The following is a 288,358-nucleotide window of genomic DNA, read 5'->3' on the forward strand; positions in this document are numbered from 1 at the left end:
ACCCTAAATTTGTGATTGTAGCCCGAGTCACTCTTACATAATTTATACATTTTTAAACCGAATCGGGCCCTCTTATCTGGCAAATATTGCTTGAATTGAAGCCAGTCTTTGAAAAGGACCAGGGACTCATCCACAGCAATATTATACACGAAATGAAGGAAGCGCAGTATGGTCTCAAAGCGCTGCCTTGTCATGACTTCCCTGTAAATAGGTGTGTCGTACAGGACATCAGATGTCGAATAAGACCTTGTTTTTTTCTGCGAACACTAATGCCACCTAAGCCACTAAATATACTGCTAAATCTACTTACAATATATACTTATTATATATGTATATATATATATATATATATATATATATATATATTCACTTTTATATATATATATATATATATATATATATATATATATATATATATATATATATATATATTTATTACCACAGAGGAGGGGGTAGGGTAGTGAATAGGGTACTGGGGGTGATCAAAAGGCTTTTTTTGTCACTATTCCCTGGAGATAAGGCACACAACGATCTCCTCAAAAATCTGACAGGAATGAGGAGAACGGAGCTGTTTTCCCTGCCCCCCTGCCTTTACATGCTGGGATAGGTCAGTTAGATTTCACTGACCAATCACAGCGATCGCCGTAAGGGGACCACTGGGATTGGTCCCCTGCGGCTCCCTGTCACGATCAGCTGTCTACGACAGCTGTTGACAGGTATTTCTCACTATGTGTTTACACACAGTGACAGTTAAAGTGAATGACGGATATATCTGTCGCTCTGCGCGAAGTAACACTTGCCGGCAATGGATATATCCATCGCTCATCACTAAGGGGTTAAAGAGAACGATTTTGAAAGTTGCTTCATTTTGTATCTAGAAAGCAAATGTACAATAAAAATAATTTCAATGCAAGGGTGTCCATAGCCTTTAACTTTTATATTTATATACTCCCTTGTGTCATCGTCCTTTTATCAGTTAAACGACACAATTGATAGTTTTAAACTTTTAAACGTGAAATAATGTTTTATTCTGTAAACAGTAAGTTAGACATTTTCCTACACTGCCCTTGGCAACAACATGATTAATGTCACCTCCGTCTTTGCTATAGGATATGTTGAAGTTATAATTTGCCATTGTGTCATAATTAATCAATCGCACCTATAAAGTCCATGTTATCGTAATATATTTATTTCTGTCTATGTTCTTCTTTCACAGATTTTGTCTGAGAATGGATGTTACAAATCCAAATGAAGATTAGTTGGTCTGCATACAGGCATATTAGACATTTACTGGGGTGACATTTAAGGGTATGTGCACACACACTAATTACGTCCGTAATTGACGGACGTATTTCTGACGCAAGTACCGGACCGAACACACTGCAGGGAGCCGGGCTCATAGCATTATACTTATGTACGATGCTAGGAGTCCCTGCCTCGCTGCAGGACAACTGTCCCGTACTGTAATCATGTTTTCAGTACGGGACAGTTGTCCTGCAGCGAGGCAGGGACTCCTAGCATCGTACATAAGTATGATGCTAGGAGCCCGGCTCCCTGCATTGTGTTCGGTCCGGTACTTGCGGCCGAAATACGTCCGTCAATTACGGACGTAATTAGTGTGTGTGCACATACCCTAAAGGAAAAGTTCTTTGGAACAATTGGACTCACCATTCTGTTTTAAAACATTGCCCATTATGTGAAACTCCTGTCTGGCAGATGCCTTTCATCTAATCTGTTCTATTTCGTGATTTTATTGCAAAAAGGAGGGATTTTCAAGAACAAGTAGGAACAAAAGGGGCTGACTTACCTATTGAACCAGACAACCAGTCCCTTCATACATGTCACCTACGCACAGGGAGGGAACCACACGGATATAGACTGAAATCAGACCCTCCATGCAGTTTAAAATAGGAAATAATAAGTTTCTTTATTTTGCATCTGAAAAACAATAATTAACTTTTTCTGGTGTCGGACAACCCACAGCTATGAGACAACTGTGACTGATGAACCAGGGAGTGGGGGTGATCCATGACATTATGCTATCCCTTCAAAGCTCCATAGCTGGTGATGACACTGCAGGCGTGATGGGTGAATTTCACTGCCTTTGTAATGCCCTTCTACTTATGAAGTCAAGGGGGTGGTTATCATAATCGGTAATACAGGGGAGGACATTGACACCCGTGAGTGGACCAGTCCAGTCACCTGACCTGTCACCTGACCTGTCACCTGACCTCACCGGTCAGGTGACTGGACTGGTTCACTCCCGGGCCAGCATCGACACCAGTGAGAACGCCGCTGCAAGACTCCTGCCTTCTTCTGACGGTGAGTGACGTCAAAGCAGAGCAGAGAGTGGCAGCAGTAGGGCCGGCTAAGCCCTTATTCACACGACAGAGTTTCCTGTCATAAAACGGCTGTCACACGGCTGCAGTAGGAACAATAGACCCCTAATGGGGCAATTCACACGACAGATTTTTTGACGGCTGTCAAAAAATGGGACATGCCCTATTTTCGGCCATTTACCTGGCCGCCCGGGTCCCATAGAAGTCTATGGGGCCGGGTAATACACGGCCATCACCGGAATGTGTCCCGAGTGACGGCCGTGTCTTCCGTCACTCGTGCTCGCTCTCCTCCTCCTCACAGTGCAGAGTGCATGTGAGGAGGAGGAGGGTCTTTTTTTGCTCCCTGTAGGAGTCGGAATCCCCAATCCCCGGCCGGGGATTGGGGATTCCGCTACAGGAGAAGTGAGTGACTACACTGTCCATATATGGACACAGCAACGTCACTCATTTCTGAAGTGGAATCTCCGACCCTGTGGCCGGGGATTCCTCTCCAGGAGAAGTCAGTGACTACACTGAACATATATGGACATTGAAGTCAGTGACTTCTCCTGGAAGGGGGGGGGGGGGGGATCGGTGCAACCTACAGGGGACTGTGTGGCATTACCTACAGGGGGCTGGGTGGCATTACCTGCAGGGGGCTGGGTGGCATTACCCACAGGGGGCTGGGTGGCATTACCTACAGGGGGCTGGGTGGCATTACGTACAGGGGGCTGGGTGGCATTACCTACCAGGGGGCTGTGGCATTATCTACAGAGGGCTGTGTGTGGCAACAAATTGAAATGAAATTCATCTGATTTTAAAACGGACAGGGAAAAAAACGTTTCAAAACGGGTCAAAATCGGCCGTTAAAAACTGCAACACGGCCCAGAACAGAATCAGAACGGATGCAAAACGGCCCAAAATGGCTGTTTTTATCGGCCGACACTCGGACCCTGTCGTGTGACTAAAGCCTACCTCTACCGGTCTCCGCTCTGGCGGCAATGTGGCACCTACAGGGGGACTGTGTGTGGAGCTATCTACTGGGGGGCTGTGTGTGGAGCTATCTACAGGGGTGCTGTGTGTGGAGCTATCTACAGGGGGCTGTGTGTTGCGCTATGTACAGGGGGCTGTGCAGGGGCGTAGCTAGAGGCTCATGGGCCCCGATGCAAACATTCTTACTGGGCCCCCCCCCCCCCCGCAAACTTCTCATGGCCGACGGTCCGCTGTCAGCTGCATCGCTGGGTCTCCTAAGTGACCCAACAATGCAGCACTAGCAGCCGGGGGCGTCACTAAGGCTGGGTTCACACACACTATTTACGGACGTAATTCGGGCGTTTTAGCATTGAATTACGTCCGAAAATGCGGCTCAAAAGCGTCGGCAAACATCTGCCCATTCATTTGAATGGGTCTTACGATGTTCTGTGCCGACGGTCATTTTTTTTTTACGCGTCGCTGTCAAAAGGCGGCGCGTAAAAAAGTGCCTGTCACTTCTTCAGACGTAAATGGAGCCGTTTTCCATGGACTCCATGGAAAACCAGCTTCAGTTACTTCCGTAATGGACGCAGCGAAAGACGCCTGCACATGCCATTATGGCTGAAATTACGGTGCTGTTTTCTCCTGAAAACAGCACAGTAATTTCAGCCGTAACGGACGCTGCCGTGTGAACATACCCTCAGGGATTAAAATGTCCGGGAAATAGCCCCAATACATATGTGTCCGCCCCAAAAAAAAGTGTGTATATGAGACAGCATAGCATATCTATAGCACTACGACCCTATAAACTATGGATAGGATTAGATACAGTGGCTGAGCAGACAGTATCACACATGATAGGATTAGATACAGTGGCTCAGAAGGCAGTATCACACATGATAGGATTAGATACACAGCTCAACAGACAGTATCACACATGATAGGATTAGATACAGTGGCCCAGCAGACAGTATCACACATGATAGGATTAGATACAGTGGCTCAGCAGACAGTATCACACATGATAGGTTTAGATACAGTGGCTCAGCAGACAGTATCACACATGATAGGATTAGATACAGTGGCTCAGCAGACAGTACCACACATGATAGGATTAGATACAGTGGCTCAGCAGACAGTATCACACATGATAGGATTAGATACAGTGGCTCAGAAGACAGTATCACACATGATCGGATTAGATATAGGGCCCAGCAGACAGTATCATACATGATTGGATTAGATACACAGCTCAGCATACTGTATCACACATGATAGGATTAGATACAGGGCCCAGCTCGCTGACATTGCGGCTCCAGCGCTGGACCCAGGATAGGTAAGAATAATAATTTTGCTTCTTTATGTGTTACTGATTATTTTTGTGTTTGTTTTTTTTACAGGTTCGGTTGTTGGACTTCGGATACGAGGACTTCAATGACGGCGTTTTTTTTATTCTCAATAAAATGGTTAATGAGGGTTGTTTTTTTATTTCAATAAAATATTTTTTCTATGTGCTTGTATCTTTTTAAACTTTATTATCACCGCCTTAGTAATGGCCGCTGGCTGATTGACAACCTCCATTACTAAGGCGGGGCTTAATGTTAGCCGGTGCAGAGGCTACACTAACCCCCATTATTACCCCGGTACCCACCGCCACCAGGGGTACTGGGAAGAGCCGGGTACAAACCAGTACCCGACCATCTGTAGTGACGGGCAGGCACCAGGGCGGCCGTAGGCTGGTAGATTAGGCTGGGGAAGGCCAAAAACAGTGGCCCTTCCCACCCTGGTAATGCTGCTTGCTGCTGCTGTGTTGTATCTGGCTGGTTATGAAAATGGGGGGGGGACCCGACATCGTTCTTTCCAATTATTTTTTATTTTATTTTTTTTTAAATGACGTGGGGTCCCCCCCATTTTCATAACCAGCCAGATACAATAAAGCAGCAGCAGGCAGCATTACCAGGATGGGAAGGGCCACTGTTTTTGGCCTTTCCCCTCCTGATAATACGAGCCTGCGGCCACCCCAGTGGCCGACCATCACTACAGATGGTCAGGTACTGGATCGTACCCGGCTCTTCCCAGCACCCCTGGTGGCGGTGGGTACCGGGGTAATAAAGGGGGTTAGTGTTAGACTCTGCATCCGCTAACACTAAGCCCCGCCTTAGCTATGGATGCTGTCAATCAGCCGGCGGCCATTACTAAGGCGGTAGTAATATAGTTTAAAAAAAAAACACAAAGACACAGAAAAAATATTTTATTGAAATTAAAAAAAAACACACAACCCTCATTAACCATTTTATTAATAAAAAAAAAAGCTGTCATCGAAGTAGTCCTGGAATCCGCCGTAGTCCAACGACCGAACCTGTAAGAAAACACACAAAAAATGATTAGTAACACATGTGTTAGGGTATGTGCACAGACACTAATTACGTCCGTAATTGACGGACGTATTTCGGCCGCAAGTCCCGAACCGAACACAGTGCAGGGAGCCGGGCTCCTAGCATTATACTTATGTACGATGCTAGGAGTCCCTGCCTCTCCGTGGAACTACTGTCCCGTACTGAAAACATGTTTACAGTATGGGACAGTTGTCCTGCAGCGAGGCAGGGACTCCTAGCATCGTACATAAGTATGATGCTAGGAGCCCGGCTCCCTGCACTGTGTTCGGTCCGGTACTTGCGGCCGAAATACGTCCGTCAATTACGGACGTAATTAGTGTCTGTGCACATACCCTAAGGCTTAGATACAGTGCCCATGTGTGATACTGTCTGTGGGACCCTGTATCTAAGCCTACCACAAGGTAGGCTTAGATACAGGGTCCAGCAGACAGTAATCTTATACAGTATAAGATTACTGTGTGCTGGGGCCCTGTATCTAAACCTACAGTGTGGTAGGCTTAGATACAGGGCCCAGCAGACAGGATCACGCATGGGCCATGTATCTAAGCCTACCATGTGATTGGCTTAGATACAGGGCCCAGGAGACAGGATCACACAATCTGTGATCCTGTCTCATGGGCCCCCTAAGCCTGATACATCGTAGGCTTAGGGGTTGTGCAATCCCTAAACATTGATGGCCTATCCACAGGATAGGCCATCAATAGCTGATGTGTCGCCCGGGACCCGCAAATCAGCTGTTTTGAAGGGGCTGCACTCGTACGAGAGCTGCTTCCCCTTCATTTCACTACTCGCTCACACTGAATCGCCGACACCGATTCACAGTGTGACCGGAATGAAGTGACAGGAATGAAGGGGAGCAGCTCTCGTACGAGTGCTGCGGCCCCTTCAAAACAGCTGGTTGGCGGGTCCCAGGAGTCGGACCCCGCCAGTCAGGGTAACCTTACCTTCCTCTTCGGCCGCGGCGGGAGTTCTGTAGTCTCGATGCTGTGCGCGGCGGCATAGCGCTGTGACATCATGCGCTGCGCACAGCGCCTGACGTCAGGACCTCCGCTGCCATCCGGAACCAGGAAGGTAAGTAAAGTATGTTACTATAGTAACAGGGGCCCGCGGCCCGAGTTACTATAGTAACTTTTTATTGATGTGGTGCGGGGGGCCGTGGGCCCCCCTGGCTTCGGGGCCCGGTCGCAATTGCGACCGCTGCGACCCCTATAGCTACGCCAGTGGGGCTGTGTGTGGAGCTATCTACAGGGGGCTGTGTGTGGCACTATCTACAGGGGTAGAAAGAAAGACTGCAGCACTCAGGTGTCCAAAAAAGTAGATTTATTCACCAAGCATAAAAAACTGCAACGTTTCAACCCCTATTGGGTCTTTGTCAAGCATAGTGATAATGCATTAGTGCACACTTTATATACCACCTGTGATATGACATCACTTCCTAAACATCCACAACAATAATAACATTAATAAACCCTCACAATTACATCATAACGTAGTAAAAGAAGCCCCCACATCATCAGACTCAAGTAAAGTGGAAATACTATTGTAGATCGCTAGTGCAATACCTGTGTATCAGTCTCCAAGAACATATCTCGTCTCGTATACGTCTATAATCCTCACAGCGCATGACAGGAAGTACAAGTTTCTTCAATGTCCGGCATCTGCCGTTACCATGGAAGCGCATCGCGGTCTTACTCTCGACCGCACATGCGCGTGCGCATTAGGTCTGGCTACACACTCGTAACCCAACCAACAGAGGACTATTTTATCATCAGAACAGACGGACGCTCACACATTACCTAAAAATCTCAACAGGGAACAGTGCTCTGCGTGTCTCATCTTCTAATCATGAATCATGCAATTATATCAATACAAATCCCTGCTATTGCAGAAAGTAGTATTCATTCCATTAACAATTTTACACAATAGTACAATAACAGTTTTTACACAATAATATGATAACAGATGAAAAATAAAGCCATCTAGTGCCTATAATTTCATGATGAGAAAAGCAGAAAATTTCAATACGAGCAACATTCCCAGAGACTGATCAAATTTCTTCAATAGCTTTCCTCACCAAAATTTTTTTTTCAAACAGCGATTCCAACGTCAACTCCCCATAATGTGTAAAAAAAAACTAAAAAACAAACAATAAATTATTAAAAATATCAAATGATAAAATAAACACTTGGCTAATAGCCAGGCACTCTATCACAATCCTATTACCGATGAAGTTGTGGCCAGGGCCCCGCCCACAGACACATTCTTAACAGATACCCGTGGTCCTGAATTCCCTATTGAGCCCCTTAGGCTCAAGGGTATCCAGTTCGTAGATCCATTTAAAGGAACAGTGTCATCACAAATTATTTTTTTATATGTTAAAGATGTTAGTGCTTTATTAAAAACGTTTATATTCATTTGTGTGTTTGTGTTTTACTTTTTCTTATTTTTACACTTTTTCTTCCCTATGGGGGCTGCCATTTTTTGTTCCATTTCTGTGTGTGTCGATTAACGACACATACAGACATGGAATACGGCAGCCACAGTCCCATAGGGACTGCGAACGGCTCCCGTCCCATTGACTGCAGTGTACGGCGTCTGTGTGGGAACTGCGCATGCGCCGCTCCCACACAGTCCTATTCGAAATTGGCGCCGTCCGGCGCCATTTTCCTGTGGACCGGAAGTCGCGGCCGGACAGTAATATTACTACTTCCGGTCGCGGCTTCCGGATTTGTGCACTTGCACCAGCGGCAGCAAACGGAGCGGACGGGCCGGAGGGAGCCGCGGCGGCAGGAGCAGGTAAGAGATTTCAATGTATGTTCGTGTTTGTGTGTGTTTACTACTGTATGTAAACCTACTACACTGTGGGTTAGCTCAAAAAATGGTGACACACAGTGTAGGAGGTTACATCGTTCAAACCCCTCGTTTATCCCGGCACTAGCCAGGATAAAGGAGGGGGGGATGCTGAGAGCTCACTAGAGCGAGGGCTTTTAACCCAATGTTGCAATGCTGCAATTTTGGGAACAGCTCCATCTAGTGACCAAAAATGGGTAGTATTATAAATTAGAAATAATTTATAATATTACATGGACTCGTGCAAAAAAATAAAAAAAATGTGAACAATGTTTAATCACCCACACACTAAATGTTTAATTTTTTAAAAAAAAACATGTTTTTCTGGCAACACATTCCCTTTAAGTTCTAGCCTTTTAAGGATCTTTTCCCTGTCTCCTCCTCTCCTCAAGGGAGCAACCCCATCAATAATTCTAAAACGCAACTGCTATGCTGAGTTGCAAGAAAAAGAGAGTCTCCAAGGGCGCTGCTGCACTTAGGTTAACACATCAATACATGAGCTGGTGTAGGATGATAACAGGCAATAAGAAATATATGTGCTGCTGCTGCCAGGACTCGAAACCGGTGATCCAGAGGAAGACCGCAATTGGTATCCTGAGTTGCAAGAAAAAGAGAGTCTCCAAGGGCGCTGCTGCACTTTGGTTAACGCATCAATACATGAGCTGGAGTTGCCGAGGTCAAAACTAGCCGAGAACAGAATGTCCAAATCAGTGAGAAGAAGAGTTAATTCAAAAACAAAGCCGAGGTCCAGTTTCAAGAATCCAAATAGTCAGGGAATACACGGTATAATCAGGAGCTTGATCTGATACTTGCATATTGGTGTATGCAAAGACCTCGGCTTTGTTTTTGGATTAACTCTTCTTCTCACTGATTTGGACATTCTGCTCTCGGCTGGTTTTGACCTCGGCAACTCCAGCTCATGTATTGATGCGTTAACCTAAGTGCAGCAGCGCCCTTGGAGACTCTCTTTTTCTTGCAACTCAGCAAAACGCAACTGCAAAATATTGTGACCAAATGTAATAAAATGTTCAGGGATTGGCAAATCAACCTTTTTACTCCTAATAGTGTACTTGTGTTGGTTGATGCGTGTTCTGCACTCCTGTGTGGTTTCTCCCACATATAAAAGTCCACATGGACATTGTATGACATATATGATAAACTTAGAGAGGCATGTAAAGGACTGTTTGATCCCAAAAATGTTACCTGTCCTTGGGTGTACCATGGTGTTACCCCATATCATACTGTTACAATTGCAACATCCAAGGCAGGGAAAACATCCCTTTTTTTGAGACTTAATTTTCATTAAAGAGCCAACGTCTGCACGCACCAACCTATCCCTCAAATTAGGGGGTCTACGATAGGACATAATCGGGAGATATTCGAATTCAATATTTTTAGGAAAAGTATCACTTAGGATAGGCCAATAATCCCTAAGAATCTTAGAGATTTTTTTACAAGTGGGAGAATATGTTGACACAAATGGAATTCTTTTAAGCGTCTTCTTATTAGAATTCTTGACCAGTAGGTCACTACGTTTGTGTTTTCCTACCTTATTGCTAGCCCTTTCTATGACAGATCTAGGGTAACCTCGCCTGAGGAATTTATTGCACATATTCCCAAGTCTATCCTCTACAATGTTGTCCTCTGAGACAATTCTCTTGACTCTGAGGAGTTGACTAAATGGAAGGGACTCCACTGTTCCCCGGGGGTGACAACTACTATAATGTAACAAATTATTGCAGTCAGTGGGTTTTACGTATAAATCTGTCACAAGGCAATTGTCTTTCTTTGTAACTGTAGTATCCAGAAATTGTATACTCTCCTGTGAATATACCAGAGTAAATTGAAGTTCAGAAAAATGACTATTCATTTCTTCTTGAAATTTCAATAGCTCAATTTCACTATTATACCACACAAAGAAAATATCGTCTATGTACCTCATCCAGCCCCCCACATATTGGAAGAAGCTGGATGGGTACACAAACTTGTCCTCAAAAAATGCTATGAAGATTTTGGCGTATGTTGTTGCGACAATGGACCCCATTGCGGTGCCTCTGCACTGAATATAAAAGGTATCCTGAAAGAGGAAATAATTGCACTGCAGTACAATTTCCAATAATGCCACTACTAATTTTTTTTGTTCATTATCAAGGGTCCAATGTCGCAACAATTCAATAATCGCCAACATCCCCTTCTCATGTTCGATACTGGTATATAAAGATACTACGTCAAAAGATACCAAAAAGCAATCACTAGAAACTTCAATATCCCTCAATTTGTTGATAAAATGAGTTGTATTCTGAACATATGACCTGGTATTAACCGCTCCCTTACGTAACAGTTGGTCAAGGAATGTAGCAAGCGGTGTGAATAATGATCCAATACCCGAGACAATGGGTCTACCAGGCGGTTTGGTCATACTTTTGTGGATCTTGGGAAGCAAATATAAAACGGGTGTCCTAGGATGTTCAACCTGTAAATATTCATATAATTTGATGTCAATTAAATCTAAAGCATATGCATTATCTACACTAATTTTGAGTATTTGACTATCTACAGGGGACTATATCCGACGCTATGAACAGGGGGGCTGTGTCTGACGCTATCTACAGGGGGCTGTGTCTGGCGCTATCTACGGGGGGGGGGCTGTGTGTGGCACTATCTACAGGGGGCTGTATCTGATGCTATGTACAGGGGGGGATGTCTGTGGAGCTATGTACAGGGGGCTGTGTCTGGAGCTATCTACAGGGGGCTGTGTGTGGCGCTATCTACAGGGGGGCTGTGTCTGACGCTATCTACAGGGGGCTGTATCTGTCGCTATCTACAGGGGGCTGTGTGTGGAGCAATCTACAGGGGGGCTGTGTGTGGCGCTATCTACAGGGGGGCTGTGTGTGTAGCTATCTACAGGGGGGCTGTGTCTGGTGCTATGTACATGGGGGCTGTGTGTGGAGCAATCTACAGGGGGGCTCTGGTGGATGATTTTTCCATTGACCGGTAGCAGAGTTACACAACTGGAAAAAAAATCCCCATCATGTAACTCTGCTACCTGTCAATTGAAAAGTCATCCACCACAGGGTCTTCCTCTTGATTTTCATTGTTCTCAGCCTTTTGGTTTGACCTGCAGCTGCTGCCGCCGTGATGAGAAAATGTTATACCCAAGATAGGAAAAGTAACATAAAGACGACATAACCGGATCCATAATATCTGTGATATCCAGACAGTCTAGAGATCCGCAGTGAGAATGTGCGCTTGTTATTTGCAGAAGGATCTGGCTGTGATTTGATGTATTTATGCGGGATATTGGGCGTGGTTAGGGGGCGTGGCTTAAAAATGTCCCTCTTTTACAAATTCAAAAGTTGGGAGGTATGTTTATAGAGCATCTCATTCATGGCTCTCTGGAAAATCCCTCACCAGTGTGTCAATCCAACACAGGGGCAGACAGCAGATGGACTCTGTGCAAGAACTGTACAAGTGCCCCTCGCTCTTAATCACTCATCATAGAACATCCCCTTTATTCATCAGTAATTGTTAGTTTTTAACCTCATTATCAATGTCCCTTACATGCAATATAATAGACAGTAGGGAGTTGTTATTATTAGGTGCCAGTGGGCCCCCCTACCTAGCGGGCCCTTGTGCAGCTGCACAGATTGCACATATGTCCGCCCCTAATCCAACAGTAATTGTAAAACATGGATGAGAAATGTAGCCCCTAAACATGTGATCTAATTTTTTGAAAGATAATTCCACAGTTTGCACATATGATATGTTCCCCTGGGGTAATATGAGTAATGTGAGTGACAGATATAGTTGAATACAATGTGGGAGCAGGGAGCCGTCAGCTCCCTGTTCCACTATTGACCCTGTGGTGCCTGCCATGAGCGAATTGGCGCAGACAGGCGTGATACATTGACACCATCATGCCTGCCTGAGCCGAGACACACACAGACCAGAGGAAACTTGCAAAAATATCTAATGAGAATGGGCTACGTGAGTATGTATTTTATTATTTTTAGGAGGTACTATGGGGGCATTATACTATTTGGGAAGGCTCAATGGGAGCATTAAACTGTGTGTGGACACTACGGGGGCATTATACTGTGTGTGGGTGGCACTATCGGGGATTATACTGTGTGGGGAGCACAACGGGGCATTATAATGTGTAGGGAGGCTCCATGGGGGCACTATCGGGGAATTGTATGTTTTTTATGAAATTAATGTGTTTTTAATGAACTTTAAAAATCACTGTAAAGGATCTGCCTGACACAGCTTCTGTGTCGACACCCGTGGTTACTCACTCTGCACCTGCTCCTATGTCTGGTCGAGTGACCTCTTCTTCCACCAATCAGTTGGGGAGGCTGAGGAGTGGGAGAGCCTATCACAGCCTGGCCAGACGGAGCTAGCTCCCGCCCTCTTTCTATTTATACCTTCACTTCCTGCTCCTCCTTTGCCTGTGATTCTTTTAGTCTGTTTCCTGGCTCTGCTGCTGCTGCTTACTACTTGTCTTCTGCTTCATATTGACCCTGGCTTGACTGACTATTCTCCTGCTCTGCGTTTTGTACCTCGTCCACTCCTGGTTTGACTCGGCTCATTCACTATTCTCCTGCTCTGCGTTTTGTACCTCGTCCACTCCTGGTTTGACTCGACTCGTTCACTATTCTTGTTGCTCACTGGGTTGCCGTGGGCAACAGCCGCATTTCCCTTAGCTTATGTGTACCCTTGTCTGTTTGTCTGTCGTGCACTTAGTGAGCGTAGGGACCGTCGCCCAGTTGTACGCTGTCGCTTAGGACGGGCCGTTGCAAGTAGGCAGGGACTGAGTGGCGGGTAGATTAGGGCTCACTTGTCTGTCTCCCTACCCCGCCATTACATAATCACAGGCCCATATACCTTTTCTACCCTGGTCCCTGTCACAACTATGGACCCCCTTGAGACCCTGGCTCAGCAAATGCAGGGCCTCTCCCTACAGGTCCAAGCCCTGGCTCAGAGCGGCAACCAGCAAGATGCTACCCTGGTAGTGCCCCCCACCTCACCTCTTGAACCCCACCTCAAGTTGCCTGACCGGTTCTCAGGGGACCGGAAGACTTTTTTCTCCTTTCGGGAGAGTTGTAGGCTCTATTTCCGTCTAAAGCCCCACTCCTCAGGTTCCGAGAGCCAGCGAGTGGGTATAATTATGTCCCGGCTCCTGGACGGGCCCCAAGAATGGGCCTTCTCCTTGGCTCCCGACGCCCCTGAACTTTCCTCTGCTGACCTTTTTTTTCTGCTCTCGGGCTCATATATGACGAGACTGACAAGACTGCCTTTGCCGAGAGTCAGCTGGTGACTTTACGTCAGGGTAAGAGACCCGTTGAGGAGTACTGTTCGGACTTTAGGAAGTGGTGAATAGCTTCTCGGTGGAATGACCCTGCCTTGAGGTGCCAGTTTAGATTGGGTCTGTCGAACGCCCTGAAGGACCTGTTAGTTAGCTACCCCTCTTCTGACTCTCTAGATCAGGTTATGGCTTTAGCGGTACGACTTGACCGACGTCTCAGTGAACGATGATTTGAACGTTTTTGTGCCTTCTCCTCTGGCTCCCCCATGATGGCTCCCGAAGTTCCGTTGCTTCGTTCTTCCACTGAAAACTTTGATGAACCAATGCAACTCGGGGCCTCCGTGTCTCCCCAACAACGTAGAGACTTCCGCAGAAAGAATGGTCTCTGCTTCTACTGTGGGGAGGACAATCAAGTGAACAACTGTCCTAAGCGTAAGAATAAGCAGCCGGAAGAATTTCCGCGCCTAAGTGATCATCGGGGAGGTCACTTGGGCGCACAGGTATTTCACGTAAATATGAAACCTAATAAGATCTTGCTTCCCTTTCAGGTCTCTTTTGGTGGTAGGTCTGCTACCGGCAGTGCCTTCGTGGATTCAGGGTCTTCTGCTAATATTATGTCTGTGGAATTTGCTATGTCTCTAGCTATGCCATTGATTGATTTGCCTAAACCTGTTCCGGTAGTGGGTATCGACTCCACTCCTCTTGCTAATGGTTATTTTACGCAGCATACCCCTGTTTTTGAACTCCTTGTTGGCTCCATGCATTTGCAGCAGTGCTCTATACTGGTTATGCAGGGATTATCGTCCGATTTGGTTTTAGGCCTTCCCTGGTTGCAGTTGCATAATCCCACGTTTAACTGGAATACTGGGAATCTTACCAAATGGGGTAATGAATGCATGACATCATGTTTTTCTGTTAATTTTATTTCTCTCACTGAGGAGGTGAACACTCTACCTGAGTTTATTCAGGACTTCGCTGATGCTTTTTCTAAAAAGGCCTCTGAAGCGTTACCTCCTCATAGAGAATACGATTGCGCAATCGATTTGGTACCAGGAGCTAAGCTCCCTAAGGGTGGGATATTTATTCTCTCTTGTCCCGAACGTGAAGCCATGAGAGAGTATATCCAGGAATACCTGGCCAAGGGTTACATTCGCCCCTCTACTTCGCCGGTAGGTGCTGGCTTCTTCTTCGTAGGGAAGAAGGATGGTGGTCTTAGGCCATGCATTGATTACCGATACTTGAATAAGGTCACTGTAAGGAACCAGTATCCCCTTCCTTTGATTCCTGATCTCTTCAATCAGGTTCAGGGGGCCCAATGGTTCTCTAAGTTTGATCTACGGGGGGCTTATAACCTTATCCGCATCAAAGAGGGGGATGAGTGGAAGACTGCGTTTAACACGCCCGAAGGTCATTTAGAATACCTCGTCATGCCCTTTGGGTTGTGTAATGCTCCCGTGGTCTTCCAGAATTTCATAAATGAGATTTTAAGAGACTACCTGGGGGTATTTCTTGTAGTGTACCTTGATGACATCCTAGTGTTTTCCAAGGACTGGTCCTCCCACATTGAGCATGTCAGGAAGGTGCTCCAGGCCCTTCGGGAAAACAAGCTGTTTGCTAAAACAGAAAAATGTGTGTTTGGGGTGCAGGAGATACCATTTTTATGTCAAATCCTCACTCCTCATGAATTCCGCATGTACCCTGCCAAGGTTCAGGCTGTGGCGGAATGGGTCCAACCTGCCTCCCTGAAGGAGTTACAGTGTTTCCTGGGGTTTGCTAATTATTACAGGAGATTTATTGCTAACTTCTCGGTCATCGCTAAGCGTCTTACGGATCTCACTCGCAAAGGTGCTGATCTCCTCCATTGGCCTCCAGAGGCGGTCCAGGCTTTTGAGATCCTTAAGAAGTTCTTTATCTCGGCCCCAGTGCTGATTCAGCCTAACCAAATGGAGCCATTTATCGTGGAGGTTGACGCCTCCGAGGTGGGAGTGGGTGGGTGCTGTCTTGTCCCAGGGTACCAGGTCCGTCACCCATCTCCGTCCCTGTGCCTACTTCTCCAGGAAGTTCTCACCCACTGAGAGTAACTACGACATTGGCAACCGCAAACTCTTAGCCATTAAATGGGCATTTGAAGAGTGGCTCCACTTCCTGGAGGGGGCTAGGCACCAAGTTACGGTCCTTACCGACCACAAGAATCTGGTTTTCCTAGAATCTGCCCGGAGGCTAAACCCGAGACAAGCTCGATGGGCGTTATTTTTTACTAGATTCAACTTTTTGGTCACCTATAGGGCTGGGTCTAAAAATATTAAGGCTGATGCACTGTCGCGTAGCTTCATGGCCAGCCCTCCTTCGGAGGAAGATCCTGCTTGTGTTTTGCCCCCAGGTATAATCATTTCCTCTGTTGATTCTGACTTCGTCTCCAAAATTGTGGCTGATGAAGGTTCAGCTCCCGGGAACCTTCCTGAGAACAAGCTGTTTGTTCCCCTGCAATTCCGGCTAAGGGTACTCAGGGAAAATCATGACTCTGCACTATCTGGCCATCCAGGCATCCTGGGTACCAAGCACCTCATTGCCAGAGACTATTGGTGGCCTGGGTTGCTTAAAGACGTTAAGGCCTACGTCGCCGCTTGTGAAATTTGTGCTAGGTCCAAGACTCCCATGTACTGACCAGCGGGTTTACTATGTTCTTTGCCCATTCCCCAGAGCACCTTGGTCCCATATCAACATGGATTTTATCACCGATCTGCCTCCATCTCAAGGCAAGTCGGTGGTATGTGTGGTAGTGGACCGCTTCAGTAAGATGTGCCACTTTGTGCCCCTCAAGAAACTACCCAATGCTAAGACGTTGGCTACCTTGTTTATCAAACACATCCTGCGTCTCCATTGGGTTCCTGTCAATATTGTTTCTGACAGAGGGGTACAATTTGTTTCATTGTTTTGGAGAGCCTTCTGTAAAAAGTTGGAGATTGATCTGTCCTTCTCCTCGGCCTTCCATCCTGAAACTAATGGCCAAACTGAGAGGACTAATCAGTCTCTAGAACAATATTTAAGGAGTTTTATCTCTGACTGTCAATATGATTGGGTCTCCTTCATTTCCCTTGCTGAATTTTCCCTTAATAACCGAGTCAGTAACTCGTCAGGGGTCTCCCCCTTTTTCTGTAATTTTGGATTCAATCCACAGTTCTCCTCCGTTTCACCTGGTGGTTCCAACAATCCTGAGGTAGATGTCGTTCATCGGGAACTGTGCACAGCCTGGGCCCAGGTTCAGAAGAACCTAGAGGTGTCCCAGAGCATACAAAAGACCCAGGCAGATAGAAGACGTTCTGCTAACCCCTTGTTTGCGGTCGGGGATCTGGTGTGGCTGTCTTCAAGAAATTTGCGCCTTAAAGTCCCGTTCAAAAAATTTGCTCCCAGGTATATAGGGCCGTACAAGGTCATTGAAGTCCTTAACCCTGTCTCCTTCCGACTGGAGTTACCCCCGTCTTTTCGAATACACGACGTGTTTCATGCCTCCCTCCTGAAACGCTGCTCCCCGTCCTTGGCTCCCTCGAGGAAACCTCCGGTCCCTGTTCTCACCCCTGAAGGGGTAGAATTCGAGGTGGCCAAGATTGTGGACAGCAGGATGGTCCAAGGCTCTCTCCAGTACCTGGTCCATTGGAGAGGATACGGGCCTGAGGAGAGGACTTGGGTACCCGCCCGGGATGTTCACGCTGCAGTATTGCTCAGGAGGTTCCATCTTCGGTTCCCCTATAAGCCAGGTCCACCTAGAAAGGGTCCCGTGGCCCCTCATAAAAGGGGGGGTACTGTAAAGGATCTGCCTGACACAGCTTCTGTGTCGACGCCCGTGGTTACTCACTCTGCACCTTCTCCTATGTCTGGTCGAGTGACCCTTCTTCCACCAATCAGTCGGGGAGGCTGAGGAGTGGGAGAGCCTATCACAGCCTGGCCAGACGGAGCTAGCTCCCGCCCTCTGTCTATTTATACCTTCACTTCCTGCTCCTCCTTTGCCTGTGATTCTTTCAGTCTGTTTCCTGGCTCTGCTGCTGCTGCTTACTACTTGTCTTCTGCTTCATATTGACCCTGGCTTGACTGACTATTCTCCTGCTCTGCGTTTTGTACCTCGTCCACTCCTGGTTTGACTCGGCTCGTTCACTATTCTCCTGCTCTGCGTTTTGTACCTCGTCCACTCCTGGTTTGACTCGGCTCATTCACTATTCTTGTTGCTCACGGGGTTGCCGTGGGCAACAGACCCATTTCCCTTAGCTTCTGTGTACCCTTGTCTGTTTGTCTGGCGTGCACTTAGTGAGCGTAGGGACCGTCGCCCAGTTGTACGCCGTCGCTTAGGACGGGCCGTTGCAAGTAGGCAGGGACTGATTGGCGGGTAGATTAGGACTCACCTGTCTGTCTCCCTACCCCGCCATTACAATCACTTTTATTAAATTTTTTTTTTTACTTCTTGCGATACGCAAATCTGTCAGTTCAGCTGAGCTAATGTCTCGCATAAGAGCGGGTCATGCGTGTCTCTGACAGAGAGGATCCAGTGGCGTAACTACCGCATTAGCCACCATAGTGGCTGCTACGGGGCCCGCAACATGAGGGCCGGAATCTCCCCTAGCAGCTGCTATGGCTGCTACAGCGTGAAGCCACTGAACACTATGGCAGAGCAGGGAGGTAACTTCACGCTCTGCCATTAAAGGGGTTGTTCCTACAAAACACATGTATCCCCTATCCACAGAATAGGGGATACATGTGTGATCGCTGGGACCACCAGCGATAAGGAGAATGGGGAAATGAAAGTCCCCCAAAGTTCTCCATTTTAAAACTCGGACTGTGTCGGCAGCAACGTAGAAATGAATGGAGCACCTGTGGCACTTGTGCGCATGCGTAACCAGCGATCCTTTCATTTTTATTGTCACGCTATAGGGAAAAAGGGAACAAAGCGCACATAGTGCATGAGCCTGTAAAATATGAGAACAATAGGATAAAGGTGGTCAATTATGCTGACCTGATGTTGTTATGCTAGGAGCATAACATCCCATAATGCGTGTCCAAGTTATACTTAGGTTGAGACAGTTGCAGCCCAAATTCCGGTTCGAAGATCTCCTGGATTTTCATTTTTATTGAGCTGCCGGACGCAGACCCCGGTAGTCCGAGGTTTATTATGGAGAACTTCGGGGAACTTTCGGTCCACCGTTCTCCTTATTGCTGGGGGTCCCAGCGATCACACATGTATCCCCTATCCTGCGGATGGGGGATTCATGTCTTTTGTGGGACAAACCATAGGCTACAGTCCGTTTTTTTGGGGGTTGGGGCTGTATGGCGTTATCTACAGGGGGGCCGTATGGCATTATCTACAGGGGGGCTGTATGGCATTATCTACAGGGGGGCTGTATGGCATTATCTACAGGGGGGCTGTATGGAGCTATATACAGGGGGGGCTGTATGGTGCTATATACAGGGAGGGGGCTGTATGGCGCTATATACAGGGAGGGGGCTGTATGGCGCTATATACAGGGGGCTGTATGGCGCTATCTACAGGTGGGCTGTATGGTGCTATATATAGGGGGCTGTATGGTGCTATATACAGGGAGGGGGCTATATGGTGCTATCTACAGGGGGGCTGTATGGTGCTATATACAGGGAGGGGGCTGTAGGACGCTATCTACAGGGGGGCTGTATGGCGCTATCTACAGGGGGGCAGTGTGGTGCTATATACATGGAGGGCGCTGTATGGCGCTATCTACATGGGGGGCTGTATGGTGCTATCTACAGGGGTGGCTGTATGGCGCTTTATACAGGGAGTGGGCTGTATGGCGCTATCTGCAGGGTTGCTGTATGGTGCTATATACAGGGGGCTGTGTATGGCGCTATCTACAGGGGGACTGTATGGTGATATCTACAGGGGGTATGCTGTGTGGCGGAATCTACAGGGAGGCACTATCTACAGAGGGGACTGTATGGCGCTATATACAGGGGGGCTGTATGGTGCTATCTACAGGGGGCTGTATGGCGCTATATACAGGGGGGCTGTATGGCGCTATCTACAGGGGGGGCTGTATGGCGCTTTATACAGGGAGTGGGCTGTATGGCGCTATCTGCAGGGGGGCTGTATGGTGCCTTTATACAGGGGGCTGTGTATGGCGCTATCTACAGGGGGGCTGTATGGTGATATCTACGGGGGGCGCTGTGTGGCGGAATCTACAGGGAGGCACTATCTACAGGGGGGACTGTATGGCGCTATATACAGGGAGGGGGCTGTATGGTGCTATCTACAGGGGCTATATGGCGCTATATACAGGGAGGGGGCTGTATAGAGCTATCTACAGGGGGTGCTGTATGGTGCTATCTACAGGGGCGGCTGTATGGCGCTGTATACAGGGAGGGAGCTGTATGGCACTATCTACAGGGGGGCTGTATGTTGCTAAATACAGGGGGCTGTGTATGGCGCTATCTACATTGGGGCTGTATGCAGGGGTGAATCTAGCCCCTCTGCTGCCTGAGGCGAACTATAAAAAGACTCCCCCCCAATCTATCAGAGTTTTCTCATTACTAGCTTTACACAACAAACACGCAATATATAAAAAAATAAATAAATAGGAAAACATTTGTTGTTTATTTGCTAAAGTGCTATTTGAGGTATAGAAAAGATTTAAAGAATTCTACTTACTGTGTTACTTTAGTATCATAGATCAGCAACGCAGCATTATCACTGAAAATGGTTTAACACATCTTCTATGCCCCCTTTTTATAACCTAATTGACTTATGATTTTTAACTGAGTTCAGTGGCCCGGCGTGGATGGCATGATGCAGTGGCGACATCGTGCCGGGCAGTTGACATCATCAGCATGTTCCCGATCTCTTGTAGGCCTCAGGCCTAAACCAGGCTGTGGCCTACAAGAGCAAAATTTTTTAAAATTTTATACTGCTAACTTTTTTTGGGTAGGTTCCGCTGGACCGTTTGGACTACGTCGTAGATTCATTGGACTACTTCAATGATCTCACTTCTATATTTCGATTTCTGCACCTATAAACAAAGTTAAAATTCTCAAAACCTCTAAATATAATAGCGCCATACACTGTGTCCCTGATTATAATAGTACAATACAATGTGTCTGTAGATAGTAACTCACATATAGCTCCCCCTGTATATAGTGCCCCACATATAGCTCCCCCTGTATATAGTGCCCCACATCCACATATATAGACCCCCTGTAGATAGTGCCCCACATCCCCACATATAGACCCCCCTGTATATAGTGCCCCACATATAGACCCCCCTGTAGATAGTGCCCATCATCCACACACATAGACCCCCCTGTATATAGTGGCCCACATCCCCACATATATACATCCCCCTGTACATAGTGCCTCACATCCCCATATAGACCCCCCTGTATATAGTGGCCCAGATCCACATATGGACCCCCCCTGTATATAGCGGCCCGCATCCCCACATATAGACCCTACCCCCCCTGTAAACAGTGGCCCACATCCCACATATAGACGACCCCCCCTGTAGATAGAGCCCCCACTGTAGATAATGCCACTTTACATACTCACATGATCCCGTCCGGTGGCAATACAGATCTGCTCTCTTCTGAGCAGGTCTGCTGGAGCTGAACGACGCGTCGTTCAAAGGCGCTGATTGGCGGTGCAGAATGACTTGCCCCGTCAATCAGAGCCTTTCAAGCATGGAAGCGGTGCGATGACGTCATCACGACGCTAGCGTTGTTGAAAGGCGCTGATTGGTGGGGCAAGTCATTGTAAGGCGTTGAATTCAGCACTAATGCATGTATTTGTACCTGCGCGCTGTAGACGCAGGTACAATTACTACAAGACGGGGTGGCTATCGCTATCACCGGGTCCTCCTCCGGTGCTAGCGACTCTAAATGTTAGAGGCTCGGCGGTGCGGGCCCCGTAGTAGCGTCGCTACAGCAGTAGCAGCCATAACGGCTGCTAGCTGCCCCACCGGGCATATGGGGGGCATGACGGCTAGCGGCACGGGCCCCCTCAAGCCACGGGCCCCATAGCAGCCGCTATGGCTGCTATTGCGGTAGTTACGCCACTGATGCCGCCCCCCATTTTCGGCTAGGTGGCACCGCCTGAGGCTGACTACTCACCTCGCCTCATGGCAGGTGCGGCACTGGCTGGTATGGTGCTATCTACAGGGGGAGCGCTGTGTGGTGGAATCTATAGGGAGGCACTATCTACAAGTGGGGGTTGTGTGGCACCCAGAGGAGGAGGGGGTCCCAGTCAAAAGTTTGCTATGGGGCCCAGTCTTTCCTAGTTTCGCCCCTGACAGAATCCACCTAATTTCGATCATATCTAAGATCATAGCATACACAGGCGATGGGAGCAGAAGCGGCTCATACCATAGGCGGCTCATGCCAGAGGCATTTTATGTTCTCTTGAATCTGAGTTTAGAATAAAGGTCTGTTTTTTTTTCTGAAACAATACATGGTTTTCAATTCAGCCCAATTCAAGGGAACGTGAAAAACAGACCCTGTTTTCTAATTTCAGACAACCCCTTAAAGGCTCCACAGCGACTGATAATATTAATACATGACATTACAGGGGCTGATGTCACAGCATTGGTGATGTGACAACTATTAAACATGGGGGACTAAGCATAGGTGAATAAACTATAAAGATCAGCTACCACGATAGAGTAACGGAGTACAGAGGAACACAGAGGAAGGCAGTACTGGGAGGTTCAATCAGTGTACATCATAGGCTCCCTGCTAATCTAGATATATCACTATTCTTTGTGGCCATCTGTAACCCCTCTTTCCTCATGTCAAACAGTGGAATATGGGGCACATACCCTAAATTATTTTAGTTTATGGTAAGTGGAGGATATATTGTGAAAGATACTTGAATTAAAAGCAGTTCCTTATGATGATTGTTTTCTCTGCAAGTATTTTCTTTTTAGGATTACTGTAGTTCTGAGTTTCCTTCCTTCCTTCATAAAATAAGTGGCCTAATCTGATTGCAGTTTCTGCGTTCCTGCTGTCAATTTCTCATTACCGCTGTTCTAGCATTATTACTCACATCGATCTCTCTTCACTTGTCCTTCCACTTTTGATTAACTTTTCAAAGAACAGCTAGTTTCTAGAAAAAGTCAATTTCAGTGAATCAATACAGCAGGGGCAAATAATAGAATTGTAAAATATTGCATGCATTTCCCTGCAAGTGTTCCCCAAATAAAACGAATTGTAAATGGAAAGTTCTATTTCCCTGCAGAAAGAAAACTTCTGCTATTTATCATAGAACATTCAATAGCGCTAAGTAAGAATTTACTACACAAATAGGTTTCATTTTCACTTAATTTTCCTATAACCAAATAGCTCTGGTATTTTGCTGAGAAACTTATTTTTGGCTTATTTGCATAATTTGATGTGAAATAGAAATTGTAAATTCTTGGTTAGATCAAAAACTGTAGAACTGCAGAGAATAGGAGGAAGTAAATAAATAAATAAATAAATATCATTAGTATGTCATTGGCAAACATGGTGATAGAACGTGTTGTATTTGGTGACCCAGTTAAGAAATGTATTAGATTAAATCTCTAGCCACTAGTTCCTTGTAGAAGAGTTCTCTGTCTTTATACTTAAAGTTTGGGTGAACCACCTACAAACAAAACTCCAGACTAGGCTCTGCCATAACGTTTGGGGGCCCTTAGTGCATCAGTTGATTGATTCATCTGTTGCTCTCCTTTTTGTCACATATGGGTGGAAAGTATGATGTTTCTCACGCAGTGGCGCATTAAGTGGACCATAAGCCCTGAGCATGTCTCCCAAACATAGACTTCTCCACCGCTGCCCTGCCACACCATGCCTAAAGTCAATACCACCTTTTTGTGCTAGTATTGACATGGAGAATGGTAAACCCCCAAGTTGTCAAATGACTGTGTCCCTACATAGTGACTGTAATGTCCGTGGCTGCGGGCTGTCAGGGGGATGTTGGAGCTCACAGCCATGAGTCGGCAAGCGCTGGCCCCAGCCTCTTCCTCAGGAGCACCAGCGCTCGTGTCCACTCACCTCTACCCGCTCTTAAAGGGGCAGCGCGCGCACCGGACCTCATGTACGAACTTTACCCGTGAGTACCTTGGACTATAAGAGGGGTCCAGCCCCCTAGTTCTATGCCTGAGCATTGTTGTGTTCCCTATAGTTTGTCTTTGTGATGGCCTCCTAGTGTGTTTCCTGTTCCAGTCCCTGTCCCTGTACCTATACCTGTTTCCAGTTCCTGTTCCTAGCAATCCATACCTTCCTGGTCTAGCACTGAGCTGTGCCAAAGTCGTGCCGTGCTGCATCTACGTCTAGCCTGCTTCACCTTGCCTGACATCCGCCTGCTGTCTGCCTGCTACCTAAGTCCCAGCCGAGCCTGCCCTGCTGCTGTCTGAGCTGCCACAGGTACCTATAGAACTATAGACATTCACCTGCTCCCTGTTGACCAGCTGCCTTACCGCCAATGCGTTACGGCCCAGTGGGTCCACAGACCCTTCGTGACAGTACGCTCAGGCCATGGACTCCGCTGGTCGATTCAAGACCATGACGACGTCACAGGAGATGCGAGCGGATATGCTGGGCCTCCGGTCTCGACAGGAGCAACTCCTCCAGGCATTGAACATTCTTGCACATCGGCAGGAGGCACAAGCTGCCGTTCCTCCTACTACACCTCCTGGCAATGTGGATCCTCAGTCTACAACTCTTGGCAGTATTGACCCACGTGTTTCTTTGCCACTTCCTGACCGCTATGATGGAGAAGGTTTTCTTAATCAATGCCAGATCCACTTCAGCCTGTATGCTAGGACATTTTCGTCTGATGGTGCCAGGGTCGCTTTCATCATTTCTCTCCTCACCGGAAAGGCTCTTGCATGGGCGAACCCTATCTGTGAGAGACAAGGACCAGAGACCCGTGACTTCCCTGCCTTCCTCCGGACTTTTCGCATTGTGTTTGAGGAGCCTGGACGGGTCTCATCTGCAGCGGCCTCTTTGATTAACCTGCGCCAAGGAGACACCACCGTGAGCGAGTCCGCCATCCACTTCCGCACCCTGGCGGGAGAGCTCTTATGGAACAATGAGGCTCTGGTGGCTGCATTCTGGCATGGACTATCTTCCAGAATTAAAGACGAACTTGCCGCCCGGGAACTGCCATCTACCCTGGATGACCTCATCCTTCTGTCTGCCCGGATTGATATACGGATCCGTTAATGCCTCCAAGAGGTTCAACGGGAGGGAGCCATTCCTTGTCTGGTCCCTACTTTGCAGCAACCCCTGCTGTCCTCCGATGTTGATCCTCCTAAGAAGTCGGTAATAATGGACCAGTGTAAGTTATCTACCCAAGAGAGACAAAGCAGACGCAGAAAACGCATCAGGTCTCTGCGTATCTGGATCCGCTGCTAATTTCATCCACAGAGATCTGGTGGACCTTCTGCAATTGCCCACCACCCCTCTGAAGAGCCCGTTGACAGTTGCTTCAGTAAATGGACTACCTCTGACAGATCCTGTTATAGTTGTGACCAAGCCACTGAGGCTCCAAGTGGGAGCCCTTCACTCCGAACTTCTGTCTTTCTATGTCCTGCCCAAAGCTGTTAACCCTGTGTTGCTGGGCCTGCCTTGGCTCCGACTGCATGCCCCAGTTCTGGACTGGAATTCTGGAGAGGTTCTCCAGTGGGGCCCTGAGTGTCAAGGTCGTTGCCTGGTGTGAATTCGTTCGGCTCAGCCTTCGCTGCCTCGGTCATTGGCAGGATTGCCAGGTCATTATGCTGCCTTTTCGGGAATCTTCAGCAAGAGGGAGGCGGAGACACTGCCCCCACATTGGGCGTATGACTGCCCTATTGAACTGATTCCCGGTGCATCCCTTCCCCGTTGTTGGGTATATCCTCTCTCCTTGCCAGAGACTCTGTCCATGTCCTCCTATGTGAAAGGGAACTTAGATAGCGGCTTCATACGACAGTCTTCCTCCCCGGCAGGAGCCGGGTTCTTCTTCGTGAAAAAGAATGATGGCTATCTTCGTCCTTGCACTGACTACCGTGGTCTCAACCAGATCACGGTGAAGTATAAATATCCGTTGCCACTGATCTCCGAACTGTTTGATCGTATACGTGGTGCAATTTTTTTTCTAAACTAGACCTGCGTGGGGCTTAAAACCTAGTCCGAATTCGCCAGGGGGATGAATGTAAGACTGCATTTAACATCCGTGATGGACACTATGAGTAATTAGTAATGCCCTTCGGCCTGTGTAATGCTCCCGCGGTCTTCCAGGAGTTTGTGAATTACATTTTCCGTGACCTCCTCTATGTTTGTGTTGTAGTCTACCTTGATGACATCTTGATTTTCTCCCGAGATCCTATGACGCACCAGAGACATGTCCATCAGGTTCTGCTACGGTTAAGGGAGAATTGTCTGTACGCCAAGTTGGAGAAGTGCGTATTTGACAAGGTTGCTCTACCCCTCCTGTGTTACATCGTCTCGAATCGAGGTCTCGAGATGGATCCTGAGAAGGTAAAGTCTGTCCTGTAGTGGCCACGTCCTCAAGGCTTGAGGGCCATACAGCGCTTTTTGGGATTTGCTAATTTTTACAGGCAGTTTATTCCGAACTTCTCCTCACTGAATTCTCCCATCTCTAACCTTACTAAGAAGGGTATGAACGTCAAGGTGTGGACGCCCGAGGCAGAGTCCGCATTCAATAGCCTGAAGAGTGCCTTCACGTCAGCCTCTATCCTCCATCATCCGGATGTCTCTCTGCAGTTCTCGTTGGAGGTGGACGCATCCTCTGTTGGTGCTGGTGCACTCCTGTTCCAGAGAGGTCCCAAGGGCAAGTCAACGGTATGTGGATACTTTTCCAAGCTCTTCTCTTCCGCAGAACGCAACTACTCGAATGGGGATCGGGAGTTACTGGCCATCAAATTGGCTCTGGAGGAGTGGAGACGTCTACTAGAGGGCACAGCTCATCCGATCTTGATTTTTACGGACCACAAGAATCTGACCTACCTCCAGGCGGCCCAACGGCTGAACCCTCATCAGGCCAGGTGGTCACTGTTCTTTGCAAGGTTTCAGTTTGAGCTTCATTATCGCCCGGCCGACAAGAATGTGAGGGCCGATGCCTTGTCTTCGAGACAAAAGACACCATTGAGAGTCCACAGAACATTATCGATCCATCTTGCATTGTCTCGGTCAATCCCCTGCAAATTGGGGACATTCCTCCAGGGAGGACTTTTGTGCGCCTGGCTGATTGTGGAAGAATCCTCCACTGGGGACACTCCTCTAGACTGGCAGGTCACGCAGGGTTAAGTAAGACCCGGGATTTGATTTCTCGTCATTTCTGGTGGCCAACTCTGCCCAAGGATATTGTGGACTTCGTTTCTTCCTGTGCTTTATGTGCAGGCAACAAGGCCACCCAGTCCAGACCTGCTGGTCTGTTCCAGCCATTGCCTGTGCCAAATGCTCCCTGGCAGCATATAGCGATGGACTTTATCACGGACCTGCCTCTCTTTGCTGGATGCAGTGCTGTCTGGGTGGTGGTGGACCGATTTTACGAAGATGGCCCACTTCGTTCCTCTGATCGGTCTTCCTTCTGCTCCTCAGTTGGGCAAGTTATTTATCCAACACATCTTCCACCTGCACGGCTTGCCACAGCATATTGTGTCTGATTGGGGGTTCAGTTTACCTCGAGGTTCTGGAGAGCCCTCTGCGGACTTCTTGGCGTGAAGTTGGATTTTTCTTCTGCCTACCATCCTCAGTCTAATGGTCAGGTCGAGAGGATCAACCAAATTTTGGAGAACTACCTACTCCACTTCATCTCCAAGCAGCATGATGACAGGGTGCAGCTGCTCCCATGGGCGGAGTTCTCCTACAATAATAACACCAGCGAGTCTACTAGGAATACACCGTTCTGCATTGTCTACGGCCAGCACCCACAAATTCCTCCCCCGGTGCCTGATACTTCCGAGGTACCTGCAGCTGATTCCACGCTTAGGGACTTTTTGCAGATCTGGCAGCAGACTCGATACTCCATCCTAATGGCAGTGGACCGCATGAAACGGAAGGCTGACACAAGGAGAAGAGAGCCTCCTCGGTTTCTTCCTGGCACTAAGGTCTGGCTGTCGTCCAGGAATATCCGACTGAGGGTGCCGTCATGTAAATTTGCCCCAGGTTCCTTGGACCATTCGAGGTCCTGCAGCAGATCAACCCTGTCGCCTACAAGCTTCGGCTGCCTCCTACCCTCAGGATTCCCAACTCCTTCCATGTCTCCCTCCTGAAACCAGTGATCCTGAACCGCTATTCCAAGACTCTCAGCCCTGCGGTTGCCTCCAGCGGCCCTTCGGACATCTTTGAGGTCAAGGAGATCTTGGACACCAAGAGAGTGAGAGGAAAGACTTTTTATTTGGTGGATTGGAGGGGGTTTGGTCCTGAAGAGAGGTCCTAGGAGCCAGCGGAGAACCTCAATGCCCCTACTTTTCTGAAGAAGTTTCTCTCTCGCTCTGGTCCCAAGAAGAGGGGGCGTAAGAGGGGGGATACTGTAATGTCCGAGGCTGTGGGCTGTCAGCTCCAATATCCCCTGACAGCCGCAGCCACGAGTCGGAAAGCGCTGGCCCCAGCCTCCTCCTCAGGAGATGCCAGCGCTCGCGTCCACTCACCTCTGCCGGATCCCGTACACTTCTATTCACAACGCCCAGTTGGTAAAAACACAATACACGCCCATTTGGTAAAAACACAATACACGCCCAGTTGGTAAAAACACAATACACGCCCAGTTGGTAAAACGAGAAAACACGCCCAGTTGTCCATTGAAAAGCTCATTTGCATAAATATAAAATTGCTCATAACTTGGGCAAAAATGATCGTTTTTCAAAAAAACAAAACCTTTGCTGTTATCTACATTGCAGCGCCGATCACATTCAATAGGAGATAGGGATTTGATAATCTGGTGACAGAGCCTCTTTAAGTCTTTGGCAACATCCGCTGTACAAGTATGGAGCTTGTTGACACCCTGCTCCAACGGGAGGGATCAAAGATAACTCAGATCCTGGTTGTTTAACCACTTAGATGCCGCGGTCAATAGTAAACACCCTCTCCATATATTGCAGGCTGCCGACGGGTTGTAATGGCAGTTGAGGGCCTAGTGAAAGTGCCCAGGTCTGCCATGTGGGTACTCCTATTAAAGGGGTTTTCCCATGAGAGACATTTATGACATATTCACAGGATATGTCATAAATGTCTGATAGATGCGGGTCCCACCTCTGGGACCTGCACCTCCCTCTAGAACGGGGCCCCATAAACCCCGTTCTAGCTTTGTCTGATCTCGCTGAATCCCGGCTACTGCCTGGTTATATGGTAGCTGAGCTACACTGCTTCCGTAACTCCCATAGTAGTGAATGTCAGTTACGGAAGCAGCGTAGTATGCGAGCTATGCTGTTCCATTGTTTTATGGGACTTACGGAAACAGCGTAGCTCAGCGAGCTACGCTGTTTACGTAACTCACGACCATATAACCTTTTTTCATGGTCGAAATTCACCTTAGTCAGCCGCAACACAGAGTGGCTGAACGGGGTTTAGGGGGCCCCGTTCTGGAGACAGGGGTGGGTCCCAGAGGTTCATCTATCTGACATTATGACATATCCTGTGTCTCTCATGGGAAAACCCCTTTAAGTTCTGCTAGGGGCAGTGCTTAACCCCTTAACGACCGCCCACCGTCTTTTGACGTCAGCCGGTTCAGGTACTCAGTCTACAACGACGCCTTTTGACGTCGCTGTAGTAGAGGGGGTTTAGCGGCACCCTGGTGAAGTCTGCACTAAAAACCGGCTGTAAGTATCAGGTCCGGTTCTTAGTGCAGCCATCAGTACCTGCCGATTTTGTCGTAACAACATATGACCGCTGTGACAGCCAATGTCTAAATGACAGCTCCTGCTCTAAGAACGAGCTGTTGCTACCAGCTCTGTTCTTAGAGCAGTGATCAGGAGCCAATAGTATTGGTTCCTGATCTTTTGTGTTCACTATGAGATCCAATCATAGTGATCACTACAGTAAAATAAAAGTAAAAACATGTATCTGTTTTTCCTCACTCTGTTCTAGCAACAGATACAAGTGTGTCAGTGTCCCCTCACAAAATCACTTGTTCCTCACACACGTTTTAAAAAACAACAAAAAATTTTCAGTATTTTATAGTATATAGTATATATATATATATATATATATATATATATATATATATATAATATATATATATATATAAATATAAGTATATTTACTGTATATACTAAGAATCGTACTATAAACTACTTTCTTTTTAGCGTAGGCTGTTAGACGGCGTAGGGTGCGGTTCTGGGCTTGGGTTTACAGTTTGTGTTAGGCGTAGGGTTTAGGTATAGGTTTGAAAAAAAAAACGTAAAAAAAAATAACAAAAAATAAAAAAATAAGTTTCATTCCTTTAGTGTTCTTAGTTGATTAGTTGATTACATTTTTTTTTTAACCGCTAGTTACATTTATTATTTGCGATTTAGACTGTATAATCATTATGGCTGCAAGAAGATACAGCATTGAGGAAGCCTATCAGATGCTATGCTCAGATACGGATTCTGCATCTGAAGTTGAGCTTTTACTTGAAAGCGACAGCGAAAGTGTCGCTTCAAGGGATTCTATTGATATGAGACCCAGTACCAGTGATATGGGAGATGGTGCAGTTGCCACAACGTCCGTTCAAAGTGCAGCCCCTGAAATTGCACAACCCCACCAAACCGATTTAGTGTGGGAACCCACAAGTTTATTTTCTCCCACCATAAATGACTTTATTGCTACACTGGCATAAATCCCAATGTCAGTAATTTTTCACCACTAAATTATTTTAATATTTTTATTACGGACCAAGTTTTGGAACATTTTGTGCAGGAAACAAATTTGTATGCCAGGCAGTACATTGCAAATAAGCCTTCGTCACCTTATGCCAGGTAGTGGAATCCCACAAATGCAATGGAAATAAAAAAAATGTTGGTCCTCACCCTTAACATGGGAATTATAAAAAAAACCCTCTATTAGGTCATATTGGGCATCAAGCTCTATACATGCCACCCCCATTTTTTCTGGCATTATGTCACGCAGCAGGTATGAAATACTTATGCGATTTCTCTACTTTAGTGAATAACCTACAGGCACCACCTTCCAGCGACAGAAGCCGTGACCGGCTGTATAAATTAAGGCCTTTGCTAAATTTTCCTTTTTAGGAGCATATACCCCTGAACAAAATTTAGCAGTGGATGAATCGCTAATGAATTTCAAAGGGCGTCTCTCATTCCGCCAATTCATACCCTCAAAAAGTGCAAAATACGGGGTAAAGATCTACAAGTTATGTGAAAGCACTACTGGCTACACATGTGCATTTAAGATCTATGAGGGTAAAGACAATGAATTTAATCCACCAGGGTGCCCTCCAAATATTGGTACCACTGGTAAGATTGTGTGGGATTTAATTGGCCCTTTCCTACACAAGGGGTATCATGTATACACTGACAGTTTATATACCAGTGTGCCATTGTTTAGAGCCCTTCATTGTGCCAACACCGGAGCCCATGGCACAATACGCAGGAATCGCAAAGGTTTCCCACGTCAACTTGTGGATAGAAAACTACGAAAGGGGGAGTCATGCACTTTTCAAATTGAGAAGATGCTGGCTTTAAAATTTCGTGACCGCAAGGACGTCTACATGATCAGCACTATCCATACAAGTGCAACAGAAACTGTTAGAGAATGTGGGGCCTCTGCAGATAGACAAAAGCCTGTGTGTGTCATCGGCTATAACAAATTCATGGGTGGGGTAGATTTGTGCGACCAGATGTTACAACCTTATCTGGTTAAAAGGAAAACCAGAACATGGTATAAGAAAGTGGCAATATACCTCATCCAGGTTGCGATGCACAATGCATTTGTCCTGTACAAAAAATCAGCGGGCAGGGCTACATTCTTTGAATTTCAGGAGAAAGTGATTGAAGATCTCCTATTTCAATCTGCAGACCAGAGAGTAGTCCATGAGTCAGAGGATGTACGCCGACTTGTTGAAAAACATTCTTTACACCCCATCCCTTCAACACCTAACCAAAAATACCCCAAAAAACGGTTTCGGTTCTGCAGCAAACGTGGACAGCGAAGTGAGTCAAGATATTATTGTTCCGCTTGTCTTTCCAACCCTGGTCTATGCATAAGTCCCTGTTTTGAAATATATCATACCGTCGCACATTACTAATTTTTTTTTGTGAGTTATAAAAGTTAAAATGCAGGATTTATTTAGGATAAAATTTTTCTGTACACCTCTTTTTTTTTTTTTTTTTTAGGGAAGCAGCTTCGCTGTATATTTATGGGATGCCAAAATTTAGGGTTCTTTTAGAGATTTCTTTTTTTATCACTTTTTTTGGGAGGGAGGGAAATATACTTTTCTAGATTGAGTCATTTTGGGATATAACCCAGTTATAGAAAGTGGAATAAGGCCCTGAAATTCATTCAAGATAAAATTGTGCCCTGAAAGCTTTTTATTTATTTTGCCGTTATGACTATGTCCTGCCATAAATAGCTGTTACTGACTGGGGATACGGCATAATTTTTTCTTTTTATTCTGAGGATTTCTAATAAGCGAGCTGTTCCTTATCAATACACTATGGGCGTTATTACAGTATTGTTCGGGTTTTTGGTGGACCTCTTACACCCGACAATACTTCTAGAAATAGCGACATTAATTTGGGGAGTAGTGGTCCTTTACTGTATCTATACATACGGTGTGGGACACTGCCCCTTTATATATTCTACAGGTGATTGGTTGTTTTGTGCACATGGCGGTTCCTACCTTGCCAGGGGCCTGTTATGGTGTACCGTGTCACTTGGCACATTCGTCCCTTATATAGGCATTGATGGAGCTAAAGAGACGTTGTATGACCAGTCACTTTGAATAATAAAGTCATTACAGCCCTACAAATTTTCTATCATCCTGTGAACATGCTCTAGTTTTCCACATAGCTGGATACATTCTTCCTCCTTTTTTTTCGATATATTGCCCTTTTCCGCCAAAAGTTTAATAAATTTTCCCACTCTAACTTACTATATATCAGAGCGGGTTGATATGCATAATGTCTATGGACTGACATGATTGCAGGACAGCTGCTTTCTTAGCATTACATAGTCATAGGGTGTAGAAACTGTTAGGGACATATATTTCTCAATCTAGAAAAGTAGAATCCTCTCCTTTTCAACAAAAAGTTATAAAAACATGAAATCCACTTCACTTCTCCTTCTGTTTGTCCCCCAATGATGAGTATTCGGCATATTTCTATACTAAGGCATACAATAGTAATACCTTTAAGGCGTACTTCACCAGTTGCATGCACTTTGTGATAAATATGTGATAAAAATGAACTATTTGAGGAAAAAAATAAATGTGTAATGGGGCCTGAAACATTTTCACGCAAAATGTGTGTCCTGAAAGCCTCCGGGTGCTCCCTTCCTTTTGGGTCCTGCCGTGTGTCCAGGAAACACATTAGGGCCACAATGGGGATATTTTTGAACACAGGAGAAACAGGGTGATACATTTTCTGGTGCATTTCCTTATTCTCATGTCCTCTGTACAAGAAATCTGACCTTAAAATGACACATTTGTGAAAAAAAGTGAAATAAAATTTTCTTTCCACCTGCTTTGCATTAATTCCTGCGAAAACTGCGGGGTCAAAATACTTAGTACACACCTAGATGAATACCTTAAGGGGTCTAGTTTTCGAAAGCCTCCGGGTGCTCCCTTCCTTTTGGGTCCTGCCGTGTGCCCAGGAAATGCATTAGGGCCACAATGGGGATATTTTTTAACACAGGAGAAACAGGGTGATACATTTTGTGGTGCAATTCTTCATTCTCATGTCTGCTGTACAAGAAATCTGTCCTTAAAATTACACATTTGTGAAAAAAGTGACATTTTTATTTTGTTTCACCTGCTTTGCATTAGTTCCTGGAAAAACTGTAGGGGGCAAAATACTAATTACACCCCTAGATGAATATCTTTAGGGGTCTAGTTTTCAAAATGGGGTAATTTACAGGGTGTTTTTATTATTCTGACACCTATGTCAAACTTGGCTTGGTGCAGGAAAGCAAAATGTACGTCAAAATTTTAAAAAGTATTGTTAGATTTGTAAGTGTCCTATATCGCTTAAAAATGTAAAAAACAAAAAAACAAAAACAAAAGTGCTGCCAAAATAAAGTAAAGAGCTGTAAATATATATTTGATAAAATATTTGTACAGTTTGTATGTACATATGTGACATATTGCAGTTGAAAATTGGAAGAAAAGACAATTCTTACAAATTTTCATCAGTTTTTATGTTTTTTTATAAATATTCGCAAATTCTATAGGTCTACTTTTACCACCCAAATAAAGTACAATATGTGATGAAAAAACAGCGTCAGAATTAGTTGGATATGTAAAACGATTACAGAGTTATTCTCTGATAAAGTTACACATGCCAGATTTCCAAAATCTGGCTTGGTCATTAAGGCACTTTCAGGTCTGGTCACTAAGGGGTTAATAGGATAATGCTAAAACAACAATGCACTGCAATACATAAATGTACAAGTGATCAAGCGTCGGACTATTGTAACAAAAAAAAAATAAATCTTAAAAAGATGTTTAATAAAATTTTTAAGAATTTATAAACCTCCTACAAGAATGGAATAAAAAGTGTTCAAAAAGTCGTATGTACCCAAAAAAACAAGCTCTGACACTGCTCCATTGATGTAAAAATAATTATATAATAATAATAATAATAATTATTCTATATAATTATAGTTATGGGTCTCAGAATATGGTTTTTAGCAAATTGTTTTATGTTTTAAAAGTAGAAAAACATTAAAGAAACTATATATATTTGCTATCGGCGTCATTTAGAAGGTAATTTTTACTACACATAAACTAAATCAACACAAAAGAAGGGCACAATCAACGGAGAACGACATTAAATCAAATCCCAAAAAACAATAGCGGAATTGCTGCTTTTTTTTATTACTCCCCTCAAAAATGTTTTCCAGTTTTTCAGTAAATTTTATGGGACATTTAATGGTGCTATTACAAAATACTTTCTTTATCTGTATTTGAGAAGCATTGGACCAGCTTCGATTGGTTTTAGATACGCTCTGGCGGTTTATCTATAAACTATTTTGCGTCAACAATATTGTCGGCGATGTCAATGGAAAAATAAAAATGTTATGGCTCTTGAAAGTCGGGGAGGAAAAAAACAAAAATAAAAAAAACAAAAAGATTAAAAATGCATTATACTAGTGCCAATTTTCAAATGTTGAGATAATCTTTTATCATTAGTGTTGTCAGTGTAAACTTTCTTCATATTCGCAATTGTTTTGGAAGTTATTTTTTGTCCGATCTTTGCTGATTTATCACCCATTAGGATGCATTGGTGAATCCATTAAGTTTGAGATTCGCTTTTGGCAAATTTCTAAGAATTATAGGGGAATCGATTCTGTCGTTTATATTCTATGGACCAGCAAATCAACAAAAAGATTTGATTCGCTCACACTTAGTTCTGACCAAATATGAGGACAAGACTACACTTAACCATTTAGATGCTGTATTGAATAAGCTCCTCAGCTCCTCCTTCTCCTCACAGGTGGTACCTCCCAGAAAAGAGAATCCCATGAGATTTGGAATTCACACTAGTGAAATGGAAATGGTGTCCTGTAATACTCAGAAAAATCCTATGTTCTGCTAATGATATATATATATATATATATATATATATATATATATATATATATATATATATATATAAAATCATTCTTAGAATTTAGCAGTTTTTCTTAGAACTGATAGGTATTCTTTAAGAATCTGCCACATATTATAGGAAAACACAGAATAAATCTTAATCAAATCTGTATAAATATATAATCTTTATTTTGTTCAGGTTAATACATAAAATACATTTATAAGACTACATAAGAAAGCTTACAAAGTTTCAGTGCATACATTCTTTACTCCAGGTGCTTAAGGGCCAACAAATATCAGGCCACAAGCCCCAATCACAAAAGAGTTTCACATATATTCCACAGTGATTGATATATTCTAAAATCATTTGGTGTGTATATAGATGTAATAACAAAAAATATCTTATATGTAGGTTACAATTCATCAAGCTACAGTATGACCATCTAATGAATAACCCTGTGGAAAGAGTTAGTGTTACATTTAAAACTCAGTTGCATTGGTTACATAAAAAGTAAAAAAACATATAGTGGTATCTCTCTCCTGACTACAACATTTAAAACGTCTTACAGCTTACAGACTGTCAAATATGTCAACTGACATTTGCCGAAAAGATGCTAAATAATAATAATAATAATAATAATAATATTCTTATAAATTATTTCATGTGCAGGTAGGTAGTTTTACTCATAGTAGTGTTTCAGTGGCTATGAAGTTCCGCATTTGCATTAGGAGTATAAACAAGGTAGTAAACCCATTTACTTCATTTATTTATGTTGCCAAAACTAAATAAGAACTAGCGGTGTAGCACATATATGCTGGGAATTCAACTCTATATATTTCAAGTTTGGTACACAATGTCTCCCCAATCCTCCCTCTCAATATACACGGAGCATAAGTTATAAACTTCTTGTCCCTGCACATGTCTCTCTAGTTTTCCATGTTTTTATCATGGTTTATGTTGCTAGAGACATGTACTGTGTGTACTTTAGAGCTACAAAGTATTCTAAGGCTTTGTTCACATCTGCTTTGGGGTCCCGTTCTGACGTTCCGTCTGAGCTTTCCGTCAGAACGGAACCCTGAACAGACACAAACTGACACAAACGGAAACCAGAGGTTTCCGTTATCATCACCATTGATTTCAATGGTGACGGATCCGGTGCCCATGGTTTCCGTTTGTCTCAGTTGTGCACCGGACTCGTCGTTTTGGCGGAAGCAATAGCGTAGTTGACTACGCTATTGCTTCCGGCAAAACGACGGGTCCGGTGCACAACTGAGACAAACGGAAACCATGGGCACCGGATCCGTCACCATTGAAATCAATGGTGATGGAAACGGAAACCTCTGGTTTCCGTTTGTGTCAGTTTGTATCTGTTCAGGGTCCCGTTCTGACGGAAAGCTCCAACGGAACGTCAGAACGGGACTCTAACGCAGATGTGAACGGAGCCTTAGACTGCTTTAAGATGGCTGCAATACGAATGATGACATAACACCTAAACTTCTCATGGTTCTACTGAACTTAACTTATATCACTATAAGGCCCCATGCACACGAACGTGCATTTGCGGCCGCATCCACGGGAAATTCCACGGGAGGATTGCGGCCCCATTCATTTCTATGGGCCCATGTACACGACCGTGGTTTCCATGGGCCATGCATGGCCCCGGAGCCTGGACTGTAGAAAAAACGGACGTGTCTTATTACGGTCGTGTTCTGCGGTCCAGGCTCATAGAAAATAATGGACGCGTCCATGTGCATGGCCCGCGATTTGCGGGCGGTTCGCGGGTAACACTCCGCGGCCAGCTGACCCGAAAATCACAGCCGTGCACATGGATACGGTCGTGTGCCTGAGGCCTAAGGGTCTATGGTGACTTCAGTTCAGTAGAACCGCAGGATTTCCAGTCGTTATATGGCCATCTTAAACCGTCCTCAAAGTCGGTAGAAATACCTGTGACAACCTGTGAAGTCTATTTATGTAGAAGTTGGAAAAACGTTATTAATTTGCTCGATAAGACACAACCGGTACTTGATTATATGTAAGTTTTCATCAGGTAACTACCACACACACACACACACACACACGTTTTCCAGGCTTTAAAAAAAGTGAATTATCAGTCGACACAACACCACTGTGGCAAGTAACGCTGCTGCGGTCACATGTTGAGTTTACGCGTCATCATCTCTGTGTTATAAAGAAAGATCAGGGGGACCACGTAACCATCGGCAAGGCATTTTTAAAATTGAGTAGATCATTATTTGTTATTTTATCCCCAATCTAACTAACGTTCTATTTTTGAAAAGTCTGTAACTAGTATAGTGACTAACTGTATAATACATAAATATATTTATTTTTTTACTAAAGTTGTCGTTTTATTAGTAAATTATATACAAAATCTGCTTATTGGTTGCCAGGAAGGTTTATAGAATTAGCATGAATTCTGTCATATTTTACACCCCTCATCACCCTTTTATAAGACCTTTCATAAGACCAACAAAAAGCAACTGTAGGACTCCCTGAGAAGTTACAGACAAGTGTCTATGAAAACAATCTTCATCCCCAAATGATTATTGCTATACTATTATTCTATTAAAGACTATGATATGCGTCAAGAGAAAAAAATGATAATGAAGACATATATCTTCAAGTGGCAAAATGACAGTCCAGAATAATAGGAGACATTCACAGAAGCTTCTCTTACTTCATGGCGAACTAAATCGCTGATCCTAGGTCAAGACACATTGCTTTATATGTGAAAATGCTTTAACTAATATGAGTTCTAAACATTCCAAATGGAAAAGTAAAATCCTCTGCTGGTCACCCAAGATTTTTTTTTAGCTTTTATTCCGTTATTGAAGACGCTAGTAATAGGGTCATATTATCTGTTACTTGTCAAACCTGAAGTCTTTATATACATGTATTATACTGATGTGTAATATACTAATGGCCCCATTTAGAGGATGTTGGAATATTTTTTATAGTCTGACTGCTAACAAGATTACATTTACATTCACTTGTATTATAAATATGAACTAGTAAGCAAAATTAAGGCTGTGTTCACATCAGCGTTGCATTCCGTTGAGGGGTTCCGTCTGAGGTTTCTGTCGGGGGGGGGGGGGAACCCCTCAACGGAAAGACAAACAGAAACTTTAGCATCCGTTTGCATCACCATTGTTCTTAATAGTGACGGAAACTTTGCTAACGGTTTCCGTTTGTCACCGTTGTGACAGGGTTCCGTTGTTTTTGACTGGATCAATCACACAGTTCAACCAATCAGACTTTTATGATGGATGATTGACTTACGATAAAAGTGTTTTCATACAAACCTCCCTTAGGCCCCCTTCACACACAGAAAATTTCTGGTGTTTTAAACTGCATCAAAAACGCTTCTAAAAACGTTGGCGTTATTAAAATGTAACATGCGTTTTTTTAAGGCATTTTTTGTTGTGTTTTTTATGGTGTTTTTTATCTGGTGTCATTTTGTACATGCCTTTTTTCTGGTGTTTTTGAAGTCCTGTAGAGAAGCATATGGTTTTAACTGAAGACACAGAATAATGGCAAATGATTACATAGGTCCATCGATTTGATGAATTATTCTGTGACTACATCCTACATATATTGGGAATTATAATGTTAAAACTACAGTTAATAATTTACTGTTTTGTTTTTTTTATCTACACCCAGGGTGGCCACTGTTTGTACATTTCTGGACAGCCGTAAAAATAGGGAACTTTTTTCCAGCGTCCGTAAAAAAATAGATGCGTCTGTGATTTTTTTAAAGTTGGAGGAGCTTGTACAGATTTTTGGGATTGTAATTACCATCATTTAGGAGGTCACAGTACATGCTGCTAATGTGTTGATATCATTATTCTTAGCTATAGACATATTTTACTTATCTTTATGATTCATTACGGTTTTCCAATTTGTCCATAAATAAATTGTTAGCTGTCGGACATCAGAAAAAGCATCAGACATCAGCAAAAGTATCTACTTAAATAAAGTGCAAGAGACATAACATTGGGTTAAATTAAATATTGGAAAAATAGAAGAAGGATTGGAAATAACATGGCATAGGCATTGACCCACTTATTTGATCATATGCTTTAATTCAGTGCCCAGTATTTCTGGTTGGCATTTAAGCTGCTGAATTGCAAACAGTCTAAGTCCTTGATTCAACAATGCAATGCAAAGTGTTGTTGACATCTCGAAAACAGTTAAACATTTCACAAAATAATATTATGCTTTATGACATACAGTGGTTAGGATTCACAAAACATAAGCAAATCCCTGTTCAAGGCTGGCGATCTCCTTTGCCTCTAGCATTTTATTTCCCTATACTGATATATGGTTAAGGCAGTTTGTTATAATACAAAATGTTGTGGGTTATCAAGCATAAACCTAAGTTTAATGTAATAGCAAAGAAGAAAATCAGGGCTTACCCCCGCAAGCACAAACTGTTAGCCAGCAATGTTGTGTTCTCTCATATAACCAGAAGGTTAATAAAAAGTTTCATATGATATTGGAAAATCTTTGCTATATGATATTTATACTGTACATTACAGGAGGGGGGGGGGGGGGGGTAGGTAACAAAGTAATTGCATTAGAAACAAAAGACCAGAGAATATTAGTAAATATACAAATCCACTTATAATACTTTAAGGCAAGATATTTTTCTATCAGATACAACAAATCAATGTAAAACAGCAGGAAAGCACCAAGTATTATTCCTGGTCGCCTGAGTTGTCTGTAGAGCTAAAATATACAAGTTGCAAACAGCAATGATTTCTTTGTTTCTACATAACATTTTGATGGTAAACCAACTTCCTTTAGAACAGGTTACATTAAAGAGGTTTTTACCATAATTAAATGGGGTGTCTGGTTTAGAAAACCCATTTTCCCTATTAGGGAATTCTGAATTATTAGAGGAGGGTTCCTTGTTTAGGACTCGTCTAATAACCAGGGAGAAAAACAGTTACAAAGGGCGCCTCTCTCAGTCTGGAGGACCTAGCACGTCCATGGATTACACAAACAGCCCATTGTTTAAATGAGAACTATGCCATGCTTCATTTTCCCTGTGGTGGCGCTGCAGTGGATATTAGCACTTGCTGCCAGGTTCCTCTCCGATTACAGCTGATCCTTAGGGGGTCATCTTGTGATCAGCTTATTTTCTAGGGAACATACTAACAAAAAAGGATTATCTAAAATGTATAACTCCTTTATTTTTTTGACAAGACAATAGGAATGTCTCATTAAAGACAGATAGATTAGTTGGAGTCTGGCATCCGGGGTTAAAGAAATATTCCCAGTTTCAGTGGGGATGTGGTGTGCAGGCTTCATTCGTCCGCACTACAATGTATGGGAGTTATAGAAACCTACAATTTGACTTTTAACTTAAAACCATACAAGCTAATTATGAGGAAAAGCTATTATGGTAAGATATTATGAGTAAAGTTAGATTCATATTTGCTTAATCTGCAAAATATAGAGGTTTTTCAAATGTTAAATTAGACTTCTGAGGTAAAGATATATACTGCATGAAGCCAGCATAACACTTAAATTACCATCATTTTCATGACATCTGATGTCACAGAAATCCCTCACAAAACACTTGGCTCAGACATTTTTCTATGAATACAATCAGTTTCTTGCAGGGGTTAGCTATAGGCGGTGTAGAGGTAGCATTTGTACCCGAACCCTGGTGCCTGAGGGTATCTTATGACCCCTCTGTCAGGCATATGGTAGGTTGGGGGCCTTGTTACAGATTTTGCATTGGGGCCCAGGAGCATTAAGATACGCCTCTGGCTTCCTACATGCCACTTGTGTTCTACGTTTTAATGTGACAAGCATGAAACAAATATTTAGTTCATATAATATGAGTTTATAGCCCAAATTATAAAATTATTGTTATTGATGTTATTACATGCACTTATTGTTTTCTAGGAAGAAAGCCTTACTTTGGTATATGCTCAAACCTCCGCGAGTCAATGCTGTCCCAAATAACGAGAAAAATAAAATCACACCAGTGTAAATGAGTTGAAAGGGAATACATGAAATGCCAGATTGGTATATATAAATCTTGATCCTACAAAAGTACTTAAATCTTGTGCTTTAATAAATTATCTGATGTCCATTTGGTGCTGGTATCTCAGTGATGTAGGCTTCTAAAGATACTCCACTCATCTGGGTTTCTCCGTTCTGTCACATCAAAACACAACACTACCTGATAAGAATTTCCTATGGACTGATCACACAGTCATGGATCTGTTAGATGTCTCCTAAATAAGGCTGCGTTACAAAAAAAAACAAAAACTGTTGGTTGGACCAGCATTACTTAGGCCGTGGCCACTGATGCTACACTGGAGGAGTTGAATAATGAATGACAGAATTATAATCTGGAGGTGGACTGTGGCACTCAAGGTTTAGATCCATGGGCATAAGAACAAGGTCTTCAAGTGTGAAGTCTTCTTCAATTTGGGTAGATGGTTGGTACTTTACATGAATTCTTTCATTCTCCCCCAATACCGACTCCTTGCTTTTGCTTACTGCTTTCATTCTATGAAGAGAGAAATCATTTTAGAAAAAAATTCATCAACGTAATGTATGTCTTATATACTGTGTAAAGAGGGAACCCATGTAAAGGTAGATACAGTACATGATTTGTTCAACTCCATGACCTAAAATTCATAAAAAAGACCTTACATCTTCATTGAAGTCATACCCTGACCTTCACCTCAATTATAATAAATTCAGGATGAAGAATATATGACCTTGATATAAAGTTACTAGAGGACAATTCAGGACTTTAATGGGCCAGATCATCTGCACAGATAATTTGGTGCACATCATGACTAAACATACATTTTATTGGAAGCTGGGAAGGTACACAAGCCTTTACATGAATAGATAAATATGCTTATAGTGTTCAGGTATTAGACCTAGTATGTCAAGAGAGACGCTGGCAGACAGCCAAATATCATTGTGTGCTGGATATCATCCAGCATATAGTGCACTGTGACATAATGGAGATGTAATTACATAATGTTCGGATCACGCAGAAGTGCTGTGGGAATATCTGTGAACTAGTGAAACATATAGATCTAATTATCTATTGCAGATCTTATGATGAAATCATTCAACCCAGTATCAGACGTTCAGAAAGGGTCTGTCAAGCAGTTCTATGAGCCTTTATAGTATATTACCGATATGTTTGTGCTATCTACTAGGTTTAGAAAAGGGACAGTTTATGTTTATGTGATTTCTGGTGTGGTAAAAAAAAAAAGGACTGAGCGCTTTATTCCAGTATTTTAAGCCTCTGTTCGGTCCTTTTGTTAGGCCATGTGACCATCAGACTCTCCGATTCTTACAGCGTCTGCAGTGTGGACTGGAAGTCAGTTTCCTTAGTCATTTCTTTTGAGGTTGACATTGGGCGTCTTACAAGAATGAATAAAAAAATTTGTGGGAGTGCCTATTTAATGTTTTATATGACCCCTAGCATATTCCATAGGTTCTGTTGCTTTTTGTTTCTTTCTTATTCTCCAACTTTAACAAATTTTATATGGAGTCATACAGAGTTTATTTCCTCATAGATTATGTGAGAATCCGCTAGAAAAAAATAGTTGCATATTCCATCGCATGCCATATTACAGAAGTATTCTCCCCGAGAAACCGAGCCTCCAGGGCAGAATACAGTCTCTCACTGAGGTTCCATATGGAGCATATGGAGTTCATATGGCTCTGTAATGCAGACTTATAGCGACGCTGTGTACTGCTCATACAGCTGCGTATGGATTGGAACATCTAGTGTAACAAAGAGCTGCCTGAATCCTAAAAATAGCTCTGTGGTGAAATGTAAGATCAGTGCTCTTTTAACGATCAGCTATTTAAAGAGTTTTCCCAGAATCATTAATTATCACTTTTCCACAGGATAGGTGATAATTGTCTCATTGCTGGGGGTCCCCCGCTATGACCTCCAAAATCATAAATTGTCACCTATCCACAGGATAGATTATAGTTTTCTGATCAATGCGGGCCCCACCAGTGCAACCCCCAACGATCATGAGAACAAGGGTTCCAAACCCACTGTACCTCCTTACTGCTCAAACGCAGTGAGGTGGACATTGAATAGAGGGGTGGTTAAGCATGCGCACTGCCACTCCATTCAAAGTCTATGGGAATGATGGAAACAGCCAAGTAGAGTGCTTGGCTGTTTCCGCCATTCTCATAGACATTGAATGGAGCAGCAGGCACATGTTTGACCCTCCCCCACTACAGTGAGGAGGATCTGGGGGTTCGGGACTCTCGTTCTCTGAGGGTCTTAGCGGTGGGGCCCGCAGCGATTAGAAAATGATTAGCTATCCGGTGGATAGGTGAAAAATTTATGATTCTGGGACAACCCCTGACCGTCTGTGAGAAAAAAATGTCTGTTTACACATCACAGCACTTCTTCTTTTTGCTCTAGTAGTTTAGTGTTGTCGTAGGGACAATATTGTGCATAACTGGCTTGAATTAAAATGTGGATATAAGTTTACACAATTTCCCTATGAAAAGCGTCAAATAATGATAGCAGCACGTCGATTGGCGACCGTTTGTTCTATTTATGTGGAACAATGATCAGGAGTATGGGGATGAATAATCGTTAATGATTGCTCGTCCTCATGCATTTTGCATCTTGTCGGCACCACATCACCTGTTTACACAGGGAGATGTGCTGCCGACAAACGTTATTTTATTCAGCGGCATAAACTTTGCGATTAGTTGACAAACGAGCATTTGCTTATTTGTCAGTTCATCGCTGTCCTGTATACACAGGGCAATGATCAGGAACAAGCTTTTGTACGATCGCTTGTTCAGCCATTCGTCTGCCCATGTAGAAGGGACTTTAGCCAAACAGGAACTGAAAAGCTAAAATATTAGTCAGACATTTGTCACTTTACATAACGTTAAAGGAGCGTTTTTACTAATTGCTGTATTTTAATGAATTACTATTGTGGCTCCAAAGTGGTATTACACCAATACAATCTAATTTATAGACGGCAGTAGTAGATGCGGTCAGATGTTATTTAGTATACATGCATGGCGCTTGTTTTGTTTGGTGTCTCGCTCCCCTGAACTCATGCTTGGTTAGTCTGCCAGGCTCAGAAAGCAAATACTCCACAAGTCATAAGAACAGTGGGATCTGGCAGGAGAATGACAAGCACAATATTCCATTTTTGAAAAAGCAAAGTAATGATCCACCAGAAATTTTACTGTCAAGCAGAGAACATGTCTGAAATGTGTCCAGGGTAAATGTCTCTGATGTATCCATATACTGCGTGACTACTGAGTGATATTGTTTCAGCTTTTTGGTTTACGTCTCTGCTGTAGCTTTTGGACCCATTGTGAATACATTTATTTTAGCTTACTTGTTTATTAAACTAAACCCACATAACATGCATAGAATTGAGTCAGCGGTGTTACAGAAACACTCCTGGAAAAATATAGACACATTTGGTGCTGGGAAAGGGGGCTATACATGACAGGGATTCTCTCATTGCTTTTCTTTGGATCCTTGTGTCATGCACTGCCCCCTCCGGCTCTGCACTAGGAATTGCACAGTGTATAGGTTTTGCCAAGAGAGTTCCTTACATAATGGAAATAAAGCTTCATTGGGATTGGAGAACAGCAAAATTTGTGTATACATATTAATACAATTTTGCTCTTTAGAGAATTTAAAGGGTAACTAAACTTTCAGAAAACTTCTGACATGTCATAGTGACATGTCAGAAGTTTTGATCAGTGGAGCACCAATTACTAAGACCCCCACCAATCGCTAAAACGAAGCAGCAGAAACGCTGAGCCGTTTGGTTTCTGATCGGCTTTTCTTGGAAAGCCGATGTAACGGTGTTACGGACTCAATAGAAAGGGCCTGTTCACCGTTACATCGGCTTTCTGAGAAAAGCCAATCAGAAATGAAGAGGCTCAGCGCCCACTTGAGCGCTTCTGCCACTTCGTATTAGCGATCAGTGGGGGTCTCAGTGCTCGGACCCTCACCGATCAAAACTTCTGACATGTCAGAAGTTTTCTGAAAGTTTAGTTACCCTTTAAAGCAACCTTTAGGATAATTTCTAAGGACTTTTTAAAAAAGTTACCAGGGGCAGATATATCATATTTGCAACAGGTGCAGCTACATTGAGGCCTGTTAGGTAAGGGGCCCACAGCAACCCAAAAATGAAAATAATAGTGCTGCCTACTGTTTATTAGATTGCATGAAGAGACTGAGCTAATGTATACACTCTGAGGGTACGGTCCCACGTAGCAGCGTCTGAATGTGGCTGAAATCCGGCTCGCTTGTTGTGGCCAATGGCAAAATCGTGTTTCGAGCTGGGTTTCAGCTGCACCTGGATGCTGTTACACGGGATCATACCCGTAGGCTAGGGCTATAACTAGACTTGGTATCGCTAACTACAAATAATCGCTCTGAAATCACTGTCCATTTAAACGCATTTAGTAGCTTGAAAATCTCTTCAAAATCGCTAGCCTAAATGTGTTTGACTATGAGATGTAATAATATGCACCTTTTAGATTTGGTAATAAGCCTGAAGAATTGCAGTACTCACATGGACTAAATTAATATAATAGCTTTTCACTTACGCATTAGCAATTATTCCAAAAGGCCATGATCGGGTCTCTTGTCGCTTGAGATACTTTATTTCCACTGAGGAAAGCACCATACCACTGTCCGACTCACCCTCCTGTAAAAGAGGATATCCAGCTATTGTCAGTGCTCCAAAAAGGTAGAAGTGTGATTTGTACATTTTCATCAGAATAAAAAGTGTAGGCTGAAAGCCAAGAATTGCTAAAACAAAAATAATATGGTTGTAAAAAATAAAAAATAATCATCATCTAAATTTGATAGTAGCCATGTACATTAGATGTAGCTTGAGGCTCTGTCCTCCCAAGAACCATTATCCTCCTTACCAACCAATTACCGCACAGAATATTATTTCATGCAGAGAAACCATTAAAAACATTGTATGTTGTATACATTGTTCAAGGAAATCTAATTACGGGTTAAGCACATGACCATATTACGTCTCTATACGACGTCCTCCGGGCGATACGAACTCCACAGCCTCCGTATTGCCACCATTCACATTGCTCTGCCATGTGCATGAGTCCTAAGACCCACACAGGGATAAATGTCATCACCTTCTCTCTGTACAGATGTAGCCAAGTTGATCTTGACTCTGATAACTTGCTGCAGCGTGATATCACACAACAAAAGCCATTGAAAACTCATTGAAAAAGTCAAGTTAAAATTTCTTGCCACTGTATATTTAACGTGTTATAAGTCAAGATAAAGATGGCTACATCTGTATACAACCCTCCGGAATATTAACATCATAAAATGCTATTATAATAGATTGTGTGGGAGACCTGATTTTATACTGACCTGTTAAGCCCTGTGTAGAAGACTCTAACGTGTGAATGTTTTAGTTACTCCTAATTCCAGATGTTTCTGGTCTCTGCTAAGGGCAGGTTCCTGCTGTATGTGAACATGGCTTTATTGTGAGCTGATGTGCTGTATTGGATTCTTTTTGATAGAGGGAATGTGCTCACACCAGTCTTTTTTTTTTTTTTTCTCTACAAAATTGTTTACCTCGCTGAGCACTTTGTCCTTTCCCACTGGCACCTCGTCAAATGTCTTCACACTCAGCGGTCGGTTCTTGTTGTTGTTTCTACAAAGAAGAGACATAGGGTGAGACTGACACCCACAAGTTCTTTGATAATCTTCCCATTTTAACTATAAGCAAATGGAGTCCTTGTTATGTCATGTTTACGTTTTCTGGTGCTCTCTTCAGCGAGTGCAGTCCATTTATATTATGATAATATTTTTGTCTAGTGAATAAAGCAGTATTATATGTAAGCAAGTACCAGTTATTAGGGCATATGGAGGCAATTACATGAAGTAGGTCCAAGAGATCAACATTAGAAAAACAGCTTTGAATAATATGTTTATGATGCACTTCCCGTGTTAACTAGGTCGCCCCTAAGTGCAGGTGCATGTAACATGTGTACCACATATGTGCAGACGGGCTGCATTTGAACAGACAGTAAATTAGTCATATCTGTAAATTCCAAAAACAATTAACAAAGAGATGTAACGAACACTTTAAATTATTATAACATTTTGGACTTTTCTGCAACAAACGCTTTCCGTTTTTAGCTTTTTAGAAAGCAGCCAATAATCTCTTTACTATGACGTGCCAATGACACCAACTGGGAATTATATTTACAGTTCAGTAAGCAATGCTACCAACCTCACTGTTTCTTACCCAGACTCCAGTATGCTCCATCGTGTCATGGAGTTTCTTATGTTCTGTTCCTCAATTCCAATTTTTACACTCATATCCCCATCAATGCGTAAAGCAGTGTTCAGAGGAATATAATCTTTACCTTCCTATAATTGACATAGAAAGATCAAAGAGATATTATGTTAGTTTTAAAGATAAACTAATGGACCATAAATATAACAAAATATTTTTGAATATTATTATAGGACATCAAACCTGCTGAACATTAGCCTGAAGAAGGTCTCCTAAGCGTTCCACCAGATTTGTAAAGGTTGGTCGATCTGTTGGGACTCCTTGCCAGCAATCCAGCATTGTCTGATATCTAGAAATGAAAAAAAGTGTCTGTGGATGAGACATATAAATTTCCGAATTTAAGACATTTACAAGGGCCAACGATCAGGCAAACGAGCATTCATATGAACGCTCGTTCTTAATCATTGCTCTGTGTAAACAGGGAAACAATCAGCTAATGAACGAGCAAACGGTCGATCATCGGGTGATCTGCTTGTTCATTCAGCCAATAAAGTGGTCGCTAGTCGGCAGCACATCTCCCTGTGTAAAGAGGAAAATGTGCTGTCAATATCATGGTTTGTATGGGAACGAATGATCATAGTAACGATCGCTCGTCACCATACATAATTGATTGCTCCTTGTGAAACGAGCAAACAAGCGCCGATCGACATTTGTTTTCACGGCCTATGTCGATCTGTGTAAAAGGAGCCTTGCCATATTATGTATGAAGTTAGTGTTATTTAAAGGCAGCCTGTCTCTAGGTTTGGAGCCACTAAACAACTACCATGTCGTTATGAAGTTGGGGTTTACTGTTCCAAACCTGCCCACGTAGAAACTGTCCGTTTAGGCAATAGTTAGTAAAATAGCATAAAAGCAACACAGATCAGCCCGGGAGTGGCATCGGGCACATAGAATACATAAAGACGAGGACAGTACATTTTCACACACGCGGTGAAGCAAGGCGTACGGTCCTTGGCTTCACGTGCGCAATGCGGATGCGCCCGATGCTGCCGATGTGTTGAAGTGACTTCTTCCTGACTCTTCCCAGTAATTTGTAAGTTATTTTACTAACTATTGACTCAACGTGGGCAGGTTTGGAACACTAAACCCTGGCTGCATAATAACACACTGGTGGTTTGGTGGGTCCCAAACCTAGTGACAGCTTCCCTTTAAAGCTATACTCACTCAAAACTGTGGGAAATAAATGTCAACTTAACAGTAAAGTTCTCCTTTCTCCCTCCTAAATTGTATAATATTTCAATATATTAAAAATAACAACAATATGTCTTCTTACATTTCAGGGGTACAGTATTCTGGTGGTCTCATCCGAGTTCCTTCTTTTAGACGGCAGCAGAAGTCTTCATCAATCTGTACACCGGGGTATGGAGAAGCACCTATGCAAACATCGAATACACACATATGTTAGTTTAACTCTCATTCCAACTGTATCTGTTTAATATATTTTTGTATAGATGTGGTCAGTGTGCCATATTTAAAAGTTAAGTTGTATGTGTCAAAATTGAATATATTGCAAGAACCATATTAATGCAACAGTTTTCAGTAAAGATGTGCCTTCCATTGAAATGACTGGAGTTGGCATTACTAGTGCCCAAGGTACATAAGGGCTATCATGTAGACATTCCTCTCTTGGTATAGAATGCATTCCCATTGAGTATAAGCACAGGTAGTGATAGAAAGCACAGGGACATACTTTCAATTAGGCAAAAGAGGCAAGTGCTCTGTGGGAAATGGGGCCCAGCGCTCAGTCAGTTGTGGATTACAGTTGATGTGTTAGTTGAGTTTGCCACATGGAATTTCCAGAGCCTTTAAAAACTGCGGAGCTGGCATCTGACTGGTTGTTATGGGCAATAACTCAATTTTTCCTTTGTACTAATTTTGATAAATCTCTTTAAGAATGCCCACAGGCACTGCACCCTAGGAGTAAGATTCACAAAGTTAACAAGGAGAGGAGCTATTAGGAAGGAGAGGGCAGATAACTTTTTGTATGAATGTTGGTGACCATAGCTCTATAACTCTAAAATGGCTTACTATGGGTGAACTTACTCTCCTTAGCACAAACTTCTACTCTAAGGAGTGAGATACGAAGAACACCAACAGAAAATTAACATTCATGAGCACATGAGGGAGTAAAATGTATTATTTGTATGGAGAGGTGCTTTATGCATTATATATATATATAGTTTTGAGATGGGTTCAGATGTGAACCGAACTGTCGCTCACTTTTTGGGGATTAAACCAACATCTCTCCATCTACTTTGAACTCCTGGTGCTGTTACTTGTCCTACAATTCTGCTATTCATTCCAAGCTAAGGAATTGATTCAACCTTTTTTGGGTAACGTGCACATGGCCTGATCTACAGTGCTGTGAGGTGTGCTGTGTTGTTTCTTGTTTTTAGTCTCTCTCTCTAGACATATATATATATATATATATATATATATATATATATATATATATATATATATATATATACTTAAGCCCTCATGTGCCTTGAAAGGTTCTAAATTCAATTGAAAAAATTTCAAGATCACTGCACTATTCAAAGAGGATTGAATATTTGGCTGCGATCTTAAAACAATATACAAAGTGGATTAAAATTATTCATTATTAAACATCTCTTCAGGAAGGGTGGACGGGAACCTTCTACTCAAGAAAAGATGAAAGATATAATGCATAGGTTAAGAAGTTGCTAAAATGTGATAAAGCATTAATAAACAGTCTGTATCCTGCATATAACATCTGAATTTAAAAAAGGAACACATAGCCATTTCCTCACGGTACTTTACATGTAGTCGCTAATTTCCTAGCTTACATCAAAACAGACTGAAAAAACAACAATTACCAAAAGCAGTAACTTAGACCCGTAATTAAAGCCTATGACGTCTAACTATCATATTCAATATGTTTTTCCAATATGTTTCTAAAAGCTCGTTGCCCCATCTTTCAGTCGCCTTTGGCAGGCAATCTGGATTTTGTCAGGATCAATTTTATTAATTAGTATATCAACTATTTCAGACATTATAAAAGATTAAGACCATCTATAGTTATCTATAGTGCTAGTATAGAAGGAAAAGGGAAATGGGAGGAAACCTCCAGCTCACCGATCTGACACTCCTGTGTTGGTAATCGCCCGGGTCAGCCGCGACGGCACACGGCAGCAATAGCAGAAAAAACCAGAAATGATCCAGCGATAGTGATATCAAAAATGGGAAAAAACTAGGTTTCCGCTTTATTGAGATGCAAGCTGTCAGAGCTTGGAATGGAACATCAGGAGGAAAAACAAAGTGGTGATGCGGCAATAGATTAGCCTAATCTAAGGCTAATCTATTGCCGCATCACCACTTTGTTTTTCCTCCTGATGTTCCATTCCAAGCTCTGACAGCTTGCATCTCAATAAAGCGGAAACCTAGTTTTTTCCCATTTTTGATATCACTATCGCTGGATCATTTCTGGTTTTTTCTGTTATCTATAGTGCGCCAACTTCACATCCTTTGAATCTGCTCTCTACTCTGGCGCTATGAATAAATAATACTGATTGGGAAATAGGGGAAGAGAGAACAGGGAATTATTTATGTGTACGTAGATTGGTGATTTAGGGACTAAAGACACAATCTGGAGAGCACATGTAAGTTTTGTTATTTGCATAAATAGGTTCCTTATGTATATGAATGTTTAGTAATCCTTTGGAATGTATTTGCTATATTTGTATCACTATGAATCAATAATAATACCCTTCTTAAATATCTTTTACGAAAGGGTGTACCTAGCTTTTAAGCTGCTTGAGGTGCCATCCATTTTTACTTCCGTTTTGCTGCAGATCTGGCCTCATATTTCACTTTTTGAAATGCAATGGGTAAAATCCTTCACAATTTTATAAGATCTTTTATTTAAACAGTACTTTGATCTCTGTAGTCTTCCACTCTTCCCACCAAATAAATGAAGCTTCATATCTATTTGTAATTTATATTAAATGAGTTGGCACCAAAATGTAATGTAAATAATACATGCACCAGAAATGGCCATATACCTATAGATACAACAACTGGAAATGAGAGCAATAAAACTTAATCTGTCGAATTCTGTCTATGTTCTAAACAGTCAACCCAATGATATTTCCTCATGTTCTAAATATTTTGCACAGAATTATATGTCTAGTGGAATAAAGTTCGTTGTTTCACTGTAACAATAAAATGCTGATTGACCATGAAGTGTTAACTAGCCTACTTTCGAAAAGTCTTAAATACCCAAATCCCGTACTAAAACAAACAGTGTCATATGGTCACTGTGCCGTCACTTGTTCTGGAAGAACTTATAAAAGGACAAATACACAGCTCTTCAAAGGAAACCTCAGCAATGCATGATTGTTCAACAAACTTCATTAAGATACAATAAAAACTTTCCAATCTTAGGGCGTTTTTATGCTGTTTTATTCCCAGACAGCACTGCATTGTCTACCAGTACTCATAAGTTATCCATGCTGTCTGTACCATACGCTAGTCAATCCACATGTGGCAATGAGGCCCTTAGTTATGTCAAACTTTGAGCAGCGCTGAAGGGTCCCAGGAGTACAAGGATCTGCTTTGTTTAGGACAATGGTAGGCAGCCTGAGCAAGAGACTCCCATTAATCTTAACCAGAAACTACAAATTACAATTTGCAATAAATGCTCTCATTAATGTTGCGATAATTCATACAGTTGTCGGTTCACACATGACCCATCATTCAATGGGCAGAGTCAGGTGTTAAAGGTGTTCTCTGCTTCGGACAATTTATTTTTTTTGAAGGGTCTCTCGATGATAAACTGATCAAAGGTTGTGGAACCAAGCAGTAAGTGTTTAATTCCCCTACAGTGCCACCACAGGGGAAATTAAGCATTTTTAGTTGCCATTTAAATCAATGGCTGTCATGGAATGGGGGGACCTCTAAAGAATGAGAAGCTATTTACAGCCAATCTCTGTTTAAGCTAATAGAAGAAGGTCCTAATATTAACTCGAAAGTCCTCAATATGGTATTTGAAAGTAAGACTATCAAAAACACTAAAAGAGGAAAATCGAAATTTAAAATGATTGTATTTCCATATCTATAAAGTACTTTAAACTAGTCTTTACTTAGATCATGCCTAGTTTACTTCAATTGTCTATGCGACCTTGCCCTAAACTGCCAAGAGCATCGTGTTCAACTACATTTAGAAAAGTAAGCATTTTTGGCACAAAAGCTTCTAAAATGAAGTCCAAGCTTTACTAGTTGATATGATAAACACCAAGTAGAGTACAATTAAAATATATTTTTCCAGTACTATAGACATTTTCCCGTTGCGTCCATAACATGACCTTGCATATAAGTGCAGCCTGTATGTTAGATAAGCTGCTTTTGCCTTTATAACTTACCCAATGAAAATATCTCCCATAATAGCACACCAAAGGACCACACATCACTTTGTGTGGTGTAGATCTTATCAAATATAGCTTCAGGGGCCATCCACTTAAGCGGTAACCTTGCCTGCAAGTGGAATAAACATCTATTAACATCATGATGACATATCTGGAACACAATATCACAACCTCTGCCAGGCAGCGCCATGCTATAAACCTTCTATAATCAGGAATACAGATAAACCCATGCCCATTCTAATGACTTCAATGCTAGTTCTTCAAAGCTGCATTTGTTTTAATTCGAGTAGGGGTGTCTTTATGCATCTTGCATCTTAAAGGGTTTTCCCACTATTACAAGTGATGGTATTTTGCTAGGATATGCCTGGAGCACCAATGATCCTCAGAATGCAGGTAAAGTAGCACTGAAGATTCCTCACAGTTCATTCCTGCACTACTGGCGATCCATCTATTTTGTGTGTTGCAGTTTCCCTGCGCAGAGGTTAGACCCCCACCGTTCTTAAAGTGGTTATCCGGGATGTAAAAATATTTTATAAAGGCTGGAAATGAAATAAATAAACCAAAAAAGCAGTACTTACCTATCATTGCCCCGGGCAATACAGCGCTGTCGCTCCAGCGGCAGTCCCGGTGGCTGTTAACATGCATGTAACCGCCGCAGCCAATCAGAGGGCTCGGCATGGCTCACTGGTGACGAATCATATTTCTGGCATAGTGGCAGAAATAAAACATATGGCCACTGAGCCCCCTGATTGGCTACAGCGGTCACATGCTATAGCCAACCGGGACTACTGCCAGAGTGTCAGGGGGCAGGGATAGGTAAGTTTATTTATTTTATTTATTTCATTTCCAGTAATAAAATAAAATTCATATCCCGGATAACCCCTATAAAGTTATGGCATTTCCTAGTGATATGCCTATGTGATACCTAATGTAAGGTAATACCCCTTTTATACAATTATTAGGTATCGTATTTCCAAGCTGAGTTTAAAATACACGAGCAAAGGTGCAACTTTAAACTCCTGGGCCCCAATGCAAAAATCTATAACAGAGACCCCAATTATCACACAGAATTTATAATACTGATCTGCTCATATAAGGCAGATGGGTGTTTTGGCTGGGTGAAACCGCAACATCTGCACCATTTATAGTTATGCTCCTGTACACAACACATAAGCAGTACTCACATCTCCCTTGCGCACATAATCTGGATCTTTGTATATATCACGAGCTAGGCCAAAATCGCAGATCTTCACCACATTATTTTCAGACAATAGGATGTTCCTGGCTGCCAAATCACGATGAATACACTATGGAAAAGTAAGAAATGTCTGAAATCCCCAGGATATGCTATAAACAATAAAAATGCTTTACAATCCTTCAAAGAATCGCTTTCCTGTCCATTCAAATCAAAACATAATAATCTTAAAAGGTTTACTCAAATGTAGTACAAAAAACGAAAACTTCTTATCCATTGTCTTATGTAATAACAATTCACAGACATTTACGTGTAAAGAGGAAGCCTCACAAAGTCTTGGTCAGCAGTGTACTTTGTTATAATTGAAACAAGAATGAATCAATCTCTATACACTTAAGGCCGGGTTCACACCTGCGTTGAACAATTCTGTTGTTAAGGGAATAACGGAACCCGCCGGTTGCCAACGGAACTTATTGATAGGTTCTGTCGGCTTTCCGTCGGGGTGTTCGTGATTTTACCAGGCACAATAGAGCAGCATGTTGCCCTATTGTCTCCGGTAAACCCTGTGGGATCTGCGAGCGAGGCCCCTAACGGCCTCCGATGCAGATGTGAACAGAGCCTTAGTCCTCACAAACAATATACTATAATTATTAGGACAATTAATAGATGTTGACAAATCAAATTCATCTCTTGTTTCTGGTTGTCATCTTTCTTCTATTCTTTTCAACATATTCTTTTTTTAGTGATGGGTCTCATAACTTGGCCTAAGCTATCTTAAATGGAAACTGTTCACTCTCAGCTTTATATCAATTACTTCAAACTAATATTCATAAACACAGTTGTTCCTCAGAGGGGTTGTCTGGGAATTGAAAAATCTTCTCCATGGCTATATCTGAAATTGCAGCTCAGTAGCAATGAAGCAAATGGTGCACAGCTACAATACCAGACAAAGCCCACTGATAATGCTGGTGCTCTTTATTTTTGGCTACCTGGAAACAAAAGCTGATGGATTTTATTCTGACCATATTTTTTCTTTCAGTTTTGAGCTCATTACAACATTATCTTCTTTATAGCCTGACCAAAATATTCATATCTAATAATTGTATGAGCTGCATGTGGTATTAAAGTGATATCTCATTCAGACCATATCCATTCCATATCTTATTAACAGCAGGACACCACAATAGATCCATCAATAGCAACTACACCAATATCCGTATGACAACTAACTTTTTCTTCACTGCACAGGTTAAAATGAATTGAAAAAGTTCTTAAAAATGATAATGAATATACAATCGAGTCACATTATTATGACCACCTCCTACTTTTGAGGTTGGCAGCGCGTAACCCATGAAGGAAGTGATGTGTCGTGGGCTGGCTTGGTGGCCATATAAGGTGTGCGATAGGCTGTCTGAACACATATCACTCGTTGTTGCCATAGGTAAAAGGGGTGATTTATCAGAGTAGCAAAAAGGGATGATTATTGGCTTTCGGGCCAAGGGTGGCAGTATTTCTCAAACCGCACAGTTTAGGAACTGTTCGCGTGCTGCTGTGGTGAAAATGTATCGTGAGTGGACAAATGGCACCATTGGGAATAACTGACGTGGAAACTGCAGAGCACCACGTGCCACTGATGTGAGAAGTGAACGTTTGCTTTGAAGGTGCGTGAGGGCCAGACGACATGCTACAGTGGAGCAGCTCACCATGAAAATCAACCAGGGGACTATCAGACGTGTGTCTGGAAACAGCATTTCAGCGAACCCTACTGCGTATGGGGTACTGAAGCAGACTGATGGTCACTGCTCCTATGCTAACAAAGGTGCATCGGAAAGAGGTTCAATTTGCACGGCAGTATCGGAATAGCACCACCGATGATTGGCAAAGGGTTGCCTTCTCCGATGAGTCACGTTTTCTGCTTCATTGAACGGATGGACGTTGGTGTTTCAAGTGAGAATAATCAGAGAACAAACACCCTGCAAACATTGCTGGAAGAACACAAGCTGGTGGCGGCAGCGTAATGGTCTAGGGAATTTTCTCAAGGCATTCTCTGGGCCCACTCATCCATGTGGAAGGCACTATGAACCGATTTGGGTATGAATCCATCGTTGCAGATCACGTCCACCCATATATGCTGTATGTCTTCCCTGGGACAGATGGAATCTTCCAGCAAGACAATGCGACATGTCACACAGCTATAAATGTCCGACAGTGGTTGTAAAAGCACGACTAAGACTTCCAAGTACTCCCCTAGTCCCTTAATTTGCCAGACTTGAACCCAATTGAGCATCTGTGGGACCACCTCGATCGTCTTGTCCGCTCTATGGAACATCCCCCATGCACCCTCCAGCAAATCTGGTATGCACTGCAGTCAGCATGGTGCCAAATACCTGAGACAACCTACCAGCACCTTATTGAGTCACTCCCAGTCCGTCTAGCTGCTGTCCGTGCTGCACATGGCGGTTACTCCGGATATTAGCTGGTGGTCATAATAATGGGACTCGACTGTGGACATTACATGTATGCTAGATTTTACATTTTTTGACTATATAGCAGAGGTTCATCAAAGGAGGAGTTTCACTTTTAGTACCAGTTGCTGTAGGACAACATTCTTCATAAAATACTTCATAAAATAAACAAAAATAAAGTATATTTATAAATGTATTTTGCAATGCCAAGAATTATCCACAGCTTTAAGTGTTTAAGGGTTGTAGAAATCTTGAAGGCATTTTAAAATAATTATATTCTTAGTACTGTTGGTAAGATTGTGCCTGAGGAACCATTAAACAAAACACAGATTTTGTATTATTTACTAAATTACTATTTGTTGTGAGCGAGCAATCACTCTCTGTTTGCAGCTCTTTACTGCAAGAGCAAGAAGGCAGACTATGAGAAATATCCATCAGTGGAATTACTAACATAATGTGTAATGTATGTAGGAAAATATTGACCACCCCACCACTACCATTACAATATTATCTAAAATGTTTCATAGTCTGATAAACTCTATAATAACAATATGTGGTACAATATTGCAGCCAATGTCATTTTGTACGGCTAAAAAACTGACCCTAATAACTGCTCCTAAAACATTTATAGGATGCCTGCCCAGTGTATTATATAAAATCCATTGATTAGTAAACTGTAGTTTGAATTCAAGGTAGAGGTTTTTTTTTACTGTAGTGCCAACATGGTGATCATTTGTGGCACTTTATAGTAAAAGGAATTCACCTCTTTTAGATAATAAAATCATATATAAATAATAATAAAAGTTCTTAGAACAGCCATGAAATTTATGAGACTACCACAAAAGTTTATTATTAATAATAATAATAATAATAATAATAATAATTAAAAAAAAATAGGCAATTGCTATTTACCCTTTTCCCTAATATATAATTTAAAGTGGCTTCAAAGGTACAGATTCACTTTCCTCTGGTCACCTAGTATACGCATGGTGTGTGTCAAGTGTTTGGCTACAATATGATACTCTTGTACTAGAATCCCAGCAATACCAGTTCAAAGCGATATTCGGGCGAAGCAATCAGGGAGCAGGATGAAAAGTTTTACTTTCCGGTTTTGTGTCTCTGGGGTGGGAGGGTTAATCTGCAAGTAAGAGCAAGAAGGAAGGACACAGGATTTTACTGTCGTCTCTCCCCATGTACAGTATTCCACTGACCCCAGCGGGTTATACAGAAACTTTACTTCATCTTATTATCCTCTTTACAAATCATGGAGTATATGTGTTCTCTAATTGTCACATTTAAGGGGGAGGATATTTTTTTCCCCCCACTCCAGGGGTAAGAGCAGTTACACATTTTGGCACCCTTTTCAACTAAGGAGGACATTTGCTGCCTCTGTGACTGCGAACTTTACAGACCGGATCGCATAGATTTTTGGTTTATTCAGTTCTAGTCATTTTGTGAAGATGTGCACATGTAGACACAGGCATTAGTGGCATGTACAACCTCTGCACATCTTAATAATTTATATTTAGGAGGTTTTGTGAGTCTCCGTCTTTGCTTAGTTTAGACTTCTAGCCACAAACCTGACTTTTCATACATTGTTTACACAAAAAACGACGCTTTGATGCAAAATTGCATGAAGACGCCTATGAGCGTAAAGTGCTGGGTGCCATTTTTACAATGTGTAAGTGGTCTACTTTCATAAAATTAATGAGTACAGGGTTATAATGTAATTTTTTTTATTTTATAATTTCAGTTTTATTTATGTATATCAAAAGTGAGAAAAATGTCATTTTTTTGTTAGAAGGGTCCCCTGAAGAAAAGCTGATTACAGGGTGTCCCGCTGCTTGGACAACAACTGTAATCTGCACAGGAAATGGCAGCAAGTGTTCAATTTCTCTGCAGCACCACCACAGGATAAATAAAGCATTACACAATTTCCACTGAAATCAATGGGCTGTCCTGAGGATATGTCATAAATTGAAGAACTCTTTATTGGCAACCAGTATGGTACTCAACTGAGCACAACAGAATCTGGATGTCATAAAATTGCTGACGTACTGTAGGGAATTAAATTTTCTTGCTTTCTCTGTATGATTAATATAATAGATATAAAGTATTTTAGGGAAATGCGGTGTAGGCTGAATATACAAGCATAGGTGAATATTTAGAATAACAAGCAAAGTATCAGTCTAGATGTGAATGAATTCCTTAAATTGGTTGTCCCACAATTAAAAATAACATTTGTTTGTTACATTTCTTTGTTAAACTCCTCCAGTTTCCCCTTGCAACGGATATTATAAATCTCACGTTTTCTTTTTACATAATAACAGTCTCTATTAACAGTGTACATTTATATTTTTTAAATAATAAAGTGATCAGGGAGTAATTGCCATAGGTTTTATGTTGAGAACTTATAACTGTTTATATTTATACATCTAATGATTTTTTTCTACAAACGAATGATTTAGTGATCTGTAATATTTGTCTGTTTACTTCTATATAATTGTTTTTCTCATCATTTAACAATGTGTCTTGTTGGACTTTTGCAACATTAACTGGAATTTAGACAATATGAAGTTTTAAAAAATATTAATTGTTTGGTTAAATTTTCCATTTAATAAATAATATGTCCCGGCATAAACAAGATAAAGCATTGCCTCATTGGTGGTAAACCACAATGCATTAGCTTGCAAATTGGCCTGAAAGATAAGGTTATAGGCTGGGTTTGCCCAGTTCTGGAATTCTTACTTTTCTCGAGGCCAGAAACTCCATGCCCTTTGCCACCTGGAAGCTGTAACAAATCAGATCTTCCATTGTTAGCTGTCTCTTGCTCACATCTTCAGGATCTGAAAAATAACATTGTGTTGAATGTGTAAATAATCACTACTAAAGAATAGTGAGAGCGGTTCTGGACACATCTTTACACAAGTGTTTCTAGCAGAAGTACAGTTTCCCAGCCAATGTCTTTCTCCAAGATTTCTTTTAATAAGAATTGTTTCCTGCAATTCGTTTTTTTCTGGGATATAAAGTACAGCAAACATGGCTTTGCTATGGTTATACAACATGGTTCGCACTGGTAAAGCAATTTCACCACACGTAAAAATCTCTGAATAGTATGCTCTAGAAGTTCACAGCCCAGGTCACAAATTCTCTGCTAAGGTTTGTCAAGGGGGCATCTGCTTGGCACGTGACTACCACATTTTGTGCAGTTCAAACCAAAACCTTCATTGTTTTCCATTGAAGAAACAGGGGCGACCTTATATACGCAAATATGAGGTCTAATAAAAAGAAGTGATAAAGTACAGAATAGCAGAGGAGTGCATGGTAGGCTGAGTGGCTGGCCTGTGACAAACATATCACCATTGTGTGGGTTTATTCCAGTAAATGAAGTCACGAAAATACATCACAGAAACCACAGGGCTTCCATTAATAAAGTTGCTGACAACTTACAACATCAGCTACTTTTTTTTTAAAACTTAGTATGAGTTTAACAGAAGGCCTAGGAAGAAACAGAAGAATACATAGACTACACGGCAGAGCTTTATTATCACTAAAACCCTATATGATGACGTTCTGCTGCAAAAAAAATAATCTAAATTTATCCATTATATATGTCCTACGTATCTCAACACACGCACACGCACACGCACACACACACACACACACACACTAGGACCAATTTCACTGGAAGCCAATTAACCTATCGGTTTTGGAGCGAGTGAGGAGAGCCTGGGGGATACCCACGCAAACACGGCGGGACCTACAAACTGCATGCAGATCCGCTTGTTTGGATTCTATTCAGGACTTTAATGATACCACTGAGCCACGTGCTGCTTGAAAGAACAGAAATCCTGCCAGCCCACCGTTCCTTGAAGCCATTCATAAAAATACTAGAACCAGAAATTAAGATTTGCACACAGAATTTGTTTCCACCAAAAGCTTTTTTCCTATTTTCTCCAGCTAAAAGAATCTGGTAAACCACACACATGCTCCTAAACTTTACCCACTTCCCACTCACAACGAATAGAATTATTAATTTGTCTTAATACCTTCTTCTTCCTCCTCTGAGTCACTGTAACTTTTGTCTTCTATAAATCCGGAGCTGGCAGAACTGCCAGTACTGGCCACACTTTCCAACCTTCTCTTAATTAATTCTGAGAGGTCACTGTTTGAGTCATCTGCTGTTTTTTCTGCCTCCTGGGACTGTGTACATACACAAAAAAAAACACGAATGTTATCACATTTAATACAAAAACTAATGTTATCACATTTAATACATATAATTATGTATAATTGACACATTACTCTTCGCTAAACATGAGTTTGTTTTAAAGCATACCTTCACCTTTGTAAGTATTTAAAGGGGTTGCCTAAAGAAGACAATCCTTGTTCATATGCCCTATTAGGGAATCTGGATGTGAAAAGTTACCCCCCTCTATGAGCCAGAGCGGAGAGCTGCCCTGTAAGATCAGTCATTTGCCTGGGTTGCCGGGAGCCAGACCCAATCTTAAAGGGGTGGTCACTGATGATAGAACCCCTTCAAGGACATAATATGGCATTATCAGCCAAATTGCTCCTGTTAGCAGATGGAGCAATCTGAGAATATGGAGGAGCAGCTGAGTTTCAAATTCCCAGTATGATGTTGTACTAATGTATTTTTGATCTTCTCTACTGCTAACAAAAGTATATCAGTTATTTTACCGCTCTAACGGTCGTATAGAAGACAGTTCCACAGTCTGATATGTATCGTCGAAAGGTACAAAATCCCCCAACCTATATGCAAGAAGGCAATTCCTTAGTCCAAATCGTGTGCTTTTTGGATTTTTCTTCAACTTGTAGTTGCTCACAGGGATGCAGAGATGCTACGATCTAGGTAAGCCCAGTTGAACACCACACTATATCTCCAAAGAGGGAACAAGGAAACAAATAGTGCAACACTTTTTGGGCTAGATCACTTCACGCTTTTTATTCCATACTTACAAAAAGGGAAAAGATTTAAAACATAGCATAATTCATAGCATATTCTATAGCCAAACTCTATAGCCCAACCCTGGGTTTCGACCTTCCGGCTTCCTCTGGGGCATGTTCCCTCCTTGGAGATATAGTGTGGTGTTCGATTGGGCCTACCTGGATCTTAGCATCTCTGCATCCCTGTGGGGAAATACAAGTTGAAGAAAAATCCAAAAAGCACGCAATTCGGACTAAGGAATTGCCTTCTTGCATATAGGCTGGGGGATTTTCTACCCTTCGAAGATACATATCAGACTGTGTCGTCTATACGACCATCAGAGCGGTAAAATAACTGCTATATTTTATTTGTATTTGGGTGTTGAGGATTTCACCTGGTCTGACTGCCTGCTCCGTTCAAAATAACACATAATGAGTAAAGAGCCGGGGATTATCTAATATTTTGCTAACAAAAGTGATTTCATAACTGAGTTGTCTGGTTTAGAAAATCCTCCTCCAAATATCCTTTAAAAAATTCTGAGTTAACAGATGGTGTCCAGTGACTGAACAGTCAGAATAGACAGAATAGTGAGGCTAAAAAGAATGTCTCTCATTATGAATTTTAATGGAAACTATGTAATGCTTAATTTCCCCTCTGGTGGTGCTGCAGGAAAATTAATCACTTACTGCGAGGTTTTCCTTAGAGATTACAGCTCATTGTTTGGGGTCGCAGCAGCGGGACCCCCTATAATAGGTATTTTTCATAAGAGAGACCTTTCTAGCAAAATGGTGTTGTCGACTACTTTAATATTACTATTTTAAGAGATTGCTGTTTAAAAAATGACTTCATATAAAGGCATCTCTACAGGTGGAGTAACTACTTAGCTTTTGTTCAGTAAAAGAATTTATACAATTCATAATTCACATATATTTTCTCATGCTATAAATAAAGCAGATGTCTAACTTGCGTGTTTATCAGTCTCTCCTCTCAAACAAGAAAATCTGAACCTACAAAACCACAGTGTCTGACTAGGGCACGACGCCACCACTAATAGATGCTTTGTAAGCGAGCAGACACAGATATATGGAGCTGGCGCTATTCATAAATGATCACTGTAGTCATGTAACATTTTGAAAACACAAAAATTATGTGACATGTAGAAGCAAGCCCTTGTTATTCACTACGTAAACTGTGTGGACAAAATCAGCTGTTAACCCATTAATACACAGCTAAAGCTATTACACAGTGTGTGCTTGATGTCAATGCAGTCAATTACTAAAGAGATTTACAGAAACTTTGGGACTTGAAATAGTGGCTATATTGTTTGTCATCCAGCTTTTCTAGAAACTGATATGACTAAAAAATGTCAGGGTAGTTTTTTTTTTTTAACACATCTACAACAACTTGCAATTGTAGCTCAGTATGGTCAAATTTGCAGAACATAAGGTCAGCTCAAGATATCCATATACTTCTGTCTATTGAGATTCAATTGCCATCTTAGATGATAGTTGATGTGGTGCAATAAGAAGCTGCAGAATAAAACAACTAGGATATTGAGGTGTATGAAAAATCTTGATCAGGATCACATTTTGGAATTCAGGAAAGTCACAGTATGTGGAACCTACAACCCAACCACATTGTATAATGCCCTCCTGTATGAAGGTTAGTGATATTTTATGTTGCAGTGCAAGGTCAAGCAGGGGAGGTCTCCTGAATCTCTGGGTTTCACACAAATCGGGGGTGAAAGGTAAAACTGCCATGTAACAAATTTGACACGCATACTCCGCCATGCACATACATCTCCTATCAGTGTCATTGTAGCAAACCTAACTACGTATCTGGGCTGCAGCCATATGGAAATTGTCAGCAAGCGCCAGCAGGGGCAGGGAGGGAAACAAAGGCTTTCAATGGGAAAGTTGGCTACAGGCCTGGATAAATGTCATTGTGTGCCATGAAATTGACAGGCGCAAAAAAAACTTGATGATTTCATAAAGAAAAACATGGGCTAATATTCTAATTGAGAGAAATGATTTCATTAGAAGTCACTGTTTAACTGTCTTAAAGAGGCTCTGTCACCAGATTATAAATTCCCTATCTCCTACATAATGTGATCGGCGCTGTAATGTAGATAACAGCAGTGGTTTTTATTTTGAAAACGATCATTTTTGAGCAAGTTATGAGCAATTTTGTGACCAATCAGTGACCAATCAGCGTCATACACTTCTCATTGTTCCAGCCCAGCTTATTTCACTGCACAATCACGCTGTAACAATGGGCTGGAACAATGAGAAGTGTATGACGCTGATTGGTCACTGATTGGTCAGCGTCATGCACTTCCCTTCCCAACGACCAGTTGGTAAAGAGTAAAAACACGCCCAGTTGTCTATTAAGAAACTAATTAGCATAAATCTAAAATTGCTCATAACTTGCTCAAAAATGATTGTTTTTCAAAATAAAAACCACTGTTGTTATCTACATTACAGCGCCGATCAGAATATGTAGGAGATAGCGCACTTATAATCTGGTGACAGAGCCTCTTTAAGTGCATTATGGTATTGGTAGAGAGCTAGAATCTTTATGTTTAAGTTTTTTCTTTATGTCTAAAATTCAATTGTACAGATCTATGGGTCAAAACATGACCAGGTGATATATTACCTGCTGTTGTCTGATCTGACGTCCTCACCATGCAGTACATGCACTTAGCTTATATGTGTCTGTCTGCATAGGTAGTAAGATTTCAAAAGACACCATACATCATGTTTAAAGGCTATGTACACTTTTTTTTTTTATTAACGCGTCTATCGGTGTGTTTTGTGCAACTTTATAAATACTTTTTATTAAAAATTATTTTTACTATTTGAGATATAGCTGCTTTGTATACTGTATACAGAGCAGCTGTATCTAGTGCTGAAACCTGTATATGTCAGGTCAGCGGGACTAATGGGTTCAGTGACAGTGGTTCCAGCTTGTCTCTGACATGCAGGATCCACCTGTAATGGATCACATCTAAGTTATGAACTTTGATGTGATCGCTAACAGTTGGAGGCTGCGATTTCAAAGGTGTACATAGCCTTTAACCCTTACATGAATTAAATTACAGCAATATGTAATTATAGTACAAACACTATAGGGTCAGAAGATGACTACTCTACAATTAATCTTTTTTTAAAGGTTCAACTGGCAGTACAATAGCTGGATTATGTTTCATGCAGCCACCAATTTCACTAGACGGAAAGGACAATGACCTTTTTGGAAAACATCCTTTTTTGATATCCATAAAACCAAGATTACTCGGTTTACCTAGTATAAGTTGCTCATATTATTTGAAGCTTGAAAGTCTGTTGATCAACTCAAGGGCATTTGACAGTAAATTTTATTGATCTATCACTATTACTGATTTCCAACCCGAAATTACCTTTTTCAAAAATGTCTACATTCACGGCACTTATCTACCAATTTTATTAGAAAATGGCTTTTGATCTTTTTGGTAACTATTATTTTTGTCAATACCTTTGTTTTAGAAAGGTCCCCTAAAACTAGGCTAATCACAGTAAGTGTGGGACCCTCATCAATCAGCTGTAAAACCTGTTGGGAACCCTATAAGAAGGTGTTTAATTTCCCTGAAGGGCCAGCACAGGGGCAATAAAGCATTACACAGTGCTATTGAAATAAATGGGCTGCCCATTAAATGCATGGACATATTGGGGAGTCCACAGAGAGAGAGAGAGAGAGAGAGAGAGAGGGAGAGATGTTCTTTGTAGCCGCTCTAGCTGAACACATGACGTTTTTGAAAATTTCCTAACATGCGAGTTCAAAAAAAGATTTTAAACCAGACAACCCCTTCAAACTTTCCAAAAAAAGCTGTACAATTCATATTATAAGAAGTCACAACTTAAATCGCATGATACTTGTAGATGGTATTGCAGAATTTAAGCTGTAATTCATTTGTAATTAAGCTTATAGCCTTATAGTTCAAATACATTTTACAAAACAATTAACACTATTATTAAAAGTAACAGTAATGTGTTTGAACCTTGTAAGCTATGAAATCTCCTCTTTTACTTCGTAAATAATTTGACAAATTTCCATTCTTGCAATATTCCACAATAACCATCAAAGGTCCTGTTGAAGAGACATTAGCAAAAAAATAAAAATAAATCAGGATTAGAGATAAGTAAATAGTTATGAATTTGTGAGGACATTTTTCCACATAGACTTTAAAAGGAGGAAAAACCCAACTAAATAAACCTCAGTTTTTTTTAGGGGCGTATTCATAGGGTGTCATAGCAAAATCAGATTGCCCCCCCCCCACCATCTAGTAACAGAAAACAGAATCCGCAGCATAAGTATCAATAACAAAAAGGTATGGATAATGGTGCCATATATCAAAGAACCCACATAGTAGTGCTAGATAGGTGAAAGCCACCAAATTGTTATTCCGTCACTAAAAGGAAAAATGTTCTTGCATTTGACCGGCCCCATAACAGCTGCAACAGCTATATTTATGCCCATGAGGCCCATGGGGAAGCTTGATAGCCGCTTTTGAAAGTGACATTGCATTTTTTTTTTTCCAGAGATCTCACTTGAAGATTTGTACAAAGCCTTTTACTGTACTGATATGCTTTCCTCCCCAAACTTCTGCATGAACATCCGGTCTCCGTGCACAGCGCATCATGCTCACACACTTGGCTTTGTCCACATGTTTTTGTTTGTCAGTAGTGACAGACAGCGTGCTGCAGATCCATCTCAACTGTTCACACAAACGCACTGCCACTCCAAATCTTATCTTCATATTCCCTCTATCTGTCTCTTCCTCTGTGACGCAGGCACTCAAATTCCTTTTTATCTTGTAAATGCAATAAATCAACACCAGTGGGGCACTAAAGTCCAAGTACACTCATAGCTAATCTGATGTCTCCATGGTATTCTCCTGCCTTCACCTCTGAAAAGTGATTGCTTTTTAGTTTAATTGTTCATAATCTTTATGTATTGAAAGTATTTAGCCTTACATAGACCAGGCTCTTGTTTTTGGAACCAAAAAGGAATATGAAGGTTCCAGTTTAGATAAGAGAGAAACCAGGTATTTTAAGCGTTACAATGTTAGTTGGCAGGCCACTTTGGTAATACGTGTATAGACTTTGAAAACATCTAAATATCTGTCACTTGTTTCCATACTTGACTTTATAATTCCTTAAATTATTTATAATTCCTTATATAATTCCTTATATTAATTTAAGTGGTTAAGATTTTGTAAATTTTATAGGCTAATGCAAACCTCATAATCAAAGTGCTCCATTAAATACTAGATAGTATTAAACCCCTATGCTGAACAATGGATATGCTCCAGACCAATAGAACAGCATTAACTCATAAGAGATCGCCACCTATGCCAAAAAACACACCACAAATCACTGCGCTTACACCGTCATCTTGCATTGCAGAGACTCTTGTGGTTCCAAACATATCCACCCCATGCAAACTACTCATGTGTTGACTATTATTTATCTGTCAATCTGCATGGGATTCTGTTAAACTTTTCTGCATCTAAGGCTACATTCACACGAGCATATCAGATTCACGCGCGCAAAAAACTGGCATCAATCTGGTCAGTGTGCTTTGCGAGTGGCATGTGTTATTCACGCACTCGCAAAGCACTTTTTAAAAATAATAATATTTTCAATCGAATTGATGCGCAAATCATGCACCGCACACGGATGTGCATCCGTGTGCGGTGCGTGGTTTTCACGCACCCATTGACTTCAATGGGTGCATAGGAGCATGAAAACGCACCAATATAAGACATGCAGTGAGTTTCGAACCCTCGCTATGTGAAAACTCCTTCATGTGTGAACGGCCCCATTGAATGGGTCCGTGTGCTGTGCGTGATTTACATGCACAGCACACGGATGAGATTCACGTTCGTGTGAATAGGTCCTAGAGTCATTTTTGGTGATAAAATATCTCAAAGAAGGAAAGAGAACAAAGTGGTGTTTTATAGTGCCACCGAAAATCCCTCTATTTTCTCCTGTAAGCGAGTTCATTTTTTGACATTTAAAGCTGGCGCTAATATGCATGTAATCTAGAAATATATTCCTACAATATATATATATATTTGAAAATACATATTTTCTATGCTTTTATTCAAGGAATCATTGATAGTACAGTAAAGATATGAGAACAATCAAATATTATATTTGTAAAGGACATATATATATATATTTTTTAAATGAACATATCATAGCCTGGGATCATCAAAGTAAAAAAATCAAAGGGAATTGTGCGTGCACAGCACAGGAATAGACTTTGATGAATCTGAGCTCATGTTTGCTTTTCAATTGACCCAGAAGCATTTATTTAAGAACTTAGTAATTGGGCTGCAATTAGCGCAGAAATGCTCAAGTTATTTGTTTGGAATTTTAAACTTCAACTCCTCATGAACTGAAAAGTCTTTCCCTCTGAGCTAGAAACTGTATAGCAAAGAAGAAGGTTTGACATCCCTCCAGAAGTGAATGGGTTAATGTTGGCTATGTAGTGTTTTACCTCCAGGCTTGGTGCAAGCTCCCAGTAGATTAACAACATTCAAATGATGGCCAATATGGATAAGGATCTTCAGTTCGGACATTAAAGCTTTGCATTCGTTGTTTGTTGCACACTCTGTTTAACATAAACAGGACAAAGTCATCTCTACACAATGAGATATTTTTACAAGGCACACAAAATTCCTGTTTAGGTTAAGGGGGGACATCAAGAGACAAAGAAAACAACCAAAGACCCAAAGAGGAATTTCAAACAAAAGACACAATCTTTTTCTATTTCCTCTTCTTCTTCTTCTACTTCTTCTTCGCATACATAGAATGAAATTTATTTGGTGGCAACATACAGAAAAATATGTGAGATCTAGACAAAGCACAAATGTGCCGTATGGTAACTACCCAGTGCACATTACAAGAAAGATTCATTGCTTGTGACTGACTAATATGTTCATGCTCAGCAAATGTTACAGAGGTCTCGGAATTTAGATGATCTTTTTGTGTTTATTAAAAATGAATATTGCACAGTCAACTATTTTCTCCAGATGTACTACAGAAGGGCTTGGCGGAGTGAAAAAAATTCCAGAGAACAGTTTTGCTCTGTATTAAATGATACTAGACTATACTAAACTAGATATATTTGTAGTACAGGCTCCTCACAATCACTTAGAATACTGTGCTTCAAGATATATATATATGGTTTATAACCTTCAATCCAACTTTCGCTACCAGTGAAAACCCAAATGGAATTAATACCTTTAAGCATCTTAACAGCAACTGTTTTGCAAGTAGAACTTTTATCAATGCCAAAAGCAGAGGCTTCCACCACCTTCCCGAAAGCACCGTGACCCAACGTTTTACCTAGAGGTAAAAGTCAAAAGTGAACCACGCAAAGATAAGTAATAAGAAACGTGCAAGAAATGTCAAAGTCCCACAGTCCCATGTAAAAAGTAAAACCAAAGCGACCAACAGACCTACAGTAAATGTTAACTTCAAACAGGCGCATGCAGATGACAGTGAATTGTGAACATTTACATAAGGAAGTATTGGAAGAGACTGAAAAAGTAGGAGATGCTGATAGAGTTTAAGATTGAAGATTTCGACCATAGAAGGCTGGAAAAGTGAAAGAGCTGAAATCATAGCGAAACATAACTTTCACTGAGCTTTTTTTAATTCCTTATAATATATCACAGCAGGTGTGACACTAAACAGAAGGTCAAGGTCTGTGAAGTGATAGCTTATTTTTCACCTTTAACTTCTGTGTTATGTGATTGTAGATAAACTTCCTTAAAGAATTTAGGTAGGGTGAAGAAACCTGGCAACTGCACAGGTTGCACGCCTGCCGAATATATATGTGTTGCTGTATAGACTAAGAAAATCAATTTCAATTACTCAGAGGTAAAGGAATGTGCAGTTTATCAAGGAATTCACAGCAATGCCTTCAGTACTCCCTTGTGATAGAAACCAAAGTTTGGGCAACAAAGATAAGAGGAAGCCCCAGTGTTATGACAGCTTGGAGAGAGATTAATATTCACCATGAGACCAGACGATGAGATGTGTAAACACATAGAAAAAGAGGCATGGGATGCCCAACAAGCATAAGACATTAGAAACTTGAATTTGTTTAACCTTTCATCCCATGCATATCCTAAAAATAACAGTTTATAATATAATGCCATAATAATGGATAGCAAGTATCCAGAAAGTTGTCGGTAAGGCTTATGGAGTCCAACGGATTGCAATATTATGTATGTATACCAGCTGACTTATAATTATCATACATTTAGGGAAAAATAGGAATAATGGAACTTAACAGTTTATTAGACCTTGCTTGTATTATATATAGGTTAGCCCTTATGGTGAGAGATAAGACTATCGATATGGGCTAGAACCATACAAAAATTAGTCCCAATTGTACAGAATATCATCAATGTTATTGAGTTTTTACAAAACTCCAGTAGGGCCATTAGTATCGCCTTTGGCTCATCATCCATCACAACCTCTACATTTCAATAATTTGAGTGAATGAAGAAATCATTAGGCATCAGGCTTCATGCACATTACTGTATTATTGCTCTGCACAATTTCCAAGTTGTATGGATCCGTAATTTATGGAAAACATACACTTTCGTGGTGCCTAACTGGACCTTTGTTTGCCTCTGGTTTCATATGAGGGCACACAGAGGCTTTTCCTGTCGGATGCCATATGAAACCGAGAGAAACAAAATGATGGATGGCTCCTTTGGATTATCTGTTACTTATTATAGAAGCAATGCTCCTATGAAAAAATACCTCCATAATACAGAACTGCATGGAGCACCTGGAGCACCTATGTTGCATGAGGCTTAGTATTACTTAATAGTCCCATCTTTTTTTTTTTTTTTTTTAGCAAGATATTGGCTTGCTTCTCCAATTTTAGGGAGGTAACTTTGAAATAGCATCATATTACAATAGACCTCAAACTTGTATCTGCATTTATAGTTCTATAGTGTGCACTGCAATATTAACTTGATATGAATAAATTCAAATAAATCCTGATACGAAAAAAAGAATGAATGGGTTCATTTGTGATTCAGATATAAATGGGAAATCTCATTGTGAGCCTTTGTCATAGTACATGCTATACAATATTTGTGCAAACAGACCAGAAACTAGGCTGGCACTTACCAAGACTAAGCCTATCTCGAGGAAATTCCCACTTGCTGCTGTCATAGGGCAACCTGTCACACTGCTCATCCAGCGGCATCTCATCAGGATCCATAATAATGGACAAGTAGCCCGTTTTAATTTCTGACGCATGTGGCTATTTGACGACACGAGAAAGAAAAAAAAGATGAGTGTAGGTAAGGAAATTGGGTTGTCTGGAGGAAAACCATTTGAAAGCCACAGCTTGCTCCCTGTTGCTCTAGATCATTACAAAGGCCAATAGGTTAAGCTGCGTTCAAGACTATATGTTTGAGATGGCTGTAAGACGTTATATTACATGTCTCATACATGAGTTAAGCCCTCCAAGTGAACCAAAAGAGTATTAATTCACTGACGCCAGCCGGTAACTGTGCTGCCAAATACTGATCACATGAAACATACAGGATTGTTTTAACATAGTATAACTTAATAAATATCCTCAAGTTGACAATAAGAGCCTGGGATTTGGTAAATCTGAGTTATCGTGACTTAATAGAAAAAATAATAGGGAAAAATGTATTCAAGGATGAAGAAATAAAGATATCTTTTGCCAGATGAGTTTCTGTCACTCGCTGAAAGAAATCTGAATCTTTCTTTCGACCTTTATTTATACAATTACAATAGGCATACGTTGCTCATGGAAAATATTCATTATATTTCTACACCTTATTCAGAATTATGTCATATATTTTATGTGACTGTTAGTATAATATTAACTTGACTAATCAAGAATATTTGACATACTGTTTTTCTTCTTATTTTTTTTAACACTGAACTACTTTTTTGCAATAGGCTCTGTTCACACTACTGTCCTGACCTCTATTCTTAACAGACCAATGACAGGTATGAAGGATCCAATTGCCTTGGGCTCCCGTATTTTTGATGGCAAGAATAGTTTTGCAGACTATGCTATTCTTGCCATCATAAACTCCGGAACCTTGACAGAATGGAACACAGCGCCACTGTCAACAGAGACTTAATTGGTTTTGCGCACTAATGAGTGTAAGAAATTCATAATCTAAATATGAAATTCATTATCCATATATAGAGACACAAATACTAAAACCAATAAATGATTTGTGCTTAAAGGGGTTTTCAGGGACTTTGATATTAATGACCTTACTTTAAGATACGTCATCAATATTAGATCAGTGGGGGTCCGACTCCCGACACACCCACGATCAGCTGATTGAACGGGCTGTGCCCAGGCAAGCGCTGCGGCCTCTTCATTGCTTACCAGGCACAGCTCCATACATTCGGTAGTGGTTAGCCCTTCAGTGTAAGGACCCTTATAATAAAAAAGGTAGGGGAGTTTTACGGGGAAAATGCCACTTTTGCTATATTTCCCATTACCTTTTTCAACTTTCTTATGAAGAGGGTGAGGAGAAGCCAGAATAAAGTGGCTGCCACACCTGTGCATACAAGGATGATGACTTCTATGTTAGATTTTTCTTCTCCACCTGCAAACAGATTTGTACAACTTGGATTAGGAAAGGTTTAGATTTATGGGGCATAATTCACTAAATACCTAAAGTCTGAATCCAAAAAGTCCTAGGAACACTTTGTGGACCAGTAATGTACAAATATCAGCGTTGTAAGATGAGCTGCTCACCTCGAATAGTGATGTAGGCAGAAGTGTTGGTATGTCCCATTTCATTGTCTGCGTGACACTCATACAAGCCCTCATCATCTTTTTTCACTCTCTCAATTATCAGACTGTTATTGTAAAGCAGAGTTATTCCTGCAAGAATATAGAGAGTGCTCATTAGGTTTATTTAGCATAGGCATATATATCAATGTTAATAGCCTATATTAGCAACAAACCCTCTTCATTTGGAATTGACATACATACAATATACTTTCACATGAGCTAAAGGAGTTGTCTGGTTATGGGGCTGTGTTTCATACTCCACAGGATAGGTCATCAGTATATGATTGGTGAGAGTCCGACACCCGGACCCTGCACCGACCAGCTGTTCCTCCGGCACTGTAAGCTATACAGTGGTCGGTGCTGGAAGTAGAAGGCACCGACCACTGTATAGCGGCCGTGCTGGGTTACTACCATGACTAGACAACCCCTCTAACAACAGAATGGCTAGATACCTTTTCTACCAATGAAATTGGAGAGAGTAGTTGGCAAGAATTGTGCCATATTTATTAAAAGGTACACCCTCCTAATAAATCCAGAACATTTGGAATTGTCTGTTTGAATTTGCTTTTTTTTTTACGCCTGTTATGGGAAGCTGTAAATTTTTTCCTTTTTTAATCCTTTCCTTGAAGAAAAAAAAGTAAATGACAGCTTGACCACGCCCACGTTTATTGCCTGATTCCTTTTTCTGGCTTGAGAAGACCTGTCAAAAATGTTTGCGCACATTTTGCACTTTTTAACCTGTGCAGTTTTTACTAAAGTCAGGGATAAGTTAAATAATAAATTGTTCTTACATAAATATAATTTATATTGATCTTTTAGAACTGTCCTTTAGTGATATGCATAGATGTGCGGTCTGTTGGTCTGGTTTCTCTTGGTTTTTGATGGTAAGAATAGCATAGAATATGCTGGGTTAGTCTATCCAGATCTGACACAGACCCATTATGAGTCATGGATTGTGTAAAGATGGAAGCCATAATGCCAGTGTGAAAGGAGGCTAATATGATTTGAGATTGTGCTACATACTTTCTGATTCCACATATTTAACACACTTTTTGTTCTTATTGTACAGAAGAACAGTGAACAGTTCTGTTGTAGCTGTCAATGTGCGCATTTAGTTTTTGTGTTATTCGTCTGATCAGTCCAAGGCTAGAAAATTCCTTGTTATGCAGTATCCTCATCCATCATTGATCTGAGATAGAATACTTTAACTTCATTGATTGGGGCCTAAGAAGTACTTGGTTGAAATGTGTTGGAGTGGTGAGGTAGTTGGCCTGGAAAATTGAGAATAACTGCTCTAGGACCCATGAATTTGTAGGAAGGATGTGATGGTATTTTTATGGGTTTAGGAAAGATTTGGGGATGAAATCTTAGGGCATGCCCCCACGTGGCGGATTTCCTCCGCAACTGTCCGCATCAAAGCCGCGTTGCAGATTCTGCGGCGGATCTGCCCAAAATGTGCAGTAAATTGATGCGGACTAGCTGCTGCGGACTGCGGGAAAAGTGCTTCCCTTCTCTCTATCAGTGCAGGATAGAGAGAAGGGATAGCACTTTCCCTAGTGAAAGTAAACAAATTTCATACTTACCGGCCGTTGTCTTGGTGACGCGTCCCTCTTTCGGCATCCAGCCCGACCTCCCTGGATGACGCGGCAGTCCATGTGACCGCTGCAGCCTGTGATTGGCTGCAGCCGTCACTTAGACTGAAACGTTATCCTGGGAAGCCGGACTGGAGACAGAAGCAGGGAGTTCTTAGTAAGTATGAACTTCTATTTTTTTACAGGTTGCTGTATATTGGGATCGGTAGTCACTGTCCAGGGTGCAGAAACAGTTACTGCCGATCGCTTAACTCTTTCAGCACCCTGGACAGTGACTATTTACTGACGTCTCCTAGCAACGCTCCCGTAATTACGGGAGCCCCATTGACTTCCTCAGTCTGGCTGTAGACCTAGAAATACATAGGTCCAGCCAGAATGAAGAAATGTCATGTCAAAAAAGCAAGACGCATCCGCAGCACACATAACATGTGCATGACATCTGCGGACTTCATTGCGGAATTTAGAATCTCCATTGAAGTCAATGGAGAAATTCCGCCATGAGTCCGCAACCAGTCCGCCACTGGTCCGCAACAGACAGAGCATGCTGCGGACACCAAATTCCGCTCCGCAGCCTATGCTCCGCAGCGGAATTTTACGCATCGTCTAAACGAACACTTCTAAATAGAAGTGGAAGTCAATGGAGAAACGGCTCCGCTGCGGATTAACGCTGCGGAGTGTCCGCAGCGGAATTCTAGTGAAATTCCGCCACGTGTGAACCCAGCCTTAGACTGTTCATATGTTTGACTGCTCACTTTCTTTTTTTTTGTTTTTGTTTCTAAACTATTACAACGGAACAATGACTTAACAAAGACTGCTTTCCAGTTTTTTGGCCTATGTAATGAGGTGCTAGAGCAAACTGACAATAAGACATATGTAATATTTAAGTCGTTTTTGTTCTGTGTCCAAACATATTTTCTTGAAATCCTTTGATGTCTTCCATATATACGTGTGTGTGTGTATATATATATATATATATATATATGTGTGTGTGTACATATATATGTATATATATGTATATATATACATATATATATATATGTATATATATATATATATATATATATATATATACACACTAAGATAATATATTAGACTTTGGCATAATACATTGTGTTCATCTCTTTCTTTCATGTTGCTTTTCCATAGAGTGGGGAATGATGCCATCGAACTAACATTATCTGGCATAAAATGCTGGCATTGTACATGTAAATGATAAATCAATGAAGGCTTCATTTTCTTAAGATGCTAGATAGTACTGGTCATCCATAAGTTTGCTGTCCAGATTTCAAGAGAAGGATCAGTGAATTCCAGAGATATCTACATTGCAGAACAGACTATGTATTGTATACAAAACTTATAGAAGCAGAAGCGTAATTCATGGACAAGGGAGTGTGTAAGGGAGTGTTTGAAGATAAGAGTTGACATATTGGCCACTTGATTAAAGCATCTATATATGAAAGTCAAGACAGTTTTTGTGATTCACTAAAAAATGGGAAATTGTACAGTTGTGGAATTAGTGTTGCATTGGGCAAAATAACAACTTGCTCTTTCCATATGGAGATATTACTGTAGTTGCGTCATGATGTGAGTAAATCATAGAAAAAAAAGAGGCCCTTTTACAGAATTTGGACCCAATAAAGGGGTCCCCCTTCTGTTTACCAGAGTGTAGAGCTTTTAATAAAGAGAGACTCTCGTGGACCCAGCCTGTCCATGTATTACATGGTCGATTATTCATGTGAAGAAAGTATAGCCAGCCTCTACTTAGCCCAGCGATAACAGCAGAACGATATTGGATTGCTGGAATCAGATGATCCACGGGCCAAATAAGTTAAAAATGGGTCTTGATAAGAACACCCATTCAATGTTGACTGTAGTTGTGGCGGATAGTCACACACAAGCCATTAGCCGTGTTTTCCTACCTGAAGCTTGTTTAATTGCATAGCCGTTCTTCAGCCAAGTAATGATGGGTGAGGGCTTCCCATTGACTTTACATTCCAGGAACAGTGTGCTACTGCTGTTTACTATTGTATTTTTAAGGTGCTGCACCACCCTTGGAGCCTGCTTGTCTGCAATAAAATAGAACACGGAAACATTTAAGTATAAAAATAAAAAAATCAACTTGTATTGAATAAAATATTTTGCAATTCACAGATCACCAAAACATGAGGTCAAACTACTGAATTGTCCATAATAAAGTGAAATACTAATTCAGACTCATAACAACTTGTTTTTTTTTTAATAATAAAAATAATGAATAAAAAATGAATAAAGACTTGCTACTGAATTTTCCAACAAAACTTAACACTATAAATTCTACAAAGTCCTGAACTGAAAGGGTAATTATTGGTTTAGAAATAATATATATATATATATATATATATATATATATATATGTATATAATATATTTAATGCATCCTAAACAATGTATCTGTATTTAAACTAATTGATGATATAAACTTAATTGGTATTATAACTAAGCAAAAAAATATATATATATTTTAAACCTCTCTGCATCCAATTTACTAAAAGGACTCATTAGAGATTATCATAAATTTAATTACTAATCAAGTCTGTAAAATTATTTCCCTATTCTTGAGAAAATAATTATGGCGGAGACAGATCAAGTTGTGGTAATTCTGGGATATTTTTAGAGATGGCTTAATTACAGAACATCTGAATCAGATCTGCGGAAATAGTTTGTGTGGTGTTTCAGTTTTCATTTAGTATTACCCCTAAATCATCATCGTGCAGCCGCATATCCGCGATTTAAATATGTGCATAATTAAACTCATCTGAAGGTGAAAGAAGATACACAAATTCCAAACAATTTATTTTTTTGGACTTTCAGAGGAATTTTAGTTGTTTTTTTTTTTTTTTATGTAATATGTATTATAAATAGATAACAATTCTTTTTATGGAAGACACAATTATATGAACAATTTTTTCCAAACTAAAAGTTGTATAATTCTCTGTTCTCATTACGTGGAAGCCCTAAATTCGGCATATGCGTCAGGATAGTTCCCGGTGCATAGGCCGAGTGTATTCATAGGCCTCTAATCACCTAGCGTATTCCAAAAGTGTGTCCTTTTGGCATACGCTATGGTGGTGTGCGTTGGCATACCTTGGTTTTTTACAGTAAAAAAAAGTATAGTAAGTGGTATATGTTGTTTTCTTTTACAATGGGCTATTACCGGTGTAGTATTCCACTGTATGCTTATACAGTGGCATATGTCGCAGTCTTCCATCTGAGATATATTTCGGGAAATTCTACCACCGTTTACCTCCGACGGAGGGCTCTGCCACAATCTGAACAGAGCCTCAGATGCACTTTACCAAATCTTGCTAAAAGTGTGTGTGTCTTATAGTCTGTGTCAGGGGTGACTGGCGGTGCCAGACCCTCTTGCTGTTTCCTTAATGATCGTGCAGAGTGCTTAGTGTTCAGTTTCCTGTCACAGACAATACAAAGCAGGACACATCACTGGAGCCTGGGGAGGTGGGTAAACAAAAGATCACCAAGTATTAACCCGCTCTTCTACCCTAGACCACCAGGGAATCAAATATTAACCCCTCCACAACTCTAGATCACCAGTGCTGGTGGCATTAACCCTTTCACTACCTTAGACCACCAGGGACATCTTAATTTGTCGGAAATCTTTTTTCCTTGTTTGCTGCTGTCTAAACTTGGATGTGTCTTATAGTCTGGTGCATCTTATATAATACATAGTAAATTATACATATATATATGTATAATACATATATAATACATAGTAAAATCTCAGGAATCTACCTGATTTCTATAGCACCCACCTAGAACTATTAGATTGTTTGTCCTTTGCACCTTCTCTTCTGTGTATTGATTCTCAGCTGAGCAGTTATATTGTCCAGCCTGCTCTTTGGTCACATTTCTTAGAGTCAGTAAGAGATGAGTGGTATGTTTTTCATGGTACAATTTTACCAGGTCTGTAGGCGCAGCAACTCCAGATGGATAGAACCATACCAGGTTAATAAAAAGATATTTTTCTGCACTGCAAACAAGCCTGATGTTTCCTCCAACCAGAACAGTTGTCTCTCCTTTTGTCATCACTCCTGATTTAACCTCTGAAATCAACAATAAAAAAGTTAAATCTATATCCAAATAAATATGTATATATATATATATATATATATATATATATATATATATATATATCACACAAAGAAATGGCGACAGCACACTGCGAGCACTGATGTAACCTAAACCGCTAAATATAAATAAATATGCATTACATGCAAAATCTACTTACAATATACAATATACAATACAAGTATACAATATACTTCTAAAGCTATTCTAACAAATTCATTTATTGCAGTTGAACATTTCTAGTAGCAGCTCCATGATAAAAAGTCTGACTTTATTGGAAACATAGTTTTCTGTTTCCATCACCATTCATTTCAATGTTGACGGATCCGTCGCCAATGGTTTCAGTTTGTCTCCGTTGTGCAAGGGTTCCGTTGTTTTGACGGGATGAATACCGTAGTACGGTGACTTGGTGATTTGATGAAGCACCATATTTTCCTCTGGATGCAATGCTCAGCACGCAATTGAATAATACGTAATGAAAGGGATAATATCACAATTTTTATAAAAGGAAGGATAGCCAGCATTGAAATTATGTATATGCCTTGGAGAAACCTGAAGATCCCCCCCCCCCCAAAAAAAAAACAGGATAGTCTGATGAAACCTTACTGGTGTGGTAAATTGCCTTGCTTGCACAACAACAAAATATCCTAATAAAATAGCTTTTGTGTTACGTCCTTAGGGAAGTAAAATTATTTCCTCATCCTATTTTAGGAATTAGGAATTTCCTAATTCTGAATACCATCAGCGAAAGATTAAGCAAACCTTGCATTTAATAAATCAAAAATGTAATATAAAAAAAACAAAAATATGTGATTTCTACATAGGAGCTCGCAACATTTTCAACACTTGCACTGTCCTCCGAGTTTTGGGTTTATAATCTTTCTTTTTACTTGACTGTATCAACAACCAAGTTAAATTTTCTAGAGTAATTTAAATTTGAGGTCCAAATAAAGGTAAAGACGTGCCTTCTCCAAGAAATAGAAACACATCACAGTTCTAGTGAAAAAGAAGGATGCATCAAATAGTTACAAAAAAGTACAGGCAACAGTCATAAAATAATGCACCCAGTATGTTTAGACAGCAGTCGGCAGTTTTTAAAATCCAATGTATTAAATGGGTTTTGAATGCATTCCAGACCAGGCCATTTGTAGAACACGTGGACCTCTTGTCCAACAACACTTTTAGATTTAGGAGGAAGAGTTTGTCTTATATAAGATTATTTGTGACTTGATCCTACAGTGCAATGCTTTTATTGTACAGAGCTTTTTCTTAGTTTAATTTTTAGATCTGTTAAGGTCTTTCATATATAATAGATAATATTATTATATTGTGGGGTACAATAAGATTGTCTTAGCTTCCGTGAACTTGGTTGACATTATCTACTCTAATTGTCAGAATAAAATATTATATACCTTGATTCTTTCATACATAAACAGTATTCACATTGTTCAAATATATCTGTGCACTTAAGATAACACACAGAGGTTTCCAATAACAAATGCGTTAAACTTGTCTTTTATTACTGCTGCCAGTCGTTGATTTTGGAAGTGATGCGTGCAAATCACATACCGACCTTTGTACGTCTGAACCATATGGAGAAAGCTAAGACATAGCTACTGCAACCTGGAACCTATTACAGGGATACATGTATTCTCTATTGTCAGACAGGAGGTAGTCATTTCTGTGTCCTCTAACGGAAACAAGCCACAAAACGAAAATTATATTGGAAGTGTGTTGCACTTTATGGAAATATCCAAGAATGAGTCAATAGGATTAACATGTTGAAAATTCCAAGAATTTCCCTGACCCTTTGCTTAATATAATCCAGCTAGTTCCTATACCAAAAGTCCAAGTTACAGAACATCATATGAGAGATTATATCAATCTTTTCAAAATGTTTATCTCCTATTATGATAAGTGTTACTTGTTTCTACTGCATGAATCACATACAACTAAACAGATAGCACCTCTTCTATCAGGTGTCAATACGGCAGATAGGGTATTATGATATAGTTCATGTTTATACATTCTCACAAGTCCTACAAAAAGGTGTCCCGTGGTGTAGTATCCAGTTCTTGGGCCTGATGACAAGACTATTCTTGGACTCCCCACCTAACAGATGACAACTTTGTGTTCCTGTGATTATCATGCTGTATGCAATCTATACACAATATAAAAGTCAAGTCTAGTGAGATAGCTTGGTACAACAAGATTACATGACTGTGCCATTAGCATCATAAATTATCCACATATACTACTACTGTCCTAGCGTATATCATTGGTGTCCTATGGACCCCAGAGAAGAAGGGGCCTGGTTGAAATTGCTACCTCTGCACCCCTATAGCGACACCAAGAAATGCATCTAACTGAGATCAATTCAATTACTTATTGTAAAAGCTGACAATGGGGCAGATTTACTACTGTGTCTGCATCTAGAATATGTCGAAAAATGCACCGAAGTGCATTTTGGCGCATTTCATTTTAGACAAATTTAAGAACAGATGTTTGTGCCTCACTAGACACTTTTAAAAGTGTCTACAAAAGGGGGCGTGAATTAGCGGGAAGGAAGCGCAGCTTAAAATGTCCCTAAAATATGTCAAAGGACGCCAAATGAAAACTGAGCAAATTAAGAGTAAGGAAGAGAAAAGTGCACCACTGTGATAACTTTGGTGAAACTTCAGACAGCCGGTTCCAACTTTATGTTTTCTAAATCTTAGACAGCTTAGTAAATCTGTCCCATTATATTTGTTGGCCCATTAGGTAAAACAGCCAATTGATGCATTACTGATAAGGACTGTGTTCCAATAAAGAAATGCCGAGAACTTCTAGTTCCCCATGGCTGCCCCATATATCTATTATAACATATTGGGAAATTGCTATTTATATAGTGTTCCTAATATATTCTTTACAATAATTCCAAAGGTGAAGATTCTATAGAATGTGCAGAACAATTTATAAATGAAATGCTATTCAAGAGAATGTAGACTAGTAAAGCCTCAAGTACATGACCATGTGTAGATCAGCCTGTTATACTGTTTTCGACTATATTACAACCTGAAAACAGTGCTTCTAGGGAGAAAATTGTATGAGATATGTCATCTAATGGATCGTGCTGTGATTTTCTTTAATGCAGACTCTGCACTGAATAGCTAGTGTATGCCACTGTATGAAAATCCACGTCTATGTGTGCCCCCAATTAAATGCATTATCACCATATTCCAGATCCAATTACAGCTATGTGCATGAAGTCTTAACAGTAATATATGGACCTGAGGATGACGCCGTAACGGCGTTGAAACGCGTGGCCACTCATGTTATGTTAATGAATCCCTTTTTTCTGTACAAACTACCTGACTTGTTTGGATGTTGGCAGCGCTACATTTAATCCCTGTTTTTTCATCACTTTTCATTCTTAACCGTAATATTACATATAACATGTGATCCATAAATCTCCCACATCCTTTTCAAATGAAATGTCAGTGCACAAATATAGCATCTGCAGGTTCCCGTAGCCCTGCACGTTATTATGGCAGACTGCTGTACCTTCAGGGTGAATGGAATGGGTGTTGTAATACCAGCACAAATCCACCATTCATCTAAAAATTTATTCTTTTTATCCAACTTTTTCTTCTTTTTCTGTTTTATCTTTTCTTTTTGTAAGCAAAGGAATGGTTAATATGCTGTATACCATGTCATTTATCCACAATTTTGTTTTGTGGGATACTGTACATTACTTCATGGCTTATATTGTCCTATTCCTCTATTTTCTATTTATGGGAACATGTTCTGTGGTTCTGACAATCTCAATAGAAATTTAGAATATAAGAAAATATGCTAGATTAGTAATTTACAGTACAATCACTTGTGTCTATAAAGGTATACGTTCACAATTTTCAAGTGAGTAAGATGTTCTTTGCCAATCAATTCAATATTGGAATATAATATAAATGTTCGTTATGGCTGAAATGTCATTAGTTATGGGTATATTATAATGTATTCTGTTTATAAAATGGCTAGGTGTTTATATGTAGCATATGTCATTTCCAATTTTCCACAAGATAGTTTTTTTTAATAGACGTGTCATAAAATGACCAACAGAAAGTTAATTAAACGGACACTAAGATAAAAAAAACAATTGGAAATAATTACAGTAATCTTTGTTCCGATCCATATCTCAATCTAAAAAATACAAATTTAGATATTAAGTGTCCCGAATGCAATGTACCTGGAGAAGAAAGCAAAAAACTGGAGGTGGTTACCGCTGTAAAGTATTTGCAGGAAGAAAAAATTGGTGGACCATAAACGGCGCTGCTGGTAATAAAGTTTGAAGCAGTTCCAGCGTTTTGAAATACAAAAATAAATAATTTATTGTAAAAGACTACGCGTTTCAATGCTGAACCAGCGTCTTCATCAGGCCAAGCGTTCAGCATTGAAACGCGTAGTCTTTTGCAAAATATTATTTATTTTTGTATTTCAAAACACTGGAACTGCTTCTACATTTATTACCAGCAGTGCCGTTTATGGTCCACCAATTTTTTCTTCCTGCGAAAGCAATCTATTCTGTCTTCCCCTCTTACTCCACCCCTCCAGTGTTAGTGCTTGTGTAAAAGCAAGTTTAAGTAAAATAGTGGGAATTCAGATGGACTACTGCTTTGTACGGGTAACAGCAATTTCAGCCAAAGAGGCAGGGTAAGATGGACCACCACCAATTTCTTTGTCAGATTTATGCAAAACTGGTTGTTTTAGGTTTGCAGAAAGTCGTACACATAAAAGTAGATAACCATTTTGGGAGGGGTGGGGTGGTGGAGTTTTATTACGCTTTTACTTTTGGCTTTAGTATCCCTTTAGCATGTCTTCAGCAGAAAATTAATACTTGAATGTGTTTCCTAATCCATATGTCTATTTACTATGCTCCGTCTTTCCCTAAGAAGCTTCCACATTTCTGCAAAAGATCCCTTTTGCCCCACTAAATGTCAACAGAAGTAGGATTTTAAATCCTTATGGGGGTTGTCCCGTTAAGAAGATGGATGTCATAGAGGCTCTAGCCCTGCATCTGTTAGTCAGAGCGTAGAGTCACTGCAGAAAGTTTCTCCTACTCTGGCAGACTTGGTACTCGAATGGGTTCTTTGTAAAACGAAATTTCACCTGACGTTGTTGGTGACCTTCCCAAACGCCAGTGACCACTAAAGCCTAGAAGCTTGCACGATGACATCCTTGCCCCTAGCTTCTATTTCATCCTCTTTTACCTTGGTCCTGCCTATTATGAATGACTTTGAAATCTTCCACAAGTGCCTCCTGTGAAGCCACGAAAGATGGGTATGCTGGAACTGTAGTGCCAGTGAGCCAGTGTACACCCCATACAAAGAAATTGTCTGTGCATATACTAATATACTATTCAAAATATAAAGACTAAGGCCTTATGCACACGACCGTAGCCATGTGCACGGCCGTGATTTTCGGGTCGGCAGGCCACGGAGTGACAGCCGCGAGCCGCCCCCAAATCGCGGGCCGTGCACATGGCCGCGGCCATTATTTTCAATGAGCCCGGACCTCAGAACACGGCCGTAATAAGACTTGTCCGTTCTTTCTGCGGTGCGGGCTCCTGGGCCATGCACGGACCGTGAAAACCACGGTCGTGTACGTGGCCCCATAGGAATGAATAGGGCCGCAATTCTCCCGTGGATTTTCGGGGGAATTGCGGCCGCAAAAGCACGATCGTGTGCATGAGGCCTAATACTAGTTTCCTGCCTCAAAAGTCAGACTATCCTAGTGGTGTAGATGTAACTAGCATAGAACCTGTAATGCTACACCAGAAACTGTGCAAGTTATCCAATTATGATCCGTATAGTGAATGTTCTGACTGATCTTAGGACACAGAAGGTGGCGACATTCAAGTGACCCTATACTATACAAACTTTAACTCTAAACATGCATTTTGAACAACTTTTTGTAAGTTTTTGAGTTCCTTACAGAAGATCTTTCATTGATAGCCATAAAAATGAAAGATGGTAGAGCTGACACTTTGAAATAAGACGGACATAAGAGAGAAGAACATATACTTTGTGGTGAAGTGTTTGGCTATTTGAAAAACACATGAGAAAATACTTTAGGGAATTATTTATTACAGCTGTTTAAGGCTGACGTGTATGTCCAAGGAGATAACATTTCTGAATCAGCATAACAGTACGTACAACGTGTGATCCTGTCCAAAATAAACTGCGCTCAGTACAAATCACGTCGTATGACTGTCTTAATCTCGCTTCTTAAGAATAATCTCCACAGTGTTAAATAAACAAATAAATAAATATCTCTTGACAGCACTAGTTGTTAAAGTTGATTTGGTTTCTGTTGGAAAAAGTGATGTGATCATTTTAAAACCTGCATTATATATGATAATTAAATGAACAAATACTGATAGATCTAAAGAGCCTCCCTCACTATATAGGGTTACTGAAGCACTAGACAAAAAAAGTCTGGCAACCAGGGTCGGGCTGGCCCCCAGAGGATTATCTAATGGCCCCAGGCTCTGAAATAGTAATAGGCCCCGGAAGTCTAGCAGAAGACAACCCCATTTGGAGCTGATTTTAGAGCCAATCACCAGAATGGTCTATTTCTTATAGATTAACAACCTATTTGCCCTCTTTGTTGTAATGTCCTGCCAGTGCATTGATAACAGCAAAGTTTTAGAATGCATTGAAAAAAGGACATGCTCTGTATGAAGCCTAGGGGAGCATTATTTCCTCTGGTGGGCCTAAGGAACACCAGCCAGGGTCTTCTGGTACCTAGGGTCCAACAGTTATAAAGGGTGAAGGGGAGGGTTTAGTACAGTAACAGACTCTTTTATATATATATATATATATATATATATATATATATATACACACATATATATATATATATATATATATATATCCCAAAAGTAAATCCAGCAGCACTCCGATGTTCAAAAGTGAAAAAAAGTGGTTTATTATGCCAGCATGGCAGGTACAATGCAACGTTTCCGTCCCACCTTGGGACCTTTTTCAATGCTTGAAAAAGGTCCCAAGGTGGGACGGAAACGTTGCATTGTACCTGCCATTCTGGCATAATAAACCACTTTTTTTCACTTTTGAACATCGGAGTGCTGCTGGATTTACTTTTGGGATGTCTATATGGTCTTTTGATCAGGACTATCAGCTGGCACCCGTCTATTACTGGATAACTTCTGTTTGGAAACAGAGTGCTGCTGCTTCTCTTTGCTGGTGTATATATATATATATATATATATATAGTAAAGTCTACAGTTCAACAAATACAGCTGAAATAGACTATGAAGATAGAGAAACCCAAACCCATATACAGAGTAGTATTGTTACATAGTTACATAGTTACATATAGTTACATAGTTAGTACGGCTGAAAAAAGACACATGTCCATCAAGTTCAACCAAGGGAAGGGAAAAGGGAAGGAAAAATTTCTACACATAGGAGCTAATATTTTTTTGTTCTAGGAAATTATCTAACCCTTTTTTAAAGCCATCTACTGTCCCTGCTGTGACCAGCTCCTGCGGTAGGCTATTCCATAGATTCACAGTTCTCACTGTAAAGAAGGCTTGTCGCCACTGAAGCTTGAACCTTTTTTTCTCCAGACGGAGGGAGTGCCCCCTTGTTTTTTGAGGGGGTTTTACAAGGAACAGGATTTCACCATATTTTTTGAATGTGCCATTAATATATTTATATAAGTTAATCATGTCCCCCCTTAGTCGTCTTTTTTCAAGGCTAAATAGGTTTAATTCTTTCAATCTTTCCTCATAACTTAAATTCTCCATGCCCCTAATTAGCTTCGTTGCTCTTCTTTGTATGTTTTCCAACTCCAGGGCATCCTTTCTATGAACTGGAGCCCAGAACTGAACTGCATATTCTAGATGAGGCCTCACTAATGCTTTGTAAAGTGGTAATATTAAATCCCTGTCCCGCGAGTCCATGTCTCTTTTAATACACGACAATATCCTGCTGGCCTTTGAAGCAGCTGATTGACACTGCATGCTGTTATTGAGTTTATGATTTACAAGTACACACAGATCCTTCTCAACAAGTGAATCAGCCAGTGTAGCTCCCCCTAGGACATATGATGCATGCAGGTTGTTGGTACCCAGATGCATAACTTTACATTTATCTACATTAAACTTCATCTGCCAAGTGGACGCCCAAACACTTAGTTTGTTTAAATCTGCCTGCAATTCATTAAACATCTTCCATAGTCTGAACTATATTGCATAGCTTGGTGTCATCTGCAAAAATAGAAATAGTGCTATTAATCCCATCCTCTATATCATTAATAAATAAGTTGAATAATAGTGGTCCCAGCACTGAACCCTGGGGTACACCACTTATAACTGGGGACCATTCAGAGAAGGAATCATTGACCACAACCCTCTGGATACGGTCCTTGAGCCAATTCTCAATCCAATTACAAACTATATTTTCTAAACCTATAGTCCTTAATTTACCCATTAGGCGTCTATGGGGGACAGTGTCAAATGCCTTTGCAAAGTCCAAAAACACTAAATCCACAGCGGCCCCTCTGTCTAGACTTCTGCTCACCTCTTCATAAAAACAGATTAGGTTAGTTTGACAACTTCTGTCCTTAGTAAAACCGTGCTGGCTGTCACTTATAATACTATTTATTGTCATATAATCCTGTATATAGTCCCTCAATATCCCCTCAAACATTTTCCCCACGATGGATGTTAAGCTTACTAGTCTATAATTACCCGGGGAAGACCTAGAGCCCTTTTTGAAAATAGGCACCACATTTGCGCTGCGCCAGTCCCTTGGCACTATACCAGTCACTAGAGATTCTCTGAATATTATGAAAAGGGGGACAGAAATAACTGAACTAAGCTCTTTAAGAATTCTAGGGTGTAACCCATCTGGTCCCGGGGCCTTGTGCACATTTATTTTATTTAATTTAGCTTGGACCATCTCTACATTCATCCAATTCAGTATATCAACTGAAATATTAACAGCACTGGCAGCGGCTACATCAGCTGCTCTTTCTTCAGTTGTATATACAGAGCTAAAGAACCCATTTAGTAACTCTGCCTTCTCTTGATCCCCTGTGATCAACTCCCCATTACCATTATCTAGGGGTCCTACATGTTCAGACCTTGGCTTTTTAGCATTTATATGCTTGAAGAATTTTTTGGGATTTGTTTTACTATCCTTGGCCACCTGCCTTTCATTTTGTATTTTTGCTGATTTTATTACATTTTTACAGATTTTATTAAGCTCTTTATATTTTACAAAGGCTGCAGATGTACCCTCAGATTTGTATTTTTTTAAATGCCCTTTTTTTGTCATGTATTGCCCCTTTCACAGAAGGTGTAAGCCATGTGGGGTTTAATTTGAGTCGTTTATACTTGTTACCTATAGGAATAAATTTTGCACTATAATAACTCAAAGTAGATTTGAAAATCTCCCATTTATCATTTGTTCCATTATTTTACATTAGTTCTTCCCAGTCTATATCCTGAATTGCAGCCCTCATCCTGGGGAAATCGGCTTTCTTAAAGTTAAATGTTTTTGCCCTCCCAGCCTGTGTTTGTTTTTTACAGTATAGGTAAAATGTAACTATATTGTGATCACTGTTACCGAGGTTTTCACGAACATTGACATTCCCAACAAGATCTGCATTATTAGAAATGACCAGATCCAACAGAGCTTCACCTCTAGTCGGGTCTTCCACAAACTGGCCCATAAAATTTTCCTGCAACAGGTTGAGGAAATGTCTCCCCTTTGCAGTTGAAGCTGAACCATGACACCAATTAATATCCCGGAAATTAAAATCTCCCATTATCACTACAGTACCCGCCTGTGCAGCCCGCTCCATCTGTTTATATAGCTGAACATCCATCTCCTCAGTTATATTGGGGGGTCTATAGATTACACCAAAAGTTATTTTTTCAGTGTTTACCTCCCTTTCTAGTTCCACCCACAAGGTTTCAACCTCCTCACAGTATTCACCCACTATTGTCTCTTTCACACTCGCCTTCATATCACTTCTCACATACAGACATACACCACCGCCTTTCCTATTTGTCCTGTCTTTCCGAAAAAGTGTAAAACCCTGTAGATTTACAGCCCAGTCATGTGAAGAGTCGGCAAACCTTTCTTATATGTAAGACGTAATGATTGAACTCACATTTGTGTCAATTCAATTAAGCTTTGCTACTCAATGTCCTTTGGGACCTCTTTGTCCTGGGTGAGAGGAGAGCTCAAGGATTTGCGCTGTTATTTATCTTGATGAAGCAATGTATAACGCTGCTAAGCGTTGATCTTTTATGGCTGCATTTTATTATTTTAATGTTTTTTTTAATGTCTATGAGTTCTGCTCTAAAGTTCCCTTACCCTAAGATTCCCTGTGGATCCATGACTGTCTGCACAGCACACAAGTATTGAATTGAAGGGTTTTCACTATCAGGGCGAAAAGATCCCGGAGGACATTGTATCCCAACACAGGACAAAGGATGGCTCTACACAAATGTGGCTGCATATTTTCTATGGACACGGATTTCTCTGTCTTCATTTATTTCAACAATCAATTTGACTATACATAAAAGTGAAGCTGCGGTGAACTCTTGTTCTTGTATCTGATATTCTGATATAAACAAAGCATGTCCAGGGTTGGATTAGTCCACCAGAGTACCAGAGGATCTTCTGCTGGGCCCAGGCTCCGGCACAATAATGGACGCCAAAGGTCCAGCAGAAGACAACCCAATTTTAAGCTGACTTTGGGCCCTCAGAATAATTTCCTATGGTGGACCAGTTTGACACTGAGTTTGTCAAAATACAATATAATTGTCATGTCCGTGGCTGCGGGCCATCAGGTTCACTCTCCCCCTGACGGCCGCAGCCATGGGTCTGCGAGCGCTGGTCCCAGTCTCCTCCTCAGGAGACGCCAGCGCTCACTTCCACTCACCTCGGCCGGGTCCCGTAGGGTGTGCGCGCACGCTCGTACCCGCTCTTAAAGGGGTCAACGCGCGCCCCAGACTTTAATGTTTTAATTAGCCAATGAGTGCCCTGGACTATAAGAGGGGTCCAGCCCCCTGCTTCTATGCCTGAGCATTGTTTGTCATGTCCTAGTTTGTCTAAGCTAATGGTCTCCTAGTGTTTTCCAGTTCCAGTGTTCCCTGTTCCTGTATCCCGTATCCTGTATCCCGTGCTATCCTGTTCTAGTGCCGTGCTGTGCTGTAGTCGTGCTGTGCTGTATCTACGCCTGTCCTGCTGCTCCTGTTCTGACGTCTACCCGCTGCCTAGTCCCATCCGAGCCTGCCTTACTACTGTCTGAGCTGCCACAGGTACCTTATATGAACTGTGGACTGTGACCTGCTCCCTGTTGGCCAGCTGCCATACCGCCAAGGCGGTACGGTCAAGTTGGTCCACGAACCCTACGTGACAATAATAAGTACATTTTTACATTTTATTCTTGGGTATTTATTAGATAGGTAGGTAAATGCTATGGTTAATTATAGGGAAGATCAGATGAGTGGATATCCAACTTTTATCTTTCTTAGGCCATTGTTCACAATTGTGTTAGTTATTTTCGGTCATGTTTCTGTTGCAATAAGATAACATTGGGATGTAAAATAATCCATTTATCCTAATCGATCATGATAAACCACAACAGGTCTGTCATGACTGGCATGGATCCTCTAAAAACAGATGCCACGACGCAAATGTTAACAGAGCCACAAATATTGTTTGGATTTTAATAAATACATAGAAGACCCAAGGCAGCAGGAATACGCTGAAGACTCTGCCTTTATTAATCCATAAGGGAACAGTAACAATAATTTTGTGATGTTTCGGTTACTGGCTTAAAAAAGACCATGTATGGCAAAGTTGCTGGTATACCCTGATGGATTATTAAAGGGGGAGACTTAGTCCGTTGTAAGAGGATGAGAAATCATATTGTAAGATAGTATTAGCTTCTTGATAGAATGTGTTTTTGAGGTGTTTGTGCCAGCAGACGGGACTGGCAAATCAAATGGTTGACTACTATGTTACAGCTGGTAGAAAACACATATATACAATATACTCTATTCGTTGCCCATTTTTTTTACTTTTTCTTGTTCACAAGCTTGGTTTACACCTAATGTAAATGATAACAAGCTCTGTACACCGCTACGGAATAAGTTGTCACTATATAAGCAATGGAAAATAAAATAAATAGTGCTCTAAAATTGATGTTTTACATATATATTTTTGGTCAACTAGTGCTGACACCAAGGGAAAAACACCTTCTCTCACAACAACCATATAACATCAGTAGTGTTATATGTCTGCCAAATGAATCTTACAAAATTCGACATTTGAAAAAGTCATATTTTGTCAGCTGTATGATCTATCAACGCAGACCTGATCACATGTCCACGAATATACATGAAATTAATTTGGGTGGGAGGGGGGGGGGGGATGAGATATTTTGGATATTTTATTCTGGTTTATAAAATGATAATTGTGTATTAATATTCAATACTAATATAATATAAATGATCACCTGATATGATGAAATGCATCTTCCTTTCATCCACTCCAGCTTTGTTAGATGCCACGCAGAAGAAAATTCCAGACTGGCTGCTTTTATCAGAGGTCTTTAGATTACTTACAACCTGCAAAACATGAAATACTGTTGGCTAGCCATTCCATTTATTGACAAACAGGAATTATTCAATTTAATTTCATGCATGGCCCTCATGCCACTGGGATTGGTGCCAGTCTACGCTCCTGTAAACCCTCAGCTCCTGTCATATATTGACGTGTTTGATTCATGTGGCAGACGATATTGTGGAAATGTGGGAATATGCTTTAAACTCTGTTCAAATTTTGCCATCATAAACACCCCTACATTTTCCTTACCTGGTCACTGCTAAACACAAGAACCCCTTTAATTTTTCTGTCGGCCTCACAAATACATTTATTTTCTGTGCAGATTCCCAGGCGGCTTATTACAACTGCCACTCAGAAAAGAGCAGAGAGAGAAGGCATCAGCCCATGCTTGCAAGGAGATGGCGGGGCAAAAGCTGCATTTCTATTTCTTACCCTTATTTTACCTGTTACATTTAATTTTTAGTAAATACAAAAATACCTCTGACTACCTATACTGAAGGGAACCGGTCACAATATTTTAGAGCACCTTATCACCAGCATGTCGTTATATGTAAATTACAGGTGACAGGTCTTGAGAGGCGTCCAGCGCCATACAGCTCATGCGCGAAGCTGAGGACAGGAATCCTCGCTTCATAGGCACCGAATGCCACTGCACTCCTCTCCGGACCCTTCTCTGGTAGTTTACATTCAGCGCGTATTATAATTTCTTTTTAGACAAAACTCGAAAGCGGACAGTTTTGAGAGGGGCATGTTTAGGACGATACACCCCAGGCGTATAATGACACGCTGGTGGTTTAGTGCTCTAAAATCTAGTGATAGGTACCCTTCAAAGTGACAATCCAGACACAAAAAACACTGCTTCTCGCCTACAGTCGTGATGCTTTTCAGATTATTTAAACAAATATCCAGTTTCCCTTTCTACAAGGTGATAAAGTAAATCAGCCATAGTATTTTACAAATCTCTTCACAGATGCTCCTCAGCTGTGACATCTTTCACTTCACATATGCCCTGAATTTTTCTAAATGTTTTCTGAAATTCTAACCTTATAAACAGAGATGTTGTTTTAAGCAAAGTGGTGACGAGCACCGCGTTTCTGGTATGGTACGGATGTAGCCATCTTGACTCTGATAACTTGTTGCAGCGTGATATCACACAACAAAAACCATTGAAAAGCATTGAAAACGTCAAGAAAAAGTTTTTGGACACTGTGTATTTAATGCGTTAAAACTCAAGATAAAGATAGCTATATCTGTATATTAAAGGGAGTCTGTCACCAGAATGTCCATATTAAACTAGTAACAGGGTATTGCAGAGGAGACTAACCTTTTTCTAGCATTTATTTTCATCTTCTGCTTACTGCCTCCTTTCTAGAGAAATCCATTTTATTAACTTTATGCGAATGAGCATTTAGGTGCAACGAGGGTGTCACCATTGCCCCTAAAAGCTCCCACGTCGCTACCCAGTACAACCCCCTAGCAACGCAGGAGTATTTACGGGCAACGGTGACGCCCTCATTGCTCCTAAATGCTCATTAGCATAAAGTTACTAAAACAGATTTCTCTACAAAAGTAAGCAGAAATTGAAAATAAATGCAAGAAACAGGTTAGTCTCCTCTACAATATCCTGCTACTAGTTTAATATGGACATTCTGGTGACAGACTCCCTTTACGAAAAAATTTAATTGTCAGTGGAAAAGCACAGTGGGCAGCTGGACTAGAGCACCTACACAACAGTCAAGGTGGTTAACCAGACCACAGGCGAAACAAGTGGCTAATGATGAAATAGAAGGTTCACGACTAAGAAGGCCAAGGTCACTTCCCCTAAATGAGCCATAAATGCTATCCTATATATATTTTGCATTGAATATTTGTATTACCTGCAGGTGTTATTGTTGCTTTAGCTGCTTATGAGTTAGATAATTACCCCCACAACATGCAAAAATATAGAAATATAATAGCAATACAATATTACTTCAAGGCATGCAAGAATAAGAATAAAGACTGAAAAGAGAAGGAAACGGAAACGAACACAGACTGTGAGCACTGAAATTTAGATAAAGTTGGTTAGGATTTCAAATTATATACTGTTATCATTAAGAAAATACATTGCCCGCCATGTTACATTCAATGAACCAGATGTTCAAATCCAAAGACAAACAAGAATGCTTACCTTCTGCAAACTGCCAAAGCAGATTCTTACAGTGTAATAAGTTGTCTAGATAACTTCATTATATTATAAATATTTTGTAAGGTTTTCCAATAACTCTTTGTTGGACACTAACTTTTTAACCAACTTATGCTAATCTAATAGTAGACCTGGTATAGATCAACTTTGTAATTTACTCACTATTAAAATTTTGTTGTTTTATCCATGCAAATTCTGTGTGAAGATATTGCCACTAGTTGTCCACCCCCTGTTGTCAAGCAAAGTCCGTCCCTGACTAGAGACGATTTGCAAAAGGTGGGGGGGGGGGTGTCTCTTCAATGACTGCTTATACAAGTTTATGGAGAGGGGAGAGGGAGCAGGGGGAGAAAGCAGGAGCATAGTGAGAAAAACCGATGTGCCGGTAAGATTTCCATGTCCCCCCAGTGCTGGATTCTCAGCTACACTGCTAATTACTGCTGCATGTGCTCCATGCTGCTGCAGTATGTATATATATATATATATATATATATATATATAATATATATATATATATATATATATATATATATATATATATATATATATATATATATATATATATCCCAAAGAAATAAATCTTGCAGCACTCCGATAGAATAGATGAAAAACTGTGGTTTTTTATTCAAGCCAACAAAGAGAAAGTGCAACGTTTCAGTCCAACATTAGGACTTTTTTCAAGCATGGTGATACATACACAATCCAAGGTTTATAAAGCATGTGCAAAAAACAAGGCAATCAATCTCATTAGAATAATTTAAATAATTAGAAAAATATATAAAGCATGTAGCTAAGTGTAAAATCATGTTTAGGGTATCAAAACATTCCAACATTGATACAAAAGTGTAAAGTGACATATTCAACAATTAAAATAATAATAAATATGAGAAAAAGACATAATACAGACATAATTATATGATAATCAAATATTCAAAAAGCTGTGTCGTAAATTAACCATGTAGGACCATTAACCATTTGAGCCTTGTTTTTTGCACATGCTTTATAAACCTTGGATTGTGTATGTATCACCATGCTTGAAAAAAGTTCTAATGTTGGACTGAAACGTCGCACTTTTTCTATGTTGGCTTGAATTAAAAAAACATCATCAAAATCATCTATTCTATCGGAGTGCTGCAAGACTTATTTCTTTGGGATATCGATATAGTCTCTGGATCTGGACTACTTGCTGGCACCCGTTTACATAACAATTTGACTGTGTTGGAGTGCTGCTGTCTTTTCTGCTGGTATATATACACTACCGTTCAAAAGTTTGGGGTCACCCAGACAATTTAGTGTTTTTCATGAAAACCTCACACTTATATTTATCAAATGAGTTGCAAAATGACTAGAAAATATAGTCAAGACATTGACAAGGTTAGAAATAATGATTTTTATTTGAAATAATAATTTTCTCCTTCAAACTTTGCTTTCGTCAAAGAATGCTCCATTTGCAGCAATTACAGCATTGCAGACCTTTGGCATTCTAGCTGTTAATTTGCTGAGGTAATCGGGAGAAATTTCACCCCATGCTTCCAGAAGGCCCTCCCACAAGTTGGATTGGCTTGATGGGCACTTCTTGCGTACCATACGGTCAAGCTGCTCCGGCAACAGCTCTATGGGGTTGAGATCTGGTGACTGCGCTGGCCACTCCATTACAGATAGAATACCAGCTGCCTGCTTCTTCCCTAAATAGTTCTTGCATAATTTGGAGGTGTGCTTTGGGTCATTGTCCTGTTGTAGGATGAAAGTGGCTCCAATCAAGCGCTGTCCACAGGGTATGGCATGGCGTTGCAAAATGGAGTGATAGCCTTCCTTATTCAAAATCCCTTTTACCCTGTACAAATATCCCACTTTACCAGCACCAAAGCAACCCCAGACCATCACATTACCTCCACCATGCTTGACAGATGGCGTCAGGCACTCTTCCAGCATCTTTTCAGTTGTTCTGCGTCTCACAAATGTTCTTCTGTGTGATCCAAACACCTCAAACTTCGATTAGTCTGTCCATAACACTTTTTTCCAATCTTCCTCTGTCCAATGTCTGTGTGCTTTTGCCCATATTAATCTTTCCCTTTTATTAGCCAGTCTCAGATATGGCTTTTTCTTTGCCCCTCTGCCCTGAAGGCCAGCATCCCGGAGTCGCCTCTTCACTGTAGACGTTGACACTGGCGTTTTGCGGGTACTATTTAATGAAGCTGCCAGTTGAGGACCTGTGAGGCGTCTATTTCTCAAACTAGAGGCTCTAATGTACTTGTCTTGTTGCTCAGTTGTGCAGCGGGGCCTCCCACTTCTCTTTCTACTCTGGTTAGAGCCTGTTTGTGCTGTCCTCTGAAGGAAGTAGTACACACCGTCATAGGAAATCTTCTGTTTCTTGGCAATTTCTCGCATGGAATAGCCTTCATTTCTAAGAACAAGAATAGACTGTAGAGTTTCACATGAAAGCTCTCTTTTTCTAGCCATTGTGAGAGTTTAATCAAACCCACAAATGTAATGCTCCAGATTCTCAACTAGCTCAAAGGCAGGTCAGTTTTATAGCTCCTCTAAACAGCAAAACTGTTTACAGCGGTGCTAACATAATTGCACAAGGGTTTTCAAGTGTTTTCTAATCATCCATTAGCCTTCTAACACAGTTAGCAAACACAATGTACCATTAGAACACTGGAGTGATGGTTGCTGGAAATGGGCCTCTATACACCTATGTAGATATTGCATTAAAAACCAGACGTTTGCAGCTAGAATAGTCATTTAGCTCATTAACAATGTATAGAGTGTATTTCTGATTAATTTAATGTTATCTTCATTGAAAAAAACTGTGCTTTTCTTGCAAAAATAAGGAAATTTCTAAGTGACCGTAAACTTTTGAACGGTAGTATATATATATATATATATATATATATATATAGAGAGAGAGAGAGATAGGAGAGCAGGATTCTCCTCTTCTGCAGTGTATAGAATACATGATAACAGTTACACTCCGCCCACTAGCTCAAAGAAAACGGACAATTAGAGATAGAGCCTGTAGAGCGGACACTGCTAAAAAATGCGGAATAAAGCCAAATAATGGCAAAAATAGTGTTATTTCTCATGTTCACACATTTGACAGCTTGTTCTGAAAGACACCTGAAAAGGTAGGTATGCTTTAAATAACTGTTGGAGATGTGTTTTTAAAGAATTGAGGTTGCATCTTCCACGAGGAATACTCCTGTATTGTCCCAGAAATATCTCAATAAATGTCACAACTCCTAAATATGGTGCACTCCACCAGATCTTAGTACCTCCTCAAGCCAGTTTTTCACTTACCTGACGCCTCAGTATGCTGTAAACATTGAATCGCACATGTAAAGGTTAAAAATAGTGATAGAAAGATGGTCTCTTCTTTCTCAATAGTCAATTGTTAATGGAAGTGCCGGGAAAAGTGCCGGGATATGACATGACGTCACTACTGTGATCTAGCATTTCCAGTTTACACAGGTCATTTACACAGCACGACTCAGCCTTTATTAGACTTTTTACATGTAGTTTAGCACTTTTCTAGCAACTGCCCCTAGAATAAAAAGCTTGTCACTTCTTATCTAAACATTTTTTGTTCAGGTAAGCTTACACTTACCTTATTTTTCTCTTCAGATGTTACTTGAACTTCTTCAATGACTGGGCCTGTTTCATTATTATTTCTGCCAATTCCATCAGATAGAATAGGAATCCTTTTCACTCTGGCATCCACTTCACACCTAACAAAGAAAATATTCATAGCATTTAAAGACTATAGGATCTTATGCACACACCTATATCTGCTACATATCAATAGCTTTTCCCGCAATCACTGTTCCCTTTAAGGGTATGTTCACATGGCTTATTTTCGGGCCGTAAACGGCTGAAAAATTGGAAGCAGAACGCGTCCAAACATCTGCCCATTGATTTCAATGGGAAAAACGGCGTTCTGTTCAGACGGGCCGTTTTTTGCGTGGCCGTTTTGTAAAATGGCTGCGTAAAAAAATGGCCGCAAAAAAGAAGTGCAGGTCACTTCTTGGGGCGTTTTTGGAGGAGTTTTTCATAGACTCTAGAGAAAACAGCTCCAAAAACGGGCATAAAAAAATGGCGCATAATCGGCGCAAAAAACTCGAGCTCCGTATTTTCAGACGTTTTTGAGTTTGCGTGTGAACATACCCTTAGGGTTTCTCCACACGTAATGGAATTGCTGCAGAAATTCCATTGAAAGTAGAGAACATTCCGCAGCACAAAAAATGCACCATTTCCTGTGTTGTAACTGCAGAAAATGGTGCGTATTTTGCTGCGTTTTTCTCAATGCTGGGAGATGGTGACATCTCCTCTGAAAAACGCAGCAATTGAGTCCACTTTCCGCAACAGGAATTGACATGCTGCAGCACGAAAAAATACGCAGCGCAGGTCAATTTCTGGTCGGCATTTTTACGCAGCGTGTGGATGAGATTTGTTAAATGTCACCCACTTTGCTACTACTATATTCTGCTGCGTATTTTAAAATATGCAGCAATTCCACTACGTGTGGACAAGCCCAGTTCACACAGTTTTTTGGCGCAGAAACTGCATCGGAATCAGTGTCAAAAAACGTCTAAAACCACCTCGGGAAAAAAGCGGCATGTCCTTTATTAGAAGTATTTAGTTCCGCCACTGACCTCCCATTAAAATCAATGCGAAGCAGAAAAAGCGTTTTTCGCTGCGATGCGCAATGGCCACGGGCCAAAAATGCATCGAAAAACGCAGCGAAAACTGTGGCAAGAAAGTGCGGGCAGGTCCAAATCTGCCTCTAAATTCCTGAAGGACTTTTGAGGCAGAATTTTTTCTGCCTGCAAAATGTTCCGTGTGAACTAGGCCTAACTGTGCACTTTGGAAAATATATATTTTAAAGCTCCAATCCCTACTGACAGGTACTGCTGCTATTGAACTTGTTTATCTCATTGTAATATTTTTTTTAACTCTTTCCTTTCCAAAGGGCACAGCTAAAAAGGAAAATTGCCATTATGCCAAGCATTGTTCCCCGATAAATCAATATAAATGACTTGCAGAAGCAGGGAAGAGTTTTCCCTTGTCTCATAGACCACTGTTTAATTCTACCTGTCCAGAAACTGTCCATCCACAATCTATAAATACCTGATTTGGGTTGTATGGTGGCACTGTGCTTTGAGTGTAAGGGTATGTTCACACACTTAACAAAAAATGGCTGAAAATACGGAGCTGTTTTCAAGAGAAAACAGCTCCTGATTTTCAGAAGTTTTTTTAATTAACTAGTGTTTTTTGTGGCGTTTTTTACGGCCATTTTTGGAGCTGTTTTTCTATAGAGTCAATGAAAAACGGCTCCAAAATCGGCTCAAGTAGTGACATGCACTTCTTTTTCATGGCGTTTTTTAACGTGGCCGTTTTTCAAAACGGCCACGTAAAAAAAAAAGCCCAGTCGGAACAGAACGCTGTTTTTTCCATTGAAATCAATGGGCAGATGTTCGGAGGTGTTCTGCTTCCGATTTTTTTCCAAGTGTTTACGGCCCAAAAAAACACAGAATATAAGCCGTGTGAACATACCCTCAGGGTTAAAATTCAACCAGTTCAACATCTTGATGGACTTTTTGACAAGTGCTCTAGTTTCTTGTCAAACTCCAAAAACATGCTAAGGTTAATTTGCTATAAGGATTAGACTTAGGCTTGGTTCACACGAGCACATTAACGTCCGTAATGGACGGACGTATTTCGGCCGGAAGTCCCGGACCGAACTCAGTGCAGGGAGCCGGGCTCCTAGCATCATAGTTATTTACGATACTAGGAGTCCCTGCCTCTCTGCAGGACAACTGTCCCGTACTGTAATCATGTTTTCCGGCCGAAATACGTCCGTCCATTACGGACGTTAATGTGCTCGTGTGAACCCAGCCTTAGGCTTTATTCAGATGAACGGGAAAAACGTCCGTGCAACGAGCGTGATTGGCACGCGCGTTGCACGGACCTATATTAGTCTATGGGGCCGTGCAGACATGTTCGTGATTTTTACTCAGCGTGAGTCCGCTGAAAAAAAGTCACGACATGTCCGTTCTTTGGGCGTTTTGCGTGAATCACGCACCCATTGAAGTCAATGGGTGCGTGAAAACCACGCATGTCGCACGGAAGCACTTCCGTGCGAACAGCGTGATTCGCGCAACAGCTGTCAAAAGGATGAATGAAAACAGAAAAGCACCACGTGCTTTTCTGTTTACAAACATCCAAATGGAGTGTCATAATGATGGTGGCTGCGTGAAAAGCACGCAGCCGCACATCATATGCTGCTGCCCCACGGAGCTGTTAAGTGGTTTTTGCGCACGCAAAACGCCTCGTTTTTGACCGCGCAAAAACGCCACGCTCGTGTGAGTGAGGCCTTAGTGTGTAAATAGCTGAGATGCAAATTATGCACCCAACTGTTGATCGGAACCAATGTGAGTCAGTATAAAGTGGCATGGAATATGTAGTATTGGTCAGAAGTATGAATAGGGTAGTCACAAGTTAAGGTAAGAATTCGTGAACCCTTTTGTGACCCATTCTTCATGGTGATAGAACATGAGCCTTTGTGTGGGAAATAAGACTTTAAGCTTCATTCCTGCGATTACTGCTATGAATAAATACCAAAATATCATATTCTAAATATTATTGAATGAGATTAGATTAGTTAAAATGCAAAATTAATGCTCTGTCTTAATCTTTATGATTTATGGTCTAAAATCAGAATCATAACGATCCCTTGTGCTGGATGGACAAAAGAAAAAGTCTCAGATCTGGTGGTTTCTGTAATCCATTCTCAAGTAGTTTCTTATGGAAGTGTCTCTATTGCCGCCATTGTATGATCTATAAATGTCCCTCGGACAATAGACTTATTTGTTACTTATTTTTGTATTACAGTTATCATGTCTTGACTTTAATTGCTTTTCCTGGAACTAGGAAACCATCAGATCGGTGAGACAGCTACTCATCAAGAGTCTTTGATAGTTTCATTAGACTTTGTGACAATCGGCATGTTCTCCAGCGACTCAAAATCGGAAAAGGACCGCTAGCTGATCCAACATTAAGAGCTTGTCAGGGATTTAAGAGGAAGCAAAGTAAATCAGCATTTGGCTGGAAAGAACAATAGGCTCAATCTGAATGTCCTTCTGGATTTGAAAAGAGACAGAGAGAAGAAGAGGAAACCAGGCAAGAGCAGGAAATAAAGCCATGCGTCATATCACTCAGAAGTTCTCGTAGGATTTCTGTGAGCAAAAGATAAGACTCTTTAGCCACAAGTATAACCTTATCCTTACTATACAAATGATAGGTCATTTACTGTGTACCCTGTCACTGTAGACACATATGTGTGCCCTCTGTCCTAATGTGTACTAAGTATGTGAAGGTTAATAAGATACTCATAGAATACAAGAAGAAGGCCAACCATGGTACATTTAATAATGGAGAACCGATCAGATATTACTTATGAACACGTTATTAATATAGGTTGGAGTTTTCTTGTGTGTGTACCGACATATTGAAATCATGTACAGAATTCCCTTAGCCCACATAATAATCTGTAGTTACTCCAGCCATGATAGGGAAGATGACCTCCATCTCTCTACTGGATGTATGCTTTATAAATAAAAATGTACGTTCATTGAAAATATCCAGATCGTGACCCCCCCCCCCCATGTTGAAAAACAAAAACTAGTAGTTCATTCCATCATAATGTAAGCATTACTTATAATCAAGCTTGAGAAAATGATATTCCCAAGGGCTTTTTGATTGCAGGCTGCATGAAAAAGGAAATGAGGGGAAGCGATTTTTGTTTGCACAAAGACATTGCAACCTGATGTATCCAGTCTGGAATTTCTTTCTAACATCCACCTTTTCCTTATGGAGTGTTTTTTAAAGCTCTGTAGGGAGATATTACTTACGTTGTGCTTGTACTCAGACATGGCTGCCATTCCCACGTGATTTTGGGAGCAGGTTTTCCATATGCAGTGCACTGGAATCGTCGATGCTCCCCAAGAAGAACTGGTTCCACCCTGTAGAAGTCTGTCTCTTTCTCATAGATGGAAGGCTTGACTAGAATATAACCAATAAAATGGCAGAGTTATCTAGATATAAAAATATATAGATATACAACAAAATAAGCGCATCCTAGCCTTCATACAATGTATAGCTGAAGCACAGGAACCCACTTGCTTATTTTCTTATATTTGAAAGGACTCATCCAACAAACCAGAACTATTCTTTCTAAACATAACCTCATAAATGATTTATTTTATAGACACTGACAATGAAAACAAATAGCTTGGTTGAAAGAAAAAAGCATTAAAAGTAAAAAAATTATATAAAATGCTACAAAATGTGACCGTATATGGTCTATTAAGCTCTCACCTTAAGGCTGGATTCACACGAACGTGGCGTTTTTGCGGACACAAAAACGCGGCATTTTGCGCGCGCAAAAATCACTTGCCAGCTCCATGTGTCATCTGTGTATGATGCGCGGCTGCGTGATTTTCGCGCAGCCGCCATCATAGAGATGATTCTAGCCGACGTCAGTCACTGTCCAAGGTGCTGAAAGACTTAACTGATCGGCAGTAACTCTTTCAGCACCCTCGACAGTGAATTCCGATCACCATATCTAGCAACCTGTTAAAAAAAAAAAAGAGGTTCGTACTTACCGAGAACTTCCCGGCCGTTGCCTTGGTGACGCGTCCTTGGTGACGCGCCTCTCTTGACATCGGGCCCCACCTCCCTGGATGACGCGGCAGTCCATGTGACCGCTGCAGCCTGTGCTTGGCCTGTGATTGGCTGCAGCTGTCACTTGGACTGAATTGTCATCCCGGGAGGTCAGACTGGAGGAAGAAGCCGGGAGTTATCGGTAAGTCAGAACTTTTTTTTTTTTTACTCGTTCATGTATATTGGGATCGGAAGTCACTGTCTAGGGTGCTGAAACAGTTTAACTCTTTCTGCACCCTGGACAGTGACAATATTCGGACATCGCGTACCGGAATTTTTTTTGCCGAGTTCGGCCGAACCCGGTGAAGTTCGGTTCGGTTGTCCGGGTTCGCTCTTCTCAAAGACACTCCATTTGGATGTTTGTAAATAGAAAAGCACGTGGTGCTTTTCTGTTTACATTCATCCTTTTGACAGCTCTTGCGCGAATCACGCAGTTCGCACGGAAATGCTTCCGTGCGGCATGCGTGGTTTTCACGCACCCATTGACTTCAATGGGTGCGTGATGCGTGCAAAACGCCCAAAGAACGGACATGTCGTGACATTTTTTCAGCGGACTCACGCTGAGCAAAAATCACGGACATGTCTGCACGGCTCCATAGACACATATAGGTCCGTGCAACGCGCGTGCAAATCACGCGCGTTGCACAGAATTTTTTCACGTTCGTCTGAATAAAGCCTAACTGGTTGAGGACTGCCCACGACGCAGGTGCACGAGTAATTGGCCAGCTGAATGGCGTTTGCCCAGCAGTCAGAAACTGCCAGGGATCCCGAAGAAAGCGTTTTTTTTACTGCTTCTGTACTATCTGTACTCACGTACACAGCACTCAATGAGTATTGAGCACCGCTGCTCAATACTGACTATAGTCACTATAACAGGGCTGATTTCCTCTGCTGTTCAGCCCCGGTTACAATGGGAAAGTATAGTATTAAAAAAAAAAAAAAATAATGAAGTCCCCCAATGATCTTTTCTGACCTTAGAGGTCAGGCCATAATAATAAAAAAATACAACATTTTTAAAAAACAAAAATAAATGACAAAAAAATACACATAAAATCCCCCCCCAAAAATTGCCCCCGACCAATTATTGTTGTAACGCTATGACCCATTTACCCTAAATGCAAAATGTAATATATCAAAATTTACAGTAGACAGTGACAATAACAGTTAAAAAGTCTATTTTAGGGCAACACAAATAATTAGCTAAAAAGAAACCTGCATTGATCACGAAAAAAAAGAGCAAAAATCACGTCACTAGCCCGACAAAAAGATAATATATCCGTTTAACAAACGTGCGTCAATCTGACCGGCATCACCATGATTTTACAACACTAGGCCATGCAAACGCATGCAAACTCTCTGAATAGCTAGTTCCAACAGTTAGATATAATGATCCCCTGAATATATACCCTATACCAACCAATATTGATTGGTCTCTATCACATATACTTCAGTGGATAAGTATAAGCAGTCTTTGTGGCCTGTTAGTTTAAAAATAATCTAAGCGATAACTAATATTGTGTGTGCAGCATTGTGTAGATTAACATATTTCCATGTGCAATGTCACAGTTTAGGAGATTAGTAAGCCAAGTAGATATATATATGTTCTGAGTTCACAGAACTGCAGCAAGTGAAACAATTATTAAACTTGTGATTTTTTTATTTTTAACACCTCTGTTTATTGAATGTTTTCTATGTGTATATGGAGTATATACTTTCAACCCACCGCAGATAATGTAGTACCTGTTTCTTGAACTGGGTCACACATGATATTATATAAAGTAGTAGTAGAACTCCTACTCGTATCACACAGATTCTGAATATAGTGCTCATGCAGTCCACTTAAAAAAAATTTGACGAATGCTTCATTGGATTCAGTATATTAAACAAGTTTACCTCTAGAACACTGTTTTCAGGTTTTCTAGGAAAAAAATGGATCTGTAATGCGCACCCTACATGGAAAAGTGCACAGTCATTTTTTGCATTGCCTACCGATATTATTGACAAAAATGCACACAGCTGTCTGAATAAGGCCGTAATCGGATATCATTGCAAATAATGACTCACTGACAAGCAATTATCTAGATATCATTTTATAAATTAGATTAGATAAATAGTAAATTGCAAACCAAATCAAAATATTAAAACAATTCATATTTTTACTTAGGAACTTCCGGCAAGGCGTAGAAAGGTAATTTGGGGATGGGGAACTTGGTGCGTTTTGAATTGCACAAAGTGCCATGAACTGAGGCGATGCTCTGCAATGTCACTGGCCTTGTTAATTGTAAAAGCAATACACCCACTTCAATGGGGAAATCCTGTAATAATATATCATAATCAAGGCTAACTCCATAAATGGGGATGTGAGGAGGAGGAAGGAGCTTGGGGATTAATGTTTTGGCAACAAGTTCAGGAATAAGCAGCAGTTAAGGTAGGACATCAAGCCAGCTGATGGTTATCAGGGGGAAAGGCTTCCGATTAACATACTACTCGAAGCTATTAAGAAAACAACATATTTCAATGAAGAAGTTTGTGCAGGAAGCGTTAACATTTTACTCATTGTCTTGAGTGACTAAGCGCTCACAAATAATTCACCAGGGAACTTGTGATACTACTGGAATAGTAAAATGAAATGCCATCAATGTTCAGTTTATGAATCTTCTATGGATCGCTGTCGGTCTGGAGGTTTGTCTAGACAATGTTAAGAGATATTGGCTACACCCTTTACTTTAATACAAGCCAAGAATGGGCAATCTGTAGCACTGGTTGGCTAAGAAGCAGAATGGAAAATGTAATTTGCCAACAGAAGTGAAATAAAATATTTGTTTGTTATTATGATGCCATTCAAATTGTCACTCTATTGGTAATTTATTTCTCACATTACTCATGGGAAATGATCTTCTATGTACTACATATTGCTGAATTGATACAAAAGTTTTTTTTTTTTTAAAAAGGTGTATATATACAGAAATCTGGTCAAATTAACATAGACTAGAGAATTATTTATAAATCAAAAACATTTACATTTGTAGAAATACAAAAAAACATGATTTAAAAATACATATATCATATGAAAAACTGCTCTTCCTCCTGGAACAGGAAGTTGCAACTATTGTCGGCCATTTTGGTGACTGTGGAGAATTGTATTTTGTCACTGCTCTATACATACATACGTATACAAAGAATTTATTTCTCTATTCCTTCCCTCTTCTTTCTACATGTCCCATCCTTATTCTGTACATGCTTACTTAAATTAATACACATGGGAAAAGGCACTCCATGTGCTTGACAGTCCATGTGTACCCATGAAGCTAACAATTCTAACTTTATTTGAAAGGAGGCTATGGCCTGGCATAAATGGCTTTCAAAAAAGTTTTATAACTTTTATTAAAAATAAACCAAATAACTGGAAATAAACATTAAAGAGGTTGTCCAAGCATTTTTGTTAAAAGGGTACCCCAATGGTAAGCTGGACAAAGGGTGTCTTGCTGTGGGGATCCCCTACCCCTCTTTTAACTCAGAATTTCCTAATAGGGTATTTGCAAATGTATTTTCTGAACCAGACACCCTTTTAAGTAAGTCTGCTAAAGAGTGAAAAAAAAAAAATGCTTATGGACTGAATAACAGACCTGGGGCTGTGAAATTCACAGGCTCTTTCTCATGTACATTACTAAGAATCCAAAGTGTGCCTCTTCCCAGACCCTGGACTGACCCTTGTCTATAACACAGGCCAAATCTGGGATTGAATACTAGGTGGAATTAAATCTTGGTTTTGACCCTAGCATATTTGCAACTTGTTCCAAATAGTTAGAAGCTAAAAATGGTAGAAAAGTGAAAACTTTGGCCTTTATTCGCCATTCCATTCTCTGAACAGAAGATGGTATTGCAGTGGAATGCATTAATAAACATTTTTTGTTTGCATTACGTCAGCTTTCATTCCACTCTCATGCCTGAACTGCCCTTTAACCCTCTCAGAACTGTAGTATCCTGCAATTTATTACTATTTATATGAAAGTAGCACTTCTTAAATAGTCTCATATAGTTCTTGTACATAATTGAACAAAGACATCATAAAGTGCATCAAGTTCAGTCTGTCAGTGTCTGAGAATATTTTTATTTTTATTTATTTTTTAAACAATGTAATCTCTCTTTTTAAAAGAAATTAAATTTGCTCTAATTTTAGTATTCCTTTAATTCCAGAAATTCTTCCTGGAATGTTGTCAATACATGCATCTATAAATAGATTCAGCTAAATCTTCCTTCTTCTGTCCCTTTTTTTCTGAAGGTTTCCTTTTATATTATTATATTTTGATGGTATTATTATAAACCAAAATGTTAACAGGTTACATAACAATGTAAACATACAACAAACTCAAGATCCAAAAGATGTTTTCCTTGGGGTAAATACCTTTCAATTAAAGGTTCACCAGTTCAAATTCAGCCTAGAGCTTTATTTAATCTATGTGATAGAGTTTGGCAAGCATATTATCTGTCTGTCTGTCAGATAAACCCAACGGAGCTTCACATGACAGGTTACATAATAAGTTACGAGCAAGAGTTTTACAACTGGGTTCAGTTTATTGCCTCGGACCACAGTGGGCTCATTCATAAGGCCTAAATGTGGTATCATAAGAACTTATTGATAAAGGTAAGTAATGATGGTCATACATGGAAAGATGTCTCATGTTCGGAAATTAAATATAAAATTCCACGCATTCTCAGAATTGTTTTATTGGGAGGTGTAAGCATGAATGTGGTGTAAGAAGAAACAATTTAACAACAGGTAAATTTGTGATGAGGTTTTAATACAGTTTTTCTGCAAAACCTCTGTACATCAAATTAGGCAATCGAAAAAGGTCAGGGTTTAAAGATATGCCCAGAGGCAGGCAGTACACTTCTAAGCCAGGGTGAAAATTGCTGCCATTTATTTGGTAATTAGAGCCTTGGAAAGTGTCTCTACACACAGAACATTTCTTTGAATGCATTTTGATTATGTGCCAAACGCTAAAGGACTTGGGAACCAGCTGGGACAAGTGTGCTACCTGGAATTGCATTCATACGTTGAGAATATTTGCTGTTTAATGCTGAGCTTCCTAATCAAATGGAGCTCATTGAACTTTCTGAAATTAAAGTAAACTACTGAGAATTCTGTATTCCCTGTGTCCTAAATGAAGGCTTGACTATTAACAGCCCCAGCCCTCCGCAGCTGAGAAAAATATATGCCATCAATCAAGTGGGCAATGTATGGTGTATTATAGGACACAGAAATTATTGAGAAAGGAATTGCAATAAATTATTCCGGTGTGAATTATACACATTATGAGACATAGAACTACTTAAAACCCCCACATCCCTTAGGGCAGGTACATAAGAGAGCAGCTTTTGAACTAAGACAGCCTCCACCCTCTTTAGATCCCTTGATCCGATGTTATGTGAGATAACGCCATATGTTTGTTATCATTGTGTGGATCAGAGCTAGTCAACTGGAGTGGCTAAAAACTTTTTAGACTTCCCCGCACATCAAAACTTAGTTCAGTTTCTTATAAATCAGCTAACTAAGGGGCACTCCCAGGTTAACAGTCTCTTTCCTCCTACTGGTCATATTTATAGTCATGTCAATCACAACTGATTTCATGACCTTTAACCCTTTAATGACAGCCCAGGGTCTTTTGACGGCGGGCTGTGCAGGTTCCGAGACTTTAGCTACGTCTTTTTGCATCACTATAGAAGAGGTTAATGAGCAGTCTATTGTTACTAAACAGCTCCTGTCTTAGAGAAGCCTCCGGAGGAATCTCCATTCCTGGCCTTTTAACCCTTTGATCGCTGCGGCCCGTGACCATTGCATGATCAAAGGGTACCCCTTCGAACATGTCACCAGGTTTTCCGGTGATGCGATTGGAGACTGAGGGATTCCTCTGCAGTGGGTCCTGGGGACCTAGAAAGGGCCCCAGGGCTGCCTGTTCAGTAAGCCAGCACTTCGGGCACTCTAAGACTTGCCCTAACAACTGCCTGTGACATAGTGACACAGAAGATAATGTATTAGCATACAGCAGTATAAAGAAAAGTTAGTAATCCCTTTCATGGGATTCCAAAAAATGTAATAAAATATGAATTAATAAAAAAAAAGTCCTCAACAATAAATAAAAAAAGTGACTATTTAGTATAACATACATATTATTGTGAATAACATATTAAAAATACCAAAAACCTGCACATATTAGGTATTCACTTGACCATAATAACTTGAGGAATTTATTTGCCAGGTTATTTAGTGTATTTAGTGTGAATTTTGCTAAATCTCCCCCCAAACATTTTAAATATTTTCAATTTTTCATCAGTACATTGAATACATTCTTTCAGTATGTACTTTCTACTATTCATTGCACAAATTCAGCAGCTGGACAGCGTATTGAGGACTAGGAAGGGGATAATTGATAGTTATTTTTCACAATGCTATTCCTTAGAGCTGATAGAGCGATATATTGGACTTCCACTTACACATCCACATTTGTTGCCATTTATTGGCAATGCCTACCATAAGCAAGCTGAGGCTGAAGCATCACACTCTTTATTTCATACCAGGGGGAGAGGTGGGCAGAAGTATTTAGCCATTGTTGCCAATATTGATCCAATTCACAGTACCTGGCATTTCTGTGCTGGGGTATCCCCTTTATAGGGTGGGACTGAGTTGGCAGCAATCCTAGATTTTACTCATTTGCTATGTCAGAATCTCAAGGCAACCACTAATGTGTTATCTCCGGACAAACCCAAGACAACTGCTATCTGTTTTACAATGGAATGACCTCATGATGACTGTTATAGTCTAGGCCCTGTTCACACAGAGTTTTTTTGCAGGCATAAAAATCTGCCTCAAAATTCCTTCAGGAATTTTGAGGCAGATTTTGACCTGCCTGCACTCTCTTTGCCACGTTTTTTTCTGGCCGCGGCCATTGAGTGCCGCAGGCAAAAAACGCAGCGGAACCGCTTTCTCTACCTCCCATTGATGTCAAGGGGATGTCAGAGACGGAAACGCCCGAAGAAAGGTCATGTCGCTTCTTTTTTCCCCGTGAGCGTTTTTTACCGCTCGCGGGGGAAAAAAGCCTCCGCCTCCCATTGAAATCAATGGGAGGTGATTTCGCCCGTTTTTTGGCGCCGTTTCTGACTTGATTTCCACGTCAAAAACAGAGTCAAAATACTCTGTGTTATCTAGCCCTTACATCAGGATTAATTAATGGTGGCAACTTAAGAAAAACATCAGAAGAACTCATTTTGTTGAACCTTAGGGTATGTTCACACGAGGGCGTCCGTTACGGCTGAAATTACGGGGATGTTTCAGCCTGAAAACATCCCCGTAATTTCAGCCGTACCGGCATGTGCAGGCGCTTGAACGCCGCGTCAATTACGGCCGTAATTAGCGCTGCTATTCATTGGAGTCAATGAATAATGGCTCTAATTACGGCCAAAGAAGTGACAGGTCACTTCTTTGACGCGGGCGTCTATTTACGCGCCGTCTTTTGACAGCGGCGCGTAAATATACGCCTCGTGTGAACAGACAAACGTCTACCCATTGCTTTCAATGGGCAGATGTTTGTCAGCGCTATTGAGGCGCTATTTTCGGGCGTAATTCGGGGCAAAAACGCCCGATTTACGTCCGTAAATAGGCCGTGTGAACATACCCTTAGGATAACCATAATTCTCTCTTAAAATGACTGTGGGATGAAGACACATTCCGGCAGACTGAAGCTTCCGTTAATGTCTAGAACATGTTTACAATGTTCACCACTGCCATACTTGTTCCACTCATAAACACATACTTTAATTATTTGGCTAAAGACATGTTTTAAGTAAATATTTTTAAAAACATCAATTCCCTGACATGATGGGGATATTGCTAGATTTACACAAGAGCCAGGAAAGTTTATCAGAAAAGTTAAAAAAAACATTAAACCTACAAAAGTTATTAATCAAACTTTAGTTTTTGAAATATTAAAACTAAAATTGTCAGAATACTGTATATATTTGCTATTTCTCGTTCATGCTTTTCTTTAGCTTTGGTGTTACTTTAAAGGAATAAGAAAGGACATAAAATCTACAAAGTTATGGAATTTATGCACTACGGGATACTTAAGAAGAGCTAAGATCTACTACCCTCAACAGTTTGTATTAAGTAACTTCTTTCTCTTCACTGTGGCAATTGGAAAGCCTGATGGACATTGCTGTTCTTTTTTTTTTTTCGTTTTCCATGGTGTCAAGTATAAAAGAAAGAAATATATTATCACCACGTGAAATAAAAACACCTATCCTAACCAAGAATCAATGTATTCCCGGTGCTGAATTTGCACATCCGACACATACAGTCTCAAAGCTGACCCTTTTCCACTGAAGTGAAGCCTTTACTCTACTTCTAAGAACAGATGCTCTGAAGTATAGAAAAAAGTCAGTTCCTTTTTCCAAGCTAAGCCAGGAGACCGGTCTCCCTTAGGAAGATGAGATGAATAAAGCTTAGACTTATAAACAGTCTAAGTTGGCAGATTGTCTTATTATTATGAAAAGATTCCTTTGCAAACATCCTCCCGTAATAGCAAGATATCCGCTCTAGGAGGAAAACTATTTGCAAGTAAAGCCCTTGTGTTAACGGTGAATTTATTTTTGATTATCACATTGCAATCTCCTTATCGTTTAGCAAACTCATATTTTCATTTCATATACAACAGATGACATTTTAAGTAGGGACTACATTTGTCGATTGAGAGGACTATTGTTAGGTGAATACAGCTGATATCATGGTAGGTTGCTGTGCTGTATTTCAGAGTTGTGACAAGACTGAACATTATACAGAAAAATAATCACAACATAAGATCAGGCAGAATCCTAATAGGAGAATAAGATTGGGAAGAATATTAGTTTATGTTCTTTTTAGCAAAGGAAATCCCACATGACATCATCGGAAATGCGGGAGATGCAGATATTTAAACCAAAGGCTACCCAGTGTTCCTTGCTTGGTTCTGCTATCCCTGTGGTTATGTGTTCCTGGCACTTCTTGACTTCTTGTACAGGCACTGTGTTCTTGACCCTGTCCTTGCTTTTATCACTGAACTCTGCTCCACCTGTCTCTATACTCCAGCTAATACGCCTGATGAGCCCTTGTTGTTTACCATACTTTACTCCAATGCTCTTAATGCTTCAGATGATGCACCATAAGAGTCCATGAGTGCCACTCTAGAGAGCCAGCCGCTACTGTCTGACATACTCTGCTGCAGCGGTCTCCATGCTCCAGCCAATACACCTCTCAAGACTGAGTGCACTCTAGAGTGCCAGCTGTTGCTGTATGCCTTCAGCCACCAGCCTTTCCATTGGCTCCCAGCTGGCAAGATCTTGCTAGGAGTAACTCACACCACTTGTGGGGTCTGACACTTTGTTTCTAACCAGAATGTGTTCTACGACCACTCCTCCTGCAACCCTACTCCAAGCACAATGAAATATTCACTCGGGTCCTACTATAGTAACTATTTTATACACTGGCTGCACCAACTCGTACCAACTCTTCACTCTCCCTTTTCTCCCAAACTCAGAAACAGTGACTTCATAAAAGGGAAATTTGATATGGAAAGTTGGGAGCTCCAATGGCCAGCCATAACTAAATTAATTTTTCTTTGGCAGAGACACTGATCCTAATGTAAATTTTGCATGCACATTAATATACTGTATATTAAAGTAACGGAGCTTAAATTTGTCCCTTTCCCTAATCACATTACATCTTTTATACTTCATGTATAAAAACACCTTCACATGTAACCCCTTGAGAAAGCTGGTGGCGAAACGCACATCGGGGTCCTGAGATGGTATTCTTTAGTGGTGTTCTGGAACGATTCCTAACATGCGTTAGTAATTTATTTGGCCATACGATGGGTCTCTGCATGAATTGCTAGTGTGATCACACTAGTTTATTCATATTTGTCATGTGTTTAACCACTAACATTGTTGTGTACATATTTGCTTCTGTGATTTCTTGTGCCTTATTTAGGGTTGAGCTTCAACCTATAAATCGTCCTATTGGGTGTATTGCCTCTTTATTGGTATTTTTGTCTTGCAGTATATGTACCTAGATCTTTTGATTGCACTTTATAACTATTGACTTTGTATTGTATACTACTACTTTTGACCACCACCTGTCTGTTTTATGTGATTTTAACAGATTTTATTGGCACAGCTGTTGTTACATGTATATTTTTTTACTTGAACTAATGAAAGTATATTGTGTCACATACGTGTTGGATTACTATAAAGTCTTGTGGTATATATCTATAGGTATTACACCTTCACATATAAGCTCTTATTCTATTCCCACTCAAGTAGATGAAATATCTGGCTGTGTTATGCACTCACTAAGAGTCACACCATAGCGGTTAAATGTGAAGATTCCAGAAACTCTAGAGATATTTTGTTGGAGAGGAGAGTTGTATGATCTGTCCTGAGCTTAATCTGAAACAGGAACATTTGCAGGTTTTATTTCCCTTATGAGAGTCAAGTACTTGGCTGTTCATGCCATAGATCTGTTGTTTTCCCTTTTCACATCTGTAGCAGTTAAAAGCAGATCTGAGAATAATGGGAACAGGTAGTATTCATCCTTATTTTCATAACTTCTACACAGAGCGCAGTATATGAAACCTGCACTATTAGTACATCATGTCCCGCACACCTGTGCCTAAGCTGAACTCCTCTATCAAATATCACGTCTTAAAGCTCCTTGTCCATTTGAGAATTTCAGAAATAAAGAAATATCCAAAATTCTTCCACTCATTGCAAGGAAATTCCTTATCAACATAGGATGTATAACAGCAAATATGTATTTTCTTATTACTGATAGGATGAGTTAGTGCCCACAATGGAGACCGTAAAATACCCCTAATTATATGGACTTGACCAACTTTCTACGTAAATGTCATCATACACTTTTACATGTGGTGGTTTTGGGGTTAGTGATAGTATACTTGTCATACTCCTCGTGGACTAGAATGGTTTAGTGTGTAATACCCAATACCTCTGGTGGTCTAAGGAAAATAAGGGGTTAATATATATATATATATATATATATATATATATGGTGGTTATGGGTTATTGTCTACTATCCCTGGAAGTCTATGTTCTTTAGTGGTTAAGGCTTAACCATTTACTCTAATTATATTATTATATTGTTTAGGATAGTGCAGGGTTTAGTGGTGGTCTCAGGCAGGAAAGTGTACCCATAATGACATTTTGTTTAATAAATAGGTCCAGAATCATATCATGTGTTTCCTACTAACCAGAGCCCCATCGAAAAAATAAATAAATAATTATAGTAAAATGTAAAAAAAAATAAAACATTGCCCCTTCCCCTCAAAAAGTTATACACCTCTCCAAACCCACAGGCACCAAAATTAGACATGCTTTGTGAGATTAACACATTTTGCATGTTCTTTACCTCAAATATACAATAATAACCACCAACTACCAATTTTTGCCTGTCCTACCTTGGCCCTAGCTGCCAATGTGCCCTCACTAAAAAATATTTTTGTTTTCGGTGCTATAGCTACATCATACATTACACAATGTACACATATTTGGCATTCCTGTGCAGGGGAGAATTAAAGAATCATTTTTGGGGATAAATATTATTTATTGAACAAACCTGTATCTGATCATTTTTATCTAGATAAGACCTACCAAATTAATTAATAAATCAATTTTAAATACAAAAAAAGCCCTATCTGTCCCACAAAAAAAGAAACAAAACAATTTCAGGTAGATTTAAAAAAATCACCTTTAGAATGCAGCATTCCCAAGGGTGAAATATTGTAAGGCCCAAAAAGTCCCTAAATTTTGAAAGGGTTAACTTCTGACTTGTACGACACTGCAATACAGTACTTATTAAAGTCTATGGGGCCCTACTGTACTCTATATGTCTCCAATTTCATACGTCATACAGAGGCTTTATGTACCACTTTTTAAATTGTTTCAAAGAATCTAATATAAACATGAAAAAACTTTGCAACTAGTAGTAATTCAATATCTCCTATTGTTTTGTGCGTACATCTCTTATACTTGGGTCTCCATGGTAGCAGACTACAAACACACCCTGCGTGGTCTGATCCAGTCATATTGCCCTCCATCTGTCTCCGACTTCTGGCTAACTTACCAAAAGTAGGTTGGCACAAGTGACGGGGTCTTATGAATTATCTTTACATCCCTGGATGTGCTGTAGATTATCACTGAAGGCAACTCTTACCGTAGACCTCCACTGTGAAGTTATAGAGGTCTTGTAGATTATGTCGCGTATTGTAGACCAGTATAGTGTAAATCCCTGAATCATTTTCCTTTATATTCCTTATAATCAAGCTGTTCTTTTCTGGGTTGGTTTTGTAACAGGTACTGTTTTTTTCTATTTGTTTTCCATCCTTGAACCTGTGGATAACAGCATAGACAATAACAAGATATTATGAAGTGTAATAAAAGCTAATTTTGGAAAGTTATTTAATAAGATATTTGGTTTATAATAACACAAAAATTAAACAGCCTTAACCAGCTGCCACTTATTCCTGAAGCTTGCCTTTTCATCTCTCAGATGCCTTTTTCTGTTTGCTTTTTAAGATCACAGTTTATGATATTAAATCTTTCCACTTAACATAATTTGGTGGTGTGTGTGTATGTTTCCGCTAACCCTCTTTTCCTAATATTTTTGTCTGGCCAACTCCTCAGGCAACATGATACACTTCAAATGGACCCAAAAAAATGTCTCACCAACTAAGCAAGTGCGTTGCTCTCTCCATTATAGTCTATGAGAGTTATGGGAATAGCTAAGTCAGTGCTACGTGTTCCAGATCCTCTCCACTGAAGTAACACCATTATTACTGTTAGTATGCTGTTATTAATGTGGAATGATTTATTTGCTTTAAACCAGGCACAACTGAGCCTCGGTTGCTCAGAGTCTCATCTGTGATACTCTTGTTACTCTTCCATAGCAGGGATTTCCCTTGCTACTCTCCCATGAATCTAATTTCTGCTCAGAGTCATGACCGATAACGTTAATCACGCTAACAAGTTACACTTCTGTTTTTTTTTTTACTTGTTGGAAAAGTTGTGGGTACAATAGGGCAGTCTGGCCACTCCTGGAAAGATTCATCACTTCTCCAAGTCTTGTCCATTTTTAGATAATGACTTTCATTGTGGTATGATGGAGGTTTAGAGCCTGAGAAATGGTTTTCTATCCCATCATGGGCAAATATTTTTCAGCATTGTTTTCTCGTCTCTTCTTCTGATCAATAGTGCTCTTATAGATACTTTGAAGTGACTACTTTATGATAAATAAAAAATATTGTAAGGCTAAGATTGAACTGTGCTGAGAGAACCTAATATAGAATTCCCTTTGTCTAATAATATAAGATTAGAAATCATTAGATGTTAAAAAAAACTATATAAGATATCTGGAAGGGGCAAATACTTTTACTGTATAAAACATCTGTGACTTTCTGACAATGACTTCTTTTTATGGTGTCACACAGGGTTCCTAGGTGGGATTCTAGCAACTCATCCGATACCGGTAGATCTCATAAAGAGTAGTTACACGGAGTAGTTACACGGAGACATAAAGTAGAACTTCTCAGATGGCCCAAGAGTCGCAAAAACTGGGCAAATCTTAGTGGAGCGGGGCGGGACCACTCACTGCCGAATGATTTTACTATAAATTACGCCAAATAGTGGCGTGAGTTAAAGTGGAAATCGAAGCCAGCTCTTGATCCCCCCTCAAGTATCTTTAGCAGTGGATGCAGTTAATTTTGCCTGAATCCCTCAGTGATCTAACGTTTATGGGGCTTCCCTTCCTAGATGCCACTTTTACTTTCCTTGTGATATAGCCAGAAATTAAAATGCTGTAATGCCGTAATAACTCCAAATGTCATAAAGTGACTCACCAGATACTTTGCGGCGGTGGAAATGCTGTAATTTTCGCAAACAATTCCAGCTCACTTTGACCTTCTAGTGCTTGATATACATGACTCTTTTGAGTTGATCCATAGATTGTCAGGAAAGGCTTTTCTAATAAAAGGAAAAAAAAAAAGAAACTTTGTAATAAATATGAATAAAAATACACACGAAAAAAAGTCTAATATTAACTTGTATTTTAGACCTTTTTGGTAAACAGGGTAGGATAAGGCTTCTTTCAAACTGCGTTAAATGGTTTCTGTTTGACGTATACGTCGGGAAAAGATCTCTGATGTAAACTAGGGCTGAGGAGGGAGGTCAATGTAGAAAATAAAGGGGTAGTTAGGTTAGAGAGGGGTCAGACTATATTGGTGGGGGGAGAAACAGACTGTGGGGAGAGGACTAGGCAACAGGATAAGAAGATCTCTTTGTTACAAAACAGCAATGAAAATAAAAATGCCCAAATAATGTCTAATAATCACATTTCTGATACTGTAACACCTGATAAACGTGACAATTTCAAATGCAAGTTAAAGTGTATGTTCACAAATGCCAGAAGTTTAGCAAGCAAAATGGGGGAGCTAGAGGCCTTGGTACTGGAGGAACATATTGATATAGTTGGTGTTGCTGAAACATGGCTAGACTCTTCAAATGACTGGGCTGTAAATCTACAGGGTTTTACACTGTTTCGTAAAGACAGGACAAATAGGAAAGGCGCTGGTGTATGTCTGTATGTGAGAAGTGATATGAAGGCGGTGGTGTATTTCTGTATGTGAAAAGTGATATGAAGGCGAGTGTGAAAGAGACAATAGTGGGTGAAGATTGTGAGGAGATTGAAACCTTGTGGGTGGAATTACAAAGGGAGGTAAACACTGAAAAATTACTTTTGGTGTAATCTATAGACCCCCCAATATAACTGAGGAGATAGAAGGTCAGCTATATAAACAAAAAGTTCTTCAAGCATGTAAATGGAAAAAAACCAAGGTCTGAACATGTAGGACCCCTAGATAGTGGTAATGGGAAGTTGGTCAAAGGGGATCAGGAGAAGGCAGAGTTACTAAATGGGTTCTTTAGCTCTGTATATGGGTTATTTAGTTCTGTATATACAACAGAAGAAAGAGCAGCTGATGTAGCCAGTGCTGTTAATACATCAATTAATATACTAAATTGGCTGAATGTAGATATGGTCCAAGCAATGTTAAATAAAATAAATGTGCACAAGGCCCTGGGACCAGATTTTTTTTTACACCCTAGAGTTTTTAAAGAGCTTAGTTCTGTTATTTCTGTCCCCCTCTTCATAATTTTCAGAGATTCTCTAGTGACTGGTATAGTGCCAAGGGACTGGTGAAGGGGCAAATGTGGTGCCTATTTTCAAAAAGGGCTCTAGGTCTTCCTTGGGTAATGAAAGACCAGTTAGCTTACATCAAAATGTTTGAGGGGCTATTGAGGGACTATATACAGGATTTTGTGACAAAAAATTGTATTATAAGTGACAGCCAGCATGGTTTTACTAAGGACAGAAGTTGTCAAACCAACCTGATTTGTTTTTATGAAGAGGTGAGTAGAAGCCTAAATAGAGGGGCCGCTGTGGATATACTATTTTTGGACTTTGCAAAGGCATTTGACACTGTCCCTCATAGACGTCTAATGGGTAAATTAAGGACTATAGGTTTAAAAAATATAGTTCGTAGTTGGATTGAGAATTGGTTCAAGGACCGTATCCAGAGAGTTGTGGTAAATGATTCCTACTCTGAATGGTTCCCGGTTATAAGTGGTGTACCCCAGGGTTCAGTGCTGGGACCACTATTATTCAACTTATTTATTAATGATATAGAGGATGGGATTAATAGCACTATTTATATTTTTGCAGATGACACCAAGCTATGTAGTATTATTCAGTCTATGGAAGATGTTCGTATATAGCTGATTTGGACCTACTAAGTGTTTGGGCATCCAGTTGGCAAATGAGGTTTAATGTAGATAAATGTAAAGTTATGCATCTTGGTACTAACAATCTGCATGCATCATATGTCCTATGGGGAGCTGCACTGGGGGAGTCACTTGTTGAGAAGGACCTGGGTGTACTTGTAGATCATAAACTAAATAACAGCATGCAATGTCAATCAGCTGCTTCAAAGGCCAGCAGGATATTGTCGTGTATTAAAAGAGGCATGGACTCGCGGGACAGGGATATAATATTACCACTTTACAAAGCATTTGTGCAGCCTCATGTCGAATATGCAGTTCAGTTCTGGGCTCCAGTTCATAGAAAGGAGTTGTAAAAAATACAAAGAAGAGCAACAAAGCTAATAAGGGGCATGGAGAATGTAAGTTATGAGGAAAGATGAAAAGAATTAAACCTATTTAGCCTTGAAAAGAGACGACTAAGGGGTGACACGATTAACTTATATAAATATATGAATGGCACATACAAAAAATATAGTGAAATCCTGTTCCATGTAAAACGCCCTAAAAAAATAAGGGGGTACTCCCTCCGTCTGGAAAAAAAAGGTTCAATCTGCAGAGGCGACAAGCCTTCTTTACTGTGAGAACTGTGAATCTATGGGATAGCCTACCGCAGGAGCTGGTCACAGCAGGGACAGTAGATGGCTTTAGAAAAAGTTTAGATTATTTTTTTTAATTTCCTATCTCCTATGTTAATGTGTAGAAATTTTTCCCTTCCCTTTTTCCATCCCTTGGTTGAACTTGATAGACATGTGTCTATTTTCAGCCGTACTAAGTATGTAATTATGTATACCTTAAATATAAGCTGTGACAGATACCTACAATGGCATCCATCACCCAAAGGCTATTATGACCTCTCATGACCCTTTTCTTGTCGTATTCGTTTAATGGATTTCAGTATAGTTTATGGGTGAGGCATCCGTCACAGCCTCAGTTTAATGTTTACTTTAGAGATCTTTTCCCGGCACATGTGTCAAATACTCAGTGCGCATGGAGCAGGTTCCACTCCTGAGCCCGCTATAGTCTATCTCCTCCTGACTATGATGTACATATACGTCAAATGTGGGTAAAGGGTTTAAAGCGGAGCAATTTGGGTAATAGAGGAGAGTCACTTCCCTGTGCATTTAAGTGAAAAGACGATGGGGCTGTTATAATGTCCTGACAGTTATCATAACATTCGGTCTCCTTGCTCATCTGGCAAATAGTATCTTTATTCTGTAAGCAGTATTCAGAAGAGCAGGCGCTAGGCTTTCGATCTACCTACCCTTCACAACATTTGAATCGCTATTTGTGGATCATTTTAAGCCTGCCCTGGTCCTCCCAGGAACACTCACAAAAGCTCCCAGAATGCCCAGTTTTGGTTATATTTTCATAAGCCCCACCCCTATCAGACCCGTTTGTCAGAACAATCCTGAGAAAATTAGGATGGTTGGGCGGCATAGATTTACCTGATATGGGCAAAGTAAGAAAATGCTCATACAATTCCTAGTTATTAAGTTGCTATGTAAATTTTACAAATGTTGCTGTTATTTTCAGGAGCAACATAAAAATTAAATGTAATAAAAATCACGAATATCTTTATTACTGTGTACAAATTATATACCATATGACCATACAAAAATATATCATGGACGTAGCTATAGGGGGTGCTGAGGTAGCAGTCGCACCCTGGCCCTCGTGCCTAAGGAAGTCCAAAGCCTTCTCTGCTACATAAGAAAACACTAGTATTATCAATGGCAGGTTGGGGGGCCTGTTACAGATTTTGCACTGGGGCCCACGAGCTTTAAGTTACACCTCTGTACTATATGCAGAATATTAAGAACAATGACTTATTATGAATATATATGTGTTACATATGATTACTGTTCATGTCCTTATTCTTTAGTTTAAAGTCACAATAGTTTGTAAAAAGCTCATTTTTGGTAACTAGGTAAATCCATTGCAGGGAGGGTATAATTTTCATGAGAAGAATTTTAATGAATGGGGAAAAACTAAGTGGGGAAAAAAAATAATCTCTTTTTCTAAAAACAAGATTGTCACGACACTGGAGTGTTAGTGGAGAAACCCAGCATGACTGCTGTAGAGTAACAGTCCCCGACTTCACTGACACATAAACATTTTGGGTGGCAGAATGAATAAGGCGAGCCATTTCATGTTATTACAGTGATTCTTATCTTCCTTCCAAAGAACTTTCCTTCTGTTTGCTTTATTTTCCTTAATGTAAAAATGGTGGCTGCAGATTCCTCTGATATCCGTGAGAGGAATGTAGTCAGTCTGATTATTTGGTTTAGGACTGTGGTAGATCAATAATGGAATTCAAAGCTGCGTTATTATATATTCTGCTAATGCAGCAACCACACCACCCACTTTTATACGATCTACAAGGAAAGTTTAAAACCGGACCAAACATAAAATGGAATTACACATAATACATTTGATTTACATGTAATTCCAATATCCCACTACCTTTATGACTTAGGCTGGATTCACACGACCACATTAACGTCCGTAATGGACGGACGTATTTCGGTCGGAAGTCCCGGACCGAACTCAGTGCAGGGAGCCGAGCTCCTAGCATCATAGTTATGTACGATGCTAGGAGTCCCTGCCTCTCCGTGGAACTACTGTCCCATACTGAAAATATGCTTACAGTACGGGACAGTTGTCCTGCAGCGAGGCAGGGACTCCTAGCATCGTACATAACTATGATGCTAGGAGCCCGGCTCCCTGCACTGAGTTCGGTCCGGGACTTCCGGCCGAAATACGTCCGTCCATTACGGACATTAATGTGCTCGTGTGAACCCAGCCTTAGATATGAGCAGATATTCACTGCTGAAGTACTTACCCTGTCCATGTCACTACGTGTAACATGGGAGGAACAGTGGTCACCAGGCCTATTTTAGCCTTAATGACCAAGCAATTTTTTTTCAGTTTTTAAGTTTTTGCATTGCAAGAGTCGGAATGTTTTTATTTTTCCGACAGCATAGCAACATGGGGGCTTGTTTTTTCATAAACAAACTGAGTTTCCAATGGCACCTTTTTTGGGAACATATTGATTAACTTTTATTAAATTTTTTGGGGGGTGGGAATAAAAAAAAAACAGCATTTTTTTTCCCGTAAGTAATATTTTACTTTTATTCTATGGGCCGGGACGATTAGAGCGATACCAAATATGTATTGGTTTTTATGTATTATATCTTTTGTACAATAAAAACACTATTTGTTTTTGTGTCGTTGCATTCCAAAAGACTTAACTTTTGTATCATTGATGTAGCCATATGTGGGCTTGTTTTCTGTAGGACGAGATGTAGTTCCCATTTTGGGGTACATGGGACTTATTGATTTACCTTTATTTATTTTTTTGTGGGGGGGAAGGATTGGAAAAAAAAGCAAATCTGACATTGTTTATTTAAACGGTGAACACCATGCGGGTTACACAATTAGGCTGGGTTCACACGACCTATTTTCAGGCGTAAACGAGGCGTATTATGCCTCGATTTACGCCTGAAAATAGGGCTACAATACGTCGGCAAACATCTGCCCATTCATTTGAATGGGTTTGCCGACGTACTGTGCAGACGACCTGTCATTTACGCGTCGTCGTTTGACAGCGTAAAATGACTGCCTCGGCAAAGAAGTGCTTGAGCCGTTCTTCTTTGAAGTCAATGAAGAGCAGCTCAACATTACAGGCGTCAAAGACGCCTCGCATAATACGAGGAGCAGCATTTACGTCTGAAACGACGCAGCTGTTTTCTCCTGAAAACAGTCTGTCTTTTCAGACGTAAAAGCCTCTCATCGTGTGCACATACCCTTAGGTAACTTTATTGTTCGGGTTGTTACGTTCAGGCTGGGTTCACACAACCTATTTTCAGACGGAAACGAGGCGTATTATGCCTCGTTTTACGTCTGAAAATAGGGCTACAATACGTCAGCAAACATCTGCCCATTCATTTGAATGGGTTTGCTGACGTATTGTGCAGACGACCTGTAATTTACGCGTCGTCGTTTGACAGCTGTCAAACGATGACGCGTAAATTGACTGCCTCGGCAAAGTAGTGCAGGGCACTTCTTTGCAACGTAATTTGAGCCGTTCTTCATTGAACTCAATGAAGAGCAGCTCAAGATTTACGAGCGTCCCAGACGGCTCGCATAATACGAGGGGGAGCATTTACGTGTGAAACGAGGCAGCTGTTTTCTCTTGAAAACAGTCTGTCTTTTCACACGTAAATGCCTGCTATCGTGTGCACATACCCTTACGGTGATACCATACAGTATAGGTATACTGTATATATATTTTTTTTTTATATATATACACTTTTTCAAAAACACTTTTTATGGGAAAAAATAGTTGTATTTCATTTTTACTGAGTACTTTTTTATTTTTTAATAAACTCTCCTGTATTTAAATATTTTTTTTGTCTCACTAGGGGACTTTACTATACGATCTTCTGATCACTGATATAATGCTTTGGTATTCTCAGTATACCAAAACATTACTGCCTGTAAGTGCAAAACTAACAGGCAGTTTATTAGGACGGGCCTATGGCACGACCTATTAGGCATACAGTCATGGCAGGCCTGGGGGGTCTTTGTTTGGCCCCCGACTGCCATGGAAACCCATCGGTGGCTGGCAGAGACCCTCCTTCTGTCAAACCACTTAAATGCCGCAGTCGGTATTGACCACAACATTAATAGGGTTAAATGGCCAGGGTCGATGGAAGCCCGGAGGTTAGTCAAAGCTGTGCTTTTGTGCCGATGGCGTGGTCACAGCTACTTCTGACTTACATATATGTGAAAATGCGTTAAAGGGGTTAATAACATAGCGGGTCTGCATTGTTAGAAAAATGTTTCCGTAATCCTGCAGAGCCACTATTTTGCTAGTCAGGGAAAGAAAACCACCACTAATGTGCTGTTCCCTAAAGCAAATAATTGTGAAGAATTTGCAGAAAAAGTTGCCAAGTTCTCAGGTTCCAGGACCCCTGTGATTGTGACATGAAATACTGGGGGGGGCTGAGGCCTGAATTGTCAGTTTTTAAGTAGGGTATCTCTCTCTCTCCAAATATATATACACGGATGCATAACTATGATTTATATAGTATTTACCCATATTATGTTTCCTATCTATTTCCTTCGTAAACATACCTCCCAACTATCAAGTATCGCAAAGAGAGACAACCATTTAAACCACGCCTCTAATCCAGCCCAATCCCCGCCCATACACACCCGCTTAAGGCAACACAGTATAATGCTCCCATAGTGCCTCTCACACAGTGTAATGCCTTCATAGCTGCCCCCATACAATATAATGACCCCTGTAGATCCACCCATACAGTATAATGCCCCCATAGCTGCCCCATACAGTATAATGCCCCCATAGATGCACCCATACAATATAATGCCCACACATATGCCCCCATACAGTATAATGCCCACAAAGATGCCCCCATACAGCAAAATGGCCCCATAGCTGACCCATACAGTATAATGCCCCCCTAGCTGCTACCATACAGTAAAGTGCTTCTTGGCTGCCTCATACAGTAAAATGCCGCATAGCTGCCCCATACAGTATAATGCCCCCTTAGCTGCTACTAGTGCCAGTGCCCACATATAGAGTGCCAGTGCCTACATAGTGCCACAGTGTGCATGTAGATAGTGCCACACAAAGTGCCCATGTAGATAGCACCACAGTGTCCCCTGTAGATAGTGCCACAGTGCCCATGTGTATAGTGCCACCCCATTAAAGATAGCGCCACCCCCCTGGTAGATGGTGATACCCCCCTGTAGATATTGGGAAACACTCTAGGGGTGGAATCCCCGGCCATAGCATCGGCAACGCTCTGGTAGGGGATTTCACTCCAGGAGGAGCCACTGACGTGACTGACCGTATATGGACAGTGACATCAGGGATTCAAACTAGGAGCGGAATACCAGGCAGGGGATTCCGCTACAGAAAGAGCCATTAACATCACTGTCCATATATGAACAGTGAGGCCAAGGGCTTCCCCGGGCTCAGCACTTAAAATAGCGCTGTGCCCGGAGAGTCCTGTGCCCGAAAAGTCCTATGTAATACAGTTCCCCGCTTCAGCATTAGGTTCAACTTGTATACCTTGACAATACACTGTTTGATTCCATGGATGTATAATATGATACATTTGTTGCTCTTAGATACCACTACCACATTTTTATTATGTGTTGTTTTATATTGTATGTGATGGTCTATGTATGTTTTTAAATATTTTCCAAATAAAGATATTTTTTTGATATTGGTTAGTGCTTTACTTATACTATGGTTATTTACACTTCTAGTATTGTTGTCTATATATGTCTTCATAGGTATTCTATATCCAGTATTGACGTATATGGATGTTATTGCTGAAACAGGTTTTCTGTTTGGCCTGGACTTTATAGGTATTGATATTAGGTTCAACTGTATTTGCGTCCTGAGGCTGCAGATACAGTTTACACCGGGAGTCCGGGACATACCAGGTACCACCGGGACAGCGGGTCACCGCCCGAAATCCGGGACTGTCCCACTGAATCCGGAGCGGTTGGGAGGTATGCTTTAATGAGGAAGCATAGAATTACTCCTTGTATATCCTTGTGGAACCGTTTTCAACTACATACTCCAAGTGTGACGTCAAATATTAAATGGTCTTTGAGCTACAACTGTTGTCTTCTTTGCTCTTAATAGCTATGGCCACATTTGAAATCACCACTGATTTTTTTGTTGTTGTTCATTTGCTTCCTAAATTATGCAAATTTACTATTTACCAATGTACCATTTGCCCAGCTTCTGTACATAGCTGACTGTGGTTCTGCTTTTGATATAGATCCAACAGCACACTGCTCCTGGCTGCTCTTGTTCAGGGCTGAAATCATATGCTCTTGCTGCTCTCCCCCTCCCTTTTCTGAGTGTCAGAAATACCACCAGGGAGAGAAGAGGAGGAGATAATACATAGCAGAGCAAGCCTAATAAAGGCCCTATTACATGGACCAATTATCGGACAAACGCTCATTCATAGAATGCTCGTTGCCGATAATTGCCCTATGTAAACAGGGGAACGATCAGCAGATGAACGAGCAAACGCTCATTCATCTGCTGATTGTATCGTTTTAAAAATGAAAAACATTATCATAGCACATCTCCCTGTGCCAGATGCGCTGCCGACATAATAATGTATGGGGACGAGCGATCGGAGTAACAAGCGCTCGTCCCCATACTAGCTCCTTGTGAATTGAGCAAACGAGTGCCTATCAACGAGCTGTCTCGTTGATCGGCGGTCGTTTACACGGCCCAGGACAGGTCGTGTAAGAGGACCTTTAGAGCATAGATACTGAGGAGAGCACACAAGGCAAAATATGCAAGGGGAGGGTAAAGAGATCCCACACACTGGCAGCATCAGTGTCTGTAGGCACAGTTGAGAGGAGATCACACAGGGGCTGTATCAGAAGTAGAAGGTAGTACAGTAATGAAGCTGTGCTATTACATAAGAGCTAGTGAAGGCAGCAGCATCCTGAATACACAGAACTCACATCCAGCAGTATTACTGAGCGGAAAAGGCCACACGAGAAATGTCTGAGATAAATTGCAAACTGTGTATTAAGGCAGTCTGAAAATGTTTGACGGAATGAAGATTGCAGTCTGAAACCTAGTGCAACTTCTTAACTCTAGTTAAGCACAAACTATACTTTAAGTGTACATCCTGTTTCTATACTGAGATATGACTGTTTAAAACTGCACGCCTAAAGCTGCACTACTGCAAGTTTCTGATGACATGCCTTTTCTGATTTCTCAACTAAGTTATGGAAACCTGTTGTGGATTTGGATCTATACAAAATCCCCATAACTACATTGCACCAGACAGAAAAAAGGCACAATTTTTCAGTAGGGCAGCCTCAGGCCTAGGGCCAGACATTTGAAGTGATTAGCATAGAAATATAATATTAAGAAATCAGTTCTCATGTTCTATTGTACACATTCTTCTGCTAGGTCTCCTTTAAGAATAATTTAATTGTGATTTTTTTTTTTCATATTAGTTTAGTATGACCTATTGATAAATAAATACTTACCATGAATAGTTATTGAAATATTTCTGGTCACATGTGGAAAGTTGACATCTATGCAAGTGTACACTCCACTGTGCTTCTTTGTCACATTTTTTATTTCTAGAAGTCTGTCTCCCATCATACCACTTCCAGTTTTATATAATATTTTTATAGAGGGCAGAACCTGAGAGGATGTAATATTTTCAGATTAACATGAACAGTTATTTCGTTATTTAACACACACAATGACTTAATATTAAATCATAAACGTATAAAGCAAATGGCACTTGATATAATTGTCAGCAATTACATAAATAAAACACCCACAAGATGTTATAGATTGTGGGGAAAATGTATTATCAGCTTTACACCACTTTTGTGGCGTAAAAATAAAAATCGCAAAATTTGGTGCACTCTATATTTGCGCAAAAATTTGTGACTTTTCTCTCTTGCCACTTTTGAAAAGCAACAAGAAAAGTGAGTGTGGTTAACTGGGAGGGGCAGGACCAACAAGTTTGCTAAAAATTTATGATTTCTAAAGACAGTAAATGGCGCAAAATCTAACGCAATTCCACGCCCACTCATAGTCAGTCATATAAGTAGAAGTGGTTAACTGACCTGATTAGCACTGTCTCCCTGATTCCAGCGCTGTTTATGGTTTTTTTCTGGACCCTGTTCCAGAGATATAGCCCACTATCCTGTAGGCTTCCTATATGCTAATTTACTGTAGTTAGCCAACGTGGAGCTGGCTTCCCTGCCTCTGATGTTGATCAATCAGCGTGAAGAAACAGCATCAGGGTAGTTCACGCCCTGTTGGCTAACTACAGAAAATTAGAAGAAACAGAAGAAATGATCCAGCGCTGAGTCTAGTTGTTGGTTAAAAAGGAAGCGATGTTCCCACCTTTATTGGGGTGATGTAGGTTAAAATTGTAGGGAGACGCAGTCCCAAGAAGAATGTGAGTAGGCGGTTCTGCCCTGGCCTACGCGTTTCGAGCAACTCCTGTGCTCTTAGTCATGGCAAAGAAATGTGAGGACACTTGCTACCTTGTCTGCTTGATAAGCGTGAGTAGTCTTCTTGGGACTGTGTCTCCCTACAATTTTAACCTACATCACCCCAATAAAGGTGGGAACATCGCTTCCTTTTTAACCAACAACTAGACTCAGCGCTGGATCATTTCTTCTGTTTCTTCCAATACATACCGCCAGCCGTAGCGGGGATCCAAGCGGAGAGTTTGGAGACGCACTAAACTGGTGAGCTGGAGGTTTCCTCCCTTTACTATTTCTTTACAGAAAATTAGCATATAGAGAGCCAACATAACAGTGGGCCATATCTCTGGAACTGGGGAGTTGAGAAAAAATGGTGTTAAACGGGCGGAATGAAAGTGATCTTCAAATCCGCCCTTTGCAGTGAGGTGACGGCTGTATAACACAGTCGTCACCCACTGACTATGGAGCAAGCTCAGCCCGTGAGGCCGCTCCGTACTGCCACTTATCGGCTGTCACGTACATGTACGTGACGTGTCGTTAAGGGGGTTACATTTTTTTGAACAAACTTGACTTTTATTGCAATCCAAAAATAAACAAGTTCTTATCCAGCATACAAGACTTGCAGCATATAAACAAAATAAACACCTTGCCCATCTGGGCACTAACTAAATATACCTGTACTGATTTGGACTAGGGAACCCCTGCATTAGGGCGGATTTACACGAGCGTGTGCGTTTTTGCGCATGCAAAAAAAGCGGCGTTTTGCGTGCGCAAAAGGCACTTAACAGCTCTGTGTGTCATCAGATAGGATGTGCGGCTGCGTGATTTTCGCGCAGCCGCCATCATTATGACACTCCGTTTGGAAGTTTGTAAACAGAAAAGCACGTGGTGCTTTTCTGTTTCCAAACATACTTTTGACTGCTGTTGCGCGAATAACGCGCGTCCCATGGAAGTGCTTCCGTGTGCTGCGCGTGATTTTCACGCACCCATTGACTTCACGCGAAAAACGCAGAAAAATAGGACCTGTCGTGAGTTTTACGCAGCTGCGCAAAAATCACAGAGAGTCTGCACTGCCCCATAGACTAGCATAGGTCCGTGCGACACGCATGAAAAACACGCGGGTGGCACGGACGTATATCACGTTCGTGTAAATCCGCCCTTAGAGCGGGGAACGAATGGCAAGTGCCTCTACCAATCCTACCTGCTGCAGAGCAAAAACAAAATAAAATTTTTAATAAAACTATAATAATAAAAAATATTTAGTATGCCAAAAACACATACATTACATAAATAAAACAACATCAAAGGTTTTCATAGCCTTTAACCAGTTCACTGTATATAAACGGCCGGTGGTCGGGTCCTTAAAACCCGCTCATAGTGTATTTACAGCGCGGGTTTTAGCTGGCTGCCCAAGCAATCGGCAGCTGAATGTCAGGTGCCTGGCAGTCAGTGACTGCCGGGCACCCTGAGGAGAAGAAAGAAGCAGCTGTTACTACTGCTTCTGTCTTCTCTGATCACTTGTATACATCGCTCAATCATAGAATAGACGCAGCGGCAGCACCGCTGCCTCTATTGGTCCCAGTGATCATGTGACTAGTCACGTGATCACTGGGATGCTGTTAGTGGCAGGCTGCTGCTGGGTCTAACTAGACTCAACACAGCCCTATTGGACCTACTCCACACAGTTTTTTGCAGGGAAATAAATCTGCCTCAAAATTCGTGCTAAATTTTTTCTCTCTTTGTCGTGTTTTTTGCTGCGTTTTTCCGCTGCGGCCATAAAACCCAGTGAAAACAGCTTCCTTTGCCTCCCATTGATGCCAATGGGAGGTCAGAGACGGTAACGCTTGAACAGAGAGCAGGACGCTTCATTTTTCCGCGTGAAATTTCAATGGTAGGCGTTTTGGGCCGTTTTGTGGCGTGGTTTCCGCGTCAAAAACAGCGCCCTAAAACTCTGTGTGATCTAGGCCTTAGTGACAATAGTCACTATAAGGCATCATTTACACGAGCGTAATATACGCGCGTGCTTTTCACGCGTGTCGTGCGCACCTATATTACTCTATGGGGCAGTGCAGACAGTCCGTGGGTTTTGCGCAGCATGAGTGTGCTTCGTAAAACTCACGACATGTTCTATATTTCAGCGTTTTTCAAGCATTACGCACCCATTGAAGTCAATGGGTGCGTGAAAACAGCTGTCAAACTCTGAATGCAAACAGAAAAGCACCACGTGCTTTTCTGTTTACAAACATTCAAACGGAGTGTCATAATGATGGCAGCTGCGAGAAAATCACGCAGCCGCGCATCATACACTGATGACACACGCAGCTGTTAAGTGCATTTAGTGCACGCAAAACGCTGCGTTTTTTTGCGTTCGCACAACGCACACGCTCGTGTAAATCAGGCCTAAGAGGGCTGATTTCCACTGTGACTGGGGCTGCTGTGCAGCCCCAGTTACAGTGGAAAAATAGGGTGTAAAAGAAAAATACAGTCCTCGAAAGGTCTTTTCTGACCTTTGAGGGACAGACCATAATAATAAGAAAATAAAAGTAAAATAAAGTGAAAAAATAATAATAATAAATACACATAAAATACCTGCCAAAAAAAGCCCTTCCTCCGCAAATCAATGTCGTAACTCTAGTCCTGACCCATTTACCCTAAAATACACTTGTATTATAACAAAATTTACAGTAGACGATGATCACAAATGAAAGGTCTATTTTAGGGTAAAACTATATTATTACCAGAAAAAAATTGATTAAATGTAAAAAAGGATATTTTTTTACCATTATTTTCAAACTTTAATCCTAGATATTCTAAAATAGCGAAAAAGATGTGTATAAAAATGATCAAAAAAAGAAACTTGCATTGTCTACGAAAAAAACATCTGAAAAATCACATCGCTAGTCCAACTAATAAAAAAGTTATAGCCGTTTAACTAACGAGTGCTAAAAATGGCTAAACAGTGTCTGGTCCTGGAGGCTCAAAATAGCCCGGTCCTGAACCGGTTAAGCTTCTATAACTACTTCTAGTAGAGTTCTGTCATCATGAAATGGTTCCAGAAGCAAGATCTGAAGTTTACTTTGTTGCAGTAGCCTGGACATTAAGCCTAGATATCTATTTAAACATCATCAACGTATACTATAATAGGCTAATAAAAGCACAATACAATTCTGCATCATACGGAGAGCAAGGTGGCCTGCAAATGATATAGTAATTGCTAATCATAACTGATCAGTTATTTCTAGATGTTTTACCTCTCCTTCATGCACCCAATCCAAAATCACCCTGGAATTAAAGGGGACTTCTCCAGTACAGCTCAAATGAAGCGTATCTCCAGCCAACAGTGTGGTCCTTTCTGCTTCCACATTGGTAATTTCTGTTTGACTGAACACTGCAATAAAATATATCATTGGTTATGTAAGATTATAGTGCACTGAGGAGTCATTGAATAAACGTGGTTTCAGCACCGTGTACCTTTCTATGCATAAGTGATAGAGATGACTACAGGTTGAGATGGAAAGATGGTAAGTGGAATGATAATTGTTAGTGCTTGATAGAGGATATCATTTAGGGCTACAATCTTTATAATAAAGAACTTGCTCTATCCATGGGCCAGCTTGAGACCGCCAATCTACTAGTATATTGGACAGTAGTGCAATACCTTGCACGGCCACAACATATGTAATAGTGCGTGCAAGTACGAACAGAAAGAAGAACCATGCAAATAATGAAGTGGCTGCAATGCTTGTATGAGCACCACGGCCCCTTCAAACAGCTGATCAGTAGGGGTTCTGACAGTCGGACCCCCACCGATCTAATATTGATGGCCTATCCTGAGGATAGGCCAACAATTTTAACAAACCGGTTTCTCTCAGCTCAAAATATTAAAATTATTGCTGTTGAACCCAACAACCCAAACCCCATGTCACACTCAGAGTGGTCCAAGAAGCTAAGATATGGGGATTTTAAGTTATCATCAAACATTTTCTTTTCCTGACTAACAAAATAAGGTCTCTGCAGGGTGAAGTATTCAAAATAGACTTTTTAGACCATATAGAGAAGCTGTTGTGTTTGTTCATCCTCTGTAATAACTAGCTCTCCACGGCCATGCCGAAGCAGTTCACCAAATCTCAGAATCCTAGAACCCTGTGAGAATGCCATATAGGAATGAGATAATTGGGTTAAGGGGGCATTCAGGTTATAACAGACTATCACCTATCCACTGGATAGGTGATCACAGCTAGATCGGTGGGGGTCCAACCACTGGGACTCCGCCGATCGCCAGATTGGGCATCCCGTGTCCCCTGTTATCCTCAGTGGCAAGACCACTTGCTAGAAGAAGTTAAATTGAGCGGCGTTCGAGCATGTACCATGCCGCTCCATTCAAAGTCTATGGCACTGGGGGACATAACCGGAATACCCATTTAACAGCAGTCACACCTGAATGTTGCGGTTTTATATTTAGCTCAAAAAAGCGCATCAAAAACTGCATGTGTGATCCCAGTGTAACAAGATTTCTAATTATGCATGAAAAGTATGCAAATCTAAAACAATTTAAAACCAGAAATAAGCTAAGTGTTCACTACAGATACAAAGTTACTTGTGTGTGAGCTGCATGAAATCTATTGCGTTAATGAAATGCCTTGTCTCTGGGATTTAGTTATTAGTGTGAAGTTCACCCCCTATTTCCTCACTTGTCATTCATTTTACTAGGAGTTTGTGGCCAGTGAAACTTCATAATTCTTTGATGCTTGTTTTCTCAATAAATCTAGAAGTATTTAGTTATGCAGAATAACACAACAGAAGAGTGACACATGGGATAAATCAGCATTTTCCATTTTTTTTTCATGAAAAATTTGAGGTCTGCCAAACCTGCTTTAAAGGCTCTGCCAACCCAAAACACGAATTGGCTCACTCTACTAGCGATACAAAGTGTCCCTGCCAGCAGTCCCCTGTACCTTATCCTGAACTGAGAAATCTTGGGTGCTGAACTATGGATGACATTTGTGCTTTTACAGACTGTTGGTTGACAGTTCCAAAAAGCATGGAAAGATTTTTTTTTTATTTAGAGATAATTTTTGCGCTATTTTTGCACTACCTGAAAAATGGGGTTGCTAGACAATTTTCAGGATCTGAGGCATATACTCTATCCATAAAGTGAACTTTTAAAACTGCTGACTGGGTGATATAGGAGAGGGGGTGGGCATTTAAACTTACCTTTTTTCTAGGTCATGCAAGTTGCATGAACGAGAAATGGACGTGTCACAAGTGCCACTTTCTGCTCAGAGTGATGGCTCTAGAGGCCAATCAGGAGGCCACTAGAGCCGTCACTCAGAGCAGTGGCACTTGCGATTGGCGCACTGGGGGAATTAAACATTGTTTACCACCGAAACTTATCTGTGCATTGCCAAACAAGCAAAGCACTTGAACAAAATATTCAGACCCCTTAAGGAATAATTACAACACAAATACATTTTTATTGTATTGCATTCTCAAAATTTACATTTTATTGTGTGTTTTTGTAATATTTTTGGTTTGGAATTACGAACCCATTAATTTCTATGACCGACGGACACCTTCCCGTATATTTACAGGTAGGTGTCCAGGCTGTAGAAAGTTTCCGTAAAAAATAGGACATGTCCTAGTTTTTTTTATTTAACAGACCGTGCTCCCATACTTTATAATGGGAGCACGGCCCGTATATGCGGACGACTGTCCGTGCACACCTTTATGTTCTTCTGGAATACTGGAGCTCAGCAGTTTAGAGCAAACTTCAGTTGAAAGTCTTTTATTCAAAAATGTTGATATTTGATGCTTACCTACGTTGTTCTTCCAGAAAAGAGTGTAATAATGTTTTCCTTTAACCTTAGTTTCACACTGTAAAATTTCGTGAAGACTGTAGTGAGGTGATGGTATTGTAAAACCAATCTTAGGGTCCCATTCCATTCCACGCTGAACTACTTCAGATTTATTAAGATACTGTAGAGAAAAATAAAAAATTCAAAATTCAGTCACACTTTATAGGCAAAATGTATATACACGGACTGTACACATCACACAACATCTCTTGGCGAGTGAATGTATGTAGTGCATACATTCTTAAAATTAAGGGTATGAACACACACAGCGTATTCAGGGCCGATACACTGCGTCAAGCTGCGCAGCGTATCTGTCCTGAACACCGCAGGATATGCCGTCCAAAAATTCGCACCCCACTGTTTGTCCGGTGGAATTTTTGCTGCGTAAGGCAGCAACAGAAAAATAAAAAAAAACGTTCATACTTACCCCCTCCCTCTTCTCAGCGAGCAGTCCGGCCTACTGGGATGACATTGCAGGAAAATGTGATGCTGCAGCCTGTGATTGGCTGCAGCGGTCACATGGCCTGCAACGTCATCAAGGGCGGCTGGACTGGAGAAGAAGCAGGGATTTTTGCGGCGTCATCGCTGTGATTCTGCCTGAAATATCGCAACACACACCACTTTGTTGTGGGTATAAACACCACATTGAATTCAATGGGAAAACCCACAACATAAGAGCTGCGATTCCACAGCATTAATTGACATTCTGTGGTTGAAGAAACCGCACAGCAGGTCAATTTATGTGCGTTTTTTTCGGCTGACTTTTTCCTCAGTGTGGGGGACGGGATTTGTTGAAATCTCACCCACACTGCAGCTACTGTAATACGCTGCGGATTTTCCGCAATGAATAGTTGGGGAAAATCTGCAGTGTTTACACTGTGTCTGTCTCAAAGGTATTTTCCAGCAGAACATAGAAAAATTTAATTAAACCGTTCCCACAAAACTCTCCTAACTTCCTCTCCTTATTTCTGCCATTTGCACCATTTTTGTTTTTTATTGGTAGGCCATGCAGGTAATAGGGGCTTATAGAGATCTGTGTTTCGTGGAATGACACCATTATTCTCCTAGTGTACTTGTTCCTGTCCCACCCATTGTGTCTTAACGGGATTTTCCAACTAAAAACATTTATCACCCATCCACTGCCTAGGTTTAGATCATTCAGTGATGAATTATATCAGCTCTGCAGTATAAGTACTGGACCCTCCTATAAGTGATTAGGAGGAAGCAAAAAAAAAAAGTGACAACCACTCTATACCCATGAAAGGTGCTTAAAGAAATTGTCATTTTGATTCTCTAACATGGGTTTTGTTAGTGAAGAAAGAGGTAAACGAAGACACACCCAGGTTCTATAAGGCCATGTTCACACAGGGTGGATAATCTACGTATCCATCCTAGAACCCACAGGGAATTCCTGATGAAAAAACACAGCAAATTGTAGTGCAGTTTTTCAGGCAAAATCTCTGCTGCATAAAACAGTGGTTGAAAAAAAATGTTTACACTTATCCCGTTCTCCATTGTTATAGCAATTGCTATTTGTTGCAGGTTTTATCTCCCCACTGAATTCTATGGGGAAAACCTGCTGCAAAAGCTGCTGTGGATTAAAAAACTGCACCGCAGGTCAATTTCTGAACTTTTTTTCGGCTGTTTTTTCCGCAACATGGGGTTGACATTTGTTCAAATCTCATCCTGTCTGCTGCTACTGTAATACATTGCGGATTTTCCGCAATTAAATCTATTGAAGATAATCTGCAGTGTTTACTCTACGTGTGAAGGGTATTTTAGGCCAAATGCACACAATGCGTATTATCTGCAGTTTTGCTGAGCGTATTTGCATGTGGCAAATCTGCAGCGTAATACAGTACCACCAAAGTAAATGAGATTACAAGAAATCTCATGTACATGCTGCGGTTTTGTTCTGCACGTATATTGACCTGCGGTGCGCATTTTAAAGTCCTCAGCCCAATGTCCTCGCAATGTCAATTTATCTTGCCTTTCCGCTTACAAATTGTATCTGACTAGTTCTAAAGAAAAACGCACCAAAACCCGAAACATGAAAACTCACCTAAATACGCATCAAAATGTAAAGGCCTCATGCACACTTCCATCACCGTTTTCACAGCCGTTTTTCACGGATTCGTGTGTCCGTGATTGGATCAGTGTGGTTTCCTTGTGTACTCCGTGTGCACTTCCGTGTTTCTGTTTCCGAGCGCCGCGCTTGGTACTCACTGTCCAGCGGTAGTCACTGTCCAGGGTGCTGAAAGAGTTATGATCAGTGCTGGATAGAGAGAAGAGGCCGCAGTGAGCGGCAGTAACTCTTTCAGCACCCTGGACAGTGACTACTGCTGGACAGTGAGTACCATACACAGCGCTCACAATATAGATTTCTAATGTTTTCTTTAAAAATCCCTAAGGGGGGATTCACACGAACGTGTATTCGGTCCGTGCGGGCCGTGTGGTTTTCACGCGCCACGCACAGACCAATACAAGTCTATGGGGCAGTACAGACAGTCCGTGCTTTTTGCGCAGCGTTTGTCAGCTGCGCAAAAAACGCGACATGTTCAATATCTCTGCGTATTTCGCGCATCACGCACCCATTGAAGTCAATGGGTGCGTGAAAACCACGCAGGTCGCACGGAAGCACTTCCGTGCGAACCGACTGAAACAGCGCACCAGCTGTCAAACGGATGAATGTAAACAGAAAAGCACCACGTGCTTTTCTGTTTCCAAACATCCAAACGGAGTGTCTTTTTAGATGAGCGAACCCGGACAACCGAACCGAACTTCACCGGGTTCGGCCGAACTCGTTTTGGCCGAACCTGGCAAAAAAATTTCCGGTACGCGACGTCAGGAGATAGTCACTGTCCAGGGTGCTGAAAGAGTTAAACTGTTTCAGCACCATGGACAGTGACTTCCGATCCCAATATACATGAACCTGTAAAAAAAAAACGAAGTTCTGACTTACCGATAACTCCCGGCTTCTTCCTCCAGTCTGACCTCCCGGGATGACTATTCAGTCCAAGTGACAGCTCCAGCCAATCACAGGCCAAGCACAGGCTGCAGCAGCCACATGGACTGCCGCGTCATCCAGGGAGGTGGGGCCCGATGTCAAGAGAGGCGCGTCACCAAGGACGCGTCACCAAGGCAACGGCCGGGAGGGAAGTTCTCGGTAAGTACGAACTTTTTCTTTTTTTTAACAGGTTGCTGTATATTGTGTTCGGCATTCACTGTCGAGGGTGCTGAAAGAGTTACTGCCGATCAGTTAGCTCTTTTAGCACCTTGGACAGTGACGGGCGTCGACTAGCCTCATCTCTATGATGGCGGCTGCGCGAAAATCACGCAGCCGCGCATCATACACGGATGACACACGCAGCTGTTAAATGTTTTTTTGCGCGCGCAAAACGCCGCGTTGTTTGCGCGCGCAAAAACGCAACGTTCGTCTGAATCTGCCCTAACTCTGAAACAAATAAGTTTATACTAACCCAGAACACCCTGATTCTCCCTCCAGTTCGGCCTCCTGGGATGACGTTTCATCCCATGTGACCGCTGCAGCGGTCACATGGACTGCCGCGTCATCCAGAGAGGTCGGACTGGATGTCAAAAGAGGGACGCGTCACCAAGACAACGGCCGGACTACGTATGAACTTCTTTTTCTTACTATCGCTATCTATCCAGCACTGATCAGCAGCCTCTTCTCTCTATCAGTGCTGGATAGAGAGAAGGGGCTGCCGATTAGTGCAGTGCAATATCTCTCTCTACGTGTACTTCTGCCCGCCCGGCCGTTGCTAGGCAACGGCTCCATCACACACGGACGGCACACGGATGCCTTCCGTGTGCCTTCAGTTTTTTTGACGGACCCATTGACCCATCACGGAATTTCGGACCAAAGTAGGACATGCTCTACGTTTGTCGGGACCGTCAAAAAAACTGAAGTGTGCATGAAATGAATGGCTCAGGGTGCTAGCCGTCAAAAAAACGGAAGTGGACATGGGGCCTTAGGCTATATGTACTCGTTGTGGAACTTGGTGCAGAAAAACGGCATCAAAACCTAAAATATATATGTTTTGTCTTTATTTTGTTTTTTTGCTACAGATGCATTATTTATTTATTTATTTATATATTTCCTGCTGCTTATTTAGCGTCAACATATTCTGCAGTGCTGTAGGAAGATTGTAATCATTCACAAGAGAACCTGTTCCTTACAGACAGTAGAAAATAAGAAAAAAAAGACAAGAAAATGAGCATCCACATATAAAAATATTATCTATCAGAGGCACTATATTCCCTCAGAGGAATAAATGTGCTTTTACATGGGCCAATGATCAGGCAATCAAGCGCTCATGTGAACGCTCGTGCCAGGTTGTTGTCCTGGAAAAAACATGGATAACGATCAGCCGATGAACGAGCAAACGGTCGTCCATTTGCAGATCGTATCGTTTATGCAACATGAAATATTATCGTTGTCGGCAGCACATCTCCCTGTGTAAACAGAAATGCATTGGGACAAGCAATTCTAGTAACGATCACTTGTCTCTATACATTACTGATCATAGCGCCTTGTAAAAGCAGCAAACGAGCACCGATCAACGTGCTATCTCATTGATCAACACTCGTTGTTACGGCCAAAATTGGCGGGTGTAAAAGGACCCTAACACAGTGGCGTAACTACCGCTGTAGCAGCCGTAGTTCTTGAGGCTTTTTTTGGAGATGATTTTCCATTGACACTATGAAAAATGCCTCAAAAAACGCCTCAAAAGCAGCTTCAAATAGAAACTTCATTTTCAGCTTTAAGAACGCCTTGAAATCATAGGCTGTTTTCCCTCGAAAACAGCTCCGTAATTTTCAGCCACTTCTTTTTCCTTGTGTGAACATAGCCTAAGGCTACAATCTGATCCAAACTGATCTCCTCTGTCCACGACTCCGGTCACCTGTTTGTATCTAGACACTGATTTACTGCCCAAAAACAGAACTGTCCTGCAAACAGAATTTTTTTTGCGTACATTATCTATGTGGGATGAAAAATGGCTACGTCTGTCTACGTAAAGGTGATCAAAGGCAATGTACTAACGACAATAATAAAACGAAAAATACTAATACAACTATAGCACAAAGTATCAGTTTTGCAAAGCTTTACAATCTCATTTAGAAACACCTATATAAGATTACAAGGTCTGAAGTCTTTATAGTATGCGGCGAAAGTACATGCTATCAAAACAAGAAACTAAAAATCTCACAAATCTATGAATCTCATAATTTATTAATTTAAATTTCTTGTGAAATTGGTACATTGCATGCAACTTTTTAAAGCGAATGTCCACCTTTTTAACCCCGTGTGGTTTTAAGGTACAATTACGTAAAGCGAATTCCCACCTTAAAGAGCCTCTGTCACCAGATTTTGCAACCCCTATCTGCTATTGCAGCAGATAGGCGCTGCAATGGAGATTACAGTAACGTTTTTATTTTTAAAAAACGAGCATTTTTGGCCAAGTTATGACCATTTTTGTAGTTATGCAAATGAGGCTTGCAAAAGTCCAAGTGGGTGTGTTTAAAGTAAAAGTCCAAGTGGGCGTGTATTATGTGCGTACATCGGGGCGTTTTTAATACTTTTACTAGCTGGGCGCTCTGATGAGAAGTATCATCCACTTCTCTTCAGAACGCCCAGCTTCTGCCAGATCACGCTGTGACGTCACTCACAGGTCCTGCATCGTGTCAGACGAGCTAGGACACATCGGCACCAGAGGCTACAGATGATTCTGCAGCAGCATCGGCGCTAGCAGGTAAATCGATGTAGCTACTTACCTGCAAACGCTGATGCTGCTGCAGAATCAACTGTAGCCTCTGGTGCCGATGTGGCCGACACGATGCAGGACCTGTGAGTGACATCACAGCGTGATCTGGCAGAAGCTGGGCGTTCTGAAGAGAAGTGGATGATACTTCTCATCAGAGCGCCCAGCTAGTAAAAGTATTAAAAACGCCCCGATGTACGCACATAATACACGCCCACTTGGACTTTTACTTTTAAACACACCCACTTGGACTTTTGCAAGCCTCATTTGCATAACTACAAAAATGGTCATAACTTGGCCAAAAATGCTCGTTTTTAAAAAATGAAAACGTTACTGTAATCTACATTGCAGCGCCTATCTGCTGCAATAGCAGATAGGGGTTGCAAAATCTGGTGACAGAGCCTCTCTAAACACTAGTTGATTTCTTGCAATCTCAACAAGACCAATATTTTGAGCTGATTAATTTCTTATTATATCTTTATTGCAGTCAGAGCTCCATTTCTCTGATACAGATATGCAATGCATCTGCATAGATAGAGAGTAAAATTAGACAATTGATTGCCTGTAGCTGCCACTAGGGGGAGTGTTTGAGCTTACGGCTTACTGTTGTATTATTGAGTTCTGTGAATAAACAGTATGCAGTTAGCTCCTCGCTGCCTCCTACTGATAGCTCCAGGCAGACAGAATTTTGTAATTTAACTCTATGTCTATGCAGGGGATTTGGAGTTCTGTATCACAAAAACAGAACTCGACCGCTATAAAGATATATTATGAAATTATGAAAGTTTTGCTACATAATCATGAAATCGAATTTTCTTGCATCCTGACCTTAGAAGATGGAAAGATGTGCTACTGCAGTACCTGGAGCACAAGCCCTGGAGTCTCCAAAACACGCAAAAAGCGTAATAGTGCAGCTAGCAGAGTTCATATGTTCCTCTGGGACCCCATAAATCATGAGAATTAGGGGGTCGCAGCATTAATTTAGCACTGTGTCTTCTCCTAAGTTTTCCCTGCATAGCAGTGCTCCTGGCTGTGCATTTGAATGGGGACACGCTGCAGTTTTCTGACAGCAGTTGGCCAGGACAAAGTTGTGCAGGGAAAACAGGGAAGGGGGCACAGAGCTAAATCAGCTCTGCGGCCACTTCATTCTCAGGATCATTGTGAGAACCAGAGGTCAACCCCCACCTATCATAATGTGATAGTATATCCAAGCAATATGCCACTACTTTATATGATGGGATTACCCCTTTAAGGAATTTCTGTGCATGCGATTCCTTTATGGAAAATAATGTGGTTCAATAAAGTAATATACACATAAATGATGTGTTTATTTCTTTATTGACCCCAATTCTTTTACATAAGGGAATTGCATGCACAGAAAATCCTTAATATACATGTATACTGATGATCAGAAGTGTCCCTTAGGTGCTATGTGTGATCACCCTCACTTGTAAAAGAGACAATTAAGATAATCAGTACTTATTAAGGAATTGCTGCGCATGAAAATTATCAACACAAACCGAGCAACAGCCCCAAATGTTACTGTGGTCCTAGTGACAGAATTATCAAACCAACAAGAGAAAAGAAGTCACGACCATGTATTTTAGAAAATACAAAAAATATACTTTATTAATGTTACTTGAACATACATATGAATAAGATTAAATACACAGAATAAAACAACCCTCGCAGGAAAAATGGAAACAGAACGCTGAAGCAGCGGATAAGTCACATGGTAACAAGATCCCCCAAATACAAAATGTATGGTATATTACATAAATGGGTATCAAGTATTCATCAATATAAGCACTTATGAGTAAATCACAATAAGGCTGGGTTCACACGACCTATTTTCAGGCGTAAACGAGGCGTATTATGCCTCGATTTACGCCTGAAAATACGGCTACAATACGCCGGCAAACATCTGCCCATTAATTTGAATGGGTTTGCCGACGTACTGTGCCGACGATCTGTCATTTACGCGTCGTCGTTTGACAGCTGTCAAACGACGACGCGTAAATTGACTGCCTCGGCAAAGAAGTGCAGGGCACTTCTTTGCGACGTAATTTGAGCCGTTCTTCATTGAACTCAATGAAGAGCAGCTCAAGATTTACGAGCGTCACAGACGCCTCGCATAATGCGAGGAGGAGCTTTTACGGCTGAAACGAGGCAGCTGTTTTCTCCTGAAAACAGTCTGTCTTTTCAGACGTAAAAGCAAGCTAGCGTGTGCACATACCGTAATGCATAAACCAAAGTATATACATACACCTGCAAGAGACAGCGATAGCTGGGAGAACAAGACCGGGGACACCGCTGCTGACCCAGTGTCGCTGTCTCTTGCAGGTGTATGTATATACTTTGGTTTATGCATTATTGTGATTTACTCATATGTGCTTATATTGATGAATACTTAATACCCATTTATGTAATATGCCATACATTTTGTATTTGGGGGATCTTGTTACCATGTTACCATCTGACTTATCCACTGCTTCAGCGTTCTGTTTCCACTTTTCCTGCGAGGGTTGTTTTACTCTCAGGCCACAGAATAGCGGCCGAGCTGCAGTACTACCGCTCTGCTCCTATTCAAGTGCATAGGAACAGAGTAGAGAAGGGAGGAAACCTCCAGCTCACCGGTTTTTGCGTCTCCAGACACTTCGCTCGGATCCCCGCGACATCTATATTCTCTGCCATGACTAAGAGCACTGTACGTGCTCGAAACGCGTAGGCTCGGGCAACAGCCCGTTACTACTCTTCATATTGAGACTGCGTCTCCTTTTCATTTTTTAATCGAATTTTCCAATAAAAGTGGGAATGTTATTTCCTTTTTAAAACCTGACACAGCGCTGGATCATCTTTTCCTTTTCCTGCATAGTAACAGACCTGCAGTTCTGCAGCACTGCCTCTAAGATATGCCAACTGCTTCCGGGCTCCATACATAGCATTATGTACCATAAAATCCGGTGCCCGCAGGCCACCAGAGCGGCTTATCGGTGAGGGGTCCGGGTGTCGGACCCGCACCGATGATATACTGATGACCCAGTGGATAGGTCATCAGTTTTCAGAAGGTGGACAACCCCTTTAAAGTCTATATTAGGACCTTAAAGGGGTTGTTTCATGACAGACATGTCTGAAAGATGCGGGTCGCACTTTTGGGACCTGCACCTATCTCCAGAACTGGGGTTCCCCGACCCTGTCCCAACCACTGGCCATTGCATCCAGACAGGAAATCAGTGCAGAGGAGGACGGAACTGCAGAAACAGCCAACTTCACTTGGCTACGCTGTTTCCGTAACTCCCACGTCACTGAATTGGTTCTCTACCTGGATAGAGCAGGCAGCATCCGCCTCACCAGGTGGTATGTTTATGGCATATCCTGTGGATTTGTCATAAGTGTCTGTCATGAGTCAACGACTTCCTTATTCTCAAAATATTTTACTTATTTCAAATCATGCCCTGTAAAACCATAATCTATACATCATGTTACCCCACTAAACTAGATGGTAAAACATTCAGGGACTGGAACTATCGGAAAAATCTGGAATTATCGGAAGACTAATATAGTTGCTATGTTATAATATAGACAATACATCTAGCTACAGACTACATTACAGTAATTGGTTCCATATTTCCGTCATCCTATTTATGTCAATCAACATAGTAACTTGTGCATGGTATTGAAAGATGAGGAAGGTATTTATCATTATATTCATGAAAGCATCCAAAACCACAAGTCTATTCCCATCCCTGTTGTCACTCACTGCTTGTCATGAAGATGGTCGTCTATCATCTCCTTCATATGATACTGTGCAATAATGTTCCTTCATGACTCACTTCAGCCAACCAAAACACACATCACATTGTTTCAGAGGCCAGTTTTCAGTGATATATATTTATAGGCAGTAATTGTGGTCAGTCCCTCGCAATATAAATAGTTTTCAAGTGATAATTTAAGACATATTGATGGAAAACTATTGACTGAACATTTTTGTACAGAACACCAAAATGACCAAATTGTTGTCATAAAATAGCCTGCAGTGCTCAGTAACTGCCCAATGATAAATTATAACACTGCTGGCAGTAGTTGGCCTTTCATACACCTTATCTGATTTGCCCTCTTCTGACCATATAACTTATTAAAGGGGTTTTCCCACAATCATAAATTATCACGTATCCACAGGTTAGGTGATAATTTTCTGTTCGCTCAGGGCCCCCCCCCCCACTGGGACCCCCTACCGATCGTGGGAACGGGAGTCGACCGCAGTGAGGAGGACATTGAATAGTGGTGATTGAGCATGCACCTGCCGCTCTAAAGTCTAAGGGAATGACGGAAACAGCGCAGTAGAGCGCTGTTTTCTGTCATTTTCATAAACATTAAATGGAGCGGTGGGCGCATGCTCAACCGCCACTCCATTCAAGGTTCTCCTCACTGCATTGGGGTGATGTGAGGAAGATCCGGGGGTTTCTCCATTCTCTCGATTGCTGGGGGTCCCTGAGGTGGGGCCCCCAGTGATCAGAAAAGTATCACCTATCCTGTGGATAGGTGATTATTTTTGATTCTGGGAATACCCCTTTCATCTATACCATATATACTATACTATATACTATACTCTCTATAGTGTTGGTAGCCACTAATATATTCTATGAAGTCCTAGTGGCCTCATCGACTGCAAAGGTAGTTGTTTCATCCAGGTCCTCGTGACCGTGGGGGCTCAAAGGTCCCTCTGCCATATCAGAAGACACCAGTATTATAAATAGAACATGATAGGTGGGGGCCTGCTTCAGATTTTGCATTGAGGCCAAAAAAACAAATGTAGTCATCCAGTATGATACTGTCATGTATTAAAAGAGGCATGGACTCGCGGGACAGGGATGTAATATTACCACTTTACAAAGAATTAGTGATGCCTCATCTAGAATATGCAGTTCAGTTCTGGGCTCCAGTTCATAGAAAGGATCCTCTGGAGTTGGAAAAAATACAAAGAAGAGCAACGAAGCTAATAAGGGGCATGGAGAATCTAAGTTATGAGGAAAGATTAAAAGAATTAAACCTATTTAGCCTTGAAAAGAGACGACTATGGGGGGACATGATTAACTTATATAAATATATGAATGGGCAATACAAAAAATATAGTGAAAACCTGTTTCATGTAAAACCTCCTCAAAAGACAAGGGGGCCCTCCGTCTGGAGAAAAAAAAGTTTCAATCTTGAGAGGCGACAAGCCTTCTTTACTGTGAGAACTGTGAATCTATGGAATAACCTACCGCAGGAGCTGGTCACTGTAGGGACAGTAGATGGCTTTAAAAAAGGTTAGGTTCTTTTTTTAGAACAAAATATTATCAGCGCCTATGTTAATGTATATAATACCTGTTTGAATGTTAATTCAGTCTGATCGCCACTTGGGATCGGTAAGGAAAATGTTCCCTTTTTAAGGAAGATTGGGTAATGCCGTATGGGTATTTTTTTATTTTTTTTTGTAACCTTCCTCTGGATCAATAGGGGTAAAAACAAAGTTCTTTAGTCCCTCCTATCCCTTCGCTTTCTCAAATCACTTGGTTGAACTTGATGGATATATGTCTTTTTTCCTCCATACTAACTATGTCACTATATGTAGCTTAAATACACAGACTGTGGTAAAATTGTTCCAAATATCCTCATCAATAAATATCACTGTCAAGAACCACTATGCAGTTGTCTTCTGGTCCTATTACAAAGCGACTGTAAAAGTAATTGACCTCTTGGCTAAACAGTGAAAATGTCAGATTTTTTTACTTGTTTAGCCAGAGGAAGGCAAAAACCCCTCTGAGGCGATTGCCAATTGCTCAATATTAGAGGACAAAATTCCTTCCGAACTCCAAATATAGCAATCAGAATAAATCCCTGGATCAACGTCTCATCTCCAGAATCTAGTGCCCATAACTTGTATTATTATTAATATTATATTTTTTAAAGAAAGGCATCCAGGCTATTGAACTTTAATGAATCAACCATCACAACATCCTCTGGCAGAGAGTTCCATAGTCTTACTACTCTTACAGTAAAGAATCCCTGTTTATGATGATTGTGACCATTTAATATACAAAGCAAGAGAGATTTGCCTCTTCTCATCAGAAGAATATACATAAAAAAGACAGAAGACTTTGTACTGATATCTACAATACTACAGCGTACCACATGATATAAAGCAGTGGTCTGCAACCTGTGAATCCCTAACTGTGGCAAAACTACAATTTCCAGCCTATTCTGAAAGCCTCCAGCTATTTCATCAGTTTGTAGTAATATCCTTGAACAATAGGGCACCCAAAGAGAATATAAGACTACTGAAACAAATAGCCGTGAATGAAAATGAGTCCTCTGTGGATGTAAATTACAACAATTCCTCTATGATTTTTTTTACAGGTAGTGACTGTCAGCTTAAAATTGGAATTTCTATATTTATCATTGCCGAGTACTTCCCTGCCTGGACTTCCTTTATACACAGGAAGCCGACAGAATGTCTCCACACGACTCTATCATTTCCTTTCAAGAAGTAGAATTGTAATTAGGATAAATCTTAAGAGGCAACTAATAACCAGGGAATAGAAACCATGACTGTTACCATCAGTAAAGACAAAGAAAATATGAGGTCTGAACTAATTACAGATAAATGCTTATAATAACTTTCCAAAGCTACAATGAATTACTCTGCATTGGAGAGTGCGTCTGTCTGGAGTTTGTGGATTCTAACAATGTGCATCTCGGTTTCCTTCCACAGACCAAAAACAAACTGGAAGGAAAATGAACTTCCTATAAAATTGTCACTAATAGGTATCTAAGTATTGATGATGTAGATAATTACACTTCAAGGCCGTAAAAAGGTTTTCAGAGTTATTTAAAAAATTGTCCAATGTAGGAGGGATGCAAAAAAAAGAGCCATTACTTACCTCACAGATCCCCGTCGTTGCAATACCGCCGCTCCGGTTCCCCCCGCCTCTATGTATTGACATAGCTGCAGCGATGACGTGCCCGTATACCCACGCGATCTCTGCAGCCAAGCACTGTCCTCAGCGATCCTGTGCCATATACCAACCGAGACTATTGATTGGCTGCAGCGATCATGTGGATATACAAGCACGCCATCACTACAGCTATGTCAATACACAGCGGCAGGTAGGAGTGAAAGCGGCGGCGCTGGAACAGCGGGGATCCGTGAGTTGCGCAATGGCTCTTTTTTTTTAATGCATCCTTCCTACCGTGGCCAATTTTTTAAATAACTCGGAAAACCCCTTTGATGTCACTGGCCTGTACTTTTGCAGCTCGGTAAGTTGCCCTTATTGTGTTAAGTTGACGTGTGAAAATCGCTATGCGAAGATTGTAAATGCACCTTCAGACACTTCTGGAAAGAAACAGGAGTTACTACTTTGATTCTGCGAATGTATTAATCTTTCTAAGCATTTTATCACTTCTAGCAATGCACCAGATCACAAAATTTGTAATCACTCAGCGTGACATTCTTCTCAGGATAACTTGCCAATTACAACAGACTTTGCATAGCAGCCTCGGAGAAACATGCCGAAACTGTAATTAAACAATTTGAAACAGAAACACAACTTTAAGAGAATGTCACTTCAAGAGGAATTATAGCTTGTGAATTCTGTCAAAACACAGTCAACGGAGAGAAAGCAAACGCTCAACAAACTTTAACCTTGTGGCTGCCTCCTGTACAATACATCAGAAATCCTCTTGGGAAGAATAAGTAATCTATGAAGGCATCTGGTTAAACCATTGAGGATTATGAATAACCCTATTTTCATATTCGTGTTGTAAAATATATCACCTTAGGACAAAACATCTGAAGTGCAGAACTACCATACGCTTACGTCATACAGCGAATCGTAATAAATCATTACCAGGTATCAATAGCTACATTACACATCCCGCCAGAACAATAGTGATGATACTGTCAGTTACATGTATACAGCATAGAAATTTACTTAGTACATGTGGCTGAGTATAATAGTTTTAGTATGATAACTTTAGGGTGTGTCCCGCCATTAAATGTCCAAAGTTGGACTAAACATCCTTATATCTTTTTAACATCTCTATATCTTTTAAAAATCTCAGGATTTTATAAAGATGCCTCTTTAAGCACCAATCTCATATTTTAAACATTCTTTACCTGCCAATTTTGGCCATTGCTACTTTATAAAAGATGCAACATCCTGGACCACAATCAATCATTTATAGGATATTTAGTTGGAGCGAGGGTAAAGGCCCTATTACACGGGCCAATTTTTGCTGGTGCAACGAGCGCAGATCAACCAGACAGGTCGTTGGTCGGCGCTTGTTTGCTTATGTCACAAGGAGCTATGTATGGGGACCAGCGCTCCTTACTCCGATCACTCGTCCCCATGCATTATTATCATGTCAGCAGCGCATCTCCTGTTTACACAGGTAGATGTGCTGCCGACAACGATAATATTTCAGTTTTTAAAACAATTAGATCAGCAGATGAATGAGTATTTGCTCGTTCATCTGCTGATCGCTGCCCTGTTTACACAGGGCAGTTATCAGGAACGAGCCCTCTATGAACGTTTGTCTGCCTGATAATCGGCCAGTGTAAAAGGGCCTTTAGTCTCAGCACTGACATGAGGCTATGTCCAAAAGATGTTTTAAAGAGGACCCATCAGTCTGTTTACAAGTAGATACTTGTATTCCCCATAAAATAACAATGCAGGCACATCTGTTCTTAGAAATCCGTGTTGTGCCTTTCCTCTATTATTCCTCCTGGAAATGTATGAATAAATTCACAACTTGGTGTTACCATCCTACTTCTCAATATTGTGTGCCCCTACACACTCTGACATTAACAGCATTGATTGGACTGTGTCAGACTTTGAAGGGACGTGCCACATTGACAAGAAGAATGTGGCGCGTCCCTACACTGTCAATGTAGCCTGTCCCTACACAGTCTGACACTCTGCAATCAATGCTGTTAATGTCAAAGTATGTAGGGACCTTCAGGTGCAGAAATTTTTGCAACAAATCTGCTTAGTGTGAATATATCCTAACGATAATTATACCTGACACATACATAAACCCCATTTTAGCCCAATTCACGAGTGCCAAAAGCTTGACAATAAACATTCAATAAAGTAAATGATTTAGGTTGTAAATAAGCATAGATATATTCATTTTATATATCTATACATTGTTTTCTTGTATGTTCTAAATAGAGGTCATTGTTTTTCAATGCAGAGGTAAAACTGTAAACTGTGTAAAGGGAGGAAATGTGTTACAATTTCCTGAAATTGAATGTCCAGTTTAATGGAACAAACCATTGTTTAAACAAGAGAATTCATTCCCAGCTATAATGTAAAGATAAGTTGCTGGGAATGTCTATAAATGTATATTTCATTGAGAAAATAAAACAATGTAAAAGGTACTACTAACAATAGCACCACTACTATATATCATCTACTCTAATGGTGTTATTACACAATTGATATAATACAAATTCCTTCCAGATACCATCGAGATTTGGAATATGTTCTTAGCACAACCATAAGAAATGATATACTTACGTAATGTAAGGAGACCTTAAATTTTGGTGAGCTCATGCGGCAAGGGACAATAAGTTCGTTTGCCTTAACATCCATATGTGCATTGCCAGGTATATTTCTGTTCATTTCTAAGAATGGCTGAGCATTATCTAGAAGAAACAGAACACGTTAGGTACAGACACAGATATTATTGTAAGTGCATTACAGTATGTCACTACTCTGTGAGCATTATTATGCAGAGGTTTAGGGGGGGGGGTACATTACTATATAGCCCTTATTTATGATGACAGTCCGCCTTGTGAAATGACAGGTAAGCAGTCAATTAGCTATGTTGCATTGTCTATCCTATTCTTACTGAATGTCCACCCTTTTATTTATTTATTTTATTTACATAGATCCAAAATTATGTGCTGACTCATTTTATAATATATCTTTATAGTGGTATTAGATCTGTTTTTCTGTTAGCTCCAAATCCCCTGCGTAGACATATAGTTAAATATTTGCATCCTCCACTTGAGGCAACCATGGAGCTTTCTGCATACTGTTTATATATTAAACTCAATAGTAGAATAGATTGTAGTAAGCTCATAAGCGCCCTCTAGTGGTGGCTACAGGCAACCAGAATTTTATCATTTAAATCCATGTTTACGCAGAGGATTTAGAGCTAAGTATCAGAAAAGCGGAACTCAATAATGTTCTTGTTTGTTTGCTTTCGGCATAACTGAAGATTAATTTTCAAGCAACACAAAAATGCTGGAGGCTGGGAATTAGATATTTTACCATGGGGCCCCCCATTGTGGCTGTCTGAGCATCTTAAGATAGTAATTCTTGACAATGAATAAACATATTTTAATGTAAAACGTTACGTTACTTTTTCCATTAAAATATTCATTATACATTGTCAAGAATTACTATCTTCAGATACTCATGGGAGGAATTTATTAAGACTGGCATTGTAGTAAAATGCACCTTATTTGTTAAGAGGTGCACGCCTCTTAATAAATTAGGCATATCTCAAGCTGTCCATGTGCTAGAAATTCAAATCTACGCCGTACATTTGCGCTATAGTTTACACCAGCTTTTTGCCATGAATTATAATAAATTTATCAGGATGCAGAGACCCTGCCCTATTTTTTGCTAAGCCACGGCAACTTTTTTAAAAAAAAACACAAAGCGGTGTAAAAATGGAAAGGTCGGTAAGTTTTTGAAAAATGCACGTTTTTCCGCAAATTACGACTTTTCTACGCCAAAAAACTGGCATAGAGGGCTTCACAAATTCCCTCCATAGTTTTCTGTTTTGGGATGCTTTTTCACCTGCTTTATGAACCAACATGTGTTCACTAAATTGACTCCAGTTTATTACAGTAACATGTCTTCCATTACGTAATGATAATATACAGTAGAAGAGGTCTTTCTGTCCTCATGTGTTTTTTATTTGCTGTGTGTACTGTACTCTTATGATGCATTTGTGTGGACCACTTATTTATGTTTGCCTTTTATGCTTTTTTAATATGACTAAAGTGCCTGACTTCAGCTGGGAACTAAAAACGGTGTTTGCCTTTAAGTTAGTAAGATAATAACCTAAAACTTACCGGTCAGGGGAGGGTGCTCCAATAACATAGAAAGCAGCCCCTACCTTGTAACAACAAACCTTCTATAAGTCATACGTGCCTTCTATTGTACAAAGATCTTGGAAGGAAACCATGACAGGAAATAAACAGAACTCAAGTGCTCATCCCTGTGTTTATGTGACCCCACTGTTGTTTTCTCTGCCCAAACCAATGTCCTGAGTGTATAAGTATTAGTATCTTTAATCTTATTATGATTACTATTGTGCAATAAAAAGACTATATGGTGATAAATGAAATATATTTTAAAATAAGTCTCGGATTGCAAGTTCACCAAGTATTGTTACACGCAGAGACATATACGAATATCATATCATAGTACATGAGCACTTTTAGTTTATATTCTTAGAGTCTTTCAGTCTTTGAGGCCATAGCATCTGGTAGGCATGATAACCTGGTAGTTATGCCCTTGTATATTTATAATATATAATAATATGTAATATCTATACTGTATATACAAAAGGGAAAAGAAAACAAAAGGGTCAAGAACTAATTATAATTGACATTCCCAATCTGATAACTGTGTCCTCAGTGTTTGCTCTTGCGTTTCAGCCAATTTGTTTGCCATTTAGTAGGAACTTGGCTGCCAAGCAGTGACAAACATCATTCATGTTGCCCTTGGATCCCTTGTCCATCAGAGCAGAGTTGAACAACTCCAGGTGGCAAGGAAAGTTTTAAAGAATAACTTCACATTTGAGGTGTCAATCCACAAGTTGTCAATTTGATGGTCGCACCCAGCTACCAACCTGCTGAAAGCATCTAAAGGATCAAAAGTAGTAGACAGAGGGACACATACATTCCAGTGTCCTAGAACAATGAGGTCTTCTCCTAGAGTTGTACGTAAAATAGTATAATTGTAAGAAGGCCACCTGGTGAGCCACCAAGGATTAGACTGCCCATGGAGACAATCCAGCAAATGCTTTTTTTTTTACTCAAAATTTAAAGTACCCATGTCGTTTATGTAGTAAGTAATTGAGCAGCAGCAAAGTTTTTTTTTTTTTTTTATAAAAGTTATGCTTAAACAGCCACATATAGTAATAAAATCTGCACCTGTAACACATATATTTAGGTGAAAGATATATTCAAAGGTACAGTTACGGGTATACCCAGGAAATCTAGATTGGCACAGTAGAACAGTCATTACAATTAGTAAGTTTAGTCCTAGTAAAATCCTTATGTTTATGCTAAAGTACTGAATAGAGTGTAAATAGTCCAATATGCCATTGATATATTAGGCGGGCTGCAAAGTTAAAGCTGAGCATTTATGTGTAGGGTCACAGATCAAGTGGAGATAAGTGCTTGTCGACAGATCACGTCCCATTTGGTTTCACAGTGATAGTGAGTAGTGGGATCGAAAATTTTAATTAGGCATTTAGAGACTTTTTCCTTACAAATATATATGGTGAGCGGCTCCACTACTTTGCTTCCAATGTTATCTCTAGAATATGCGACGCACTCTTCATGTACATATGAGGATATTATTATCATGTTTGTTTTTTGTTTAGGTAGATTCATCTCATTTATCGGCAGGAGGCAGGCATTTAATAACCAATGCATAGATTATACGTCGCTTTATTAATATTAATAAAAAGGTGTATTGTACAAAAATTCTCTTGTGACTATTAATGCAGCAGTCATGTATTAGTTTCCTTTATATAAAGGCATTTACATTGGATCAATTGTGTCTGGTAAATTTATAAACTTGAACAGACATAGGGCAGCAATTTTTTACTTACCTTTTACATACAGATATATTTTAGCCTGAAGCCGCAGGTTACGTTTGGTTTGATGTTTATAATGGCAGGTTATGTAACCAGTGTCTGCCACTTGGGCATTGGTAAGTCTTAAATGGCTACAGGAAAGGTGGCTCTGACCCGGCACTAAACACTTCTTAAACTCTACTTCCATTCTGCTATGGTTATAATACGGAATATGTTCCCAATACCATATCATCGGTCCAGTTCCTCTGTAAAGAAATTGCAAAAACATATTGAGTTTGCAGTTTGGCTGACGTATCTCCAACAAAAATAACTACAGATTAACCACACATCATCCCCATCATCATCATCAATATTATTTGGATACCGGTTTTCATTTCACGTGCCAAGGTGAGTTTATGCCATCACTTTTTGCAATAAATTGTGCCACGTGGATTCATACATAGAAATGTGCCCTTGTCTTCCTAGTCCTTCACCCCTCTCTCTCTAGGACACAGTCCTGCCACCCTCCGAAAGATATTTGTATACTTAAAAAAATTTTGTTTTACTGTGCTACTAAGTGATACTGTCCATGTTTACACTAAATATTTCTCTACATTTTATAATCTGTGTATCTACTCTACAAAGGCTTTCATTGATTCATCCAAGATTGTGGCAGGAGTGGAATCTCAGATAAATTGGAAGTGCAAGAGTGTGACACTGAACCTAAAGGAAATCCACTGACTTAAAAATAAATAAATGGCTGTTTAAAGTCGCTGGGGTCTTTTGCAACATTCATAACCCCTCCTTGTTCCTTCCCAGACAAGGTTTCTGGCTTCCAGCTGAGACTGTCCGCCTGCCGCCTTCCTGAGGGTGATGCTGCTGCGGAGGTGAACGTCGTGAGAGGACTTCCAGCCACTGAGTGACATGTACACGGACCGTGTCAGCTTGTGACAACCACATGTACTCACACATTCTCACGCAAGCACTGGGGCGGCTTCACACGCCTCTTATGATTAAAAGACTTGTTATTTTTATAGCAATATTTAGTCTTGCGTCTGAGTCTTGAGTCTGTGACCAATACTATTTAGGGACATGAATTAACGTGAGATATGAGGCAATAAGTAGTAACAAAAAATGTCTACATTTATGGTACAATAATAATAATAATAATAATAATAATAGGGGCTGCACCTCTTTGTCACTTATGGTCAAATAGAGGAAATACATGATGGAAACAAATGGATCAGTTATAAAAACACCTCTAGGAATATTCTGACTCCCATATGATAACATATATCCTTTGTCATAATCCAAGTTTCCATGTATTTGCTACAGGGGTTGAGCTTGAAATGCTTCACTCTATCTGAAAATGACAGAATTAGTGCTGTTGTCATTTTCCATTTAGGCCTTATATACACGAGCGAGTCCAATTTGCATCCGATAGTTTTTAATCCATGTGAATGTCTGTGTTGCTTCTGTGTGGTCACCATGTGCCATCCATTTTTCTCGTAAATTTTTCTCCTTTGCAAGCAGAGTTCATTTCTTTAGCAACTTGTCCTTGAGAAAACGGACAGCACACAGATGTCGGACCAGAATAATGCATGCTGTGAGTTTCTCATAATGGACTGGCATCCGTGAGAGAACACAAATGCGTGGACAGCCCCATTGAATTGAATGGGTCAGTGTGCGGTCTATTGCTAAAACAGACAGCACACTAAAGACAAAAACGTTAGTGCGAATTAGGCCTAAGAATAGCTCCCGCTTCTGTGGACCCGGTCTTTCCATGCATTACATGGATGGCTATTCAGCGGAAATGCCTTCCACATTGATAACAACTAATCTCCGGTTGTTAGAAAAGACCACTTCTATTAGAAAGGGGTTGTCTTACTGAAACTTAATATTGCAGCTTCATTTTGTGTGCATCTCAAAAATGACTGTATTGGATTTGCACTAGCTCTGAGTGAATTTATATTTTTGCTGTATACTGCTTCCCCATTGAAGGTAAATTCAAGACATTGATACAGACATTGCAAATAACCAAACATAGAGCAGTCAAGCAAGGTTAAGAAACATTAGGCCAGGTTCACACGTAGAGTAAATAGTGCAGATTTTCCGCAGCTTTAGTTGCAGAAAATCTGCAGCATAATACAGTAGCAGCAGAGTGGATGTGGTTTGAACAAATCTCATCCACAAGCTGCGTAAATGATAAGCGGAGAAAACGCTCAGAAATTGACCTGTGGTGCGTTTTTTGGAATCCGCAGCATGTCAATTGTATTTGAGTAATCGCTGCTTTTTTGTTGCAGGTCTTCCCCATTGAATTCACTCATAAAATCTGCAGAAAATAGCAGATGTTGCGATTTTGCAGAGGAAAAGCTGAGATTCCGCCTCAAAAATCGCAGCTCAAAAAAAAATAAATCTTATACTTACCAACATATTGTGCTAATTCGTCAAGACTGGCCTCCTGGGATGACATTTAATCACATGGGCTGAAACGTCATCCCAGGATGCCGGGCTGCAGGGCGGCAGGGGGAAGCGTCACCATGGTTGCGGGTACGTATGAAACATCTTTTTTAAAAGTACAGTTTTCAACAGCGGACATTCCGACTGAAAAACTGCACCACAATTTGATGCGGTTATTCAGCCAGAGTTCCCTGCGGCCACCAGGGCGGATACGCTGTGTGCTATTACGCAGCGTATCCACCCTGTGTAAACATACCCTTAATGTATTAAATGACAATAAAAAAAGTATCCGTAGTAATTTGAAATCTCAGACTTTTATCTGTACATCTTCTCGCCATAAATCCATAATGATGACATCATGTTTTTCTATTTCCAATCACCTGGGTGATCTCTTTACCTACCACACAGTGCCAGTCAAGGGAGTGGTCATTTTACAATGAATCTAATAATACTGTATAAAAAGGGAGTCACTTGGATGTGTCATTGTAACTCATAAGTTTTACTGAAGAATTGCCTGGAACTACAGTGACTTCTTTATTATGCAACAGCCTGACATTGTGCTTCATATCCTTACTTGCAGGTAAGAGTGTAGTTTCGTCCCACTTTGATTTCAACATGATCTTTGGAAGGGATCAGTTCTAGCTTAGATAATACTTCATTTTCTCTATGATGATCTAAAAAGAAATAAAGAAAAGATTACTACTGCAATGATACAACTTGTCACAACTGCATATTTAAATACATTAAACATTGTAGGTAATTTGACCTTGAAAAGTAGAATTATAGAATGGGTCCTTAAAAATATATTGACCACAAAAGTCTTTATTTTCAACTAAAGTAATTTATATGTGTGGGGTTAGACTATAGTCCGGAACATTAAGAGGAATTTCCTGGTGAAGCTTGTTTCATTGTTCTGTCTGGAGAGACATTTGTCAAGTCCTTACATATGTTTTTGCAGCTGAAGAATCTTTTCTTCTCTTTGTTAATGTAATATAACTACTTTTATGTTAAATTCAGGCATAACGTCTCACACACCCAGAAGATACACTATATTGACAAAAGTATTGGGACACAGCATTTTAACCAGTTCAGGACCGGGCTATTTTGCGCCTTCAGGACCAGACACCGTTTAGCCATTTTTAGCACGTGTTAGTTAAATGGCTATAACGTTTTTATTTGTTGGGCTAACGACGTGATTTTTGCGACGTTTTTTCATTTTTTATCGTTTTTATACACACCTTTTTTGCTATTTTAGAATTTTTATTCATAAAGTTTGAAAATAATAGTAAAAAAATAAGCTTTTTTACGTTTCAGCTATTTTTTTCTGGTAATAACATAGTTTTACCCTAAAATAGACCTTTTATTTGTGATCATCATTGTCTACCGTAAATTGTAATATATTACATGTCTATATTAGGGTAATTGGGTCAGCGCTAGCGTTACAACAATGATTGGCGGGGGGGAAAGTTTTTTTTTGGGGGTGGGTATTTTATGTGTATTTATTATTTATTTATTTTTTTGCACTTTACTTTATTATTTTTTTATTACTATGGTCTGTCCCTCAAAGGTCAAAAAAGACCTTTGGGGAACTTTATATATTTTTTTTCTTTCTTTTACACCAGGCTTTTCCACTGTAACTGGAGCTGCACAGCAGACCCAGTTACAGGGGAAATCAGCCCTCTCATAGTGACGATTGTCACTAATAGGACTGTGCTGGGTCTAGTAAGACCCAGCAGCAGTCTGTCACTAACGGCACCCGGCGATCATGTGACCAGTCACATGATCACCGGGAGGAATAGAGACAGCGGCGCGGCCGCTGCCTCTATTCCTATACACAGCGTTCATTGAACGCTGTGTAAAAAGACATTGGAGAAGACAGAAGCAGTGAAAGCTGCTTCTATCCTCTCCTCAGGGTCCCCGGCAGTCACTGACAGCCGGAGACCCGACATTCAGCTGCCTGATCGCGCGGGCAGCAAGTTAAAACCCGAGCCGTAAAAAGTCTATGGCTCGGGTTTTAAGGACCCTGACCGCTGGCCGTAAAAATACAGCCAGCGGTCGGGAACCAGTTAATCATTGATTCCAGGTGTTTCATTCAGTCCCATTGCCCCAGGTGTATAAAATACAGCACCTAGCCATGCAGTCGCCTTTACAAACATTTATAAAAGAATGGGTCGTTCTAAAGAGCTCTCTGAATTTGAGGATTGTACTGTAATAGAAAGCGACCGTTTAACAAGTCAGTTTGTAAAATTTCTTCCCTCTTAGATATTCCACGATCAACTGTGATTGGTATTATTGAAAAGTGGTAGCGTTAAGGAACCATAGCAACTCAGCCACAAAGAGACAGACCATGTAAACTCACAGAGCAGGGCTGTCTAGTGCTGAGTCGCAAAGTGCATAAAAGTCGCCAACGCTCTGATGACTCAATAACTACAGAGCTCTAAACCTCTTCTGGCATTAACGTCAGCACAAAAACTGTACACAGGGAGCTTCATGGCATGGGTTTCCATTGCCGAGCAGCTGCATGCAAGCCTTACATCACCAAGCAAAATGCCAAGCGTCGGATGGAGTAATGTAAAGCACGCCGCCACTGGACTCTGGAGCAGTGGAAACTTGTTCTGTGGAGTGATAAATCATCCTTCTCTATTTTGCAGTCTGATGGACTAGTCTGGGTTTGATGAATGCCAGGATATCATTACCCGACTGTGCCAACTGTAAAGTTTGGTGGAGGAGGGATAATGCAATGTGGTTATTTTTTAGGTGTTGGCCTAGGACCCTTAGTTCCAGTTCAGGGAAGTCTTAATGCTTCAGCATACCAAGACATTTTGGACTATTGTATGCTTCTAACTTTGTGGGAACAGATTGGGGAAGATCCTTTTCTGTTCCATCATGACTGTGCCCAAGTGCACTAAGCAAGTTCCATAAATGCATGGTTGGGTGAGTTTGGTGTGGAAGAACAGAGCTCTGACCTCAACAATATCGAATACCTTTGGAATGAACTAGAACTGATTTGTGCCATGCACTCCCATCCAACTTTAGTTTCTGACCTCACAAATGCTCTTCTGGATGAATTGGCAAACATTCCCACTGACACCCTCCAAAATCTCGTAGAAAGCCTTGGCAGAAGAGTGGAAGCTGTTTTAGATGCAATGGGGGAGATTTAGAATGGGATGACATAGAAGCTCCTGAGGGTATTATGTGTAGGTGTCATCCCAATACTTTTGTCCATATAGTGCATATAATGATTCTGTTAGAAGGTAGGTGTCAACTAATCAATAAATGTCATGGCTTTATTCTGTTTATTGAACTTTTAAATCCCCTTAGTATTTTGGCTGATGTAATGAATCTACTAATTTTAATATTAAACTTTTTTTTTCTCACAGTTGGCTTTCAATAGGTCTCTGTCATGGTATTTTTAGTAATGTAATATTATTATTATTATTATTATTATTATTATAATAATGTTATATTAGTTCAAATAACTAAGTAATTAACAATAATTTTGTATTGTATCAAATTTGAAAGTAATGCGGCCCGTCAACTTCAAATTTTTTCTATATGTGGCCCACTTACCCGGCCGAGTTTGAGACCCCTGCTCTAGTGCATAACAGAATCTGCAGCTGTCAAAAGCTGGGAAGCCACATGTGGCTCCCACTTTGTGGTTCCATTGCAAAGAACAACTACATAGTAATATCCATCGTAGATTGTATAATAGTACCTTGACTAGAGTTTTCCTTGCTCTGCAAATCAACATATTCTGGACTAACCATCTAAGACTCTGTACCACATTATTTCAAATGTAGAACTTTTTTTTATCATAGGCATTTGTGTAGATAAACAAACCTCTCTGTATCATGAAATGTAACAGCATTGGGGAAGATTTACTGAGATTTGTGTTTTATGACGAACATCTCTTAGCAAATTAGTTACATCTTGTGGTGTCTAAAATGTAAAATTTACGCCAGCTACGATCAGATGTAGATTTCCACTATATTTTGCGTTAATTTGTGGCGGAAATTCTAACAAATGTGTTGGGCCACAGATAGCCCCATCCTTTCCACTCAGCCCCACCCACTTTCATAAATGTCCAGAGAGCACCGGAAAATGGTAAAAAGATGCAAATTATTGGGGAATTATTGAGTGCACCAAAATTTGCGACTATTTAACAACACCAAAGTCGTGTAAACCTTTTAATAAATTCCCCCATTCTTTTTTAGCACTGCTATTTTTTTTACCAATGGAGCCCAGTATTTCTTTAAAATATGAAACTCAAATAAGAGTCATGGAAACATGAAATAATCAAACAAAAGCCTCATGTTATCATCCTCCACAGGCCGCTTTCCACTGATTGTCCGGCATTTGCCCACTTCTGACCTTCCAGGTACGTTTGCACTACTGACTTTGTTGATCAGCAGCTGCTCCGTTGTGGCGGAGTGGCCCAGTGGGTCCACATACCTACAAGGCGTTACACACACAGAAATAAATGGCCTATTCTCTGACTGTAAGTGGGGGCAGGAGCAGGCAGCAACTGGGAGCAGGATGAGCATAAGCCCTCGTGCAGACCATCCTCCATTGGCTGCACACAGTGCATGCAATTGGCGATCAAGTAGGAGTTAAATCCAACGGGCTCTGTGAGGGACCCTGGTGCAGCTCACCATTTGTCCGATCATTAAAATGGCCCTGGAAATAGGTTCCACCCCAATGTTAACTCGACTGATGTTTCTTTAGGTTTCCCTACTGTCTACTGCACATTATGGCTGTAATACTTTTCATTTATGCTTATGGAGTTGGTCTCCCATCAATGCTTTTTATGTGCTCAGAAAAACCTTCCTCAAAGCATATTAAACATCAAAATCATAAAGATATGAAATTCAGAAGAAAATATAGATAGGTAGTTTGAGGTAGTTGACATCTAAGCGATATGAAGCTATTCTTAGAATATGTTCCTGTTCTATGCTACTATATCACTTGATGTAAGATATTCTAAGAAATAAAATTGGTTATAGTGATATTAGTATTGTGTTCAGCTAAAACATAGACCAGGCTCAGTGTGTTTATGTTTTTACTGTCCAGAGTTACGGTACAAGACATTGTCCAGTACCTCACATATAAAACTTTATTCATCCAGCTATTTTTTATGGCATTGTAATAAAGAGTTGCTTAAATGACCCAACATTAGATGTAGAAGGTTTGAAGATTCGTTGCAGAGTAATTTTGTGCCCGCATGTGCAAAGATAATATTTGTGTCAAACAGCGTGTATGGTATTTTTCTACGGGTACTAAAAAGAGCATCATCTGTCTGACAAGAATAAAGAAATATATTCTTGCGGGCCCAGGCTTTGACATAATAATAGTAATGGTTTCCTAATACACTGGAGCCCAAAAGTACCAACCGAAAACAGCCCCATGTGGAGATGGCTTTAGAGCCAATCACTTGCCACTACAGTCTTATTGGTTGATTCACAAATAACCTATTAGTCCGCAATTAAACGTTCTGCAGTTTTCAAAGCAATAAAAGTGGTAATTGACATGTTCTGTATAGATGGAGGGTGGGCCATGCGAATATTTACCTATGGTGGGCCCATGGTACCCCGGTCCAAGACTGCTGACGCTGACTAGATTATGACAATTTTGTATGCTGCCAAAATATGCTGCCCTGTGCCAGCAATAGACTTATGACTTTACGTTACTGCCCATGCTGGAAGGTGATCAAATTACAAGATGAGAGGAATATCCTACTTTCGACTCCTCAAGTAGGACTTTTTGTCAAATGCAAAATTAAAGGACTTTAGTGTATAATGAATTTGGTGTCTTTTACTACCTGTAAAGAGCTTAACTTGTATATGTAGCTCAATTTACTCAGAGATCGCAAACAGAATAAATAAATGGGTCTGTCTCATCTACATTTATTTACCCATCCATATAATTTATTGAGTGGAAAAATTCCACTCTGCACCGTAGAAGCCAATATAAACACCGGTCTAAATTATCAAGTAGAATAATGCTTAGTATAAAATGTTAAAATGTATATGCTCATTGGAGTCCTTAACACAATAAGACCTAAAGCAATTGCCCCATTCATCTTTCCCTTGAAGCAATGTTCATAGCAAATTTACAGCTATTAGAAATGGTTTGTTATTCATTATTGCTCCCTATTCTACATAGTTACATAGTTACATAGTTACATAGTTAGTACGGCTGAAAAAAGACACATGTCCATCAAGTCCAACCAAGGGAAGGGAAAAGGGAAGGAAAAATTTCTACACATAGGAGCTAATATTTTTTTGTTCTAGGAAATTATCTAACCCTTTTTTAAAGCCATCTACTGTCCCTGCTGTGACCAGCTCCTGCGGTAGGCTATTCCATAAATTCACCGTTCTTACTGTAAAGAAGCCTTGTCGCCTCTGCAGCTTGAACCTTTTTTTCTCCAGACGGAGGGAGTGCCCCCTTGTTTTTTGAGGGGGTTTTACAAGGAACAGGATATCACCATATTTTTTGTATGTGCCATTAATATATTTATATAAGTTAATCATGTCCCCCCTTAGTCGTCTTTTTTCAAGGCTAAATAGGTTTAATTCTTTCAATCTTTCCTCATAACTTAAATTCTCCATGCCCCTTATTAGCTTCGTTGCTCTTCTTTGTATTTTTTCCAACTCCAGGGCATCCTTTCTATGAACTGGAGCCCAGAACTGAACTGCATATTCTAGATGGGGCCTCACTAATGCTTTGTAAAGTGGCAATATTACATCTCTGTCCCGCGAGTCCATGCCTCTTTTAATACACGACAATATCTTGCTGGCCTTTGAAGCAGCTGATTGACACTGCATGCTGTTATTGAGTTTATGATTTACAAGAACACCCAGATCCTTCTCAACAAGTGAATCCGCCAGTGTAGCTCCCCCTAGGACATATGATGCATGCAGGTTGTTGGTACCCAGATGCATAACTTTACATTTATCTACATTAAACTTCATTTGCCAAGTGGACGCCCAAACACTTAGTTTGTTTAAATCTGCCTGTAATTCATGAACATCTTCCATAGTCTGAACTATATTACATAGCTTGGTGTCATCTGCAAAAATAGAAATAGTGCTATTAATCCCATCCTCTATATCATTAATAAATAAGTTGAATAATAGTGGTCCCAGCACTGAACCCTGGGGTACACCACTTATAACCGGTGACCATTCAGAGAAGGAATCATTGACCACAACTCTCTGGATACGGTCCTTGAGCCAATTCTCAATCCAATTACAAACTATATTTTCTAAACCTATAGTCCGTAATTTACCCATTAGGTGTCTATGGGGGACAGTGTCAAATGCCTTTGCAAAGTCCAAAAACACTAAATCCACAGCGGCCCCTCTGTCTAGACTTCTGCTTACCTCTTCATAAAAACAGATTAGGTTAGTTTGACAACTTCTGTCCTTAGTAAAACCATGCTGGCTGTCACTTATAATGCTATTTATTGTCACATAATCCTGTATATAGTCCCTCAATAGCCCCTCAAACATTTTCCCCACGATGGATGTTAAGCTTACTGGTCTATAATTACCCGGGGAAGACCTAGAGCCCTTTTTGAAAATAGGCACCACATTTGCCCTGCGCCAGTCCCTTGGCACTATACCAGTCACTAGAGATTCTCTGAATATTATGAAAAGGGGGACAGAAATAACTGAACTAAGCTCTTTAAGAATTCTAGGGTGTAACCCATCTGGTCCCGGAGCCTTGTGCACATTTATTTTATTTTATTTAGCTTGGACCATCTCTACATTCATCCAATTCAGTATATCAGCAGATATATTAACAGCACTGGCACCGGCTACATCAGCTGCTCTTTCTTCAGTTGTATATACAGAGCTAAAGAACCCATTTAGTAACTCTGCCTTCTCTTGATCCCCTGTGATCAACTCCCCATTACCATTATCTAGGGGTCCTACATGTTCAGACCTTGGCTTTTTTGCATTTATATGCTTGAAGAATTTTTTAGGATTTGTTTTACTATCCTTGGCCACCTGCCTTTCATTTTGTATTTTTGCTAATTTTATTACATTTTTACAGATTTTATTAAGCTCTTTATATTTTACAAAGGCTACAGCTGTACCCTCAGATTTGTATTTTTTAAATGCCCTTTTTTTGTCATGTATTGCCCCTTTCACAGAAGGTGTAAGCCATGTGGGGTTTAATTTGAGTCGTTTATACTTATTACCTGTAGGAATAAATTTTGCACTATAATAACTCAAAGTAGATTTGAAAATCTCCCATTTATCATTTGTTCCATTATTTGACATTAGTTCTTCCCAGTCCATATCCTGAATTGCAGCCCTCATCCTGGGGAAATTGGCTTTCTTAAAATTAAATGTTTTTGCCCTCCCAGCCTGCGTTTGTTTTTTACAGTATAGGTAAAATGTAACTATATTGTGATCACTGTTACCGAGGTTTTCACGAACATTGACATTCCCAACAAGATCTGCATTATTAGAAATGACCAGATCCAACAGAGCTTCACCTCTAGTCGGGTCTTCCACAAACTGGCCCATAAAATTTTCCTGCAACAGGTTGAGGAAATGTCTCCCCTTTGCAGTTGAAGCCGAACCATGACACCAATTAATATCCCGGAAATTAAAATCTCCCATTATCACTACAGTACCCGCCTGTGCAGCCCGCTCCATCTGTTTATATAGCTGAACTTCCATCTCCTCAGTTATATTGGGGGGTCTATAGATTACACCAAAAGTAATTTTTTCAGTGTTTACCTCCCTTTCTAGTTCCACCCACAAGGTTTCAACCTCCTCACAGTCTTCACCCACTATTGTCTCTTTCACACTCGCCTTCATATCACTTCTCACATACAGACATACACCACCACCTTTCCTATTTGTCCTGTCTTTACGAAAAAGTTTAAAACCCTGTAGATTTACAGCCCAGTCATGTGAAGAGTCCAGCCATGTTTCAGCAACACCAACTATATCTATATTTTCTTCCAGTATCAAGGCCTCCAGCTCCCCCATTTTACTTGCTAGACTTCTGGCATTTGTGAACATACACTTTAACTTACCTGTCAGTTTTTCACTTTTATTATCAGAAATGTGATTTGACATTAATCGGTCCTTTTTATTTACACTGATGTTTTGTAACGAAAGGATCTCCTTATCCTGTTGTCCAGTCCTCTCCCCACATTCTGTTTCTCCCCCCACCAATATAGTCTGACCCCTCTCTAACCTGGCTACCCCTTTTTTTTCTACATTGACCTCCCTCCTCAGCCCTAGTTTAAATACTCCGCCACCCCAGCTAGAATTCTCTCCCCCAGCACAGCGGACCCCCTTCCATTTAGGTGCAAATCATCTGCAGAATACAGTTTGTACCCCAATGAAAAGTCAGCCCAGTGCTCTAGGAACCCAAATCCTTCTCCTCTACACCAAGACTTCAGCCATGCATTTAACTCCCTAAGCTCCCGCTGTCTTTCCTGTGATGCGCATGGCACAGGCAGTATTCCTGAGAATACAACCTTGGAGGTCCTTCCCTTCAGCTTGTAGCCTAGTTCTTTAAAATTATTCTTAAGGCTCCTCCACCTACCATTTATTCTGTCGTTGGTACCGACATGGACCACGACAGCTGGATCATCACCAGCCCCTCCCAGCAATTTGTCCACCCGTTCCACCACATGCCGAACCCTGGCACCAGGGAGACAGCAAACCATTCGGCATGGGTCGCACATAGACAGAGGGACAGTATCTCAGACGTAAACATCCCAAAATACAGATAGACAATGGATGGAGGCCAAATTTAAAATAGGGTCTTAAAAGCAAACTTGGCATACACACTAGGGCAGGCAACATTAACGCATGTGATAATTGTCAAGTAACTTTTGTTCAGGCTACAGATATGGCTTCATTATATCATAAAGGACTTTTTCTATTTATATGTCAGCTTGTAGGGATGTGCAAGATATATATTTAGTGTTTCTGTTTATAAATTTCTTTTTTAATAATCCCTTCCTCCCGTCCTTCCAAGAGCAGTAGCTTTTTTGTTCTCTGTCGACATAGCCGTATAAGAGCTTTTTTTTGTTTTTTGAGTTTTTAATAGCATCATTTAATGTACCATATGATGTACTGAGAAACTGTTAACAATTATTTAGTGGGGTGAATTGGAAAAAACAACAACAATTCCTCCGTTGTTGTGTGGGTTTAGTTTTTACGGCATTCACCATATGGTAAAAATAACATGTTAACTATTTTGCGTGTCAGTTCATTTGCGGTGATACCAAAATAAATAATTATTTTACAAAATAAAAACTAAATATTTAAAAATAAATTGTTTTGTGTTGCCATATTCTGAGACCCATAACATTTTATTATTCCGTCGATGGATCTATTTGATGGCTTTATTCTTGCAGGGCAAGCTGTAACTTTATTGGTACCATTTGGGTACATATGACTTTTTTTTTATCACTTGTAATTCCATTTTTTGGGAAGAGGTAATGTGACAAAAAAAAACAAGTCTGCCATTTTTTTTTTTTTACATCCGAGCACCGAGACCCTAACCGATCGCTAAAACTAAGCTGCAGAAGCGCTCAGGTAAGCGCTGTGCTGCTTAGTTCCTTGGAAAGCCGTGCAAGCAGTGTACAGACTCAGAAATTTTCTATTGAGCCCTTACACGGCTTGCTCAGTTTTCTGAGGGAAGCTGCCGCTTAATTTTAGCGATCGGTGGGGGTCTCACTGTTTGGACCCCCTCTGATCAAAGCTTTTGACATGTCACTATGACATGTCAAAAGTTTTATGAAAGTATAGGTACACTTTAAGTAACACCAAACAAGTTGCTACTCCCACAAAAGGTTACATTTTTTGAAATACTTGTTAAAAAGCCATTGCCTCTTCCAATCCTACCGTGCATGTACAAACACCGGCACGTATCTGGCCCCAAAAATGGATAGGTTTTGAACCACTTTTTATTTTTAAAAGCATAACAAAAACGGACAGGATGTTTGTTACCACCGGATACCTTCCATTTACCCATACCCATACATGTTGCTGTCAGTTTGACATTACTAATGATGGCTTGGCATTAAAGAACTTTAAAAGTCCTAGAAGACCTCTGAGGCTCCGAATCGAATTAGACAGCCGTTTCGATCGAATTGGACCTCAAACTAATTTTTGGAATCTCTAATTTATTTTGCTCCAATGCTTCTAAAATAAAAAATAAATAAATTAAGCAACTTTGAAAATGCTCTTGATTAACAATATCCTACCGTTCTGTATACATGTCTCCTATGCAGACCTATGTGACTCCCTGAATACACACTACTAACAAACCGTGTGTGCCTTCTGGCCATTCTTCTTGCGAACTTACAGATAGGAGATGGGGCACATGGAAGGAAACACTTAAAGGGGTTTTCCCATGAAGAACATTTATGACATATCCACAGGATCAGGCCCCATGCACACGACCGTGCCCGCAATCACGGCCCGCGATTGCGGGCACGGCCGGCCGCTGACTGACAGCCGCATTTTCGAGCCGTGCTCCCATACAAAGTATGGGAGCACGGCCCGCAAAATGCGAAAGAACGGACATGTTCCATAATTCCCGGAACATTTCCACGGCACTGACACTCTTCCGTAGTGCTACGGAAAGGTGTCAGTGTTCAATGAATGTGAATGGCTCCGTTTTTGCGGACCGCAATTGCGGTCCGCAAAAACGGAGGTTTTTTGCTGTCGTGTGCATGGGGCCTAAGTCATAAATGTCAGATAGATGCGGGTCCCACCTCTGGGACCCGCACCTATCTCCATAACGGGGCCCCCTAAACCCTCTGTGTTGCGGCTGAATGAGGTGTTTTCCGACCATGAAAAATGTTATATGGTCGTGAGTTACGTAAACAGCGTACATGGCTGAGCTACGCTATTTCCGTAACGCCAATAGTAGTGAATGACAGTTGCAGAAGCAGCGTAGCATGCGAGCTACGCTGTTTCCATAACTACCATTAAGTTCTATGAGACTTACGGAAACAGCGTAGCTCAGCGAGTTATGCTGTTTACGTAACTCACGACCATATAATGTTTTTCATGGTCGGAATTTACCTCATTAAGCCGCAAAACCGAGCAGCTGAATGCGGTTTAGGGGGCCCCGTTCTGGAGATTGGTGCGGGTCCCAGAGGTGGGACCCACATCTATCTGACATTTATGGCATATCCTGTGGATATGTCATAAATGTCTCTCGTGGGAAAACCCTTTTAACTGCACACAGTGTTTATTTGTACTTATTGTCCGTGGATACATGTAAGGATGCATAGGAGCTGTATACACAAAACAGTAGGATATTTTTATTAAGACTATTTACAAAGTTGCTTCATTTTTTTTTATTTTAGATGCATTGAAGCAATAAAGAAAATGGTTGCAAAAAGTCACATAGCCCTTTACCTCTTGCGTTAATATCCACAAGGTTTGCAAGTTCTCCCCATGTTTGCATGGCATTCCACCTGTTCCTCCAGTTCCCTTTCATATTGCAAAAACACATTTAGGTTTATTAGCTTCCTATGTATTTGACCCTAGTATGCGTATCTAACAAATTCAAGCCCTAGGAAGCAATATGAGTTTAAACACAATATGTTGGCACCATATAAAGAACAAGACATAAACATTATATAAATTGGTGATACAAAGTGGATATTTTATAAGCTTCTCACAAAATTTTGGCAAACCTGTTAAGCCTTGACCATTTAGATAGAAGTCAGATACATTTGGCTCGTTGCAGAATTCTTGAAAGAATTATTTGCCCGAAGTCAAAAGGTTGGCTGTGCGCTGTTACAAGTGTGTACAAAAGCTTTAATCACATACATGGTATGTGACGTTTACAGCATTATGATGTCGGCTCCTATCAGCTCACACTTCAAGAAAACATCAGTCTCAGTTCTAAGGAAAAGACAATAAACTGGCTCAATCTAATGTAAATATGTATTCTGTAGAAATAATGAAAGCGCTTTTATCGTGAGCCTGTGATATAAACATTCCAGGGCAGCCGCTCCCGCCCAGCCCATGTAACTAGTGACTGGAGTAAAAGAAGTTGTACTTGGCCCCCAGCTGGGCCCTAATTGTTTTCTCAGGTACAATATTTAGCAGGAACAGGAAACAGACATGGCCATTATTCCAACCCATACAATAGAACACAGTGACTCCTGTGTAGCTCAGCAGTGGGAAAATCAATCAAGCAGCATCTCTTGAATCTAATGTTAACCCTTTATGGCTTAAAAGAAATATATGTAAAAAATTTGATTCCCATCTATTCCATTTTTTATTATTTCATAATTCAATGCTAGTAGAAATGTTCTATTTTTTTTACGCATATTCAGCAATAGTGTGGCATATAATTACCATCTAACTATGTTTCATTAGACTTAATACTACTTCATAAGTCAAAAGAAATATTGCTATATCAAACAGAGAACCTGTAGTGTATTGACTGCTTTCTTCTCCACTATTGACAACTACCAAAAAAAATTTGATCAGTGCTTGCCTGTAGCCAGGACTAGCGTCAGCATCCGGCAAACCCGGGCAAGTGTCGGGGCCCAATACCCTTGGGCGGGCCCAGTCGGCCACCGGGTGCTGACGCAGTCGTCATGGTTCCTCCAGGAGTCGAATCCCCGGCCAGAGTCTTGCAGGGGATTCTGCTGCTAGAGGGAGCCCCTCTCTAGGAGGTGGCGTAACTACCGCTGTAGCAGCCATAGCTGCCACAGGGCCTGCAGCATTAGGGGGTCCGTGCCGCCCGCCGTCATTGCCTCCCCCATGCCCAGTGGCCCCACTAGCAGCCGCTATGGCTGCTACAGCGGTAGCGCCGCCACATTCAATAGTATCCTTAGGACGCAGATACTATTGAATACTATGGCAGAGCAGGGCGGTATCTATCCGCACTGCCATTTACTACGCTGCAGACTCCCAAGTAGAGTGCTAGTAGCTAATAGCGCTCAGCCCGGGACTCCATCTATGGGAAAGCCACTGACATCACTGTCCATATATGAGAGAAGCAGTCCAAAGCAGAGCGCTAGAAGCGGCTCTGCTCCGGGACTCCGTCTCTGGTGAAGCCCCTGACATCACTGTCCATATATGAGAGAAGGAGTCCAAGGCAGAGTGCTAGAGGTGGCTCTGCTCCGGGACTCCATCTCTGGGGAAGCCCCTGACATTACTGTCCATATATGGACAGTGATGTCAGGAGCAGAGCAGTGTCCCAGGCAGAGTGCTGGTAGCGCTCTGCCTGGGACTTTGTCTCTGGGGTTTCCCCTGACATCACTATTCATATATGGACAGTGATGTCAGGGGCTTCCCCAGAGCTGGAGTACCGGAGCTGAGCCTTTACTAGCGCTCTGCCCGGGACTTCAGCTCTGCTCCGGACATCCCTATCCATATATGGACAGTGATGTCAGGAGCAGAGCGGGAGTCCCAGGCAGAGTGCTAGTAGTGCTCTGACTGGGACTATGGCTCTGGGGTTGCACCTGACAACACTGTCCATATATGAACAGGGACGTCAGGGGCTTCTCCTGAAGCTGAATCTCCAGCCAGAGCGTCGACAATGCTCTGACTGGGGATTCCACACCTAGAAGAAGCCCCAAAGGCGCTACTTACAGGGAGGGGGGCTATGTGGCACTACCAGGGAGGAGGGCTGTGTGGCACTACAAGGGAGGGGGGCTGTGTGGCACTACAAGGAAGGAGGGCTATGTGGCACTACCAGGAAAGGGGGCTGTGTGGCACTACCAGGAATGGGGCTGTGTGTCACTACCTGGGATAGGGGGCTGTGTGGCATTACCTGGAAGGAGGGGGCTGTGTAGCACTACCTGGGAGGAGGGGGCTGTGTGGCACTACCTGGGAGAAGGGGGCTGTGTGTCACTACCTGGGAGGGGGGGGGGGGTGCCGTGTGGCAATACCTGGGAGGGGAGCTATGTGGTACTACCAGGAAGGGGGCAACAGGGCCTAAAGTCTATATGTGGGCACAAAGTGATGTTTTCTGCCATTCTGCCGTGAGTTCCCCCGCAAAGGGGCCTACTGAGTCTGTGCCGCCCAAGGGCCTACATAAACCTGGAGCCGGCCCTGCTTGCAGCTTATAATTAGAAACCCTATATAAATACTAAATTAATATATCTCCAAAGAGCAAGTTAAAAGCAACAAGCCCAGAAATGAAAAGGCATATATAGGGGACCTACTTCTGGCAAAGGTCATATATACAATACAGCCAAATCCAGCAGCTGCTATGGGAAACATGGTGAGGGAGGGCCACATCTCTGGTTGGTTTCATCACCTTTCATTATGTTTAATGTGAAATTTTAGGGTATGTTCACACGGCCTATTTTCGGCCGTTTCTTGGGACGTAAACGGCCGAAAAATGGACGAAAAATCGGAATCAGAACGCCTCCAAATATCTGCCCATTGATTTCAATGGGAAAAACAGCATTCTGTTCCGACGAGCCGTTTTAAAAAACGGCCGCATAAAAAAACGGCCGCTAAAAAGAAGTGCAGGTCACTTCTTGGGACATTTTTGGAGCAGTTTTTCATAGACTCTATTGAAAACAGCTCCAAAAGCGGCCGCAACAAATGCCGTAAAAAAACGCAGCGAAAAGCGAGTGGCTTAAAAAACTTCTGAAAATCAGGAGCAGTTTTTCAGACGTTTTTGAGTTTGCATGTGAATATACCCTTAAAGTGTACCTAACTTTTCATATGACTTTTCAGAATAGTTTGCATTAATGAAGAAACTAAATTTTAACCACAAGTAAATAACAAATTTGATAGATATAAATATATATATATATATATATATATATCCACAAAATAAAGAGCACCGAAGCAGCACTCAGAACAAAGTGAGGATTTTAATCACCCAGCAGATGCAATGTTTCACTTCCTCAATGGAACCATTTTCAAGCTTGAAAATGCTTACATTGAGGAAGTGGAAGGTTGCATCTGCTGGGTGATTAAAATCCTCACTTTGTTCTGAGTGCTGCTTCGGTGCTCTTTATTTCGTGGATATTCATCATATACAGTGAAGGAAATAAGTATTTGATCCCTTGCTGATTTTGTAAGTTTGCCCACTGTCAAATACATGAACAGTCTAGAATTTTTAGGCTAGGTTAATTTTACCAGTGAGAGATAGATTATATAAAAAAAAAACAGAAAATCACATTGTCAAAATTATATATATTTATTTGCATTGTGCACAGAGAAATAAGTATTTGATTCTTTTGGCAAACAAGACTTAATATACTTGGTGGCAAAACCCTTGTTGGCAAGCACAGCAGTCAGACATTTTTTGTAGTTGATGATGAGGTTTGCACACATGTTAGATGGAATTTTGGCCCACTCCTCTTTGCAGATCATCTGTAAATCATTAAGATTTCGAGGCTGTCGTTTGGCAACTCGGATCTTCAGCTCCCTCCATAAGTTTTCGATGGGATTAAGGTCTGGAGACTGGCTAGGCCACTCCATGACCTTAATGTGCTTCTTTTTGAGCCACTCCTTTGTTGCCTTGGCTGTATGTTTCGGGTCATTGTCGTGCTGGAAGACCCAGCCACGAGCCATTTTTAATGTCCTGGTGGAGGGAAGGAGGTTGTCACTCAGGATTTGACGGTACATGGCTCCATCCATTCTCCCATTGATGCGGTGAAGTAGTCCTGTGCCCTTAGCAGAGAAACACCCCCAAAACATAATGTTTCCACCTCCATGCTTGACAGTGGGGACGGTGTTCTTTGGGTCATAGGCAGCATTTCTCTTCCTCCAAACACGGCGAGTTGAGTTAATGCCAAAGAGCTCAATTTTAGTCTCATCTGACCACAGCACCTTCTCCCAATCACTCTCAGAATCATCCAGATGTTCATTTGCAAACTTCAGACGGGCCTGTAAGTGCCTTCTTGAGCAGGGGGACCTTGCGGGCACTGCAGGATTTTAATTCATTACGACGTAATGTGTTACCAATGGTTTTCTTGGTGACTGTGGTCCCAGCTGCCTTGAGATCATTAACAAGTTCCCCCCATGTAGTTTTCGGCTGAGCTCTCACCTTCCTCAGGATCAAGGATACCCCACGAGGTGAGATTTTGCATGGAGCCCCAGATCGATGTCGATTGACAGTCATTTTGTATGTCTTCCAATTTCTTACTATTGCATCAACAGTTGTCTCCTTCTCACCCAGCGTCTTACTTATGGTTTTGTAGCCCATTCCAGCATTGTGCAGGTCTATGATCTTGTCCCTGACATCCTTAGAAAGCTCTTTGGTCTTGCCCATGTTGTAGAGGTTAGAGTCAGACTGATTAATTGAGTCTGTGGACAGGAGTCTTTTATACAGGTGACCATTTAAGACAGCTGTCTTTAATGCAGGCACCAAGTTGATTTGGAGCGTGTAACTGGTCTGGAGGAGGCTGAACTCTTAATGGTTGGTAGGGGATCAAATACTTATTTCTCTGTGCACAATGCAAATAAATATATATAATTTTGACTATGTGATTTTCTTTTTTTTTTTTATATATAATCTATCTCTCACTGGTAAAATTAACCTAGCCTAAAAATTCTAGACTGTTCATGTCTTTGACAGTGGACAAACTTACAAAATCAGCAAGGGATCAAATACTTATTTCCTTCACTGTAAGTCACTCCTTATTTTTGAAGTATAGCACCGACCAACTTTGTTTTTTTTTGTCACAGTGCTTCTCCTGCCTTGGTTCATTTATATATATATATATATATATATATATATATATATATATATATATATATATATATATATATATATGTACATACCAGGTATGCTTTTAGACCAGCATAAGTTATTTGAAAAGTTAATGTCCATTTAAGGCTTCTTTTTTCCATAGCTGCTATGATGTTGAGAGACAATGGGGGAACCGAGGTTCTATCGTTTAATTGATGGATGGACAGAGATGAATGAACAAACAATGTGTCTTCCTGTCCAGGTACAAGGATAGGATACTCTAGATGCATTGAAATGAGTAAGATGTGGTGGGGATTTTGATTCTTGCTATGGGACTGTCTCTCCTCTAGGCTGTTAAGCTTCCATGTGATGTCCCATTATTGATAGATGTTTAAATAAAATCTGCAACGTATCCCTTAAGGGAATATTGTAGAGTGCAGATATAATGTATAAAATCTATTCACATTTTGTAAACAGTGACATCTCTAACACATCATATTTAAAAATCATATTAATCAAATATAAACCTGTCATGGAAAGGTGACGCATAAACCTATATTAAGTAATCGGAAGACAGTTCTATTTGTGAAGAGTGTACTGTATGGAAAATGTAAGTGGAAAGATATGAAGGGCCACCTGGTAACCATTTATTTAAATCCCATTAGGGAACTCTACGTTGATCGTCATATTTTGTCAACTGCAGCATTTAGTGCACATGATGTACATTACGGTGTAGGAAGGATCACTATATATTCATTTTAAACAGCACAATGAGCAATGAAAATATAGACCATATTAGAGAATGGGGACTGAAATTCCAATCTCAAAAATATATTGTTGTTTACTATAGAACACATTAGGAAACTGGCAGTCATAAGTGAGCAATTACTCTCATATTTGTGATGTACTCATAGATTTTTATGGTTGAGCTATGTTCAATCGTCTCCACGTTTCCTTGGGCCATTACATAAACCATAGTGAAACCATAACATAAACGGATGGACTCTGTAAGTCCTTTCAAGCTATGTTCACACAGAGTTCTTTGACGCGGAAACCGCACCGCAAAACTCGTCAAAAACGGCCCGAAAATGCCTCCCATTGATTTCAATGGGAGGCAGGGGGCGGTTTTCTCCCACGAGTGGTAAAACCGCCTCGCGGGAGAAAGAAGGGACATGCCCTCTCTTCGGGCATTTACGCCTGTCACCGCCGATTGACTACAATGGGAGTCAGAGAAAGCGTATTTCGCTGCGTTTTATGCCCACGGTGCTCAATGGCCGCGGGTGAAAAATGCAGCAAAAAATGGCGCGAAAGTCGGCATGCAGGGATAGGAAAATCTGCCTCAAACTTCCAAACGGAATTTTGAGGCAGAAATTCCGCCTGCAAAAAACTCTGTGTGAACTTAGCCTTAAAGTGTTTATAAATAACAATGATATCTAATTACTCTTCTCTTAATGCAGGCAACCAAGGCGGTTAGCGAAAGATAATTTTTCCCTGAGGGAGCAGACATTGGGCAGAGAGAGGTGTTGCAGAAGATTTTCCTCAACGCCTGATTGGTGGTGAGGTATAGACTGGGCGGGTGACATTCCTTTACCCAGATTTTTTTATGCACTAAAACTTTTTAGATTTGTAAATGATTTTCTGATATATGATTAAGAGTTTTGAATTGTTTGTGGAAGCTTTTCCTTTTTTTCATAGAAGTCACAGTTTGGTGGAAACGAAACCCTTATCTTGGACCGAAAGTCTTTTATACAAGTCATATGTTCTCTGCCAACGTAGTTTGCCCACGTGGTGGTCGACATCTTGAGGACTTGGATTCAAGTAATATAAATGTTTTATGTTGGTCAAGGAACTGTCTTGCTAATATATTACTGTCTTGTTTTGTCAATCTATGGCCTACCTCACATTTTCCATGTGTGATCTTTAATAAAACTTTTTCAATCTAAAAGGGAACCTGTTACAATGAAAAAAATAAATCCTATTTGCCCCCATCATGTTATATAGCAATTGGAGTTCAGCAGATCGATATGTTGGAAAAGATGCAGTAGAACTTGTAATTTAATGATCTAAACCATTCCTCATTCGGTGCTTAGGAGTCCAGTGGGTGGTCCTAATCAGTGATTGACAGCCTTCCCTGTATAAGTGTGCATACAGAAATAGTTGTCAATCATTGAGTAGGAACACCCACTGGACTCCTAAGCACATAATGAGCAAAGGCTTAGATCAATAAATTATAGGTTCTACTTAATCCTTTCCTACAAACATATATATCAATCTGCTCAGCTCCTTCTGCTCCAGGAAATTCTGCCTGCTTTCAAATTGCATTTTTAACAAAAAAGGTTCCCTTTTAAATGCAAAGGGCTAACAGCTAAGAAAAGAGACCACAACCATGTGTGTGAACCACTGTAATGTTTAAAGAGGATAAGTATTTAAAAGTATTCTTGTACTAAGAGGGACGTAGCTATGGGGGCAGGCGGGGCATGTGTCCCGGTCGCAACTTGGAGGGAAGAAAGGAGAGCACTGGGCCGGGCAGCATGGACATAGTTGCCGACAGTTCACGAATTTACAGAGACTGTCCCGGCAAATAATTGTCCCGGACGTGTACCGGCAACCACCATATTCAATTGTATCTGCGTCCTCATGAGGCAGATACAATTGCATATTATGGCAGAGCAGGAAACTATTTGTTCCCTGTTCTGCCATTCACTCCTACTGGAGCGGAATCCCTGGCCAGAGGATTGCCGACGCTCTGTCTGGGTAATCCGCTCCTAGAGGGAGCCCCTGATGTCCCTGTCCATATATGGACAGTGATGTCAGGAGCTCCTCCCCGGCCAGAGAGTTGCCGACGCTCTGGCCAGGGATTCCGCTCCTGGAGAAGCCCGTGACATCACTATCCATATATGGACAGTGACGTCAGGGGCTGCTCCTGGAGTGGAATTTCCGACCAGTGGAGTGCTGCCGACACCCTGGCCGGGTGTTCCACTCCTAGAGGGAGCTCCAATGGCGCTATCTATAGGGAGGGGGGTGTAGGGCTATCTACAAGGGAGTGTGTGTTTGGCACTATCTACAAGAAGTGGTGTGTGGCACTATCTAATTGGGGGGAGTGTGGCAATATCTACAGGGGGTCTGTGTGGCACTATCTACAAGGGGGGCTGTGTGGCAGTATCTACAAGGGGGGAGTGTGGCAATATCTACAGAGGGGCTGTGTGACACTATCTATTAGGGAGTTGTTTGGCCCTGTCTACAGGAGGGCTTCCGTGGCACTATCTACAGGGGGGCTGTGTGGCACTATTGACAAGAGGGGGTTGTGTGGCATTGTCTACAGGGGGCTGTGTGGCACTATTGACGAGTGGGCTGTGTGGCACTATCTACAAGAGAAGGCTGTTAATTATGTCACTATTTAGTCTCATTAGCCTCGGTTATCTGTTTTAGTCAAGTACACTGACCACTTTAATATATTTTCTTTCAATTTATTGTTATGTTAACTACCTTATATAACTATAATACTTGTACAAATGGTTTTATGTTCGAGTTACATTTAAAAAAAAAAAAAGGTAAACCTGATTGATTGGTACAGAAAGCAAACATGGCGAGAGGGAAGCAGATGTCGGGAACGAAGTGGGGGAGGATGCCAAATTGAATTTTTGCCCTGGGTGCAGGAGAACCTAGCTTAGCATGTGGTGCTACACAGGCTATTCCTGCTAAATAGTGTGGCCAAAAGCTGGTTAGACATTATCAGTAAGGTGTCCTCACATATTAATACTAATGAAGAGCAAGAGTTTCTGTATGAATCCATCATTTCTCCTTACACAATTTATTCCCATGATCTGCAGACATAAAACAAATGAACAGTTGACATTTTGTATAACCATAAAACATTCTTTATCAGCTGCAGAGCATTAAGTGATCCAGAGCAGCTCAGCAGGCATGAAAAATGTACACGGCTTTCTGATTGAAAGCAGGAAGAAGGATGATTCTTGGCTATCAAAAGACAGAAATTCCTTAAAATACATAACTTGGCTCCTTGCTATAAATATTTTGTGTACAAGTGGGAAAATGCGGTGCTGGAAGACAGGGCATTCTGGGTAACCAGAACTTTTTACATTGATTCAGATTATCGCCAAGAGTCATCTACCTACTCTCAAGCACATCTGTAATATATTTGACTGTATAACATTGTTTTTTTCATGAGGTGATAGGCTTGTTGCTTGTTACACCCACATACTGGGAGATTGTTCAAATTTTATTTTTATCTTTAAGATGTCAGGTGGGCAAGGGAGAATCCAAACATTATTTTACAAACCATCTGTTTCATTTGGAAACATGGTCTACACAAACATGACCCATTAAACCATAAAATACATTTTTTTTAAGGTTTCACATTTATGTATCATCAGATAATGACATATTATACAGTTTTTATTTTAAACATTTTATTGAAGTTTTTGGTGGTATTTTTTTGTTATTAAAATCCAAAAAATACATTTTTTTTTTACATATTCCAGTTTTCACATTGGCGATTAGAGCAATCACATAAGAATGATGCTTTCCGTTCTCTGTAGCTCACTTGTCGGCTTTGCTGTGTAGACTGGGATAGAATGAGCAGAGGGATAGGGATTTAATGACAGCTCTCTTGTACTGCTGGAGGCCTAGGTATGGCAGGATAGTAATGCTATACACACAGATAATGCTCTGTATACATCTACCCTGTCACTATCTAGTCTCTGGGGGAGGGGGCTGTACTCTATCACTTCCTGGAGACTGTAACAATCTATGACATTTCCCTGTCAATTAACTCCCATTAAATTCAGCTGCCATAAAGCACACACATCCGGCTATACTGTCTGTACAGAAAATACAGAAAGATAGAGTGTCTTCAAAATGACTGCCCCAAGGGAAGATTTTATTAAACACATTATTTATTTTCTACAGACTTAAAGGCTACGTAAACCCTTGAAGATTTATTTATTTTACTAAAACAATGTATTATAGTGTTTAATGCATCTTTTGATTATTTTTTTAAATACATTTTTTTTTTTACTTTTGAGATAGAAGCTGTTTCTTGCGCTTAAACCTGAATCCGTCAGGTCTGCGGGACTGATGACTTCGGTGAGAGCGGGTGCTGCGTCTCTAACATGCAGAATCCACCTGTTATAGATCACATACAGTTCATAACCCGCTGTCACTGAAGTTGTCAGTCCTGTTGAGCTGACGGATTCGGGTTTCAGCACAAGATACAGCTTCTATGTATAGAAGCTGTATCTCAAAAATATATATATTTTTTTTATAAAAACAAATTACAAAATTGCATTAAACACTATCATACATTGTTTTAGTAAAAAAATACACGAGATAATAAGGCAGAAGTAAAACACGATTATAGTACTGAGTTCACTTCTGTAAAGCAGATCATTTACTACACCGTGTTCCAAATTATTATGCACATTGGATTTAAGTGTCATAAACATTTAATTATTAGTTTTTCAATTAAACTCATGGATGGTATTGTGTCTTAGGGCTCTTTGGATCATTGTAATCAATCTCAGACACCTGTGATAATTATTTTGCCAGGTGTGCCCAATCAAAGGAAAACTACTTAAGAAGGATGTTCCACATTATTATGAACGCCACAGGTTTCAAGCAATATGGGAAAGAAAAAGGATTTCTCTGCTGCCGAAAAGCGTGAAATAGTGCAATACCTTGGACAAGGTATGAAAACATTGGATATTTCAAGAAAACTTAAGCGTGATCATCGTACTGTGAAAAGATTTGTGGCTGATTCAGAGCACAGAAGGGTTCGTTCAGATAAAGGCATAATGAGGAAGGCTTCTGCCAGACAAATTAATAGGATTAGGAGAGCAGCTGCTAAAATACCATTGCAAAGCAGAAAACAGGTATTTGAAGCCGCTGGTGCCTCTGGAGTCCCGCAAACCTCAAAGTGTAGGATCCTCCAGAGGTTTGCAAGTGTGCATAAAGCTATTATTCGGCCATAAAGCTATTATTCGGCCACCCCTAAACAATGCTCACAAGCAGAAACGGTTGCAGTGGGCTCAGAAATACATAAAGACTAATTTTCAAACTGTGTTGTTTACTGATGAGTGCCGTGCAACCCTGGATGGTCCAGATGGATGGAGTAGTGGATGGTTGGTGAATGGCCACCATGTCCTAACAAGGCTGCGACGCCAGCAAGGAGAAGGCGGAGTTATGTTTTGGGCTGGAATCATGGGGAGAGAGCTAGTAGGCCCCTTTAGGGTCCCTGACGGTGTGAAAATGACCTCTGCAAGTACGTAGAGTTTATGACTGACCACTTTTTTCCGTGGTACAAAAAGAAGAACCGTGCCTTCCATAGCAAAATTATCTTCATGCATGACAATGCACCATCTCATGCTGCAAAGAATACCTCTGTGTCATTGGCTGCTATGGGCATAAAAGGAGAGAAACTCATAGTGTGGCCCCCATGTTCCCCTGACCTCAACCCTATTGAGAACCTTTGGAGCATCCTCAAGCAAAATATCTATGAGGGTGGGAGGCAGTTCACATCAAAACAGAAGCTCTGGGAGGCTATTCTGACATCCTGCAAAGATATTCAAGCAGAAACTGTCCAAATACTCACAAATTCAATGGATGCAAGAATTGTGAAGGTGATATCAAAGAAGGGGTCCTATGTTAACATGTAACTTGGCTTGTTAAGTTCTTTTTGATTGAAAGAGCTTTTGATTTCTGTAAATATGACCTCCTGATGCTGCAAATTCAACAAATTACCATTTTAGTTCTCTTTACAACCTTTAAAATGTTTTGATCTCTGTTGTGCATAATAATTTGAAACAGTGCATTTTGAGTTTTTTAGTTCTAAAAAAAAATCTGTTATCATTAGGAGATTTGTTCAATAAAATTCGCATTATACTCCAACGGTTGATGGCTTGAAGATTATACTGAGTGTCATTTGTATCGACTATTTGGGAAAATCAGCGAAAAATAACATTTGCATAATAATTAGGAATGCGGTGTAGTAATGTGAGTGACGTGACCAAAGTGGATAAAAAGGAGCTGACCTGAATAGGCTCATACTCTTGCTCAGTGCAGTGTGAGTGCTAGTATGGGTAAAAATATTCAATCTACTTTTGTAAGGTGTACAGCTGAATGGGCTGAATCCAGGTTCAGCACTATTCCAATGATGTAATTACTATTAGATATTACAGAATAGTTAGACTATCATTACATTTTTCTCATGACGTTACATTTTCTCACATAAAGGGATATTCCCAACACAGTATATGCCATAAATGTCTGATTGGTGCAGGTCCCAGCTCTGGGACTCGCACCTATATCAAGTACGAGGGTAACTCAACTCCCGTGTCGCCTGGCGCGGTGGCCGCAACATGACAATTCCAGGCGGAGACTAGTGGAGAGGGGTACTGAGCATGGTTAGCCACAGCAAACGTATGTACTTCTAATCTGCCATTGTACTTGTAATGTGTGGAGGTTGTCGAGGGAGGATGGTTAAGTGACAGCTGGTATGGTCAATATGTCCTCTTTACTAACCTGAATGCAATTCTTAAAATATTTACAACTGTCTCCGTGGATATCTTAAACAGAGAAGTGATTAATTTGACTAGAATGGAAACTCAAAAAATTAAAAAAACTTATATAAATTCTTTATTAAACTATTTTTTAGCAACCTACTTTAGATCTGCTGCTTATGTTTTTCAGCGATATACAATATTACGTGCTTTTTTTTTTTGCATTTAAGTAAATTCAAAATACATTGGGTTAGCTTTGTACTTGGTTTATTCTTTATCATTTATTGTTATTTTGAAAGACAATCATCAAATTAAAGTACAAATTAAATCTACTCAGGGTATCGCCAGGAGGAGGTCCTTGGCTTAATTCACTTAGCGCAATGTTCAGTAGAATGCTGAAGACAGGCAATATGAGAATATCTTGCTATTATGAGGCTTTTCCTGTTACTCATGAGTACTGTAAGTCAGGGTTGTAGAAACTGAATACAAGGAACTCAAAAAGTAACAGTAACAGTAAATCTCTTCTTACTGGAATACATGTGACATCCAACAGAACTGCTATCAATTCCCGGATGTTAGTCATTTATACCATGATCATTAATAAGACCAATACAGGTTCATGTTCTGTCTTATGAAAAGAGGAATTTGTGGTTCTATTTGAGAGGTTTCTGTCTGTTCAACAAAATACAACAAAACGTCTTCGCTTTTTCTCAGTTGAGGTTTAAGACTTTTGTGGAATGTTGCTTTTTTAAAGGCATATAGAGTAATGTGCCTAAAGGATGCCTATTTGTACACATATTGCTCCTTGTATCAAAATCACCAACACAAAACAATGTTTTACCCTGTCTATGGGATTTCTTATTGTCTGACTACTAGATATAATCAAACTGGCTACTAGAGCTGTCTCACTAGCTAATAAAAGTCTACAGCAATTTATCTACCCCTGTTTAAGATACACCATTCACCAATATATATATATATATATATATATATATATATATATATATATATATATACGCACACACATATATATATATATATATATATATATATATTTATATATGTCTATTATTTAGTCTTTATTACATGGGTGCTAGGAGAAAGAATGGGTTCTCTTTGTTTCCAATGTTTCCCGCTATTGATGTAGTGCAGCACCATGAATATTTAAAAATTTTATTCAATTATCCTGCTAGTATATATCGGGTCCCCTTTAAGACCACATTGTTTTAAAAATGTTATCCTTTATAACTTTTCTCTGAAAATATGGAATAAAGCAAAATAATTTATCAATGTCTTTCCATGTTCTTGTAGCTGATGACAAGAAGAAAACACAGACTCGAAAACACAGCATATCTATTAGGACTAATAAAATAAAGTGGCCCCAAAGTTAGGTCAGGCAACATTAAAATCATATGTTTAGACCCAAATACATACCATACATTCTTTATAGAATACAATAGGTCAGACGCTGGGCTTAGGCAGTTATCGACCAGCAATGAGGAGAGTCATCTAAACTTATCGACATTCTGAAAGGTGAACTATAAAGTAACATTAAACCTGTCAGTCAGGAGATTGAATGTGAGGAAACGACCAATTATATATCCCAGGGGCACATTTTCAGGCTAATGTTTTTAAAAGCCAGATTACTATGCAAATAAATTCTGCAGGAGAACCTCATTCCAGATCTGTTCCACAGACCAGACTTCTCCATCAGAGACTTCAAAAGAGAAAATGTATTGCTATTTTGACCCCAACCTTTACTTTACGCTCTGTTAATCAATCAAGTAGCAAAAAAAGATGATAACAAACATCCACATCTACAATGAAACAAGTACATGGGACAATGTTACCAGCTGAAAGAAGCACCAAAAACACATGGAACTTTTTAAGGCGCATTTAGTCATAGACCTCGCTATGCCTTGCTAAACACTATGATTCACCACAAGCAACTATAGCACGAGCACATTAAAAAAATGCTAATAATAATCGCTTGTTTCGACCCACAACAAATAGGCAAATGTGTCAAGTATTTTCTACTTTTTAGGCGTTTCACACGTATTCGACCCGTTTTGCACCAGTATTTACGGACCCGTGCCCGTAAATATGGTTCCGGTGTCACCAGTATTCCACCTGTATTTACGGGCACGTTTTCGATGCAAAATTGCACTGCACTAATCAGCAGCCCCTTCTCTCTATCAGTGCAGGATAGAGAGAAGGGGCAGCCCTTTCCGAGGTAAAAGTAAAAGTAATTCATACTTACGTTGCCTTGGCGATGCGTCCCTCTCTTGACATCCAGCCCGACATCCCTGGATGACGCGGCAGTCCATGTGACCGCTGCAGCATGTGATTGGCCTGTGATTTGCTGCAGCGGTCACATGGGCTGAAACGTCATCCAGGGATGTCGGGCCGGATGTCGAGAGGGACGTGTCACCAAGGCAATGGCCGGGAGACCGGACTGGAGGAAGAAGCAGGAAGTTCTCGGTAAGTATGAATTTTTTTTTACAGGTTGCTCTATATTCTGATCGGAATTCACTGTCCAGGGTGCTGAAAGAGTTACTGCCGATCAGTTAACTCTTTCAGCACCCTGGACAGTGACTATTTACTGACGTCGCCTAGCAACGCTGCCGTAATGACGGGTGCACACACGTAGCCACCCGTCATTACGGGAGCTCCATAGACTTCTATGGGCTGCCTGTGCCGTTATTACGGCCTGAAATAGGACATATTCTATCTTTTTCAATGGCACGGGCACCTTCCCGTAAGAAAACGGGAATGTACCTGTGGCCAATAGAAGTCTATGAGCCCGTTATTACGGGTCGTAATTACGACCCGTAATAACGGGTGTTTTTACGGTCGTGTGCATGAGTATTTTACACTAAACAAACACTTCAAATAGAAGCCAGGTGATTTCTCAACATGCATGTCAGCTACCCATTATAATGCAAGACAGGGAAGAGTTAATAACCATTTTAGATTTACCCTGTAGAGAAAGAATTGTGAAGTGTAACTGTGAACCTTCTGGCCACTAAAAATTATTTTTACAGGTATTCAGAAATGTTCATTGGAATAATTTATTTTAAACTTAAAGGGTTTTTTTCAGGAGAATAAATTAAAGTGACCGTCCAGTTTAAGGGCAAAATTATAAATGAGATGGAACATATGGAGTAATATTACCTGGTGCCCTCCAGTTGTGCATCTCTGCCGCGGATCCCCCTTTTCTCGGGTCCCCTCTGTATTGTCTTAAAATGGCCACAGAGCTTCTCAGACTGAGTCTTAGACACTCCCTCTGTTCACGGATTGGACATAACTGCTCACGTGAGCAACTCTGGCCAATCCGAGAACAGTGGGATAGTTTCAGACTCAGAAGCGCTGCATCCATTTTGGTACAGCCCACTCCAGTTGTGCCTCTCTGCTGCGGATCCACAGCAGAGAGGCACAACTGGAAGGCATCAGATATAATTATTTCATATACACCATCATATTTAAAATGTTGTCCCAGGACCGGAGGGTCGCTTTAATGGCCTATCCTTAAGAAAAGCTATCAATGTAAGATTGGTGGGGCTTAAACAAATGCAAAATACTGACTCAATCCATGCTCTGTGAAAGTGGCCTTAATTTGGGAATTGGGGAGTTCAGCCAATACATCTATCTTATGTTTATGGCCAGATTTAGGGTATGTTCACAGGCAGCAGATTTGTTGAAGAATTTGCGATTGTTAAATACATAGTAGGGTTTGTAAAAATCTATTCACATGCTGTAGAATAAACAACCCCATTTCAATGTGTGGATTTTTTTTTTGCTAACATTTCTGCAACAAATTTGTCATGTGTGAACATAGGGGCAGCTTTATCGTAACGCTCTTAAATTTAGGCAGCTTAAAATTAGATGAAGCAGGCAGAAGATGTCAAATTGATTACAGTGGCCCACACCAAAATGTTGCCACATTTTCATGCACTTAAAGAGGCTCTGTCACCAGATTTTGCAACCCCTATCTGCTATTGCAGCAGATAGGCGCTGCAATGTAGATTACAGTAACGTTTTTATTTTTTAAAAACGAGCATTTTTGGCCAAGTTATGACCATTTTTGTATTTATGCAAATGAGGCTTGCAAAAGTCCAAGTGGGCGTGTTTAAAGTAAAAGTCCAAGTGGGCGTGTATTATGTGCGTACATCAGGGCGTTTTTACTACTTTTACTAGCTGGGCGTTCTGACGAGAAGTATCATCCACTTCTCTTCAGAACGCCCAGCTTCTGGCAGTGCAGACACAGCCGTGTTCTCGAGAGATCACGCTGTGTCGTCACTCACAGGTCCTGCATCGTGTCGGACGAGCGAGGACACATCGGCACCAGAGGCTACAGTTGATTCTGCAGCAGCATCGGCGTTAGCAGGTAAGTCGATGTAGCTACTTACCTGCAAACGCTGATGCTGCTGCAGAATCAACTGTAACCTCTGGTGCCGATGTGGCCGACACGATGCAGGACCTGGGGCAGGAAGTGAGTGACGTCACAGCGTGATCTCTCGAGAACACGCTGTGTGTCTGCACTGCCAGAAGCTGGGCGTTCTGAAGAAAAGTAGATGATACTTCTCGTCAGAACGCCCAGCTAGTAAAAGTAGTAAAAACGCCCCGATATACGCACATAATACACGCCCACTTGGACTTTTACTTTAAACACGCCCACTTGGACTTTTGCAAGCCTCATTTGCATAAATACAAAAATGGTCATAACTTGGCCAAAAATGCTCGTTTTTTAAAAATAAAAACGTTACTGTAATCTGCATTGCAGCGCCTATCTGCTGCAATAGCAGATAGGGGTTGCAAAATCTGGTGACAGAGCCTCTTTAAGTCACTTCCATTTAACTAAGCCACTACTCTTTTTTGGACACTATTCAAAACTTCCCGGATATGAAAAAAAGTGTCTCAAACAGTAAACAGTAAATCTGGCGGAAGGCATGTATGTCAGTTATTTTGGTGAAAATTGAGCCAAAATTGTGGAGCATTTAGCTTGGCAAATCTCCCCCATTGTCTCATGTCACCATGGCTGCAGGGGTTAAGACAAGGTTATGCAGAGGCCTAAGTTGAGGGCCCCTCACCAGACAAGGAAAACATACATTAGGATAGATTATGAAAGAGTAAGATATAGAACCATAAATATTAACTATGGCTTCATTCAGCCTGCCCGTGATTGGGTAAAGCCTTTTGGTAGTGAAGGTGTTAAGAAATTTTATGTTGAGAAGTGTTGGGTTTAAACAGCTGGCCTCAATTCATTCTTCATATGTAAAGATACGATAACTTATTCACAGCGTCATTCTGGTTGAGTATCTTGTGGTGTCTGAAATCCAGCCAAATTCACTATGAACGGAGAACATCGGTCAGAAGGAATCACTTTATGCACCTTGGACAGGGAAGCTGTGTGATTTTTCATTTTTTCAGGCACAAAGTGAATAACGCTGCTGACCACACTCTGGATACTGCAAATTGGTCAAATCTCCAAGAAAACCTGTCCAAGCCAAGATATGGTGTGCTGTGGTTACTAGGGACGAAGCAGCTTAGAGACGGCAGAATCTTTCCATCATATTAATACAGTGTCATAAGGAATGAAACAAAATGTACTTCCAGACCTGTGCTGTCAGAATGCGGATTGTGTTATGTTTTCATTTTCATTGCTCTTCTGTTCCAATATAAATTACAACTCGATCACGCTGCATTTTCCTGAACATGTTACATGATCCGTTATTCTGATATCATTTATTTACTACAAACCAGAATAAAGAGGATAAGACTGCTGCCCAATGGGTTTAGAAAACCAAAATAATTGCTTCTGCTAATGTTTTATCAGCGAGGCGTGTTGGGCAGAAGTATAAAAATGCTACTGTATGTATAAAAACTAGTGCATATATTATAGCTTCTACAACAAGTTATATGGAGCCGTAAGGCTGCGTTCACACGACCTATTTTCAGGCGTAAACAAGGCGTATTATGCCTCGTTTTACGCCTGAAAATAGGGCTACAATACGTCGGCAAACATCTGCCCATTCATTTGAATGGGTTTGCTGACGTATTGTGCAGACGACCTGTAATTTACGCGTCGTCGTTTGACAGCTGTCAAACGACGACGCGTAAATTGTCTGCCTCGGCAAAGAAGTGCAGGGCACTTCTTTGCAACGTAATTTGAGCTGTTCTTCATTGAACTCAATGAAGAGCAGCTCAAGATATATGAGCGTCACAGACGCCTCGTATATTACGAGGAGCTGCTTTCACGGCTGAAACGACGCAGCTATTTTCTTCTGAAAACAGGCTGTCATTTCTGCCGTAAATGACAGCTAGCGTGTGAACATACCCTAATAGAGCATACATAGAAATCTATGGGTCCCTACTCTACTACCTCCATATGCCCTCAATTTGATACTGAGGTACACAGATTCCTTATGAATATGACAGAAAGAAAATAGCACGTGGCACTTGCCGCATTATGGAAATAATCTCCCCTAGAAGAATAGCTCCATAATACAGTGCCGTATGGCGGCACCATATAGTGGCACTTGGAGGCTTTGGACTCTGTGTGCCACCATGCAGCCTCAATGCACATGGCTCTATATTTTCTTCATCACACTTCTTTTGAAATGCTTGTAGTTATGTGTCCTAGATTTTTTTAAATAGCTATGAATTACTATATATTTTGCAGGACGCACCAGTTAATACTATAGAAAATAGAAATTATTCATGTTGTAATACTATTTAGAATTACCAATTATCTGTGACTTATGATGTGTTATCTGTCAATCATAGTAGAATAAAAATAGTAAGGAATATTGCTGCTACAGAACTTCTTTGAAGGCAGATAAACAGCATCGCTGCCTATAACTTGTAAGTGACAAATTCATAACAGTGATTGACAGCTATGCTTTGCCAGAGGTTCCTCACCAGGTGTGGCCTTTCATTCCACAAGTGCTGACTTTTCCCAGCGTAGTGTGCAATACGTACCAAAGGAGTAAGAGGCCAACTGAACGCCTGATGTATTGGTGAAGACTCCCTTCCTCTCCATGGGTTGGGTTAGGATTGACAGATTCCATAGCAGAAAATAACCCAAAAACCATAATACCTTCATAATTTAGCTTGATTAAGAAAAAGAATTCAATAACACCCAAGCAGTTATGATTTTAGCAGGTCCTTAGAAAGATCCCATGATAAATTGACAAATGTTATAATAAGATATAAAATATATAACACAATCATATGCAGATGGTGGAAAAAAAAATATTGAAATAACTCAATCATTCAGTAAAATAAATGATGTTTCAAAAGTATTTATTGAATTATCGCTTTGAAAAATAGGATACATAAACATTTCCCCTACACAGGGGGACTCGAGATACAAGTAAATCAATTGTTTCTCGGCTATTCAAAAGAATTTGCCAGCGATAACTAGAAAAAACAAAAATAAACAAAAAGGGAATAGAGAACAAGGAACATAACTATGGTTCGTAGTGCTTCATATTATGCGGAGGTAAATTAAAGAAGAGTGGACTCCTGTCCTGGATTAAGCATTATGCGAACCGAACAGTAGGCTAAATTATTATTTTCCCCATCCATTTCTCAACTATATAAAAGGGATCAGACTCATATATACAATAGTCAAACATGAATAAACATATGCTTAATTATAAAGCAATATGGTACAGCCTACTAGGAGAATGGGAGAATAATATCCAGGCCTACCATATCTTTAGATACTGCTCCATTGTATCCGTAACAATTGCATTCAATTGTTCAAGGATCATATTCTGATTAATATGGGTGATAATCATATTAAGATGGAGATCTGGGGATCGCCATTTAAAGCAATATAGATTCTGGCCACTAGTAACATAAATTGCGCTAGCTTAAATTGAGTGTAATTGAGGTTAGAGGGTTTTGCTTCTAATAAGCATACGGTTGGGGTAGCACGGAACGATATTTGCAAAATATCAGACAGTGATGGGTGGCTCTCCTTCCAGAATGCGTTAACTATGGGACATGTTACCATATGCGGTATGCGGAGATAACAGAGGAGCAACCGCGAAAACACGTAGGAGGAACAGCAAGGTAATTCCTATAGATTCCTTCCGGTACCATGTTAGAGAATTATATCGACGTTTCCATAAGGGTATGTTCACACGCTGAGAGGCATTTACGTGTTAAAAGACAGACTGTTTACAGCTGCCTCGTTTCACACATAAATGCTCCTCCTCGTAATTTACGAGGCGTCTGTGACGCTCGTAAATCTTGAGCTGTGCTTCATTGAGTTCAATGAAGAACAGCTCAAATTACGTGGCAAAGAAGTGCCCTGCACTTCTTTGCCGAGGCAGTCCATTTACGCGTCGTCGTTTGACAGCTGTCAAACGACGACGCGTAAATTACAGGTCGTCTGCACAATACGTCGGCAAACCCATTCACATGAATGGGCAGATGTTTGCCGACGTATTGTAGCCCTATTTTCAGGCGTAAAACGAGGCATAATACGCCTCGTTTACGCCTGAAAATAGGTCGTGTGAACCCAGCCTTAGGGTTACTTGCTAACTTTCTTTGATCAACGTTTCAAACATTTGCACAATGAGGTCCTCCTCGCATTTTAACATAACTGGTAGTTTACTATATGGGCAAGATTAGATGTAAAATTGTTAGCGTCCAGGTTGAGAAGAGATACGAGACAATAATTAGATGAAGATTGGGGGTCCTTACTCGGCATAGGTATCATGGTGATCATAGCCTCTAAAAATTCAGTTGGCATCGGATGGCTCTGGAGCAGTTTATTACAAAACCTAGTGATATACGGTGATTAAATAGATTCAAATTTCTTATAGTTTAGGGCCGACAGACCATATGGGCCTGGTGCCTTACCTCCTCCACTGAAATCTTCCTGGCAAGAGAACTTTTGGCTTGGGATGTAAACATGGGAATAGGGTGAGTATGTATAAAATCAGAAATATTAGAGGCCGAAACAACATCCCAGGATTGTATAGCTTTTGACAGTAGTCTTTGAAGACTTGATATATATAACATCAGGATTAGTGAGTCCACCGAATAGCTTTTTCAGTTTGAAAATAGCATCTAATTATAGTTTTGTGTCTCTAGTCGCTTTATGGAGATGGAGAGAGAGCGCTAGGGAGTACGCTACCTATTTTACCCTAAAGGCCAACAAGATAAATTTACCCCTAAGCTTTATGGGCCAACCAAACCCAGGAAGTCAGGATCAGAGTCAGGTGTGTCATTAAATATAAAATATTGCCGTTTATCATCATAAAGCAGGTTTCAAAATAAAGGGTTTGTTAATAGGACCTCATTTATCCATTTAAAAGAAGGATTACCTTTTTGTACTAAATCAATTTCCAACAGAACTGATTCATGGTCATTGAACATTCAATGAACATGTCAAGAATATGGGAGACACTGCAATCGGGAGGCCAACATAAGAATAAAGAATGAGGTCAATCCTGGAGTAGGTATGATGCATGGGGGAATAATAGTTATGACTCCTAGAGGGACCATTGTGTTCTCTCCAGGAATCTGAGGGTGTCAATGATTTCAAATTAGAAGGTGTAAGGCTGCTCTTAAAGCGGGGATGCCTTGTAGCATCCACCTTGGATTTTATCTAATGTAATGTTCAACCCAAGACGCCACACCAAATAACATATTTAATGGTGGGTAGAGATACAATGTTAGTCACAGAGGTAAAAAACAAAAGGGGGGTCATCTAGTGGTGCAAAGCATTAACTATGCAATACACTGAATACACCTAATATAAACTGGTATCATCCATAAGGGTCCACCTTGACCTCAGTGATTAGAAATGGAAACAAGTTCCTAATCAATGTCACCACTCCTCTACTTTTGTTGACATAAGAGGCAGTGTAAGATGTGGAGTACCGTAAATTGAGATATATCGGGGGCCGACGACTGTTTAAAATGTGACTCCTGCAGACAAATTTTGTCTGGGGAATGGCGTGCATAGTCAAAGAATGCCTTTTTGCGTTTTGAAGGCAAATTAAACCCTCTCACACTGTGGGACAACATTTTACACATTAGTGTTTTGGGAAAATACTTTAAATACTAAGAAACCAATCTGGAATCCTACTGCAGAATGGAGAATCCTGGCATGGAGGACGAAATATATCTTGTGAGTAAGCAAGAATGTAAAAGCTGTATAAAACCAACAGTACAATAATTTAATTATAATTTCATTGACAGATGAGGATATAGATTCAGAGTCTACTAGCCATGTATGAGAGAGAAGAACATAAATCGGTTCATCCTGCCATGTAGACCAAACACTAAGCAACATTGTCATTGTCTTGTTCTCAATGTCCTGCTATTTGATTAGTATATTTTACTGCTGTTCATATTTAAATGTTAAAGACTTTAATTTTGATGGCCTATCCTTAGGATAGGCCATCAATATTTGCTTGCTGGGGTTCTCTTTCCCAGAACCCCCACCGATTAGGAATGAAGGGAATGAGGTCCTACAGCAAAAGTCACATCCTTAATTGTTTACCCAGGCACAGCGCTGTACATACTTCATTCAGTTGATCTGCCACTGTGCCAGGAGTCGGACCCCCACCAAGAAAATATTGATGGACTGTTCTAAGGAGAAATCTGGACATTCACTCTATATTTGTGTCAAATGAATAGGCGTTTGTCTTGTCAGTATAGACAATCAGATAAAGACACATGGGTCAGGTATAGTTAAAATGTTGCGCTATCTACTACTATGTTGATAATTCCATATATAAATGGAAGCATTTGTTTACAAAAGGATATATATATATATATATATTTATGTATATATATATACAGTGAAGGAAATAAGTATTTGATCCCTTGCTGATTTTGTACGTTTGCCCACTGTCAAAGACATGAACAGTCTAGAATTTTTAGGCTAGGTTAATTTTACAAGTGAGAGATAGATTATATTTTAAAAAAAAAACAGAAAATGACATTGTCACAATTATATATATTTATTTGCATTGTGCACAGAGAAATAAGTATTTGATCCCTTTGGCAAACAAGACTTAATACTTGGTGGTAAAACCCTTGTTGGCAAGCATAGCAGTCAGACGTTTTTTGTAGTTGATGATGAGGTTTGCACACATGTTAGATGGAATTTTGGCCCACTCCTTTTTGCAGATCATCTGGGGCCGACGACTGTTTAAAATGTGACTCCTGCAGACAAATTTTGTCTGGGGAATGTTGTGCATAGTCAAAGAATGCCTTTTTGCGTTTTGAAGGCAAATTAAACCCTCTCACACTGTGGGACAACATTTTACACATTAGTGTTTTGGGAAAATACTTTAAATACTAAGAAACCAATCTGGAATCCTACTGCAGAATGGAGAATCCTGGCATGGAGGACGAAATATATCTTGTGAGTAAGCAAGAATGTAAAAGCTGTATAAAACCAACAGTACAATAATTTAATTATAATTTCATTGACAGATGAGGATATAGATTCAGAGTCTACTAGCCATGTATGAGAGAGAAGAACACAAATCGGTTCATCCTGCCATGTAGACCAAACACTAAGCAACATTGTCATTGTCTTGTTCTCAATGTCCTGCTATTTGATTAGTATATTTTACTGCTGTTCATATTTAAATGTTAAAGACTTTAATTTTGATGGCCTATCCTTAGGATAGGCCATCAATATTTGCTTGCTGGGGTTCTCTTTCCCAGAACCCCCACCGATTAGGAATGAAGGGAATGAGGTCCTACAGCAAAAGTCACATCCTTAATTGTTTACCCAGGCACAGCGCTGTACATACTTCATTCAGTTGATCTGCCACTGTGCCAGGAGTCGGACCCCCACCAAGAAAATATTGATGGACTGTTCTAAGGAGAAATCTGGACATTCACTCTATATTTGTGTCAAATGAATAGGCGTTTGTCTTGTCAGTATAGACAATCAGATAAAGACACATGGGTCAGGTATAGTTAAAATGTTGCGCTATCTACTACTATGTTGATAATTCCATATATAAATGGAAGCATTTGTTTACAAAAGGATATATATATATATATATTTATGTATATATATATACAGTGAAGGAAATAAGTATTTGATCCCTTGCTGATTTTGTACGTTTGCCCACTGTCAAAGACATGAACAGTCTAGAATTTTTAGGCTAGGTTAATTTTACAAGTGAGAGATAGATTATATTTTAAAAAAAAAACAGAAAATGACATTGTCACAATTATATATATTTATTTGCATTGTGCACAGAGAAATAAGTATTTGATCCCTTTGGCAAACAAGACTTAATACTTGGTGGTAAAACCCTTGTTGGCAAGCATAGCAGTCAGACGTTTTTTGTAGTTGATGATGAGGTTTGCACACATGTTAGATGGAATTTTGGCCCACTCCTTTTTGCAGATCATCTGGGGCCGACGACTGTTTAAAATGTGACTCCTGCAGACAAATTTTGTCTGGGGAATGTTGTGCATAGTCAAAGAATGCCTTTTTGCGTTTTGAAGGCAAATTAAACCCTCTCACACTGTGGGACAACATTTTACACATTAGTGTTTTGGGAAAATACTTTAAATACTAAGAAACCAATCTGGAATCCTACTGCAGAATGGAGAATCCTGGCATGGAGGACGAAATATATCTTGTGAGTAAGCAAGAATGTAAAAGCTGTATAAAACCAACAGTACAATAATTTAATTATAATTTCATTGACAGATGAGGATATAGATTCAGAGTCTACTAGCCATGTATGAGAGAGAAGAACACAAATCGGTTCATCCTGCCATGTAGACCAAACACTAAGCAACATTGTCATTGTCTTGTTCTCAATGTCCTGCTATTTGATTAGTATATTTTACTGCTGTTCATATTTAAATGTTAAAGACTTTAATTTTGATGGCCTATCCTTAGGATAGGCCATCAATATTTGCTTGCTGGGGTTCTCTTTCCCAGAACCCCCACCGATTAGGAATGAAGGGAATGAGGTCCTACAGCAAAAGTCACATCCTTAATTGTTTACCCAGGCACAGCGCTGTACATACTTCATTCAGTTGATCTGCCACTGTGCCAGGAGTCGGACCCCCACCAAGAAAATATTGATGGACTGTTCTAAGGAGAAATCTGGACATTCACTCTATATTTGTGTCAAATGAATAGGCGTTTGTCTTGTCAGTATAGACAATCAGATAAAGACACATGGGTCAGGTATAGTTAAAATGTTGCGCTATCTACTACTATGTTGATAATTCCATATATAAATGGAAGCATTTGTTTACAAAAGGATATATATATATATATTTATGTATATATATATACAGTGAAGGAAATAAGTATTTGATCCCTTGCTGATTTTGTACGTTTGCCCACTGTCAAAGACATGAACAGTCTAGAATTTTTAGGCTAGGTTAATTTTACAAGTGAGAGATAGATTATATTTTAAAAAAAAACAGAAAATGACATTGTCACAATTATATATATTTATTTGCATTGTGCACAGAGAAATAAGTATTTGATCCCTTTGGCAAACAAGACTTAATACTTGGTGGCAAAACCCTTGTTGGCAAGCACAGCAGTCAGACGTTTTTTGTAGTTGATGATGAGGTTTGCACACATGTTAGATGGAATTTTGGCCCACTCCTTTTTGCAGATCATCTGTAAATCATTAAGATTTCGAGGCTGTCGCTTGGCAACTCGGATCTTCAGCTCCCTCCATAAGTTTTCGATGGGATTAAGGTCTGGAGACTGGCTAGGCCACTCCATGACCTTAATGTGCTTCTTTTTGAGCCACTCCTTTGTTGCCTTGGCTGTATGTTTCGGGTCATTGTCGTGCTGGAAGACCCAGCCACGAGCCATTTTTAATGTCCTGGTGGAGGGAAGGAGGTTGTCACTCAGGATTTTACGGTACATGGCTCCATCCATTCTCCCATTGATGCGGTGAAGTAGTCCTGTGCCCTTAGCAGAGAAACACCCCCAAAACATAATGTTTCCACCTCCATGCTTGACAGTGGAGACGGTGTACTTTGGGTCATAGGCAGCATTTCTCTTCCTCCAAACACGGCGAGTTGAGTTAATGCCAAAGAGCTCAATTTTAGTCTCAACTTACCACAGCACCTTCTCCCAATCATTCTCAGAATCATCCAGATGTTCATTTGCAAACTTCAGATGGGCCTGTACATGTGCCTTCTTGAGCAGGGGGACCTTGCGGGCACTGCAGGATTTTAATCCATTACGGCGTAATGTGTTACCAATGGTTTTCTTGGTGACTGTGGTCCCAGATGCCTTGAGATCATTAACAAGTTCCCCCCGTGTAGTTTTCGGCTGAGCTCTCACCTTCCTCAGGATCAAGGATACCCCACGAGGTGAGATTTTGCATGGAGCCCCAGATCGATGTCGATTGACAGTCATTTTGTATGTCTTCCATTTTCTTACTATTGCACCAACAGTTGTCTCCTTCTCACCCAGCGTCTTACTTATGGTTTTGTAGCCCATTCCAGCTTTGTGCAGGTCTATGATCTTGTCCCTGACATCCTTAGAAAGCTCTTTGGTCTTGCCCATGTTGTAGAGGTTAGAGTCAGACTGATTAATTGAGTCTGTGGACAGGAGTCTTTTATACAGGTGACCATTTAAGACAGCTGTCTTTAATGCAGGCACCAAGTTGATTTGGAGCGTGTAACTGGTCTGGAGGAGGCTGAACTCTAAGGGTATGTGCACACATAGTGACCAAAAACGTCTGAAAATACAGAGCTGTTTTCAAGGGAAAACAGCCCCTGATTTTCAGACGGTTTTTGAGCAACTCGCGTTTTTCGCGGCGTTTTTCGCGGCGTTTTTCGCGGCGTTTTTCGCGGCGTTTTTCGCTGTTTTCATTGGAGTCTATGAGAAAACAGCTCCAAAAACCTCCAAAGAAGTGTCCTGCACTTCTTTTGACGAAGCTGTATTTTTACGCGTCGTCGTTTGACAGCTCTCAAACGACGACGCGTAAATGACCGGTCGTCTGCACAGTACGTCGGCAAGCCCATTCAAATGAATGGGCAGATGTTTGCCGACATATTGTAGCCCTATTTTCAGACGTAAAATGAGGCATAATACGCCTCGTTTACATCTGAAAATAGGTCGTGTGAACCCAGCCTTAATGGTTGGAAGGGGATCAAATACTTATTTCTCTGTGCACAATGCAAATAAATATATATAATTTTGACTATGTGATTTTCTGTTTTTAAAAAAAATATATAATCTACCTCTCACTGGTAAAATTAACCTAGCCTAAAAATTCTAGACTGTTCATGTCTTTGACAGTGGGCAAACGTACAAAATCAGCAAGGGATCAAATACTTATTTCCTTCACTGTATACAGGGTGGGCCATTTATATGGATACACCTAAATAAAATGGGAATGGTTGGTGATATTAACTTCCTGTTTGTGGCACATTAGTATATGGGAGGGGGGAAACTTTTCAAGCTGGGTGTTGACCATGGTGGCCATTTTGAAGTTGGCCATTTTGTATCCAACTTTAGTTTTTTCAATGGGAAGAGGGTCATGTGACACATCAAACTTATCGAGAATTTCACAAGAAAAACAATGGTGTGCTTGGTTTTAACGTTACTTTATTCTTTCATGAGTTATTTACAAGTTTCTGACCACTTATAAAATGTGTTCAAAGTGCTGCCCATTGTGTTGGATTGTCAATGCAACCCTCTTCTCCCACTCTTCACACACTGATAGCAACACCGCAGAAGAAATGCTAGCACAGGCTTCCAGTATCCGTAGTTTCAGTTGCTGCACATCTCGTATCTTCACAGCATAGACAATTGCCTTCAGATGACCCCAAAGATAAAAGTCTAAGGGGGTCAGATTGGGAGGCATTTCTTCTGCGGTGTTGTTATCAGTGTGTGAAAAGTGGGAGAAGAGGGTTGCATTAACAATCCAACACAATGGGAAGCACTTTGAACACATTTTTTAAGTGGTCAGAAACTTGTAAATAACTAATGAAAGAATAAAGTAACGTTAAAACCAAGCACACCATTGTTTTTCTTGTGAAATTCTCGATAAGTTTGATGTGTCACATGACCCTCTTCCCATTGAAAAAACTAAAGTTGGATACAAAATGTCCGACTTCAAAATGGCCGCCATGATCAACACCCAGCTTGAAAATTTTCACCCTCCCATATACTAATGTGCAACAAACAGGAAGTTAATATCACCAACCATTCCCATTTTATTTAGGTGTATCCATATAAATGGCCCACCCTGTGTATATATATATATATATATATATATATATATATATATATATATATATATATATATATCACATAAACACAACAAAAGTTTGAACAGCACATTCCAACAAAATGATACAAGACGTGTATGCAGGTTTAAGAACACCTGTGACTGGAAATATACAGCAGAAAAAGAAATGGCGACAGCACACTGCGAACACTAATGCCACCTAAGCCACTAAATATAAATAAATATGCATTACTGCTAAATCTACTTACAAATAGGGAGGTTCTTAGTGCACATTTTGATCAAAAAGCGTTTGCCCACCTGCCACGACAAGGTGACCTCTGTAAGGTGAGGACCTATTCTGCACATACACCCAGAACTGGGACTAAGCCTACATATATATCTGGGGATGGTAGGAACGCAGAAAAAGAAATGGCGACAGCACACTGCGAACACTAATGCCACCTGAGCCACTAAATATAAATAAATATGCATTACTGCTAAATATATATATATATATATATATATATATAAAAAGCAGCACTGTTTAAGATGAACATAGGGTGCAGTATCCTTGTCCGAACACGTGACCAATGTCACAAAATTCGTAACTGACTCCTCCAAAATACAAAGCAGCACTCCAAATTTGAAAAATAGGATCACTTTAATTACCACATGCATATAGCTAGCTAGATGTTTAAGTGTGCAAATTCAATAACTGGTTAACTAGCACTAACTAGCCTCAAAAGTGATTAAAAAAAAGGACTAAGATGACAACGTTTAAGTCACTGGGTGCAAGGTTGCAAACAGAATATCTAAATTTGTTGAATACATATGGAGACAAACCAAACCATATGGATTCAATGGGTTTTTAAAATTACACCTATTGTTGAAGTTTGGAATATTTTTAGTTACAGTAGATGATTAAAACAAATTAGTCCCTTTTTTTAATCGTTTTTTTTACTCTCTAAAAAATGTGCTGAGAATTTGGTGACTATCCCTGTAAGGACTTGCAGTGTTTATATGCAGACTACAGATGTGCTGCATAGAGATGAGCGAACTTATCAAAAGTTCGGTTCGGCTAGTTCGCCGAATTTCACAAAAAAGTTCGGTTCGGACCGAACTAGTTCTGACCGAACCTGTCACTTACGTGCGCCGAGCATGCTACTGTCCAGGGTGCTGATAGAGTTAATGGGCTGCACTAACTCTTTCAGCAACCTTCACAGTACATGCTCGGCGCGCGGAAAATACCATTTAAATGTAATAAAAAAATAAAAATTATACGTTCGTACTTACTTTCCTCCTGTCCGGCCTCCAGCGATGACGTTTCATCCCTTTCGCCGCTGCAGCCAATCACAGGCTGTAGTGGCGGTCACGTACGTCAGGATGACGCTTCATCCCACGTGACCGCCTCTGCAGCCAATCACAGGCTGCAGCGGCGACATGAATGAAACGTCATCGCTGGAGGCCGGACAGGAGGAAAGTAAGTATGAACGTATTATTATTATTTTTTGGCATGTATGTATGTTGGCATGTATGTATGTATGTATATCTGTGCATGTATGTTTGCATGTATGTTGGCATGTATGTATATATGTGCATGTTTGTATGTATATTTGCATGTATGTATGTATGTATGTATGTTTGCATGTATGTATTTTTGCATGTATGTTGTCATGTATGTATGTATGTATGTTGTCATGTATGTATATATGTGCATGTGTGTATGTATATTTGTATGTATGTATGTTTGCATGTATGTTTGCATGAATGTATGTTTGCATGTATGTATGCATGTTTGTATGTATATTTGCATGTGTGTATATATATATATGTATGTATGTATGTTGTCATGTATGTATGTATGTATATATGTGCATGTATGTTGGCATGTATGTGCATGTGTGTATGTATGTATGTATATTTGCATGTATGTATGTTGTCATGTATGTATGTATATATGTGCATGTATGTTTGCATGTATGTTGGCATGTATGTATACATGTGCATGTTTGTATGTATATTTGCATGTATATATGTTTGCATGTGTGTATGTATGTTTGCATGTATGTATGTTTGCATGTATGTATGTTGTCATGTATGTTTGTATGTATGTTGTCATGTATGTATGTATATATGTGCATGTATGTATGTTTGCATGTTTTTATTTTTGCATGTATGTTTGCATGTATGTTTATATATATATATGTGCATGTATTTATGTTTGCATGTATATTTGTGCATGCTTGTATATATGTATTATGTATCTTTGCATGTTTGTTTGTATGTATGTTTTCATGTGTGTGTGTGTATGCATGTATGTATGATAGTTTGCATGTATATATGTGTGTATGTTTGCATGTATGTATATTTGCATGTATATATGTGCATGCTTGTATATATGTATGTATGTATGTTTGTATATATGTATGTATATTTGTATATATGTATGTATGTATGGCCATGTATGATACTGTCTGCTGGCGCCCTGTATCTAAGTCAACTTCACGGCAGGCTTCTATACATGGTATAACAGTCAGTATCACACATTAAACTGAATCTAAGCCTACGACATGTTTTATTTCATTATTTTATTTTTTTACAGGTTTGGTGTTTGGACTACGTCGGTTTCGAGGACTACTTCGATGACGTTTTTTTTTCTACAATAAAATGGTTAATGAGGGTTGTGTTGGGGGTGCTTTATTTCAATAAAATATTTTATCTATATCTTTGTCTTTTTCTTTTCAAATTTTATTATTACCACTTTAGTAATGGCCGCTGTCTGAGTGACAACATCCATTACTAATGCGAGGCTTAGTGTTAGCCGGTGCAGAGGCTAACACTAACCACCATTATTACCCCGGTACCCAAAACCACCAGGGGTGCCGGGAAGAGCCAGGTACGATCCAGTACCCGACCATCTGTTGTGATGGTCGGGCTCTGGGGCGGCCGCAGGCTGGTATTATGAGGCTGGGAAGGGCCAAAAACAGTGGACCTTCCCACCCTTGTAATGCTAGGCTGCTGCTGCTGTGTTGTATCTGGCTGGTTATAAAAGTGGGGGGGACCCCACGTCATTTTTTTAAATTATTTATTTATTTAAATTTTTTTTTTTTAAAAAGACATGGGGTTCCACCCAATTTATCATAACCAGCCACATACAACACAGTGTTATTAGCCTGGGAATGGACAAAACCAGTGGCCCTTCCCACCCATGTAATGCCAGACTGCTGCGGCCTTGTATATGGCTGGTTATTAAAAATGTGGGGGACCCGTCTATTGCTAAATTTGTTAAATTCCAAAAAAAAAACGACGTGGGGGTCCCCCCCATTTTTATAACCAGCCCGATACAACACAGCAGCAGCAGCCTAGCATTACAAGGGTGGGAAGGTCCACTGATTTTGGCCCTTCCCAGCCTCATAATACCAGCCTACGGCCGCCCCAGTACCCGACCATCACAACAGATGGTCGGGTACTGGATCGTACCAAGCTCTTCCCGGCACCCCTGGTGGTGGTGGGTACCGGGGTAATAATGGGTGGTTAGTGCTAGCCTCTGCACCGGCTAACACTAAGTACCGCCTTAATAATGGACGCTGTCAATCAGCCAACTGCCATTATCTAGGCACTAATAAAGTTTGAAAAAAAAACACAAAGACAATTCTTTTTTATTGAAATAAGAAATCCCCAACAAAACCCTCGTTAACCATTTTATTAAAATTTGAAAAAACGCAGATCTACGCAGTAGTCCAACGAATCGTAGATGTAGTCCAATCGGTACATCAAAATCTGCAACAACATAAAAAAACAGTTATCAATGTGAACAATACCAATACTTCTACTCTCCTACACACACATATATACACGCACACACACACAAACAACCATACACAGACACACATATATACACAAACACAACAAGATATACACACACACATAAACAGACAAACACATATACACGAACTCACACATATCCAAACACACACACACACACAGTTATACACACATACACGAACACATATACACAAACACATATACAAACAAAAACACACATACCCAAACACACATATACACAAACACATATACACAAACACACCCATATATACACACAAACACACACCCATATACACACATATACACATATACAAAAACACACACAAACATCTACACACAAACATATACACAAATACACCCATATATACACAAACATATACACAAAACACATATACACAAACACACCCATATATACACACACACATATAAAAACAAAAACAGACAAAGTCACATACCCAAACACACATATATACACAAACACACATACACAAACACAGTTTCTTTTAAATGCTGCTGGGGAACCCGCTCGATCCACTATATAAGGCTGCGCTACAGTGCAGCATTTAAAAGAAACAGGATCCTGACCTGTCCATAGAGTTTAAGGCAGCACAGAGTATTTCAGGAGATGAGCGTGCAGATTCAGTGCTGCTGCGAACTCTGCTCTTACCATTACGTAGCTCTCAGTCTGTTACCTCTCCTCCACTCCTGTCCTCCAGAACACCTTCACATGATTGGCAAGTCACCACGTAATGGTAAGAGCAGAGTTCACAGCAGCACAGAGTATTTCAGGAGATGAGCGTGCGGATCTTGTGCGGGGTGGTGACTTGCCAATCATGTGAAGGTGTTATTGAGGACAGGAGTGGAGGAGAGGTAACAGACTGAGCTACGTAATGGTAAGAGCAGAGTTCACAGCAGCACTGAATCTGCACGCTCCTCTCCTGAAATACTCTGTGCTGCTGTGAACTCTGTTCTTACCATTACGTAGCTCAGTCTGTTACATCTCCTCCACTCCTGTCCTCTATAACACGTTCACATGATTGGCAAGTCACCACCACGCACAAGATCCGCACGCTCATCTCCTGAAATACTCTGTGCTGCTGTGAACTCTGCTCTTACCATTACGTGGTGACTTGGCAATCATGTGAAGGTGTTCTTGAGGACAGGAGTGGAGGAGAGATAACAGACTGAGAGCTACGTAATGGTAAGAGCAGAGTTCACAACAGCACTGAATCTGCACGCTCATCTCCTGAAATACTCTGTGCTGCCTTAAACTCTGTGGACAGGTCAGGATCCTGTTTCTTTTAAATGCTGCACTGTAGCGTAGCCTTATATAGTGGATCGAGCGGGTTCCCTAGCAGCATTTAAAAGAAACAGGATCCTGACCTGTCCACAGAGTTTAAGGCAGCACAGAGTATTTCAGGAGATGAGCACGGGCAGCCGTTCGTTTTTCCGAGCCGTGCTCCCATCATGCACACGACCGTAAAAACACCCGTTATTGCGGGTCGTAATTACGACCCGCAATAACGGGCTCATAGACTTCTGTTACCCACGGGTACCTTTCCGTATTCTCACGGGAAGGTGCCCGTGCCGTTAAAAAAATAGAACATGTTCTATTTTTCTATTTTACGGGCCGTGCTGCTATAATTATAATGACAGCACGGTTCGCAAAAGCGGCCGGCTGCCCGTGGCCGGCCGGCCGTGCTCGTAGTTACGAGTCGTAATTACGAGCACGGCCCGTAAAATAAAAAAATAGAACATGTTCTATCTTTTTAACGGCACGGGCACCTTCCCGTGAGAAAACGGGAAGGTACCCGTGGCTAACAGAAGTCTATGGGCCCGCTATTTCGGGTCGTAATTACGACCCGTGATAACGGGTGTTTTTATGGTCGACTCGTGTGCATGAGGCCCCGTAATGACGGGTGGCTACATGTGTGCACCCATCATTACGGCAGCGTTGCTAGGTGACGTCAGTAAGGGTATGTGCACACACACTAATTACGTCCGTAATTGACGGACGTATTTCGGCCGCAAGTACCGGACCGAACACCCTGCAGGGAGCCGGGCTCCTAGCATCATATTTATGTACGATGCTAGGAGTCCCTGCCTCTCCGTGGAACTACTGTCCCGTACTGAAAACATGATTACAGTACGGGACAGTTGTCCTGCAGAGAGGCAGGGACTCCTAGCATCGTACATAAGTATGATGCTAGGAGCCCGGCTCCCTGCACTGTGTTCGGTCCGGTACTTGCGGCCGAAATACGTCCGTCATTTACGGACGTAATTAGTGTGTGTGCACATACACTAAATAGTCACTGTTCAGGGTGCTGAAAGAGTTAACTGATCGGCAGTAACTGTTTCAGTACCCTGGACAGTGACTACCGATCACAGTACCTGTAAAAAAAAAGACGTTCATACTTACCGAGAACTTTCTGCTTCCTCCAGTCCGGTCTCCTGGCCGTTGCCTTGGTGACGCGTCCCTCTCGACATCCGGCCCGACATTCCTTGATGACGATGCAGCCTTGTGAGCGCTGCAGCCAATCACAGGCTGCCGCGGCCTCTGCAGCCAATCACAGGCTGCAGAGGCCTCTGCAGCCAATCACAGGCTGCCGCGTCAGAAAAGGTCGGACTGGAGGAAGAAGAGGGACTCGTTAACAAGACAACGACCGGGTACGTATGAAATGCTTTTTATTTTATTTTTAATCAGCAGCCTCTTTTCTCTATCAGTGATTGATAGAGATAAGTGGCTGCCGATTTGTATAATGTTTTTGACCGGGTTCGGTCAAAACGGGTTCGGCCGAACCCGGTGAAGTTCGGATTCGCTGCGAACCGAACTTTACCGGAAGTTCGGACCGAAACCGGGTTCGGTTGTCCCGGTTCGCTCATCTCTAGTGCTGCACACAGACAGTTCTAATTATGCAGCAGGTCCAATGCCCATTGAAGCAGCAGTATGACCCTCTGTATATAGTAGTTCCTTAGATCTAGGATTAGGGACAGAATTTTTAAAGCAAGCATATAAAAAATGTCAGCACAGATTTAAAACCAGTTTGATTTGTAGAACTTGGAGAGCCGACTCAGAGGAAAACTCACCCTAAGGTCTATCTTATGTCCATTAGCTGTATGGTTAAGGCAATTCACTGCTGTGTGTAAGCAACAACTTGAAGCTGGAGAGAGGTTAAAGTGTTCTTCATCATAATTACTGACAAGAAGTCCAAGTTCTAAGACATTCCGGAACCATTAGATAGATTGACAGATAGACAGATAAATGTGGATGAATACATAGGTCGCAATAACACCTGTACAGATGTCATTGATGCATGTACAATGTTATGCTTTAGTTACACCGTATTTCTACGTATGAGACTGAACCCTGTACTAAGAAGCGCCGCATCGCTACAACAGCGCTGCCACGGAAGGAGAGCGAAGTATGGAAGTATTGTTAGTAATGTTTCCCCGCATAAATACCAAGATTTTAACACCACGTATCCCTCTGTATTATTGATTTGAATTACTGTAAATTATGTACTCATCCTTGGCAAAAAAAAATCCTTAAAAATGCTAAGTGGGGTATTTTCCCTTGCTGGAAAATATGTAATGTGACCTCTGGATAAATGTTAGGAAACGTCCATCCCTTTAAGATTACCATGACTACTAGTCTAGCATCTGGGCGGTTATGGTTTTAGTCGTTGAGCCTACTCCACTTCGCTGTCTTTCTTCCTATCAGATTGAAGGGTGGAGTATTTAAATCTGGGTTGGTTCTGTTTTCTTTTCTTGTGATTTTCCTTGTCTCCATGTGTTCTCAAGCTACTGACTACACCCTGTACCTTTAACTATTTGGACTTTTTGGAATTGGTCCTCGGCTTGTCTCTGGATTACCCTTTGCTTACTGATTTGGACTTTCTGCTCCCGGCTGGTTTTGACTGCTGCTATCCCTGATATCCTCTAGCTTTGTGATTTGGATTTTCTGTTTACACTCAGGCTGTCTTGTTATCTGCTCTGGTTTTGCCTGCATTGCACCTCTTATCCAACACTGGACTCTGTTAAAACAACCTGGGTTCTATGGGGCAAACCTGCCTTGCGGTGGGCTCTGGCGAAAACTATAGAGTAGCCTTAGATTCTGTTAATCAGAATTGTGACGGATTTGGGGTTGCGGATTTATTTGCACGCTCATTCCTGACAGTTTCCAGCAGCCTTTGGTGAATCGCTCACCTAGCAATTCCATAAACTTTCACCCTGGGAATTACTCAACTGGTGATTCCATAACAATAAATGGATGGATGAAAGGATAGATGGATAAACAAACAGACAGACAGGACAGATAGATAGATAGATAGATAGATATAGATAGATAGAAGTTTCTGAATTATATCAGCAGCTCTTTATTATAAAATGTAATTTAAAGAGGTTGTCCAGGCACGGTATCATTTTTCATACTGATGACATACGACTGCCTCCGGGAACCGGATGTTATGCACTGTATGCAGTGGTCAGTGCCGGAAGCAGAAGGCTCTGCACACTGCATAGCGGCCATGCTGCAGAACTGTAAGGGTATGTGCACACACACTAATTACGTCCATAATTGACGGACGTATTTCGGCCGCAAGTCCCGGACCGAACACAGTGCAGGGAGCCGGGCTCCTAGCATCATACTTATGTACGATGCTAGGAGTCCCTGCCTCGCTGCAGGACAACTGTCCCGTACTGAAAACATGATTACAGTACGGGACAGTTGTCCTGCAGCGAGGCAGGGACTCCTAGCATCGTATATAACTATGATGCTAGGAGCCCGGCTCCCTGCACTGTGTTCGGTCCGGGACTTGCAGCCGAAATACGTCCGTCCATTACGGACGTAATTAGTATGTGTGCACATACCCTTACTCTGCTCCCATTCACTTGAATAGGAGCAGAGCTGCAGTACTGCAGCACAATTGTTGTACTGTGACCGGAGTCATCTGCTTCCGGGATGGACATCCGGTGACCAGAGGCAGCCAGAACAACTGATCAGTGCGGAGCACCACCGATCATATACTGATGACCTATGCTGTTGCCCCGACAACCCCTAGAACAGCTAAAACAAGTGGCATGGGCACAGACAACTGTGCATGTTTGGTATCCAGAGCTCTGCATACAATTGTTGCTTCTCACTACCTATTCTCCTCCGTCATACATTGTTGGACATTGAGAGCTCCTCAGCCTGATGCACGGACTCCTCCCTAATATTGTGCAGCTATTTTTAAACTCCCAGGGTACAGATCATTGTAGCTGAATTGTTTGTGTTTTGAATGCTAAGAAAGGGAGGGTATTGTGTCCTGCCTGATGTTCTCAAACTTTGCAAGACGGAAATCATTGCTTCTAAGAAGAAAATTACCCTGGAGATTTTACAATATCTAATAGTTTACCAGAAGAATTACAAAACAGAACTGCAGAGCAGGACAGGACTGATAATGTTCTGCCCAAGGAGGAAGTACTGAGCATTATTAGTATGCAGTTCATAATACAGATGTCTTAATATACTCTATAAAAGTTAAAAGTCTAAAAATAGCTACAAGTCATTGTTCCGGTAATACACTGACTGTATAGTTAACCTTATAAGCCTCCTGACCTGTAAGGCATCTATTGGGAAACATATATTTTTACAGTTGATATGTATTATTCATTAAAGTTATAATTTAGGCAAAAAAGAAAATCAATATTCAATCTTAGCCTATAGTAGGCCTGGCTCCATTAAGTTATTCTTACCTTTGCTTGCATGCTGAAGAGATATCTGGGGATCTCCCTCTCTGTTGCCTCCAATTTATATGTACAATTAAGGGCTATGTAACCCTTTGAAGTATTTTTTTTTAAATATATATATATATATATATATATATATATATATAACTGTGTATTATGTGATTGTGAACAACTTTTAAATAGGTTTTTCTTTTAAAAAGACTGTTTACTTTTTGAGATACAGATTCTATGTATCCTGAATACATAGAAGCTGTATCTTGTCATCAAAGCTGAATCCGTCAGGTCAGCGGGACGGACAGCTTCGATGAGCAATGGTCCTACATGTCTCTGATACGTAGGATCCAGCTGTTATCCATCACATCTGAGTGCATGAACTTAGATGTGATCAGTGGCATAACTACCACTGAGAGGGCTCATGCCACCCACCGACACACCCCCCCCCATATGCCCGGTGGCGCCGCCAGCAGCCGTTATGCTACTACGGGGCCCGCGCAGCCGAGCCTCTAACATTTATGGGCCGGGCAGCATGGGCCCTCTCATGCCCGTTGGCATCGCTAGCAGCAGAGGGGGCCCCGGGTGGCGACAGCCACCCCCTCCTGCAGTAATTGTGCCTACGTCTATAGCACGCAGGTACAAATACATGCATTAGCGCTGAATGGCCGGGCCTTACCATGACGGGGTAAATTATTCTGCCCTATGAATCAGCGCATTTCAACGACGCGTCACTAGCGTCGTTCAGCACCAGCAGACCTGCTCAGAAGAGAGCAGATCTGCATTGCCACAGGACGGCGCGGGAACGGGATCAGGGTGAGTATGTAAAGTTTTGGTTTTTTTTCTACTAAAACAGTGAGTGCCATTATCTACAGTGGGGACTCTATCTATGGGGGGGTTCTATATGTGGGGATGTGGAGCACTATATACAGGGGGAGCTAAATGTAGGGCACTATCTACAGGGGTTGGCTATATGTGGGACACTATATACAGGGGTGGGCTATCTGTGGAGCACCATATATAGGGGGAACTATTTGTAGGGCACTGTCTACAGAGGTGGGCTATACGTGGAGCACTATCTATAGGGGGAGCTATATGTATTGCAGCACAGTGGCTCAGTGGTTAGCACTATTGCCTTGCAGGTCTGGAGTCCATATGTGGGCACTATCTACAGAGGGCTGTAGGTGGGGCACTATCTATAGGGGCTTCTATGTAGGGCACTATCTACAGGGGCTCTATGGGGTCACTATCTACAGGGGGCTATGGGTGAACTATCTACAGGGGGCACGGTGTGTGTGTGTGTGTGTGTGTGTGTGTGTGTGTGTGTGTGTGTGTGGGACACTGTGTATGGTACTATTATAATCAGGGACACAGTGTGTGGTGCTATTATAGTTAGAGGTGCAGTGTATTATTATGTGCAATATTATATTTAGAGTTGTTGAGAATTTTATCTTTGCTTATAGGTGCAAAAATGTTTTAAAAGTGAGAATCTGAAGACATCTGAGCAGAAAACTACAGAAATGGGTTGTGACCAGGAGAAATCCATCATAGAGGTCTGGACCGGAGGGAGAAGAAAAGAGAAAAATAATTAGAATCTGAGACGCTACCGGTGAGTCACTTAATGTAAATGTTTATTCTGCCTCTAATCAGTACTGTAGTCACTGTATGATCTGCAGCGAGATGATGGGAGGTATGATTTTTTTGGGGTGAAACAGCATCTCCCAGCATATCCTTACCATTATTCGGGCCATGCTGGGAGCTGTAGATTTACGCCGTCAAACCTATACGGCAGGGGTTACAATAAATTGAGCTGTATTTGTTCTGGTGTTGTATATATGTACTGAGCTTGGTTCTGGGGCTGTATATATGTACTCAGCTTCGTTCTGGTGCTGTATATATATACTGATCTTGGTTCTGATGCTGTATTTAAATACTGAGCTTTGTTCTGGTGCTGTATATATGTATGAGTTTGGTTCTTGTACTGAATATATGCACTGAGCTTGGTTCTGGAGCTGTATTTATGTACTGAGCTTGGTTCTGGTGTTGTATATATGTACTGAGCTTTGTTCTGATGCTGTATATATGTACTGAGCTTTGTTCTGGTGCTGTATATATATATGAGTTTGGTTCTTGTGCTGTATATATGTACTGAGCTTTGTTCTGGTGGTGTATATATGTACTGAGGTTAGTTCTGGGGCTGTATTTATGTACTGAGCTTGGTTCTGGGGCTGTATTTATGTACTGATCTTGGTTCTGGTATTGTATATATGTACTGACCTTGGTTCTGGTATTGTATATATATATATACTGAGGTTGGTTCTGTGGCTGTAGTATATATGTACTGACCTAGGTTCTGGTATTGTATATATGTACTGAGGTTGGTTCTGGGGCTGTATTTATGTACTGAACTTAGTTCTGGTGCTGTATATATGTACTGAGCTTGGTTCTAGTGCTGTATTTATGTACTGAGGTTGGTTGTGGTGCTTTATATATGTATTGAGCTTGGCTCTCGTGCTGTATATATGTATGAGCTTAGTTCTAGTGCTGTATTTCTGTACTGAGCTTGGTTGTGGTACTGTATATATGTCAGAGCTTGGTTCTAGTGCTGTATTTATGTACGGAGCTTGGTTGTGGTACTGTATATATGTCAGAGCTTGGTTCTAGTGCTGTATTTATGTACGGAGCTTGGTTGTGGTGCTGTAATTATATAGGATATATTTATAATAACAAAATTGAAGGGCAGATGGAATTGTTTTCAATTCATTGTATATTTAATGGGTACCTGTCAGCTAGTTTTAACCCCTTTAACATGACCTGGCAATATTTCCAAATGTATGTATTTTTCAGATGAAGGAAAATCTATAAAATCAACTTTTAAAACAGCACACACTATATGCTAATTACTGATTAAAGGGTCATGGGTCGGTGCTGCGATCCTGAAGTGTCACATAGTCCTGCCTCCAAACCCACCTGTCCATGTTTGATTGACATCCCCCTGGCTGATACAACTTTCTCGGATGCACCATTAACTTGTACTACTTGGGGGGCTGTGTGGCACTATATACAAGGGGCTGTGTGGCACTACTAAGGAGGGGCTGTGTGGCACTATCTACTAGGGGGGCTGTATGGCACTATTTCCAAGGGGGAGGGCTGAAGCTCTGTCTACAGGGGGCCATGTGTAGCACAATCTACAAGGGTCTGTATGTGGCACTATATACTAAGGGGTGGGGCTGTGTGGCACTATCTACTAAGGGGGGGGCTGAGTGACACTATATACAGGGGGAGCTGTATGGCGCTATATACAGGGGGGGCTTTATGGCGATATCTACAGGGGGTGCTGTATGGCACTATCTACAAGGGGGAGGTTGGGGGGGCGCTATCTACAAGTGGGGTATGACCACTGTCTACAGGTGGGGCTGTATAGCACTGTCTACGCGGGTGCCGTACGGCCCAATCTACAGGGGGCACTATCTATAAGGGGCTGCGTGTGGCACCTGGTGGGGCCCAGTTAAGAGTTTGCTATGGTGCCCAGTCTGTCCTAGTTACGCCCCTCGATGTGATCAATAACAGGTGGAGACCAGCGTTCACTGAAGCCGTCATTCCTACATACCTGCCGGATTCGGCTTAGGAGACAAGATACAACTTCTATGTATTCAAGATAGATAGCAGCTGTATCTCACAAAGTAATTTTTTTTTAATATAAAACTGTAATTTTGTGATTGTGATCAACAGGTCACTATTCAAAAGTTGATCACAATCACAAATTACAGTTTTATACATAAAAAAAATTACTTCAAAAGGTTTACATAGCATTTAAGTGTTGTCAAGACCAGTCTGGGTACACTAACTGTATAAGAAATATAAGGTTGAGAAAAAGCAGTATTCTTTTATTCAGTGTATGAGGTGATCCATAAAGCCACTCTATATAGGAACCGTCGATCCAGAGAATGCAGACAGAGAGATTTTCACACTGTCAGATGAGTGGCCCATGAATGTGACTAGACACAATTTTGAGTTTCTCTGGAGAATCACTTTTAAGATAATTGGTCACCACATTTATGCTCCCCACACTTATGCTGGGGTCAGTAGTGTTTTTGTGTGTTTTTAAGCACTTTTTTAAATTAACTTTTTCTTACTTTTGCGATACAGCTACTATGTATCCTGTAGACATAGAAGCTGTATCGTTGAACTGATGGCTCTGTTGAGAGTGGGTCCTGGGTGTCTCTGACACACAGGAGCCACCTATTATCAATCACATCTAAGTTGAACACACAAAAAACATTGATTTAATAAAAACAAAAAACATTCAAAAGGTGTACATAGCGTTTTTAACTCACAAATGCGAGTGCTGTGAAGCAGGAGTCTGATGTGATCATGAGATACAGGCTCCCCTGCTCTCCCGACGCTGATTGACCGATATGTCCCTATTACTCTGCATAGACAAAAAGATGGCAATTGGCGGCTGGAGGGCAGTGGTGTACTTGGTGGTTCTTTAATATTCACATTGTTTCGTAGTTTCAATGGATTTATTAAAGCAGATTCTAAGGTACCAATTTCCACGCAGTCGTAACTGGGGTTGGGATTCTCAACCTACGCAGGAATTCCCAGCAGGTCCGGTTGGGCCAAAGTGACTGTTGGTTCTTAGCCCGTTCTGCTGTGCCACTGTGGGTCTCTGAGAGGTCACTCTCTGCCATCACCTAGCCCACCTATGCGCCAGCACAGGGTTGCACCAGTCACTTAGTATTTGGAACACCCTTCGTCTTCGTGGGTCATTTTGTCCGTTACACCACTAACTTTCCTGGATCCCAACTTCCCTTGGCTGTAACCATTCAGTGTGCACATTGCAATAAACTCTGTGCAACCAGAAGTATGGTCTACAAGCCATGGAGTGTCACACACATGGTTCTTAGTCCAAGTCCTTTTTGAAAGGTAGTGCTGCCTCGTTAAAAGGACCGCTCGAAACAGTTTGAAATTAACAGCAATAAACGCTTGATGTTTGTAAAATAACTCTCATACATACACTCTCAGACACGCAGGTGGAGGCTCGCTAATCTTGAACTCAAAACAGATTACTTGCACTTGGAACCTGAACTTGTAGGTATGACTAGTCACTTATTCCCTTTATGGCCCAACAAGTCAACATGTCCACTCACTCTGTATGTCCAGAAGATTAGGGCCCTCAGCAGGCCTGAAGTCAGCCAGTCTCTTTCTTTCTTGGTTCAGCCCGTCTCCCTTCCAGGATTATTTTCTGGGCATATAGTCTCTACTTCTTCTCTCTTCTGTAATGGAACCGCACCAACTGTTAACAGTCCCCGGCCTCTCCATCAGCTTCACCTTCCTGCTTTTCCTCCCCCTAACTACCAGAACTATATAGTATTGGATGCTGTGGCAGCGGTTTCGCCAATGATAACAAAATAGCATGGACGCAAGAGGAAGAGTTGTACATCCTGGACCAAACAAAAATGTGGGAACATACAGATGCAGACAGCTCACATAAGGACAAAGGGGAAATGCGGACCACAGAATATGCTCACTCTTACTATACACAAGGTGAAACATACCTAGGCATGTATGTAACAATTTAAAGGGGCTGTACCACCCCCTACAGGGGGAGCTCGCATCTTATGAAGATATTGGACTTCTGCCTCACAGTTCTCGCAGCGCGTTGCAACGATTAAACTGTGAGTGTCAGAAAGCTACTGCATATTAATAGATAAATTGCTGAAAACGCATTGGTGGCTATCAGTTGACTTCAGTTAGGGCAACATAACCATGCTGACAGCTTCCCTTTAATGTCAGAGGGTGATCACAAACTATACAGCCAGATTACTGCTATAGGGGCAGTCCAGACTACACAATAAGACTGATGTCCTGCACCCTCCTGATTTGTGATTTTGTAGTTAGTTCAACTGTGACCAGAAGAAGACAGTGAAGGTGACAAGTAAACATCAAAAGCTAATAAAAATGGATGACATTAATGTATTTACTTTTATTTTGACTAGCTGTTCAGTAAAAATAATTTTAAAATGAATCAACTTGTTAAACATTCAGTTGGTTATCCATAGATTCTATAAAATGTTCAGGGAAATATTAATACACTCTGAAACGGAATGGGTTTTCCCATCAGAGACATTTATGACATCCCACCTCTGTGACCCCTACCCATCTCTAGAACGGGGCCCCTTAACCCCGTTCTACCTCTATGTGTTCCGGCTGATTTCCGACCATGAAGGAGATAACAGTGTAGCTCGCTGAGCCACGCTTTTTCCGTAACTCTCAGTAGTAGTCAATGAGAGTTACGGAAGCAGTGCAGAATGCGAGCTACGCTGTTTCCGTAACTACCATTCAGTTCTATTGGGTTTACTGAAACAGTGTAGCTCAGCAAGCTATGCTGTTTTCTCCTTCATGGTCGGAAATTAGCCGGAACACAAAGAGGTAGAACGGCGTTTAGGGGCCCTGTTCTAGAGATAGGTGCGGGTCCCAGACGTGGAACCCGAATCTATCTGACATTTATGACGTATCCTGTGAATATGTCATAAATGTCCCTCATGGGAAAACCTCTTTAAAGGATATGTACGTGGTGTTAACTATTTTCTCTTTTCTCCAATTAATAAAAAATACCATTTGGTGTATGCAGCTTATATTTAGACCTACACCGATGAATTCTGGTGTTTCATTCAGTCCCATTGCCACAGGTGTATAAAATCCAGCACCTAGCCATACAGTCTGCCTTTACAAACATTTGTGAAAGAATGGGTCTTTCTAAAGAGTTCACTGAATTCAAGAGTTGTACTGTAATAGGATATATAGAGGAAAGCATGAACATAAAACTTTTTGAGTAGTATCTTTTTTTTTTCAAAAATGTATTTCATTCATAGAAAAGAGTTATAGCAAAAAGCACTCTTAATCATATAACAAAGTGTTATTTCAGCTATTGTGCCATAGTCCGTTGGAGGATCCGATTAGTTTTTCAGTCTTTCTGTTTCAGGACTAGCAGCGGAGACTACACATGGAGAATAAGTCAGCCTCTCACAACACGGTGCAAGGTTTCACCCCTTTTCTCAAGATTGCTCCATTTAAACTTAGCAATGAGCGGAAAGTATGGGGACAAAAAATCGTTAATACAGATAGATACGCTGCCGACAAGCGACCATTTTTTTGCTCGCATAAAAGATCTGATCAGCCAACAAACGAGTTTTTGCTTCTTTTCTTTGTCAGATGATAAATGCCCTATTTACAAAGGGTAATTATCAGGAACGAGCGTTTGTGCGTGCACTCCATCCCCCGCTTATTGGCCTATGTAAAAGGGCTTTAATGCATCTTACTGTCTGTCAAACCTTTTTTCTGTTTAAATAGAATAAGGATCCTAACTCAAATTAAAAGGAAAGAAGAAGTGAGGCTTGTTCAATCCTCGTATAACTATTATTTGATTGCAAAACTTCCAGCTAGTGCATAAGAATGACACAAGGGACTAAATTCCCTAAATTCCACAGTCTTGGCTCATAATGAGCAGGATGCTGGAAGTAACATTCTGTATTAGACCATCTCCATGTGTTTACAGCACAGACATGCGGCATGATATGCAGTGTTTTACAAACTTACGGTACATTTTCTTTAACTTTCTGAGTGACAAATATGACTCAGCATTGTACTGACAATATTTCTTCACATTATCCATATTCCCAGTAAAGTAATTTACATTTAGGCCTCATGCACACGGCCGTGCCCGTAATCACGGCCCACGATTGCGGGCACGGCTGGCCGCCAACTGCTGCGGGCCGCATTTTCATGCCATGCTCTGATGCAAAGAGCAGCACGGCCTGTAAAGATCGAAAAGTAGGACATGCTCCATAATTCCCGGCATGTTCCTACGGCACGGACACCCTTCCGTGGCCAATAGAACCGGGCGGGTCCGTAATTGCGGACCGTATTGCGGTCCGCAATTACAGAGGTTTTTTTACGGTCGCGAGCATGGGGCCTGACACATGCTGAATCCCTAATAGTCAGTAGTCTGAGTTTTACCGGTATGCTGGACTGTTGGTGTAAAACCACAGCACAAATACAGTATAAGGACAATGTACAAACACGGTGATTGAAATGAGCTGTGCCAAACTAATGCCTAAAAACGACCACATAAACCCATATTTATAAAACAGACCTAGAATGTTAGAAACTGTCAGAAAACACTGCATTCAGTAAAATGCTACTTTAGTAAATGGGATAGAATTACAGTAGATGAATCTGGCGCCTGTGTATGACTGTATGATACACTCCTTAAGATTAGGCCACAGTTTGTGGTAGCTATGTGTCCCCTTAGGTCATATCTCTGTCTGGGACTGCTGCTGCGAGCGCCAAGAATTCATTAAGTCTGTCAGTACCCAACTAAGCATCAGAAGTCTACATTCTCCGAGGGGCCACCTAGGCTTGACCTTATCACACATGCTCCTCCTTAACATGAAAAGCATTTCATATACATTGTCCTATGTGGATTTGCCCCCATGCCCCACACTGATCTAATAAGTGTCATCACATTCCTTCCTACTGACAATAACCTTTACCTGATTATTTGAAAACGTTGTCATCAAACAGATGTAAAGGAGATAAATGATTCTATCTGAAGAGAGTAACTAGCACAAAGCCCTCCACTGTACATCAATTCTGCATGACTGTCAGCAAGTCTTAGGATGTATGTATTGGTAGTATCATATAGTAACAATGGGTCACCTTTGATTAGGTGAAGAAAAGCAGATGAATCTGTACTCAGTTCACTGGAGATCCTAGACGTGTACGTAACTTACATGTATCTAATCACTAATACTGATGTCTGTAATACCAAATGGTGTGAGTCAAGTTTTCGGAATACCACCTGTTTGCAACCTTTAAGAGATCATTAAAGCCAACATTTAAATACTATAGAAAATCTGTGAGTAAACGTACACAGCAGGGGCGTAACTAGGAAAGACTGGGCCCCATAGCAAACTTTTGACTGGGGGCCCCCCTCCCCTGGGTATCACACAACCCCCCCTTGTAGATAGTGCCTCCCTATAGATTCTACCACACAGCGCCCCCTATAGATAGCAACATACAGCCCACTGTAGATAACGCCATACAGCCCCCTGTAGATAACGCCATACCGCCCCAAATCCCCTCTGTAGATAATGGCATACAGCCCCCTGTAGATAACGGCATACAGCCCCCTGTAGATAACGCCATACAGCCCCCTGTAGATAACGCCATACAACCCCCTGTAGATAATGCCATACAACCCCCCTGTAGATAACGCCATACAACCCCCCCTGTAGATTACGCTATACAGCCCCCCCTGTAGACAACACCATACAGTCCCCCCTGTAGATAACACCATACAGCCCCCCCTGTAGATGACGCAATACAGCCCCCCTGTAGATAACGCCATATAGACCCCCACCCCCCAAAAAAACGGCCTATAGTTTGTCCGGGTGGCACGAGCCCCCTCATGCTGCGGCCCCGTAGCGGCCGCTACGGCTGCTATAGCAGTAGTTATGCCACTGGTACACAGCATGATATTATTGTCTGCCACTATAATTAATAGTGGAATGAGATGGAGAATATAATGGCTTTACCAATTATTGATGTAATCACAATGTTTATCAAGCTTTGAACTGCCCAGCTATTAATTGAGACAGACTGGTTACTAGGAGTACAGCAGCTGGAGCCTGGTATGCAGTTGTCAGGAAGCACATCCCTAGCAACCAGTCTGTACCAAATTGCTTAGCTGAAATGAAACCAAGCTGAGGGTAGAGAAGGGGCAATGAGGAATTGCAAAATCATTTGTAAAAAGTGGATAACATGAATTATAGCATCTGTTCTTTCCAAAGAAGACAAATGAATTGACTGTTTAAAGTTACTCACATGAGACTATATAAAAGTAGCCTCTGACAAATGTCAGGGGCCCCCCAGGCTATTGCCTGGGGGACACATGGTCGCACGGCCCCCCATAAGTTGTTAATAAAATATGTTTTTTGCTTGGTATGTTTTTCTCTCCCCCTTTCCCTCTTTTCTCCATTTGTTATTTTATATTAGAATGGTACTTACCATCGTGGTGTCCCCCGGGTAAGCTGTGCTGGTGGCACGAGCCGGTTTCCAGTTGTTTCTGTCTCTGGGCAGTTTGGAGTTGGTCCCAGCTGATTGGACCTAGGTCAGCTGTGCAATTGCATGAGCAGGTTCTGGCAGATTCTATCTCCAGGCAGTTTTGTGGAAGGCCAGCTGATTGGTCATTGATAAAATCCTTAAGGCGGGAAAATTGGACATAAAAGGAGCAGTTCATCGTGGTCAAGCAGCCAGTTTTTGAAGATTGGACCGTCGCCATGGATGTCCTGCTGATGGAGCTGATCAGAAGAGCGGAGTCTGAAGGAGGAGAAAACTGGCTGAGGCAATGCCTAGCAGCAGCGCCGTCGAGGGAAGTCGAGGGAAGAAGCGAACTTACTGGGCTGGAAGACGACATAGAGGAAGCAGTGTCTCCTGCTGGGTCGTCGCTCGAGGTGCCGTCATCAGCTGCAGCCAAGAGGATGAAGTCTGCAGCAGAGTCATCAATGAGGGTGGAGCGCAGTTCTGGACGTTCGCTCCAGGTGCCGGAGCTTGAAAGGAGGCGGCCGACCGTGTCATCAAAGAAGGTGGCGCACAGTGCCGGAAGTGCGCAGCAAGTGCCGGCGCAATTGGCTAACCCGCTGGCCAGAAGTTTAGTCAGAGAACGGGAGACAACAGGTTGGTCGGGTACCCCCTCCTGCTCCAAGGATGGTGTAGAGGACACAGCGGAAGCGCCGGCCTCACTGGTTTTAGAGGCGGCGCAGGACTTTTCTTCAGAGCTGCAACCGAGGAAGAGGAGCCGGAAGACTAGGGTGGCTTATTCCCCACCCCCGCCAGTATCAAGGAGAAGAAGAGGTCCCAGGAGTCAACTTTCCTGTCCGCAAGTTTCCCCAGGATCTACAGGCACGCAGCAGGAGGTAGCAGAAGTGGTGCAGGACCCAGGACAGGTGGAACAGAGTGGTGAGATGCCAGCTACCCCTTATCTGTCCCACCCCATCCCCCCTCCCCTCAATTCTAATGGAATGTTTGATATTTTAAAATTATTAGCTGATTTGGTCAGTAAGTCGGCTGTTCCTGCTAGTTCCCCCGCTGATGTATGGAAGCATAGTAGTCAGCATTTACAGAATGCTGGTTTTAGTAATATTCCTGTTTTAGAGAAAGGAATTGGTGTTTCGGAAACTTGTTGTAAGGAAGTGATGTCTTGCGATATTTCGCCATTAGGTTTTCATTTACAGCCAGCAATTAAGGAGCGTATTTGGAGGAACGAGTTTATAGATTTATTTTCTTTATTACCATCTGCGAAGGAGACTCTTGTCAAGCAGGATGGTAAGTCTGATAAAGATGAGGATAAAAAACGTTCTCCTCCTAAGTCTTTCTTTAACTGGCTACAGGCGTTCTGTATCTATGCTTCAGTTTTAGGGGAAAAGTCTTTCATTAATTCTAGTAATTTATTTCAGCATGTAGACATTATTCTTGAGGCTTACCGCCAGTTTGGTGGATTAGCATGGTACAATTATGATGAAATGTTTCGCCAGAAGATGGCAGTGTACCCTTCATTAAAATGGGGCACTAAGGATGTTGGTTTGTGGCTTAGTTTAATGCTTCCACAAAGGTCAGTGCCCAAGCAGCAGCCTAGTTCTCAGAATACGTTGAGGAAAGGAGTTTGCTTTGCTTATAATGAAGCTCAGTGTAAATGGTTGAACAATTGTCGGTATAAACATGAATGTTCCTTTTGTGGGGGTTCGCACCCAATGTGTCGCTGTTTTAAAAGAGCAAACCAGTCTCAACCCCCTAGTTCCAAAGAACAGTTATCCAAAAGCATGGACGCCAGTGAAATTAATAAGAATGGCGCCTTGGCTAGAAATGTTCCCAGACAGGGAGAAAGCTAATTTAATTTTTAACGGTTTTAAGTTTGGTTTTGATATCCCTTCTTTCAAAGGATCTGGTTGTTGCTGGGTGGATAATTTGAAATCCATCCAGCAGCATAAGGATATTGTGCATCAGAAAATCCTGAAAGAGCTTGAAACTGGCAGGATCGCTGGTCCTTTTATACATCCGCCGTTTACAAACTTTAGACTTTCACCTTTAGGAATTGTCCCTAAGAAGGAATTGAATTCATTCCGTTTAATACATCACCTTTCTTACCCGTTTAAGGCTTCATTAAACGATGATGCTGACAAGTCTAAAGCGACAGTACACTATGCTTCGTTTGATCAGGCTGTCTCTTTATTGAGACAGTTTGGTCAAAATGCTTTGTTAGCAAAAGCTGATATCAAATCAGCTTTCCGTTTACTACCAGTTAACCCTGCAGGTTTCAACTCTCTAGGTTTTCAATTTGAAGGTGATTATTTTTATGACAAATGTTTACCAATGGGTTTTTCTTTATCTTGTTTCTATTTTGAGGCATTTTCATCCTTTTTACATTGGGTAGTGCAGAAGCAAATTCCGGATGGAGGTGTTCTGCACTATCTTGATGACTTTTTGTTTATAGGTGATGCTAGTTCTGAGTTATGTTATTCCTTATTGTTAAAATTTGTTGAGTTTATGAAATTTTTTGGTGTTCCGTTAGCTGAAGAGAAGACTGTGTTTCCATGTAGGTCATTAGAATTTTTAGGTATTAGAATAGATTCTGAGAGAATGGAATTTAGTTTACCAGAGGAAAAATTGTTAAAGTTAAGGGTTTCTTTAGTCAGTATGTTAGCTAGGAAGAAATGTTCATTACGTGATATGCAGTCACTGTTAGGGTTGTTGAGCTTTGCCTCTAGAGTTATTCCTATGGGAAGAGTTTTTTCAAAGCGACTGTATTTTTCAACAAGGGGTCTTAAGTCACCTAGGTCCCATATTAGGTTAACGGTTCAGCTAAAAGAAGATTTAGCTGTATGGCTAGAATTTTTATCTAAATTTAATGGACGCAGTTGCTGGCAGTTTAATTTTGAGGATTCTGACTCTTTGTCTTTATTTACGGATGCAGCCGGTAGTATGGGCTACGGGGCATTCTTTAATGGTCAATGGTCGGCTGAGTTATGGCCCAGTGCTTGGCGTGTAAGCAAAGTTACTTCAAATATTGTCTTATTGGAATTATTTCCGGTTTTGGTAGCCATAGTTGTATGGGGTCATTATTTTAAGAATAGGAGAATTTTGTTGTTTACAGATAACAAAGGTGTGGTCTTTGCAATTAACACATTATCTTCAAAATGTGAATTAGTAGTTAAGATATTAAGACATTTAACTTTATGTTGTCTGAAGTTGAACATCTGGTTGAAAGCTAGCTATATAGAAGGAAAAAAGAATGATATAGCAGATTCATTATCTCGTTGCCAGTGGCGGAGGTTCAGAACGATGGCACCAGAAGCGGAGCTTTGTGGAATTCCGTGTCCTCCTCATTTATGGAATCTGATTTGGGACTAATCTATGTTAATATTCAGAGATCCTTGGCTCCAAGAACATGGGCTGATTATTCAGCTGCTTGGAAGGAGTGGGTTAATTTCTGTGTTAATGAGAACTGTAATTTCTTTCATAATGAGGTAGGTCTAGTTTTAAAATTTGTATGTAGCCTGATTAGTAGGAGGCTGTCATTTGCCTCCATTTCTAAGTCTCTGGCAGGCATCTCTTTCTTTCTTAAATTAAACAGTTGTCCGGCTATTTCTTCGCTCTTCCCAGTTAAGCAGCTTTTGAAAGGTTACCATAGGTCAGCTCCGGTTGTGGAAAGACGAAGGCCTATTTCATTAGATTTGTTGTTAAAATTATTCAATGTGTTACATTTAGTTTGTTTTAGTAATTTTGAAGTGTGTTTGTTTAGAACAGCATTTGTGTTAATGTTCTTTGCAGCCTTGAGAATAAGCGAACTGGTGGCAGAGAGTAAAGTTTCAGTCCCGGGCCTTTCATTTCAGGATGTTAGTTGCAAAATTGACCATGTTTTGTTATTGTTAAAAAAATCTAAGACAGATCAATTAGGAAAAGGTCGTTTGGTTAGAATTAATCAGTTTTCGGGTTCTGTTCTTTGCCCAGTTTCTAATGTTAAACATTGGTTGTCAATCAGGCCGAGTCTTGGGGTTGCTTTCCTGATTCATCAGAATGGGGATCAGCTGTCCAGATTTCAGTTTAACTCTGTTTTGAAGAAATGTTTGAAGTCCCTGAAGTTGGAGCATTTAAAAATATCCTCCCATTCGTTTAGAATAGGTGCAGCTACGGAAGCTGCACAGTTAGGAATTGATGAAGGGATTATAAAAAGAATTGGAAGGTGGGAGTCTAATAGATTTAAACTTTATGTTCGACCAGACTTGTTAGTAGTGTAATTATATATCCACAGGTAAGCGTTTGGTTGTTTGGATCCTTGGCCACTCTTTTATATTTTGGGCACAGAAGAGAGCCGCGAGAAGGTCCTATACAGAAAATTTGTCTATGGATCCGCTAGTTTTTTCGGTTTTTTGGCATGGGGTAAGGGGTTTGCAATGGAAGAACGTGTTTTCTTTAGTTAAATCACTGAGTTCTTATTGGCCGGATCCGAATTTAATTATCATCCATGCTGGAGGCAATGACCTAGGTAAAGAAAAGACTTTGGACTTACTTTGGGAAATGAGAAGGGATATAGCCTTGTTGAAATGTCTTTTCCCTGACGCTACTATTTCCTTTTCAGAGATTATTCCAAGACTGCTATGGTCCTCTGGAAATTATAAGTTTTTGAATCGAATCCGTAAAAGGATTAATAGAGCCATGTCTAAATACATGTCGGTCCTCGGTGGTCTTTCTTATAGACACAGTGACCTTGAAGACCTCACAGACGGGCTGTTCAGAAATGATTGTATACATCTTTCTGATGTGGGTATCGATATTTTCAATTTGGGCCTGCAGAATTTAATTGAAGAATGGCTGCGGTGTTTTGGGGGGGCCATGTCTTGGTAATGTCATGGCTTGTGGGGTTTGTCACCCAGCTAATGCTGGGCGGACTTGGTTTTTATTGGTCAAAATATTTATATTTTATTATTTATTCGATTATTTATGGTTATTCTCTTCGAATTATTTTATCTTAGGTTACCCTTAATAAACACCGTGGCCATTTTTATCCAAAGAAACTGTTGTCATGTTTTATTTCATTTTGATTGAGTATTGTGGGGTTTGTGCTACCATGTCAGGGGCCCCCCAGGCTATTGCCTGGGGGACACATGGTCGCACGGCCCCCCATAAGTTGTTAATAAAATATGTTTTTTGCTTGGTATGTTTTTCTCTCCCCCTTTCCCTCTTTTCTCCATTTGTTATTTTATATTAGAATGGTACTTACCATCGTGGTGTCCCCCGGGTAAGCTGTGCTGGTGGCACGAGCCGGTTTCCAGTTGTTTCTGTCTCTGGGCAGTTTGGAGTTGGTCCCAGCTGATTGGACCTAGGTCAGCTGTGCAATTGCATGAGCAGGTTCTGGCAGATTCTATCTCCAGGCAGTTTTGTGGAAGGCCAGCTGATTGGTCATTGATAAAATCCTAAAGGCGGGAAAATTGGACATAAAAGGAGCAGTTCATCGTGGTCAAGCAGCCAGTTTTTGAAGATTGGACCGTCGCCCACCCTCCCGCCCTATTGTTCTTAAATTCCTTCACGTCACGTTGTTTGTTAGAGGGGTTTGTCACCCAGCTAATGCTGGGCGGACTTGGTTTTTATTGGTCAAAATATTTATATTTTATTATTTATTCGATTATTTATGGTTATTCTCTTCGAATTATTTTATCTTAGGTTACCCTTAATAAACACCGTGGCCATTTTTATCCAAAGAAACTGTTGTCATGTTTTATTTCATTTTGATTGAGTATTGTGGGGTTTGTGCTACCATGTCAGGGACAGTACTTGCCATCTATTTTTAAAAATGATTCTTCCTTGGAATTAATAATATCAAGAGACCTCCTAATTGTTGTATTTCATATATTGAAAAATAGTTCTGGCTTTGACAGGCCAAGATATGGGATGTACAGCTTATCGTCAGTTAGTATCGGCTGATCGATGGCCTTCCTAATATTCGACAAATAAATATGACCATATGGCTACCGTGTACACTGAACGTTACAAAATGAGTTCCTTATCTTCAAATGAAATCTGAAAGTACAAACATATTTATAATATGAGAGCCAAATTGAACCCAGATTCATTGTCCATCTGGAAGCCCATTGCTTACTGTAAAGTGTATGTTAATGTCATTTTTCTTCTGAGAATAGATATCACGGATGCTTAGGCTGACTACAGTCACATAAAAATACTTTAAGCTGCCCCCAGCCTGCTGCAATATGTGGCTTCAATGTTTCAGATTACAGATGCTCCAGGAAGCAAGCATTGTTACTATCTCGTCTCAAAGTCCTGCTAAGATAACAGTACGACAGTAATAAGAGAGCCACATGAGTAGCAATATATGCATAATACAAGAAAAGTACCAGCCCTGGTTTAATGAAACTATCACAGTACACATAAATCATATTTATAATCTTGTTAAATCCCATTACAATATGGTGATTTGAAGTATATTATTCCACCACAGACAAATATAATACACTGACTAGTAAAAAAAATTTTTTTAAGGTCATGTATTAGAGTACCAGCTTTGCATTTCTCTACCTATGGTGAATGTATGTATGCAGAGGTGTAACTTAAAGTCACTGGGCCCCCTTTAAGAAATACCCGAGCCCCGGTGTGATTGCAACCTCTGTACCCCCTAAAGGTGCTCAGCTTTTTTTGCACTGTACTACACTAGAGCATATACACTTCTCAGCGCCACTACATTTATACTTCCTCCTCTTCTTACCCACAGCTCACATTGCACAACCACACTAGAAAGATTCCAAATTGCTTATTAAAATGTAGTTGTGGACTCGTGTTGACAGTTACTAGACACATTCTATTGCCAAATAGCCAGAGGCTGTATTACAAGAAATTTCCAGTATATACATTTTAACCCCTTTAAATTCTGTTGAAATTCAGCAAACGGTATACATCCAGTCTATAACCTCAAGGGCAAAGCCAATAACTGGCAAGTATTATCATATAGTATTATCATTAACTCCTTAATGACCGCCCACCGTCTTTTGAAGGCAGACGGTGCAGGTCCTCAACCTACAACGACGTCTTTTGGCGTCACTGTAGATCAGGCTGATGAGCGCTCATCCTCTAAGCAGGAGCTGTAATTAACAGCTCCTGATCCTAGAGAAGCCTGCTGAACACAGCTGGGGTCAGAAAACATTCGGACCCCAGATGTTTAACCCTTTGATTACCCCGGTCCGTGACCGCGGCATGATCAAAGGGAATTCCCCTTTTTGATCGCATCACCAGAATCCCCTCTGCAGTCAGCCCTGGGGACCTAGAAAGGACCCCAGGGCTGTCTGTTCCGTTTGCCTACTGTTCGGGCACACCATGTGGTGCCCGATCAGCAGCCTATGTCATAGTGACACAGTGTAATGTATTAGTGTACAGGAGTATGCTAATACATTACAAGTAAAAAATTAAGTTATAAATAAAGTTATCCCTTTAAAAAGTCCCAAAAAAATAAATAAATAAAAAAAGTCACAAAAATAAGGCATTATTTTGCATAAAATATATTTTATTGCCCCTACACTAAATAAAAACAAAAAACATACACATGTTAGGTATCTACACGACCGTAATAACCTGAGGAATTAATCTAATGGGTTATTTAGCGTGAAACAGGAACGGCATAAAAAAGAAACAAGAAAAACAATGCCAATAATCGCTTTTTCCTATATTCCACCGTAAAAAAAAAAAAATTGTACCCCCAAACTGTGGAATTTTTTTTTACTATTTCTCTCGCCTAAAACAAGGCCTCATACAGCCACATCAATTAAAAAATAAAAAAGTAATGGCTGCTGAAAGGCATTGAGGCAAAAACAGAAAAATGTAGCTGGTCATTAAGGTCTTTTCAGGCCCGGTCATTAAGGGGTTAATATGCCACCGGCAAAAACATACAGAAATTATTTTTAGGTGAGACAGACAGGTTAGTGTCGTATATAATCGGTTCATATTGGTCATCAACATGATAACTGCCTAGTGCCCTTTTATTGGGTCATCAAACAAGGCACAACTTTATGGTAGAGTTGTAAAGTACACATAATGCTATGATATGGGAGTTATCGTATGTTCCTATGTAGAAATTTCACATCTTGGAGCTTATCTCTTTTGGGTGAGACAGGGAAAGGAAGTAACATCAGGATTGTGTTACACTATCTGCGCTCTGACTGTGTGAACGCTTCTTAGGAAATACGTAATGACACAGTTAAGTGATTTTCAGTGATACAAATCCACAACAAGAGGACCATACAGATGTTTTCGTTACAGACTCGTATCTATCTATAAGTCTAAAAACGCAAAGTATCACAATGTAAAGTTACAGTACTGGTTATAACTCACAATGTATATAGAATGTTTAGTAAAAGAGTTTCATTCTTGAAGAGACTAAACTATAATAATTTTCTCCCATATACTAAGACTATGGTTCAATTGGTTACAGTGCAGAATGTTTTCCTCGTGTAAGTGATCATATTACTCATAGAATGTGTTACTCATTGTCGGTAATCATCAGTAACATGCCTGTTCATACCCATTGTACAGACGGTAAAATTGTGAACTGTTGGCTCATGCCAACCTTGCAAGGCTGTTCCTGAAATCACCAATCATAGCTACTGTAATCGTAAATAAGTTTGTGTGGTATGTGACCAATGTAATATGAAGCTTTTGTATTTTGTAAGACAAGCTAAAAAGATGTGTACTGTTTAATGAGACTTGAGTTTTTAAATGAAGACCATAATATGTAGATTTGTTCTCATAGGGCTTGTCCACACGTAACGGAATTGCGGCAGAAAATTTCTGCAGCAATTCAGCAGAAACTAGCAGAAATTCCGCTGCGGAAAAAATGCACCATTTCCTGCGTAGTTTACTGCAGAAAACAGTGCGTTTTTTTTCAATGCTGGGAGATGGTGATATCTCCTCTGAAAAATGCAGCAATTCAGTCCACTTTCCACGTATTTCCACGCAGTTCAGTCCACAATTCCTGCTGCGGTACAGAAAATACGCACCGCTGGTGAATTTCTGCTTGCAGCGTTACGTTTGGACAAGCCCTTACTAACGTAGTAATAATAATAATAATAATATAGTTTTGATCTTTCGTTGTATTAATGAATCAAAGTCACCGGAACCATCCGATTTCAGGGGGATTGGCCATCTAATGTGTATGGCGACCATCTGACAGCAGACGTTGGGGGAAACATGAATAAGGCATGTTGGATTTTATTCCTGCATGAGGTAACCTGGCAGCAGCTTGAGCCCCTTTCCCCATAAAAATACACATGCATGCTCAAGTGTGCAACTTTATGGGGGATCGAAAGAGCTTTAGGATTTATGGGGTCCTATCAATTTGGCTCGTGAGATAGAAAATGATATTGCGAACCTCGCTGGGGATGGAGACTAATTCTATTAAATACATTATATAGAATGCTGTGGAAAGTGTTATAACTATGGAAATAATTGATAATATGTAATTAAATAATACATAAATGTGGGGGGGGGGGGGGGGCCTTGAGTGAAATAGTTGCTAATTTGTGCTAATGAGAGAAATTCCATTCCTAATCTCATAAATGACAATCAAGGTAAAATAATAGTCCTATCAGGACAACCCCCGTCCATATGCCACTGCAGGGAAAATGTGTGGCTTGCCGTGGCTTCCCCCAGGGTTGAGAGAAGCCTTACCCTTGGTGATCGGTTGATCGATGTACCACCTTCTTGTTGAAAAGGGGTTGTTTTCATGAGACAGCTTTGAAAGAATATAGAAAGATTGTGACCGGACCAGTCAGTTGATGTCTGTAACTATGGTAAATTTTGCAGGCTGATTTAAAAAACAAGAACCAAAACAAAAAGTCTCATACGGATGAGGCTCTGTTCACACTGGAATTAACTTATCCATTAACTTATAATGGATCCATCAGGTTTCCTTTTATTTACTGGATAGAACAGCACAGGATGTCACAGAAACCTGACAAAGAAAAACTAAGCGTGTACTTTTAGGAATTGATTTGACAGGATTATCCCATAATAATTGTATATAAAGAACAACACAAGCAATATACACATCATATTCATAAAAATGGAAAGCTTCCTTAGCCCAGGGCGAAGACAAGTTCGGATGTTATGAACGTGCCACATCGTGGCATGGAAATACTACTTATGCCGGGACGCATATACCACAATATTGTTTTTTGTTCGAAAATTGTTTTGATTTAGAAAAACTGAAGGACACTTAAATGTGTTAATGATTTTCATAAGCAGGTTGTTCTGTAGTAGGATGCCCACGTGTAACAGCTGGGAGACTTTGATAAAAGCTTCTCTTTGTGCTCATAAATCCCGGGCCTTCTCCTGGCTTTGTACAATATCTTGGAGGTCCCACTATTGTGACCCTGAAACAGAGAACAATTCTAGTGTGCTTGTGCAAACACCCTGAGCACTTCCTTTGCTGCATCTTTCCCACACTAACCAGAAACACAGGAAAGGCTGCGAGGAGCTAGGTGGAAACGCAAGGCTGTTAGGCGCATTCTGAGCACAGTTCCGGAGTCCCAGGGCTTCCTCCCTGGTTCAGCTGGCACTACTAGGAAAACCACCCTACTGCTAGTTGGCCACTTGTATTACGCCTCGTTTTCTGGAAGTCTTTTTCAATACTATTTCAACTTATTTCCGTAACGTAAAGGCTCATGTTCATAAACAGCATTACTACTTTTACTACTAGAACAGGCAAACTTGCGGCTTAGTCACTTTAGTGGGTAATAAGTAAACATACTTAGAAAGATTTCTCTTATGACTTTCACCTCTCACACACACATACAAAAATGGAATTACACTAGAGTCTCGTAAACAGGTAAGGTAAAAGGTAAATGCATGGGATAGGGATGCAAATGCTGCAATATGCCATTAACCCCTTCAGGACTGAGACATTTTTTGATTTTTGATTTTTCGTTTTTCACTCCCCGCCTTCCAAGAGTCATAACTTTTTGATTTTCCCATCAATAGAGCGGTGTGAGGGATGATTTTTTTTTGCAGGAGGAGTTGTCGTTTCTATTGGCACAATTTAAAGTAGCATATAATGTACTGGGAAAGTCTTTGCGGGCTGAGATTGGGAAAAAAACGGCGATTCCTCCAATGTTTTTTGTGTTTCGTTTTTACGGCTTTCGCCATGCGGTAAAAATGACAACTTAACTTTATTCTGTGGCTCAATGTGATTACGGTGATACCACATTCATATAGGTTTATATTTTACTACTTTTACAAAGAAAAAACTATTTGTTAAAAAAAAATGGTTTCTTTTCACCACATTCTGAGAGCCATAACGTTTTAATTTTTTCGTCGATTGAGTGGTGTGTGGGCTTATTTTTTTCTGTACGTGAATCATGCTCGTCTGAATAAGCCCTTATAGACACGCATGAAGTTAATAGGATACAAAAGCAATGCTAAAGACATGGGTGTACATCAATCCACAAAATACCTACAGTACTGAGACCTTTGTTCATGTGTCCACTATTAGAGCTTGGGGGGGGGGGGGGGTGCTGGCTCTCTCTGAAGCTACCCAGGTGGTATGGAGTGTTACAGGTTATGCTCCACTGGGGAAACTATGCAAATTAGCTCTGCTTCAGGAGAAGAGAAACCATCCCTCTAGTGCCATCTATTGGAGGTAGTTTTCCAGAAAGTCAATGTCTGACCCATATAAGAGCCTTGAAAGACAACTAGGGATTAAAGCAAAGACAGAGTCCTCTTTTAAAGGAAGAGAAAGCCATCTGTAAACAGCTGTTTTCGTTTTTTTTGCCCCTCCTCAGTAAAGAGCAGGGTGCTATCGTTCAGGCATTAACTTACAGGAAAGCTACCTCCAATAGGAGGCACTAGGGAGATGGTTTTCCTTCTCCGAAGAAGAACTTATTTGCATACTGTTTCTCAGTTTAGGCTTTGTTCACATCTGCGTCAGGGCTCTGTTGTGGCGCTCCGTCAGTGCTTTCCATGAGAACGGAGTCCTGACTGAAACAAATGGAAACAATAGGTTTCTGTTTCCATCACCATTGATTTCAATAGTGACGGATCTGGTACAAATGGTTTACGCTTGTCTCTGTTGTACAAGGGTTCCGTCATTTTGACGGAAGCATGACCGTAGTCGACTATGGTATTGCTTCCATCAAAACGAAAGCTCAGACGGAACGCGAGAACGGAGCTCTGACGCAGATGTGAACGAAGCCTTAGTTAGATTGTGTTTGTCTATAATTGTGACTTAGATAACAATCAGACCACATTTTATTAGTAATCAATGTAGAATTCAAGGTCATTCCAACTTACTTTTTCTTACAATTGTATAGCTACATCATATAATATATGGTGCCCCAGGGTTTGATAATATGTAAGGTTCTTTTGTTCATTGATCTCATTAATGCCAAAGCAGACAGTGAATTAACCATAACAATGATGAGCCTTGGTCTCATTATTGAAAAGTCTAGGAAATTCTATTTATTCCAAAATAACACCAATTTCCTCAAGCCAGTCAATTCTGTATCAACCTTTTCTTGAAAACAAACACCATAGGCAGCTTAGCATTGGACATATAAGATGTTATTTTAAATGTAAGCCCCTCTTCCTAAGCTGAAGTTAATATAATAATATTTTAGTTAACCATTTACAAAAGCAATTAGAATTACGTTTTAATCATTAATCCGAGCTGTTGGTGCAGTCCAGCTTGTAAAAAGTACTCTTTTAAATCTTGAGTAGATAAGTGGTATCTATCCAGTAAGATGATTCATATGATGATTTTATTTCTCTTAAATTTGGTTTATTTCATGCAAAACTTTCTGTGTATAAGTCTTAAAGGCAGCATTGGACTGGCCCACCAGAGGATGCTCCGGTGGGCCCAGACAGTGAACTGCTTTTATCTGGCATCGGAGAAGAGAGTCTCCAGCCCCGGAGCAGAGAACATTGTCTCCCTACCCCGCTGCTTACTCTTGTAGGCAGGGCCACCCGGCTTATAACATTTATGGGACGGGCAGCACGGGCCCTATTATGCCCGTTGGCATCGCTAGGACATACATACAATTGAATACTATAGGCTGAAGGCCACTTTAGGCCTGCAGCCTAGGCGCTGGGAAGAATCCCTGTGGAGGCTGGCGTGATGAGGTCACTGCATCACGCTGGCCTATGCAAGGGTCCCGTCTCGGCGTCCCGATGATGTGTAGGAGCTCCGTCCGTTGCAGGAACGGGTCTAGGTAACTCAAATTTTTTTGTGCGGTGTCGCACTATATACAGTGGGGGGCTGTGTGGCACTATGTACAAGGGGGCAGTGTGGCACTATTTACAGTGAGGGGCTGTGTAGCACTATGTACAAAGGGGGACTGTGTGGCACTGCCTACAGGCGGGCTGTGTGGCACTAAATACAAAGGGGGCTGTATAGCACTTTGTACAAGGGGGGGCTTAGTAGCACTATGCACAAGGGGGGACTGTGTGGCACTGTCTACAGAGGGGCTGTGTGGCACTATCTACAGTGGGGGCTGTGTGGTACTATCTACAGTGGGGGCTGTGTAGCACTATGTACAAGGGGAGACTGAGTGGCATCGACTACATGGGGTGATGTCTGGCACTATAAACAGTTGGGGACTGTGTAGCACTATGTACAAGGGGGGGGCTGTGTGGTAATATGTAAAAGGAGGGACTGAGTGGCACGGTCTACAGTGGGGGCTGTGTGGCATTATCTACAGTGGGGGCTGTGTGGCACTATCTACAGTGGGGGCTGTGTGGCACTATCTACAGTGGGGGGGGGGGCTGTGTGGCACTATCTACATAAGGGGAAGCTGTGTGGCACTATCTACAAGAGGGGACTGTGTGGCACTATCTACCAGAGGGAGCTGTGTGTGGCACTATCTACCAGATGGGGCTGTGTGTGTGGCACTATCTAAAAGAGGGGGCTGTGTGGCACAATCTACAAGAGGGGGGCTGTGTGACACTATCTACAAGAGGGGGCTGTGTGGCACTATCTACCAGAGGGAGCTGTGTGGCGCACTATCCACCAGAGGGGGCTGTGTGTGTGGCACTATCTACCTGAGGGGGCTGTGTGTGGCACTATCTACAAAAGGGGACTGTGTATGACATTATCTACAGGGGGCTGTGTGTAGCACTATCTACAGGGGGCTGTGTGTGGCACTATCTACATGGGGCTGTGTGTGGCACTATTTTAAGGGAGTTGTGTGGGGCACTATTAATGTGTGTGGCCTAAAGCAGGGTACTATTATAATGTGTGGCACCAGGGGTAATTATTTCCATCTGGGGCAATATAAATGGTGAGGTTTTTGTAGAAGGTGCGGAGGTGCTAGAAAAGTGAGAAGCCAAAGATGTTTGTGTTGCAAATTCTGCAGAGGCGATACGTAGTCGGAAGAAGGCGTCAGGGCAATCTGGGCCGGATGAAAAAGGAAAGGAAAAGTGAGCAACTCCAATCTGAGAAGACATCACTGGTGAGTCATTGGATTTTACTGTATTGTATTAAAGGAGTTTTCCCATCTTAGACATTTATGGCATATCCACAGAAAATGCCAAAAATGTCTGATAGATGCGTGTCCCAGCTCTGAGACCTGCACCTATATGTAGAACTGGCCGCAGAATCCAGGCGGAGACCAGTGGGGAGGGGGTAGTGCGTGCGAGCAGCTCTCCCTTTTCTGTTGTATGGTTGTTATGGAAACAGCCAAGCAGCTCTTGCTCGGCTGTTTCCGCAACACCCATTGAACAGAATGGAGAGAGCTGTGTGCATGCGCAACCCTCACTCCACTGGTCTCCGCTTGGATTCTGCGGCCAGTTCTAGTTATAGGAGCTATGTATGGGGACGAGCGGTCGTTACTCCAATCGTTCGTCCCCATACATTATTATCATGTCGGCAGCACGTCACCCTGTTTACACAGGAAGATGTGCTGCCAACAACGATAATATTTCACTTTCTTAAAACCATACGATCAGCAGATGAACAAGTGTTTGCTCGATCATCTGCTGATTGCTGCCCTGTTTATGAACTATATGAACGCTTGTCTGCCCGATAATCGCCCAGTGTAAAAGGACCTTAAGAGAAACTCTCACTCTGGCGGGCCTGGTCTGTCCATGCATTACATGGACGGCTCTTTATTTGAATGGCTGCCATGTAATGCTAAATTTCAAATGTATGATGTCGAGACTAAGCCGCTCCTGATGATAACAGATGATTGCCAGGGGTGAGAAGGACCCAAGGCAATCAGCTGATCGCAATGCTGGCTTCATTCTAAAAAGGGTTTGCCTTCAGAACCCCTTTAAACCCAGGGGATGTCTGCTGTGGGCAATCTCTTTTTGTTAGGAGGATCCTCTGATAAAGACCTGATCACAAGGTGTCCCACTGAAATCATCTGTATTCTGTGGAGGAACCCAGCAGCAAGAGTTTATATCTCTAGCAGGGCCACCACAGGGGAAATTAAACATTATACAGTGCCCATTGAAGTCAAAGGGCTATCCATGTAATGCATGGACGTGATGGGTCCAAAGTTCACATAAGAAGATTGATTGTATACCGTATGTTCCTTAGTCGCTGGGGTTACAGCAAGTTATTACCCTTTGTAATTCTAAATTTTAATACACCAGATGTGTAGCTGCTTTGTTCTCCGAATGCATTCCAGATATGACCTTTGTTATGAGGAAACAACATGTTTCCCTGGGATCCATAGTTAAAGTCACCCAATTTTAATCATGTTTAATAATATATTATTAGTACAATTTGTGACAACAATCTAGATAGAAAGCCCCAATTTGTAATGCAGTGACTGTAGCGTTACTCACTAGATTCTTTCTAAATTCCTAATTAAAGGGGCAATTCCTCTCATAGAATGTTATGGTATATTGATTGCATATGCCTTAAAAGCCTGATCGTTGGGGGTCCGACCACTGGGTCGCCCATGAACCTGAATTACTCTTTACCAAAGTCAATAGGTGATATGGAAACAGATGTGCACGCTCACTGGGCTGTTCCCTTACCTCCCGGTAAACATATAAAAAAAAACACTTCTAAAAAATGATTCAGTGATAACGGTGGGAAACTGTTGACTACATGAGCTTTCCTTTATGGATATTTGACAGATATCCCTAGTTCTAAGAGCATCAGTCTAATGACTGAACTGCATAGTAAATTGTGACACTGAACAAACTGTCACTAAAATAAAAAACTTTTGATAAATCATTAGTAACAACACACATCTTGCACGGAACTCTGTATGTTGTGCTCATATGAATAATATTCTCCATGTCGTGCTGGTGACTTTACTTAACTAGATATAATTATTAAAGCCTTTCGTTACACAGCCAGGGAAAACCCTGGCAGATTTGGTACATGGATTTATTTCAGAATAGGTCTAATACAGTTTGTCATATGGCCCAGCTCATTATACAGTGTATCACAATGTGTTATCTGTGGTTTTACAAAGTACCTTAGGTAAACTACTACGTTATCATGATTCACAAAGAATGCAGCCCCAAAGAACTAAATAACAAATTCAGCACTGCTACATCTGTAAGCAAATAAAACATATAATTGGAATAAAGTACAAGTTCTGTTGTGATAACTAAGGTTTAGTCTCTTCTCCCCAGTGAACTGTTAACCAGAAGAATAATCTGCTATTTCCAGGGGGCAACCATACAACACACTTAACTTGCTTTTTGGAAGGTTTATAGAGTATCCAGGCTCTTTTTAACGCATCACCCACTTATGTCTTTAGCCAATAAATAAGGCCTAAGTCTTGACAGGAGATAAGAGTTTTTAGCCCACCTAGGTACTATCGTCTGGTCTATTCCAAATTGATTTATAAGTGCATACTCTCCGTGCTCTCAGGGTTGACCTTAAACCTTCATTCTTGTACATCTACATGGTAGTTCAAGGTGATAGATCAAACCTTTCAGTGCTACAATTGTAGACATTAGTAATTCTCCCTGTCTTCTGTGTACAGCTCTAGAAACATTCTCCATAAATGAGTAGGAGTGTCATCGGGTCATCATATTACCTTAGACAAGTGTTTTTCACACCACGGTGATATGACTACCAGGGAATTAGGTGGTGAAATCTGTCAGGAAATATTCTGGGGGGAAAGGGTCGGAAAGTGTTTAGTCTAACATAAGCATTATACAGAGCCATCTATAGCAGACTTGTACATTATAATCTTCAGTGTAGGTTTATCATTGTGCTTGTACATTAGGGCAATGAATATTCAGAAAAGCATCCATTATTTCACTTGCTCCCTATATTTGTGGGATCAATCTAATAAATGAACAGGAATACTACGGAAAACGTTCCCAGCTTTTCTGATGAGCCGGTGTGTAGACCGGACTGTTGCTTTGGCCCGCGAAATTCGCATAGTAGAGATTTATTATGGAATTGCGGATAATTTTCTTGTATAGAAATGATTATATCATTTAGGCTGGAATCACACATGCAATTTTTGTGGCAGTTTTTGACGCAGTGCTTTGGGCCAAAACCGGGAGTGAATCTGAAAAGAAGGAAAGACTGATACTTCTTTAATACATGCGTTTGCCTCAACAAAGTGCCACAAAAATTGCATGTGTGATTCCAGCCTTATATTTAAAACCACTTTACGGTCTGTGCATCTGTGCTGGTTTATGAACAGCAAAAATCTCATGCTGCCTATTCATGGCAGACTCCAGCAGCGCTTGACAGACCTCATTCATTTTAGTGGGGTCTGTTAGGTTTTTGTCTTGGTGTCAGTCATATGGCAGAAAAAATAGCGCAGCATCCTGTGCTATTTTTCTGGCATTTTTATGTAATCACCGACGCAGATGTGAACAGGACCTTAGTCATTTTTTGTCATTGCATAAGGTTCTGAAACTTTCATATTCTGAAAATGATATATTGTATGTCCATGTAGTCATTGAGATGAGATCCTTGGGAGTTGGGATAAGAAAGTAAAGTTTTGTGTAATAATCTTAAAATGAATACGTTTATATGATGGTAAATGATTGTCACACATGTGACAAATGATCGTTGAAAATTGACATTTATCCAATATAATCGTTGTATATATCCCTGCCATACATAACATGTACTATGGTCCAAATAAAATTCTCACTAATCTATCAACTATTTTCTTGTGCTCCAAAATGATATCATTAAACTTGACACTGAGTGATCACAACTTTGAAAAATAGGGGGAGGGAAGCGCCATCTGCTGGTAATTGTTAAACACTGTAGTGAAATTTGTTTTGGGACATTGTAGCACTAATTGAAAACATATCTGAAAATAAAGAAAAAAAATCTATAGCCAGGCCAAGCAATTATATTACTACATATCTGAAATAGCATTCTCCTTAAAGAAAACACATAGGATGACATAACATTGGAGAGCTCTTTGGCTATTACCATTGGGAAAGTATCCAGACAGCGCTTATGAGAAAAGAACAAAATCCCAATTGTTGTCACAGTTATACTAAGTTTAGACATGCTTGTAGTATAATAGCGTGTCATTTTACAATAAGGCTGCAATGAGGCTAGTGAATGTAATCCATTCTGGTCTTGTCAATGATGGGATTTAATTTTTTAAAAGCTGATCGATCATTTATTACTTGGTCATGTTAATGCTACAGATGTCATACAACCCTAGCACATTTCTAATATTCTGTGTACGTAGCTTATCATCCGATGATATATAATGTATAAATTGTATTTCCATGTAGAGCGTATTCTCCTACACTAGTAAGTGATCTTTAGTGTTACAATCAAGGTATAGCTAGGAGGGGGTTTGGGGGGGGGGGGGGGGTGGCATGTTACCCAGGTGCTGGATGCCATCAAGCACAAGAAGGCTAGAGTATTTAGATAGAATACAAGGCTAATGCAGTGAACTGAATCTTTTCTTTGGGTGAAGGAAAGCCTAGCTACAACTGTGGCAATTGTATTCATTCTGTTATTATAATTCTGATGGGTACAGACATGATAGAATAAAACAGTAATGGGAGATGACTTATAAAAAAAATCTTTAGGTATACATAGTACATTTTCCAAAGGATATACATTTTATCTATTGTAAATTATCACTTTTTTCTCATTACACATTCTCTTGGTGTAAATTGCAAATTCACAAAGTCTACAACAGCTTTAAGAGAACTTTGACGTTTTCTATTGACTACTATTAGTACGATGTCATTTTCATCTTAATTCTTAGGCAGGATATGTTTCTGCTATCTAGCCTCCTCTTTAAATTTCCTAGGAATTTCACGAGGCATTCCTAGGAAACATGTGATAATTCTCCAGAGACATCAATATTTTTTGCAGAATATGTCAATATTTGGGACGTATAAACTAAATAACGAAAACATAACAACAGCAAAAAAGCAACAAATCCTAGATAAACATGAGTAGTAAAAATCAGTAGCAGCATTCCACATGCATAATGCTATATAATCCCTGTTGCTGGTATTGGGGAAACTGATCCATTTCTAGATTGTGTAACCAATCACACACCTGACACGCAGTAAAACGTCTATAGCCAATCCACTCATTACAGAGCCACATGCACTGCAGCTGATGGTCACTGCCTCTTCTTACCTGAGTTGCACTGGAATCCTTGGAGGAAAGTAACAGCCAGAGCCACAAAGTGTTTGATGAGCATGGTGACAAGTGATGATCATACACAGGCAACAAAGAAGAGGTCCATAAATATCAAGATCTCAGTTTACAATAATCCCTGGTGAGCAGTCCTTGGGTCCAGTATATACAATGACCACTTCCAGCAGCAGGTCCTATGCACTGGAGCTGTTCACAGAGCTCATGATCCGGACTTGCTTGTGCCTCTGCCTGCAGGTGCTGTTTAGAACTGAGCACAATAGAAGATCACACAGGCTGCAGCTCCAATAACTTTTCCCCTCTAGCTCTGGACAAAGTTTTCTCTTTCCAGCTGCCAACCTTCTGGGATTGAGGTTGACTGCTCACACTTTATACAGACAGTAATAGAGGAGCAGTTCATGACCAGTGAGGAGGAGATCCTGCTTGTCCTCTGCTGTCTGGTGCTGGGATGTTTGCTGCTAGCTCAGATTCTTTATACATAACTCTAGAGGAAGGAGATACGTCAGACAAAGCCAAGGAACCTCTCGTGTCACCAATGCCTTCAAGGCAGCTTTTCCTGGCTCAACTGAAGCCAAAGATTGCACAGATTGTGCTGAATACTCCGGTCTTAAAGGATCTCTGTGTAAAAAATCCTGTGACCCTTCCTGCCCTCTCATAGATGGATCACTGACAGGTAGATTACAGGTATTCAATGAGGATGACCTGAGGGACTTTACTATTGCACTGCTGAATTGACCTGGACCTTATAAGAATCCTAGTGTAAAAAAACATCTGTTAAGGAATAATAACCATGAAACAGTTACACTAAATTGATATTTTTTTTAGGCAGGTTTGGATTGACCCACCAGAGGCTTAGAGAATCTTTTGGTGGGGCCCAGGCTCTGATATTATATTGTGTCTCACTAGTAATGCACAAATAACCTATAAATCCCTATCGCTGATGGCATATGTGCAGTGATAACAGAACAAATAAAAGGGCACATGCACTTGTTCTGAATAGCTGGATGGTGGGCCTTCAGAATAATTTCCCATGGTACTTCAGTCTGACACTATAAGGGCAAAGCTACACGTGGCGGAATTCCTCTTGAATTCCGCAGCGGACACTCCGCAGCGTTAATCCGCAGCGGAGCCGTTTGTCCATTGACTTCCACTTTTATTTAGCAGTGTTCGTTTAGACGATGCGTAAAATTTCGCTGCGGAGCATAGGCTGCGGAGCGGAATTTGGTGTCGGCAGCATGCTAGGGCTGTTGCGGAGTTGTGGCGGACTGGTTGCGGACTCATGGCGGAATTTCTCCATTGACTTCAATGGAGATTCTAAATTCCGCAATGAAGTCCGCAGCTGTCATGAAAATGTTATATGTGCTGCAGATGCGTCTTGCTTTTTTGACATGACATTTCTTCATTCTGGCTGGACCTATGTATTTCTAGGTCTACAGCCAGACTGAGGAAGTCAATGGGGCTCCCGTAATTACGGGAGCGTTGCTAGGAGACGTCAGTAAATAGTCACTGTCCAGGGTGCTGAAAGAGTTAAGCGATCGGCAGTAACTGTTTCTTCACCCTGGACAGTGACTACCGATCCCAATATACAGCAACCTGTCAAAAAAATAGAAGTTCATACTTACCGAGAACTCCCTGCTTCTGTCTCCAGTCTGGCTTCCCAGGATGACGTTTCAGTCTAAGTGACGGCTGCAGCCAATCACAGGCTGCAGCGGTCACATGGACTGCCGTGTCATCCAGGGAGGTCGGGCTGGATGCCGAAAGAGGGACGCGTCACCAAGACAACGGCCGGTAAGTATGAAATTCGTTTACTTTCACTAGGGAAAGTGCTGTCCCTTCTCTCTATCCTGCACTGATAGAGAGAAGGGAAGCACTTTTCCCGCAGTCCGCAGCAGCTAGTCCGCATCAATTTACTGCACATTTTGGGCAGATCCGCCGCAGAATCTGCAACACAGATTCTGTGCGCCATTGATGCGGACAGTTGCGGAAGAAATCCGCCACGTGTGGGCATGCCCTTAAACAGACCGAATTGTCCAATCCCACTGCTTGCTGTGCCCAAAACAGTTGATCTCTTCTATATATGACTAAGTAAGGAAGTTATTGCAGGATGGAGTGTTGGCCATTTTTCTCCATCGTCAACGTGTTTACTAGAAAGTCTTTTACAAGCATCAGAAAAATCTTCCTGAGGCACCCATGAATGTTGCAAACAATGTGGATAAATTAATTGATCTCTTTTACACATGCCAGCGTGGGATATGAATATACATATCTATCTACTGATCTGGCTGTATAGAACACTTTATTTACATGACGCTGAAATCTGGTCAAAAGTCTGCAATCCTAGTGATACCTAGTGTAAGTAAACAACATTAACAAAGGGGAAATAAAATCCATCTGAATCAATTTTTATGTGACCTGCTAAGATTTTATTCAATGATTTATTCATTGCGATTATAAGTGATCAAATCAGAAAACTCTATTATAGGGAAAAGTATTCTTGAAATAACAGTTGCCACTAGCAAAATAGGCTTGTGGGGGAATGCAAACGTCTGAGAATCATCCTGATAAGTATTCTACGTTGTCCTGATTGGAGTCAAAACTGTGAAAACCCAGAGAAAGGTAACTCACACGGGATGGAAATGATTGTGATTTTTAACAAATCTCATCCACATGCTGCGGAAAATGGGAGAGTTAGGCTGGGTTCACACGTGGCGGAATTTCACTTGAATTCCGCTGCGGACACTCCGCAGCGTTAATCCGCAGCGGAGCCGTTTCACCATTGACTTCCACTTCTATTTAGAAGTGTTCGTTTAGATGATGCGTAAAATTCCGATGCGGAGCATAGGCTGCGGAGCGGAATTTGGTGTCCGCAGCATGCTCTGTCTGTTGCGGACCAGTGGCGGACTGGTTGCGGACTCATGGCGGAATTTCTCCATTGACTTCAATGGAGATTCTAAATTCCGCAATGAAGTCCGCAGCTGTCATGCACATGTTATGTGTGCTGCGGATGCGTCTTGCTATTTTAACATGACATTTCTTCATTCTGGCTGGACCTATGTATTTCTAGGTCTACAGCCAGACTGAGGAAGTCAATGGGGCTCCCGTAATTACGGAAGCGTTGCTAGGAGACGTCAGTAAATAGTCACTGTCCAGGGTGCTGAAAGAGTTAAGCGATCGGCAGTAACTGTTTCTGCACCCTGGACAGTGACTACCGATCCCAATATACAGCAACCTGTCAAAAAAATAGAAGTTCATACTTACCGAGAACTCCCTGCATCTGTCTCCAGTCCGGCTTCCCAGGATGACGTTTCAGTGTAAGTGACGGCTGCAGCCAATCACAGGCTGCAGCGGTCACATGGACTGCCGCGTCATCCAGGGAGGTCGGGCTGGATGCCGAAAGAGGGACGCGTCACCAAGACAACGGCCGGTAAGTATGAAATTTGTTTACTTTCACTAGGGAAAGTGCTGGCCCTTCTCTCTATCCTGCACTGATAGAGAGAAGGGAAGCACTTTTCCCGCAGTCCGTAGCAGCTAGTCCGCATCAATTTACTGCACATTTTGGGCAGATCCGCCGCAGAATCTGCAACGCAGATTCTGTGCGGCATTGATGCGGACAGTTGCGGAGGAAATCCGACACGTGGGGGCATGCCCTTAAACTGTGCAATCAAAGTGTTGCGGATTTTTCTGCGAATTACCTGCGGATTCGCAGCAAAATCTGCAAGTGTAGATTTTAAATTAATTATATTTTTTGTTTTGTTTCTTAGGAAAATCTGCAGCGGATTTCGCTCCAGATTTCTGTGGATTTGCTGTGGAAATTATCCACAGCAAATCCGGCCCATGTGGACTTCTCCTGGCCTCAGCCATCATAGCCATTGTATTGCTCTTCTAATGGACTTTACTTTAGGCCCCCTACACATGTAGCAGATTTTTGCAGATTTTCAGTAGCGTTTCTGAAGCATTTCCCCAGCTGTTCTATAGAAGAATCTGCAGTTGTTACTTGCGGATTTTGCTGCAGATTTCATCCCTTCTACATTGAAAAGGGTGAAATCCACAGTGAACATCCAGAACATCCAGAACATAATGAGCATGCTTCAGATTTGAAAATGTTCAGCAGGATGTGGATGAGATTTTTTAAATTTCATCCACTTGCCTCCAACACTCTACTGCTGCAGATTTTACGCCTGCAAACCCCGACGGAAAATCCTCAACAAATCCGCTACATGTGCATGGGGACTTATTCGGCAGCTTATATAATTTGCTACATGTTCAATATCTCTTCTGCTGACTGTCTTTACACTGTGACCTTCACATCTCTCTCTTTGACACTGGCTACACATATGGCAATTGGCCCTGATCCAACCAGCATTCTGATATTTTACACTAAATTGCTGGGCGTTCATGGGCATAGACTGCAATATTGACTAGACTGGAATGATTTTCTCTTTAAAAAATAATTCTGATAGTTGCAAATGTTATTTAGCTGCATGTATTTTCTCATATTATAAGTGATTAGTGTTCAACAAGCAGTAGCCTCCAAAAATTTAAATCATTCCCTTTTAACAGATGAAACGAATATCTGTTAGTCAGAAGATGATTGTTATTTTATTGTCTTTTTCTGCTTGTGTGGTAAACAAATCTCGCTATATGTATGGTCATCGTAACCCCTCAAAATTAGGTGTGACTGCAGTCGTCGTATACACACACTGACAAGGGCCAAGCATGGGGATATGAGGAAATATATCTGTGGTGTGTCCTTAAGTCAGTTTTTCCCGCAAAATGTTGTATACTTACGACAAATGGATGGCACCGGCTCAGAAGCTGAATCGGTGGCATCATCCCCGGATGTCAGCTGTATCTTAGAGCTGACACTCTGCTGTAATGGGGGAGGATCGAAGTTAGCTTCGATCGCCGCTATTAACCCCTTAAATGCAGCGGTCAGAAGCGATCGCTGCATTTAAGGTGTTTGCAGCTCATCGTCAGTCCGGCAATGAAATTGCCGGTGTGTCAGTGGAATCAATGGTAACCGGAGGCCTAAGGGTATGTTCACACACAAACGCAAAATACGTCTGAAAATACGGAGCTGTTTTCAGGCGAAAACAGCTCCTGATTTTCAGACGTTTTTTTAACAACTCGTGTTTTTCGCTGCGTTTTTTTACGGCCGTTTTTGGAGCTGTTTTTCAATGGAGTCAATGAAAAACTCCTCCAAAAATGTCCCAAGGAGTGTCCTGCACTTCTTTTGCCGAGCCGTCATTTTACGCGCCGTATTTTGACAGCGACGTGTAAAATAAAGGCTCATGGGAACAGAACATCGTAATTCCCATTGAAAGCAATGTGCAGATGTTTGTAGGCGTATTAGGGGCGTTTTTTCAGGCGTAATTCGAGGCGTAAAACGCCTGAATTACAACTGAAACCACTGCGTGTGAACATACCCTAATAGTGGAGACGCCCAGAGGCGAAGCCTAATCAGCTTGCTGTCAGTGAATGACTGACAGATCGAATACATTGTACTACATAGGTAGTGCAATGTATTAAGAAAAAAAATCTGTAAAAAAAAAAGTGAAAACAAAAGTTGTAAAAAATATAATAAAAGTTTCAAGTAATAAAATAAAACACAATCGCCCTTTTTCCATTATCAAGTCCCCTATTATTGAAAATAAATAAATAAACCATACATATTTAGTATTTAGTATTGCCGTGACCGCAACGGCCTAAACGATAAAAATACAATGTTATTTATTCCACGTGGTGAATGGCGTAAAAACAAATAATGCCAGAATTTATCTTTCTGTCACTTTGCCCTACAAAAATTGAAATAAAAACTGATCAAAAAGTCGCATGTATCCAAAAATGGTACCTATAAATCTATATATATATATATAGGTCGTCTCGCAAAAACAAGCCCTCATACAGCTCTGTCGACGAAAAAATTTAAAAATTATGGTTCTCACAACATGGTGACAGAAAAAATACATTCTTTTCACAAAAGTAATTTTATTGTGCAAAAAGTTGTAAAACATAAAAATGTGCTATAAATTAGGTATTGCCGGAATCGTACTGACCCGCAGAATAAAGTTAACATGTAGTTTATAACACATGATGAACGCTGTATAAATAAACAAAAAAAAAACTATGCCAGAATTAGTGTTTTTTGATCACCTTGACTCCCAAAAAATAGGATAAAAAGTGATCAAAAAGTCGCATGTACCCCAATATGGTACTAATAATAACTACAGCTCTTCCCACAAAACAACAGCCCTCATACCACTATGTCTATGAAAAAATAAAACTAGTTAAGGCTCCAATAATTTAGGAAATAAAAATATGCGGTTGTGCAGGCCCGAGGGGGAACATTTCTTCTGTTTCAAGAGGCGATTCATCGAGGCCCTTCAATTAGGCAACCAGCAAGGGGAGGGCCTAAACATAAATGCTGGAAGTGAGGGTTCCCGTGTTATACTAGGACAACACTTACCCAGCAAAATTCCCCAAACTGCAAAGGTGCGGAGTGTGGACCAAAAGGGGAAGAAAAGAAAGGACACCATTTATCAGTGCTACACTGGCCTATGCATAAAGGATTGCTTCACAGCGTAACACGTATCTATGGATTATGTTATTGTTTTTCTTTTACCCCATTATTATACCACCTAACTATGCCCCTGATGTACTCTGCCCAACTTGTGCCCCCACATTATAAACTGAAATACCAGTAAAACTCCTAACAAAACTACTACCAAGCAAAATCTACGCTTCAAAAGCCAAATGGTGCTCCCTACATTCTGAGCCCTACAGCGTGCCCAAACAGCAGTTTACTTCCACATATATGGCATCGTCATACACTCGAGAACCCTTTTAACAATTTTTGGGGTGTGTGTCTCCAGTGGCATAAGCTGGACATGACATATTTGCTACTGAAATGGCATATCTGGGGAAAAATTTAAATTTTTACTTTGCACCATCCTCAGCGCAATCATTTATGGAAAGACCTGTGGGGTGAAAATGCTCACTACACTCCTTAATAAATGCTTTGAGGGGTGTAGTTTCCAAAATGGGGTCACTTCTCAGGGGTTTCTTTTGTTATTTCACATCAGAGCCCTGCAATTGTGGACCAATACTTTGTAAGTCGCCAAATTTGGTCTCAATTTCGCATGGTACTCTTTCACTTCTGAGCCCTCTCGAATATCCAGGCAGAGGATTAATGCCCCATGTACGGTGATTCTAAAACCGGGAAACAGCATAATAATTAGAGAACTGTCTTATTATAGTGGCACAAGCTGGGCACCACATATTGGCATATATATGGAAAAAATGCAATTTTCACCCTGCAACATCGAGTGCACACTAATTTCTGCAAAACACCTGCGGGGTTAACATGTTTACTACACTCCTAGGTGAATACCTTGAGGGGTGTAGTTTCCAAAATGGGGTCACTTCTGGGAGGTTTCCACTGTTTTGGTCCCCCAGGGGCTTTGCAAATGCTACATAGCGACCAGAAACCAAACCAGCAAAATCTGCACTCCAAAAGCTAAATGGCGCTCCTTCCGTTCTGAGCCCTGCCGTGTCACCAAACAGCAGTTTATGACCACATATGGGGTATTGCCGTACTCGAGAGAAATTGCTTTACACATGTTGCAGTTCTTTTTCTCCTTCATTTCTTGAGAAAATGAAAATTTTTGAGCTAAAGCTACTTCTTATTGGAAAAAAAATTAATATTTATTTTCACTGCCCAATTCAAATAAAATCTATGAAACACCTGCTGGGTCAAAATTCTCACTACACCCTTGCCATGTGCCCAAACAGCAGTTTATGACCACATATGGGGTATTTCCATACTCCAGAGAAGTTGCTTTACAAATGTTGGGGTTCTTGTTTTTCCTTTATTTGTTGTGAAAATGAAAAATGTACTGAAGAAAAAGGATTGTTTTTGTTTTCACTGCCCAATTCTAATAAATTCTATGAAACACCTGTGGGGTAAAAATGCTCCCTACACGCCTAGATGAATTCCTCAAGAGGTGTAGTTTCCTAAATGGAGTCACTTTTTTGGCGTTTCCACTGTTTTGGTCCCTCAGGGCCTTTGCAAAGTCGACATGGTCTCCGCAAACCATTCCTGCTAAATTTGTGCTCCAAAATCCAAATGGCGCTCTTTCCCTTCTAAGCCCTGCTGTGTGTCCAAACAGCCGTTTATGACCACATGTGGAGTATTGTTTTACTCGGGAGAAATTGCTTTACAAATGTTGCTGTGCTTTTTCTCCTTTAGTCCTTGTGGAAATGAGAAATAATTAGCTAAACCCACGTTTTCTTTGAAAGAATGTAGATTTTCAATTTCTCGGCCTACTTCTAATAATTTCTGCAAAAAACCTGTGGGATCAAAATGTTCACTATACCCCTAGATAATTTCCTCAATGGGTGTAGTTTCCAAAATGGGGCCACTTGTGGGGGTTTCCACTGTTTTGTCCCCTACGGGGCTTTGCAAATGTGACATGGCCTTGCAAACCATTCCTGCTAAATTTCAGCTCCAAAAGCCAAATGGCGCTCTTTCCCTTCTAAGCCCTGCTGTGTGTCCAAAGAGCCGTTTATGACCACATGTTGGGTATTGCTTTACTCGGGAGAAATTGCTTTACAAATATTGCTTTTTCTCCTGTAGTCCTTGTGGAAATGAGAAAAAATTAGCTAAACTTACATTTTCTTTGAAAGAATATAGATTTTCATTTTCACGGCCTAATTCTAATAATTTCTGCAATAAACCTGTAGGGTCAAAATGCTCACTATATCCCTAGATAATTTCCTTGAGGGGTGTAGTTTCCCAAATGGGGTCAGTTTTGGGGGATTTCCACTATTTTGGCACCGCAAGAGCCCTTCAAACCTGACATGGTGCCTAAAATATATTCTAATAAAAAGGAGACCCAAAATCCACTAGGTGCTCCTTTGCTTCTGAGGCCTGTGCTTCAGTCCATAAGCACACTAGGGCACAAGTGGGTTATTTCTTAAAACTGCAGAACCTGGGCAATAAATATTGAGTTGCGTTACTCTGGTCTGTTACAAAAAAAAAAATGGATAAAAAATGAATTTCTGCCAACAAAATTTAATTTGTAAATTTCACCTCTACTTTGCTTTAATTCTTGTGAAATGTCTAAAGAGTTAAGAAACATTCTAAATTCTGTTTTAAATACTTTGAGGGGTCAAGATTTTTAAAATGGGATGAATTATTGGGGGTTTCTAATATATAAGGCCCTAAAAGCCACTTCAGAACTGAATCGGTACCTGTAAAAATAGCCTTTTGAAATTTTCTTGAAAATGTGAGAAATTGCTGCTAAAGTTCTAAGCCTTGTGAGGTCATAGAAAAATAAAAGGATGTTCAAAAAACTATGCCAATCTAAAGTAGACATATGGGGGATGTTAATTAGTTATTTGTGTGGTATACAAGCAGATACATTTAACTTTAGAAAAATGCTAATTTTTGCAATTGTTCACAAAATGTTGGTGTTTTTGCCAATGAAATACTAAATGTACCGACCAAATTTTAACAGTAACATAAAGTCCAATGTGTCACGAGAAAACAATCTCAAAATCGCTTGGATAGGTAAAAGCATTCTGAAGTTATTACCACATAAAGTGAAACATGTCAGATTTGAAAAATGAGGCTCTGTCAGGAAGGTCATTAGTGGTTAAAGCGGGAAGGGGTTAAACTTTAGATCTGCTTTAGCTGTCTCTGTACCTCTCAGTGACATGGAGGGAACAATGTAGTCAGTGGTATTTTTCTTTTGCTGACTAACAATACAGTTTATCTGAATGGTTAAGCATTCAAAAAGAGATTTTCTCTTGACCCTGCATAGTAGCTATTTTGTTAATCAGACCATCATATTTCCTCCATATCACGGACAGGCACAGGAACATTTGAAGCAGCTTTACATTGTGAAGACTCTAGTAAACAAGTTCCCATAGTGCAATTTTATGGAGCCTAAAGGGGCATTTGGAAAGGGGTTGTCCTGATGGGAAGGAAGGAAAAGTACCCATTTTTTTTATACATTAGCCTGGCCATCTACGGATAAATGGTTGTCCATGTAATACCTGGTCAGACTGGGTCTTCCAGAAAGAGTACCGCTCGTTACCAGAGGTAGTCCACCCTGGTTAATCGATAGGGTCCTGAACAAATTCCCCCCTCTATGATGTCCATATGCCCGAATAGGGCATATGGACAGGAAATGTTTTTATAAGACACCTTTAAAAAATTCCTATGGAGATATCATTAGGAGTGATGTTAAAACAGCTGTCTTAACGAGGACCTATAAATTCCTAGAAAACCTTATCAAGTAATATGAGACCAAAATACAAAAACCTTTCTCAAATATATATAATTGGGAAAGTTACAAAAATGTCCTCTCTAATTTAGTGATTAAAGCTCTGGCCCTTAATGAAAGGGAAACAACTTCAGCTGAGTGAGCGCTCAAAGTCTTACAACATTTTGACTGCTCTGTGAGACTTCCTGCTTCTAAACTGGGAGAGCCCATTGTGATAGAGGTGACTGTGAGAGTGCAGCATGTAACCCAGGGGAAATTTGTGCAGCAGCAAGATCCTGTCACAGCTTTCTCCTCAGTGTGTGGCTGCTGTTTACTCTGTGTTTATGTAGTAGTAGACTCAGATTAATCCTGTAAAAGGAGCTGTGTCCTTCTCTAGTAGATTAATTGTTTAAAAGTAGATGTGTCCTCCTCCCTTAGTAGATTAACACTTTACAAGCAGATGACTCTGCCTCCTCAAGCAAATTAACCTTTTACAAGCAGCTGTATCCTCCTCCTCTAGTTGGGCTACATAATACACAGGGAAATCCTAGAACATGGCTGATATAACAATATTCTGTATGAAATAAAGCTCAGGTGCCCAATTTGCATTTCGCTGTTTTATCACCCAATAGGATGCCTTGGGGAATTCATTTACCAGGTTTAATGTAAGGTGTTAGTGGTATATTTGAAGCCTTCCACCGCAGGACTTGATATTTTGTATACTCTACAATAATTAATAATTGAATCACTGGAATAGGACTAGAGTTTCGTTTAAAATGTAACTTTTACTTGTAACATATTTAAAAAGTGTGTAAAACAAATGACACACCAGGACAAGACTGTTTACAAAAAAATCTTCCTTATAGTACAGGAGATATACTGCTCAATGCAAAAAAAAGTCAATTCAATATTGGTGATATCATCATTTCTTTGCAGAGTTAAAGAAAAATGCTCCAAATTGTTGCAAAAACATGTGAGTGATCTATTTCCCAGGAGGATATATATAAAACTCTGTGGGGTAATGACCCCTCCTACCCGTTCCGTAGTGTGTTAAAGTCCTGTTCCGTTCTTATGGCTGGGGACTGGGAAGCCTCACTTGTTTCTTTTATATGATTTTAGGCAATCAATCATTATTTTCTCCCGACGCGTTTCCTTATGGCCAGAATTCCTCAGGGGAGATAAGGCCAGATAACCTCCTTGACAGGGGGCACAAATGAAGTTGGAGCTGTATTGAAGTTTCAATCTTCTGCAGTGGCAGAGATTCCTCATAGCACTTGTTTCCTCGTGCTGGAGTAAACGCTGGTTCCGGCGTGTGAAGCTCACAGAACACTTCATTGACAAAATGTTATAAGATTGCCGGAGCATAGCAAAGCCCTAAGGGCATGACCATGTATTCATAATGTCCATCACCGGTGATGAAGGCCCTTTTAAACTCGTCCCCTTCCTTGATACAGACCAAAATATAAAATCCAATTTGGTGAAGATGGTAGCTCCCCATAACCGGTCAAACAGCTCAGAGATGAGGGGAGTACAGTAATGATTTTTCACTGTGATCCTGTTTAGTCCTCTACATTCTATTCTGTGAGCTTCTTCATCACAGTGTTTTGGTGTACCTGGACGACATCCTCATCTTTCGATAGATTTTCCATTCCACGAATGCATTGTCTTACAGCGCATCTGTGATAACTAACTTTCTGCAAAACTATAAAATGTAGCTTTGAGAAGTCTAAACTTAATTTCTTTCGATACATAGTTTTTGCCGCTGACCTCGTCCTACAGATCTGAAAGCCCTGCAATGCTTACTAGGATTTACTAACAACTACCGGCAATTCATTTATAACTTCTCTTCTCCGGCTGACCCCCGTATGGCACTTACAAGTAAGGGACCATTTCTCGCTCTTGGTCTGAAGTTGCAGTGTGTGTGTTTGATCAACTTAAAGTATGCTTTGTGTCTGCCTAGTCCTCTCTCACCCGGACATTCTTAGGCGTTTCTTTGTCAAAGTGGATGCCTTTTCTGTGGGGGTAGGAGCTATCTTGTTTCAGAAATCAGCTTTGACGTGTCCAACTTCTTTCCAGAGGATTTAGCCCACATTTTAGATCTCCAATGTATTATAGCTTGTGTGGAAGTCACTCCTTGCCCTCCTCATTTGTACCGCCTGCTTTGCATCACCGGGTTCTATGCTGGCCACATTCCTCCATGGTGTTTGGTCACCATGGCATGCTGCACACTATTCAGCTCCTCGCAAGTTACTACTGGTGGCCTCTTTAGAGACTTGATGTTACAAACTGTGTATGGTCTTGTTCAACCTGTGCTTAAGAAAACCAAAAGGGGCTTCATGGGAAGTCAAGTCTTCTTGTCAGGCACCTTCTAATTTCCTACAGCCATTAACCATTCCCTCATGGCCCTGGTCCAACTTTTCCATGGACTTTATCTCTTATCTTCCCATGGCTCAGGGTAACTCTGTAATATGGGTGTTACTAGACAGTTCTTCAAAGATGGCTCATTTTGTTAATCTGCAAGGATTCCCTTTGTTAAACAACTGGCCAAAAGGTTCCTTTAAGAGATTTTTCGCATTCACGGTCTTCCTCACCATATAGTTTCTGATTGGGAGTCCAGGTTGTTTCTCGGTTCTGGGATTTTCCCAGACAAATGAGCAGAAGGAATGGGCCAATCAATCCCTTTGCACACGAAACCAGCTCTGCATTTGATACAATTCTAGGTGATTCATATTCAGAAGAAAGTCTCTAAAGCATCAGTTAGTGCAGAAAATTCAGTGGAAATTTGATTTTACACTACCGTTCAAAAGTTTAGGGTCACTTAGAAATTTCCTTATTTTTGCAAGAAAAGCACAGTTTTTTTCAATGAAGATAACATTAACTTAATCAGAAATACACTCTATACATTGTTAATGTGCTAAATGACTATTCTAGCTGCAAACGTCTGGTTTTTAATGCAATATCTACATAGGTGTATAGAGGCCCATTTCCAGCAACCATCACTCCAGTGTTCTAATGGTACATTGTGTTTGCTAACTGTGTTAGAAGGCTAATGGATGATTAGAAAACACTTGAAAACCCTTGTGCAATTATGTTAGCACCGCTGTAAACAGTTTTGCTGTTTAGAGGAGCTATAAAACTGACCTTCCGTTGAGCTAGTTGAGAATCTGGAGCATTACATTTGTGGGTTCGATTAAACTCTCAAAATGGCTAGAAAAAGAGAGCTTTAATGTAAAACTCAACAGTCTATTCTTGTTCTTAGAAATGAAGGCTATTCCATGCGAGAAATTGCCAAGAAACTGAAGATTTCCTACAACGGTGTGTACTACTCCCTTCAGGGGACAGCACAAACAGGCTCTAACCAGAGTAGAAAGAGAAGTGGGAGGCCCCGCTGCACAACTGAGCAACAAGACAAGTACATTAGAGTCTCTAGTTTGAGAAATAGACGCCTCACAGGTCCTCAACTGGCAGATTCATTAAATAGTACCCGCAAAACGCCAGTGTCAATGTCTACAGTGAAGAGGCGACTCCGGGATGCTGGCCTTCAGGGCAGAGTGGCAAAGAAAAAGCCATATCTGAGACTGGCTAATAAAAGGAAAAGATTAATATGGGCAAAAGCACACAGACCTTGGACAGAGGAAGATTGGAAAAAAGTGTTATGGACAGACGAATCGAAGTTTGAGGTGTTTGGATCACACAGAAGAACATTTGTGAGACACAGAACAACTGAAAAGGTGCTGGAAGAGTGCCTGACGCCATCTGTCAAGCATGGTGGAGGTAATGTGATGGTCTGGGGTTGCTTTGGTGCTGGTAAATTGGGAGATTTGTACAAGGTAAAAGGGATTTTGAATAAGGAAGGCTATCACTCCATTTTGCAACGCCATGCCATACGCTGTGGATAGCGCTTGATTGGAGCCAATTTCATCCTACAACAGGACAATGACCCAAAGCACACCTCCAAATTATGCAAGAACTATTTCTATCTGTAATGGAGTGGCCAGCGCAGTCACCAGATCTCAACCCCATAGAGCTGTTGTGGGAGCAGCTTGACCTTATGGTACGCAAGAAGTGCCCATCAAGCCAATCCAACTTGTGGGAGGGGCTTCTGGAAGCATGTGGTGAAATTTCTCCCAATTACCTCAGAAAATTAACAGCTAGAATGCCAGAGGTCTGCAAAGCTGTAATTGCTGCAAATGGAGTATTCTTTGACGAAAGCAAAGTTTGAAGGAGAAAATTATTATTTCAAATAAAAATCATTATTTCTAACCTTGTCAATGTCTTGACTATATTTTCTAGTCATTTTGCAACTCATTTGATAAATATAAGTTTGAGTTTTCATGGAAAACACAAAATTGTCTGGGTGACCCCAAACTTTTGATCGGTAGTGTATGTAATAGAAAACAATTTAGAGACAAAAACCAATACATTTGATTTGTTATATTTCCAGATTAAGCCCAGTACACATTACCAGAACTCAGATATTTAGTTATCCAAGGAGGAACAAAAAATAGAAGAAAATAAAGGAGATAAAATCCCAATTGTTTTCTAAGGATAAGCAAATTTTCCTGAAGATCTCTTTCTCTCATGAACATATTGTTTTCACCATAATTTTAACATTTTCCCTTTCTATTTAATTCAGCTATCCCAATCCCTCCATAATTCTTGTAGGGCCTCGTTAACATCAGCTTTGGGTTCCATTTGGGGTTTCCGTTCATCTATTCCGTCAGAGGAACAGATGAACGGAAAGCCAACCATAGCGTAGTAGACTACGCTATTAATTCCGCTAAAACAACTGAAACTATTTAAACGGAAGCATTACCATTGAAATCAACCCGACACTAATGTGGACATGGCCTTAGTTTTTTTTCCGCTGATCTACAAAGATAGTAAAAAACTCTCAGAACTGTCCAATTTTTATAATCTTCTTGTACTAGTTTACAATGCATTTGCTAGCTTCAATGAGTGGGAATAATAGCTCTTGCTGCAACCAATATAATTTCACAAGGAATTTGATCCTAAAGAATAAATAATATAATTATTGTAGGTATGTTTGGGATTGATAAATTCAGACATGAGTTAATAAAGTTTGTTATCCTAGCCCAAGAAAATAAGAAAGTGCAACTCTACCAGTGTCAGGATATAAGAATCTATGGCTATACCACACTTTTAACATTCGCTTAGGTAATTAGGAAAGAAGTTATTTAGTTTTTCCAGTGCTTCATGGGATCTGGAGATGCATTTATAATTCATGATAATATGTAGATATTAATAAATCTAAATGTTAATTTCAATGTTTTTTTCCCATATCTGTTCTTCCAAATCCAAATACTATTTCTTTATATATGAGGAAAGTTTTCACATTACAGTACATGATAAAAGTTTGATAGAGGGTGAGCGATTGACCCTATTTGTAGGCTTAGTTGCTCACCATCAAAAATTATTTAATCTTTTTATCTTATTGAAAAAGAATATGATTTGTAAGAGACTTGGTTTTAAGTTACCCGGAGAAAGAACTTAACTAGACAGCAATTTTCACCTATAGTACCACCTTGTTCTGCAACATTGATTAGGGGCTTGGTAATCTGTTAGTCCCAGGACTTCAGTACGTGTTGGTTGCCCAGTAGTTAAACAGGGAAGTAATCAAAAGACAAAGAAAGTACAAACTTATATAGTTAAAAATATGGCATGCTTGATACACAAAGAGGTAGAAATCCAGTCAAGGTTGCTGGGAAGGAAGAATATCGCTAGAGTGCAGAGAGTTGAGTGTATATCAACTAAGAGAACATTTTTCCTTGCAGACTCATTAAGGTTTTTAGGCTTTGGAATTAAAAAAATATGGTGGAATCTCATCTCAAAGTTAAAACCAAGAAATACTTATCTTTGGGTATCCTTTGAAAGAATTCTGTGTGACCAACAATCAGGGTCAAGGTGCCCTAGTTAACATCTTCTCGTTATAATAGACCAATAATAATTGACCCACAATAAAGGGGCATTTAGAGATATTTTTTTCTATCATAACATGCCTAAAGTAATGTATTTAATTGAATATAAATAGTTTTGTAAGGATAAATGCTATATAATAATTCAAGTAGCATTTAGGAAAACCCAGGCCCGCTATATCAATTGCCATTAATATGGTATGTTTGGAAACTCTATTTTTTATTTTTACTGTCCCAGATGAATTTGAAATAAATACTTCAAAGGAATTTGTATGAAACCATAAAGGGAATTGTTTGCAATAAACACAATCATATTTTATGTAAGATATCATTTTAATCATACTAATTCTATACTTTAATATCTAATGTAATTCTCCCCAACAAAGTCTTGACATTAATATCTGAATGGTAGATAGGTCTGAAGGGATAAGGACCCTAAAAAACTGCTATGACTATTCTTCCATAGGAAAATATTTTTAAAGAGTTTTTTTTCTTTTCTGCAGGTATCAATACATTTCCTGTAGAATAATTGGGAGCGAATTTATGAGAATTAGATATCAAGACGTCATCTGCCAAGAAATAAATTCTACAAACTTTCTTTTGAAACCTGTTGTGTTTTATCTCTAGATTCTCTATCATTGCTACTACTAATGAGTATTCTAAAGTTAATATAAATTGATGTTATGTATAAAACCGGTCTTATTCATAGTAGAGCTAATGAAGACTATAGAAAGGCCTAATCTACTTTGCAAAAGCTTTCTCCATGTCAGTGGACAGTATCATGGCCTCTGTTACACTCTACTGAGCAAAGTCTTAATGATATTAATTTTAGCGGTTTCAAAGTTTTTTCCCATGATTTTTTGACACAATCTAAAACCTGCCTGAATGAGGTCCCCTGGGTGAGGGCTTAATCTATTTAGTAATAATTTTGCACACAATTTTATGTCTATCTTTAACAACAATATTGGCTGGTAACTATTATGCAATAACTAGTTCCTACATTTTAGGGGATTATAATGAAACATACTTTGAGGGAATCCACTCACTTTCAAATAGAACTAAAAAAAATGACAACAATAAAAATGCCAAGCCTTTATTTTGTAAAATGTATCTGGTAACCAATTTGGGCCCATGGCCTTACCTTGTTTTATATCCTTCATTACTTGCTGTAATTCTCTTCTGTGAATGTATTTTCTAGTTCATCAAATACCTCAGATGATAATAACGTAGGCAGTTCGATATAGGTTTTTATTTTATTACCTATTTTAATCTATTGGTCCTTAAATTCAACTCTTTATACATTGTTTTTGTCTTGAATACATAATTTATAATCCAGTGAATTTTAATGAAAGGGGGTTTTCTACATAACATATCTACAGAATACATAATAAATTCCTGATAATTGGGGGTCCCATTTCTACCAGGGGGACTTATCGAGAGAATGGGGTCTCCTGACGCCTTTTTGCTGATCCATAGCAGCCGCCAGCTGCATTGGCTTCAATGGAGAGATAGCCACATTTTTTTTGCAGCTATCTCCTTTAAAGTCTATGGGAATTACGGAAAGAGCCAAATGCTTCTTGTTTTTTTCTAGTTTTCCTATATAGACCCATAATGTGTACAATTTTAGGATTTAGCAAAGAAACTGAACAACTTATTGAAGAATTTTTGGACAACATCTGCATGCAGTTTGTTCTGGCATAAGGTTTCATCTGAAGCCACCCTATTTCAAAAACATACTGATAGGTGGATCGCTTTCCTCTATATTGCCACTCGTGTGTGTGTGTGTGTGTGTGTGTGTGTGTGTGTGTGTGTGTGTGTGTGTGTGTGTGCAAACGGAAATTAAAGTCAAAATCAAGTACGGATATAGACTGATGTAAATTATTACAATCTGCGTACATTAATTAGGATTATTTGCTGCATAAGTAACTGGAAATAATAAACCAATTTTCTAAACAATTGAGTTTTTAATTAACTTATTTGAAACATTAAAAACTAGGAAATATCTACAAAATATAAACCGGTATGGTGTGCAAATGGTCTTCCATCTAAGAACCTTAAAAGCTAAACTGTTAAACTTATGTTTTAATGTCAGTCTGTTGTAATGTAATTTATATCACCTGTACATATAAAACTGCTGTAACTCTTTTAGATCTGTAGCCAGTAGAAAGTTACTAGTTCATCAGCCCCTAGCCTGAATGGGGTGTCTAGATTAATGGTGTAGTTAAAGGAATTGGCATATGGATGTCATCAAGAATGAAGCCCCAAGCTCGGATCCTTTTTATTTTAGCGGGAGCAGAGACCCTTTAGCAAGCAGCACTGGCGTAGCTATAGGGGTCGCAGCGGTCGCAATTGCGATCGGGCCCCGAAGCCAGGGGGCCCGCGGCCCCCCGCACCACATCAATAAAAAGTTACTATAGTAACTCGGGCCGCGGGCCCCTGTTACTATAGTAACATACTTTACTTACCTTCCTGGTTCCGGATCGCAGCGGAGGTCCTGACGTCAAGCGCTGTGCGCAGCGCATGACGTCACAGCGCTATTCGCCGCGCACAGCATCGAGACAACAGAACTCCCGCCGCGGCCGAAGGGGAAGGTAAGATAGCCCTGACTGGCGGGTTCCGACTCCCGGGACCCGCCAATCAGCTGTTTTGAAGGGGCCGCAGCACTCGTACGAGAGCTGCTACCCTTCATTCCTGTCACTTCATTCCGGTCACACTGTGAATCGGTGTCGGCGATTCACAGTGTGAGCAAGTAGTGAAATGAAGGGGAAGCAGTTCTCGTACGAGTGCTGCGGCCCCTTCAAAACAGCTGATTTGCGGGTCCCGGGCGACACATCAGCTATTGATGGCCTATCCTGTGGATAGGCCATCAATGTTTAGGGACTGCACAACCCCAAAGCCTACGATGTAGCAGGCTTAGGGGGCCCATGAGACAGGATCACAGATTGTGTGATCCTGTCTGCTGGGCCCTGTATCTAAGCCAATCACATGGTAGGCTTAGATACATGGCCCATGTGTGATCCTGTCTGCTGGGCCCTGTATCTAAGCCAATCACATGGTAGGCTTAGATACATGGCCCATGCGTGATCCTGTCTGCTGGGCCCTGTATCTAAGCCTACCACACTGTAGGTTTAGATACAGGGCCCCAGCACACAGTAATCTAATACTGTATAAGATTACTGTCTGCTGGACCCTGTATCTAAGCCTACGTTGTGATACAGGGTCCCACAGACAGTATCACACATGGGCCCTGTATCTAAGCCTAACACATGTGTTACTAATCGTTTTTTGTGTGTTTTCTTACAGGTTCGGTCGTTGGACTACGTCGGATTCCAGGACTACTTCGATGACAGCTTTTTTTTTATTATCAATAAAATGGTTAATGAGGGCTGTGTGGGTTTTTTTTTATTTCAATAAAATATTTTTTCTATGTCTTTGTGTTTTTTTTTAAACTATATTACTACCGCCTTAGTAATGGCCGCCGGCTGATTGATGACGTCCATTGCTAAGGCGGGGCTTAGTGTTAGCCGGTGCAGAGGCGAACACTAACCCCCTTTATTACCCCGGTACCCACCGCCACCAGGGGTGCTGGGAAGAGCCGGGTACCATCCAGTACTCGACCATCTGTAGTGATGGTCGGCCACTGGGGTGGCCGCAGGCTGGTATTATCAGGAGGGGAAAGGCCAAAAACAGTGCCCCTTCCCACCCTGGTGATGCTAGGCTGCTGCTTCTTTATTGTATCTGGCTGGTTATGAAAAATGGGGGGGACCCCACGTCATTTAAAAAAAAATAATTGGAAAAAACGATGTGGGGTCCCCCCCAATTTTCATAACCAGCCAGATCCAACACAGCAGCAACAGGCAGCATTACAAGGGTGGGAAGGGCCACTGTTTTTGGCCTTCCCCAGCCTAATACTACCAGCCTGCGGCCACCCTGGTGCCTGCCCGTCACTAGAGATGGTCGGGTACTGGTTCGTACCCGGCTCTTCCCAGTACTCCTGGTGGCAGTGGGTACCGGGGTAATAATGGGGGTTAGTGTAGCCTCTGCACCGGCTAACATTAAGCCTCGCCTTAGTAATGGAGGTTTTCAATCAGCCAGCGGCCATTACTAAGGCGGTGATAATAAAGTTTAAAAAGAAACAAGCACATAGAAAAAATATTTTATTGAAATAAAAAAACACAACCCTCATTAACCATTTTATTGAGAATAAAAAAAACGCCGTCATTGAAGTCCTCGAATCCGAAGTCCAACAACCGAACCTGTAAAAAAACACAAACACACAAAAATAATCAGTAACACATAAAGAAGCAAAATTATTATTCTTACCTATCCTGGGTCCAGCGCTGGAGCCGTAATGTCAGCGAGCTGGGCCCTGTATCTAATCCAATCATGTGTGATACTGTCTGCTGAGCTGTGTATCTAATCCAATCATGTTTGATACTGTCTGCTGGGCCCTGTATCTAATCGTATCTTGTGTGATACTGTCTGCTGGGCCCTATATCTAATCCGATCATGTGTGATACTGCCTTCTGAGCCACTGTATGTAATCCTATCATGTGTGGTACTGTCTGCTGAGCCACTGTATCTAATCCTATCATGTGTGATACTGTCTGCTGGGCCACTGTATCTAATCCTATCATGTGTGATACTGCCTTCTGAGCCACTGTATCTAATCCTATCATTTGTGATACTGTCTGCTGAGCCACTGTATCTAATCCTATCATGTGTGATACTGTCTGCTGAGCTGTGCATCTAATCCTATCATGTGTGATACTGTCTGCTGAGCCAATGTATCTAATCCTATCCATAATTTATAGGGTCATAGTGCTATAGATATGCTATGCTGTCTCATATACACACTTTTTTTTTGGGCGGACACATATGTATTGGGGCTATTTCCCCTGACATTTTAAGCCCTGAGGGTATGTTCACACGGCAGCGTCCATTACGGCTGAAATTACGGTGCTGTTTTCAGGAGAAAACAGCACCGTAATGGCATGTGCAGGCGTCTTTTGCTGCGTCCATTACGGACGTAATTGGAGCTGTTTTTCTACGGAGTCCATGGAAAACGGCTCCATTTACGTCTGAAGAAGTGACAGGCACTTCTTTGACGCGGGCGTCTTTTTTACGCGCCGCCTTTTGACAGCGGCGCGTAAAAAAAAATGACCGTCGGCACAGAACATCGTAAGACCCATTCAAATGAATGGGCAGATGTTTGCCAACGCTTTTGAGCCGAATTTTCGGACATAATTCAATGCTAAAACGCCCGAATTACGTCCGTAAATAGGGTGTGTGAACCCAGCCTTAGTGACGCCCCCGGCTGCTAGTGCTGCATTGTTGGGTCACTTAGGAGACCCAGCGATGCAGCTGAAAGCTGCGGACCGTCGGCCATGAGAAGTTTGCGGGGGGGGGGGGCCCTGTAAGAATTTTTGCATCGGGGCCCATGAGCCTTTAGCTACGCCCCTGGCAAGCAGTGTATTACATTGTGGGCCATTAAAGGGAACCTGTCATGTTAAACATGCAATCCGATCTAAAATATGTTTTTGGAGCAGGAGGAGCTAAGCAGATTGCTTTATAGTTGTGTGCAAAAAGATACAGGCTAACTAGTAATTTATTGATTTAAATTCCTGCTAACGCTGGGTTTAGGAATCCAGTAGAGGTTTGTACTCAGTTATTGGCAGATATGTTAGTATTTACACTCATACAGGGAAGGCTGTCCATAAAAGAATGAGACCATCCACTAGACGTTAGCAACAGTGAGTAGAGATTTAACTGAATGAATTACATGCTATCCTAAATTTTTTCCCCAAAAATTATATATCAATCTGCTCAGCTTCTACCACTCTACAACATGCAGCCTGCAGATAGGACAGCATGTTCAATATGACAAGTGCCCTTTATGTTAGTATATGTGTTATAAAATTTGCCCTTCAGTGGTTGTTGCAGGGAAAATGTGTTACTGGGACCAACAGATTTGGCATAGGGCACACATCCAATGTATATGATATAAGATCTATCTTATTTAAAGATTTCGTAATTACGAATGTAAACACCAATGCTTGTCAAAGGGGTTGTCCACTTTGGACAAAGTCTTTTTGATAGATGGGTCTACCAATGACGTGTTGATCACAGGCTGTCACAGTTATAATGTGTGGAGGAATCGGACAGTAAGATTTAACTCACGCCCAGTGCCACCACAGGGGAAATTAAGTATAGCACATATCCCATTGAAATGCATGTAATGCATTGACAGGTAGGGTCACTCAAAGCAAGAGACTGCAGTTGTAGCCACTCTAGCCGATAGATAGTGGTCCTGAATGTGAACCCCCTCTATTAACGAAAAAGTCCTAGATACGGTATTTGAAAATGGGTTTTGTATACCAGACAACACCTGTAAAGACACAAAGTATAACATATTGACAAATCAATTATACAGAAGGCAAAACATTCTGTGCTATCAAACTGCAACATCATGCTTAGGGCTCATTCAGACGAGTGTAAAACTCCTCCGTGTACTGTGCGTGAAAATCACGCACTGCACACTGACCCATTGATTTCAATAGGGCCATTCACACATGCAGGAGTTTTCACGCAGCGTGTGTCCGTTGTGTAAAACTCACTGCATGTCCTATATTTTTGCGTTTTTCACTCACCTATCGCCCATTGAAGTCAATGGGTGCATGAAAACCATGCACCGCACACAGATACACAGCCGTGTGCGGTGCGTTATTTGCGCATAAATTGAATTGCAAATAATTTTTTTTTTAAGAAGATGTACTTTGCGAGTGCGTGAATAACGCATGCCACTTCGCAAAGCACTCTGAACAAAGTGAATCTAAACAAGTGTGTTTTTTTGCATGAAATGCAAATATAATTTGAACAAATAGATTCTCATTTATTCAGAAAAATTTTGTAAACGGTAAAATCAATTCAAATTCAATAACTTCACTTCTCCTGCTTTACATTCATGATTTTGTCAAAACTGAAACTTTATTTCTGACTGCAATCCGCGGATATGCCTGTTGATTTAGTCGATTCCTAGATTATGTTTTGATTGACAAAAGAGAACTTAATCCAGATTCATACTATAACACTATCTACGCAACATAAATGCCTACTACCAATTTTCAGGGCACACTGGCAGCTGGGTGAGTAATGACTCATCATTCAAGGACATAAGCCACCCTTTGTTGCACCCCCTGAAATGACAAGCACCAAATTGTGATGGCTAGATGACTGCGTCAGAGCATCTATAAAAAACTAGAGCTCGTGGGGTATGCAGTGTTTAGAACCTACCAATAGTGGACCAAACTAGGACAACGGGAAAATCAACGACAGGGCATCGTTTATTTTATTTATTTTTTATTTTTTTATTTTTTATTTTTTACAAAGCTTTAGGGGGAAAATTGGAAAAGAGGGTTTTTTTGAACTTTTACATAAAAAAAACCTTTATTTAACGGATTCTTACTTTTTTTATTAGTCCCCCTAGGGGACTTGAACCAGCGATTGTTGCATCGCCCTGCCAGAGGCAGGGCTTAATAGGTGCACAAAGATGGCAGACTTCATTAGGCCCGCAGGCTGCCATAACAACCATAGGCACCCCGCGATCAATGACTGTTATAGGGGGTCGCCTCGTTACTGTGAAGTATCGGCTGTAACATACAGCCGACACCCGCTTTGTATGGAGCGAGTTCAGCACGTGAGCCTGCCTTATACTTCCCCTACCCGGCTATGACGTAACTGTATTCCATATGACGGCAAGGGTTTAAATTTATCTATACTGTAAAAAACAAACAGACTGGGAGGGCAAAAACACTTAATTTTAAGAAGGCCAATTTCCCCAGGGCTGCACTTAGAGAGGCTCTGTCACCAGATTATCAAATCCCTATCTCCTATTTGCATGTGATCGGCGCTGCAATGTAGATAACAGTAACGTTTTTTTTTTGTCAGCGTCATATGTCAGCATCATACACTTCTATTCACAATGCCCAGCTAGTAAAACAAGTAAACACACCCAGATGTTACAAACACAATACACGCCCAGTTGGAAATAAGAGAAAACATGCCCAGTTGTCCATTAGAAAGGCTCATTTGCATAAATATAAAATTGCTCATAACTTGGCCAAAAATTATAGTTTTAAAAAAAAAAAAAAAAAACGTTACTGTTATCTACATTGCAGCGCCGATCAGCTGCAATAGGAGATAGGGGTTTGATAATCTGGTGACAGAGCCTCTTTAAGGACATAGACTGGAAATAACTAATGTCAAATAACGGTACAAAAGCTAAATGGGATTGCTTAAGATCTACTTGGGTTTAATAAACGGCAACATTTACAGATATAGGTAACAAGATTTATAGGTAACAACTATAAATGACTAAAATTAAACCTCACATGGCTTACACCTTCTGAGAAAAGGGCAATAACTGACAGAAAAAAGTGCATTTTAAAAATATAAATCTGATGGTTCAGCTTTAGACTTTGAAAATTACAAAGAGCTTAATAAAATCTGTAAAAAAGTAATAAAATCAGCAAAAATACAAAATGACAGGCAGGTAGCTAAAGATAGCAAAGCAAATCCCCAAAAATTCTTCAAGTTAAAAATGCAAAAAAACCAAGGTCAGAACATATAGGACCCCTAAATAGTGGTAATGGAGAGTTGGTCACTGGGGATAAAAAGAAGGCAGAGCTTCTAAATATAGCTCTGTATATACAACATCAGAAAGGGCAGCTGATGTAGCTGGTGCCAGTGCTGCTAATACATCAATTAATATACTGAATTGGATGAATGTAGATATGGTCCAAGCTAAGTTATATCAAATAAATTTGAACAAGGCCCCGGGACCAGATGGGTTACACTCAAAAGTTCTTAAAGAGCTTAGTTAAGTTATTTCTGTCCCCCTCTTAATAATATTCATAGATTCTCTAGTGACTGGTATAGCGCCAAGGGACTGGTGCAAGGCAAATGTGGTGCCTATTTTCAAAAAGGGCTCTAGGTCTTCCCCGGGTAATTATAGACCAGTAAGTTTAACATCCATTGTGGGGAAAATGTTTGACGGGCTCTTAAGGCACTATATACAGGGGTATGTGACAAAAATAGTATTATAAGTGACAGCCAGCACGGTTTTACTAAGGACAGAAGTTGTCAAACCAACCTGATTTGTTTTTATTAACCACTTTCCGACATCTGCCGTATATGTATGGCGCTGTCGAGGAGGGGTTTCCGCAAACCGCAATAGCATTACGTCGCGGTGATAGTGCGGGCTCAGAAGCACAGCCAGCACCATCACCGCCGGGTGTCAGCTGTTTATTACAGCTGACACCCTGCCGTAACAGCCAGGACCGGAGCTAGTGTCCGATCCGGCCGATTTACCCTTCAGATGCTGCGCTCAATAGTGATCAAGCATCTAAGGGTTTTTTAGCTGACCGGCACCCCAGCGATGCAACCGGAGGCCTAACAATGGCCTCCGTGTCTGCCTTGTACGGAAGCCTATGGTGCCCAGTCTCCAGGGGGGTCCTCATAGGCTTGCTGTCAGTGTATGACTGACAGCTCTAATACACTGCACTACATATGTATTAGAATAGCGATCAGAGGTGCAGGCTTTCAAGTCCCCTAGTGGGACAAAAAAAAAAGTTATGAAAATTTATGTTTTAAGTGAAAAAAAACATATTGCCTTTTTTCAATACAACTATACATAATTGGTATCACCACGTCCGTAACGACCCAAACTATACAACTATTATCTCATTTATGCTGCTTGGTGAACACCATAGAAAAAAATATGAAAATCAATGCCAGAATCACAGTTTTTAGGTCACATCTCCTGCACAAATAAATGTGATCAAAAAGTCACCTTTACTCCAAAATAGTACCAATAAAAATGGCAGCCCGTCCAGCAAAAAAAAATCCCTGACACAGTTTTGTCCACACAAAAATAAAGATGTTATGGGTCTTAGAATATAGCGACACAGAAAACAAATACTTTTTTAAAAAAAAGTGATTTTATTGTGCAAAAGCTGCAATACATGAAGAAAAACTATGTAAATTTGGTATTGCCGTAATCGTATCAACCCGCAGAATAAAATTAACAAAGTTAAAGCCCCCCAATAAAAACTATTCCAGAATTGCTTGTTTTTGGTCATTTCCTCTTCCAAAAAATGAAATGCAAAAAAACAAGCCCTCACACAGCTCCATCAACTGAAAAATAAACAAGTTATGGCACTAGTAATGCGATGATAAAACATCCCGTTGTGCAGGCCGGAGGGGAACAATCTTTCAGTTTCAGGGCCCTAGTATTTAGGAACTTGGAAGGGAAGGGACATATCACATCTGCTGGAAGAGTTGATGCCCGTATTATACAAGGACAACACTTTTCCAGCAATATTTCCAAAACTACAAAGGAGGAAAAGTCCCTAAAAGGTGCAGAGTGTTACAAAAGAGGAATAAGAAAGGATACCGTTTATCAGTGGGACACTGGCCTGTGCATAACGGATTGATTTACAGTGTACCACACATCTATGGATAGTTTTAATATTTACCCCATTATTATACCCTCTTATTATGCCCTGATGTACTCCGCACAGATTACATATGCCCTCACATTATCAACTGAAATACCAGTAATACACCTTACAGTGCGCCAAAGCAGCAGTTTACGTCCACCTGTAAGGCATTGCTATAACTAGAAGAACCCGCTTAGCAACTTATGGGGTAAGATTCTCCAGTGCCACAAGCTGGGCACAACATATTGAGCGGTGAAATGGCATATCAGTTAAAAAAATTGAAATTTTCACTTAGCATCATCCACTGCATATTAATTTCTGAAAATTGTGGGGTCTAAATGCTCAGTACACCTCTTGATAAAAGCCTTCAGGGGTGCAGTTTAAAAAATTGGGTCATTTTTTTGGGGGGTTTTGCAAATGCGACATGGCGTCCGCAAACCATTCCTGCAAAATCTGCGCTCCAAAAGTCAAATACTACTCCTTTTCTTCTGATCCCTCCCATATTTCCAAACAGCCATTTATGACCACATACGGGGTATTGCTGTACTCGGGAGAAATTGTTTTACAAATGTAAGAGTGCTTTTCCTCCTTTAGTCCTTGTGGAAATTAAAAAATTATTTGTTTTATTGGAAAAAAATAATAATTTTCACAGCCTAATTCTAATAAAATCTATGAAACACCTGTGGGGTCAAAATGCTCACTACACAACTAGATAAATTCCTTGTGTGGTATAGTTTCCAAAATGGTGTATATTTTAGTGTGTTTCCTTTGTTTTGGTACCACAAGATCTCTTCAAACATGACATGGTGCCTAAAATATAATCTATTAAAAAGAAGGCCCCAAAATCCACTGGGTGCTCCTTTGCTTCTGAGGCTTGTGTTTCACTCCATTAGCACACTAGAGCCACATGTGGGCTATTTCTAAAAACTGCAGAGTCTGGGTAATACAGTTTTAGTTGTATTTCTCTGGTCCTCTTTTAATAGAAAAATATAAAACATTAACGGTACTTACAAAACAAACACAACAAAACAAAACTTATCTACATTTCTGTACATAAAATGTACCCAGCCTGGCCCTTCTTACATACATCCCCATGCATACATAACCATAATCCCATACTCATTCATACACACACCTATACCCTCCAACCCCAAGAAAACATAACTATAACACTATATACAACATACTTATTATAACATACTCTTAAAAACCATGTGCTAACCAATGGCCCTCTAAAAAAAAATCACCACATATATAAAACAAGATAAATAATAATCACGATAATAATAGAAACAGCAAAATAATAATAATAAACTCTAAAAATAAAAAGTTACCATCCCATGGTGCACTTACTTCAGTACACCATGTAAATGAAAAGAAAAGAACAAAACACAAAAAAAAACAAAAAAAAAAAAAAAAAATGAAACATTTTATTTTTATTTTTTTTACATTTATTTATTTATTTTTTTATTTTTATTTTTTTTTACATTTTATTTAACTTATCCACATTCATACCTACCCTTGTACATACTAACTTATCCATCACCACCCATCACCTCCCCCAACCAGCATCACGCCTCATGTCCTTCCATGTCCGCATAGTTCAGATGCTGGCCCCCACCACCCAACACATCACCCACCCAGCCCGATCCCACGTTTCATGTCCTCCTCACGTCCACGTAGTCCAGAATCGGGCTGTGCACACCCCCAGGCCCCCCACCCCACCTATCTACTGCCCATCTTACCTAAACATTCACACAAACCCTTGCATACACCTATACACCATATAATCATACCGACACATAACTATAACCAAATACCGTACTATATACATAAACCCGAAAACCTAAGTTTGGCTGCTTGTAAGCCCTTTTTCAGTCTCCAAAAAGCTCAAAACAAAAACCTACTTGTGCTTACTCAGCCCATCACCAGAGGAGAGAGAGAGGAAAGCCCCCCTAGAGCACCAGCCCAGAGGCCAAAGCCACCCCCAACCACCACCCCGGTCCCTATCACTAAACCTATCCTGCTTGCCCTATCTCTATCCCTTATTACTTTATAAACTAATCTGTCCCTCCTGCTGTCTCATTCTGTCCCTATCGCTATTTCCCGGTGTCATGGCCAGGTGTAGACTCCTACCTCCAGTCTAATACCCAGGGGCACCCCCTCCCCTCCCCCTGAAGGTTGGTTCGACCTAGGGCACCCTAAAATTAAAGCCCCTCCAAAGTCGAGAGGCCTTAGATGCACCCAGTTTCTCAACCTCCAGAGACCGGAACTTCACCAGGTCACCCATGATATTCCTACACACCTCGTCCTCCAGGAGGATTTTAAACTGAGTTGATACTAGGCACCGTGCGTTCCACGTGAAATACCTGATCACTAAACTAACTAAAAAAGAAGTGCAATAATCCCTTCCACCCAGGTCTCCGAATGCCCCATAGGCCCAAAAAGTGTAGGAGAGGTTGGTCAGACCAGGCCAACCGATGGAGGCACCCACCCGTTTGTAAAGCTCTGCATTGAAGGGACACTGAAGCAAGAAATGGTCCATGCTTTCCAGCATGTCACCGCACTCCTCCCGAGAACAACCTCTTTCATCTGAGTTTCTGCACTTCAGATTGCCCCTTACATACAGCCTCCCATGGAAGCAGCGCCAAACCAGATCCAAAAGCTTCTGGGGAATCCTCACAGAGTTTAAACGTTTTAATCCCACCCCGAGGTCTCTACTTGGGCAGTCCCTGAGTGCCAGGGGCTTCTGGAAGCAGGTCAACAAGACCTTTCCATCAAGAAATTTTCTCGACATGGTCTCCCTCGCCTCCAGACCCCACCGACGAACAACCTTCAGAACCGGGGCGGCATAAGCCGGGAGGTGCCCATGGGGTGCACGCATGTCTTTCGCTTGGCCTCCTGTCTCCCATTCCTGGAAGAAAGGCCGATACCATCCCCTGCAGGAGGATGTCCACAGAGGAGCCCTTTCTCTTTCAAAGAGGTTCGCCAAATTAATTTTAATGAAGGTGTTTACTAGAAACACCACTGGGTTAACCATACCTAACCCACCTAGTTTCCTCGGTAGGTAAGTAACCTCCCTCTTGATTCGGTTAAGCCTGTTTCCCCATAGCAGTTGGAAGACCAGGCTATAGACCTGAGTCCAGAGAGGTTCTAGCAACATGCACACACTGCCAAGGTAGAGCAACATGGGCATCAGGTAAGCCTTGGCCAGGTGAACCCTTTCCCTAAGGGACAAAGACCATCCCTTCCATTGGCCAACCTTCTGGGCAGCTATTGATAGCCTACCTTCCCAGTTTTTCTTGGGGTAATCACCTGGGCCAAATTCAATGCCTAAGATTTTAGCAGACCCTTTGGGCTCTGGGAGGGTGTCCGGGAGATCAAAACTGGGATCCCCCCCCAGCCAGAGACTTTCACACTTGTCCCGGTTGATCCTGGACCCAGATGCTCGTGAGTAGCGCTCAACTTCTAACATCACCCACTCTGCCTCCCCTCTCGAGGAGACAAAGATAGTGACGTCATCCGCGTATGCAACCACCCTCTGAGTGGCTTCCGGCCCCTCCAAGTCCATCCCAACCCCCGCCAATGGCCCACGATCGAGCCGCCTAAGAAAGGGGTCGATCGCGAAAACATACAGCATGGGGCTTAAGGGACAACCCTGGCGGACACCAGACCCAACCTCAAAGGGTGTTCCAGTCCAACCAAATAAAAGGATCTGATGACCTCCAGGATCCCTGATTTGGATCTCATCAGGGAGCCTGTACTATCTACCAGTCCTGTCACCACCTTACGACTCACTGACCTCTTGCAGTTCCTGTAAGGGTCGGGTGAGCGGTACCTCCCGAAATCCCGTTCAAGAACCAAAGACGTGTGCCTATCATATTGGCATCTTTTGAGTAGAGCTTTCACCCCGGAGATTTCCTCACGGCTACCTCCAGTTGAGACTAGATGTTCGAGTTTCCTCCTCATGTCTTGATACAGGCGATACCTGCTCATGGACCTGAGGCACGAGATCTGGCAGAAAAACTCAGCCACCCGTTCCTTGAACACCTCCCACCACTCAGACTTAGTACCACCTAGATCCAATAAATGTACCTGGCTCTGAAGAAAATCCTCGAAGGCCTGTCTTACCTCTTCTTGTTCCAGGAGAGTAGAATTCAGCCTCCATATACCTCTTCCCATCTGGAGGGACTCTGCAACATTCAAAGAAAACATAACAAAAAAATGAGAACCAAGAGTCATAACGCTACAGATCATAGAAAAGGTATACATTTTATTTCATACAGTATAATAAACACACAACATAATAAAAACAAAAAGCGAGGTTCTAAAAAGGAATTTGTGCGTGGATCACTCAGAGAATCGTACAACCAAGTGCATGATATTGATGCTACACAATGAAAAACGGTATATGTAACAGACAATAAACACAGACCACTTCATAAATTGTTTTTAAATCACTACGTACCAAGTGGGTCTACTGTCTATTACTAAAAAATGTCACAGTACATAGATTTAAGATACCAGACAAGTTTCGAATATCCCATTTGAGAAGGGTACTCTGCCCATAATACCGGACATAATACAGGGAGAAATACCCTGAAAACGACCTGAAATGTGAAGTTATGCCCACCTGGTATCGCCAGGGGGGCCAGTGTAATAAATATTACCCATGGAGATGAGAATAAGTCGGTGGTCCACACAGTAGAGTAACGCCCCGACGCGCGTTTCGCTATTACAGCTTCCTCAGGGGGTATAAACTAAACTACATCCTGTCCTCCTTTAATAGTGTCCCGAGTCATCAAACTATGTGTTCCGGCCAATCCGCTCAACTGGTCTGCGGCGCATGCGCAAGATTGTATCTAAGGCCGCGAGACCTCCATCGCCTGTCGTCACACCGCTACTGCGCATGCGCATCTCCGAGGACGCGTCTCTATGGAGATAGCGCAGGCGCAGAGCCCGTGCACTGACGAGAGGAGACCGGGGTAGGCACTTGATGCCACTGCAGCATGCGCAACCCCAGAGAGAAGGATGTGTGTGTATCGTAAGTATGTCTATATCTCTTTTGATAGTGCTAATGCTCTAAAGTCGTTTCAAAGGTATGTCCCCCTGTTGTGTGAAAAAAAGGGTAAAAAACACATACCATGCAGTGAAAGTGAAATACAAATATATATAGAGAAACGGTATACGGAGATCTCAATTTAAACGAAAATGAATCAGTGACACATATTCAGACAAAAAATGAAGATCCGATAGTGATAATAATAATCGCGAGTGAAGTGAACACAGCAAATAATCTTAAATTCGCTATAAACCAGTGAGTTAGATACATGAAAATTATGTAAAGAAGACGCGAACAAAGTGAAAACTATAATGTGCAAAGGATCATAAAAAAATCAATATAGAGGAGAACAGGTTATCTATATAATCCAATAATGGCATCCAACAATGGCATAAAATATTTTTATGAGACATAATCAATGTTGAAAAAAAAGGAGGAATCACTTCTCGTCAACGTATTGGTAGATGGTTAGGCAGATATCCATTGGTTTCTCGTCATTAGTATATCATCACGAATACCCAACGGATCAAATCCTATTGGTATCATTAGGCAGAATCTGATCGTGAACACAAAACACACAATTAATAACACCTAGAGGTAGGACATATACAAATAATGAATTAAAAGCGCTTAAAATTGAGCAATGGACAGATATGTTCCTATAGAAAGGCGGAAAAACTCAATTTCTCATTAAGTCCGAGAGGGGTCATAGTTCCCAAAGTGGTAATCCATCTACACTCCTTTAGTGCAAGGATCTTGTTCGCATTTCCACCTCTGACTCCACAATGCACCATATCTATGCCCCATGCCAAGAAGGTTTTGGGGTCACATCCATGGTATAATTTAAAGTGTTTAGGGATCGTCTTCAGTAGTGTTAAATCCTTAATTTCTTTCGCGGCCATTATGTCCCGTACATCTTCCCGAATGCGGATTCTAAGTTGTCTAGATGTTAAAGAGGCTCTGTCACCAGATTATCAAATCCCTATCTCCTATTGAATGTGATCGGTGCTGCAATGTAGATAACAGCAACGTTTTTTTTTTTTTTTAAAACGATAATTTTTACCCAAGTTATGAGCAATTTTATATTTATGCAAATTAGCTTTTCAATGGACAACTGGGTGTGTTTTCTCATTTTACCAACTGGGCGTGTATTGTGTTTTTACCAACTGGACGCTGTGAATAGAAGTGTATGACGCTGACGAATCAGCGTCATACACTTCTCATCGTTCCCACCCAGCTTCTTTCACTGCAGACACACAGCGTGACGTCACCCACAGGTCCTTCAACCTTGGCGTCGGACAGAGAAGATACATGGGCTCCAGCCGTCCGAGAAGGTAATATGCTCGTCTCCAGGGAGTTTACTATGCTTACCTGCACACGGTGATGCTGCTGCAGATTCAACTGTACCCTGTGACGCCTGGAGCCGATGTGTCTTCTCTCTTCCAACGCCAAGGTTGAAGGACCTGTGGGTGACGTCACGCTGTGTGTCTGCAGGGAAAGAAGCTGGCTGGGAATGATGACCCATTCTTACTGCATCGAAAGGCACTGATTGGTAGGGTGCCTTGCCCTGTCATTCAATGACGCAAGTGGCGCGATGATGTCATCGTGCCGCTTACGTCATTGAAAGGCGCTGAATAGCGGAGCACAGAACGTGCCCTGCCTTTCAGCGTTTATGCATGTAATTGTATCTGCGTCCTATAGATGCAGGTACAATTATAGTGCAGGAGGGGGTGGCGTCAGACTGGTTTCAGTGGCACCGCCGCCCCCTCAGAGAGGCAGCAGGCCGCCGCCTGAGGCAAGATGCTCATCTGGCCTCATGGATGGTGCAGCCCTGGGTGCCAGATACCACAGGACACTTTCAGAGTTACAAAATGAAAGTGTTGCCAGTACTATTGACAATCTTGCTTTACTTAGGAATCCCAGACATCAAGATAAAAATAAAAGCCTGTATATAATGGGACATTCCCACCAGATATGTAACATGGATCCAACCGCATTGCCACATCGCCAACACATTTCTGACATGGAAGGAGAAAACTTATGTAACAAAGTAGGAGAGCGATACCACCTAGTAACGATCTTATAACTTTTTTCCTGGGCATGGCATGCCAAAGGTAGTTTATGTGTAAATGTGAAGACTTTCTGCCACTCATCCTTTGAAAGTTTTATTCCCAGGTCTTTTTCCCATAAACCCATAAATGGAGCTGGTGCCTTGTTCGTGCAATCTTGTAATAGGCCGTATATATATGACACTGGTTTACAGTGACAGCTATCTTCTAGTATCATAGTTTTAAAGGCTGTGCATTGTTCTTTCAACATTTGAGGCTCTCCCAAGGATCATATAAAAGACCTTAGCTGCAGGTATATCAGCCAAGATATCTTCCTCTCTGGGAAAAAGTAATTAGGCTCCATAAATGCAGGTAAGGCATGTGCATCATTTATTATTTCACACAGCCTTGTACGATCGGTTTTCCCCCAGATTAAAAAGGATTCTACCCCTACTACTGGCGGAAAATTTGGGTTATCGCAAAGCGGTGTTAAGGGGCCCGGTTTACTAGATAGTGTCGAATAAGTCAAGGTTTGTTCCCACATACAAAGAAAGTCTCTGGTGACTGAGTAGTGGGAATTTTTGACAAATTTGAAAATGCATTTTATCCAACCATGGAGTAGATGTCAAGGCCCAAGGGATTCGGTTCTGTTACATTCTCACCCATTGTTTTATATTTGAGCATTTAAACCAATCTATCAATCGCATTAATAGCGCAGCTTGATTGTATTTTCTCATGTCAGGTAATCCGACACCTCCTTGTGTTTTGGGTCGGCATAATATATTATATCGTATACGTGGGTATGTTGCCTTGGTTAATTGATCAAAAAAATCTGAGGAGATTCTGATGGGCACCGTTTGAAGTATATATAACAGTTATTAATACAGGCTTTGGGAGAGGATATTTTTTTTGTTTAACAAGCTAATCATATTAATACCTCACCCCAAATAGGCTTATCAGTAAGACCGGGATCTCTTTCATCAGTAAAGAAAGGAATATTGCATCACTTTCTAATAGCAGTAAGAATGATTATCACTCGCCACTGGAATTTGATAGTGGCTCCAAAAGAATGGGTCACAGAAGTAAACAATTGTATGTATTTAGTGAACCTGGTGGCGAGAGATAATGACAGAACCGTGGAGTTCACCCAGAGTTGGAGTGTTTGGATGCAATTTAGAAGGAGCACGGAGTTGGCCGAATGGACGCAAACATTGTAAAGTCCCTTCCCCTACCCCTTCTTTTATTTTTTTTCTTCTCCTTTTTTTTCTTCTTTCCTCTGATCAGGGAACCTGATTAGTTTATAATGATCTGATCTATGTATTATGTTAAATGTTGTATGTTTTATTCCTGTTGTTGTTGTTGTTTATTGTTTCTATTTGTCTTGTTATAAAATAATAAAAATATTTAAAGGCAAATAATAAAAATAAAACACACTCATGCGTTTTGAACCTGGCAGGGTACTTATTCATAGTATGATTTACTATGTAACAGACATGTCTATTATAACTGTGTATAACCAATAGAAAACATTGCCCTAAACTAGTAGGTGGATCACTTGATAAACACCTGACAGTTATCTGAAAATAAATGAAAACCGCTTTATACAGAAGGGTTACTTATTATACAGATGGTAACATAAAAAAAGGCACCTGATTGACAATGCAAGAAAATGAGTACAAGAAATAAATATAATTTCTTTAAATTTAAACCCTCTTGAATAGCGTGTGTGCAAGTAAAATCCAAAATGCTTATTTTCGCAGGAGCAGGTTTTTTTGGTCCCCACCCCCTGAATGGGAAATTAACCCTGCAAATTCCCTGTACTCTACTCGCATAGATCTCACCTGTGTACATTTGTGAAATGTTTAGCCACACTTGACGTATTTCTTGCATTACATATATCTGATAGGTGATCTGAAATATTATCTCATAATCGTTGGGTGGTACAACCCACATATTGAACTTTACATGTTAGGCAAGTTATCAGATACACTACATAAGTGGTGTTGCAATTCACATAGTGTTTCTATTTGTTTCCAGTCGCCATAGAGGCAAATGCTTTGCTTATGTGCGTGATCATCCAACACCTGCATAGTTTCGCACCACATCTGTAATTGCCCACAGTTGTAATTACCCACAGGTTTATTCCAACTTTTTCTACTCCATAAAGTGTAGATTACCAACAAATAGCAAAAATTATTATTAACCAAGTTAGTGCCAATTTATCTGTCCTATGGAGCATGCAAGAGGAGAAAATATTACCTGAAAGTGGGCAGTCTTCTAGACTCATGATCTAAAATATAAATAAATATATTGCGCTAGTACAATGTAGGTACATATTTCTTAATAATCTTTGCTATTTGTTGGTAATCTACAGTTTATGGAGTAGAAAAAGTTGTAATAAACCTGTCCTTATCTTGTTTAGTGTCATAACACTTGATCTTTATGTGTGTTTTATTACTTACAAGGATATCTCTATCCATCTTATGTACTCCACAACTTCTCTATCTAGGGCACTTTGTGTATATCCCCTGTTTATAAGATGTTGGCAAATATTATGTGCCTCTGTTTCAAAGTCCAATAACAGGGTACAGTTCCTATGTGTTTTTGTTATGATAGAACCCCTTACTCTAGAAAACCCAAACGCAAATCCAAATATCATAAGGAATGGTACGTTCCTAATGTAAATTGTAAATTTAAAATAATTACTATTTAAATAAGTCACATGGACACCATATCAAACCTACATACAAAACAGGTGATCACCAATGTAACGTCCATGCCAGACTATGGAATTGGCATATAATTTTGGAGAGGAGATTTAATTCCCCCCCACTGAACCATATTCAGATTGGCAACCAAAGGTCTTGTCTGGGGTCTGGTTCATTTACGGGTCTGATTAATTTACGGGTCTTATTAATAAATGGGGTCTGATCTGGGGTCTGATTAATTAAGGAGGTCTGGGGTCCGATTAATTTAGGAGGTCTGGTCTGTGGTCTGATTTATTTACTATAGAGGCTGGGAATGGCTCCAGAAGCGAGGGACCAAAGATGTCTTGGCAGTAAACTCTGCAGTCGGCTTAATATGTGATCATAACAGCCTGGGCTGGATGGAGAAGAAAAGGAAAGAGAACGACTACAATCAGAAAAGTCATCACCTGTGAGTCATTGGATTTATATACACTCAATATATTTAATTGCACTCAATCTTGTGGACAGCAGCTGTCACTCGATTGTTAAAATCATTCAGTAGTGCTACAAAAAGTCTACATATAGCCCATGCCTAACTGACAAATTGACCAATTGACCTAACTGGGTGTTACCATTCCCCTTGACAATTGGATGTGTCTGTAAAGGATCTGCCAGGCACTGCTTCGGGGTTAATTCCCAGAATTAATCAGTCAACACCTGAGTGTACATCCCTGAGACAGACACCAGCTTCCTCCACTCAGGCTGGCAGGCTTAGGAGTGGGAGAGCCTATCGCAACCTGGCCAGACTCAGCTAGCTCCCGCCCTCGGTCTATTTAAGCCTGCTCTTCCTGTCCATCTGTGCTTGTGAATTCTTTCCTTGAGGTTTCCTGGCCCAGCTACAGCTCCTGCTTCTTTTTGATCCTGCTCCATACAGACCCCGGCTTACCGACTACTCTTCTGCTTTTCGCTTTGTACCTCGCACTCTCCTGGCTTGACTCGGCTCGTTCACTACTCTGTTGCTCACGGTGTTCCCGCGAGCAACTGCCCATTTCCCTTGCTTGTATTCCCTTGTTTGTTTGTCGTGTGTGTCATGCACTTACTGAGCGCAGGGACCGCCGCCCAGTTGTACCCCGTCGCCTAGGGCGGGTCGTTGCAAGTAGGCAGGGACAGAGTGGCGGGTAGATTAGGGCTCACTTGTCCGTTTCCCTACCCCCCCCACCATTACAAATTCACAAGCCCTATACCTAGTCTACCCTGGTCCCTGACACCATTATGGAACCCCGTGAAACCCTGGCTCAGCAAATGCAGGGTCTCTCCCTACAGGTCCAGGCCCTGGCTCAGAGGGTCAACCAGCCTGATGCTACCTTGGTAGTTCCCCTCACCGCACCCCTTGAACCCCACCTCAAGTTGCCCGACCGGTTCTCAGGTGACCGGAGGGCTTTTCTCTCCTTTCGGGAGAGTTGTAGGCTTTACTTTCGCTTAAAGCCTCACTCCTCAGGTTCTGAGAGCCAGCGGGTGGGTATAATTATGTCCCGGCTCCAGGAAGGGCCCCAAGAGTGGGCCTTCTCCTTGGCTCCTGGCGCCCCTGAACTTTCCTCCGTTGATTGTTTCTTTTCTGCCCTCGGACTTATTTATGACGAGACTGACAGAACTGCCTTTGCCGAGAGTCAGCTGGTGACCTTACGTCAGGGTAAGAGACCTGTTGAGGAGTATTGCTCTGACTTTAGGAAGTGGTGCGTAGCTTCTCGGTGGAATGACCCTGCCTTAAGGTGCCAGTTTAGGTTGGGTCTGTCGAATGCCCTGAAAGACCTGCTAGTTAGTTATCCCTCTTCTGACTCCTTAGACCAGGTTATGGCTTTAGTGGTACGACTTGACCGACGTCTCAGGGAACGACAACGTGAACGTTTATGTGTTTTTTCCTCCGACTCCCCCATGATGCCTCCCGAAGTCCCGTTGCTTCGTTTCTCCCCTAAAGACTCAGAAATACCTATGCAACTCGGGGCCTCCGTGTCCCCTCAACAACGTAGAGAATTCCGCAGGAAGAATGGTCTCTGCTTCTACTGTGGGGATGTCAAGCATCAAGTAAACAACTGTCCCAAGCGTAAGAATGCTGTCAGAGAGCTCCCGCGTCTAAGTGATCATCGGGGAGGTCACTTGGGCGCACAGGTATTTCCCGTAAATATGAAACGTACTAAGATATTGCTTCCCTTTCAGGTCTCTTTTGGTGGTAGGTCTGCTACCGGCAGTGCCTTCGTGGATTCAGGGTCCTCTACTAATATCATGTCTGTGGAATTTGCTATGTCTCTCGCTATGCCTCTGATTGATTTGCCTAAACCTGTTCCGGTAGTGGGTATCGACTCCACTCCTCTTGCTAATGGTTATTTTACACAGCATACCCCTGTTTTTGAACTCCTTGTTGGCTCCATGCATTTGGAGCAATGCTCTGTACTATTGATGCAGGGATTATCGTACGATTTGGTTCTAGGTCTTCCCTGGTTGCAGTTGCATAATCCTACGTTTGACTGGAATACTGGGGAGCTAACCAAATGGGGTAATGAATGTTGTACGTCATGTTTTTCTGTTAATTCTATTTCTCCCCCTAAGGAGGTGAATACGCTACCCGAGTTTGTTCAGGACTTCGCTGATGTTTTCTCTAAAGAGGCCTCCGAAGTGTTACCGCCTCATAGAGAATACGATTGCGCTATCGAATTGGTACCAGGAGCTAAGCTTCCTAAGGGTAGGATATTTAACCTTTCTTGTCCCGAACGTGAAGCCATGAGGGAGTATATCCAGGAATCCCTGGCCAAGGGTTACATTCGTCCCTCTTCTTCTCCGGTAGGTGCTGGCTTCTTCTTCGTAGGGAAGAAGGATGGGGGTCTTAGGCCATGCATTGACTACCGTGGCCTGAATAAGGTCACGGTAAGGAACCAGTATCCCCTTCCTTTGATTCCTGATCTCTTTAATCAGGTTCAGGGGGCCCAATGGTTCTCTAAATTGGATCTACGGGGGGCGTATAACCTTATTCGCATCAAAGAGGGGGATGAGTGGAAGACTGCGTTTAACACGCCCGAAGGCCATTTCGAATACCTCGTCATGCCCTTTGGGTTGTGCAATGCCCCTGCGGTCTTCCAGAACTTCATAAATGAGATTTTGAGAAATTACCTGGGGATATTTCTTGTAGTGTACCTTGATGACATATTGGTGTTTTCCAGGGACTGGTCCTCCCACATAGAGCATGTCAGGAAAGTGCTCCAGGTCCTTCGAGAAAACAAACTGTTTGCCAAAATCGAAAAATGTGTATTTGGGGTACAGGAGATACCATTTTTAGGTCAAATCCTCACTCCTCATGAATTCCGCATGGACCCTGCCAAGGTTCAGGCTGTGGCTGAATGGGTCCAACCTGCCTCCCTGAAAGCGCTACAGTGTTTTTTGGGGTTCGCTAACTATTACAGGAGATTTATTGCTAACTTCTCGGTCGTCGCTAAGCCTCTTACGGACCTCACTCGCAAGGGTGCTGATGTCCTCCATTGGCCCCCTGAGGCCGTCCAGGCTTTTGAGACCCTCAAGAAGTGCTTTATCTCGGCCCCCGTGCTGGTTCAGCCCAACCAAAGGGAGCCATTTATTGTGGAGGTTGACGCGTCCGAGGTGGGAGTGGGGGCCGTCTTGTCCCAGGGTACCAGCTCCCTCACCCATCTCCGCCCCTGTGCTTACTTTTCTAGGAAGTTTTCGCCCACGGAGTGTAACTATGATATTGGCAACCGCGAACTTTTAGCCATTAAATGGGCATTTGAAGAGTGGCGCCACTTCCTGGAGGGGGCTAGGCACCAGGTAACGGTCCTTACCGACCACAAGAATCTGGTTTTCCTAGAATCTGCCCGGAGGCTAAACCCGAGACAAGCTCGATGGGCGTTGTTTTTTACCAGATTCAATTTTTTGGTTACCTATAGGGCCGGGTCTAAAAATATTAAGGCGGATGCACTGTCGCGTAGCTTCATGGCCAGCCCCCCTTCGGAGGAAGATCCTGTTTGTATTTTGCCTCCAGGTATAGTCATTTCCTCTATCGAGTCCGATTTAGTCTCTGAAATTGCTGCTGATCAAGGTTCAGCTCCTGGGAACCTTCCTGAGAACAAGCTGTTTGTTCCCCTGCAATTCCGGCTAAGGGTACTTAGGGAAAATCACGACTCCGCACTATCTGGCCATCCAGGCATCCTGGGTACCAAACACCTCATTACCAGAAATTATTGGTGGCCTGGTTTGCCTAAAGACGTTAAGGCCTACGTCGCCGCCTGTGAGGTTTGTGCCAGGTCCAAGACTCCCAGGTCCCGACCAGCGGGCTTACTGCGTTCGTTGCCCATTCCCCAGAGACCTTGGACACATATCTCCATGGATTTTATCACCGATTTGCCTCCATCCCAAGGCAAGTCGGTGGTGTGGGTGGTGGTAGACCGCTTCAGTAAAATGTGCCACTTTGTGCCCCTCAAGAAACTACCCAACGCCAAGACGTTGGCTACCTTGTTTATCAAACACATCCTGCGTCTCCATGGGGTCCCCGTCAATATTGTTTCTGACAGGGGGGTACAATTTGTTTCATTGTTTTGGAGAGCCTTCTGTAATAAGTTGGGGATTGATCTGTCCTTCTCCTCTGCTTTCCATCCTGAAACCAATGGCCAAACGGAGAGGACTAATCAGTCTCTAGAACAATACTTAAGATGTTTTGTCTCTGACTGTCAATTTGATTGGGTTTCTTTCATCCCCCTCGCCGAATTTTCCCTTAATAACCGGGTCAGTAACTCGTCAGGGGTCTCTCCCTTTTTCTGTAATTTTGGGTTTAATCCACGGTTCTCCTCCGTTTCACCTGGTTGTTCCAACAATCCCGAGGTGGAGGTCGTTCATCGGGATCTGTGCACAGTCTGGGCCCAGGTTCAGAAGAACCTAGAGGCGTCCCAGAGCATACAGAAGGCTCAGGCCGATAGGAGACGTTCTGCTAACCCCCTGTTTGTGGTCGGGGATCTGGTGTGGTTGTCATCCAGGAACTTGCGTCTCAAGGTTCCGTCCAAAAAGTTTGCTCCCCGGTTTATTGGGCCGTATAAGGTCATTGAGGTCCTCAGTCCTGTCTCTTTCCGGCTGGAGTTACCCCCGTCTTTTCGTATACACAACGTGTTTCATGCCTCCCTCCTGAAACGCTGCTCCCCGTCCTTGGCCCCCTCGAGGAAACCTCCTGTTCCCGTCCTCACCCCTGACGGGGTGGAATTTGAGGTGGCCAGGATCGTGGACAGCAAGATGGTCCAAGGCTCCCTCCAGTACCTGGTCCATTGGAGAGGATACGGGCCCGAGGAGAGGACTTGGGTACCCGCCCGGGATGTTCACGCTGGGGTATTGGTCAGGAGGTTCCACCTGCGTTTCCCCAGTAAGCCAGGTCCACTTAGAAAGGGTCCGGTGGCCCCTCATAAAAGGGGGGGTACTGTAAAGGATCTGCCAGGCACTGCTTCGGGGTTAATTCCCAGAATTAATCAGTCAACACCTGAGTGTACATCCCTGAGACAGACACCAGCTTCCTCCACTCAGGCTGGCAGGCTTAGGAGTGGGAGAGCCTATCGCAACCTGGCCAGACTCAGCTAGCTCCCGCCCTCGGTCTATTTAAGCCTGCTCTTCCTGTCCATCTGTGCTTGTGAATTCTTTCCTTGAGGTTTCCTGGCCCAGCTACAGCTCCTGCTTCTTTTTGATCCTGCTCCATACAGACCCCGGCTTACCGACTACTCTTCTGCTTTTCGCTTTGTACCTCGCACTCTCCTGGCTTGACTCGGCTCGTTCACTACTCTGTTGCTCACGGTGTTCCCGCGAGCAACTGCCCATTTCCCTTGCTTGTATTCCCTTGTTTGTTTGTCGTGTGTGTCATGCACTTACTGAGCGCAGGGACCGCCGCCCAGTTGTACCCCGTCGCCTAGGGCGGGTCGTTGCAAGTAGGCAGGGACAGAGTGGCGGGTAGATTAGGGCTCACTTGTCCGTTTCCCTACCCCCCCCACCATTACAGTGTCCTTTCACAGTCTGATATTGTCAGTGATTGGACAGTGTCGTAGTGTGTAGGACACAGCCCTTTGACACCCAGTTGTCAATTTATTCATACATTTACAGGAGGAATAACAGAGGAACGGCACAATGAACAACACAGAGTTCTAAGAAAAGATGCTACAGAATTCTTATTTAATGGCTAATACAAGTATTTACTAAAACATGCCTGCAGAGGGGTCAGGTCCTCTTTGTTATATATTCTGCCTTTGACTCTGTCTGATCAGTACGGTATCAACATTCGGCAGACCGCCAGTGTAGAGCTGGTCTTACCACTATATGGTCACTTAATGGTCTTCAGTGTGATAATACCCTGCAGACTATTGGTGATATTGGTGCTTGGATGGTGTAATTTACATGTTTAAGGAAAAGGCGAGGGCAAGAACCAAATAAAGTAAAATTTGCTGCAGGGCTCTGCTGTATTTCTGCCATGGATCCGCCCCTCTAGTAACCATTTTACACCTAGAACACCCCACAAGATCTACCATTTTGGAGCTGCCCTGACCCAGTCGTCTAGCTATCACAAGTTGGCCCTTGGGGACTCACTTTTAATTTTGCCTAGAGCCACACGCTGTCTAAAACTGGCCTGGATGGGCCCCCAGAATTTATTCTACTGTTGGGCCCTAGGCACCTCAGACCAACATTGTCTGTGGAAGGATTGTGCTGCTGATAATGACTGAGCAGGGAAGATTAAGAACAAGGAGGGGGGCACAGGCGTGTATGTAATATATGGTGATGGGGCAGGGGGTCTTTGGCCTGCATGTAATATATAGTAAGGGGGAAGGGAGGTCTCTAGCCTGCATTTGATATACTGTATAGTAATGGAGAGGGGGGTTTTACCCTTAATGTAATATATAGTAAGGGGGAGGGTGGTCTCTAGCCTGCATATAATATACAGTATAGTAATGGCGGAGGGGTATATTAGTTATCACAGCAATACAGTGTAACCTACAATTTTACTACAATTTTAGAACACACTTCAGAAAAGCACTAAAAAAAATTATTTTAAAAATGATATATTTTAAACAAATTATGTATAAATGCAAATGCTATGAGAAAATTATCTAGGAATAAAAGGAAACCAATATGATTGAGTATGAGATTTGGTATGCCTAGAAAACAAGGAGAGGATCTTAATTGTTGAAAGTTATATGTACTATTTGTATTAAAGGGAATCTGTCAACAATGTTGAGGCCTCAAAACTGCTGACAAAGGGATATAGGGAAGGTGGAGGGCAGTGGAAAAATACCTGCATGCCCGAGAAACTAACATTTCATTCCCCCGAAGCGGCGCTCGAAAAGTGCCACTTTCTGCTCTAAATGATGGCTCTAGTAGTCAAACAGGAGACCACTAGAGTTGTCACTCAGAGCAGAGGAGCGGAGCTTGCAGTGACACTTGCGATCGGCGTGCCGGAGGAATTAAACATCATTTTCTTGGTCATGCAACTTGCATGACTGAGAGAAAAGAAAATATATGTTTAAAATGCCCTTCCCTTCCCTATATCGCTCTGTTTGCAGAGATCCAACACGCACAATCCTTCTTTCCCTTGATATCTGCTCTTGGGGAGAGTCGAGAGATCTTTATACACTTTATACACGACTGCGCTATTGATTCCGTCAAAAAACAGAAACCTGCCAGAATGGTGACAAATGGAAACCATTAGCAATGTTTCCGTCACCATTGATATCAATGGAGATGCAAACGGAAGCTAAGGTTTCCGTTTGACTTTCCGTTGAGGGGTTCACCCCTACGGAAACCTCCGATGGAACCCCTGAACAGAAAGTAAACGCTGATGTGAACAGGGCCTGAAAATGTGTTTATTCTCATTGTTGATACTGCAATCAAATTTGATTGCGGCATCTCTACTATTAAATGGCGGATACAGGAGCTGCTTTTTACCCCAGCTATTACCGTGTGGCAGCAGCTGTCAATCACACATGATTACAGTGTTGTAAATGTATAGTGCCCTCCATCAAAGGGGTATTCCCAGAAACAACATTTATCCCTGGGACCCCCACTAACTACTAGAATGGGGATACCAAGCCCCCTCCGTTCCTGCTCATTGCACCCTTGCAGTGTGGTGGAGGTAGAATGGAGCAGCGGTCGAGCATGTGCCCTGCTGCTCAATTCAATGTCTATGAGACTGATATAAATAGCCAAGCGCTGTACCCAGCTGTCTCCATCAGTACCATAGACTGTGAATGGAGCGGCACTGCGCACGCTTGTCCGCCGCTCCATTCAAAGCTCTCCGCATTGCGGTTGTGCAGTGTGGAGGAAAAGGGAGGCTCGGAACCCCCATTCTATCGGTTGGGTCACAGCGGTGGGGCCCCCATCGATGAGATACTTATCCTGTGGACAGCTGTTGAATGTTATTTCTGAGAATAAGCCTTTAATGTACTTCTGCATACGCTGTACATTTTCACCATAGTGCGAGAAATCTACATGAATAATTACTTTTAAATAAATCACTTGCTAATAAATATTAATGTCAGACTGAGCTATCTCACTATGCCAATGAGTATATTTTATAACATATAAAGATTTTATATGGCATGTCATCATTAAAAACAGGGTCATGTGACAATAAATACACATGTAGAGTTTTAACCCAAGGGCCCAGTACATCAAAGTTGCACATCTGCTTGTTACTGTGTATATGTGCATCTTATTCTCCTTATATTCTGATCATGGATAGTTTCACAGAACAGGACAGGATGGGCTTGGCTGTCTGAGACACATTAAATAAACCAGGATGACAAGCCTTGCGGGTAAGGTAGGGTAGTAGTGTAATGCAAAGAAGATTCTGGTGCCAGGCTGAATATAGTCCAAACTCATGCATCCTGCTGTCTGCGTGTATAAGAAGATACACAGGAAACTAAACATAACACATGACGTTTCTTCAGTATACACATCTCTTCCTCAGGATAACAAATAAAACCATGTCCAAATGGATAATGCTAAATAACTCCATAATATCTGACCAAAAAAAAATGGATAAGAGGGTCTCTTTAAATTAAATATTTTTTAAGTAAGTCTTAAAACCATGACATGTAGGATAGAAAGTTACCAAAGGCGCTAAAAGTTTGTTTCCTGAGTGAATGTATTCCCGTCTTCAGCAAATTGAAAAAGTGCCTTAGCCCAGGTTCTCAGCGTAGTCATAGCTAGGCTTTCCTTCACATATGGACAAGATTTTTGGCCAAGGCAGACTGACTTGTTGGCACTACTACCTCCCCCCCATGCCCTTGGCACCCAGGTCACTTCAATGGGGAAAACAGCAGTGATAAAAGGACCTTCCAATGTCCCTGAAGTACTGGCATCGTACGCAACTGTTTGATGCCAGAAGCCTCTACTGCAGGGGTAGGCAACCTTTACTGTATGACGTGCCGATAAAATATATATATTTTAAAATGAAGTACTCAGTGTGCCACGCAAACATGAAAGTCATAGAAGACACACTGTTATCACCTATGTGACCTAAACCAATTAATAAGTTAATTGAACTTACATTTAAGTGTAACCCTTGACTCTCTTTGTAAAGATTATCCATCTGTAGTGCATACGAGACTACTAAACACCAGCTGGGGGAGAGGTACACACAAGAATGACCGCAGCTACTGAACACCAGCTGGAGGAGGGGTGCACATAGGGGAGACCACGGCTACTGAACACCAGCCGGAGTAAGGGTGCACATAGGAGAGACCGCTGCTACTGAACACCAGCTGGAGGAGGGCTGCACATAGGAGAGACCCCGGCTTTTGAACACCAGCTCGGGGGATGCACATGGGAGAGAGCGTCTAACGAACATCAGTTGGGGGGTGCACATAGGAGAGAAGGGAGTCTACTGAACATAAGCTGGGGGGGTGCACATAGGCGAGAGAGACACCCTCTCTCTCGTTTGTGGGGGGTGCACATAGGAGAGAGAGGGTGTCTACTGAACACAAGATGGGGGGGGTAAACATAGGCGAGGAAGAGCGCCTACTGAACACCAGCTGGGGGGTGCGCATAGGAGAGAGAGCTTCCAACTTTTGCTAACTCTTTCTTTTAGGCCTTATTCAGACGCCCGTGTTCGGTCCGTGATATACGGACGGTGTGTCGGCCATATTTACCGGACCGACCACAGTTTAGGGAGCTGGACTACCAGCATCATAGAGATCTATGATGCTAGAAGTCCATGCCTCCATGCAGGAATACTGTCCTGTATTGTAATCATGTTTTCAGTTTGGGACAGTATTCTTGCAGGGAGACCGTACACAGCGGTCTGGATAAGGACTTACAGAGCGGTTTACTGAACTCCGTCCTTGCGCCAGTGATCACCAGGAGAGTGAACAGTGCTGCATTGTGTAATTACCAAGTGTTCGGCAGTGACAAACACAATAAAGCACTGCTCTCTGTCCTGTCATCAGCGCCGCCAAGTGCATAATGAAGCGCCGCTCTCCCTCCCTGTGTTCAGCGCCGCTAACCACACAACACGGCTGACAGCAGTAGAGGGTAGTGTGCCAGCAAACCATGCCCCGCGTGCCAGCTGTGGCACAGGTGCCACAGGTTGCTGACCCCTGCTCTACTGCAATACTCAACGTAAGAGAAGCTTTGAGCATTATACGATTGCCTCATACTGCTTTTTTTTAATATCCATGACCTTTATTTCAACAAAACCAAAGAAAAATCATCACGTATTATAGATACCATGGATTTGCCATGTATTTTGGGGTGTGATAATAGTATAGCTTTCTACCTCACCATTACTGCAGTGTGTGCATGATCAAGTAGCCAGAATACGTAGCTGAGACCCCAGGACAATCTTAAATTAGGATGCCAGAGTACATCTAAACACATTTTTGGACTTTGTAGCATACTGTAAGTTAAATAGTAAAAAAAAAAGTGGAAACAAATAAAAATGTTAAATAAAATGTTGGAAAACAAACACAATAGCAAATTGTGCATATTTGTTATTATTTTAACTAACTTATTCATGGTGTTTGCTGAAAAATAATGAGAAAAATATTGTTGATATATCGAAGAGCTGTGATTGTAATGTTGCAATATGAACGAATACTGCAAAAATAAATAAATAAATATATATATATATATATATATATATATATATATATATATATACACGTATACTGTGTATTTTTGGTACTTCAGTAAAAAATTAGCTGTCGCTTAGAAAACCCAATTTCAAATGCCCTATTCTGAGTTAATAGGGTCCACCATTCAGGCTCTCCATCTATTAGCCAGAGTGAAAAGTGGCACTGGCTACAAAGTAGCGCTCCCACTGAGAACAAAAAGTACATATATTTGATATTGCCGCATCCGTAACAACTTCACCGCATGGTGACCTGCAGAAAAAGTTAACATGTCATTAATACCTCACAGTAGACACCGTAAAAACCCAAAACACTGTGGAATTACTGTTTTTTCCCCATCCCCCCCCCAAGAAAAAACCTATTAAGAGTTGTTCAATACACTATATGTATACCAAAATAGTGCCATTAAAAAATACAATTTATCTTACAAAAAATCAAACCCACTTATGGCTATGTTGGCGCAGAATTAATATAGCTATAGTACTTCAGTGGTGGGTATGAAAAAAACTAAAGAAAAAAAATCGAAAAATGAAAAATTACATCATCATGAAGGTTCAACATCTTGACCTCTTTGACTTCTTGGCTGAAAACCACTTTGTTGCATTAGTACACACAAGGCAGTACACACCAAAGAAGCAGACCATACAGCTTAGAGAAATGAGGCCCAGTCCTGCTTGGTATAATCCACTTTGCTATTGGGTGACGAGACCCCCTTCCTCCTTTCTAGAGAGGAACTGTATTATTAGCGATGTACTGTAGGAGGTAGGAAATTGGCCCAAGCGTCATGGAAAGGATGTAGACGGGGGGAAAAAACAAGCTCTTCAGTCCTGTATGGCATAACCCAGCTGCATTATTGGGAGCCCATTTTGATCTTTGCTATCAGGCCCAGGCCCCCTCTCTTATATTTACGCCTCTGACATTACAATGTAGAGGACTAAGTCCCTCATTCTTGTTAACGGAATGTTAACTTGTAATTGCACTTCCGGATGTTTCTGGGGTTAATTAAACCTGGCAACATATTACTCAATTAATCACCCATAGTTAATGAGAGAAAGAGATGTAATTTATCTTTAGGTATTCCGTACTGCAGACATGGTCAGGGTGTTGACTGTTGAGGGCTGACTGTTGTTTTTACTGCAGCATTGCACATAATTGTTTTCATCTGCTTTACGTTCCTTTTCTCCTTTCAATATTTTTGGCCACTGAAACAGAATGAGTCAACCATGAGGCCAGTATTTTCTGGTTTGGGATCCTCGAGGTATTTCCATGTGTATAAAATCATGAAAATACAAACAATAATGCTATTTATACAGAATTTAACCACAGTGTTGTTCCCATCTATTAAATAACTTTTACAATAATTTGCAACAGGTATCATAAAGCGAGAAACAGCTGCAAAGGTATAAAATATGTTGTCAGATGTAGAAATGTTGAGTGTGTCATTTTGCGCAACTCATAGTAATATCACAGGGTTTTATTTGTAGCTTTATATAGGCGTGCAGTTAATATTATCATAAACATGTAGCCTCTTTGGCTTACATGATAATTCTGCTTAGCTACATCTATTGGTATGGCCATCTGTAGGCCATTTAATGTTGTCAACTTAAACCAGCATTAAGCATACCTGAAGATACGTGTATAAGTAGATAGTTTCTTGACTAAACATTACCGTCTAATTGCTGGAAAGTCCTGACAGTAAGTTATAAAATTAAGTAAATATTTGTACAATGTACTCAGTATTACATTACATTACTAGTATGACTAAATAACTGTAGGTACGGAGGAAGGTAACAATAGCCCAGTATTGTAGTGATTCAGCTATTAACTAAAAAAAAATAGTCTATATTTACTGACTGGGTCCAATAAATTGTGTACGTGTTAATCCTTTGGCTTTTTTATGTCTGAAGTTATTAGATACCGGTATATATTCTGCCTGAAACTATTAGTATTGGGTAATGCTATTCATTGGAATATAGCACTGTATGGTGATCCTTCATCATTTCGACAGAATATGTCACACACATACATGCTTAAAATGGTTTTTCAGTCCCTAAAAATTGATGACCTATACTCAGGATATGCCATCAATAACTGATGGGTCGGGGTCCGACTCCTGGAAACCCCCCACTGATCATCTGTTTTCAATGGAGTGCAGGGCTTGTAAGAGCACTGCTTCCCCTTAATTTCTACTTGGCTCACTGTGAGTTGTCGGCACAGATGTAGTGGCGATTTACAGGTATTGCAGTCTTCTTCTCCCATTCACTTCACGGGGAGAGGGCTGCAATACTGTGAATCACCGCTACATCTGTGTCGACAATTCACAGTAATTCAGAAGAAATGAAGGAGAAACAGCGCTCGTACGAGTGTTGCAACCCCTTCAAAACAGCTGATCGGCAGGGGTCCAAACCCATCAGCTCTAGCTGGCCTATCCTGAGTATAGGCAGTGGTGGATTAAAGAGGCTCTGTCACCAGATTATAAGTGCCCTATCCCCTACATAATCTCATTGGCGCTGTAATGTAGATAACAACAGTGGTTTTTATTTTGAAAAACAATCATTTTTGAGCAAGTTATGAGCAATTTTAGATTTATGCTAATTCGTTTCTTAATGACCAACTGGGTGTGTTTTAACTTTTGACCAACTGGCCGTTGTACAGAGGAGTATATGACGCTGACCACTCAGTGACCAATCAGTGTCATACACTTCTCATTGTTCCAGCCAAGCATGATCCACAGCCCAGTGTGATTGCGCAGTAAAAGAAGCTGGGCTGGAGCAATGAGAAGTGTATGACGCTGAATGGTCACTGATTGGTCAGCGTCATACACGTCTCTTCACAACGCCCAGTTAGTCAAAAGTAAAAACACGCACAGTTGTCTGTTAAGAAACTAATTAGCATAAATCTAAAATTGCTTATAACTTGCTCAAAAATGATCGTTTTTTCAAAATAAAAACCACTGCTGTTATCTACAGTACATTACAGCGCCGATCACATTATGTCAGAGATAGGGAATTTATAATCTGGTGACAGAGCCTCTTTAAGTAGACCAAGGGCCCTGGGCTGTTCCACAAACTTGGGCCACCCTTCCCCACCGCTGCTCTGCCGTGTCTATAGGGAACACCACCTTTCTGTGCGAGCACTGACAAATGGTTGTTATAATTCCCCTAGTCAAAGGGCTGTGTCCCTACATACTGACAGTCTCCAACCATCGCTGACAGTATCACACTGTGTAGGGACACTTCCTCTTGACAATAGGAATGGTAACACACATTTGTCTATTAGTCCTGGGTACACAGAGATATGTAGAATACAAGGATTACCTGCAACAGACATGTCAGGAGAGGGGACAGATCCCCTAGAGATCCAGTGACTCACAAGTGACGTCTTCTCTGAAGGGAGCCGTTTTCTTTTCTTTTCTTCTCCATCTGACGCAGACCATTATGGCAACTTCTCCTGATGAGACATCTGTGCCCATCACTTCTGCAGCCATTTCCAGCCTCTATAGAAATACACAAATTTAGACACCAAGGCGCAGGCTATACATTAAAGGAGTTGTCCGGGCACGGAGCATTTTTTATACTGATGACAACCATTTTTACTCAGACTTATAAATTTAGACCCCAGACTAGATCATAGAATACATACAGAACCAGACCAGACCCCATAAACTAATACAGACCCCTAAATAAAGACCCCTAAACTAATACAGACCCCTAAATACAGATACCATAAACTAATACAGACCCCAGATCAGACCCCTAAATACAGACCCAAGACCAGACCACCTAAATACAGACCCCAGACCAGAGCCCCTAAATACAGACACCAGACCTCAAACTAATACAGACCCCCTAAATACAGACCCCAGACCTGACCCCTACACTAATAATGACCCCAGACCTGACTCCCTTAAGTAATACAGACCCCAGACCAGACCCCCTATTCTAATACAGACCCTAGAACAGACCCCCTAAATATACCCTATTAACTAATACAGACCCCAGACCAGACCCCCTAAATACAGACCCCAGACCTCAAACCTATACAGGCCCTCTAAATACCAACCCCAGACCCCTTAAACTAACAGACCCCTAAATATACAGACCCTAAACCCCTTAAACTGATACAGACCCCAGACCAGACCCCCTAAATTCAGACCACTTAAACTAATACAGACACCAAACCTCCTAAATACAGTCCCCAAACCAGGCTCCCTAAATACAGACCCCACACCAGTCCCCCTAAATACAGACCCCCTTAAACAAATCCATCCCCTTATACTTACATAGCAGCTCTCCTCAGTCTTCTCTGTTGAATTTTGCTGCTGCTGCTGCTGCTGAAGGTCCTGTGGTCATGTGACCAGCAGGTCTCTAAGCAGTAGTAAGAACTTCATGGACAGGTGTCGCAAATTATTTTTTTTTATATGTTTTTGCTTTTAGTATGTTATTTAAATAAATTTGAATATGTTATTTTTTAGTATGTTATTAAAATAAATTTTATTTATTTGTGTTTTACTTTTTTCTTTTTTCTTTCTTTTACTTCTCTATGGGGGCTGCCATTTTTTTTTCATCTCTGTATGTGTCGATTAACGACACATACAGAGATGGAATACGACACATACATCCCCATAGTGAATGCGAACGGGAGCCGTTCCATTCACTATAGCGTACGCCGTCTGTGTGGGAACGGCGCATGCACCGCTCCCACACAGTCCAAAAGGAAAGTCTTCGGCAGAGCGACATCCGGCGCCATTTTCATGTGGACCGGAAGCCACGGCCGGACAGTAAGATGACTACTTCCGGTCCCGTCTTCCGTCCATATATTCAGAAGCAAGGACTAGGAGCGGAGGGAGCAGATGGAGCGGACGGAGCAGAGGCAGCGGCGGCGGCAGGAGTAGGTAAGTTATGTTTGTGTATGTTCGTGTTATACTGTGTGATTACACTGTATCTAATCCTTTGAACATTCAACCCCCTCCTTTCTCCTGGCACTAACCAGGATAAAGGAGGGGGCATTGTGTGAGCAATGAGGTTGCTTTACCACATTCCAATGCTGCAATTTTGGGAATTGCTCCCTCTAGTGACCAGCACATGGAAATGTTATAAATTAGAATCTAATATAATATTTCCTGACTTGTGAAAAAAATTAAAAAAATTAGAACAATGTGTAATCATTTATTGACTAACAGTTTAAGTTAAAAAAAAAATATATTTTTCTAGCGACACATTCCCTTTAAGAGATAAGATCATGTGACCAGGAGGTCTCTAAGCAGTAGTAAGAACTTCAGGGATAAGGCCATGTGACCTTATGTCTAAAAGGTCCTTTTGCAGGACATACACAATGCAGTTACGTCTCGGTTTTTGCCGTGATTCGCGTCAAAATCGCGGCAACAACCCGACAAAACTACAATGTAAAGAGAGAGAAATGCAAGAAATGGGTCCAGCGCCAAGACAGGTATTGTAGTTAAAAAGGAAACTCTGTTCCCAATTTTTATTCCAAAAATGTATTAAAAACTAAAAAGATATAATCCAGGTACAAGATGTAGTTAGTGGGTATAGGCAGTGCCTACGCGTTTCGGATGACTACAGCGTCCTTATTCATGGCTTATTTGAAATATATTTCAATCTCAAAGGAGTTTCTTTTTTAACGACAATATCTGTCTTGGCGCTGGACCCATTTCTTGCATTTCTCTCTGTTTCCATGCCGTGTGCCGACACAGGGATCCGGGTGCAGCCAGCGGTGTGAATCTGTTTCAAGGTGAGCTGGAGGATTTCTCCTATAAACATTCTTTCCAAAACTACAATGTACTTTGGGAGGTCCTGGGCCAGGGAACCTCGGGCGGCCGCCCAAAACGCCCTATGGTAATCCGCCATTGAGTATAGGTCATGAATTTTTAGGGACTTAAAAACCCCTTTAAGTGAATGAGGACAAGGGCTTGATAGATTTTTGCAACACTATAGTTTATTGCTGCAATAGACGTGTTCTATTAGATGTTCCCTTTGTAAGTTTTACACGGCATCCTGGCTAGCACCCAACTCAGCAAACAGCCGAGGCTATAATTACATGCATTTTTTCTCCAT

The 288,358-nt window shown here is 41.2% G+C and overlaps 1 protein-coding gene across 1 annotated transcript; it reads right to left on the reverse strand.

Moving 5' to 3' along the window:
* Window positions 1–36,940: 36,940 nt before the first annotated feature.
* LOC142659525 (vascular endothelial growth factor receptor kdr-like) lies at window positions 36,941–235,065 on the reverse strand. The gene is made up of 30 exons (XM_075835736.1): window positions 234,614–235,065; window positions 154,561–154,660; window positions 151,563–151,792; window positions 148,220–148,347; window positions 132,835–132,994; window positions 130,270–130,406; window positions 126,056–126,215; window positions 116,011–116,134; window positions 114,330–114,505; window positions 101,257–101,407; window positions 96,954–97,074; window positions 91,055–91,166; window positions 78,199–78,489; window positions 76,310–76,456; window positions 72,760–72,888; window positions 72,501–72,607; window positions 71,130–71,265; window positions 69,219–69,323; window positions 68,473–68,586; window positions 65,966–66,054; window positions 61,034–61,187; window positions 59,733–59,830; window positions 54,509–54,631; window positions 53,322–53,433; window positions 49,211–49,310; window positions 48,121–48,226; window positions 47,887–48,011; window positions 47,211–47,289; window positions 46,202–46,302; window positions 36,941–42,125 (listed from the first exon to the last, which is right to left on the reverse strand). Exons 1-30 carry the CDS (start codon window positions 234,675–234,677, stop codon window positions 41,924–41,926), a joined length of 3,981 nt encoding a protein of 1,326 aa, XP_075691851.1. The 5' UTR covers window positions 234,678–235,065; the 3' UTR covers window positions 36,941–41,923.
* Window positions 235,066–288,358: the final 53,293 nt, after the last annotated feature.

This window comes from Rhinoderma darwinii, chromosome 8 (assembly GCF_050947455.1).
Source record: "Rhinoderma darwinii isolate aRhiDar2 chromosome 8, aRhiDar2.hap1, whole genome shotgun sequence".
Lineage (NCBI taxonomy): Eukaryota > Metazoa > Chordata > Amphibia > Anura > Rhinodermatidae > Rhinoderma > Rhinoderma darwinii.

Coding starts and splice junctions, on each gene's coding strand:
- LOC142659525 (XM_075835736.1), bottom strand. CDS start 234,677: ATGCTCATCAAACACTTTGTGGCTCTGGCTGTTACTTTCCTCCAAGGA. Junction 132,995..148,219: donor TTAAGGTCTCCTTACATTAC/GTAAGTATATCA, acceptor TTTTCTCTACAG/TATCTTAATAAATCTGAAGT. Junction 47,290..47,886: donor TGGAGCATACTGGAGTCTGG/GTAAGAAACAGT, acceptor TCTTCTTTGTAG/AAACAACAACAAGAACCGAC.